Here is a 288,358-nt window from a genome sequence, read left to right on the forward strand (position 1 = left end):
AAAAACGACCATGTATTGTAAGGCGTTTTTTATTTTGTTAAAAAAATGACCATGTATATTAAGGCGTTTTTTTTCCCCCTAAAAAAACGACCATGTATAGTAAGGCGTTTTTTTCCCCCCTAAAAAAACGACCATGTATAGTAAGGCGTTTTTTTCCCCCTAAAAAAACGACCATGTATAGTAAGGCGTTCCCCCCTAAAAAAAACGACCATGTATAGTAAGGCATTTTTTATTTTGTAAAAAATGCAACCATGTATAGTAAGGCGTTTTTTTTCCCCCTAAAAAAACGACCATGTACAGGAAGGCGTTTTTTTCCCCCTAAAAAAAATGACCATGTATAGTAAGGCGTTTTTTATTTGGTAAAAAAAACGACCATGTATAGTAAGGCGTTTTTTATTTTGTTAAAAAAACGACCATGTATAGTAAGGCGTCTTTTTCCCCCTAAAAAAACGACCATGTATAGTAAGGCGTTTTTTCCCCCCCTAAAAAAACGACCATGTATAGTAAGGCGTTTTTTTCCCCCCTAAAAAAACGACCATGTATAGTAAGGCGCTTTTTATTTTGTTAAAAAAACGACCATGTATAGTAAGGCGTTTTTTTTCCCCCTAAAAAAACGACCATGTATAGTAAGGCGTTTTTCCCCCCTAAAAAAACGACCATGTATAGTAAGGCGTTTTTTATTTTGTTAAAAAAATGACCATGTATAGTAAGGCGTTTTTTATTTGGTAAAAAAAACGACCATGTATAGTAAGGCGTTTTTTATTTTGTTAAAAAAACGACCATGTATAGTAAGGCGTTTTTTTTTTTCCCCTAAAAAAACGACCATGTATAGTAAGGCGTTTTTTTCCCCCTAAAAAAACGACCATGTATAGTAAGGCGTTTTTTATTTGGTAAAAAAAACGACCATGTATAGTAAGGCGGTTTTTTTCCCCCCTAAAAACGACCATGTATAGTAAGGCGTTTTTTTCCCCCTAAAAAAACGACCATGTATAGTAAGGCGTTTTTTATTTTGTAAAAAAAAACGACCATGTATAGTAAGGCGTTTTTTATTTTGTTAAAAAAACGACCATGTATAGTAAGGCGTTTTTTCCCCCCCTAAAAAAACGACCATGTAGAGTAAGGCGTTTTTTTTCCCCCCTAAAAAAACGACCATGTATAGTAAGGCGTTTTTTTTTTCCCCTAAAAAAACGACCATGTATAGTAAGGCGTTTTTTATTTTGTTAAAAAAATGACCATGTATAGTAAGGCATTTTTTTTCCCCCCTAAAAAAACGACCATGTATAGTAAGGCGTTTTTTTTTCCCCCTAAAAAAACGACCATGTATAGTAAGGCGTTTTTCCCCCCTAATAAAACGACCATGTATAGTAAGGCGTTTTTTATTTTGTTAAAAAAAACGACCATGTATAGTAAGGCGTTTTTTTTCCCCCTAAAAAAACGACCATGTATAGTAAGGCGTTTTTTTCCCCCCTAAAAAAACGACCATGTATAGTAAGGCGTTTTTTTTCCCCCTATAAAAAAACGACCATGTATAGTAAGGCGTTTTTTTCCCCCCTAAAAAACCGACCATGTATAGTAAGGCGTTTTTTTTCCCCTAAAAAAACTACCATGTATAGTAAGGCGTTTTTTTCCTCCTAAAAAAACGACCATGTATAGTAAGGCATTTTTTTTCCCCCTATAAAAAAACGACCATGTATAGTAAGGCGTTTTTTTTCCCCCTAAAAAACCGACCATGTATAGTAAGGCGTTTTTTTTCCCCTAAAAAAACTACCATGTATAGTAAGGCGTTTTTTTCCTCCTAAAAAACGCACCATGTATAGTAAGGCGTTTTTTTCCCCCCTAAAAAAATGACCATGTATAGTAAGGCGTTTCCCCCCCCCCCTAAAAAAAACGACCATGTATAGTAAGGCATTTTTTATTTTGTAAAAAATGCAACCATGTATAGTAAGGCGTTTTTTTTTCCCCCTAAAAAAACGACCATGTATAGTAAGGCGTTTTTTTCCCCCTAAAAAAAACGACCATGTATAGTAAGGCGTTTTTTATTTTGTTAAAAAAACGACCATGTATAGTAAGGCGTTTTTTTTCCCCCTAAAAAAACGACCATGTATAGTAAGGCGTTTTTTTCCCCCCTAAAAAAACAACCATGTATAGTAAGGCGTTTTTTTCCCCCCCCTAAAAAAACGCCCATGTATAGTAAGGCATTTTTTATTTTGTAAAAAAAAACGACCATGTATAGTAAGGCGTTTTTTCCCCCTAAAAAAACGACCATGTATAGTAAGGCGTTTTTTTCCCCCTAAAAAAACGACCATGTAGAGTAAGGCGTTTTTTTCCCCCCTAAAAAAACGACCATGTATAGTAAGGCGTTTTTTTTTTCCCCTAAAAAAACGACCATGTATAGTAAGGCGTTTTTTATTTTGTTAAAAAAATGACCATGTATAGTAAGGCGTTTTTTTCCCCCTAAAAAAACGACCATGTATAGTAAGGCGTTTTTTTCCCCCCTAAAAAAAACGACCATGTATAGTAAGGCGTTTTTTCCCCCCTAAAAAAACGACCATGTATAGTAAGGCGTTTTTTATTTTGTTAAAAAAATGACCATGTATAGTAAGGCATTTTTTTTCCCCCCTAAAAAAACGACCATGTATAGTAAGGCGTTTTTTTTTCCCCCTAAAAAAACGACCATGTATAGTAAGGCGTTTTTCCCCCCTAATAAAACGACCATGTATAGTAAGGCGTTTTTTATTTTGTTAAAAAAAACGACCATGTATAGTAAGGCGTTTTTTTTCCCCCTAAAAAAACGACCATGTATAGTAAGGCGTTTTTTTCCCCCCTAAAAAAACGACCATGTATAGTAAGGCGTTTTTTTTCCCCCTATAAAAAAACGACCATGTATAGTAAGGCGTTTTTTTTCCCCCTAAAAAACCGACCATGTATAGTAAGGCGTTTTTTTCCCCCTAAAAAAACTACCATGTATAGTAAGGCGTTTTTTTCCTCCTAAAAAAACGACCATGTATAGTAAGGCATTTTTTTTCCCCCTATAAAAAAACGACCATGTATAGTAAGGCGTTTTTTTTCCCCCTAAAAAACCGACCATGTATAGTAAGGCGTTTTTTTTCCCCTAAAAAAACTACCATGTATAGTAAGGCGTTTTTTTCCTCCTAAAAAAACGACCATGTATAGTAAGGCGTTTTTTTCCCCCCTAAAAAAATGACCATGTATAGTAAGGCGTTTCCCCCCCCCCCTAAAAAAAACGACCATGTATAGTAAGGCATTTTTTATTTTGTAAAAAATGCAACCATGTATAGTAAGGCGTTTTTTTCCCCCCTAAAAAAACGACCATGTATAGTAAGGCGTTTTTTCCCCCTAAAAAAAACGACCATGTATAGTAAGGCGTTTTTTATTTTGTTAAAAAAACGACCATGTATAGTAAGGCGTTTTTTTCCCCCCTAAAAAAACGACCATGTATAGTAAGGCGTTTTTTTCCCCCCTAAAAAAACAACCATGTATAGTAAGGCGTTTTTTTTCCCCCCCTAAAAAAACGCCCATGTATAGTAAGGCATTTTTTATTTTGTAAAAAAAAACGACCATGTATAGTAAGGCGTTTTTTCCCCCTAAAAAAACGACCATGTATAGTAAGGCGTTTTTTTCCCCCTAAAAAAACGACCATGTATAGTAAGGCGTTTTTTATTTTGTTAAAAAAACGACCATGTATAGTAAGGCGTTTTTTATTTTGTTAAAAAAATGACCATGTATAGTAAGGCATTTTTTTTCCCCCCTAAAAAAACGACCATGTATAGTAAGGCGTTTTCCCCCCCCTAATAAAACGACCATGTATAGTAAGGCGTTTTTTATTTTGTTAAAAAAAACGACCATGTATCGTAAGGCGTTTTTTTCCCCCCTAAAAAAACGACCATGTATAGTAAGGCGTTTTTTTCCCCCCTAAAAAAACAACCATGTATAGTAAGGTGTTTTTTTCCCCCTAAAAAAACGACCATGTATAGTAAGGCGTTTTTTTTCCCCCTAAAAAAACGACCATGTATAGTAAGGCGTTTTTTCCCCCTAATAAAACGACCATGTATAGTAAGGCGTTTTTTATTTTGTTAAAAAAAACGACCATGTATAGTAAGGCGTTTTTTATTTTGTTAAAAAAACTACCATGTATAGTAAGGCGTTTTTTCCCCCTAAAAAAACGACCATGTATAGTAAGGCGTTTTTTTCCCCCTAAAAAAACGACCATGTATAGTAAGGCGTTTTTTATTTTGTTAAAAAAACGACCATGTATAGTAAGGCGTTTTTTCCCCCCTAAAAAAACGACCATGTATAGTAAGGCGTTTTTTTCCCCCCTAAAAAAACGACCATGTATAGTAAGGCATTTTTTTTTTCCCCTAAAAAAACGACCATGTATAGTAAGGCGTTTTTTATTTTGTTAAAAAAAATGACCATGTATAGTAAGGCATTTTTTTTCCCCCTAAAAAAACGACCATGTATAGTAAGGCGTTTTCCCACCCCTAATAAAACGACCATGTATAGTAAGGCGTTTTTTATTTTGTTAAAAAAAACGACCATGTATCGTAAGGCGTTTTTTTTCCCCCTAAAAAAACGACCATGTATAGTAAGGCGTTTTTTTCCCCCCTAAAAAAACAACCATGTATAGTAAGGTGTTTTTTTCCCCCTAAAAAAACGACCATGTATAGTAAGGCGTTTTTTTTCCCCCTAAAAAAACGACCATGTATAGTAAGGCGTTTTTTTTCCCCCCTAAAAAAACGACCATGTATAGTAAGGCGTTTTTTTCCCCCTAAAAAAACGACCATGTATAGTAAGGCGTTTTTTATATTGTAAAAAAAAACGACCATGTATAGTAAGGCGTTTTTTCCCCCTAATAAAACGACCATGTATAGTAAGGCGTTTTTTATTTTGTTAAAAAAAACGACCATGTATAGTAAGGCTTTTTTTATTTTGTTAAAAAAACTACCATGTATAGTAAGGCGGTTTTTTTTCCCCCTAAAAAAACGACCATGTATAGTAAGGCGTTTTTTATTTTGTTAAAAATAACGACCATGTATAGTAAGGCGTTTCCCCCCCCCCTAAAAAAACGACCATGTATAGTAAGGCGTTTTTTTCCACCCTAAAAACGACCATGTATAGTAAGGCGTTTTTCATTTTGTTAAAAAAAAGGACCATGTATAGTAAGGCGTTTTTTACCCCCCTAAAAACGACCATGTATAGTAAGGCGTTTTTTTCCACCCTAAAAACGACCATGTATAGTAAGGCGTTTTTCATTTTGTTAAAAAAACGACCATGTATAGTAAGGCGTTTTTTACCCCCCTAAAAACGACCATGTACAGTAAGGCGTTTTTCATTTTGTTAAAAAAAACGACCATGTATAGTAAGGCGTTTTTTATTTTGTTAAAAAAACGACCATGTATAGTAAGGCGTTTTTTACCCCCCTAAAAACGACCATGTATAGTAAGGCGTTTTTCATTTTGTAAAAAAAAAACGACCATGTATAGTAAGGCGTTTTTTTCCCCCCTAAAAAAACGACCATGTATAGTAAGGCGTTTTTTTCCCCCCCTAAAAAAACGACCATGTATAGTAAGGCATTTTTCATTTTGTAAAAAAAAAACGACCATGTATAGTAAGGCGTTTTTTTTCCCCCTAAAAAACGACCATGTATAGTAAGGCGTTTTTTTTCCCCCTAAAAAAACGACCATGTATAGTAAGGCGTTTTTTTCCCCCCTAAAAAAACGACCATGTATAGTAAGGCGTTTTTTTTCCCCCCCTAAAAAAACGACCATGTATAGTAAGGCGTTTTCTTCCCCCTAAAAAACGACCATGTATAGTAAGGCGTTTTCTTCCCCCTAAAAAAACGACCATGTATAGTAAGGCGTTTTTTTTCCCCCTAAAAAAAACGACCATGTATCATAAGGCGTTTTTTTCCCCCTAAAAAAACGACCATGTATAGTAAGGCGTTTTTTTTCACCCTAAAAAAACGACCATGTATCGTAAGGCGTTTTTTTTCCCCCTAAAAAAAAGACCATGTATAGTAAGGCGTTTTTTTTCGACCGAAAAAATCGACTATGTATAGTAAGGCATTTTTTCCCCCCCTATAAAAAAACGACCATGTATAGTAAGGCGTTTTCTTTCCCCCTAAAAAAAAGACCATGTATAGTAAGGCGTTTTTTTCCCCCGAAAAAAACGACCATGTATAGTAAGGCGTTTTTTCCCCCCCTAAAAAAACGACCATGTATAGTAAGGCGTTTTTTATTTTGTTAAAAAAAACGACCATGTATAGTAAGGCGTTTTTTTTCCCCCTAAAAAAACGACCATGTATAGTAAGGCGTTTTTTTTTCCCCTAAAAAAACGACCATGTATAGTAAGGCGTTTTTTTCCTCCTAAAAAAACGACCATGTATAGTAAGGCGTTCCCCCCCCCCCCCCCTAAAAAAAACGACCATGTATAGTAAGGCATTTTTTATTTTGTAAAAAATGCAACCATGTATAGTAAGGCGTTTTTTTTCCCCCTAAAAAAACGACCATGTATAGGAAGGCGTTTTTTTCCCCCTAAAAAAACGACCATGTATAGTAAGGCGTTTTTTATTTGGTAAAAAAAACGACCATGTATAGTAAGGCGTTTTTTATTTTGTTAAAAAAACGACCATGTATAGTAAGGCGTTTTTTTCCCCCTAAAAAAACGACCATGTATAGTAAGGCGTTTTTTATTTTGTTAAAAAAATGACCATGTATAGTAAGGCGTTTTTTTCCCCCCTAAAAAAATGACCATGTATAGTAAGGCATTTTTTTTCCCCCTAAAAAAACGACCATGTATAGTAAAGCGTTTTTTATTTTGTTAAAAAAACGACCATGTATAGTAAGGCGTTTTTTTTTCCCCTAAAAAAACGACCATGTATAGTAAGGCGTTTTTTTTTTCCCCCTAAAAAAACGACCATGTATAGTAAGGCGTTTTTTATTTTGTTAAAAAAATGACCATGTATAGTAAGGCGTTTTTTTCCCCCCCTAAAAAAATGACCATGTATAGTAAGGCGTTTTTCCCCCCCCTAAAAAAACGACCATGTATAGTAAGGCGCTTTTTATTTTGTTAAAAAAACGACCATGTATAGTAAGGCGTTTTTTTTCCCCCTAAAAAAACGACCATGTATAGTAAGGCGTTTTTTCCCCCCTAAAAAAACGACCATGTATAGTAAGGCGTTTTTTATTTTGTTAAAAAAATGACCATGTATAGTAAGGCGTTTTTTATTTGGTAAAAAAAAACGACCATGAATAGTAAGGCGTTTTTTTTCCCCCTAAAAAAACGACCATGTATAGTAAGGCGTTTTTTTCCCCCTAAAAAAACGACCATGTATAGCAAGGCGTTTTTTATTTGGTAAAAAAAACGACCATGTATAGTAAGGCGGTTTTTTTCCCCCCTAAAAAAACGACCATGTATAGTAAGGCGTTTTTTTCCCCCTAAAAAAACGACCATGTATAGTAAGGCGTTTTTTATTTGGTAAAAAAAACGACCATGTATAGTAAGGCGTTTTTTATTTTGTTAAAAAAACGACCATGTATAGTAAGGCGTTTTTTCCCCCCCTAAAAAAACGACCATGTATAGTAAGGCGTTTTTTTCCCCCCTAAAAAAACGACCATGTATAGTAAGGCGTTTTTTTTTTCCCCTAAAAAAACGACCATGTATAGTAAGGCGTTTTTTATTTTGTTAAAAAAACGACCATGTATAGTAAGGCGTTTTTTTCCCCCTAAAAAAACGACCATGTATAGTAAGGCGTTTTTTATTTTGTTAAAAAAATGACCATGTAAGGCGTTTTTTTCCCCCCTAAAAAAATGACCATGTATAGTAAGGCATTTTTTTTCCCCCTAAAAAAACGACCATGTATAGTAAAGCGTTTTTTATTTTGTTAAAAAAACGACCATGTATAGTAAGGCGTTTTTTTTTCCCCTAAAAAAACGACCATGTATAGTAAGGCGTTTTTTTTTTTCCCCTAAAAAAACGACCATGTATAGTAAGGCGTTTTTTATTTTGTTAAAAAAATGACCATGTATAGTAAGGCGTTTTTTTCCCCCCCTAAAAAAATGACCATGTATAGTAAGGCGTTTTCCCCCCCCCCTAAAAAAACGACCATGTATAGTAAGGCGCTTTTTATTTTGTTAAAAAAACGACCATGTATAGTAAGGCGTTTTTTTTCCCCCTAAAAAAACGACCATGTATAGTAAGGCGTTTTTTCCCCCCTAAAAAAACGACCATGTATAGTAAGGCGTTTTTTATTTTGTTAAAAAAATGACCATGTATAGTAAGGCGTTTTTTATTTGGTAAAAAAAAACGACCATGAATAGTAAGGCGTTTTTTTTCCCCCTAAAAAAACGACCATGTATAGTAAGGCGTTTTTTTCCCCCTAAAAAAACGACCATGTATAGCAAGGCGTTTTTTATTTGGTAAAAAAAACGACCATGTATAGTAAGGCGGTTTTTTTCCCCCCTAAAAAAACGACCATGTATAGTAAGGCGTTTTTTTCCCCCTAAAAAAACGACCATGTATAGTAAGGCGTTTTTTATTTGGTAAAAAAAACGACCATGTATAGTAAGGCGTTTTTTATTTTGTTAAAAAAACGACCATGTATAGTAAGGCGTTTTTTTCCCCCCTAAAAAAACGACCATGTATAGTAAGGCGTTTTTTTCCCCCCTAAAAAAACGACCATGTATAGTAAGGCGTTTTTTTTTTCCCCTAAAAAAACGACCATGTATAGTAAGGCGTTTTTTATTTTGTTAAAAAAATGACCATGTATAGTAAGGCGTTTTTTTCCCCCCTAAAAAAATGACCATGTATAGTAAGGCGTTTTTTTCCCCCCTAAAAAAACGACCATGTATAGTAAGGCGCTTTTTATTTTGTTAAAAAAACGACCATGTATAGTAAGGCGTTTTTTTCCCCCCTAAAAAAACGACCATGTATAGTAAGGCGTTTTTTTCCCCCCTAAAAAAACGACCATGTATAGTAAGGCGTTTTTTTTTCCCCCTAAAAAAACGACCATGTATAGTAAGGCGTTTTTTATTTTGTTAAAAAAATGACCATGTATAGTAAGGCGTTTTTTTCCCCCCTAAAAAAATGACCATGTATAGTAAGGCGTTTTTTTCCCCCCTAAAAAAACGACCATGTATAGTAAGGCGCTTTTTATTTTGTTAAAAAAACGACCATGTATAGTAAGGCGTTTTTTTCCCCCCTAAAAAAACGACCATGTATAGTAAGGCGTTTTTTTTCCCCCCTAAAAAAAACGACCATGTATAGTAAGGCGTTTTTTCCCCCCTAAAAAACGACCATGTATAGTAAGGCGTTTTTTATTTTGTTAAAAAAATGACCATGTATAGTAAGGCATTTTTTTTCCCCCCTAAAAAAACGACCATGTATAGTAAGGCGTTTTTTTTTCCCCCTAAAAAAACGACCATGTATAGTAAGGCGTTTTTCCCCCCTAATAAAACGACCATGTATAGTAAGGCGTTTTTTATTTTGTTAAAAAAAACGACCATGTATAGTAAGGCGTTTTTTTCCCCCCTAAAAAAACGACCATGTATAGTAAGGCGTTTTTTTTCCCCCTAAAAAAACGACCATGTTTAGTAAGGCGTTTTTTTTTTCCCCTAAAAAAACGACCATGTATAGTAAGCCGTTTTTTTCCCCCTAAAAAAACGACCATGTATAGTAAGGCGTTTTTGATTTTGTAAAAAAAACGACCATGTATAGTAAGGCGTTTTTTCCCCCTAATAAAACGACCATGTATAGTAAGGCGTTTTTTTTCCCCCCTAAAAAAACGACCATGTATAGTAAGGCGTTTTTTTCCCCCTAAAAAAACGACCATGTATAGTAAGGCGTTTTTTATTTGGTAAAAAAAACGACCATGTATAGTAAGGCGTTTTTTATTTTGTTAAAAAAACGACCATGTATAGTAGGCGTTTTTTTCCCCCCTAAAAAAACGACCATGTATAGTAAGGCGTTTTTTTCCCCCCTAAAAAAACGACCATGTATAGTAAGGCGTTACCCCCCCCCCCTAAAAAAAACGACCATGTATAGTAAGGCATTTTTTATTCTGTAAAAAATGCAACCATGTATAGTAAGGCGTTTTTTTTCCCCCTAAAAAAACGACCATGTATAGGAAGGCGTTTTTTTCCCCCTAAAAAAAACGACCATGTATAGTAAGGCGTTTTTTATTTGGTAAAAAAAACGACCATGTATAGTAAGGCGTTTTTTATTTGGTAAAAAAAACGACCATGTATAGTAAGGCGTTTTTTATTTTGTTAAAAAAACGACCATGTATAGTAAGGCGTTTTTTTCCCCCCTAAAAAAATGACCATGTATAGTAAGGCATTTTTTTTCCCCCTAAAAAAACGACCATGTATAGTAAAGCGTTTTTTATTTTGTTAAAAAAACGACCATGTATAGTAAGGCGTTTTTTTTTCCCCTAAAAAAACGACCATGTATAGTAAGGCGTTTTTTTTTTTCCCCTAAAAAAACGACCATGTATAGTAAGGCGTTTTTTATTTTGTTAAAAAAAATGACCATGTATAGTAAGGCGTTTTTTTTCCCCCCTAAAAAAATGACCATGTATAGTAAGGCGTTTTTCCCCCCCCTAAAAAAACGACCATGTATAGTAAGGCGCTTTTTATTTTGTTAAAAAAACGACCATGTATAGTAAGGCGTTTTTTTTCCCCCTAAAAAAACGACCATGTATAGTAAGGCGTTTTTTCCCCCCTAAAAAAACGACCATGTATAGTAAGGCGTTTTTTATTTTGTTAAAAAAATGACCATGTATAGTAAGGCGTTTTTTATTTGGTAAAAAAAAACGACCATGAATAGTAAGGCGTTTTTTTTCCCCCTAAAAAAACGACCATGTATAGTAAGGCGTTTTTTTCCCCCTAAAAAAACGACCATGTATAGCAAGGCGTTTTTTATTTGGTAAAAAAAACGACCATGTATAGTAAGGCGGTTTTTTTCCCCCCTAAAAAAACGACCATGTATAGTAAGGCGTTTTTTTCCCCCTAAAAAAACGACCATGTATAGTAAGGCGTTTTTTATTTGGTAAAAAAAACGACCATGTATAGTAAGGCGTTTTTTATTTTGTTAAAAAAACGACCATGTATAGTAAGGCGTTTTTTTCCCCCCTAAAAAAACGACCATGTATAGTAAGGCGTTTTTTCCCCCCTAAAAAAACGACCATGTATAGTAAGGCGTTTTTTTTTTCCCCTAAAAAAACGACCATGTATAGTAAGGCGTTTTTTATTTTGTTAAAAAAATGACCATGTATAGTAAGGCGTTTTTTTCCCCCCTAAAAAAATGACCATGTATAGTAAGGCGTTTTTTTCCCCCCTAAAAAAACGACCATGTATAGTAAGGCGCTTTTTATTTTGTTAAAAAAACGACCATGTATAGTAAGGCGTTTTTTCCCCCCCTAAAAAAACGACCATGTATAGTAAGGCGTTTTTTTCCCCCCTAAAAAAACGACCATGTATAGTAAGGCGTTTTTTTTTTCCCCTAAAAAAACGACCATGTATAGTAAGGCGTTTTTTATTTTGTTAAAAAAACGACCATGTATAGTAAGGCGTTTTTTTCCCCCCTAAAAAAACGACCATGTATAGTAAGGCGTTTTTTTCCCCCCTAAAAAAACGACCATGTATAGTAAGGCGTTTTTTTTTTCCCCTAAAAAAACGACCATGTATAGTAAGGCGTTTTTTATTTTGTTAAAAAAATGACCATGTATAGTAAGGCGTTTTTTTCCCCCCTAAAAAAATGACCATGTATAGTAAGGCGTTTTTTTCCCCCCTAAAAAAACGACCATGTATAGTAAGGCGCTTTTTATTTTGTTAAAAAAACGACCATGTATAGTAAGGCGTTTTTTTCCCCCCTAAAAAAACGACCATGTATAGTAAGGCGTTTTTTTCCCCCCTAAAAAAACGACCATGTATAGTAAGGCGTTTTTTTTTTCCCCTAAAAAAACGACCATGTATAGTAAGGCGTTTTTTATTTTGTTAAAAAAATGACCATGTATAGTAAGGCGTTTTTTTCCCCCCTAAAAAAATGACCATGTATAGTAAGGCGTTTTTTTCCCCCCTAAAAAAACGACCATGTATAGTAAGGCGCTTTTTATTTTGTTAAAAAAACGACCATGTATAGTAAGGCGTTTTTTTCCCCCCTAAAAAAACGACCATGTATAGTAAGGCGTTTTTTTCCCCCCTAAAAAAAACGACCATGTATAGTAAGGCGTTTTTTCCCCCCTAAAAAACGACCATGTATAGTAAGGCGTTTTTTATTTTGTTAAAAAAATGACCATGTATAGTAAGGCATTTTTTTTCCCCCCTAAAAAAACGACCATGTATAGTAAGGCGTTTTTTTTTCCCCCTAAAAAAACGACCATGTATAGTAAGGCGTTTTTCCCCCCTAATAAAACGACCATGTATAGTAAGGCGTTTTTTATTTTGTTAAAAAAAACGACCATGTATAGTAAGGCGTTTTTTTCCCCCCTAAAAAAACGACCATGTATAGTAAGGCGTTTTTTTTCCCCCTAAAAAAACGACCATGTTTAGTAAGGCGTTTTTTTTTTCCCCTAAAAAAACGACCATGTATAGTAAGCCGTTTTTTTCCCCCTAAAAAAACGACCATGTATAGTAAGGCGTTTTTGATTTTGTAAAAAAAACGACCATGTATAGTAAGGCGTTTTTTCCCCCTAATAAAACGACCATGTATAGTAAGGCGTTTTTTTTCCCCCCTAAAAAAACGACCATGTATAGTAAGGCGTTTTTTTCCCCCTAAAAAAACGACCATGTATAGTAAGGCGTTTTTTATTTGGTAAAAAAAACGACCATGTATAGTAAGGCGTTTTTTATTTTGTTAAAAAAAACGACCATGTATAGTAGGCGTTTTTTTCCCCCCTAAAAAAACGACCATGTATAGTAAGGCGTTTTTTTCCCCCCTAAAAAAACGACCATGTATAGTAAGGCGTTACCCCCCCCCCCCTAAAAAAAACGACCATGTATAGTAAGGCATTTTTTATTCTGTAAAAAATGCAACCATGTATAGTAAGGCGTTTTTTTTCCCCCTAAAAAAACGACCATGTATAGGAAGGCGTTTTTTTCCCCCTAAAAAAAACGACCATGTATAGTAAGGCGTTTTTTATTTGGTAAAAAAAAACGACCATGTATAGTAAGGCGTTTTTTATTTGGTAAAAAAAACGACCATGTATAGTAAGGCGTTTTTTATTTTGTTAAAAAAACGACCATGTATAGTAAGGCGTTTTTTTCCCCCCTAAAAAAATGACCATGTATAGTAAGGCATTTTTTTTCCCCCTAAAAAAACGACCATGTATAGTAAAGCGTTTTTTATTTTGTTAAAAAAACGACCATGTATAGTAAGGCGTTTTTTTTTCCCCTAAAAAAACGACCATGTATAGTAAGGCGTTTTTTTTTTTCCCCTAAAAAAACGACCATGTATAGTAAGGCGTTTTTTATTTTGTTAAAAAAATGACCATGTATAGTAAGGCGTTTTTTTTCCCCCCTAAAAAAATGACCATGTATAGTAAGGCGTTTTTCCCCCCCCTAAAAAAACGACCATGTATAGTAAGGCGCTTTTTATTTTGTTAAAAAAACGACCATGTATAGTAAGGCGTTTTTTTTCCCCCTAAAAAAACGACCATGTATAGTAAGGCGTTTTTTCCCCCCTAAAAAAACGACCATGTATAGTAAGGCGTTTTTTATTTTGTTAAAAAAATGACCATGTATAGTAAGGCGTTTTTTATTTGGTAAAAAAAAACGACCATGAATAGTAAGGCGTTTTTTTTCCCCCTAAAAAAACGACCATGTATAGTAAGGCGTTTTTTTCCCCCTAAAAAAACGACCATGTATAGCAAGGCGTTTTTTATTTGGTAAAAAAAACGACCATGTATAGTAAGGCGGTTTTTTTCCCCCCTAAAAAAACGACCATGTATAGTAAGGCGTTTTTTTCCCCCTAAAAAAACGACCATGTATAGTAAGGCGTTTTTTATTTGGTAAAAAAAACGACCATGTATAGTAAGGCGTTTTTTATTTTGTTAAAAAAACGACCATGTATAGTAAGGCGTTTTTTTCCCCCCTAAAAAAACGACCATGTATAGTAAGGCGTTTTTTCCCCCCTAAAAAAACGACCATGTATAGTAAGGCGTTTTTTTTTTTCCCCTAAAAAAACGACCATGTATAGTAAGGCGTTTTTTATTTTGTTAAAAAAATGACCATGTATAGTAAGGCGTTTTTTTCCCCCCTAAAAAAATGACCATGTATAGTAAGGCGTTTTTTTCCCCCCTAAAAAAACGACCATGTATAGTAAGGCGCTTTTTATTTTGTTAAAAAAACGACCATGTATAGTAAGGCGTTTTTTCCCCCCCTAAAAAAACGACCATGTATAGTAAGGCGTTTTTTTCCCCCCTAAAAAAACGACCATGTATAGTAAGGCGTTTTTTTTTTCCCCTAAAAAAACGACCATGTATAGTAAGGCGTTTTTTATTTTGTTAAAAAAATGACCATGTATAGTAAGGCGTTTTTTTCCCCCCTAAAAAAATGACCATGTATAGTAAGGCGTTTTTTTCCCCCCTAAAAAAACGACCATGTATAGTAAGGCGCTTTTTATTTTGTTAAAAAAACGACCATGTATAGTAAGGCGTTTTTTTCCCCCCTAAAAAAACGACCATGTATAGTAAGGCGTTTTTTTCCCCCCTAAAAAAAACGACCATGTATAGTAAGGCGTTTTTTCCCCCCTAAAAAACGACCATGTATAGTAAGGCGTTTTTTATTTTGTTAAAAAAATGACCATGTATAGTAAGGCATTTTTTTTCCCCCCTAAAAAAACGACCATGTATAGTAAGGCGTTTTTTTTTCCCCCTAAAAAAACGACCATGTATAGTAAGGCGTTTTTCCCCCCTAATAAAACGACCATGTATAGTAAGGCGTTTTTTATTTTGTTAAAAAAAACGACCATGTATAGTAAGGCGTTTTTTTCCCCCCTAAAAAAACGACCATGTATAGTAAGGCGTTTTTTTTCCCCCTAAAAAAACGACCATGTTTAGTAAGGCGTTTTTTTTTTCCCCTAAAAAAACGACCATGTATAGTAAGCCGTTTTTTTCCCCCTAAAAAAACGACCATGTATAGTAAGGCGTTTTTGATTTTGTAAAAAAAACGACCATGTATAGTAAGGCGTTTTTTCCCCCTAATAAAACGACCATGTATAGTAAGGCGTTTTTTTTCCCCCCTAAAAAAACGACCATGTATAGTAAGGCGTTTTTTTCCCCCTAAAAAAACGACCATGTATAGTAAGGCGTTTTTTATTTGGTAAAAAAAACGACCATGTATAGTAAGGCGTTTTTTATTTTGTTAAAAAAACGACCATGTATAGTAGGCGTTTTTTTCCCCCCTAAAAAAACGACCATGTATAGTAAGGCGTTTTTTTCCCCCCTAAAAAAACGACCATGTATAGTAAGGCGTTACCCCCCCCCCCCCTAAAAAAAACGACCATGTATAGTAAGGCATTTTTTATTCTGTAAAAAATGCAACCATGTATAGTAAGGCGTTTTTTTTCCCCCTAAAAAAACGACCATGTATAGGAAGGCGTTTTTTTCCCCCTAAAAAAAACGACCATGTATAGTAAGGCGTTTTTTATTTGGTAAAAAAAACGACCATGTATAGTAAGGCGTTTTTTATTTGGTAAAAAAAACGACCATGTATAGTAAGGCGTTTTTTATTTTGTTAAAAAAAACGACCATGTATAGTAAGGCGTTTTTTTCCCCCTAAAAAAACGACCATGTATAGTAAGGCGTTTTTTATTTGGTAAAAAAAACGACCATGTATAGTAAGGCGTTTTTTTTCGACCGAAAAAAACGACCATGTATAGTAAGGCATTTTTTTTCCCCCTATAAAAAAACGACCATGTATAGTAAGGCGTTTTTTTTCCCCCTAAAAAACCGACCATGTATAGTAAGGCGTTTTTTTTCCCCTAAAAAAACGACCATGTATAGTAAGGCGTTTTTTTCCTCCTAAAAAAACGACCATGTATAGTAAGGCGTTTTTTTCCCCCCTAAAAAAATGACCATGTATAGTAAGGCGTTTCCCCCCCCCCCCCCTAAAAAAACCGACCATGTATAGTAAGGCATTTTTTATTTTGTAAAAAATGCAACCATGTATAGTAAGGCGTTTTTTTTCCCCCTAAAAAAACGACCATGTATAGTAAGGCGTTTTTTTCCCCCTAAAAAAAACGACCATGTATAGTAAGGCGCTTTTTATTTTGTTAAAAAAACGACCATGTATAGTAAGGCGTTTTTTTCCCCCCTAAAAAAACGACCATGTATAGTAAGGCGTTTTTTTCCCCCCTAAAAAAAACGACCATGTATAGTAAGGCGTTTTTTCCCCCCTAAAAAACGACCATGTATAGTAAGGCGTTTTTTATTTTGTTAAAAAAATGACCATGTATAGTAAGGCATTTTTTTTCCCCCCTAAAAAAACGACCATGTATAGTAAGGCGTTTTTTTTTCCCCCTAAAAAAACGACCATGTATAGTAAGGCGTTTTTCCCCCCTAATAAAACGACCATGTATAGTAAGGCGTTTTTTATTTTGTTAAAAAAAACGACCATGTATAGTAAGGCGTTTTTTTCCCCCCTAAAAAAACGACCATGTATAGTAAGGCGTTTTTTTTCCCCCTAAAAAAACGACCATGTTTAGTAAGGCGTTTTTTTTTTCCCCTAAAAAAACGACCATGTATAGTAAGCCGTTTTTTTCCCCCTAAAAAAACGACCATGTATAGTAAGGCGTTTTTGATTTTGTAAAAAAAACGACCATGTATAGTAAGGCGTTTTTTCCCCCTAATAAAACGACCATGTATAGTAAGGCGTTTTTTTTCCCCCCTAAAAAAACGACCATGTATAGTAAGGCGTTTTTTTCCCCCTAAAAAAACGACCATGTATAGTAAGGCGTTTTTTATTTGGTAAAAAAAACGACCATGTATAGTAAGGCGTTTTTTATTTTGTTAAAAAAACGACCATGTATAGTAGGCGTTTTTTTCCCCCCTAAAAAAACGACCATGTATAGTAAGGCGTTTTTTTCCCCCCTAAAAAAACGACCATGTATAGTAAGGCGTTACCCCCCCCCCCCTAAAAAAAACGACCATGTATAGTAAGGCATTTTTTATTCTGTAAAAAATGCAACCATGTATAGTAAGGCGTTTTTTTTCCCCCTAAAAAAACGACCATGTATAGGAAGGCGTTTTTTTCCCCCTAAAAAAAACTACCATGTATAGTAAGGCGTTTTTTATTTGGTAAAAAAAACGACCATGTATAGTAAGGCGTTTTTTATTTGGTAAAAAAAACGACCATGTATAGTAAGGCGTTTTTTATTTTGTTAAAAAAAACGACCATGTATAGTAAGGCGTTTTTTTCCCCCTAAAAAAACGACCATGTATAGTAAGGCGTTTTTTATTTGGTAAAAAAAACGACCATGTATAGTAAGGCGTTTTTTTTCGACCGAAAAAAACGACCATGTATAGTAAGGCATTTTTTTTCCCCCTATAAAAAAACGACCATGTATAGTAAGGCGTTTTTTTTCCCCCTAAAAAACCGACCATGTATAGTAAGGCGTTTTTTTTCCCCTAAAAAAACGACCATGTATAGTAAGGCGTTTTTTTCCTCCTAAAAAAACGACCATGTATAGTAAGGCGTTTTTTTCCCCCCTAAAAAAATGACCATGTATAGTAAGGCGTTTCCCCCCCCCCCCCCTAAAAAAACCGACCATGTATAGTAAGGCATTTTTTATTTTGTAAAAAATGCAACCATGTATAGTAAGGCGTTTTTTTTCCCCCTAAAAAAACGACCATGTATAGTAAGGCGTTTTTTTCCCCCTAAAAAAAACGACCATGTATAGTAAGGCGTTTTTTATTTTGTTAAAAAAACGACCATGTATAGTAAGGCGTTTTTTTTCCCCCTAAAAAAACGACCATGTATAGTAAGGTGTTTTTTTCCCCCCTAAAAAAACAACCATGTATAGTAAGGCATTTTTTATTTTGTAAAAAAAAACGACCATGTATAGTAAGGCGTTTTTTTCCCCCTAAAAAAACGACCATGTATAGTAAGGCGTTTTTTCCCCCCTAAAAAAACGACCATGTATAGTAAGGCGTTTTTTATTTTGTTAAAACAACGACCATGTATAGTAAGGCGTTTTTTTCCCCCCTAAAAAAACGACCATGTATAGTAAGGCGTTTTTTTCCCCCCTAAAAAAACGACCATGTATAGTAAGGTGTTTTTTTCCCCCCTAAAAAAACAACCATGTATAGTAAGGCGTTTTTTCCCCCCTAAAAAAACGACCATGTATAGTAAGGCGTTTTTTTTCCCCCTAAAAAAACGACCATGTATAGTAAGGCGTTTTTTTTCCCCCCTAAAAAAACGACCATGTATAGTAAGGCGTTTTTTTCCCCCTAAAAAAACGACCATGTATAGTAAGGCGTTTTTTATTTTGTAAAAAAAACGACCATGTATAGTAAGGCGTTTTTTCCCCCTAATAAAACGACCATGTATAGTCAGGCGTTTTTTATTTTGTTAAAAAAAACGACCATGTATAGTAAGGCTTTTTTTATTTTGTTAAAAAAACTACCATGTATAGTAAGGCGTTTTTTTTTCCCCCTAAAAAAACGACCATGTATAGTAAGGCGTTTTTTATTTTGTTAAAAATAACGACTATGTATAGTAAGGCGTTCCCCCCCCCCCCCCTAAAAAAACAACCATGTAGAGTAAGGCGTTTTTTTCCACCCTAAAAAAACGACCATGTATAGTAAGGCGTTTTTTATTTTGTTAAAAAAAACGACCATGTATAGTAAGGCGTTTTCTTTCCCCCTAAAAAAAAGACCATGTATAGTAAGGCGTTTTTTACCCCCCTAAAAACGACCATGTATAGTAAGGCGTTTTTTCCCCCCCTAAAAAAACGACCATGTATAGTAAGGCATTTTTCATTTTGTAAAAAAAAAACGACCATGTATAGTAAGGCGTTTTTTTTCCCCCTAAAAAAACGACCATGTATAGTAAGGTGTTTTTTTCCCCCCTAAAAAAACAACCATGTATAGTAAGGCATTTTTTATTTTGTAAAAAAAAAACGACCATGTATAGTAAGGCGTTTTTTTCCCCCTAAAAAAACGACCATGTATAGTAAGGCGTTTTTTCCCCCCTAAAAAAACGACCATGTATAGTAAGGCGTTTTTTATTTTGTTAAAACAACGACCATGTATAGTAAGGCGTTTTTTTCCCCCCTAAAAAAACGACCATGTATAGTAAGGCGTTTTTTTCCCCCCTAAAAAAACGACCATGTATAGTAAGGCGTTTTTTTTTTTCCCCTAAAAAAACGACCATTTATAGTAAGGCGTTTTTTATTTTGTTAAAAAAATGACCATGTATAGTAAGGCATTTTTTTTTCCCCCTAAAAAAACGACCATGTATAGTAAGGCGTTTTTCCCCCCCTAATAAAACGACCATGTATAGTAAGGCGTTTTTTATTTTGTTAAAAAAAACGACCATGTATCGTAAGGCGTTTTTTTCCCCCCTAAAAAAACGACCATGTATAGTAAGGCGTTTTTTCCCCCCTAAAAAAACGACCATGTATAGTAAGGCGTTTTTTTTCCCCCTAAAAAAACGACCATGTATAGTAAGGCGTTTTTTTTCCCCCCTAAAAAAACGACCATGTATAGTAAGGCGTTTTTTTCCCCCTAAAAAAACGACCATGTATAGTAAGGCGTTTTTTATTTTGTAAAAAAAACGACCATGTATAGTAAGGCGTTTTTTCCCCCTAATAAAACGACCATGTATAGTCAGGCGTTTTTTATTTTGTTGAAAAAAACGACCATGTATAGTAAGGCTTTTTTTATTTTGTTAAAAAAACTACCATGTATAGTAAGGCGTTTTTTTTTCCCCCTAAAAAAACGACCATGTATAGTAAGGCGTTTTTTATTTTGTTAAAAATAACGACTATGTATAGTAAGGCGTTCCCCCCCCCCCCCCCCTAAAAAAACAACCATGTAGAGTAAGGCGTTTTTTTCCACCCTAAAAAAACGACCATGTATAGTAAGGCGTTTTTTATTTTGTTAAAAAAAACGACCATGTATAGTAAGGCGTTTTCTTTCCCCCTAAAAAAAAGACCATGTATAGTAAGGCGTTTTTTACCCCCCTAAAAACGACCATGTATAGTAAGGCGTTTTTTCCCCCCCTAAAAAAACGACCATGTATAGTAAGGCATTTTTCATTTTGTAAAAAAAAAACGACCATGTATAGTAAGGCGTTTTTTTCCCCCCTAAAAAAACGACCATGTATAGTAAGGCGTTTTTTCCCCCCCTAAAAAAACGACCATGTATAGTAAGGCATTTTTCATTTTGTAAAAAAAAAACGACCATGTATAGTAAGGCGTTTTTTTTTCCCCTTAAAAACGACCATGTATAGTAAGGCGGTTTTTTTTCCCCCTAAAAAAACGACCATGTATAGTAAGGCGTTTTTTATTTTGTTAAAAAAATGACCATGTATAGTAAGGCGTTTTTTTCCCCCCTAAAAAAATGACCATGTATAGTAAGGCGTTTTTTTCCCCCCCTAAAAAAACGACCATGTATAGTAAGGCGTTTTTTATTTTGTTAAAAAAACGACCATGTATAGTAAGGCGTTTTTTTCCCTCCTAAAAAAACGACCATGTATAGTAAGGCGTTTTTTTCCCCCCCTAAAAAAACGACCATGTATAGTAAGGCGTTTTCTTCCCCCTAAAAAACGACCATGTATAGTAAGCCGTTTTCTTCCCCCTAAAAAAACGACCATGTATAGTAAGGCATTTTTTTTCCCCCTAAAAAAAACGACCATGTATCATAAGGCGTTTTTTTCCCCCTAAAAAAACGACCATGTATAGTAAGGCGTTTTTTTTCACCCTAAAAAAACGACCATGTATCGTAAGGCGTTTTTTTTCCCCCTAAAAAAAAGACCATGAATAGGAAGGCGTTTTTTCCCCCCCTAAAAAAACGACCATGTATAGTAAGGCGTTTTCTTTCCCCCTAAAAAAAAGACCATGTATAGTAAGGCGTTTTTTTCCCCCTAAAAAAAACGACCATGTATAGTAAGGCGTTTTTTCCCCCCCTAAAAAAACGACCATGTATAGTAAGGCGGTTTTTTTTCCCCCTAAAAAAACTACCATGTATAGTAAGGCGTTTTTTATTTTGTTAAAAAAAACGACCATGTATAGTAAGGCGTTTTTTTTCCCCCTAAAAAAACGACCATGTATAGTAAGGCGTTTTTCCCCCCCCTAAAAAAATGACCATGTATAGTAAGGCGTTTTTTCCCCCCCTAAAAAAACGACCATGTATTGTAAGGCGTTTTTTTCCCCCTAAAAAAACGACCATGTATAGTAAGGCGTTTTTTTCCTCCTAAAAAAACGACCATGTATAGTAAGGCGTTTTTTTCCCCCCTAAAAAACGACCATGTATAGTAAGGCGTTTTTTTCCCCCTAAAAAAACGACCATGTTTAGTAAGGCGTTTTTTTTCCCCCTAAAAAAACAACCATGTATAGTAAGGCGTTTTTTATTTCGTTAATAAAAACTACCATGTATAGTAAGGCGTTTTTTTTCCCCCTAAAAAAACGACCATGTATAGTAAGGCGTTTTTTTTCCCCCCTAAAAAAAGACCATGTATAGTAAGGCGTTTTTTTCCCCCTAAAAATAAACGACCATGTATAGTAAGGCGTTTTTTATTTTGTAAAAAAAACAACCATGTATAGTAAGGCGTTTTTTTCTCCCCCTAAAAAAACGACCATGTATAGTAAGGCATTTTTTTCCCCCTAAAAAAACGACCATGTATAGTAAGGCGTTTTTTATTTTGTTAAAAAAACGACCATGTATAGTAAGGCGTTTTTTTCCCCCCTAAAAAAACGACCATGTATAGTAAGGCGTTTTTTTCCCCCCTAAAAAAACGACCATGTATAGTAAGGCGTTTTTTTTTCCCCCTAAAAAAACGACCATGTATAGTAAGGCGTTTTTTATTTTGTTAAAAAAATGACCATGTATAGTAAGGCGTTTTTTTCCCCCCTAAAAAAATGACCATGTATAGTAAGGCGTTTTTTTCCCCCCTAAAAAAACGACCATGTATAGTAAGGCGCTTTTTATTTTGTTAAAAAAACGACCATGTATAGTAAGGCGTTTTTTTCCCCCCTAAAAAAACGACCATGTATAGTAAGGCGTTTTTTTCCCCCCTAAAAAAAACGACCATGTATAGTAAGGCGTTTTTTCCCCCCTAAAAAAACGACCATGTATAGTAAGGCGTTTTTTATTTTGTTAAAAAAATGACCATGTATAGTAAGGCGTTTTTTTCCCCCCTAAAAAAAACGACCATGTATAGTAAGGCGTTTTTTTTCCCCCTAAAAAAACGACCATGTATAGTAAGGCGTTTTTTTTTCCCCTAAAAAAACGACCATGTATAGTAAGGCGTTTTTTTTTTCCCCTAAAAAAACGACCATGTATAGTAAGCCGTTTTTTTCCCCCTAAAAAAACGACCATGTATAGTAAGGCGTTTTTGATTTTGTAAAAAAAAACGACCATGTATAGTAAGGCGTTTTTTCCCCCTAATAAAACGACCATGTATATATAGTAAGGCGTTTTTTTTCCCCCCTAAAAAAACGACCATGTATAGTAAGGCGTTTTTTTCCCCCTAAAAAAACGACCATGTATAGTAAGGCGTTTTATATTTGGTAAAAAAACCGACCATGTATAGTAAGGCGTTTTTTATTTTGTTAAAAAAACGACCATGTATAGTAGGCGTTTTTTTCCCCCCTAAAAAAACGACCATGTATTGTAAGGCGTTTTTTTTCCCCCTAAAAAAACGACCATGTATAGTAAGGCGTTTTTTCCCCCCCTAAAAAAACGACCATGTATTGTAAGGCGTTTTTTTTCCCCCTAAAAAAACGACCATGTATAGTAAGGCGTTTTTTTCCTCCTAAAAAAACGACCATGTATAGTAAGGCGTTTTTTTTCCCCCTAAAAAACGACCATGTATAGTAAGGCGTTTTTTTCCCCCTAAAAAAACGACCATGTTTAGTAAGGCGTTTTTTTTCCCCCTAAAAAAACGACCATGTATAGTAAGGCGTTTTTTATTTCGTTAATAAAAACTACCATGTATAGTAAGGCGTTTTTTTTCCCCCTAAAAAAACGACCATGTATAGTAAGGCGTTTTTTTTCCCCCCTAAAAAAAGACCATGTATAGTAAGGCGTTTTTTTCCCCCTAAAAATAAACGACCATGTATAGTAAGGCGTTTTTTATTTTGTAAAAAAAACAACCATGTATAGTAAGGCGTTTTTTTCTCCCCCTAAAAAAACGACCATGTATAGTAAGGCATTTTTTTCCCCCTAAAAAAACGACCATGTATAGTAAGGCGTTTTTTATTTGGTAAAAAAAACGACCATGTATAGTAAGGCGTTTTTTATTTTGTTAAAAAAACGACCATGTATAGTAAGGCGTTTTTTTCCCCCCTAAAAAAACGACCATGTAGAGTAAGGCGTTTTTTTCCCCCCTAAAAAAACGACCATGTATAGTAAGGCGTTTTTTTTTTCCCCTAAAAAAACGACCATGTATAGTAAGGCGTTTTTTATTTTGTTAAAAAAATGACCATGTATAGTAAGGCGTTTTTTTCCCCCCTAAAAAAATGACCATGTATAGTAAGGCGTTTTTTTCCCCCCTAAAAAAACGACCATGTATAGTAAGGCGCTTTTTATTTTGTTAAAAAAACGACCATGTATAGTAAGGCGTTTTTTTCCCCCCTAAAAAAACGACCATGTATAGTAAGGCGTTTTTTCCCCCCTAAAAAAAACGATCATGTATAGTAAGGCGTTTTTTCCCCCCTAAAAAAACGACCATGTATAGTAAGGCGTTTTTTATTTTGTTAAAAAAATGACCATGTATAGTAAGGCGTTTTTTTCCCCCCTAAAAAAATGACCATGTATAGTAAGGCGTTTTTTTCCCCCCTAAAAAAACGACCATGTATAGTAAGGCGCTTTTTATTTTGTTAAAAAAACGACCATGTATAGTAAGGCGTTTTTTTCCCCCCTAAAAAAACGACCATGTATAGTAAGGCGTTTTTTTCCCCCCTAAAAAAAACGACCATGTATAGTAAGGCGTTTTTTTTTTCCCCTAAAAAAACGACCATGTATAGTAAGGCGTTTTTTATTGTTAAAAAAATGACCATGTATAGTAAGGCGTTTTTTTCCCCCTAAAAAAACGACCATGTATAGTAAGGCGTTTTTTTCCTCCTAAAAAAACGACCATGTATAGTAAGGCGTTTTTTTTCCCCCTAAAAAACGACCATGTATAGTAAGGCGTTTTTTCCCCCCTAAAAAAACGACCATGTTTAGTAAGGCGTTTTTTTTCCCCCTAAAAAAACGACCATGTATAGTAAGGCGTTTTTTATTTCGTTAATAAAAACTACCATGTATAGTAAGGCGTTTTTTTCCCCCCTAAAAAAACGACCATGTATAGTAAGGCGTTTTTTTTCCCCCCTAAAAAAAGACCATGTATAGTAAGGCGTTTTTTTCCCCCTAAAAATAAACGACCATGTATAGTAAGGCGTTTTTTATTTTGTAAAAAAAACAACCATGTATAGTAAGGCGTTTTTTTCTCCCCCTAAAAAAACGACCATGTATAGTAAGGCATTTTTTTCCCCCTAAAAAAACGACCATGTATAGTAAGGCGTTTTTTATTTGGTAAAAAAAACGACCATGTATAGTAAGGCGTTTTTTATTTTGTTAAAAAAACGACCATGTATAGTAAGGCGTTTTTTTCCCCCCTAAAAAAACGACCATGTATAGTAAGGCGTTTTTTTCCCCCCTAAAAAAACGACCATGTATAGTAAGGCGTTTTTTTTTTCCCCTAAAAAAACGACCATGTATAGTAAGGCGTTTTTTATTTTGTTAAAAAAATGACCATGTATAGTAAGGCGTTTTTTTCCCCCCTAAAAAAATGACCATGTATAGTAAGGCGTTTTTTTCCCCCCTAAAAAAACGACCATGTATAGTAAGGCGCTTTTTATTTTGTTAAAAAAACGACCATGTATAGTAAGGCGTTTTTTTCCCCCCTAAAAAAACGACCATGTATAGTAAGGCGTTTTTTCCCCCCTAAAAAAAACGACCATGTATAGTAAGGCGTTTTTTCCCCCCTAAAAAAACGACCATGTATAGTAAGGCGTTTTTTATTTTGTTAAAAAAATGACCATGTATAGTAAGGCGTTTTTTTCCCCCCTAAAAAAATGACCATGTATAGTAAGGCGTTTTTTTCCCCCCTAAAAAAACGACCATGTATAGTAAGGCGCTTTTTATTTTGTTAAAAAAACGACCATGTATAGTAAGGCGTTTTTTTCCCCCCTAAAAAAACGACCATGTATAGTAAGGCGTTTTTTTCCCCCCTAAAAAAAACGACCATGTATAGTAAGGCGTTTTTTTTTTCCCCTAAAAAAACGACCATGTATAGTAAGGCGTTTTTTATTGTTAAAAAAATGACCATGTATAGTAAGGCGTTTTTTTCCCCCCTAAAAAAACGACCATGTATAGTAAGGCGCTTTTTATTTTGTTAAAAAAACGACCATGTATAGTAAGGCGTTTTTTTCCCCCCTAAAAAAACGACCATGTATAGTAAGGCGTTTTTTATTTTGTTAAAAAAATGACCATGTATAGTAAGGCGTTTTTTTCCCCCCTAAAAAAAACGACCATGTATAGTAAGGCGTTTTTTTCCCCCCTAAAAAAACGACCATGTATAGTAAGGCGTTTTTTTTCCCCCTAATAAAACGACCATGTATAGTAAGGCGTTTTTTTTTCCCCTAAAAAAACGACCATGTATAGTAAGCCGTTTTTTTCCCCCTAAAAAAACGACCATGTATAGTAAGGCGTTTTTGATTTTGTAAAAAAAAACGACCATGTATAGTAAGGCGTTTTTTCCCCCTAATAAAACGACCATGTATATATAGTAAGGCGTTTTTTTTCCCCCCTAAAAAAACGACCATGTATAGTAAGGCGTTTTTTTCCCCCTAAAAAAACGACCATGTATAGTAAGGCGTTTTATATTTGGTAAAAAAAACGACCATGTATAGTAAGGCGTTTTTTATTTTGTTAAAAAAACGACCATGTATAGTAGGCGTTTTTTTCCCCCCTAAAAAAACGACCATGTATAGTAAGGCGTTTTTCCCCCCCCTAAAAAAATGACCATGTATAGTAAGGCGTTTTTTCCCCCCCTAAAAAAACGACCATGTATTGTAAGGCGTTTTTTTCCCCCTAAAAAAACGACCATGTATAGTAAGGCGTTTTTTTCCTCCTAAAAAAACGACCATGTATAGTAAGGCGTTTTTTTTCCCCCTAAAAAACGACCATGTATAGTAAGGCGTTTTTTATTTTGTTAAAAAAACGACCATGTATAGTAGGCGTTTTTTTCCCCCCTAAAAAAACGACCATGTATAGTAAGGCGTTTTTCCCCCCCCTAAAAAAATGACCATGTATAGTAAGGCGTTTTTTCCCCCCCTAAAAAAACGACCATGTATTGTAAGGCGTTTTTTTCCCCCTAAAAAAACGACCATGTATAGTAAGGCGTTTTTTTCCTCCTAAAAAAACGACCATGTATAGTAAGGCGTTTTTTTTCCCCCTAAAAAACGACCATGTATAGTAAGGCGTTTTTTTTCCCCCTAAAAATAAACGACCATGTATAGTAAGGCGTTTTTTATTTTGTAAAAAAAACAACCATGTATAGTAAGGCGTTTTTTTTCCCCCTAAAAAAAGACCATGTATAGTAAGGCGTTTTTTTCCCCCTAAAAATAAACGACCATGTATAGTAAGGCGTTTTTTATTTCGTTAATAAAAACTACCATGTATAGTAAGGCGTTTTTTTTCCCCCTAAAAAAACGACCATGTATAGTAAGGCGTTTTTTTTCCCCCCTAAAAAAAGACCATGTATAGTAAGGCGTTTTTTTCCCCCTAAAAATAAACGACCATGTATAGTAAGGCGTTTTTTATTTTGTAAAAAAAACAACCATGTATAGTAAGGCGTTTTTTTCTCCCCCTAAAAAAACGACCATGTATAGTAAGGCATTTTTTTCCCCCTAAAAAAACGACCATGTATAGTAAGGCGTTTTTTATTTGGTAAAAAAAACGACCATGTATAGTAAGGCGTTTTTTATTTTGTTAAAAAAACGACCATGTATAGTAAGGCGTTTTTTTCCCCCCTAAAAAAACGACCATGTATAGTAAGGCGTTTTTTTCCCCCCTAAAAAAACGACCATGTATAGTAAGGCGTTTTTTTTTTCCCCTAAAAAAACGACCATGTATATATAGTAAGGCGTTTTTTATTTTGTTAAAAAAATGACCATGTATAGTAAGGCGTTTTTTCCCCCCTAAAAAAATGACCATGTATAGTAAGGCGTTTTTTTCCCCCCTAAAAAAACGACCATGTATAGTAAGGCGCTTTTTATTTTGTTAAAAAAACGACCATGTATAGTAAGGCGTTTTTTTCCCCCCTAAAAAAACGACCATGTATAGTAAGGCGTTTTTTTCCCCCCTAAAAAAAACGACCATGTATAGTAAGGCGTTTTTTCCCCCCTAAAAAAACGACCATGTATAGTAAGGCGTTTTTTATTTTGTTAAAAAAATGACCATGTATAGTAAGGCGTTTTTTTCCCCCCTAAAAAAATGACCATGTATAGTAAGGCGTTTTTTTCCCCCCTAAAAAAACGACCATGTATAGTAAGGCGCTTTTTATTTTGTTAAAAAAACAACCATGTATAGTAAGGCGTTTTTTTCCCCCCTAAAAAAACGACCATGTATAGTAAGGCGTTTTTTTCCCCCCTAAAAAAACGACCATGTATAGTAAGGCGTTTTTTTTTTCCCCTAAAAAAACGACCATGTATAGTAAGGCGTTTTTTATTTTGTTAAAAAAATGACCATGTATAGTAAGGCGTTTTTTTCCCCCCTAAAAAAATGACCATGTATAGTAAGTCGTTTTTTTCCCCCCTAAAAAAACGACCATGTATAGTAAGGCGCTTTTTATTTTGTTAAAAAAACGACCATGTATAGTAAGGCGTTTTTTTTCCCCCCTAAAAAAACGACCATGTATAGTAAGGCGTTTTTTTCCCCCCTAAAAAAACGACCATGTATAGTAAGGCGTTTTTTATTTGGTAAAAAAAACGACCATGTATAGTAAGGCGTTTTTTATTTTGTTAAAAAAACGACCATGTATAGTAAGGCGTTTTTTTCCCCCCTAAAAAAACGACCATGTATAGTAAGGCGTTTTTTTCCCCCCTAAAAAAACGACCATGTATAGTAAGGCGTTTTTTTTTTCCCCTAAAAAAACGACCATGTATAGTAAGGCGTTTTTTATTTTGTTAAAAAAATGACCATGTATAGTAAGGCGTTTTTTTCCCCCCTAAAAAAATGACCATGTATAGTAAGGCGTTATTTTCCCCCCTAAAAAAACGACCATGTATAGTAAGGCGCTTTTTATTTTGTTAAAAAAACGACCATGTATAGTAAGGCGTTTTTTTCCCCCCTAAAAAAACGACCATGTATAGTAAGGCGTTTTTTTCCCCCCTAAAAAAAACGACCATGTATAGTAAGGCGTTTTTTCCCCCCTAAAAAAACGACCATGTATAGTAAGGCGTTTTTTATTTTGTTAAAAAAATGACCATGTATAGTAAGGCGTTTTTTTCCCCCCTAAAAAAACGACCATGTATAGTAAGGCGTTTTTTTCCCCCCTAAAAAAACGACCATGTATAGTAAGGCGTTACCCCCCCCCCTAAAAAAAACGACCATGTATAGTAAGGCATTTTTTATTCTGTAAAAAATGCAACCATGTATAGTAAGGCGTTTTTTTTCCCCCTAAAAAAACGACCATGTATAGGAAGGCGTTTTTTTCCCCCTAAAAAAAACAACCATGTATAGTAAGGCGTTTTTTATTTGGTAAAAAAAACGACCATGTATAGTAAGGCGTTTTTTATTTTGTTAAAAAAACGACCATGTATAGTAAGGCGTTTTTTATTTGGTAAAAAAAACGACCATGTATAGTAAGGCGTTTTTTTTCGACCGAAAAAAACGACCATGTATAGTAAGGCATTTTTTTTCCCCCTATAAAAAAACGACCATGTATAGTAAGGCGTTTTTTTTCCCCCTAAAAAACCGACCATGTATAGTAAGGCGTTTTTTTTCGCCTAAAAAAACGACCATGTATAGTAAGGCGTTTTTTTCCTCCTAAAAAAACGACCATGTATAGTAAGGCGTTTTTTTCCCCCCTAAAAAAATGACCATGTATAGTAAGGCGTTTCCCCCCCCCCCCCCTAAAAAAAACGACCATGTATAGTAAGGCATTTTTTATTTTGTAAAAAATGCAACCATGTATAGTAAGGCGTTTTTTTTCCCCCTAAAAAAACGACCATGTATAGTAAGGCGTTTTTTTCCCCCTAAAAAAAACGACCATGTATAGTAAGGCGTTTTTTATTTTGTTAAAAAAACGACCATGTATAGTAAGGCGTTTTTTTTCCCCCTAAAAAAACGACCATGTATAGTAAGGCGTTTTTTTTTTTCCCCTAAAAAAACGACCATGTATAGTAAGGCGTTTTTTATTTTGTTAAAAAAATGACCATGTATAGTAAGGCATTTTTTTTTCCCCCTAAAAAAACGACCATGTATAGTAAGGCGTTTTTCCCCCCCTAATAAAACGACCATGTATAGTAAGGCGTTTTTTATTTTGTTAAAAAAAACGACCATGTATCGTAAGGCGTTTTTTTTCCCCCTAACAAAACGACCATGTATAGTAAGGCGTTTTTTTCCCCCCTAAAAAAACAACCATGTATAGTAAGGCGTTTTTTTCCCCCTAAAAAAACGACCATGTATAGTAAGGCGTTTTTTTCCCCCCTAAAAAAACGACCATGTATAGTAAGGCGTTTTTTTTCCCCCCTAAAAAAACGACCATGTATAGTAAGGCGTTTTTTATTTTGTAAAAAAAACGACCATGTATAGTAAGGCGTTTTTTCCCCCTAATAAAACGACCATGTATAGTAAGGCGTTTTTTATTTTGTTAAAAAAAACGACCATGTATAGTAAGGCTTTTTTTATTTTGTTAAAAAAACTACCATGTATAGTAAGGCGTTTTTTTTCCCCCCTAAAAAAACGACCATGTATAGTAAGGCGTTTTTTATTTTGTTAAAAATAACGACTATGTATAGTAAGGCGTTTCCCCCCCCCCCTAAAAAAACGACCATGTATAGTAAGGCGTTTTTTTCCACCCTAAAAAAACGACCATGTATAGTAAGGCGTTTTTTATTTTGTTAAAAAAAACGACCATGTATAGTAAGGCGTTTTCTTTCCCCCTAAAAAAAAGACCATGTATAGTAAGGCGTTTTTTTTCCCCCTAAAAAAAACGACCATGTATCATAAGGCGTTTTTTTCCCCCTAAAAAAACGACCATGTATAGTAAGGCGTTTTTTTTCACCCTAAAAAAACGACCATGTATTGTAAGGCGTTTTTTTTCCCCCTAAAAAAAAGACCATGAATAGTAAGCCGTTTTTTTTCGACCGAAAAAATCGACTATGTATAGTAAGGCATTTTTTCCCCCCCCCTATAAAAAAAACGACCATGTATAGTAAGGCGTTTTCTTTCCCCCTAAAAAAAAAAGACCATGTATAGTAAGGCGTTTTTTTCCCCCTAAAAAAATGACCATGTATAGTAAGGCGTTTTTTTCCCCCCCTAAAAAAACGACCATGTATAGTAAGGCGGTTTTTTTCCCCCCTAAAAAAACTACCATGTATAGTAAGGCGTTTTTTATTTTGTTAAAAAAAACGACCATGTATAGTAAGGCGTTTTTTTCCCCCCTAAAAAAACGACCATGTATAGTAAGGCGTTTTTCCCCCCCCTAAAAAAATGACCATGTATAGTAAGGCGTTTTTTCCCCCCCTAAAAAAACGACCATGTATTGTAAGGCGTTTTTTTCCCCCTAAAAAAACGACCATGTATAGTAAGGCGTTTTTTTCCTCCTAAAAAAACGACCATGTATAGTAAGGCGTTTTTTTTCCCCCTAAAAAACGACCATGTATAGTAAGGCGTTTTTTTCCCCCTAAAAAAACGACCATGTTTAGTAAGGCGTTTTTTTTCCCCCTAAAAAAACGACCATGTATAGTAAGGCGTTTTTTATTTCGTTAATAAAAACTACCATGTATAGTAAGGCGTTTTTTTTCCGCCTAAAAAAACGACCATGTATAGTAAGGCGTTTTTTTCCCCCCTAAAAAAAGACCATGTATAGTAAGGCGTTTTTTTCCCCCTAAAAATAAACGACCATGTATAGTAAGGCGTTTTTTATTTTGTAAAAAAAACAACCATGTATAGTAAGACGTTTTTTTCTCCCCCTAAAAAAACGACCATGTATAGTAAGGCATTTTTTTCCCCCTAAAAAAACGACCATGTATAGTAAGGCGTTTTTTTTCCCCCCTAAAAAAACGACCATGTATAGTAAGGCGTTTTTTACCCCCCTAAAAAAACGACCATGTATCGTAAGGCGTTTTTTATTTTGTTAAAAAAAATGACCATTTATAGTAAGGTGTTTTTTATTTGATTAAAAAAAACAACCATGTATAGTAAGGCGTTTTTTATTTTGTTAAAAAAAATGACCATTTATAGTAAGGCGTTTTTTATTTGATTAAAAAAAACAACCATGTATAGTAAGGCGTTTTTTATTTTGTTAAAAAAAATGCCCATGTATAGTAAGGCGTTGTTACGGCTGTCGGCTCGGGCCCGCCGCCGGCAACGCTCTCCTATTATGTATGTGTGTGTTTGTGTGGGCTGGTGCCAGTATAATGGGACTGCAGCTTGAATGAGCCAGCACGACACCCGAATTGGACGACTGTGCCAGCGCTGATTGGACGGATGTGCTGGCGCGACGTCCTGGGCGGTGGCCGTCCGCCTCTACGCCCTCGGTTGAGCAGCTCCAGTCCTCTCCGCCAATCGCCGACCACCACCTGGCCGGACTGCTCCACGATAAAAAGCGCTGCGTTGCCGCTCCTCGGGGCGGCTGGAACTTCAGTGCAGCTCGCCTCATCGGTGTCTCTTTTGTTGTTGGCTCTTGTTTTGAGGCACTCGTTAAACCCGTGAGCTTGGTACCCTATTTTGTGCTTGTTGTGTATTCTTGTATTATTCCCCTTTGTGCTGTTGTTTCTCCTCCGCTCCGTCAAATGCGGTTATTGTGTGTTCACCTTCCACTTTAACTCCCTTGTCAAACCCCTGCCTGAAACTTCAATTAAAACTACTAAGCTGTTAAAGTCGACCCAGTGTTTATTCACTCTATATTTTCTGTTATTGTGTTACTTCCCTTCCCCTTGCTGAGCCGGGAATAACAGGCGTTTGTTTTTTATTTAAAAAAAAAAAACGACCATGTATAGTCAGGCGTTTTTTATTGAAAAAAAAAACGACCATGTATAGTCAGGTGTTTTTTATTGAAAAAAAAAAAGACCACATATAGTCAGGCGTTTTTTATTGAAAAAAAAACAACCATGTATAGTAAGGCGTTTTTTATTTTGTTAAAAAAAACAACCATGTATAGTAAGGCATTTTTTATTTAAAAAAACAAACAAAAAAACGACCATGTATAGTAAGGCGTTTTTTATTTTGTTAAAAAAACAACCATGTATAGTAAGGCGTTTTTTTCACACCTAAAAAAACGACCATGTAGAGTAAGGCATTTTTTATTTTGTTAAAAAAAAAACGACCATGAATAGTAAGGCGTTTTTTTCCCCCCCAAAAAACGACCATGTATGGTAAGGCCTTTTTTTTCCCCCTAAAAAAACGACCATGTATAGTAAGGCGTTTTTTTTCCCCCTAAAAATCGACCATGTATAGTAAGGCGTTTTTTATTTTGTTAAAAAAAAAAGACCATGTATAGTAAGGCGTTTTTTATTTTGTAAAAAAAAAAACCGTCCATGTATAGTAAGGCGTTTTTTTTTCCCCCTAAAAAAACGACCATGTATAGTAAGGCGTTTTTTCCCCCCCTAAAAAAACGACCATGTATAGTAAGGCGTTTTTTTTCCCCCTAAAAAAACGACCATGTATAGTAAGGCGTTTTTTATTTGATTAAAAAAACGACCATGTATAGTAAGGCGTTTTTTTCCCCCTAAAAAAACGACCATGTATAGTAAGGCGGTTTTTCCCCCCCTAATATAACGATCATGTATAATAAGGCGTTTTTTATTTTGTAAAAAAAAAAAACAACCATGTATAGTAAGGCGTTTTTTATTTTGTAAAAAAAAAAACGACCATGTATAGTAAGGCGTTTTTTATTTTGTTAAAAAAAAACGACCATGTATAGTAAGGCGTTTTTTTCCCCCTAAAAAAAACGACCACGTATCGTAAGGCGTTTTTTATTTTGTTAAAAAAAACGACCATGTATAGTAAGGCGTTTTTTCCCCCCCTAAAAAAACGACCATGTATAGTAAGGCGTTTATTTTGTAAAAAAAAAAAAAAAAAACGACCATGGATAGTAAGGCGTTTCTTTTCCCCCTAAAAAAACGACCATGTATCGTTAGGCGTTTTTTATTTTGTAAAAAAAAAAACGACCATGTATAGTAAGGCGTTTTTTTTCCCCCCTAAAAAAACGACCATGTATAGTAAGGTGTTTTTTATTTTGTTAAAAAAAAACACAACCATGTATAGTAAGGCGTTTTTTTTCCCCCTAATAAAACGACCATGTATAGTAAGGCGTTTTTTATTTTGTTAAAAAAACGACCATGTATAGTAAGGCGTTTTTTTTCCCCCCTAAAAAAACGACCACGTATAGTAAGGCGTTTATTTTGTTAAAAAAACGACCATGTATAGTAAGACGTTTTTTATTTTGTAAAAAAAAAACCGACCATGTATACTAAGGCGTTTTTTTCCCCCCCTAAAAAACGACCATGTATAGTAAGGCGTTTTTTATTTTGTAAAAAAAAAAAAAAAACGACCATGTATAGTAAGGCGTTTTTTATTTTGTAAAAAAAACAAAAAACGTCCATGTATAGTAAGGCGTTTTTTTTCCCCCTAAAAAAACGACCATGTATAGTAAGGCATTTTTTATTTTGTTAAAAAAAATGACCATGTATAGTAAGGCGTTTTTTTCCCCCCTAAAAAAACGACCATGTATAGTAAGGCGTTTTTTATTTTGTTAAAAAAAACGACCATGTATAGTAAGGCGTTTTTTATTTTGTTAAAAAAACGACCATGTATCGTAAGGCGTTTTTTTTCCCCCTAAAAAAAATGACCATGTATAGTAAGGCGTTTTTTATTTTGTTAAAAAAACGACCATGTATAGTAAGGCGTTTTTTCCCCCCCAAAAAACTACCATGTATAGTAAGCCGTTTTTTTCCCCCCTAAAAAAACGACCATGTATAGTAAGGCGTTTTTTATTTTGTTAAAAAAAAACGACCATGTATAGTAAGGCGTTTTTTTTCCCCCCTAAAAAAACGTCCATGTATAGTAAGGTGTTTTTTTCCCCCCTAAAAAAACGACCATGTATAGTAAGGCGTTTTTTATTTTGTTAAAAAAACGACCATGTATAGTAAGACGTTTTTTATTTTGTAAAAAAAAAACAACCATGTATAGTAAGGCGTTTTTTTCCCCCTTAAAATAACGACCATGTATACTAAGGCGTTTTTTATTTTGTAAAAAAAAACGACCATGTATAGTAAGGCGATTTTTATTTTGTAAAAAAAAAACGACCATGTATAGTAAGGCGTTTTTTTCCCCCCTAAAAAAACGACTATGTATAGTAAGGCGTTTTTTATTTTGTTAAAAAAAACGACCATGTATAGTAAGGCGTTTTTTTCCCCCCTAAAAATCGACCATGTATAGTAAGGCGTTTTTTATTTTGTAAAAAAAAAACGACCATGTATAGTAAGGCGTTTTTTTCCCCCCTAAAAAAACGACAATGTATAGTAAGGCGTTTTTTATTTTGTTAAAAAAAAAAACGACCATGTATAGTAAGGCGTTTTTTTTCCCCCTAAAAAAACGACTATGTATAGTAAGGCGTTTTTTATTTTGTTAAAAAAAACGACCATGTATAGTAAGGCGTTTTTTTTCCCCCTAAAAATCGACCATGTATAGTAAGGCGTTTTTTATTTTGTTAAAAAAAAAAGACCATGTATAGTAAGGCGTTTTTTATTTTGTAAAAAAAAAAAACGTCCATGTATAGTAAGGCGTTTTTTTTCCCCCCTAAAAAAACGACCATGTATAGTAAGGCGTTTTTTTCCCCCCTAAAAAAACGACCATGTATAGTAAGGCGTTTTTTATTTGATTAAAAAAACGACCATGTATAGTAAGGCGTTATTTTCCCCCTAAAAAAAACGACCATGTATAGTAAGGCGTTTTTTATTTGATTAAAAAAACAACCATGTATAGTAAGGTGTTTTTTTTCCCCCTAAAAAAACGACCATGTATAGTAAGGCGTTTTTCCCCCCCTAAAAAAACGACCATGTATAGAAAGGCGTTTATTTTGTAAAAAACAAAAACAAAAACGACCATGGATAGTAAGGCGTTTTTTTCCCCCTAAAAAAACGACCATGTATAGTAAGGCGGTTTTTCCCCCCCTAATATAACGATCATGTATAATAAGGCGTTTTTTATTTTGTAAAAAAAAAAAACAACCATGTATAGTAAGGCGTTTTTTATTTTGTAAAAAAAAAAAACGACCATGTATAGTAAGGCGTTTTTTATTTTGTTAAAAAAAAACGACCATGTATAGTAAGGCGTTTTTTTCCCCCTAAAAAAAACGACCACGTATCGTAAGGCGTTTTTTATTTTGTTAAAAAAAACGACCATGTATAGTAAGGCGTTTTTTCCCCCCCTAAAAAAACGACCATGTATAGTAAGGCGTTTATTTTGTAAAAAAAAAAAAAAAAACGACCATGGATAGTAAGGCGTTTCTTTTCCCCCTAAAAAAACGACCATGTATCGTTAGGCGTTTTTTATTTTGTAAAAAAAAAAACGACCATGTATAGTAAGGCGTTTTTTTTCCCCCCTAAAAAAACGACCATGTATAGTAAGGTGTTTTTTATTTTGTTAAAAAAAAAACCAACCATGTATAGTAAGGCGTTTTTTTTCCCCCTAATAAAACGACCATGTATAGTAAGGCGTTTTTTATTTTGTTAAAAAAACGACCATGTATAGTAAGGCGTTTTTTTTCCCCCCTAAAAAAACGACCACGTATAGTAAGGCGTTTATTTTGTTAAAAAAACGACCATGTATAGTAAGACGTTTTTTATTTTGTAAAAAAAAAACCGACCATGTATACTAAGGCGTTTTTTTTCCCCCCTAAAAAACGACCATGTATAGTAAGGCGTTTTTTATTTTGTAAAAAAAAAAAAAAAACGACCATGTATAGTAAGGCGTTTTTTATTTTGTAAAAAAAAACAAAAAACGTCCATGTATAGTAAGGCGTTTTTTTTCCCCCTAAAAAAACGACCATGTATAGTAAGGCATTTTTTATTTTGTTAAAAAAAATGACCATGTATAGTAAGGCGTTTCTTTTCCCCCTAAAAAAACGACCATGTATCATTAGGCGTTTTTTATTTTGTAAAAAAAAAACGACCATGTATAGTAAGGCGTTTTTTTCCCCCCTAAAAAAACGACCATGTATGGTAAGGCGTTTTTTTTCCCCCCTAAAAAAACGACCATGTATAGTAAGGTGTTTTTTATTTTGTTAAAAAAAAACGACCATGTATAGTAAGGCGTTTTTTTTCCCCCTAATAAAACGACCATGTATAGTAAGGCGTTTTTTATTTTGTTAAAAAAACGACCATGTATAGTAAGGCGTTTTTTTTCCCCCCTAAAAAAACGACCACGTATAGTAAGGCGTTTTTTATTTTGTTAAAAAAACGACCATGTATAGTAAGGCGTTTTTTAATTTGTTAAAAAAAACGACCATGTATAGTAAGGCGTTTTTTTTCCCCCTAAAAAAACGACCATGTATAGTAAGGCGTTTTTTTCCCCCCTAAAAATCTACCATGTATAGTAAGGCGTTTTTTATTTTGTAAAAAAAAAAAACGTCCATGTATAGTAAGGCGTTTTTTATTTTGTAAAAAAAAAAAAAAAAAGACCATGTATAGTAAGGCGTTTTTTATTTTGTAAAAAAAAAAAACGTCCATGTATAGTAAGGCGTTTTTTTTTCCCCCTAAAAAAACGACCATATATAGTAAGCCGTTTTTTCCCCCCTAAAAAAACGACCATGTATAGTAAGGCGTTTTTTTTCCCCCTAAAAAAACGACAATGTATAGTAAGGCGTTTTTTATTTGATTAAAAAAACGACCATGTATAGTAAGGCGTTTTTTTCCCCCTTAAAAAAAACGACCATGTATAGTAAGGCGTTTTTTATTTGATTAAAAAAACAACCATGTATAGTAAGGTGTTTTTTTTCCCCCTAAAAAAACGACCACGTATCGGAAGGCGTTTTTTATTTTGTTAAAAAAAAACGACCATGTATAGTAAGGCGTTTTTTCCCCCCCTAAAAAAACGATCATGTATAATAAGGCGTTTTTTATTTTGTAAAAAAAAAAACAACCATGTATAGTAAGGCGTTTTTTATTTTGTAAAAAAAAAAAACGACCATGTATAGTAAGGCGTTTTTTTTCCCCCTAATAAAACGACCATGTATAGTAAGGCGTTTTTTATTTTGTTAAAAAAAACGACCATGTATAGTAAGGCGTTTTTTCCCCCCCTAAAAAAACGACCATGTATCGTTAGGCGTTTTTTATTTTGTAAAAAAAAAACGACCATGTATAGTAAGGCGTTTTTTTTCCCCCTAATAAAACGACCATGTATAGTAAGGCGTTTTTTATTTTGTTAAAAAAACGACCATGTATAGTAAGGCATTTTTTCCCCCCCTAAAAAAACCACCACGTATAGTAAGGCATTTTTTATTTTGTTAAAAAAACGACCATGTATAGTAAGACGTTTTTTATTTTGTAAAAAAAAACCCGACCATGTATACTAAGGCGTTTTTTTTTCCCCCTAAAAAACGACCATGTATAGTAAGGCGTTTTTTATTTTGTAAAAAAAAAACAAAAAACGACCATGTATAGTAAGGCGTTTTTTATTTTGTAAAAAACAAAACAAAAACGTCCATGTATAGTAAGGCGTTTTTTTTCCCCCTAAAAAAACGACCATGTATAGTAAGGCGTTTTTTTCCCCCCTAAAAAAACGACCATGTATAGTAAGGCGTTTTTTATTATGTTAAAAAAAAACGACCATGTATAGTAAGGCGTTTTTTAATTTGTTCAAAAAAACAACCATGTATAGTAAGGCGTTTTTTCCCCCCAAAAAAACTACCATGTATAGTAAGGCATTTTTTTCCCCCCTAAAAAAACGACCATGTATAGTAAGGCGTTTTTTTTTTTGTTAAAAAAAAACGACCATGTATAGTAAGGTGTTTTTTTCCCCCCTAAAAAAATGACCATGTATAGTAAGACGTTTTTTATTTTGTTAAAAAAAAACAACCATGTATAGTAAGGCGTTTTTTTCCCCCCTAAAATAACGACCATGTATACTAAGGCGTTTTTTATTTTGTAAAAAAAAACGACCATGTATAGTAAGGCGATTTTTATTTTGTAAAAAAAAAATGACCATATATAGTAAGGCGTTTTTTTCCCCCCCTAAAAAAACGACCATGTATAGTAAGGTGTTTTTTATTTTGTTAAAAAAAAAACGACCATGTATAGTAAGGCGTTTTTTTTCCCCCTAATAAAACGACCATGTATAGTAAGGCGTTTTTTATTTTGTTAAAAAAACGACCATGTATAGTAAGACATTTTTTTTCCCCCCTAAAAAAACGACCATGTATAGTAAGGCGGTTTTTTTTCCCCCTAAAAAAACGACCATGTATAGTAAGGCGTTTTTTTCCCCCCCTAAAAAAACGACCATGTATAGTAAGGCGTTTTTTATTTTGTTAAAAAAACGACCATGTATAGTAAAGCGATTTTTATTTTGTAAAAAAAAAAACGACCATGTATAGTAAGGCGTTTTTTATTTTGTTAAAAAAGAACGACCATGTATAGTAAGGCGTTTTTTTCCCCCCTAAAAATCGACCATGTATAGTAAGGCGTTTTTTATTTTGTTAAAAAAAAAAGACCATGTATAGTAAGGCGTTTTTTATTTTGTAAAAACAAAACAAAAACGACCATGTATAGTAAGGCGTTTTTTATTTTGTAAAAAAAAAAAAAACGTCCATGTATAGTAAGGCGTTTTTTTTTCCCCCTAAAAAAACGACCATGTATAGTAAGGCGTTTTTTTTTCCCCCTAAAAAAACGACCATGTATAGTAAGGCGTTTTTTTTTTTTCCCTAAAAAAACGACCATGTATAGTAAGGCGTTTTTTATTTTGTTAAAAAAAATGACCATGTATAGTAAGGCATTTTTTATTTTGTTAAAAAAACGACCATGTATAGTAAGGCGTTTTTTTTCCCCCTAAAAAAACGACAATGTATAGTAAGGCGTTTTTTAATTTGTTAAAAAAACGACCATGTATAGTAAGGCGTTTTTTATTTTGTTAAAAAAACGACCATGTATAGTAAGGCGTTTTTTTTCCCCCTAAAAAAACAACCATGTATAGTAAGGCGTTTTTCCCCCCCTAAAAAAACGACCATGTATAGTAAGGCGTTTTTTATTTTGTAAAAAAAAAAAACGACCATGTATAGTAAGGCATTTTTTATTTAAAAAACAAAACAAAAAAACGACCATGTATAGTAAGGCGTTCTTTATTTTGTTAAAAAAACGACCATGTATAGTAAGGCGTTTTTTTCCCCCCAAAAAAAACTACCATGTATAGTAAGGCATTTTTTTTCCCCCTAAAAAAACGACCATGTATGGTAAGCCGTTTTTTTCCCCCCTAAAAAAACGACCATGTATAGTAAGGCGTTTTTTATTTTGTTAAAAAAAAAAAAACGACCATGTATAGTAAGGCGTTTTTTTTTCCCCCTAAAAAAACGTCCATGTATAGTAAGGCGTTTTTTTTCCCCCCTAAAAAAACAACCATGTATCGTAAGGCGTTTTTTTTCCCCCCTAAAATAACGACCATGTATACTAAGGCGTTTTTTATTTTGTAAAAAAAAAACGACCATGTAAAGTAAGGCGTTTTTTATTTTCTCAAAAAAAACGACCATGTATAGTAAGGCGTTTTTTTTCCCCCTAAAAATCGACCATGTATAGTAAGGCGTTTTTTATTTTGTAAAAAAAAAAAAACGACCATGTATAGTAAGGCGTTTTTTCCCGCCATAAAAAAACGACCATGTATCGTAAGGCGTTTTTTTCCTCCCCTAAAAAAACGACCATGTATAGTAAGGCGTTTTTTTTCCCCCTAAAAAAAAGACCATGTATAGTAAGGCGTTTTTTATTTGATTAAAAAAACGACCATGTATAGTAAGGCGTTTTTTTTCCCCTAAAAAAACGACCATGTATAGTAAGGCGTTTTTTATTTGATTAAAAAAACAACCATGTATAGTAAGGTGTTTTTTTTTCCCCTAAAAAAACGACCATGTATAGTAAGGCGTTTTTCCCCCCCCTAAAATAACGACCATGTATAGTAAGGCGTTTTTTATATTGTAAAAAAAAAACGACCATGTATAGTAAGGCGTTTTTTATTTTGTAAAAAAAAACGACCATGTATAGTAAGGCGTTTTTTTTCCCCCTAAAAAAACGACCATGTATAGCAAGGCGTTTTTTATTTTGTAAAAAAAAACGACCATGTATAGTAAGGCGTTTTTTTTCCCCCTAAAAAAACGACCATGTATAGCAAGGCGTTTTTTATATTGTAAAAAAAAACGACCATGTATAGTAAGGCGTTTTTTATTTTGTAAAAAAAAAAAAAAAACGACCATGTATAGTAAGGCGTTCTTTATTTTCTCAAAAAAAACGACCATGTATAGTAAGGCGTTTTTTTTCCCCCTAAAAATCGACCATGTATAGTAAGGCGTTTTTTATTTTGTAAAAAAAAAAAAACGACCATGTATAGTAAGGCGTTTTTTCCCGCCATAAAAAAACGACCATGTATCGTAAGGCGTTTTTTTCCTCCCCTAAAAAAACGACCATGTATAGTAAGGCGTTTTTTTCCCCCCTAAAAAAACGACCATGTATAGCAAGGCGTTTTTTATTTTGTAAAAAAAACCGACCATGTAGGCGTTTTTTATTTTGTAAAAAAACCCCGACCATGTATAGTCAGGCGTTTTTTTCCCCCCTAAAAAAACGACCATGTATAGTAAGGCGTTTTTTATTTTGTTTTAAAAAACGACCATGTATAGTAAGGCATTTTTTTTCTTCCCAAAAAAATTACTATGTATAGTAAGGCATTTTTTTTCTCCCAAAAAAACGACCATGAATAGTAAGGCATTTTTTTTCCACCCCAAAAAAAACGACCATGTATAGTAAGGCATTTTTTTTCCACCCCAAAAAAACGACCATGTATAGTAAGGCTTTTTTTTTCTCCCCAAAAAAACGACTATGTATAGTAAGGCTTTTTTTTTTCCACCCAAAAAAAACGACCATGTATAGTAAGGCATTTTTTTCCACTCCAAAAAAAACGACCATGTATAGTAAGGCATTTTTTTTCCACCCAAAAAAAAAAACGACCATGTATAGGCATTTTTTTCCACCCAAAAAAAACGACCATGTATAGTAAGGCATTTTTTTTCCACCCAAAAAATAAACGACCATGTATAGTAAGGCATTTTTTTTCTCCCCAAAAAAACGACTATGTATAGTAAGGGATTTTTTTCCTCCCAAAAAAACGACCATGTATAGTAAGGCATTTTTTTTCCACCCAAAAGAAACGACCATGTATTGTAAGGCATTTTTTTTTTCCCCCTAAAAAAACGACCATGTATAGTAAGGCGTTTTTTATTTTGTTAAAAAAATGACCATGTATAGTAAGGCGTTTTTTTCCCCCCCTAAAAAAATGACCATGTATAGTAAGGCGTTTTTTTTCCCCCTAAAAAAACAACCATGTATCGTAAGGCGTTTTTTTTCCCCCCTAAAATAACGACCATGTATACTAAGGCGTTTTTTATTTTGTAAAAAAAAAACGACCATGTAAAGTAAGGCGTTTTTTATTTTCTCAAAAAAAGCGACCATGTATAGTAAGGCGTTTTTTTTCCCCCTAAAAATCGACCATGTATAGTAAGGCGTTTTTATTTTGTAAAAAAAAAAAAACGACCATGTATAGTAAGGCGTTTTTTCCCGCCATAAAAAAACGACCATGTATCGTAAGGCGTTTTTTTCCTCCCCTAAAAAAACGACCATGTATAGTAAGGCGTTTTTTTTCCCCCTAAAAAAAAGACCATGTATAGTAAGGCGTTTTTTATTTGATTAAAAAAACGACCATGTATAGTAAGGCGTTTTTTTTCCCCTAAAAAAACGACCATGTATAGTAAGGCGTTTTTTATTTGATTAAAAAAACAACCATGTATAGTAAGGTGTTTTTTTTTCCCCTAAAAAAACGACCATGTATAGTAAGGCGTTTTTCCCCCCCCTAAAATAACGACCATGTATAGTAAGGCGTTTTTTATATTGTAAAAAAAAAACGACCATGTATAGTAAGGCGTTTTTTATTTTGTAAAAAAAAACGACCATGTAGGCGTTTTTTATTTTGTAAAAAAACCCCGACCATGTATAGTCAGGCGTTTTTTTCCCCCCTAAAAAAACGACCATGTATAGTAAGGCGTTTTTTATTTTGTTTTAAAAAACGACCATGTATAGTAAGGCATTTTTTTTCTTCCCAAAAAAATTACTATGTATAGTAAGGCATTTTTTTTCTCCCAAAAAAACGACCATGAATAGTAAGGCATTTTTTTTCCACCCCAAAAAAAACGACCATGTATAGTAAGGCATTTTTTTTCCACCCCAAAAAAACGACCATGTATAGTAAGGCTTTTTTTTTCTCCCCAAAAAAACGACTATGTATAGTAAGGCTTTTTTTTTTCCACCCAAAAAAAACGACCATGTATAGTAAGGCATTTTTTTCCACTCCAAAAAAAACGACCATGTATAGTAAGGCATTTTTTTTCCACCCAAAAAAAAAAACGACCATGTATAGGCATTTTTTTTCCACCCAAAAAAAACGACCATGTATAGTAAGGCATTTTTTTTCCACCCAAAAAATAAACGACCATGTATAGTAAGGCATTTTTTTTCTCCCCAAAAAAACGACTATGTATAGTAAGGGATTTTTTTCCTCCCAAAAAAACGACCATGTATAGTAAGGCATTTTTTTTCCACCCAAAAGAAACGACCATGTATTGTAAGGCATTTTTTTTTTCCCCCTAAAAAAACGACCATGTATAGTAAGGCGTTTTTTATTTTGTTAAAAAAATGACCATGTATAGTAAGGCGTTTTTTTCCCCCCCTAAAAAAATGACCATGTATAGTAAGGCGTTTTTTTTCCCCCTAAAAAAACAACCATGTATCGTAAGGCGTTTTTTTTCCCCCCTAAAATAACGACCATGTATACTAAGGCGTTTTTTATTTTGTAAAAAAAAAACGACCATGTAAAGTAAGGCGTTTTTTATTTTCTCAAAAAAAGCGACCATGTATAGTAAGGCGTTTTTTTTCCCCCTAAAAATCGACCATGTATAGTAAGGCGTTTTTATTTTGTAAAAAAAAAAAAACGACCATGTATAGTAAGGCGTTTTTTCCCGCCATAAAAAAACGACCATGTATCGTAAGGCGTTTTTTTCCTCCCCTAAAAAAACGACCATGTATAGTAAGGCGTTTTTTTTCCCCCTAAAAAAAAGACCATGTATAGTAAGGCGTTTTTTATTTGATTAAAAAAACGACCATGTATAGTAAGGCGTTTTTTTTCCCCTAAAAAAACGACCATGTATAGTAAGGCGTTTTTTATTTGATTAAAAAAACAACCATGTATAGTAAGGTGTTTTTTTTTCCCCTAAAAAAACGACCATGTATAGTAAGGCGTTTTTCCCCCCCCTAAAATAACGACCATGTATAGTAAGGCGTTTTTTATATTGTAAAAAAAAAACGACCATGTATAGTAAGGCGTTTTTTATTTTGTAAAAAAAAACGACCATGTATAGTAAGGCGTTTTTTTTCCCCCTAAAAAAACGACCATGTATAGCAAGGCGTTTTTTATTTTGTAAAAAAAAACGACCATGTATAGTAAGGCGTTTTTTTTCCCCCTAAAAAAACGACCATGTATAGCAAGGCGTTTTTTATATTGTAAAAAAAAAACGACCATGTATAGTAAGGCGTTTTTTATTTTGTAAAAAAAAAAAAAAACGACCATGTATAGTAAGGCGTTTTTTATTTTCTCAAAAAAAACGACCATGTATAGTAAGGCGTTTTTTTTCCCCCTAAAAATCGACCATGTATAGTAAGGCGTTTTTTATTTTGTAAAAAAAAAAAAACGACCATGTATAGTAAGGCGTTTTTTCCCGCCATAAAAAAACGACCATGTACCGTAAGGCGTTTTTTTCCTCCCCTAAAAAAACGACCATGTATAGTAAGGCGTTTTTTTCCCCCCTAAAAAAACGACCATGTATAGCAAGGCGTTTTTTATTTTGTAAAAAAAACCGACCATGTAGGCGTTTTTTATTTTGTAAAAAAACCCCGACCATGTATAGTCAGGCGTTTTTTTCCCCCCTAAAAAAACGACCATGTATAGTAAGGCGTTTTTTATTTTGTTTTAAAAAACGACCATGTATAGTAAGGCATTTTTTTTCTTCCCAAAAAAATTACTATGTATAGTAAGGCATTTTTTTTCTCCCAAAAAAACGACCATGAATAGTAAGGCATTTTTTTTCCACCCCAAAAAAAACGACCATGTATAGTAAGGCATTTTTTTTCCACCCCAAAAAAACGACCATGTATAGTAAGGCTTTTTTTTTCTCCCCAAAAAAACGACTATGTATAGTAAGGCTTTTTTTTTCCACCCAAAAAAAACGACCATGTATAGTAAGGCATTTTTTTCCACTCCAAAAAAAACGACCATGTATAGTAAGGCATTTTTTTTCCACCCAAAAAAAAAAACGACCATGTATAGTAAGGCATTTTTTTTCCACCCAAAAAAAACGACCATGTATAGTAAGGCATTTTTTTTCCACCCAAAAAATAAACGACCATGTATAGTAAGGCATTTTTTTTCTCCCCAAAAAAACGACTATGTATAGTAAGGGATTTTTTTCCTCCCAAAAAAACGACCATGTATAGTAAGGCATTTTTTTTCCACCCAAAAGAAACGACCATGTATTGTAAGGCATTTTTTTTTTCCCCCTAAAAAAACGACCATGTATAGTAAGGCGTTTTTTATTTTGTTAAAAAAATGACCATGTATAGTAAGGCGTTTTTTCCCCCCCTAAAAAAACGACCATGTATAGAAAGGCGTTTTTTTTCCCCCTAAAAAAACGACCATGTATAGAAAGGCGTTTTTTATTTTGTTAAAAAAACGACCATGTATAGTAAGGCGTTTTTTTCCCCCCTAAAAAAAAACGACCATGGATAGTAAGGCATTTTTTTTCCACCCAAAAAAACGACCATGTATAGTAAGGCATTTTTTTTCCACCCAAAAAAAACGTCCATGTATAAAAAGGCATTTTTTTTTCTCCCCATAAAAACGACTATGTATAGTAAGGCATTTTTTTCCACCCAAAAAAAAAAACGACCATGTATAGTAAGGCATTTTTTTTCTCCCCAAAAAAATGACTATGTATAGTAAGGCATTTTTTTTCTCCCAAAAAAACGACCATGTATAGTAAGGCATTTTTTTTCCACCCAAAAAAAACGACCATGTATAGTAAGGCATTTTTTTCCACCCAAAAAAAACGTCCATGTATAGTAAGGCATTTTTTTTCTCCCCAAAAAAATGACTATGTATAGTAAGGCATTTTTTTCCACCCAAAAAAAAAACGACCATGTATAGTAAGGCATTTTTTTTCCACCCCAAAAAAAAAACGACCATGTATAGTAAGGCATTTTTTTTCCACCCAAAAAAACGACCATGTATAGTAAGGCATTTTTTTTCTCCGCAAAAACATGACTATGTATAGTAAGGCATTTTTTTTCTCCCAAAAAAACGACCATGTATAGTAAGGCATTTTTTTTCCACCCAAAAAAAACGACCATGTATAGTAAGGCATTTTTTTCCACCCCAAAAAAAACGACCATGTATAGTAAGGCATTTTTTTCTCCCCAAAAAAACGACTATGTATAGTAAGGCAATTTTTTTCTCCCAAAAAAACGACCATGTATAGTAAGGCATTTTTTTTCCACCCAAAAAAAAACGACCATGTATAATAAGGCATTTTTTTTCCACCCAAAAAAAAACGACCATGTATAGTAAGGCATTTTTTTTCCACCCCAAAAAAAACAACCATGTATAGTAAGGCATTTTTTTTCTCCCCAAAAAAACGACTATGTATAGTAAGACATTTTTTTTCTCCCAAAAAAACGACCATGTATAGTAAGGCATTTTTTTCCACCCAAAAAAAAAACGACCATGTATAGTAAGGCATTTTTTTTCCACCCAAAAAAAACGACCATGTATAGTAAGGCATTTTTTTCCACCCAAAAAAAACGACCATGTATAGTAAGGCATTTTTTTCCACCCAAAAAAAAACGACCATGTATAGTAAGGCATTTTTTTTCCACCCAAAAAAAACGACCATGTATAGTAAGGCATTTTTGTTCTCCCCCAAAAAACGACTATGTATAGTAAGGCATTTTTTTTCTCCCAAAAAAACGACCATGTATAGTAAGGCATTTTTTTCCACTCAAAAAAAAAAAACGACCATGTATAGTAAGGCATTTTTTTTCCACCCAAAAAAACGACCATGTATAGTAAGGCATTTTTTTCCACCCAAAAAAAAACGACCATGTATAGTAAGGCATTTTTTTCCACCCAAAAAAAAACGACCATGTATAGTAAGGCATTTTTTTTCCACCCCAAAAAAATGACCATGTATAGTAAGGCATTTTTTTTCCACCCCCCAAAAAAAATTACCATGTATAGTAAGGCATTTTTTTTCTCCCCCAAAAAACGACTATGTATAGTAAGGCATTTTTTTTCTCCCAAAAAAAACGACCATGTATAGTAAGGCATTTTTTTCCACCCAATAAAAAAACGACCATGTATAGTAAGGCATGTTTTTTTCCACCCAAAAAAAAACGACCATGTATAGTAAGGCATTTTTTTTCCACCCAAAAAAAACGATCATGTATAGTAAGGCATTTTTTTCCACCCAAAAAAAAACGACCATGTATAGTAAGGCATTTTTTTCCACCCAAAAAAAAAACGACCATGTATAGTAAGGCATTTTTTTTCCACCCCAAAAAAAACGACCATGTATAGTAAGGCATTTTTTTTCCACCCAAAAAATAAACGACCATGTATAGTAAGGCATTTTTTTTCTCCCCAAAAAAACGACTATGTATAGTAAGGGATTTTTTTCCTCCCAAAAAAACGACCATGTATAGTAAGGCATTTTTTTTCCACCCAAAAGAAACGACCATGTATAGTAAGGCATTTTTTTCCCCCCTAAAAAAACGACCATGTATAGTAAGGCGTTTTTTATTTTGTTAAAAAAATGACCATGTATAGTAAGGCGTTTTTTTTCCCCCCTAAAAAAATGACCATGTATAGTAAGGCGTTTTTTTTCCCCCTAAAAAAACGACCATGTATAGAAAGGCGTTTTTTATTTTGTTAAAAAAACGACCATGTATAGTAAGGCGTTTTTTTCCCCCCTAAAAAAAAAAACGACCATGTATAGTAAGGCATTTTTTTTCCACCCAAAAAAACGACCATGTATAGTAAGGCATTTTTTTTCCACCCAAAAAAAACGTCCATGTATAGAAAGGCATTTTTTTTCTCCCCATAAAAACGACTATGTATAGTAAGGCATTTTTTTCCACCCAAAAAAAAAACGACCATGTATAGTAAGGCATTTTTTTTCCACCCAAAAAAAAAAACGACCATGTATAGCAAGGCATTTTTTTTCCACCCAAAAAAACGACCATGTATAGTAAGGCATTTTTTTTCTCCCCAAAAAAATGACTATGTATAGTAAGGCATTTTTTTTCTCCCAAAAAAACGACCATGTATAGTAAGGCATTTTTTTTCCACCCAAAAAAAACGACCATGTATAGTAAGGCATTTTTTTCCACCCAAAAAAAACGTCCATGTATAGTAAGGCATTTTTTTTCTCCCCAAAAAAATGACTATGTATAGTAAGGCATTTTTTTCCACCCAAAAAAAAAACGACCATGTATAGTAAGGCATTTTTTTTCCACCCAAAAAAAAAAACGACCATGTATAGTAAGGCATTTTTTTTCCACCCAAAAAAAAAAACGACCATGTATAGTAAGGCATTTTTTTTCCACCCAAAAAAACGACCATGTATAGCAAGGCATTTTTTTTCCACCCAAAAAAACGACCATGTATAGTAAGGCATTTTTTTTCTCCGCAAAAAAATGACTATGTATAGTAAGGCATTTTTTTTCTCCCAAAAAAACGACCATGTATAGTAAGGCATTTTTTTTCCACCCAAAAAAAACGACCATGTATAGTAAGGCATTTTTTTCCACCCCAAAAAAAACGACCATGTATAGTAAGGCATTTTTTTCTCCCCAAAAAAACGACTATGTATAGTAAGGCAATTTTTTTCTCCCAAAAAAATGACTATGTATAGTAAGGCATTTTTTTTCTCCCAAAAAAACGACCATGTATAGTAAGGCATTTTTTTTCCACCCAAAAGAAACGACCATGTATAGTAAGGCATTTTTTTTCCCCCCCTAAAAAAACGACCATGTATAGTAAGGCGTTTTTTATTTTGTTAAAAAAATGACCATGTATAGTAAGGCGTTTTTTTTCCCCCCTAAAAAAATGACCATGTATAGTAAGGCGTTTTTTTTCCCCCTAAAAAAACGACCATGTATAGAAAGGCGTTTTTTATTTTGTTAAAAAAACGACCATGTATAGTAAGGCGTTTTTTTCCCCCCTAAAAAAAAAACGACCATGTATAGTAAGGCATTTTTTTTCCACCCAAAAAAACGACCATGTATAGTAAGGCATTTTTTTTCCACCCAAAAAAAACGTCCATGTATAGAAAGGCATTTTTTTTCTCCCCATAAAAACGACTATGTATAGTAAGGCATTTTTTTCCACCCAAAAAAAAAAACGACCATGTATAGTAAGGCATTTTTTTTCCACCCAAAAAAAAAAACGACCATGTATAGCAAGGCATTTTTTTTCCACCCAAAAAAACGACCATGTATAGTAAGGCATTTTTTTTCTCCCAAAAAAACGACCATGTATAGTAAGGCATTTTTTTTCCACCCAAAAAAACCGACCATGTATAGTAAGGCATTTTTTTCCACCCCAAAAAAAACGACCATGTATAGTAAGGCATTTTTTTCTCCCCAAAAAAACGACTATGTATAGTAAGGCAATTTTTTTCTCCCAAAAAAATGACTATGTATAGTAAGGCATTTTTTTTCTCCCAAAAAAACGACCATGTATAGTAAGGCATTTTTTTTCCACCCAAAAGAAACGACCATGTATAGTAAGGCATTTTTTTTTCCCCCCTAAAAAAACGACCATGTATAGTAAGGCGTTTTTTATTTTGTTAAAAAAATGACCATGTATAGTAAGGCGTTTTTTTTCCCCCCTAAAAAAATGACCATGTATAGTAAGGCGTTTTTTTTCCCCCTAAAAAAACGACCATGTATAGAAAGGCGTTTTTTATTTTGTTAAAAAAACGACCATGTATAGTAAGGCGTTTTTTTCCCCCCTAAAAAAAAAAACGACCATGTATAGTAAGGCATTTTTTTTCCACCCAAAAAAACGACCATGTATAGTAAGGCATTTTTTTTCCACCCAAAAAAAACGTCCATGTATAGAAAGGCATTTTTTTTCTCCCCATAAAAACGACTATGTATAGTAAGGCATTTTTTTCCACCCAAAAAAAAAAACGACCATGTATAGTAAGGCATTTTTTTTCCACCCAAAAAAAAAAACGACCATGTATAGCAAGGCATTTTTTTTCCACCCAAAAAAACGACCATGTATAGTAAGGCATTTTTTTTCTCCCCAAAAAAATGACTATGTATAGTAAGGCATTTTTTTTCTCCCAAAAAAACGACCATGTATAGTAAGGCATTTTTTTTCCACCCAAAAAAAACGACCATGTATAGTAAGGCATTTTTTTCCACCCAAAAAAAACGTCCATGTATAGTAAGGCATTTTTTTTCTCCCCAAAAAAATGACTATGTATAGTAAGGCATTTTTTTCCACCCAAAAAAAAAACGACCATGTATAATAAGGCATTTTTTTTCCACCCAAAAAAAAAAACGACCATGTATAGTAAGGCATTTTTTTTCCACCCAAAAAAAACGACCATGTATAGTAAGGCATTTTTTTCCACCCCAAAAAAAACGACCATGTATAGTAAGGCATTTTTTTCTCCCCAAAAAAACGACTATGTATAGTAAGGCAATTTTTTTCTCCCAAAAAAATGACTATGTATAGTAAGGCATTTTTTTTCTCCCAAAAAAACGACCATGTATAGTAAGGAATTTTTTTCCACCCAAAAAAAAACGACCATGTATAGTAAGGCATTTTTTTTCCACCCAAAAAATGAACGACCATGTATAGTAAGGCATTTTTTTTCTCCCCAAAAAACCGACTATGTATAGTAAGGGATTTTTTTCCTCCCAAAAAAACGACCATGTATAGTAAGGCATTTTTTTTCCACCCAAAAGAAACGACCATGTATAGTAAGGCATTTTTTTTCCCCCCTAAAAAAACGACCATGTATAGTAAGGCGTTTTTTATTTTGTTAAAAAAATGACCATGTATAGTAAGGCGTTTTTTTTCCCCCTAAAAAAACGACCATGTATAGAAAGGCGTTTTTTATTTTGTTAAAAAAACGACCATGTATAGTAAGGCGTTTTTTTCCCCCCTAAAAAAAAACGACCATGTATAGTAAGGCATTTTTTTTCCACCCAAAAAAACGACCATGTATAGTAAGGCATTTTTTTTCCACCCAAAAAAAACGTCCATGTATAGAAAGGCATTTTTTTTTCTCCCCATAAAAACGACTATGTATAGTAAGGCATTTTTTTCCACCCAAAAAAAAAAACGACCATGTATAGTAAGGCATTTTTTTTCCACCCAAAAAAAAAAACGACCATGTATAGCAAGGCATTTTTTTTCCACCCAAAAAAACGACCATGTATAGTAAGGCATTTTTTTTCTCCCCAAAAAAATGACTATGTATAGTAAGGCATTTTTTTTCTCCCAAAAAAACGACCATGTATAGTAAGGCATTTTTTTTCCACCCAAAAAAAACGACCATGTATAGTAAGGCATTTTTTTCCACCCAAAAAAAACGTCCATGTATAGTAAGGCATTTTTTTTCTCCCCAAAAAAATGACTATGTATAGTAAGGCATTTTTTTCCACCCAAAAAAAAAACGACCATGTATAGTAAGGCATTTTTTTTCCACCCCAAAAAAAAAAACGACCATGTATAGTAAGGCATTTTTTTTCCACCCAAAAAAACGACCATGTATAGTAAGGCATTTTTTTTCTCCGCAAAAAAATGACTATGTATAGTAAGGCATTTTTTTTCTCCCAAAAAAACGACCATGTATAGTAAGGCATTTTTTTTCCACCCAAAAAAAACGACCATGTATAGTAAGGCATTTTTTTCCACCCCAAAAAAAACGACCATGTATAGTAAGGCATTTTTTTCTCCCCAAAAAAACGACTATGTATAGTAAGGCAATTTTTTTCTCCCAAAAAAATGACTATGTATAGTAAGGCATTTTTTTTCCACCCAAAAAAAACGACCATGTATAGTAAGGCATTTTTTTCCACCCCAAAAAAAACGACCATGTATAGTAAGGCATTTTTTTCTCCCCAAAAAAACGACTATGTATAGTAAGGCAATTTTTTTCTCCCAAAAAAATGACTATGTATAGTAAGGCATTTTTTTTCTCCCAAAAAAACGACCATGTATAGTAAGGCATTTTTTTTCCACCCAAAAAAAACGACCATGTATAGTAAGGCATTTTTTTCCACCCAAAAAAAAACGACCATGTATAGTAAGGCATTTTTTTCCACCCAAAAAAAACGTCCATGTATAGTAAGGCATTTTTTTTCTCCCCAAAAAAATGACTATGTATAGTAAGGCATTTTTTTCCACCCAAAAAAAAAACGACCATGTATAGTAAGGCATTTTTTTTCCACCCAAAAAAAAAACGACCATGTATAGCAAGGCATTTTTTTTCCACCCAAAAAAACGACCATGTATAGTAAGGCATTTTTTTTCTCCCCAAAAAAAACGACCATGTATAGTAAGGCATTTCTTTCTCCCCAAAAAAACGACTATGTATAGTAAGGCAATTTTTTTCTCCCAAAAAAATGACTATGTATAGTAAGGCATTTTTTTTCCACCCAAAAAAAACGACCATGTATAGTAAGGCATTTTTTTCCACCCCAAAAAAAACGACCATGTATAGTAAGGCATTTTTTTCTCCCCAAAAAAACGACTATGTATAGTAAGGCAATTTTTTTCTCCCAAAAAAATGACTATGTATAGTAAGGCATTTTTTTTCTCCCAAAAAAACGACCATGTATAGTAAGGCATTTTTTTTCCACCCAAAAAAAACGACCATGTATAGCAAGGCATTTTTTTTCCACCCAAAAAAACGACCATGTATAGTAAGGCATTTTTTTTCTCCCCCAAAAAAACGACCATGTATAGTAAGGCATTTTTTTCTCCCCAAAAAAACGACTATGTATAGTAAGGCAATTTTTTTCCACCCAAAAAAAATGACCATGTATAGTAAGGCATTTTTTTCCACCCCAAAAAAAACGACCATGTATAGTAAGGCATTTTTTTCCACCCCAAAAAAAACGACCATGTATAGTAAGGCATTTTTTTCCTCCCCAAAAAAACGACTATGTATAGTAAGGCAATTTTTTTCTCCCAAAAAAATGACTATGTATAGTAAGGCATTTTTTTTCTCCCAAAAAAACGACCATGTATAGTAAGGCATTTTTTTTCCACCCAAAAAAAACGACCATGTATAGTAAGGCATTTTTTTCCACCCAAAAAAAACCGACCATGTATATAGTAAGGCATTTTTTTCCACCCAAAAAAAACGTCCATGTATAGTAAGGCATTTTTTTTCTCCCCAAAAAAATGACTATGTATAGTAAGGCATTTTTTTCCACCCAAAAAAAAAACGACCATGTATAGTAAGGCATTTTTTTTCCACCCAAAAAAAAAAACGACCATGTATAGCAAGGCATTTTTTTTCCACCCAAAAAAACGACCATGTATAGTAAGGCATTTTTTTTTCTCCCCAAAAAAAACGACCATGTATAGTAAGGCATTTCTTTCTCCCCAAAAAAACGACTATGTATAGTAAGGCAATTTTTTTCTCCCAAAAAAATGACTATGTATAGTAAGGCATTTTTTTTCCACCCAAAAAAAACGACCATGTATAGTAAGGCATTTTTTTCCACCCCCAAAAAAACGACCATGTATAGTAAGGCATTTTTTTCTCCCCAAAAAAACGACTATGTATAGTAAGGCAATTTTTTTCTCCCAAAAAAATGACTATGTATAGTAAGGCATTTTTTTTCTCCCAAAAAAACGACCATGTATAGTAAGGCATTTTTTTTCCACCCAAAAAAAACGACCATGTATAGCAAGGCATTTTTTTTCCACCCAAAAAAACGACCATGTATAGTAAGGCATTTTTTTTCTCCCCCAAAAAAACGACCATGTATAGTAAGGCATTTTTTTCTCCCCAAAAAAACGACTATGTATAGTAAGGCAATTTTTTTCTCCCAAAAAAATGACTATGTATAGTAAGGCATTTTTTTTCTCCCAAAAAAACGACCATGTATAGTAAGGCATTTTTTTTCCACCCAAAAAAAACGACCATGTATAGTAAGGCATTTTTTTCCACCCAAAAAAAAACGACCATGTATAGTAAGGCATTTTTTTCCACCCAAAAAAAACGTCCATGTATAGTAAGGCATTTTTTTTCTCCCCAAAAAAATGACTATGTATAGTAAGGCATTTTTTTCCACCCAAAAAAAAACCGACCATGTATAGTAAGGCATTTTTTTTCCACCCAAAAAAAAAAACGACCATGTATAGCAAGGCATTTTTTTTCCACCCAAAAAAACGACCATGTATAGTAAGGCATTTTTTTTCCACCCAAAAAAAACGACCATGTATAGTAAGGCATTTTTTTCCACTCAAAAAAAACGTCCATGTATAGTAAGGCATTTTTTTTCTCCCCAAAAAAATGACTATGTATAGTAAGGCATTTTTTTCCACCCAAAAAAAAAACGACCATGTATAGTAAGGCATTTTTTTTTCCACCCAAAAAAAAAAACGACCATGTATAGTAAGGCATTTGTTTTCCACCCAAAAAAACGACCATGTATAGTAAGGCATTTTTTTTCTCCGCAAAAAAATGACTGTATAGTAAGGCATTTTTTTTCTCCCAAAAAAACGACCATGTATAGTAAGGCATTTTTTTTCCACCCAAAAAAAACGACCATGTATAGTAAGGCATTTTTTTCCACCCCAAAAAAAACGACCATGTATAGTAAGGCATTTTTTTCTCCCCAAAAAAACGACTATGTATAGTAAGGCAATTTTTTTCTCCCAAAAAAATGACTATGTATAGTAAGGCATTTTTTTCTCCCAAAAAAACGACCATGTATAGTAAGGCATTTTTTTTCCACCCAAAAAAAACGACCATGTATAGTAAGGCATTTTTTTCCACCCAAAAAAAAACGACCATGTATAGTAAGGCATTTTTTTCCACCCAAAAAAAACGTCCATGTATAGTAAGGCATTTTTTTTCTCCCCCAAAAAATGACTATGTATAGTAAGGCATTTTTTTCCACCCAAAAAAAAAACGACCATGTATAGTAAGGCATTTTTTTTCCACCCAAAAAAAAAAACGACCATGTATAGCAAGGCATTTTTTTTCCACCCAAAAAAACGACCATGTATAGTAAGGCATTTTTTTTCTCCCCCAAAAAATGACTATGTATAGTAAGGCATTCTTTTTCTCCCAAAAAAACGACCATGTATAGTAAGGCATTTTTTTTCCACCCAAAAAAAACGACCATGTATAGTAAGGCATTTTTTTCCACTCAAAAAAAACGTCCATGTATAGTAAGGCATTTTTTTTCTCCCCAAAAAAATTACTATGTATAGTAAGGCATTTTTTTCCACCCAAAAAAAAAACGACCATGTATAGTAAGGCATTTTTTTTCCACCCAAAAAAAAAAACGACCATGTATAGTAAGGCATTTTTTTTCCACCCAAAAAAACGACCATGTATAGTAAGGCATTTTTTTTCTCCGCAAAAAAATGACTGTATAGTAAGGCATTTTTTTTCTCCCAAAAAAACGACCATGTATAGTAAGGCATTTTTTTTCCACCCAAAAAAAACGACCATGTATAGTAAGGCATTTTTTTCCACCCCAAAAAAAACGACCATGTATAGTAAGGCATTTTTTTCTCCCCAAAAAAACGACTATGTATAGTAAGGCAATTTTTTTCTCCCAAAAAAATGACTATGTATAGTAAGGCATTTTTTTTCTCCCAAAAAAACGACCATGTATAGTAAGGCATTTTTTTTCCACCCAAAAAAAACGACCATGTATAGTAAGGCATTTTTTTCCACCCAAAAAAAAACGACCATGTATAGTAAGGCATTTTTTTCCACCCAAAAAAAACGTCCATGTATAGTAAGGCATTTTTTTTCTCCCCAAAAAAATGACTATGTATAGTAAGGCATTTTTTTTCCACCCAAAAAAAAAACGACCATGTATAGTAAGGCATTTTTTTTCCACCCAAAAAAAAAAACGACCATGTATAGTAAGGCATTTTTTTTCCACCCAAAAAAACGACCATGTATAGTAAGGCATTTTTTTTCTCCGCAAAAAAATGACTATGTATAGTAAGGCATTTTTTTTCTCCCAAAAAAACGACCATGTATAGTAAGGCATTTTTTTTCCACCCAAAAAAAACGACCATGTATAGTAAGGCATTTTTTTCCACCCCAAAAAAAACGACCATGTATAGTAAGGCATTTTTTTCTCCCCAAAAAAACGACTATGTATAGTAAGGCAATTTTTTTCTCCCAAAAAAATGACTATGTATAGTAAGGCATTTTTTTTCTCCCAAAAAAACGACCATGTATAGTAAGGCATTTTTTTTCCACCCAAAAAAAACGACCATGTATAGTAAGGCATTTTTTTCCACCCAAAAAAAAACGACCATGTATAGTAAGGCATTTTTTTCCACCCAAAAAAAAACGACCATGTATAGTAAGGCATTTTTTTCCACCCAAAAAAAAACGACCATGTATAGTAAGGCATTTTTTTTCCACCCAAAAAATGAACGACCATGTATAGTAAGGCATTTTTTTTCTCCCCAAAAAACGACTATGTATAGTAAGGGATTTTTTTCCTCCCAAAAAAACGACCATGTATAGTAAGGCATTTTTTTTCCACCCAAAAGAAACGACCATGTATAGTAAGGCATTTTTTTTTCCCCCCTAAAAAAACGACCATGTATAGTAAGGCGTTTTTTATTTTGTTAAAAAAATGACCATGTATAGTAAGGCGTTTTTTTTCCCCCCTAAAAAAATGACCATGTATAGTAAGGCGTTTTTTTTCCCCCTAAAAAAACGACCATGTATAGAAAGGCGTTTTTTATTTTGTTAAAAAAACGACCATGTATAGTAAGGCGTTTTTTTCCCCCCTAAAAAAAAAAACGACCATGTATAGTAAGGCATTTTTTTTCCACCCAAAAAAAACGACCATGTATAGTAAGGCATTTTTTTTCCACCCAAAAAAAACGTCCATGTATAGAAAGGCATTTTTTTTCTCCCCATAAAAACGACTATGTATAGTAAGGCATTTTTTTCCACCCAAAAAAAAAAACGACCATGTCTAGTAAGGCATTTTTTTTCCACCCAAAAAAAAAAACCGACCATGTATAGCAAGGCATTTTTTTTCCACCCAAAAAAACGACCATGTATAGTAAGGCATTTTTTTTCTCCCCAAAAAAATGACTATGTATAGTAAGGCATTTTTTTTCTCCCAAAAAAACGACCATGTATAGTAAGGCATTTTTTTTCCACCCAAAAAAAACGACCATGTATAGTAAGGCATTTTTTTCCACCCAAAAAAAACGTCCATGTATAGTAAGGCATTTTTTTTCTCCCCAAAAAAATGACTATGTATAGTAAGGCATTTTTTTCCACCCAAAAAAAAAACGACCATGTATAGTAAGGCATTTTTTTTCCACCCCAAAAAAAAAACGACCATGTATAGTAAGGCATTTTTTTTCCACCCAAAAAAACGACCATGTATAGTAAGGCATTTTTTTTCTCCGCAAAAAAATGACTATGTATAGTAAGGCATTTTTTTTCTCCCAAAAAAACGACCATGTATAGTAAGGCATTTTTTTTCCACCCAAAAAAAACGACCATGTATAGTAAGGCATTTTTTTCCACCCCAAAAAAAACGACCATGTATAGTAAGGCATTTTTTTCTCCCCAAAAAAACGACTATGTATAGTAAGGCAATTTTTTTCTCCCAAAAAAATGACTATGTATAGTAAGGCATTTTTTTTCCACCCAAAAAAAACGACCATGTATAGTAAGGCATTTTTTTCCACCCCAAAAAAAACGACCATGTATAGTAAGGCATTTTTTTCTCCCCAAAAAAACGACTATGTATAGTAAGGCAATTTTTTTCTCCCAAAAAAATGACTATGTATAGTAAGGCATTTTTTTTCTCCCAAAAAAACGACCATGTATAGTAAGGCATTTTTTTTCCACCCAAAAAAACGACCATGTATAGTAAGGCATTTTTTTCCACCCAAAAAAAAAACGACCATGTATAGTAAGGCATTTTTTTCCACCCAAAAAAAAACGACCATGTATAGTAAGGCATTTTTTTCCACCCAAAAAAAAACGACCATGTATAGTAAGGCATTTTTTTTCCACCCAAAAAATGAACGACCATGTATAGTAAGGCATTTTTTTTCTCCCCAAAAAAACGACTATGTATAGTAAGGGATTTTTTAATTTGTTAAAAAAAACAACCATGTATAGTAAGGCGTTTTTTCCCCCCTAAAAAAACGACCATGTATAGTAAGGCATTTTTTATTTAAAAAAACAAACAAAAAAACGACCATGTATAGTAAGGCGTTTTTTAATTTGTTAAAAAAAACAACCATGTATAGTAAGGCGTTTTTTCCCCCCTAAAAAAATGACCATGTATAGTAAGGCGTTTTTTATTTTGTTAATAAAACGACCATGTATAGTAAGGCGTTTTTTCCCCCCAAAAAAACTACCATGTATAGTAAGGCATTTTTTTCCCCCCTAAAAAAACGACCATGTATGGTAAGCCGTTTTTTTCCCCCCTAAAAAAACGACCATGTATAGTAAGGCGTTTTTTTTTTGTTAAAAAAAACGACCATGTATAGTAAGGTGTTTTTTCCCCCCCTAAAAAAACGACCATGTATAGTAAGACGTTTTTTATTTTGTTAAAAAAAAACAACCATGTATAGTAAGGCGTTTTTTTCCCCCCTAAAATAACGACCATGTATACTAAGGCGTTTTTTATTTTGTAAAAAAAAACGACCATGTATAGTAAAGTGTTTTTTATTTTGTAAAAAAAAAATGACCATATATAGTAAGGCGTTTTTTCCCCCCCCTAAAAAAACGACCATGTATAGTAAGGCGTTTTTTATTTTGTTAAAAAAACGACCATGTATAGTAAGGCGTTTTTTTTCCCCCCTAAAAAAACGACCATGTATAGTAAGGCGTTTTTTATTTTGTTAAAAAAACGACCATGTATAGTAAAGCGATTTTTATTTTGTAAAAAAAAAAAACGACCATGTATAGTAAGGCGTTTTTTTCCCCCCTAAAAAAACGACTATGTATAGTAAGGCGTTTTTTATTTTGTTAAAAAAGAACGACCATGTATAGTAAGGCGTTTTTTTTCCCCCTAAAAATCGACCATGTATAGTAAGGCGTTTTTTATTTTGTTAAAAAAAAAAAAAAACGACCATGTATAGTAAGGCGTTTTTTATTTTGTAAAAAAAAAAAAAACGACCATGTATAGTAAGGCGTTTTTTTTTCCCCCTAAAAAAACGACCATGTATAGTAAGGCGTTTTTTTTTTTCCCTAAAAAAACGACCATGTATAGTAAGGCGTTTTTTATTTTGTTAAAAAAAATGACCATGTATAGTAAGGCATTTTTTATTTTGTTAAAAAAACGACCATGTATAGTAAGGCGTTTTTTTTCCCCCTAAAAAAACGACAATGTATAGTAAGGCGTTTTTTAATTTGTTAAAAAAACGACCATGTATAGTAAGGCGTTTTTTATTTTGTTAAAAAAACGACCATGTATAGTAAGGCGTTTTTTTTCCCCCTAAAAAAACAACCATGTATAGTAAGGCGTTTTTTCCCCCCTAAAAAAACGACCATGTATGGTAAGCCGTTTTTTCCCCCCCTAAAAAAACGACCATGTATAGTAAGGCGTTTTTTATTTTGTTAAAAAAAAAAACGACCATGTATAGTAAGGCGTTTTTTTTTCCCCCTAAAAAAACGTCCATGTATAGTAAGGCGTTTTTTTTCCCCCCTAAAAAAACGACCATGCATCGTAAGGCGTTTTTTATTTTGTTAAAAAAACGACCATGTATAGTAAGGCGTTTTTTATTTTGTTAAAAAAAACGACCATGTATAGTAAGGCGTTTTTTTTCACCCTAAAAATCGACCATGTATAGTAAGGCGTTTTTTATTTTGTAAAAAAAAAAAAACGACCATGTATAGTAAGGCGTTTTTTCCCGCCATAAAAAAACGACCATGTATCGTAAGGCGTTTCTTTTCCTCCCCTAAAAAAACGACCATGTATAGTAAGGCGTTTTTTTCCCCCCTAAAAAAAAGACCATGTATAGTAAGGCGTTTTTTATTTGATTAAAAAAACGACCATGTATAGTAAGGCGTTTTTTTTCCCCTAAAAAAACGACCATGTATAGTAAGGCGTTTTTTATTTGATTAAAAAAACAACCATGTATAGTAAGGTGTTTTTTTTCCCCCTAAAAAAACGACCATGTATAGTAAGGCGTTTTTTTTCCCCCTAAAAAAACGACCATGTATAGTAAGGCGTTTTTTATTTTGTAAAAAAAACCGACCATGTAGGCGTTTTTTATTTTGTAAAAAAAACCCGACCATGTATAGTCAGGCGTTTTTTTTCCCCCCTAAAAAAACGACCATGTATAGTAAGGCGTTTTTTATTTTGTTTTAAAAAACGACCATGTATAGTAAGGCATTTTTTTTCTCCCCAAAAAAATGACTATGTATAGTAAGGCATTTTTTTTCTCCCAAAAAAACGACCATGAATAGTAAGGCATTTTTTTTCCACCCCAAAAAAAACGACCATGTATAGTAAGGCATTTTTTTTCCACCCCAAAAAAACGACCATGTATAGTAAGGCTTTTTTTTTTCTCCCCAAAAAAACGACTATGTATAGTAAGGCTTTTTTTTTTCCACCCAAAAAAACCGACCATGTATAGTAAGGCATTTTTCTTCCACCCAAAAAAAACGACCATGTATAGTAAGGCATTTTTTTTCTCCCCCAAAAAACGACTATGTATAGTAAGGCTTTTTTTTTTTCTCCCAAAAAAACGACCATGTATAGTAAGGCATTTTTTTCCACTCCAAAAAAAACGACCATGTATAGTAAGGCATTTTTTTTCCACCCAAAAAAAAAAACGACCATGTATAGTAAGGCATTTTTTTTCCACCCAAAAAAACGACCATGTATAGTAAGGCATTTTTTTTCCACCCAAAAAAAACGACCATGTATAGTAAGGCATTTTTTTCCACCCAAAAAAACCGTCCATGTATAGTAAGGCATTTTTTTTCTCCCCAAAAAAATGACTATGTATAGTAAGGCATTTTTTTCCACCCCCAAAAAAAATGACCATGTATAGTAAGGCATTTTTTTTCCACCCAAAAAAAAAAACGACCATGTATAGTAAGGCATTTTTTTTCCACCCAAAAAAACGACCATGTATAGTAAGGCATTTTTTTCTCCGCAAAAAAATGACTATGTATAGTAAGGCATTTTTTTTCTCCCAAAAAAACGACCATGTATAGTAAGGCATTTTTTTTCCACCCAAAAAAACGACCATGTATAGTAAGGCATTTTTTTCCACCCCAAAAAAAACGACCATGTATAATAAGGCATTTTTTTTCCACCCAAAAAAAAACGACCATGTATAGTAAGGCATTTTTTTTCCACCCCAAAAAAAACAACCATGTATAGTAAGGCATTTTTTTTCTCCCCAAAAAAACGACTATGTATAGTAAGACATTTTTTTTCTCCCAAAAAAACGACCATGTATAGTAAGGCATTTTTTTCCACCCAAAAAAAAAACGACCATGTATAGTAAGGCATTTTTTTTCCACCCAAAAAAAACGACCATGTATAGTAAGGCATTTTTTTCCACCCAAAAAAAAACGACCATGTATAGTAAGGCATTTTTTTCCACCCAAAAAAAAACGACCATGTATAGTAAGGCATTTTTTTCCACCCAAAAAAAAAACGACTATGTATAGTAAGGCATTTTTTTTCCACCCAAAAAATAAACGACCATGTATAGTAAGGCATTTTTTTTCTCCCCAAAAAAACGACTATGTATAGTAAGGGATTTTTTTCCTCCCAAAAAAACGACCATGTATAGTAAGGCATTTTTTTTCCACCCAAAAAAAACGTCCATGTATAGAAAGGCATTTTTTTTCTCCCCATAAAAACGACTATGTATAGTAAGGCATTTTTTTCCACCCAAAAAAAAAAACGACCATGTATAGTAAGGCATTTTTTTTCCACCCCCCAAAAAAAACGACCATGTATAGCAAGGCATTTTTTTTCCACCCAAAAAAACGACCATGTATAGTAAGGCATTTTTTTTCTCCCCAAAAAAACGACCATGTATAGTAAGGCATTTTTTTTCCACCCAAAAAAAACGACCATGTATAGTAAGGCATTTTTTTCCACCCAAAAAAACCGTCCATGTATAGTAAGGCATTTTTTTCCACCCCAAAAAAAAACGACCATGTATTGTAAGGCATTTTTTTTCCACCCAAAAAAAAAACGACCATGTATAGTAAGGCATTTTTTTTCCACCCAAAAAAACGACCATGTATAGTAAGGCATTTTTTTTCTCCGCAAAAAAATGACTATGTATAGAAAGGCATTTTTTTTCTCCCCAAAAAAACAACTATGTATAGTAAGGGATTTTTTTCCTCCCAAAAAAACGACCATGTATAGTAAGGCATTTTTTTCTCCGCAAAAAAATGACTATGTATAGTAAGGCTTTTTTTTTTCCACCCAAAAAAAACGACCATGTATAGTAAGGCATTTTTCTTCCACCCAAAAAAAACGACCATGTATAGTAAGGCATTTTTTTTCTCCCCCAAAAAACGACTATGTATAGTAAGGCTTTTTTTTTTTCTCCCAAAAAAACGACCATGTATAGTAAGGCATTTTTTTCCACTCCAAAAAAAACGACCATGTATAGTAAGGCATTTTTTTTCCACCCAAAAAAAAAAACGACCATGTATAGTAAGGCATTTTTTTTCCACCCAAAAAAACGACCATGTATAGTAAGGCATTTTTTTTCCACCCAAAAAAAACGACCATGTATAGTAAGGCATTTTTTTCCACCCAAAAAAACCGTCCATGTATAGTAAGGCATTTTTTTTCTCCCCAAAAAAATGACTATGTATAGTAAGGCATTTTTTTCCACCCCAAAAAAAAATGACCATGTATAGTAAGGCATTTTTTTTCCACCCAAAAAAAAAAACGACCATGTATAGTAAGGCATTTTTTTTCCACCCAAAAAAACGACCATGTATAGTAAGGCATTTTTTTCTCCGCAAAAAAATGACTATGTATAGTAAGGCATTTTTTTTCTCCCAAAAAAACGACCATGTATAGTAAGGCATTTTTTTTCCACCCAAAAAAACGACCATGTATAGTAAGGCATTTTTTTCCACCCCAAAAAAAACGACCATGTATAATAAGGCATTTTTTTTCCACCCAAAAAAAAAACGACCATGTATAGTAAGGCATTTTTTTTCCACCCCAAAAAAAACAACCATGTATAGTAAGGCATTTTTTTTCTCCCCAAAAAAACGACTATGTATAGTAAGACATTTTTTTTCTCCCAAAAAAACGACCATGTATAGTAAGGCATTTTTTTCCACCCAAAAAAAAAAACGACCATGTATAGTAAGGCATTTTTTTTCCACCCAAAAAAAACCGACCATGTATAGTAAGGCATTTTTTTCCACCCAAAAAAAAACGACCATGTATAGTAAGGCATTTTTTTCCACCCAAAAAAAAACGACCATGTATAGTAAGGCATTTTTTTCCACCCAAAAAAAAACGACTATGTATAGTAAGGCATTTTTTTTCCACCCAAAAAATAAACGACCATGTATAGTAAGGCATTTTTTTTCTCCCCAAAAAAACGACTATGTATAGTAAGGGATTTTTTTCCTCCCAAAAAAACGACCATGTATAGTAAGGCATTTTTTTTCCACCCAAAAAAAACGTCCATGTATAGAAAGGCATTTTTTTTCTCCCCATAAAAACGACTATGTATAGTAAGGCATTTTTTTCCACCCAAAAAAAAAAAACGACCATGTATAGTAAGGCATTTTTTTTCCACCCCCCAAAAAAAACGACCATGTATAGCAAGGCATTTTTTTTCCACCCAAAAAAACGACCATGTATAGTAAGGCATTTTTTTTCTCCCCAAAAAAACGACCATGTATAGTAAGGCATTTTTTTTCCACCCAAAAAAAACGACCATGTATAGTAAGGCATTTTTTTCCACCCAAAAAAACCGTCCATGTATAGTAAGGCATTTTTTTCCACCCCAAAAAAAAACGACCATGTATTGTAAGGCATTTTTTTTCCACCCAAAAAAAAAACGACCATGTATAGTAAGGCATTTTTTTTCCACCCAAAAAAACGACCATGTATAGTAAGGCATTTTTTTTCTCCGCAAAAAAATGACTATGTATAGAAAGGCATTTTTTTTCTCCCCAAAAAAACAACTATGTATAGTAAGGGATTTTTTTCCTCCCAAAAAAACGACCATGTATAGTAAGGCATTTTTTTTCCACCCAAAAGAAACGACCATGTATAGTAAGGCATTTTTTTTCCCCCCCTAAAAAAACGACCATGTATAGTAAGGCATTTTTTTTCCACCCAAAAAATAAACGACCATGTATAGTAAGGCATTTTTTTTCTCCCCAAAAAAACGACTATGTATAGTAAGGGATTTTTTTCCTCCCAAAAAAACGACCATGTATAGTAAGGCATTTTTTTTCCACCCAAAAGAAACGACCATGTATAGTAAGGCATTTTTTTTTCCCCCCTAAAAAAACGACCAAGGCGTTTTTTATTTTGTTAAAAAAAATGACCATGTATAGTAAGGCGTTTTTTTTTCCCCCCTAAAAAAATGACCATGTATAGTAAGGCGTTTTTTTTCCCCCTAAAAAAACGACCATGTATAGTAAGGCGTTTTTTATTTTGTTAAAAAAACGACCATGTATAGTAAGGCATTTTTTTTCTCCCAAAAAAAACGACCATGTATTGTAAGGCATTTTTTTCCACCCAATAAAAAAACGACCATGTATAGTAAGGCATTTTTTTCCACCCAAAAAAAAACCACCATGTATAGTAAGGCATTTTTTTCCACCCAAAAAAAAAACGACCATGTATAGTAAGGCATTTTTTTTCCACCCAAAAAAAAAACGACCATGTATAGTAAGGCATTTTTTTTCCACCCAAAAAATAAACGACCATGTATAGTAAGGCATTTTTTTTCTCCCCAAAAAAACGACTATGTATAGTAAGGGATTTTTTTCCTCCCAAAAAAACGACCATGTATAGTAAGGCATTTTTTTTCCACCCAAAAGAAACGACCATGTATAGTAAGGCATTTTTTTTTCCCCCCTAAAAAAACGACCATGTATAGTAAGGCGTTTTTTATTTTGTTAAAAAATGACCATGTATAGTAAGGCGTTTTTTTTCCCCCCTAAAAAAATGACCATGTATAGTAAGGCGTTTTTTTTCCCCCTAAAAAAACGACCATGTATAGTAAGGCGTTTTTTATTTTATTAAAAAAACGACCATGTATAGTAAGGCGTTTTTTCCCCCCTAAAAAAACGACCATGTATAGTAAGGCGTTTTTTTCCCCCCTAAAAAAACGACCATGTATAGTAAGGCATTTTTTTTTCCTCCCCAAAAAAACGACCATGTATAGTAAGGCATTTTTTTTCTCCCAATAAAAACGACTATGTATAGTAAGGCATTTTTTTCCACCGAAAAAAAAAAACGACCATGTATAGTAAGGCATTTTTTTTCCACCCAAAAAAACGACCATGTATAGTAAGGCATTTTTTTTCTCCCCAAAAAAACGACCATGTATAGTAAGGCGTTTTTTATTTTGTTAAAAAAACGACCATGTATAGTAAGGCGTTTTTTTTCCCCCTAAAAAAACGACCATGTATAGTAAGGCGTTTTTTTCCCCCCTAAAAAAACGACCATGTATAGTAAGGCGTTTTTTTTTTCCCCCTAAAAAAACGACCATGTATAGTAAGGCGTTTTTTATTTTGTTAATAAAATGACCATGAATAGTAAGGCGTTTTTTTCCCCCTAAAAAAATGACCATGTATAGTAAGGCATTTTTTTTCTCCCCAAAAAAACGACCATGTATAGTAAGGCGTTTTTTATTTTGTTAAAAAAACGACCATGTATAGTAAGGCGTTTTTTTTCCCCCTAAAAAAACGACCATGTATAGTAAGGCATTTTTTTTTCCTCCCCAAAAAAACGACCATGTATAGTAAGGCATTTTTTTTCTCCCAATAAAAACGACTATGTATAGTAAGGCATTTTTTTCCACCGAAAAAAAAAAACGACCATGTATAGTAAGGCATTTTTTTTCCACCCAAAAAAACGACCATGTATAGTAAGGCATTTTTTTTCTCCCCAAAAAAACGACCATGTATAGTAAGGCGTTTTTTATTTTGTTAAAAAAACGACCATGTATAGTAAGGCGTTTTTTTCCCCCCTAAAAAAACGACCATGTATAGTAAGGCGTTTTTTTCCCCCCTAAAAAAACGACCATGTATAGTAAGGCGTTTTTTTTTTCCCCCTAAAAAAACGACCATGTATAGTAAGGCGTTTTTTATTTTGTTAATAAAATGACCATGAATAGTAAGGCGTTTTTTTCCCCCTAAAAAAATGACCATGTATAGTAAGGCGTTTTTTATTTGGTAAAAAAAACGACCATGTATAGTAAGGTGTTTTTTATTTGGTAAAAAAAAACGACCATGTATAGTAAGGCGTTTTTTATTTTGTTAAAAAAACGACCATGTATAGTAAGGCGTTTTTTTCCCCCCTAAAAAAACAACCATGTATAGTAAGGCGTTTTTTTTCCCCCTAAAAAAACGACCATGTATAGTAAGGCGTTTTTTATTTTGTTAAAAAAATGACCATGTATAGTAAGGCGTTTTTTTTCCCCCCTAAAAAAACGACCATGTATAGTAAGGCGTTTTTTTTCGACCGAAAAAAACGACCATGTATAGTAAGGCATTTTTTTCCCCCCCCTATAAAAAAAGACCATGTATAGTAAGGCATTTTTTATTTTGTAAAAAAAAACGACCATGTATAGTAAGGCGTTTTTTTCCCCCCTAAAAAAACGACCATGTATAGTAAGGCGTTTTTTTCCCCCTAAAAAAAACGACCATGTATAGTAAGGCGTTTTTTTTTTCCCCTGAAAAAAAACGACCATGTATAGTAAGGCATTTTTTATTTTGTAAAAAAAAACGACCATGTATTGTAAGGCGTTTTTTTTCCCCCTAAAAAAACGACCATGTATAGTAAGGCGTTTTTTATTTGATTAAAAAAACGACCATGTAGGCGTTTTTTTTTCCCCCTAAAAAAACGACCATGTATAGTAAGGCGTTTTTTTCCCCCTAAAAAAAACGACCATGTATAGTAAGGCGTTTTTTATTTTGTTAAAAAAACGACCATGTATAGTAAGCCGTTTTTTTCCCCCCTGAAAAAAAACGACCATGTATAGTAAGGCATTTTTTATTTTGTAAAAAAAAACGACCATGTATTGTAAGGTGTTTTTTTTCCCCCTAAAAAAACGACCATGTATAGTAAGGCGTTTTTTATTTGGTAAAAAAAACGACCATGTATAGTAAGGCGTTTTTTATTTTGTTAAAAAAACGACCATGTATAGTAAGGTGTTTTTTTTCCCCCTAAAAAAACGACCATGTATAGTAAGGCGTTTTTTTCCCCCCTAAAAAAACGACCATGTATAGTAAGGCGTTTTTTTTCCCCCCCTAAAAAAACGACCATGTATAGTAAGGCGTTTTTTATTTTGTTAAAAAAATGACCATGTATAGTAAGGCGTTTTTTTTCCCCCCTAAAAAAATGACCATGTATAGTAAGGCGTTTTTTTTCCCCCTAAAAAAACGACCATGTATAGTAAGGCGTTTTTTATTTTGTTAAAAAAACGACCATGAAAAGTAAGGCGTTTTTTTTCCCCCTAAAAAAACGACCATGTATAGTAAGGCGTTTTTTTCCCCCCTAAAAAAACGACCATGTATAGTAAGGCGTTTTTTTTCCCCCCCTAAAAAAACGACCATGTATAGTAAGGCGTTTTTTATTTTGTTAAAAAAATGACCATGTATAGTAAGGCGTTTTTTTTCCCCCCTAAAAAAATGACCATGTATAGTAAGGCGTTTTTTATTTTGTTAAAAAAAACGACCATGAAAAGTAAGGCGTTTTTTTTCCCCCTAAAAAAACGACCATGTATAGTAAGGCATTTTTTTTCCTCCCAAAAAAACCGACCATGTATAGTAAGGCATTTTTTTTCTCCCAATAAAAACGACTATGTATAGTAAGGCATTTTTTTCCACCGAAAAAAAAAAACGACCATGTATAGTAAGGCATTTTTTTTCCACCCAAAAAAACGACCATGTATAGTAAGGCATTTTTTTTCCACCCAAAAGAAACGACCATGTATAGTAAGGCATTTTTTTTCCCCCCCTAAAAAAACGACCATGTATAGTAAGGCATTTTTTTTCCACCCAAAAAATAAACGACCATGTATAGTAAGGCATTTTTTTTCTCCCCAAAAAAACGACCATGTATAGTAAGGCGTTTTTTATTTTGTTAAAAAAACGACCATGTATAGTAAGGCGTTTTTTTCCCCCTAAAAAAACGACCATGTATAGTAAGGCGTTTTTTCCCCCCCTAAAAAAACGACCATGTATAGTAAGGCGTTTTTTTTTTCCCCCTAAAAAAACGACCATGTATAGTAAGGCGTTTTTTATTTTGTTAAAAACATGACCATGTATAGTAAGGCGTTTTTTCCCCCCTAAAAAAATGACCATGTATAGTAAGGCGTTTTTTATTTGGTAAAAAAAACGACCATGTATAGTAAGGCGTTTTTTATTTTGTTAAAAAAACGACCATGTATAGTAAGGCGTTTTTTTCCCCCCTAAAAAAACGACCATGTATAGTAAGGCATTTTTTTTCTCCCCAAAAAAACGACCATGTATAGTAAGGCGTTTTTTATTTTGTTAAAAAAACGACCATGTATAGTAAGGCGTTTTTTTTCCCCCTAAAAAAACGACCATGTATAGTAAGGCGTTTTTTTCCCCCCTAAAAAAACGACCATGTATAGTAAGGCGTTTTTTTTTTCCCCCTAAAAAAACGACCATGTATAGTAAGGCGTTTTTTATTTTGTTAAAAAAATGACCATGTATAGTAAGGCGTTTTTTTCCCCCTAAAAAAATGACCATGTATAGTAAGGCGTTTTTTATTTGGTAAAAAAAACGACCATGTATAGTAAGGTGTTTTTTATTTGGTAAAAAAAAACGACCATGTATAGTAAGGCGTTTTTTATTTTGTTAAAAAAACGACCATGTATAGTAAGGCGTTTTTTTCCCCCCTAAAAAAACGACCATGTATAGTAAGGCGTTTTTTTTTCCCCCTAAAAAAACGACCATGTATAGTAAGGCGTTTTTTATTTTGTTAAAAAAACGACCATGTATAGTAAGGCGTTTTTTTTTCCCCCTAAAAAAACGACCATGTATAGTAAGGCGTTTTTTTTCGACCGAAAAAAACGACCATGTATAGTAAGGCATTTTTTTTCCCCCCCTATAAAAAAAGACCATGTATAGTAAGGCATTTTTTATTTTGTAAAAAAAAACGACCAAGTATAGTAAGGCGTTTTTTTCCCCCTAAAAAAACGACCATGTATAGTAAGGCGTTTTTTTCCCCCTAAAAAAAAGACCATGTATCGTAAGGCGTTTTTTATTTTGTTAAAAAAACGACCATGTATAGTAAGGCGTTTTTTTTCCCCCTAAAAAAACGACCATGTATAGTAAGGCGTTTTTTTCCCCCCTAAAAAAACGACCATGTATAGTAAGGCATTTTTTTTTTCCCCTGAAAAAAAACGACCATGTATAGTAAGGCATTTTTTATTTTGTAAAAAAAAACTACCATGTATTGTAAGGCGTTTTTTTTCCCCCTAAAAAAACGACCATGTATAGTAAGGCGTTTTTTATTTGGTAAAAAAAACGACCATGTATAGTAAGGCGTTTTTTTCCCCCCTAAAAAAACGACCATGTATAGTAAGGCATTTTTTTTCCTCCCAAAAAAACCGACCATGTATAGTAAGGCATTTTTTTTCTCCCAATAAAAACGACTATGTATAGTAAGGCATTTTTTTCCACCCAAAAAAAAATCGACCATGTATAGTAAGGCATTTTTTTTCCACCCAAAAAAAAAAACGACCATGTATAGTAAGGCATTTTTTTTCCACCCAAAAAAACGACCATGTATAGTAAGGCATTTTTTTTCTCCCCAAAAAAACGACCATGTATAGTAAGGCGTTTTTTTCCCCCTAAAAAAACGACCATGTATAGTAAGGCGTTTTTTATTTGGTAAAAAAAACGACCATGTATAGTAAGGCGTTTTTTATTTGGTAAAAAAAACGACCATGTATAGTAAGGCGTTTTTTTCCCCCCTAAAAAAACGACCATGTATAGTAAGGCGTTTTTTTCCCCCCTAAAAAAACAACCATGTATAGTAAGGCGGTTTTTTTTCCCCCTAAAAAAACGCCCATGTATAGTAAGGCGTTTTTTATTTGGTAAAAAAAACGACCATGTATAGTAAGGCGTTTTTTATTTTGTTAAAAAAACGACCATGTATAGTAAGGCGTTTTTTTCCCCCCTAAAAAAACGACCATGTATAGTAAGGCGTTTTTTCCCCCCCCTAAAAAAACGACCATGTATAGTAAGGCGTTTTTTATTTTGTTAAAAAAATGACCATGTATAGTAAGGCGTTTTTTTCCCCCCTAAAAAAATGACCATGTATAGTAAGGCGTTTTTTTCCCCCCTAAAAAAACGACCATGTATAGTAAGGCGCTTTTTATTTTGTTAAAAAAACGACCATGTATAGTAAGGCGTTTTTTTCCCCCCTAAAAAAATGACCATGTATAGTAAGGCGTTTTTTTCCCCCCTAAAAAAAACGACCATGTATAGTAAGGCGTTTTTTTCCCCCTAAAAAAACGACCATGTATAGTAAGGCGTTTTTTATTTTGTTAAAAAAATGACCATGTATAGTAAGGCATTTTTTTTTTCCCCTAAAAAAACGACCATGTATAGTAAGGCGTTTTTTTTTCCCCCTAAAAAAAACGACCATGTATAGTAAGGCGTTTTTTCCCCCCCTAATAAAACGACCATGTATAGTAAGGCGTTTTTTATTTTGTTAAAAAAAACGACCATGTATCGTAAGGCGTTTTTTTTCCCCCTAAAAAAACGACCATGTATAGTAAGGCGTTTTTTTTCCCCCTAAAAAAACAACCATGTATAGTAAGGCGTTTTTTTCCCCCCTAAAAAAACGACCATGTATAGTAAGGCATTTTTTTCCACCGAAAAAAAAAACGACCATGTATAGTAAGGCATTTTTTTTCCACCCAAAAAAACGACCATGTATAGTAAGGCATTTTTTTTCTCCCCAAAAAAACGACCATGTATAGTAAGGCGTTTTTTATTTTGTTAAAAAAACGACCATGTATAGTAAGGCGTTTTTTATTTTGTTAAAAAAACGACCATGTATAGTAAGGCGTTTTTTTTCCCCCTAAAAAAACGACCATGTATAGTAAGGCGTTTTTTTCCCCCCTAAAAAAACGACCATGTATAGTAAGGCGTTTTTTTTCCCCCCCTAAAAAAACGACCATGTATAGTAAGGCGTTTTTTATTTTGTTAAAAAAATGACCATGTATAGTAAGGCGTTTTTTTCCCCCTAAAAAAATGACCATGTATAGTAAGGCGTTTTTTATTTGGTAAAAAAAACGACCATGTATAGTAAGGTGTTTTTTATTTGGTAAAAAAAAACGCCCATGTATAGTAATGCGTTTTTTATTTTGTTAAAAAAACGACCATGTATAGTAAGGCGTTTTTTCCCCCCCTAAAAAAACGACCATGTATAGTAAGGCGTTTTTTTTTCCCCCTAAAAAAACGACCATGTATAGTAAGGCGTTTTTTATTTTGTTAAAAAAACGACCATGTATAGTAAGGCGTTTTTTTTCCCCCTAAAAAAACGACCATGTATAGTAAGGCGTTTTTTTCCCCCCTAAAAAAACGACCATGTATAGTAAGGCGTTTTTTTTTCCCCCCTAAAAAAACGACCATGTATAGTAAGGCGTTTTTTATTTTGTTAAAAAAATGACCATGTATAGTAAGGCGTTTTTTTCCCCCTAAAAAAATGACCATGTATAGTAAGGCGTTTTTTATTTGGTAAAAAAAACGACCATGTATAGTAAGGTGTTTTTTATTTGGTAAAAAAAAACGACCATGTATAGTAAGGCGTTTTTTATTTTGTTAAAAAAACGACCATGTATAGTAAGGCGTTTTTTTCCCCCCTAAAAAAACGACCATGTATAGTAAGGCGTTTTTTTTTCCCCCTAAAAAAACGACCATGTATAGTAAGGCGTTTTTTATTTTGTTAAAAAAATGACCATGTATAGTAAGGCGTTTTTTTTTCCCCCTAAAAAAACGACCATGTATAGTAAGGCGTTTTTTTTTCGACCGAAAAAAACGACCATGTATAGTAAGGCATTTTTTTTCCCCCCCTATAAAAAAAGACCATGTATAGTAAGGCATTTTTTATTTTGTAAAAAAAAACGACCATGTATTGTAAGGCGTTTTTTCCCCCCTAAAAAAACGACCATGTATAGTAAGGCGTTTTTTATTTGGTAAAAAAAACGACCATGTATAGTAAGGCGTTTTTTTCCCCCTAAAAAAACGACCATGTATAGTAAGGCGTTTTTTCCCCCCCTAAAAAAACGACCATGTATAGTAAGGCATTTTTTTTCCTCCCAAAAAAACCGACCATGTATAGTAAGGCATTTTTTTTCTCCCAATAAAAACGACTATGTATAGTAAGGCATTTTTTTCCACCCAAAAAAAAAACGACCATGTATAGTAAGGCATTTTTTTTCCACCCAAAAAAAAAACGACCATGTATAGTAAGGCATTTTTTTTCCACCCAAAAAAACGACCATGTATAGTAAGGCATTTTTTTTCTCCCCAAAAAAACGACCATGTATAGTAAGGCGTTTTTTTCTCCCTAAAAAAACGACCATGTATAGTAAGGCGTTTTTTATTTGGTAAAAAAAACGACCATGTATAGTAAGGCGTTTTTTATTTGGTAAAAAAACGACCATGTATAGTAAGGCGTTTTTTATTTTGTTAAAAAAATGACCATGTATATTAAGGCGTTTTTTTTCCCCCTAAAAAAACGACCATGTATAGTAAGGCGTTTTTTTCCCCCTAAAAAAACGACCATGTATAGTAAGGCGTTTTTTTCCTCCGAAAAAAACGACCATGTATAGTAAGGCGTTTTTTTCCCCCCTAAAAAAATGACCATGTATAGTAAGGCGTCCCCCCCCCCCCCCCCCCCTAAAAAAAACGACCATGTATAGTAAGGCATATTTTATTTTGTAAAAAATGCAACCATGTATAGTAAGGCGTTTTTTTTCCCCCTAAAAAAACGACCATGTATAGTAAGGCGTTTTTTTCCCCCTAAAAAAAACGACCATGTATAGTAAGGCGTTTTTTATTTGGTAAAAAAAACGACCATGTATAGTAAGACGTTTTTTATTTTGTTAAAAAAACGACAATGTATAGTAAGGCGTTTTTTTTCCCCCTAAAAAAACGACCATGTATAGTAAGGCGTTTTTTTCCCCCCTAAAAAAACAACCATGTATAGTAAGGCGTTTTTTATTTTGTTAAAAAAATGACCATGTATAGTAAGGCGTTTTTTTCCCCCCTAAAAAAACAACCATGTATAGTAAGGCGTTTTTTTTTCCCCCTAAAAAAACGACCATGTATAGTAAGGCGTTTTTTTTCGACCAAAAAAAACGACCATGTATAGTAAGGCATTTTTTTCCCCCCCCTATAAAAAAAGACCATGTATAGTAAGGCATTTTTTATTTTGTAAAAAAAAACGACCAAGTATAGTAAGGCGTTTTTTTCCCCCTAAAAAAACGACCATGTATAGTAAGGCGTTTTTTTCCCCCTAAAAAAAACGACCATGTATAGTAAGGCGTTTTTTTTTTCCCCTGAAAAAAAACGACCATGTATAGTAAGGCATTTTTTATTTTGTAAAAAAAAACTACCATGTATTGTAAGGCGTTTTTTTCCCCCCTAAAAAAACGACCATGTATAGTAAGGCGTTTTTTATTTGGTAAAAAAAACGACCATGTATAGTAAGGCGTTTTTTTCCCCCCTAAAAAAACGACCATGTATAGTAAGGCATTTTTTTTCCTCCCAAAAAAACCGACCATGTATAGTAAGGCATTTTTTTTCTCCCAATAAAAACGACTATGTATAGTAAGGCATTTTTTTCCACCCAAAAAAAAAACGACCATGTATAGTAAGGCATTTTTTTTCCACCCAAAAAAAAAACGACCATGTATAGTAAGGCATTTTTTTTCCACCCAAAAAAACGACCATGTATAGTAAGGCATTTTTTTTCTCCCCAAAAAAACGACCATGTGTAGTAAGGCGTTTTTTTCCCCCTAAAAAAACGACCATGTATAGTAAGGCGTTTTTTATTTGGTAAAAAAAACGACCATGTATAGTAAGGCGTTTTTTTTCCCCCTAAAAAAACGACCATGTATAGTAAGGCGTTTTTTTCCCCCCTAAAAAAACAACCATGTATAGTAAGGCGTTTTTTTTTCCCCCTAAAAAAACGCCCATGTATAGTAAGGCGTTTTTTATTTGGTAAAAAAAACGACCATGTATAGTAAGGCGTTTTTTATTTTGTTAAAAAAACGACCATGTATAGTAAGGCGTTTTTTTCCCCCCTAAAAAAACGACCATGTATAGTAAGGCGTTTTTTTCCCCCCCTAAAAAAACGACCATGTATAGTAAGGCGTTTTTTTTTTTCCCTAAAAAAACGACCATGTATAGTAAGGCGTTTTTTATTTTGTTAAAAAAATGACCATGTATAGTAAGGCGTTTTTTCCCCCCTAAAAAAATGACCATGTATAGTAAGGCGTTTTTTTCCCCCCTAAAAAAACGACCATGTATAGTAAGGCGCTTTTTATTTTGTTAAAAAAACGACCATGTATAGTAAGGCGTTTTTTTTTCCCCCTAAAAAAACGACCATGTATAGTAAGGCGTTTTTTATTTTGTTAAAAAAATGACCATGTATAGTAAGGCGTTTTTTTCCCCCCTAAAAAAATGACCATGTATAGTAAGGCGTTTTTTTCCCCCCTAAAAAAAACGACCATGTATAGTAGGGGTGTGAATTGCCTAGTACCTGACGATTCGATTCGTATCACGATTCACAGGTCACGATTCGATTCGATACCGATTAATCCCGATACGAATGGTCACGATTCGATACCGATTAATCCCGATACGAATTTATAAGTCGATTGTTGCGATTTTTTTCCATTCAAATTTAGAAAATACTATCAGTAAATTTGTACATGTACACTGTAAGATTTGTATGAATATATTTATCTAAAACTTGAGGCTTATAACCGTGAGCCACTGTACACAAACAGTTTGCAATCTGTCAATCTGTTTCACATTTGAACAGCATTAAAATAAAAATATTAAGGCTTAATGTGCCGTTCATATAACATTCTTCCATGCTCAAAGTGTGAATCCTAAAAAAAAAAAAAAAAAAAAAAAAAAAAAAATCGATTCTGCCGATTATTGAATCGATTCGAGAATCGCGCGATGTAGTATCGCGATATATCGCCGAATCGATTTTTTTTAACACCCCTAATGTATAGTAAGGCGTTTTTTTCCCCCTAAAAAAACAACCATGTATAGTAAGGCGTTTTTTATTTTGTTAAAAAAATGACCATGTATAGTAAGGCATTTTTTTTTCCCCCTAAAAAAACGACCATGTATAGTAAGGCGTTTTTTTTTTCCCCCTAAAAAAACGACCATGTATAGTAAGGCGTTTTTTCCCCCCCTAATAAAACGACCATGTATAGTAAGGCGTTTTTTATTTTGTTAAAAAAAACGACCATGTATAGTAAGGCGTTTTTTTCCCCCCTAAAAAAACAACCATGTATAGTAAGGCGTTTTTTTCCCCCCTAAAAAAACGACCATGTATAGTAAGGCATTTTTTTCCACCGAAAAAAAAAACGACCATGTATAGTAAGGCATTTTTTTTCCACCCAAAAAAACGACCATGTATAGTAAGGCATTTTTTTTCTCCCCAAAAAAACGACCATGTATAGTAAGGCGTTTTTTATTTTGTTAAAAAAACGACCATGTATAGTAAGGCGTTTTTTTTCCCCCTAAAAAAACGACCATGTATAGTAAGGCGTTTTTTTCCCCCCTAAAAAAACGACCATGTATAGTAAGGCGTTTTTTTTTCCCCCTAAAAAAACGACCATGTATAGTAAGGCGTTTTTTATTTTGTTAAAAAAATGACCATGTATAGTAAGGCGTTTTTTTTCCCCCCTAAAAAAACGACCATGTATAGTAAGGCGTTTTTTTTCGACCGAAAAAAACGACCATGTATAGTAAGGCATTTTTTTTTCCACCCTATAAAAAAAGACCATGTATAGTAAGGCATTTTTTATTTTGTAAAAAAAAAACGACCAAGTATAGTAAGGTGTTTTTTTCCCCCTAAAAAAACGACCATGTATAGTAAGGCGTTTTTTTTCCCCCTAAAAAAAACGACCATGTATAGTAAGGCGTTTTTTATTTTGTTAAAAAAACGACCATGTATAGTAAGGCGTTTTTTTTCCCCCTAAAAAAACGACCATGTATAGTAAGGCGTTTTTTCCCCCCCTAAAAAAACGACCATGTATAGTAAGGCGTTTTTTTTTTCCCCTGAAAAAAAACGACCATGTATAGTAAGGCATTTTTTATTTTGTAAAAAAAAACGACCATGTATTGTAAGGCGTTTTTTTCCCCCCTAAAAAAACGACCATGTATAGTAAGGCGTTTTTTATTTGGTAAAAAAAACGACCATGTATAGTAAGGCGTTTTTTCCCCCCTAAAAAAACGACCATGTATAGTAAGGCGTTTTTTTCCCCCCTAAAAAAACGACCATGTATAGTAAGGCATTTTTTTTCCTCCCAAAAAAACCGACCATGTATAGTAAGGCATTTTTTTTCTCCCAATAAAAACGACTATGTATAGTAAGGCATTTTTTTCCACCCAAAAAAAAAAAACGACCATGTATAGTAAGGCATTTTTTTTCCACCCAAAAAAAAAACGACCATGTATAGTAAGGCATTTTTTTTCCACCCAAAAAAACGACCATGTATAGTAAGGCATTTTTTTTCTCCCCAAAAAAACGACCATGTATAGTAAGGCGTTTTTTCCCCCCTAAAAAAACGACCATGTATAGTAAGGCGTTTTTTATTTGGTAAAAAAAACGACCATGTATAGTAAGGCGTTTTTTATTTGGTAAAAAAAACGACCATGTATAGTAAGGCGTTTTTTATTTTGTTAAAAAAATGACCATGTATATTAAGGCGTTTTTTTTCTCCCTAAAAAAACGACCATGTATAGTAAGGCGTTTTTTTCCCCCCTAAAAAAACGACCATGTATAGTAAGGCGTTTTTTTTCGACCAAAAAAAACGACCATGTATAGTAAGGCATTTTTTTTCCCCCCTATAAAAAAACGACCATGTATAGTAAGGCGTTTTTTTTCCCCCTAAAAAACCGACCATGTATAGTAAGGCGTTTTTTTTCCCCTAAAAAAACGACCATGTATAGTAAGGCGTTTTTCCCCCCTAAAAAAAACGACCATGTATAGTAAGGCGTTTTTCCCCCCTAAAAAAACGACCATGTATAGTAAGGCATTTTTTATTTTGTTAAAAAAATGACCATGTATAGTAAGGCATTTTCTTTTCCCCCTAAAAAAACGACCATGTATAGTATGGCGTTTTTTATTTTGTTAAAAAAATGACCATGTATAGTAAGGCGTTTTTTTCCCCCCTAAAAAAATGACCATGTATAGTAAGGCGTTTTTTTTCCCCCTAAAAAAACGACCATGTATAGTAAGGCGCTTTTTATTTTGTTAAAAAAACGACCATGTATAGTAAGGCGTTTTTTTTCCCCCTAAAAAAACGACCATGTATAGTAAGGCGTTTTTTTTTTCCCCTAAAAAAACGACAATGTATAGTAAGGCGTTTTTTCCCCCCTAAAAAAACGACCATGTATAGTAAGGCATTTTTTTTTTCCCCTAAAAAAACGACCATGTATAGTAAGGCGTTTTTTTTTTCCCCCTAAAAAAACGACCATGTATAGTAAGGCGTTTTTTCCCCCCCTAATAAAACGACCATGTATAGTAAGGCGTTTTTTATTTTGTTAAAAAAAACGACCATGTATCGTAAGGCGTTTTTTTCCCCCCTAAAAAAACGACCATGTATAGTAAGGCATTTTTTTTCCTCCCAAAAAAACCGACCATGTATAGTAAGGCATTTTTTTTCTCCCAATAAAAACGACTATGTATAGTCAGGCATTTTTTTTCCACCCAAAAAAAAAAACGACCATGTATAGTAAGGCATTTTTTTTCCACCCAAAAAAACGACCATGTATAGTAAGGCGTTTTTTTCCCCCTAAAAAAACGACCATGTATAGTAAGGCGTTTTTTATTTGGTAAAAAAAACGACCATGTATAGTAAGGCGTTTTTTATTTGGTAAAAAAAACGACCATGTATAGTAAGGCGTTTTTTATTTTGTTAAAAAAATGACCATGTATATTAAGGCGTTTTTTTCCCCCCTAAAAAAACGACCATGTATAGTAAGGCGTTTTTTTTCGACCGAAAAAAACGACCATGTATAGTAAGGCATTTTTTTTCCCCCCTATAAAAAAACGACCATGTATAGTAAGGCGTTTTTTTCCCCCCTAAAAAACCGACCATGTATAGTAAGGCGTTTTTTTTCCCCTAAAAAAACGACCATGTATAGTAAGGCGTTTTTTTTCCCCCTAAAAAACCGACCATGTATAGTAAGGCGTTTTTTTTCCCCCTAAAAAAACGACCATGTATAGTAAGGCGTTTTTTTCCCCCTAAAAAAAATGACCATGTATAGTAAGGCGTTTTTTATTTGGTAAAAAAAACGACCATGTATAGTAAGACGTTTTTTATTTTGTTAAAAAAACGACCATGTATAGTAAGGCGTTTTTTTTCCCCCTAAAAAAACGACCATGTATAGTAAGGCGTTTTTTTCCCCCCTAAAAAAACAACCATGTATAGTAAGGCGTTTTTTTTTCCCCCTAAAAAAACGCCCATGTATAGTAAGGCGTTTTTTATTTGGTAAAAAAAACGACCATGTATAGTAAGGCGTTTTTTATTTTGTTAAAAAAACGACCATGTATAGTAAGGCGTTTTTTTCCCCCCTAAAAAAACGACCATGTATAGTAAGGCGTTTTTTTAACCCCCTAAAAAAACGACCATGTATAGTAAGGCGTTTTTTTTTTTCCCTAAAAAAACGACCATGTACAGTAAGGCGTTTTTTATTTTGTTAAAAAAATGACCATGTATAGTAAGGCGTTTTTTTCCCCCCTAAAAAAATGACCATGTATAGTAAGGCGTTTTTTTCCCCCCTAAAAAAACGACCATGTATAGTAAGGCGCTTTTTATTTTGTTAAAAAAATGACCATGTATAGTAAGGCGTTTTTTTCCCCCCTAAAAAAACGACCATGTATAGTAAGGCGTTTTTTTTTTCCCCTAAAAAAACGACCATGTATAGTAAGGCGTTTTTTATTTTGTTAAAAAAATGACCATGTATAGTAAGGCGTTTTTTTCCCCCCTAAAAAAATGACCATGTATAGTAAGGCGTTTTTTTCCCCCCTAAAAAAAACGACCATGTATAGTAAGGCGTTTTTTCCCCCCTAAAAAAACGACCATGTATAGTAAGGCGTTTTTTATTTTGTTAAAAAAATGACCATGTATAGTAAGGCATTTTTTTTTCCCCCTAAAAAAACGACCATGTATAGTAAGGCGTTTTTTTTTCCCCCTAAAAAAACGACCATGTATAGTAAGGCGTTTTTTCCCCCCCTAATAAAACGACCATGTATAGTAAGGCGTTTTTTATTTTGTTAAAAAAAACGACCATGTATCGTAAGGCGTTGTTTTCCCCCCTAACAAAACGACCATGTATAGTAAGGCGTTTTTTTCCCCCCTAAAAAAACAACCATGTATAGTAAGGCGTTTTTTTTCCCCCTAAAAAAACGACCATGTATAGTAAGGCGTTTTTTTTCCCCCTAAAAAAACGACCATGTATAGTAAGGCGTTTTTTTTCCCCCCTAAAAAAACGACCATGTATAGTAAGGCGTTTTTTCCCCCCTAAAAAAACGACCATGTATAGTAAGGCGTTTTTTATTTTGTAAAAAAAACGACCATGTATAGTAAGGCGTTTTTTCCCCCTAATAAAACGACCATGTATAGTAAGGCGGTTTTTTTCCCCCCTAAAAAAACGACCATGTATAGTAAGGCGTTTTTTTCCCCCTAAAAAAACGACCATGTATAGTAAGGCGTTTTTTATTTTGTTAAAAAAAACAACCATGTATAGTAAGGCGTTTTTTTCCCCCTAAAAAAAGGACCATGTATAGTAAGGCGTTTTTTCCCCCCCTAAAAAAACGACCATGTATAGTAAGGCGTTTTTTTTTTCCCCTGAAAAAAAACGACCATGTATAGTAAGGCATTTTTTATTTTGTAAAAAAAAACGACCATGTATTGTAAGGCGTTTTTTTCCCCCCTAAAAAAACGACCATGTATAGTAAGGCGTTTTTTATTTGGTAAAAAAAACGACCATGTATAGTAAGGCGTTTTTTTCCCCCTAAAAAAACGACCATGTATAGTAAGGCGTTTTTTTCCCCCCTAAAAAAACGACCATGTATAGTAAGGCATTTTTTTTCCTCCCAAAAAAACCGACCATGTATAGTAAGGCATTTTTTTTCTCCCAATAAAAACGACTATGTATAGTAAGGCATTTTTTTCCACCCAAAAAAAAAACGACCATGTATAGTAAGGCATTTTTTTTCCACCCAAAAAAAAAACGACCATGTATAGTAAGGCATTTTTTTTCCACCCAAAAAAACGACCATGTATAGTAAGGCATTTTTTTTCTCCCCAAAAAAACGACCATGTATAGTAAGGCGTTTTTTCCCCCCTAAAAAAACGACCATGTATAGTAAGGCGTTTTTTATTTGGTAAAAAAAACGACCATGTATAGTAAGGCGTTTTTTATTTGGTAAAAAAAACGACCATGTATAGTAAGGCGTTTTTTATTTTGTTAAAAAAATGACCATGTATATTAAGGCGTTTTTTTTCTCCCTAAAAAAACGACCATGTATAGTAAGGCGTTTTTCCCCCCTTAAAAAACGACCATGTATAGTAAGGCGTTTTTTTCCCCCCTAAAAAAAACGACCATGTATAGTAAGGCGTTTTTCCCCCCTTAAAAAACGACCATGTATAGTAAGGCATTTTTTATTTTGTTAAAAAAAATGACCATGTATAGTAAGGCATTTTCTTTTCCCCCTAAAAAAACGACCATGTATAGTAAGGCGTTTTTTATTTTGTTAAAAAAATGACCATGTATAGTAAGGCGTTTTTTTCCCCCCTAAAAAAATGACCATGTATAGTAAGGCGTTTTTTTTCCCCCTAAAAAAACGACCATGTATAGTAAGGCGCTTTTTATTTTGTTAAAAAAACGACCATGTATAGTAAGGCGTTTTTTATTTTGTTAAAAAAATGACCATGTATAGTAAGGCATTTTTTTTCCCCCCTAAAAAAACGACCATGTATAGTAAGGCGTTTTTTCCCCCCCTAATAAAACGACCATGTATAGTAAGGCGTTTTTTATTTTGTTAAAAAAAACGACCATGTATCGTAAGGCGTTTTTTTCCCCCCTAAAAAAAACGACCATGTATAGTAAGGCATTTTTTTTCCTCCCAAAAAAACCGACCATGTATAGTAAGGCATTTTTTTTCTCCCAATAAAAACGACTATGTATAGTCAGGCATTTTTTTTCCACCCAAAAAAAAAACGACCATGTATAGTAAGGCATTTTTTTTCCACCCAAAAAAACGACCATGTATAGTAAGGCGTTTTTTTCCCCCTAAAAAAACGACCATGTATAGTAAGGCGTTTTTTATTTGGTAAAAAAAACGACCATGTATAGTAAGGCGTTTTTTATTTGGTAAAAAAAACGACCATGTATAGTAAGGCGTTTTTTATTTTGTTAAAAAAATGACCATGTATATTAAGGCGTTTTTTTCCCCCCTAAAAAAACGACCATGTATAGTAAGGCGTTTTTTTTCGACCGAAAAAAACGACCATGTATAGTAAGGCATTTTTTTTCCCCCCTATAAAAAAACGACCATGTATAGTAAGGCGTTTTTTTCCCCCCTAAAAAACCGACCATGTATAGTAAGGCGTTTTTTTTCCCCTAAAAAAACGACCATGTATAGTAAGGCGGTTTTTTTCCCCCTAAAAAACCGACCATGTATAGTAAGGCGTTTTTTTTCCCCCTAAAAAAACGACCATGTATAGTAAGGCGTTTTTTTCCCCCTAAAAAAAATGACCATGTATAGTAAGGCGTTTTTTATTTGGTAAAAAAAACGACCATGTATAGTAAGACGTTTTTTATTTTGTTAAAAAAACGACCATGTATAGTAAGGCGTTTTTTTTCCCCCTAAAAAAACGACCATGTATAGTTAGGCGTTTTTTTCCCCCCTAAAAAAACAACCATGTATAGTAAGGCGTTTTTTTTTCCCCCTAAAAAAACGCCCATGTATAGTAAGGCGTTTTTTATTTGGTAAAAAAAACGACCATGTATAGTAAGGCGTTTTTTATTTTGTTAAAAAAACGACCATGTATAGTAAGGCGTTTTTTTCCCCCCTAAAAAAACGACCATGTATAGTAAGGCGTTTTTTTTCCCCCCTAAAAAAACGACCATGTATAGTAAGGCGTTTTTTTTTTTCCCTAAAAAAACTACCATGTATAGTAAGGCGTTTTTTATTTGGTAAAAAAAACGACCATGTATAGTAAGGCGTTTTTTTCCCCCTAAAAAAACGACCATGTATAGTAAGGCGTTTTTTATTTTGTTAAAAAAAACAACCATGTATAGTAAGGCGTTTTTTTCCCCCCTGAAAAAACAACCATGTATAGTAAGGCGTTTCCCCCCCCCCTAAAAAAACGACCATGTATAGTAAGGCGTTTTTTTCCCCCCCTAAAAAAACCGACCATGTATAGTAAGGCGTTTTTTTCCCCCTAAAAAAACGACCATGTATAGTAAGGCGTTTTTTATTTGGTAAAAAAAACGACCATATATAGTAAGGCGTTTTTTATTTGGTAAAAAAAACGACCATGTATAGTAAGGCGTTTTTTATTTTGTTAAAAAAACGACCATGTATAGTAAGGCGTTTTTTTTCCCCCTAAAAAAACGACCATGTATAGTAAGGCGTTTTTTTCCCCCCTAAAAAAACGACCATGTATAGTAAGGCGTTTTTTTTTCCCCCTAAAAAAACGACCATGTATAGTAAGGCGTTTTTTATTTTGTTAAAAAAACGACCATATATAGTAAGGCGTTTTTTATTTGGTAAAAAAAACGACCATGTATAGTAAGGCGTTTTTTATTTTGTTAAAAAAACGACCATGTATAGTAAGGCGTTTTTTTTCCCCCTAAAAAAACGACCATGTATAGTAAGGCGTTTTTTTCCCCCCTAAAAAAACGACCATGTATAGTAAGGCGTTTTTTTTTCCCCCTAAAAAAACGACCATGTATAGTAAGGCGTTTTTTATTTTGTTAAAAAAACGACCATGTATAGTAAGGCGTTTTTTTTCCCCCTAAAAAAACGACCATGTATAGTAAGGCGTTTTTTTCCTCCTAAAAAAACGACCATCTATAGTAAGGCGGTTTTTCCCCCCTAAAAAAATGACCATGTATAGTAAGGCGTTTCCCCCCCCCCCCTAAAAAAAACGACCATGTATAGTAGGGCATTTTTTATTTTGTAAAAAAAACGACCATGTATAGTAAGGCGTTTTTTATTTTGTTAAAAAAACGACCATGTATAGTAAGGCGTTTTTTTCTCCCCTAAAAAAACGACCATGTATAGTAAGGCGTTTTTTATTTGGTAAAAAAAACGACCATGTATAGTAAGGCGTTTTTTTCCCCCTAAAAAAACGACCATGTATAGTAAGGCGTTTTTTCCCCCCTAAAAAAACGACCATGTATAGTAAGGCGTTTTTTATTTGGTAAAAAAAAACGACCATGTATAGTAAGGCGTTTTTTATTTTGTTAAAAAAACGACCATGTATAGTAAGGCGTTTTTTTCCCCCCTAAAAAAACGACCATGTATAGTAAGGCGTTTTTTTCCCCCCTAAAAAAACAACCATGTATAGTAAGGCGTTTTTTTCCCCCCTAAAAAAACGACCATGTATAGTAAGGCGTTTTTTTCCCCCCTAAAAAAACAACCATGTATAGTAAGGCGTTTTTTTTCCCCCTAAAAAAACGACCATGTATAGTAAGGCGTTTTTTATTTTGTTAAAAAAATGACCATGTATAGTAAGGCGTTTTTTTCCCCCCTAAAAAAATGACCATGTATAGTAAGGCGTTTTTTTCCCCCCTAAAAAAAACGACCATGTATAGTAAGGCGTTTTTTCCCCCCTAAAAAAACGACCATGTATAGTAAGGCGTTTTTTATTTTGTTAAAAAAATGACCATGTATAGTAAGGCATTTTTTTTTCCCCCTAAAAAAACGACCATGTATAGTAAGGCGTTTTTTTTTCCCCCTAAAAAAACGACCATGTATAGTAAGGCGTTTTTTCCCCCCCTAATAAAACGACCATGTATAGTAAGGCGTTTTTTATTTTGTTTAAAAAAACGACCATGTATCGTAAGGCGTTTTTTTCCCCCCTAACAAAACGACCATGTATAGTAAGGCGTTTTTTTCCCCCCTAAAAAAACAACCATGTATAGTAAGGCGTTTTCTTTCCCCCTAAAAAAACGACCATGTATAGTAAGGCGTTTTTTTTCCCCCTAAAAAAACGACCATGTATAGTAAGGCGTTTTTTTTCCCCCCTAAAAAAACGACCATGTATAGTAAGGCGTTTTTTCCCCCCTAAAAAAACGACCATGTATAGTAAGGCGTTTTTTGTTTTGTAAAAAAAAACGACCATGTATAGTAAGGCGTTTTTTCCCCCTAATAAAACGACCATGTATAGTAAGGCGGTTTTTTTCCCCCCTAAAAAAACGACCATGTATAGTAAGGCGTTTTTTTCCCCCTAAAAAAACGACCATGTATAGTAAGGCGTTTTTTATTTTGTTAAAAAAAAACAACCATGTATAGTAAGGCGTTTTTTTCCCCCCTGAAAAAACAACCATGTATAGTAAGGCGTTTTTTTTTCCCCCTAAAAAAACGACCATGTATAGTAAGGCGTTTTTTATTTTGTTAAAAAAATGACCATGTATATTAAGGCGTTTTTTTTCCCCCTAAAAAAACGACCATGTATAGTAAGGCGTTTTTTTCCTCCTAAAAAAACGACCATGTATAGTAAGGCGTTTTTTTCCCCCCTAAAAAAATGACCATGTATAGTAAGGCATTCCCCCCCTTAAAAAAAACGCGTTTTTTAAGGCGTTTTTTATTTGGTAAAAAAAACGACCATGTATAGTAAGGCGTTTTTTTCCCCCTAAAAAAACGACCATGTATAGTAAGGCGTTTTTTATTTTGTTAAAAAAAACAACCATGTATAGTAAGGCGTTTTTTTCCCCCCTGAAAAAACAACCATGTATAGTAAGGCGTTCCCCCCCCCCCTAAAAAAACGACCATGTATAGTAAGGCGTTTTTTTCCCCCCCTAAAAAAACCGACCATGTATAGTAAGGCGTTTTTTTCCCCCTAAAAAAACGACCATGTATAGTAAGGCGTTTTTTATTTGGTAAAAAAAACGACCATATATAGTAAGGCGTTTTTTATTTGGTAAAAAAAACGACCATGTATAGTAAGGCGTTTTTTATTTTGTTAAAAAAACGACCATGTATAGTAAGGCGTTTTTTTTCCCCCTAAAAAAACGACCATGTATAGTAAGGCGTTTTTTTCCCCCCTAAAAAAACGACCATGTATAGTAAGGCGTTTTTTTTTCCCCCTAAAAAAACGACCATGTATAGTAAGGCGTTTTTTATTTTGTTAAAAAAACGACCATATATAGTAAGGCGTTTTTTATTTGGTAAAAAAACGACCATGTATAGTAAGGCGTTTTTTATTTGTTAAAAAAACGACCATGTATAGTAAGGCGTTTTTTTCCCCCTAAAAAAACGACCATGTATAGTAAAGGCGTTTTTTTCCCCCCTAAAAAAACGACCATGTATAGTAAGGCGTTTTTTTTTTCCCCCTAAAAAAACGACCATGTATAGTAAGGGCGTTTTTTATTTTGTTAAAAAAACGACCATGTATAGTAAGGCGTTTTTTTTCCCCCTAAAAAAACGACCATGTATAGTAAGGCGTTTTTTTCCTCCTAAAAAAACGACCATCTATAGTAAGGCGGTTTTTCCCCCCCTAAAAAAATGACCCATGTATAGTAAGGCGTTTCCCCCCCCCCCTAAAAAAAACGACCATGTATAGTAGGGCATTTTTTATTTTGTAAAAAAACGACCATGTATAGTAAGGCGTTTTTTATTTGGTAAAAAAACGACCATGTATAGTAAGGCGTTTTTTTCCCCCTAAAAAAACGACCATGTATAGTAAGGCGTTTTTTCCCCCTAAAAAAAACGACCATGTATAGTAAGGCGTTTTTTATTTGGTAAAAAAAAACGACCATGTATAGTAGTAAGGCGTTTTTTATTTTGTTAAAAAAACGACCATGTATAGTAAGGCGTTTTTTTCCCCCTAAAAAAACGACCATGTATAGTAAGGCGTTTTTTCCCCCCCTAAAAAAACAACCATGTATAGTAAGGCGTTTTTTTTCCCCCCCTAAAAAAACGCCCATGTATAGTAAGGCATTTTTTATTTTGTAAAAAAAACCGACCATGTATAGTAAGGCGTTTTTTTCCCCCTAAAAAAACGACCATGTATAGTAAGGCGTTTTTTTCCCCCTAAAAAAACGACCATGTATAGTAAGGCGTTTTTTTTTTTCCCTAAAAAAACGACCATGTATAGTAAGGCGTTTTTTATTTTGTTAAAAAAACGACCATGTATAGTAAGGCATTTTTTTTCCCCCTAAAAAAACGACCATGTATAGTAAGGCGTTTTTTTTTCCCCCTAAAAAAACGACCATGTATAGTAAGGCGTTTTTCCCCCCCTAATAAAACGACCATGTATAGTAAGGCGTTTTTTATTTTGTTAAAAAAAACGACCATGTATCGTAAGGCGTTTTTTTCCCCCCTAAAAAAACGACCATGTATAGTAAGGCGTTTTTTTCCCCCCTAAAAAAACAACCATGTATAGTAAGGCGTTTTTTTTCCCCCTAAAAAAACGATCATGTATAGTAAGGCGTTTTTTTTTCCCCCTAAAAAAACGACCATGTATAGTAAGGCGTTTTTCCCCCCCTAATAAAACGACCATGTATAGTAAGGCGTTTTTTATTTTGTTAAAAAAACGACCATGTATCGTAAGGCGTTTTTTTTCCCCCTAAAAAAACGACCATGTATAGTAAGGCGTTTTTTTCCCCCCTAAAAAAACAACCATGTATAGTAAGGCGTTTTTTCCCCCCCTAAAAAAACGACCATGTATAGTAAGGCGTTTTTTTTTTTCCCTAAAAAAACGACCATGTATAGTAAGGCGTTTTTTATTTTGTTAAAAAAATGACCATGTATAGTAAGGCATTTTTTTTCCCCCCTAAAAAAACGACCATGTATACTAAGGCGTTTTTTTCCCCCCCTAAAAAAACGACCATGTATAGTAAGGCGTTTTTCCCCCCCTAATAAAACGACCATGTATAGTAAGGCGTTTTTTATTTTGTTAAAAAAAACGACCATGTATCGTAAGGCGTTTTTTTCCCCCCTAAAAAAACGACCATGTATAGTAAGCCGTTTTTTTCCCCCCTAAAAAAACAACCATGTATAGTAAGGCGTTTTTTTCCCCCTAAAAAAACGACCATGTATAGTAAGGCGTTTTTTTTTCCCCCTAAAAAAACGACCATGTATAGTAAGGCGTTTTTTTTTTCCCTAAAAAAACGACCATGTATAGTAAGGCGTTTTTTATTTTGTTAAAAAAATGACCATGTATAGTAAGGCATTTTTTTCCCCCCCTAAAAAAACGACCATGTATAGTAAGGCGTTTTTTTTCCCCCCTAAAAAAACGACCATGTATAGTAAGCCGTTTTTCCCCCCCTAATAAAACGACCATGTATAGTAAGGCGTTTTTTATTTTGTTAAAAAAAACGACCATGTATCGTAAGGCGTTTTTTTTTTCCCCCTAAAAAAACGACCATGTATAGTAAGGCGTTTTTTTCCCCCCTAAAAAAACAACCATGTATAGTAAGGCGTTTTTTTCCCCCCTAAAAAACGACCATGTATAGTAAGGCGTTTTTTTTCCCCCTAAAAAAACGACCATGTATAGTAAGGCGTTTTTTATTTTGTAAAAAAAACGACCATGTATAGTAAGGCGTTTTTTCCCCCTAATAAAACGACCATGTATAGTAAGGCGTTTTTTATTTTGTTAAAAAAAACGACCATGTATAGTAAGGCTTTTTTTATTTTGTTAAAAAAAACTACCATGTATAGTAAGGCGTTTTTTTTCCCCCTAAAAAAACGACCATGTATAGTAAGGCGTTTTTTTCCTCCTAAAAAAACGACCATCTATAGTAAGGCGGTTTTTCCCCCCTAAAAAAATGACCATGTATAGTAAGGCGTTTCCCCCCCCCCCCCCTAAAAAAAACGACCATGTATAGTAGGGCATTTTTTATTTTGTAAAAAAAACGACCATGTATAGTAAGGCGTTTTTTATTTTGTTAAAAAAACGACCATGTATAGTAAGGCGTTTTTTTCCCCCCTAAAAAAACGACCATGTATAGTAAGGCGTTTTTTATTTGGTAAAAAAAACGACCATGTATAGTAAGGCGTTTTTTTCCCCCTAAAAAAACGACCATGTATAGTAAGGCGTTTTTTTCCCCCTAAAAAAACGACCATGTATAGTAAGGCGTTTTTTTCCCCCTAAAAAAACGACCATGTATAGTAAGGCGTTTTTTATTTGGTAAAAAAAAACGACCATGCATAGTAAGGCGTTTTTTATTTTGTTAAAAAAACGACCATGTATAGTAAGGCGTTTTTTTCCCCCCTAAAAAAACGACCATGTATAGTAAGGCGTTTTTTTCCCCCCTAAAAAAACAACCATGTATAGTAAGGCGTTTTTTTTTCCCCCCTAAAAAAACGCCCATGTATAGTAAGGCATTTTTTATTTTGTAAAAAAACCCGACCATGTATAGTAAGGCGTTTTTTTCCCCCTAAAAAAACGACCATGTATAGTAAGGCGTTTTTTTCCCCCTAAAAAAACGACCATGTATAGTAAGGCGTTTTTTTTTTCCCTAAAAAAACGACCATGTATAGTAAGGCGTTTTTTATTTTGTTAAAAAAACGACCATGTAAGGCATTTTTTTTCCCCCTAAAAAAACGACCATGTATAGTAAGGCGTTTTTTTTCCCCCTAAAAAAACGACCATGTATAGTAAGGCGTTTTCCCCCCCCTAATAAAACGACCATGTATAGTAAGGCGTTTTTTATTTTGTTAAAAAAAACGACCATGTATCGTAAGGCGTTTTTTTTCCCCCTAAAAAAACGACCATGTATAGTAAGGCGTTTTTTCCCCCCTAAAAAAACAACCATGTATAGTAAGGCGTTTTTTTTCCCCCTAAAAAAACGATCATGTATAGTAAGGCGTTTTTTTTTCCCCCTAAAAAAACGACCATGTATAGTAAGGCGTTTTCCCCCCCCTAATAAAACGACCATGTATAGTAAGGCGTTTTTTATTGTGTTAAAAAAACGACCATGTATCGTAAGGCGTTTTTTTTCCCCCTAAAAAAACGACCATGTATAGTAAGGCGTTTTTTTTTTCCCCTAAAAAAACGACCATGTATAGTAAGGCGTTTTTTATTTTGTTAAAAAAATGACCATGTATAGTAAGGCATTTTTTTTCCCCCCTAAAAAAACGACCATGTATAGTAAGGCGTTTTTTTCCCCCCTAAAAAAACGACCATGTATAGTAAGGCGTTTTTCCCCCCCTAATAAAACGACCATGTATAGTAAGGCGTTTTTTATTTTGTTAAAAAAAACGACCATGTATCGTAAGGCGTTTTTTTCCCCCTAAAAAAACGACCATGTATAGTAAGCCGTTTTTTTCCCCCCTAAAAAAACAACCATGTATAGTAAGGCGTTTTTTTCCCCCTAAAAAAACGACCATGTATAGTAAGGCGTTTTTTTTTCCCCCTAAAAAAACGACCATGTATAGTAAGGCGTTTTTTTTTTCCCTAAAAAAACGACCATGTATAGTAAGGCGTTTTTTATTTTGTTAAAAAAATGACCATGTATAGTAAGGCATTTTTTTCCCCCCCTAAAAAAACGACCATGTATAGTAAGGCGTTTTTTTTCCCCCCTAAAAAAACGACCATGTATAGTAAGCCGTTTTTCCCCCCCTAATAAAACGACCATGTATAGTAAGGCGTTTTTTATTTTGTTAAAAAAAACGACCATGTATCGTAAGGCGTTTTTTTTTCCCCCTAAAAAAACGACCATGTATAGTAAGGCGTTTTTTTCCCCCCTAAAAAAACAACCATGTATAGTAAGGCGTTTTTTTCCCCCCTAAAAAACGACCATGTATAGTAAGGCGTTTTTTTTCCCCCTAAAAAAACGACCATGTATAGTAAGGCGTTTTTTATTTTGTAAAAAAAACGACCATGTATAGTAAGGCGTTTTTTCCCCCTAATAAAACGACCATGTATAGTAAGGCGTTTTTTATTTTGTTAAAAAAAACGACCATGTATAGTAAGGCTTTTTTTATTTTGTTAAAAAAACTACCATGTATAGTAAGGCGTTTTTTTTCCCCCTAAAAAAACGACCATGTATAGTAAGGCGTTTTTTTCCTCCTAAAAAAACGACCATCTATAGTAAGGCGGTTTTTCCCCCCTAAAAAAATGACCATGTATAGTAAGGCGTTTCCCCCCCCCCCCCCCTAAAAAAAACGACCATGTATAGTAGGGCATTTTTTATTTTGTAAAAAAAACGACCATGTATAGTAAGGCGTTTTTTATTTTGTTAAAAAAACGACCATGTATAGTAAGGCGTTTTTTTCCCCCCTAAAAAAACGACCATGTATAGTAAGGCGTTTTTTATTTGGTAAAAAAAACGACCATGTATAGTAAGGCGTTTTTTTCCCCCTAAAAAAACGACCATGTATAGTAAGGCGTTTTTTTCCCCCTAAAAAAACGACCATGTATAGTAAGGCGTTTTTTATTTGGTAAAAAAAAACGACCATGCATAGTAAGGCGTTTTTTATTTTGTTAAAAAAACGACCATGTATAGTAAGGCGTTTTTTTCCCCCCTAAAAAAACGACCATGTATAGTAAGGCGTTTTTTTCCCCCCTAAAAAAACAACCATGTATAGTAAGGCGTTTTTTTTTCCCCCCTAAAAAAACGCCCATGTATAGTAAGGCATTTTTTATTTTGTAAAAAAACCCGACCATGTATAGTAAGGCGTTTTTTTCCCCCTAAAAAAACGACCATGTATAGTAAGGCGTTTTTTTCCCCCTAAAAAAACGACCATGTATAGTAAGGCGTTTTTTTTTTTCCCTAAAAAAACGACCATGTATAGTAAGGCGTTTTTTATTTTGTTAAAAAAACGACCATGTAAGGCATTTTTTTTCCCCCTAAAAAAACGACCATGTATAGTAAGGCGTTTTTTTTCCCCCTAAAAAAACGACCATGTATAGTAAGGCGTTTTCCCCCCCCTAATAAAACGACCATGTATAGTAAGGCGTTTTTTATTTTGTTAAAAAAAACGACCATGTATCGTAAGGCGTTTTTTTTCCCCCTAAAAAAACGACCATGTATAGTAAGGCGTTTTTTTCCCCCCTAAAAAAACAACCATGTATAGTAAGGCGTTTTTTTTCCCCCTAAAAAAACGATCATGTATAGTAAGGCGTTTTTTTTTCCCCCTAAAAAAACGACCATGTATAGTAAGGCGTTTTCCCCCCCCTAATAAAACGACCATGTATAGTAAGGCGTTTTTTATTGTGTTAAAAAAAACGACCATGTATCGTAAGGCGTTTTTTTTCCCCCTAAAAAAACGACCATGTATAGTAAGGCGTTTTTTTCCCCCCTAAAAAAACAACCATGTATAGTAAGGCGTTTTTTTCCCCCCTAAAAAAACGACCATGTATAGTAAGGCGTTTTTTTTCCCCCTAAAAAAACGACCATGTATAGTAAGGCGTTTTTTCCCCCCCTAAAAAAACGACCATGTATAGTAAGGCGTTTTTTTTTCCCCTAAAAAAACGACCATGTATAGTAAGGCGTTTTTTATTTTGTTAAAAAAATGACCATGTATAGTAAGGCATTTTTTTCCCCCCTAAAAAAACGACCATGTATAGTAAGGTGTTTTTTTTCCCCCCTAAAAAAACGACCATGTATAGTAAGGCGTTTTTTATTTTGTTAAAAAAAACGACCATGTATCGTAAGGCGTTTTTTTTCCCCCTAAAAAAACGACCATGTATAGTAAGCCGTTTTTTTCCCCCCGAAAAAAACAACCATGTATAGTAAGGCGTTTTTTTTCCCCCTAAAAAAACGACCATGTATAGTAAGGCGTTTTTTTTCCCCCTAAAAAAACGACCATGTATAGTAAGGCGTTTTTTTTTTTCCCTAAAAAAACGACCATGTATAGTAAGGCGTTTTTTATTTTGTTAAAAAAATGACCATGTATAGTAAGGCATTTTTTCCCCCCTAAAAAAACGACCATGTATAGTAAGGCGTTTTTTTTCCCCCCTAAAAAAACGACCATGTATAGTAAGGCGTTTTTCCCCCCCTAATAAAACGACCATGTATAGTAAGGCGTTTTTTATTTTGTTAAAAAAAACGACCATGTATCGTAAGGCGTTTTTTTTTCCCCCTAAAAAAACGACCATGTATAGTAAGGCGTTTTTTTCCCCCCTAAAAAAACAACCATGTATAGTAAGGCGTTTTTTTCCCCCCTAAAAAACGACCATGTATAGTAAGGCGTTTTTTTTCCCCCTAAAAAAACGACCATGTATAGTAAGGCGTTTTTTATTTTGTAAAAAAAACGACCATGTATAGTAAGGCGTTTTTTTCCCCCTAATAAAACGACCATGTATAGTAAGGCGTTTTTTATTTTGTTAAAAAAAACGACCATGTATAGTAAGGCTTTTTTTATTTTGTTAAAAAAACTACCATGTATAGTAAGGCGTTTTTTTTTCCCCCTAAAAAAACGACCATGTATAGTAAGGCGTTTTTTATTTTGTTAAAAATAACGACCATGTATAGTAAGGCGTTTTCTTTCCCCCTAAAAAAAAAGACCATGTATAGTAAGGCGTTTTTTCCCCCCCTAAAAAAACGACCATGTATAGTAAGGCGTTTTTTATTTCGTTAATAAAAACTACCATGTATAGTAAGGCGTTTTTTATTTCGTTAATAAAAACTACCATGTATAGTAAGGCGTTTTTTTCCCCCCTAAAAAAACGACCATGTATAGTAAGGCGTTTTTTATTTCGTTAATAAAAACTACCATGTATAGTAAGGCGTTTTTTTCCCCCCTAAAAAAACGACCATGTATAGTAAGGCGTTTTTTTCCCCCCTAAAAAAACGACCATGTATAGTAAGGCATTTTTTATTTTGTTAAAAAAAACGACCATGTATATATAGTAAGGCGTTTTTTTTCCCCCCCTAAAAAAAGACCATGTATAGTAAGGCGTTTTTTTCCCCCTAAAAATAAACGACCATGTATAGTAAGGCGTTTTTTTCTCCCCCTAAAAAAACGACCATGTATAGTAAGGCATTTTTTTCCCCCTAAAAAAACGACCATGTATAGTAAGGCGTTTTTTCTCCCCCCTAAAAAAACGACCATGTATAGTAAGGCGTTTTTTTCCCCCCTAAAAAAACGACCATGTATCGTAAGGCGTTTATTTTGTTAAAAAAAATGACCATTTATAGTAAGGCGTTTTTTATTTGATTAAAAAAAACGACCATGTATAGTAAGGCGTTTTTTATTTTGTTAAAAAAAACGACCATGTATAGTAAGGCGTTTTTTTTCCCCCTAAAAATCGACCATGTATAGTAAGGCGTTTTTTATTTTGTTAAAAAAAAAAGACCATGTATAGTAAGGCGTTTTTTATTTTGTAAAAAAAAAAAAAAACGTCCATGTATAGTAAGGCGTTTTTTTTTCCCCCTAAAAAAACGACCATGTATAGTAAGGCGTTTTTTCCCCCCCTAAAAAAACGACCATGTATAGTAAGGCGTTTTTTTTTCCCCCTAAAAAAACGACCATGTATAGTAAGGCGTTTTTTATTTGATTAAAAAAACGACCATGTATAGTAAGGCGTTTTTCCCCCCCTAAAAAAAACGACCATGTATAGTAAGGCGTTTTTTATTTGATTAAAAAAACAACCATGTATAGTAAGGTGTTTTTTTTTCCCCTAAAAAAACGACCATGTATAGTAAGGCGGTTTTTCCCCCCCTAATATAACGATCATGTATAATAAGGCGTTTTTTATTTTGTAAAAAAAAAAACGACCATGTATAGTAAGGCATTTTTTATTTTGTTAAAAAAAAACGACCATGTATAGTAAGGCGTTTTTTATTTTGTTAAAAAAAACGACCATGTATAGTAAGGCGTTTTTTTCCCCCTAAAAAAACGACCACGTATCGTAAGGCGTTTTTTATTTTGTTAAAAAAAATGACCATGTATAGTAAGGCGTTTTTTCCCCCCCTAAAAAAACGACCATGTATAGTAAGGCGTTTATTTTGTAAAAAAAACCCAAAAACGACCATGGATAGTAAGGCGTTTCTTTTCCCCCTAAAAAAACGACCATGTATCGTTAGGCGTTTTTTATTTTGTAAAAAAAAAACGACCATGTATGGTAAGGCGTTTTTTTCCCCCCTAAAAAAACGATCATGTATAGTAAGGCGTTTTTTATTTTGTTAAAAAAACGACCATGTATAGTAAGGCGTTTTTTTCCCCCCCTAAAAAAACGACCACGTATAGTAAGGCGTTTTTTATTTTGTTAAAAAAACGACCATGTATAGTAAGGCGTTTTTCCCCCCCTAATAAAACGACCATGTATAGTAAGGCGTTTTTTATTTTGTTAAAAAAAACGACCATGTATCATAAGGCGCTTTTTTTCCCCCTAAAAAAACGACCATGTATAGTAAGGCGTTTTTTTCCCCCCTAAAAAAACAACCATGTATAGTAAGGCGTTTTTTTTCCCCCTAAAAAAAAGACCATGTATAGTAAGGCGTTTTTTTTCCCCCTAAAAAAACGACCATGTATAGTAAGGCGTTTTTCCCCCCCCTAAAAAAACGACCATGTATAGTAAGGCGTTTTTTTTTTCCCTAAAAAAACGACCATGTATAGTAAGGCGTTTTTTATTTTGTTAAAAAAATGACCATGTATAGTAAGGCATTTTTTTTCCCCCCTAAAAAAACGACCATGTATAGTAAGGCGTTTTTTTTCCCCCCTAAAAAAACGACCATGTATAGTAAGGCGTTTTTCCCCCCCTAATAAAACGACCATGTATAGTAAGGCGTTTTTTATTTTGTTAAAAAAAACGACCATGTATCGTAAGGCGGTTTTTTTTCCCCCTAAAAAAACGACCATGTATATAGTAAGGCGTTTTTTTCCCCCCTAAAAAAACAACCATGTATAGTAAGGCGTTTTTTTCCCCCCTAAAAAACGACCATGTATAGTAAGGCGTTTTTTTTCCCCCTAAAAAAACGACCATGTATAGTAAGGCGTTTTTTATTTTGTAAAAAAAACGACCATGTATCGTAAGGCGTTTTTTCCCCCTAATAAAACGACCATGTATAGTAAGGCGTTTTTTATTTTGTTAAAAAAAACGACCATGTATAGTAAGGCTTTTTTTATTTTGTTAAAAAACTACCATGTATAGTAAGGCGGTTTTTTTTCCCCCTAAAAAAACGACCATGTATAGTAAGGCGTTTTTTATTTTGTTAAAAATAACGACCATGTATAGTAAGGCGTTTTCTTTCCCCCTAAAAAAAAAAGACCATGTATAGTAAGGCGTTTTTTACCCCCCTAAAAACGACCATGTATAGTAAGGCGTTTTTTCCCCCCCTAAAAAAACGACCATGTATAGTAAGGCATTTTTCATTTTGTAAAAAAAAAACAACCATGTATAGTAAGGCGTTTTTTATTTCGTTAATAAAAACTACCATGTATAGTAAGGCGTTTTTTTTCCCCCTAAAAAAACGACCATGTATAGTAAGGCGTTTTTTTTCCCCCCTAAAAAAACGACCATGTATAGTAAGGCATTTTTTATTTTGTTAAAAAAAACGACCATGTATATATAGTAAGGCGTTTTTTTTCCCCCCCTAAAAAAAGACCATGTATAGTAAGGCGTTTTTTTCCCCCTAAAAATAAACGACCATGTATAGTAAGGCGTTTTTTATTTTGTAAAAAAAACAACCATGTATAGTAAGGCGTTTTTTTCTCCCCCTAAAAAAACGACCATGTATAGTAAGGCATTTTTTTCCCCCTAAAAAAACGACCATGTATAGTAAGGCGTTTTTTCTCCCCCCTAAAAAAACGACCATGTATAGTAAGGCGTTTTTTTTTCCCCCCTAAAAAAACGGCCATGTATAGTAAGGCGTTTTTTATTTTGTTAAAAAAACGACCATGTATAGTAAGGCGTTTTTTCCCCCCCTAAAAAAACGACCATGTATAGTAAGGCGTTTTTTATTTTGTTAAAAAAACGACCATGTAGAGTAAAGCGATTTTTATTTTGTAAAAAAAAAAACGACCATGTATAGTAAGGCGTTTTTTTTCCCCCTAAAAAAACGACTATGTATAGTAAGGCGTTTTTTATTTTGTTAAAAAAACGACCATGTATAGTAAGGCGTTTTTTATTTTGTTAAAAAAACGACCATGTATAGTAAGGCGTTTTTTTTCCCCCTAAAAAAACGACCATGTATCGTTAGGCGTTTTTTATTTTGTAAAAAAAAAAACGACCATGTATTGTAAGGCGTTTTTTTCCCCCCTAAAAAAACGACCATGTATGGTAAGGCGTTTTTTTTTCCCCCCTAAAAAAACGACCATGTATAGTAAGGTGTTTTTTATTTTGTTAAAAAAAAAAACGACCATGTATAGTAAGGCGTTTTTTTTCCCCCTAATAAAACGACCATGTATAGTAAGGCGTTTTTTATTTTGTTAAAAAAACGACCATGTATAGTAAGGCATTTTTTTCCCCCCCTAAAAAAACGACCACGTATAGTAAGGCGTTTTTTATTTTGTTAAAAAAACGACCATGTATAGTAAGACGTTTTTTATTTTGTAAAAAAAACCCCGACCATGTATACTAAGGCGTTTTTTTTCCCCCCTAAAAAACGACCATGTATAGTAAGGCGTTTTTTTTCCCCCCTAACAAAACGACCATGTATAGTAAGGCGTTTTTTATTTTGTTAAAAAAAATGACCATGTATAGTAAGGCGTTTTTTTTCCCCCTAAAAAAAATGACCATGTATAGTAAGGCGTTTTTTATTTTGTTAAAAAAACGACCATGTATAGTAAGGCGTTTTTTTTTTCCCCCTAAAAAAACGACCATGTATAGTAAGGCGTTTTTTATTATGTTAAAAAAAAACGACCATGTATAGTAAGGCGTTTTTTTTCCCCCCTAAAAAAACGGCCATGTATAGTAAGGCATTTTTTATTTTGTTAAAAAAACGACCATGTATAGTAAGGCGTTTTTTCCCCCCCTAAAAAAACGGCCATGTATAGTAAGGCGTTTTTTATTTTGTTAAAAAAACGACCATGTATAGTAAAGCGATTTTTATTTTGTAAAAAAAAAAACGACCATGTATAGTAAGGCGTTTTTTTTCCCCCTAAAAAAACGACTATGTATAGTAAGGCGTTTTTTATTTTGTTAAAAAAAACGACAGTGTATAGTAAGGCGTTTTTTTCCCCCCTAAAAATCGACCATGTATAGTAAGGGTGTTTTTTATTTTGTTAAAAAAAAAAAAAAGACCATGTATAGTAAGGCGTTTTTTATTTTTGTAAAAAAAAAAAAAAAAACGACCATGTATAGTAAAGCGATTTTTATTTTGTAAAAAAAAAACCCGACCATGTATACTAAGGCGTTTTTTTTTCCCCCTAAAAAACGACCATGTATAGTAAGGCGTTTTTTTTCCCCCTAAAAAAACGACCATGTATAGTAAGGCGTTTTTTATTTTGTTAAAAAAAATGACCATGTATAGTAAGGCGTTTTTTTTCCCCCTAAAATAAATGACCATGTATAGTAAGGCGTTTTTTATTTTGTTAAAAAAACGACCATGTATAGTAAGGCGTTTTTGATTTTGTTAAAAAAACGACCATGTATAGGAAGGCTTTTTTTTCCCCCTAAAAAAACGACCATGTATAGTAAGGCGTTTTTTATTATGTTAAAAAAAAACGACCATGTATAGTAAGGCGTTTTTTAATTTGTTAAAAAAAACAACCATGTATAGTAAGGCGTTTTTTCCCCCCTAAAAAAACGACCATGTATAGTAAGGCATTTTTTATTTTAAAAAACAAACAAAAAAACGACCATGTATAGTAAGGCGTTTTTTAATTTGTTAAAAAAAACAACCATGTATAGTAAGGCGTTTTTCCCCCCTAAAAAAATGACCATGTATAGTAAGGCGTTTTTTATTTTGTTAAAAAAACGACCATGTATAGTAAGGCGTTTTTTCCCCCCCAAAAAACTACCATGTATAGTAAGGCATTTTTTTCCCCCCTAAAAAAACGACCATGTATGGTAAGCCGTTTTTTTCCCCCCTAAAAAAACGACCATGTATAGTAAGGCGTTTTTTTCCCCCCTAAAAAAACGACCATGTATAGTAAGGTGTTTTTTTTGTTAAAAAAAAAAAACGACCATGTATAGTAAGGCGTTTTTTTTCCCCCTTATAAAACGACCATGTATAGTAAGGCGTTTTTTATTTTGTTAAAAAAACGACCATGTATAGTAAGGCGTTTTTTTTCCCCCTAAAAATCGACCATGTATAGTAAGGCGTTTTTTATTTTGTTAAAAAAACGACCATGTATAGTAAGGCGTTTTTTTCCCCCCCTAAAAAAACGGCCATGTATAGTAAGGCGTTTTTTATTTTGTTAAAAAAACGACCATGTATAGTAAGGCGTTTTTTTCCCCCCCTAAAAAAACGACCATGTATAGTAAGGCGTTTTTTATTTTGTTAAAAAAACGACCATGTATAGTAAAGCGATTTTTATTTTGTAAAAAAAAAAACGACCATGTATAGTAAGGCGTTTTTTTTCCCCCTAAAAAAACGACTATGTATAGTAAGGCGTTTTTTATTTTGTTAAAAAAAACGACAGTGTATAGTAAGGCGTTTTTTTTCCCCCTAAAAATCGACCATGTATAGTAAGGGTGTTTTTTATTTTGTTAAAAAAAAAAAGACCATGTATAGTAAGGCGTTTTTTATTTTTGTAAAAAAAAAAAAAAACGACCATGTATAGTAAAGCGATTTTTATTTTGTAAAAAAAAAAACGACCATGTATAGTAAGGCGTTTTTTTTCCCACTAAAAAAACGACTATGTATAGTAAGGCGTTTTTTATTTTGTTAAAAAAAACGACCATGTATAGTAAGGCGTTTTTTTTCCCCCTAAAAATCGACCATGTATAGTAAGGCGTTTTTTATTTTGTAAAAAAAAACAAAAAACGACAATGTATAGTAAGGTTTTTTTTATTTGATTAAAAAAACGACCATGTATAGTAAGGCGTTTTTTTTTCCCCCCTAAAAAACGACAATGTATAGTAAGGCGTTTTTTTTCCCCCTAAAAAAACGACAATGTATAGTAAGGCGTTTTTTCCCCCCTAAAAAAACGACCATGTATAGTAAGGCGTTTTTTTCCCCCCTAAAAAAACGACCATGTATAGTAAGGCGTTTTTTTTTCCCCCTAAAAAAACGACCATGTATAGTAAGGCGTTTTTTTTCCCCCCTAAAAAAACGACCATGTATAGTAAGGCGTTTTTTTTCCCCCTAAAAAAACGACCATGTATAGTAAGGCGTTTTTTATTTTGTTAAAAAAACGACCATGTATAGTAAGGCGATTTTTATTTTGTTAAAAAAAACGACCATGTATAGTAAGGCGTTTTTTCCCCCCCTAAAAATCGACCATGTATAGTAAGGCGTTTTTTATTTTGAAAAAAAAAAAAAGACCATTTATAGTAAGGCGTTTTTTTCCCCCCCTAAAAAAACGACCATGTATAGTAAGGTCTTTTTTATTTTGTTAAAAAAAAAAAACGACCATGTATAGTAAGGCGTTTTTTTTCCCCCTTATAAAACGACCATGTATAGTAAGGCGTTTTTTATTTTGTTAAAAAAACGACCATGTATAGTAAGGCGTTTTTTTTCCCCCCTAAAAAAACGACCATGTATAGTAAGGCGTTTTTTATTTTGTTAAAAAAACGACCATGTATAGTAAAGCGATTTTTATTTTGTAAAAAAAAAAACGACCATGTATAGTAAGGCGTTTTTTTTCCCCCTAAAAAAACGACTATGTATAGTAAGGCGTTTTTTATTTTGTTAAAAAAAACGACCATGTATAGTAAGGCTTTTTTTATTTTGTTAAAAAAACTACCATGTATAGTAAGGCGTTTTTTTTTCCCCCTAAAAAAACGACCATGTATAGTAAGGCGTTTTTTATTTTGTTAAAAATAACGACCATGTATAGTAAGGCGTTTTCTTTCCCCCTAAAAAAAAAGACCATGTATAGTAAGGCGTTTTTTCCCCCCCTAAAAAAACGACCATGTATAGTAAGGCGTTTTTTATTTCGTTAATAAAAACTACCATGTATAGTAAGGCGTTTTTTATTTCGTTAATAAAAACTACCATGTATAGTAAGGCGTTTTTTTCCCCCCTAAAAAAACGACCATGTATAGTAAGGCGTTTTTTATTTCGTTAATAAAAACTACCATGTATAGTAAGGCGTTTTTTTCCCCCCTAAAAAAACGACCATGTATAGTAAGGCGTTTTTTTCCCCCCTAAAAAAACGACCATGTATAGTAAGGCATTTTTTATTTTGTTAAAAAAAACGACCATGTATATATAGTAAGGCGTTTTTTTTCCCCCCCTAAAAAAAGACCATGTATAGTAAGGCGTTTTTTTCCCCCTAAAAATAAACGACCATGTATAGTAAGGCGTTTTTTTCTCCCCCTAAAAAAACGACCATGTATAGTAAGGCATTTTTTTCCCCCTAAAAAAACGACCATGTATAGTAAGGCGTTTTTTCTCCCCCCTAAAAAAACGACCATGTATAGTAAGGCGTTTTTTTCCCCCCTAAAAAAACGACCATGTATCGTAAGGCGTTTATTTTGTTAAAAAAAATGACCATTTATAGTAAGGCGTTTTTTATTTGATTAAAAAAAACGACCATGTATAGTAAGGCGTTTTTTATTTTGTTAAAAAAAACGACCATGTATAGTAAGGCGTTTTTTTTCCCCCTAAAAATCGACCATGTATAGTAAGGCGTTTTTTATTTTGTTAAAAAAAAAAAGACCATGTATAGTAAGGCGTTTTTTATTTTGTAAAAAAAAAAAAAAACGTCCATGTATAGTAAGGCGTTTTTTTTTCCCCCTAAAAAAACGACCATGTATAGTAAGGCGTTTTTTCCCCCCCTAAAAAAACGACCATGTATAGTAAGGCGTTTTTTTTCCCCCTAAAAAAACGACCATGTATAGTAAGGCGTTTTTTATTTGATTAAAAAAACGACCATGTATAGTAAGGCGTTTTTCCCCCCCTAAAAAAAACGACCATGTATAGTAAGGCGTTTTTTATTTGATTAAAAAAACAACCATGTATAGTAAGGTGTTTTTTTTTCCCCTAAAAAAACGACCATGTATAGTAAGGCGGTTTTTCCCCCCCTAATATAACGATCATGTATAATAAGGCGTTTTTTATTTTGTAAAAAAAAAAACGACCATGTATAGTAAGGCATTTTTTATTTTGTTAAAAAAAAACGACCATGTATAGTAAGGCGTTTTTTATTTTGTTAAAAAAAACGACCATGTATAGTAAGGCGTTTTTTTCCCCCTAAAAAAACGACCACGTATCGTAAGGCGTTTTTTATTTTGTTAAAAAAAATGACCATGTATAGTAAGGCGTTTTTTCCCCCCCTAAAAAAACGACCATGTATAGTAAGGCGTTTATTTTGTAAAAAAAACCCAAAAACGACCATGGATAGTAAGGCGTTTCTTTTCCCCCTAAAAAAACGACCATGTATCGTTAGGCGTTTTTTATTTTGTAAAAAAAAAACGACCATGTATGGTAAGGCGTTTTTTTCCCCCCTAAAAAAACGATCATGTATAGTAAGGCGTTTTTTATTTTGTTAAAAAAACGACCATGTATAGTAAGGCGTTTTTTTCCCCCCCTAAAAAAACGACCACGTATAGTAAGGCGTTTTTTATTTTGTTAAAAAAACGACCATGTATAGTAAGGCGTTTTTCCCCCCCTAATAAAACGACCATGTATAGTAAGGCGTTTTTTATTTTGTTAAAAAAAACGACCATGTATCATAAGGCGCTTTTTTTCCCCCTAAAAAAACGACCATGTATAGTAAGGCGTTTTTTTCCCCCCTAAAAAAACAACCATGTATAGTAAGGCGTTTTTTTTCCCCCTAAAAAAAAGACCATGTATAGTAAGGCGTTTTTTTTCCCCCTAAAAAAACGACCATGTATAGTAAGGCGTTTTTCCCCCCCCTAAAAAAACGACCATGTATAGTAAGGCGTTTTTTTTTTCCCTAAAAAAACGACCATGTATAGTAAGGCGTTTTTTATTTTGTTAAAAAAATGACCATGTATAGTAAGGCATTTTTTTTCCCCCCTAAAAAAACGACCATGTATAGTAAGGCGTTTTTTTTCCCCCCTAAAAAAACGACGTTTTTCCCCCCCTAATAAAACGACCATGTATAGTAAGGCGTTTTTTATTTTGTTAAAAAAAACGACCATGTATCGTAAGGCGGTTTTTTTTCCCCCTAAAAAAACGACCATGTATATAGTAAGGCGTTTTTTTCCCCCCTAAAAAAACAACCATGTATAGTAAGGCGTTTTTTTCCCCCCTAAAAAACGACCATGTATAGTAAGGCGTTTTTTTTCCCCCTAAAAAAACGACCATGTATAGTAAGGCGTTTTTTATTTTGTAAAAAAAACGACCATGTATCGTAAGGCGTTTTTTCCCCCTAATAAAACGACCATGTATAGTAAGGCGTTTTTTATTTTGTTAAAAAAAACGACCATGTATAGTAAGGCTTTTTTTATTTTGTTAAAAAACTACCATGTATAGTAAGGCGGTTTTTTTTCCCCCTAAAAAAACGACCATGTATAGTAAGGCGTTTTTTATTTTGTTAAAAATAACGACCATGTATAGTAAGGCGTTTTCTTTCCCCCTAAAAAAAAAAGACCATGTATAGTAAGGCGTTTTTTACCCCCCTAAAAACGACCATGTATAGTAAGGCGTTTTTTCCCCCCCTAAAAAAACGACCATGTATAGTAAGGCATTTTTCATTTTGTAAAAAAAAAACAACCATGTATAGTAAGGCGTTTTTTATTTCGTTAATAAAAACTACCATGTATAGTAAGGCGTTTTTTTTCCCCCTAAAAAAACGACCATGTATAGTAAGGCGTTTTTTTCCCCCCCTAAAAAAACGACCATGTATAGTAAGGCATTTTTTATTTTGTTAAAAAAAACGACCATGTATATATAGTAAGGCGTTTTTTTTCCCCCCCTAAAAAAAGACCATGTATAGTAAGGCGTTTTTTTCCCCCTAAAAATAAACGACCATGTATAGTAAGGCGTTTTTTATTTTGTAAAAAAAACAACCATGTATAGTAAGGCGTTTTTTTCTCCCCCTAAAAAAACGACCATGTATAGTAAGGCATTTTTTTCCCCCTAAAAAAACGACCATGTATAGTAAGGCGTTTTTTCTCCCCCCTAAAAAAACGACCATGTATAGTAAGGCGTTTTTTTTTCCCCCCTAAAAAAACGGCCATGTATAGTAAGGCGTTTTTTATTTTGTTAAAAAAACGACCATGTATAGTAAGGCGTTTTTTCCCCCCCTAAAAAAACGACCATGTATAGTAAGGCGTTTTTTATTTTGTTAAAAAAACGACCATGTAGAGTAAAGCGATTTTTATTTTGTAAAAAAAAAAACGACCATGTATAGTAAGGCGTTTTTTTTCCCCCTAAAAAAACGACTATGTATAGTAAGGCGTTTTTTATTTTGTTAAAAAAACGACCATGTATAGTAAGGCGTTTTTTATTTTGTTAAAAAAACGACCATGTATAGTAAGGCGTTTTTTTTCCCCCTAAAAAAACGACCATGTATCGTTAGGCGTTTTTTATTTTGTAAAAAAAAAAACGACCATGTATTGTAAGGCGTTTTTTTCCCCCCTAAAAAAACGACCATGTATGGTAAGGCGTTTTTTTTTTCCCCCTAAAAAAACGACCATGTATAGTAAGGTGTTTTTTATTTTGTTAAAAAAAAAAACGACCATGTATAGTAAGGCGTTTTTTTTCCCCCTAATAAAACGACCATGTATAGTAAGGCGTTTTTTATTTTGTTAAAAAAACGACCATGTATAGTAAGGCATTTTTTTCCCCCCCTAAAAAAACGACCACGTATAGTAAGGCGTTTTTTATTTTGTTAAAAAAACGACCATGTATAGTAAGACGTTTTTTATTTTGTAAAAAAAACCCCGACCATGTATACTAAGGCGTTTTTTTTCCCCCCTAAAAAACGACCATGTATAGTAAGGCGTTTTTTTTCCCCCCTAACAAAACGACCATGTATAGTAAGGCGTTTTTTATTTTGTTAAAAAAAATGACCATGTATAGTAAGGCGTTTTTTTTCCCCCTAAAAAAAATGACCATGTATAGTAAGGCGTTTTTTATTTTGTTAAAAAAACGACCATGTATAGTAAGGCGTTTTTTTTTTCCCCCTAAAAAAACGACCATGTATAGTAAGGCGTTTTTTATTATGTTAAAAAAAAACGACCATGTATAGTAAGGCGTTTTTTTTCCCCCCTAAAAAAACGGCCATGTATAGTAAGGCATTTTTTATTTTGTTAAAAAAACGACCATGTATAGTAAGGCGTTTTTTCCCCCCCTAAAAAAACGACCATGTATAGTAAGGCGTTTTTTATTTTGTTAAAAAAACGACCATGTATAGTAAAGCGATTTTTATTTTGTAAAAAAAAAAACGACCATGTATAGTAAGGCGTTTTTTTTCCCCCTAAAAAAACGACTATGTATAGTAAGGCGTTTTTTATTTTGTTAAAAAAAACGACAGTGTATAGTAAGGCGTTTTTTTCCCCCCTAAAAATCGACCATGTATAGTAAGGGTGTTTTTTATTTTGTTAAAAAAAAAAAAAAGACCATGTATAGTAAGGCGTTTTTTATTTTTGTAAAAAAAAAAAAAAAAACGACCATGTATAGTAAAGCGATTTTTATTTTGTAAAAAAAAAACCCGACCATGTATACTAAGGCGTTTTTTTTTCCCCCTAAAAAACGACCATGTATAGTAAGGCGTTTTTTTTCCCCCTAAAAAAACGACCATGTATAGTAAGGCGTTTTTTATTTTGTTAAAAAAAATGACCATGTATAGTAAGGCGTTTTTTTTCCCCCTAAAATAAATGACCATGTATAGTAAGGCGTTTTTTATTTTGTTAAAAAAACGACCATGTATAGTAAGGCGTTTTTGATTTTGTTAAAAAAACGACCATGTATAGGAAGGCTTTTTTTTCCCCCTAAAAAAACGACCATGTATAGTAAGGCGTTTTTTATTATGTTAAAAAAAAACGACCATGTATAGTAAGGCGTTTTTTAATTTGTTAAAAAAAACAACCATGTATAGTAAGGCGTTTTTTCCCCCCTAAAAAAACGACCATGTATAGTAAGGCATTTTTTATTTTAAAAAACAAACAAAAAAACGACCATGTATAGTAAGGCGTTTTTTAATTTGTTAAAAAAAACAACCATGTATAGTAAGGCGTTTTTCCCCCCTAAAAAAATGACCATGTATAGTAAGGCGTTTTTTATTTTGTTAAAAAAACGACCATGTATAGTAAGGCGTTTTTTCCCCCCCAAAAAACTACCATGTATAGTAAGGCATTTTTTTCCCCCCTAAAAAAACGACCATGTATGGTAAGCCGTTTTTTTCCCCCCTAAAAAAACGACCATGTATAGTAAGGCGTTTTTTTCCCCCCTAAAAAAACGACCATGTATAGTAAGGTGTTTTTTTTGTTAAAAAAAAAAAACGACCATGTATAGTAAGGCGTTTTTTTTCCCCCTTATAAAACGACCATGTATAGTAAGGCGTTTTTTATTTTGTTAAAAAAACGACCATGTATAGTAAGGCGTTTTTTTTCCCCCTAAAAATCGACCATGTATAGTAAGGCGTTTTTTATTTTGTTAAAAAAACGACCATGTATAGTAAGGCGTTTTTTTTCCCCCCTAAAAAAACGGCCATGTATAGTAAGGCGTTTTTTATTTTGTTAAAAAAACGACCATGTATAGTAAAGCGATTTTTATTTTGTAAAAAAAAAAACGACCATGTATAGTAAGGCGTTTTTTTTCCCCCTAAAAAAACGACTATGTATAGTAAGGCGTTTTTTATTTTGTTAAAAAAAAACGACAGTGTATAGTAAGGCGTTTTTTTTCCCCCTAAAAATCGACCATGTATAGTAAGGGTGTTTTTTATTTTGTTAAAAAAAAAAAGACCATGTATAGTAAGGCGTTTTTTATTTTTGTAAAAAAAAAAAAAAACGACCATGTATAGTAAAGCGATTTTTATTTTGTAAAAAAAAAAACGACCATGTATAGTAAGGCGTTTTTTTTCCCACTAAAAAAACGACTATGTATAGTAAGGCGTTTTTTATTTTGTTAAAAAAAACGACCATGTATAGTAAGGCGTTTTTTTTCCCCCTAAAAATCGACCATGTATAGTAAGGCGTTTTTTATTTTGTAAAAAAAAACAAAAAACGACAATGTATAGTAAGGTTTTTTTTATTTGATTAAAAAAACGACCATGTATAGTAAGGCGTTTTTTTTTCCCCCCTAAAAAACGACAATGTATAGTAAGGCGTTTTTTTTCCCCCTAAAAAAACGACAATGTATAGTAAGGCGTTTTTTCCCCCCTAAAAAAACGACCATGTATAGTAAGGCGTTTTTTTCCCCCCTAAAAAAACGACCATGTATAGTAAGGCGTTTTTTTTTCCCCCTAAAAAAACGACCATGTATAGTAAGGCGTTTTTTTTCCCCCCTAAAAAAACGACCATGTATAGTAAGGCGTTTTTTTTCCCCCTAAAAAAACGACCATGTATAGTAAGGCGTTTTTTATTTTGTTAAAAAAACGACCATGTATAGTAAGGCGATTTTTATTTTGTTAAAAAAAACGACCATGTATAGTAAGGCGTTTTTTCCCCCCCTAAAAATCGACCATGTATAGTAAGGCGTTTTTTATTTTGAAAAAAAAAAAAAGACCATTTATAGTAAGGCGTTTTTTTCCCCCCCTAAAAAAACGACCATGTATAGTAAGGTCTTTTTTATTTTGTTAAAAAAAAAAAACGACCATGTATAGTAAGGCGTTTTTTTTCCCCCTTATAAAACGACCATGTATAGTAAGGCGTTTTTTATTTTGTTAAAAAAACGACCATGTATAGTAAGGCGTTTTTTTTCCCCCCTAAAAAAACGACCATGTATAGTAAGGCGTTTTTTATTTTGTTAAAAAAACGACCATGTATAGTAAAGCGATTTTTATTTTGTAAAAAAAAAAACGACCATGTATAGTAAGGCGTTTTTTTTCCCCCTAAAAAAACGACTATGTATAGTAAGGCGTTTTTTATTTTGTTAAAAAAAACGACAGTGTATAGTAAGGCGTTTTTTTCCCCCCTAAAAATCGACCATGTATAGTAAGGGTGTTTTTTATTTTGTTAAAAAAAAAAGACCATGTATAGTAAGGCGTTTTTTATTTTGTAAAAAAAAAAAAAAAACGACCATGTATAGTAAAGCGATTTTTATTTTGTAAAAAAAAAAACGACCATGTATAGTAAGGCGTTTTTTTTCCCCCTAAAAAAACGACTATGTATAGTAAGGCGTTTTTTATTTTGTTAAAAAAAACGACCATGTATAGTAAGGCGTTTTTTTTCCCCCTAAAAATCGACCATGTATAGTAAGGCGTTTTTTATTTTGTAAAAAAAAAAAAAAAAACGACAATGTATAGTAAGGTTTTTTTTATTTGATTAAAAAAACGACCATGTATAGTAAGGCGTTTTTTTCCCCCCTAAAAAACGACAATGTATAGTAAGGCGTTTTTTTTCCCCCTAAAAAAACGACAATGTATAGTAAGGCGTTTTTTCCCCCCTAAAAAAACGACCATGTATAGTAAGGCGTTTTTTTCCCCCCTAAAAAAACGACCATGTATAGTAAGGCATTTTTTTTCCCCCCTAAAAAAACGACCATGTATAGTAAGGCGTTTTTTTTCCCCCTAAAAAAACGACCATGTATAGTAAGGCGTTTTTTTTTCCCCCTAAAAAAACGACCATGTATAGTAAGGCGTTTTTTATTTTGTTAAAAAAAATGACCATGTATAGTAAGGCATTTTTTATTTTGTTAAAAAAACGACCATGTATAGTAAGGCGTTTTTTATTTTGTTAAAAAAACGACCATGTATAGTAAGGCGTTTTTTTCCCCCCTAAAAAAACGACAATGTATAGTAAGGCGTTTATGAATTTGTTAAAAAAACGACCATGTATAGTAAGGCGTTTTTTTTCCCCCTAAAAAAACAACCATGTATAGTAAGGCGTTTTTTCCCCCCTAAAAAAACGACCATGTATAGTAAGGCGTTTTTTATTTTGTAAAAAAAAAAAAACGACCATGTATAGTAAGGCATTTTTTATTTAAAAAACAAAACAAAAAAACGACCATGTATAGTAAGGCGTTTTTTTATTTTGTTAAAAAAAACAACCATGTATATAAGGCGTTTTTTTTCCCCCTAAAAAAAAACGACCATGTATAGTAAGGCGTTTTTTATTTTGTTAAAAAAACGACCATGTATAGTAAGGCGTTTTTTTCCCCCCCAAAAAACTACCATGTATAGTAAGGCATTTTTTTCCCCCTAAAAAAACGACCATGTATGGTAAGCCGTTTTTTTCCCCCCGAAAAAAACGACCATGTATAGTAAGGCGTTTTTTATTTTGTTAAAAAAAAAAACGACCATGTATAGTAAGGCGTTTTTTTTTCCCCCTAAAAAAACGTCCATGTATAGTAAGGCGTTTTTTTCCCCCCCTAAAAAAACGACCATGTATCGTAAGGCGTTTTTTATTTTGTTAAAAAAACGACCATGTATAGTAAGGTGTTTTTTATTTTGTTAAAAAAAAACAACCATGTATCGTAAGGCGTTTTTTTCCCCCTTAAAATAACGACCATGTATACTAAGGCGTTTTTTATTTTGTAAAAAAAAAACGACCATGTAAAGTAAGGCGTTTTTTATTTTGTAAAAAAAAACAACGACCATGTATAGTAAGTCGTTTTTTTTCCCCCTAAAAATCGACCATGTATAGTAAGGCGTTTTTTATTTTGTACAAAAAAAAAACGACCATGTATAGTAAGGCGTTTTTTCCCGCCATAAAAAAACGACCATGTATCGTAAGGCGTTTCTTTTCCTCCCCTAAAAAAACGACCATGTATAGTAAGGCATTTTTTTTTCCCCCTAAAAAAAAACGACAGTGTATAGTAAGGCGTTTTTTTCCCCCCTAAAAATCGACCATGTATAGTAAGGGTGTTTTTTATTTTGTTAAAAAAAAAAAAAAAGACCATGTATAGTAAGGCGTTTTTTATTTTTGTAAAAAAAAAAAAAAAAAACGACCATGTATAGTAAAGCGATTTTTATTTTGTAAAAAAAAAAAACGACCATGTATAGTAAGACGTTTTTTATTTTGTAAAAAAAAACCCCGACCATGTATACTAAGGCGTTTTTTTTTCCCCCTAAAAAACGACCATGTATAGTAAGGCGTTTTTTTTCCCCCTAAAAAAACGACCATGTATAGTAAGGCGTTTTTTATTTTGTTAAAAAAAATGACCATGTATAGTAAGGCGTTTTTTTTCCCCCTAAAATAAATGACCATGTATAGTAAGGCGTTTTTTATTTTGTTAAAAAAACGACCATGTATAGTAAGGCGTTTTTGATTTTGTTAAAAAAACGACCATGTATAGGAAGGCGTTTTTTTTCCCCCTAAAAAAACGACCATGTATAGTAAGGCGTTTTTTATTATGTTAAAAAAAAACGACCATGTATAGTAAGGCGTTTTTTAATTTGTTAAAAAAAACAACCATGTATAGTAAGGCGTTTTTTCCCCCCTAAAAAAACGACCATGTATAGTAAGGCATTTTTTATTTTAAAAAACAAACAAAAAAACGACCATGTATAGTAAGGCGTTTTTTAATTTGTTAAAAAAAACAACCATGTATAGTAAGGCGTTTTTCCCCCCTAAAAAAATGACCATGTATAGTAAGGCGTTTTTTATTTTGTTAAAAAAACGACCATGTATAGTAAGGCGTTTTTTCCCCCCCAAAAAACTACCATGTATAGTAAGGCATTTTTTTCCCCCCTAAAAAAACGACCATGTATGGTAAGCCGTTTTTTTCCCCCCTAAAAAAACGACCATGTATAGTAAGGCGTTTTTTTCCCCCCTAAAAAAACGACCATGTATAGTAAGGTGTTTTTTTTGTTAAAAAAAAAAAACGACCATGTATAGTAAGGCGTTTTTTTTCCCCCTTATAAAACGACCATGTATAGTAAGGCGTTTTTTATTTTGTTAAAAAAACGACCATGTATAGTAAGGCGTTTTTTTTCCCCCTAAAAATCGACCATGTATAGTAAGGCGTTTTTTATTTTGTTAAAAAAACGACCATGTATAGTAAGGCGTTTTTTTTCCCCCCTAAAAAAACGGCCATGTATAGTAAGGCGTTTTTTATTTTGTTAAAAAAACGACCATGTATAGTAAGGCGTTTTTTTCCCCCCCTAAAAAAACGACCATGTATAGTAAGGCGTTTTTTATTTTGTTAAAAAAACGACCATGTATAGTAAAGCGATTTTTATTTTGTAAAAAAAAAAACGACCATGTATAGTAAGGCGTTTTTTTTCCCCCTAAAAAAACGACTATGTATAGTAAGGCGTTTTTTATTTTGTTAAAAAAAACGACAGTGTATAGTAAGGCGTTTTTTTTCCCCCTAAAAATCGACCATGTATAGTAAGGGTGTTTTTTATTTTGTTAAAAAAAAAAAAAGACCATGTATAGTAAGGCGTTTTTTATTTTTGTAAAAAAAAAAAAAAAACGACCATGTATAGTAAACCGATTTTTATTTTGTAAAAAAAAAAAACGACCATGTATAGTAAGGCGTTTTTTTTCCCACTAAAAAAACGACTATGTATAGTAAGGCGTTTTTTATTTTGTTAAAAAAAACGACCATGTATAGTAAGGCGTTTTTTTTCCCCCTAAAAATCGACCATGTATAGTAAGGCGTTTTTTATTTTGTAAAAAAAAAAAAAAAACGACAATGTATAGTAAGGTTTTTTTTATTTGATTAAAAAAACGACCATGTATAGTAAGGCGTTTTTTTTTCCCCCCTAAAAAACGACAATGTATAGTAAGGCGTTTTTTTTCCCCCTAAAAAAACGACAATGTATAGTAAGGCGTTTTTTCCCCCCTAAAAAAACGACCATGTATAGTAAGGCGTTTTTTTCCCCCCTAAAAAAACGACCATGTATAGTAAGGCGTTTTTTTTCCCCCCTAAAAAAACGACCATGTATAGTAAGGCGTTTTTTTTCCCCCCTAAAAAAACGACCATGTATAGTAAGGCGTTTTTTTTCCCCCTAAAAAAACGACCATGTATAGTAAGGCGTTTTTTATTTTGTTAAAAAAACGACCATGTATAGTAAGGCGATTTTTATTTTGTTAAAAAAAACGACCATGTATAGTAAGGCGTTTTTTCCCCCCCTAAAAATCGACCATGTATAGTAAGGCGTTTTTTATTTTGAAAAAAAAAAAATGACCATTTATAGTAAGGCGTTTTTTTCCCCCCCTAAAAAAACGACCATGTATAGTAAGGTCTTTTTTATTTTGTTAAAAAAAAAAAACGACCATGTATAGTAAGGCGTTTTTTTTCCCCCTTATAAAACGACCATGTATAGTAAGGCGTTTTTTATTTTGTTAAAAAAACGACCATGTATAGTAAGGCGTTTTTTTTCCCCCCTAAAAAAACGACCATGTATAGTAAGGCGTTTTTTATTTTGTTAAAAAAACGACCATGTATAGTAAAGCGATTTTTATTTTGTAAAAAAAAAAACGACCATGTATAGTAAGGCGTTTTTTTTCCCCCTAAAAAAACGACTATGTATAGTAAGGCGTTTTTTATTTTGTTAAAAAAAACGACCATGTATAGTAAGGCGTTTTTTTTCCCCCTAAAAATCGACCATGTATAGTAAGGCGTTTTTTATTTTGTAAAAAAAAAAAAAAAAACGACAATGTATAGTAAGGTTTTTTTTATTTGATTAAAAAAACGACCATGTATAGTAAGGCGTTTTTTTCCCCCCTAAAAAACGACAATGTATAGTAAGGCGTTTTTTTTCCCCCTAAAAAAACGACAATGTATAGTAAGGCGTTTTTTCCCCCCTAAAAAAACGACCATGTATAGTAAGGCGTTTTTTTCCCCCCTAAAAAAACGACCATGTATAGTAAGGCGTTTTTTTTCCCCCCTAAAAAAACGACCATGTATAGTAAGGCGTTTTTTTTCCCCCTAAAAAAACGACCATGTATAGTAAGGCGTTTTTTTTTCCCCCTAAAAAAACGACCATGTATAGTAAGGCGTTTTTTATTTTGTTAAAAAAAATGACCATGTATAGTAAGGCATTTTTTATTTTGTTAAAAAAACGACCATGTATAGTAAGGCGTTTTTTATTTTGTTAAAAAAACGACCATGTATAGTAAGGCGTTTTTTTCCCCCCTAAAAAAACGACAATGTATAGTAAGGCGTTTATGAATTTGTTAAAAAAACGACCATGTATAGTAAGGCGTTTTTTTTCCCCCTAAAAAAACAACCATGTATAGTAAGGCGTTTTTTCCCCCCTAAAAAAACGACCATGTATAGTAAGGCGTTTTTTATTTTGTAAAAAAAAAAAAACGACCATGTATAGTAAGGCATTTTTTATTTAAAAAACAAAACAAAAAAACGACCATGTATAGTAAGGCGTTTTTTTATTTTGTTAAAAAAAACAACCATGTATATAAGGCGTTTTTTTTCCCCCTAAAAAAAAACGACCATGTATAGTAAGGCGTTTTTTATTTTGTTAAAAAAACGACCATGTATAGTAAGGCGTTTTTTTCCCCCCCAAAAAACTACCATGTATAGTAAGGCATTTTTTTCCCCCTAAAAAAACGACCATGTATGGTAAGCCGTTTTTTTCCCCCCGAAAAAAACGACCATGTATAGTAAGGCGTTTTTTATTTTGTTAAAAAAAAAAACGACCATGTATAGTAAGGCGTTTTTTTTTCCCCCTAAAAAAACGTCCATGTATAGTAAGGCGTTTTTTTTCCCCCCTAAAAAAACGACCATGTATCGTAAGGCGTTTTTTATTTTGTTAAAAAAACGACCATGTATAGTAAGGTGTTTTTTATTTTGTTAAAAAAAAACAACCATGTATCGTAAGGCGTTTTTTTCCCCCTTAAAATAACGACCATGTATACTAAGGCGTTTTTTATTTTGTAAAAAAAAAACGACCATGTAAAGTAAGGCGTTTTTTATTTTGTAAAAAAAAAAAACGACCATGTATAGTAAGTCGTTTTTTTTCCCCCTAAAAATCGACCATGTATAGTAAGGCGTTTTTTATTTTGTAAAAAAAAAAAACGACCATGTATAGTAAGGCGTTTTTTCCCGCCATAAAAAAACGACCATGTATCGTAAGGCGTTTCTTTTCCTCCCCTAAAAAAACGACCATGTATAGTAAGGCATTTTTTTTCCCCCTAAAAAAAAAAGACCATGTATAGTAAGGCGTTTTTTCCCCCCTAAAAAACGACAATGTATAGTAAGGCGTTTTTTTTCCCCCTAAAAAAACGACAATGTATAGTAAGGCGTTTTTTCCCCCCTAAAAAAACGACCATGTATAGTAAGGCGTTTTTTTTCCCCCCTAAAAAAACGACCATGTATAGTAAGGCGTTTTTTCCCCCCCCCCTAAAAAACGAACATGTATAGTAAGGCGTTTTTTCCCCCCTAAAAAAACGACCATGTATGGTAAGGCGTTTTTTTTCCCCCCTAAAAAAACGACCATGTATAGTAAGGCGTTTTTTCCCCCCTAAAAAAACGACCATGTATAGTAAGGCCTTTTCCCCCCCCCTAAAAAAACGACGTTTATTTTGTAAAAAAAAACGACCATGTATAGTCAGGTGTTTTTTTCCCCCCTAAAAAAACGACCATGTATAGTAAGGCGTTTTTTTATTAAAAAAACGACCATGTATAGTAAGGCGTTTTTTATTTTGTTAAAAAAACGACCATGTATAGTAAGGCGTTTTATTATTTTGTTAAAAAAAAACGACCATGTATAGTAAGACGTTTTTTATTTTGTTAAAAAAAAAAACAAGACCGACCATGTATAGAAAGGCGTTTTTTTATGTTGTTAAAAAAAAACCCGACCATGTATAGTAAGGCGTTTTTTTGGGGATTTTTTAATGACCATGTATAGTAAGGCAATTATTTTGTTATTAAAACAACGAGCAAGTAAAGTAAGGCGTTTTTTATTTGATTAAAAAAACGACCATGTATAGTAAGGCGTTTTTTGATTAAAAAAAAAAACGACCATGTATAGTAAGGCGGGGTTTTTTTTCCCCTAAAAAAAAACGACCATGTATAGTAAGGCAATTATTTTGTTATTAAAAAAACGAGCATGTAAAGTAAGGCGTTTTTTATTTGATTAAAAAAACGACCATGTATAGTAAGGCGTTTTGATTAAAAAAAAAACGACCATGTATAGTAAGGCGTTTTTTGATAAAAAAAAAAAGACGCCCATGTATAGTAAGGCGGGGGGGTTTTTCCCCTAAAAAAAAAACGACCATGTATAGTAAGGCGTTTTTTTTGTTTTTTTTTAATGACCATGTATAGTAAGGCAATTATTTTGTTATTAAAAAAACGAGCATGTAAAGTAAGGCGTTTTTTATTTGATTAAAAAAACGACCATGTATAGTAAGGCGTTTTGATTAAAAAAAAAACGACCATGTATAGTAAGGCGGGGTTTTTTTCCCCCTAAAAAAAAAACGACCATGTATAGTAGGGCGTTTTTTTTGTTAAAAAAAAAAAACGACCATGTATAGTAAGGCGGTTTTTTTCCCCCCCTAAAAAAAACCCGACCATGTATAGTAAGGCGTTTTTTTTTTTTTTTTTTTAATGACCATGTATAGTAATGTATAGGCAATTATTTTGTTATTAAAAAATGAGCATGTAAAACAAGGTGTTTTTTTTAAGTTTTTTTTTTTTATGACCATGTATAGTAAGGCAAATAAAAATAAAAAATACTACCAGGTATAGTTACTACCATGTATTACTATATATTGTCTCTTCTTCAGTTTTTTACTCTACATGGTTTTTTAAGGAAAAAACATCTTTAAAAAAATGCCTTATTATACATGCTCATTTAAAAAAAAAAAAAACAGCTCACTATACATGGTAATTTTTTTTGAACACCTTACTGTACAGTCATTTAAAAAATTGTGTTACTATACACGGTTGTTTTTAAGAAAAAAATAAATTGCATTAATTACTGTCTGTCCACTCCATTGAGTGAAAGAGAGAGAAAGCCTCAGTTGGTCTATATATATATAATAATATAGTAAGGCGTTTTTTCCCCCCTAAAAAAACGACCATGTATAGTAAGGCGTTTTTTTTTCCCCCTAAAAAAACGACCATGTATAGTAAGGCGTTTTTTATTTTGTTAAAAAAAATGACCATGTATAGTAAGGCATTTTTAATTTTGTTAAAAAAACGACCATGTATAGTAAGGCGTTTTTTATTTTGTTAAAAAAACGACCATGTATAGTAAGGCGTTTTTTTTCCCCCTAAAAAAACGACAATGTATAGTAAGGCGTTTATTAATTTGTTAAAAAAACGACCATGTATAGTAAGGCGTTTTTTTTCCCCCTAAAAAAACAACCATGTATAGTAAGGCGTTTTTTCCCCCCTAAAAAAACGACCATGTATAATAAGGCGTTTTTTATTTTGTAAAAAAAAAAACGACCATGTATAGTAAGGCATTTTTTATTTAAAAAACAAAACAAAAAAACGACCATGTATAGTAAGGCATTTTTTTCCCCCTAAAAAAACGACCATGTATGGTAAGCCGTTTTTTTCCCCCCTAAAAAAACGACCATGTATAGTAAGGCGTTTTTTATTTTGTTAAAAAAAAAACGTCCATGTATAGTAAGGCGTTTTTTTTCCCCCCTAAAAAAACGACCATGTATCGTAAGGCGTTTTTTATTTTGTTAAAAAAACGACCATGTATAGTAAGGTGTTTTTTATTTTGTTAAAAAAAAACAACCATGTATCGTAAGGCGTTTTTTTCCCCCTTAAAATAACGACCATGTATACTAAGGCGTTTTTTATTTTGTAAAAAAAAAAACGACCATGTAAAGTAAGGCGTTTTTTATTTTGTAAAAAAAAAAAACGACCATGTATAGTAAGGCGTTTTTTTTCCCCCTAAAAATCGACCATGTATAGTAAGGCGTTTTTTATTTTGTAAAAAAAAAAAAAACGACCATGTATAGTAAGGCGTTTTTTCCCGCCATAAAAAAACGACCATGTATCGTAAGGCGTTTCTTTTCCTCCCCTAAAAAAAACGACCATGTATAGTAAGGCGTTTTTTCCCCCCCCAAAAAACTACCATGTATAGTAAGGCATTTTTTTCCCCCTAAAAAAACGACCATGTATGGTAAGCCGTTTTTTTCCCCCCGAAAAAAACGACCATGTATAGTAAGGCGTTTTTTATTTTGTTAAAAAAAAAAACGACCATGTATAGTAAGGCGTTTTTTTTTCCCCCTAAAAAAACGTCCATGTATAGTAAGGCGTTTTTTTTCCCCCCTAAAAAAACGACCATGTATCGTAAGGCGTTTTTTATTTTGTTAAAAAAACGACCATGTATAGTAAGGTGTTTTTTATTTTGTTAAAAAAAAACAACCATGTATCGTAAGGCGTTTTTTTCCCCCTTAAAATAACGACCATGTATACTAAGGCGTTTTTTATTTTGTAAAAAAAAAACGACCATGTAAAGTAAGGCGTTTTTTATTTTGTAAAAAAAAAAAACGACCATGTATAGTAAGTCGTTTTTTTTCCCCCTAAAAATCGACCATGTATAGTAAGGCGTTTTTTATTTTGTAAAAAAAAAAAACGACCATGTATAGTAAGGCATTTTTTTTTCCCCCTAAAAAAAAAAGACCATGTATAGTAAGGCGTTTTTTCCCCCCTAAAAAACGACAATGTATAGTAAGGCGTTTTTTTTCCCCCTAAAAAAACGACAATGTATAGTAAGGCGTTTTTTCCCCCCTAAAAAAACGACCATGTATAGTAAGGCGTTTTTTTTCCCCCCTAAAAAAACGACCATGTATAGTAAGGCGTTTTTTCCCCCCCCCCCTAAAAAACGAACATGTATAGTAAGGCGTTTTTTCCCCCCTAAAAAAACGACCATGTATGGTAAGGCGTTTTTTTTCCCCCCTAAAAAAACGACCATGTATAGTAAGGCGTTTTTTCCCCCCTAAAAAAACGACCATGTATAGTAAGGCCTTTTTCCCCCCCCTAAAAAAACGACGTTTATTTTGTAAAAAAAAACGACCATGTATAGTCAGGTGTTTTTTCCCCCCCTAAAAAAACGACCATGTATAGTAAGGCGTTTTTTTATTAAAAAAACGACCATGTATAGTAAGGCGTTTTTTATTTTGTTAAAAAAACGACCATGTATAGTAAGGCGTTTTATTATTTTGTTAAAAAAAAACGACCATGTATAGTAAGACGTTTTTTATTTTGTTAAAAAAAAAAACAAGACCGACCATGTATAGAAAGGCGTTTTTTTATGTTGTTAAAAAAAAACCCGACCATGTATAGTAAGGCGTTTTTTTGGGGATTTTTTAATGACCATGTATAGTAAGGCAATTATTTTGTTATTAAAACAACGAGCAAGTAAAGTAAGGCGTTTTTTATTTGATTAAAAAAACGACCATGTATAGTAAGGCGTTTTTTGATTAAAAAAAAAAACGACCATGTATAGTAAGGCGGGGTTTTTTTTCCCCTAAAAAAAAAACGACCATGTATAGTAAGGCAATTATTTTGTTATTAAAAAAACGAGCATGTAAAGTAAGGCGTTTTTTATTTGATTAAAAAAACGACCATGTATAGTAAGGCGTTTTGATTAAAAAAAAAACGACCATGTATAGTAAGGCGTTTTTTGATAAAAAAAAAAAAGACGCCCATGTATAGTAAGGCGGGGGGGGTTTTCCCCTAAAAAAAAAACGACCATGTATAGTAAGGCGTTTTTTTTGTTTTTTTTTAATGACCATGTATAGTAAGGCAATTATTTTGTTATTAAAAAAACGAGCATGTAAAGTAAGGCGTTTTTTATTTGATTAAAAAAACGACCATGTATAGTAAGGCGTTTTGATTAAAAAAAAAACGACCATGTATAGTAAGGCGGGTTTTTTTTCCCCCTAAAAAAAAAACGACCATGTATAGTAGGGCGTTTTTTTTGTTAAAAAAAAAAAACGACCATGTATAGTAAGGCGGTTTTTTTCCCCCCCTAAAAAAAACCCGACCATGTATAGTAAGGCGTTTTTTTTTTTTTTTTTTTAATGACCATGTATAGTAATGTATAGGCAATTATTTTGTTATTAAAAAATGAGCATGTAAAACAAGGTGTTTTTTTTAAGTTTTTTTTTTTTATGACCATGTATAGTAAGGCAAATAAAAATAAAAAATACTACCAGGTATAGTTACTACCATGTATTACTATATATTGTCTCTTCTTCAGTTTTTTACTCTACATGGTTTTTTAAGGAAAAAACATCTTTAAAAAAATGCCTTATTATACATGCTCATTTAAAAAAAAAAAAAACAGCTCACTATACATGGTAATTTTTTTTGAACACCTTACTGTACAGTCATTTAAAAAATTGTGTTACTATACACGGTTGTTTTTAAGAAAAAAATAAATTGCATTAATTACTGTCTGTCCACTCCATTGAGTGAAAGAGAGAGAAAGCCTCAGTTGGTCTATATATATATAATAATATAGTAAGGCGTTTTTTCCCCCCTAAAAAAACGACCATGTATAGTAAGGCGTTTTTTTTTCCCCCTAAAAAAACGACCATGTATAGTAAGGCGTTTTTTATTTTGTTAAAAAAAATGACCATGTATAGTAAGGCATTTTTAATTTTGTTAAAAAAACGACCATGTATAGTAAGGCGTTTTTTATTTTGTTAAAAAAACGACCATGTATAGTAAGGCGTTTTTTTCCCCCCTAAAAAAACGACAATGTATAGTAAGGCGTTTATTAATTTGTTAAAAAAACGACCATGTATAGTAAGGCGTTTTTTTTCCCCCTAAAAAAACAACCATGTATAGTAAGGCGTTTTTTCCCCCCTAAAAAAACGACCATGTATAATAAGGCGTTTTTTATTTTGTAAAAAAAAAAAACGACCATGTATAGTAAGGCATTTTTTATTTAAAAAACAAAACAAAAAAACGACCATGTATAGTAAGGCATTTTTTTCCCCCTAAAAAAACGACCATGTATGGTAAGCCGTTTTTTTCCCCCCTAAAAAAACGACCATGTATAGTAAGGCGTTTTTTATTTTGTTAAAAAAAAAACGTCCATGTATAGTAAGGCGTTTTTTTTCCCCCCTAAAAAAACGACCATGTATCGTAAGGCGTTTTTTATTTTGTTAAAAAAACGACCATGTATAGTAAGGTGTTTTTTATTTTGTTAAAAAAAAACAACCATGTATCGTAAGGCGTTTTTTTCCCCCTTAAAATAACGACCATGTATACTAAGGCGTTTTTTATTTTGTAAAAAAATAAACGACCATGTAAAGTAAGGCGTTTTTTATTTTGTAAAAAAAAAAAACGACCATGTATAGTAAGGCGTTTTTTTTCCCCCTAAAAATCGACCATGTATAGTAAGGCGTTTTTTATTTTGTAAAAAAAAAAAAAACGACCATGTATAGTAAGGCGTTTTTTCCCGCCATAAAAAAACGACCATGTATCGTAAGGCGTTTCTTTTCCTCCCCTAAAAAAACGACCATGTATAGTAAGGCATTTTTTTTTCCCCCTAAAAAAAAAAAAGACCATGTATAGTAAGGCGTTTTTTCCCCCCTAAAAAACGACAATGTATAGTAAGGCGTTTTTTTTCCCCCTAAAAAAACGACAATGTATAGTAAGGCGTTTTTTCCCCCCTAAAAAAACGACCATGTATAGTAAGGCGTTTTTTTTCCCCCCTAAAAAAACGACCATGTATAGTAAGGCGTTTTTTCCCCCCCCCTAAAAAACGAACATGTATAGTAAGGCATTTTTTCCCCCCTAAAAAAACGACCATGTATGGTAAGGCGTTTTTTTTCCCCCCTAAAAAAACGACCATGTATAGTAAGGCGTTTTTTCCCCCCTAAAAAAACGACCATGTATAGTAAGGCCTTTTTCCCCCCCCTAAAAAAACGACGTTTATTTTGTAAAAAAAAACGACCATGTATAGTCAGGTGTTTTTTTCCCCCCTAAAAAAACGACCATGTATAGTAAGGCGTTTTTTTTATTAAAAAAACGATCATGTATAGTAAGGCGTTTTTTATTTTGTTAAAAAAACGACCATGTATAGTAAGGCGTTTTATTATTTTGTTAAAAAAAAAACGACCATGTATAGTAAGACGTTTTTTATTTTGTTAAAAAAAAAAACAAGACCGACCATGTATAGTAAGGCGTTTTTTTATGTTAAAAAAAAACCCGACCATGTATAGTAAGGCGTTTTTTTGGGGATTTTTTAATGACCATGTATAGTAAGGCAATTATTTTGTTATTAAAACAACGAGCAAGTAAAGTAAGGCGTTTTTTATTTGATTAAAAAAACGACCATGTATAGTAAGGCGTTTTTTGATAAAAAAAAAAAAACGACCATGTATAGTAAGGCGGGGTTTTTTTTCCCCTAAAAAAAAAACGACCATGTACAGTAAGGCGTTTTTTTTCCCCCCTAAAAAAACGACCATGTATAGTAAGGCGTTTTTTCCCCCCTAAAAAAACGACCATGTATAGTAAGGCCTTTTTCCCCCCCCTAAAAAAACGACGTTTATTTTGTAAAAAAAAACGACCATGTATAGTCAGGTGTTTTTTTCCCCCCTAAAAAAACGACCATGTATAGTAAGGCGTTTTTTTATTAAAAAAACGATCATGTATAGTAAGGCGTTTTTTATTTTGTTAAAAAAACGACCATGTATAGTAAGGCGTTTTATTATTTTGTTAAAAAAAAAACGACCATGTATAGTAAGACGTTTTTTATTTTGTTAAAAAAAAAAACAAGACCGACCATGTATAGTAAGGCGTTTTTTTATGTTGTTAAAAAAAAACCCGACCATGTATAGTAAGGCGTTTTTTTGGGGATTTTTTAATGACCATGTATAGTAAGGCAATTATTTTGTTATTAAAACAACGAGCAAGTAAAGTAAGGCGTTTTTTATTTGATTAAAAAAACGACCATGTATAGTAAGGCGTTTTTTGATAAAAAAAAAAAAACGACCATGTATAGTAAGGCGGGGTTTTTTTTCCCCTAAAAAAAAAACGACCATGTATAGTAAGGCGTTTTTTTTTGTTTTTTTTTTAATGACCATGTATAGTAAGGCAATTATTTTATTAAAAAAACGAGCATGTAAAGTAAGGCGTTTTTTATTTGATTAAAAAAACGACCATGTATAGTAAGGCGTTTTTTGATAAAAAAAAAAAAACAACCATGTATAGTAAGGCGGGGGGTTTTTTCCCCTAAAAAAAAAAACGACCATGTATAGTAAGGCGGTTTTTTTGTTTTTTTTTAATGACCATGTATAGTAAGGCAATTATTTTGTTATTAAAAAAACGAGCATGTAAAGTAAGGCGTTTTTTATTTGATTAAAAAAACGACCATGTATAGTAAGGCGTTTTGATTAAAAAAAAAAACGACCATGTATAGTAAGGCGGGTTTTTTTTCCCCCTAAAAAAAAAACGACCATGTATAGTAGGGCGTTTTTTTTGTTTAAAAAAAAAACGACCATGTATAGTAAGGCGGTTTTTTTCCCCCCCTAAAAAAAACCCGACCATGTATAGTAAGGCGTTTTTTGTTTTTTGTTTTTTAATGACCATGTATAGTAATGTATAGGCAATTATTTTGTTATTAAAAAATGAGCATGTAAAACAAGGTGTTTTTTTAAGTTGTTTTTTTTTATGACCATGTATAGTAAGGCAAATAAAAAAAAAAAATACTACCAGGTATAGTTACTACCATGTATTACTATATATTGTCTCTTCTTCAGTTTTTTACTCTACATGGTTTTTTAAGGAAAAAACATCTTTAAAAAAATGCCTTATTATACATGCTCATTTAAAAAAAAAAAAACAGCTCACTATACATGGTAATTTTTTTTGAACACCTTACTGTACAGTCATTTAAAAAATTGTGTTACTATACACGGTTGTTTTTAAGAAAAAAATAAATTGCATTAATTACTGTCTGTCCACTCCATTGAGTGAAAGAGAGAGAAAGCCTCAGTTGGTCTGTGGTTCAATGAGTGTCGTGACGGAAACAAGCCCAACATGTTGAACACATGCAGCCACAATGTAAACAGACAAATAACCACAGATGCGTAAAGGCGCAGGTATTTGGGGCATTACGGGAACTTTGAGATCCTTGATAATGCAAACCACGAGGACTAGTATCATAAATCAAGACACATGAAAATTTCACATTTCAGGCCATTATGACCAAACTTAAACTTAACCAGTGAAAATAAATTAAAAAAATAAAAATAAATAAATAAAATAAAAAACTGAAATGAGACAGAACTGTAACAAATCAAACCATTAAGAGAATTTATGCGGTCACCTGTTGCTGAGCAGAATTTGTGCTTCACAGGTTTTGCCCTGTTGAAAATTAGTCATTGTGGAAAATAATAGTTAAGATTAGAACAGGTGACCGCTAAACCCCTGGCAACAAAAGTGAGCACACCCCAATGAGAAAATTCCCAAAGTGTCAAGATTTTGTGAGGCTTCCAATATTTTCCATCCTTATTTGCCACTGGAATCCTCTTCCACTCGTCCATGTTGACATCACAGAGTTGGCGGATATTTGAGACCTTGCAGTCCACCTTCTGTTTCGTTAGAGATGTAGGGTTTAGGTCTGGGGACATACTTGGCCTTCAGCCTGTGTTGGGGCCATTATCATGTTGAAACACTGTCCTGGCCCCAATGGAGTGGAGCAAAGGTGGCCGCATGGTGCGTACAGATGTGTTTACTCTGAGTGGCTGGCAGCAACACGAGATTTCCTGTGGGTGTACCGCAGGCCGCTCCAGCTCCAAACAGCGCGGCCCTGTTTCAATACTACACGCACACACAACCCCCCCCCCCAGACTCCCTCCCTCCTTGCAAACAAACCAGACACAGTGCATCAATGCTCGTGTGTCCACGCACGTATTTGAGCCGCTCTACCTGCTGGATTTGCCCCCCCACACACAAAAAATAGCAGCGGACGTTAAATCTTGTGGATTATGCGGCCTTGGGTTTATCCCATTCCTTAGGCGGCTTGAAACACTGAGACGCTTTGTCTGGATCTGCAAGTTGAAACCTTCACTCAAGAGAATCAATGTGAATGTGAAAAAAAAATAAATACCATTCACAACTCAAACAACAACTCTGTGCATACATTTTACCTTATTTAAACCCTGTACCATATATGAATTGCTTTATTGTTCTATAGACTACAATTATTAACATAGTATATAAAAACACATTGGAACCTTTGCCTTTGTGATTTCCTTATAACAAAAAATAAATCAGACAGAAATAAAAATTCTCGGTAAACAAAACAGAATCTTAAGCCATAGCATTGTGCGTTAGCGCAATCTAGTAGGTGAAAGCGATAGTGATTTACACAAACAACAAAAAATGTAACGATTGTTAAACAAACATGACTGTTATGCACCTCGTTTCCTTCTCAATCAGGTGCTAATAAATAGGTCGGGGAATCTTAACTTTAGCTTTAGCTTATTTGCTGTAAGACATACAAACATGGTAACAATCAAAGATTTTCAGTATAAGTCAACAATAATTGCCAAGGGAACAGTCGTTTACAGAAAAATATACACAATGATCAAACATAGAATGTACACATACAATTGTAAATAAACAAACAATAATAATAATTAAAATATATATATATATATATATATATTACAAAAATGAAATCAGGACATTCACATCAACACAAGAGGTATTTTTTTCAAGATATTATATATAATTTGTACTTTGGACCTTTTAATCAATTGCAAAGATTTAATATACATTCTAAATTCGTTTACAAAATTTTGAAAGATGGGGGGAGATTTTTGAAATTTTTTTCTTGTGAATGAAAAATTTTGCCATACATAAAATGGTATTAACAGAAATTTCTTAATTTTTGTTTCGAAGGATAAGCCGGGTATGTCGATTAGTAACGTCATTTCCTCTCGATTTCAGACACCATTTCCTATTTACTTCAAAATAAAAGCAGCACATATATTACAATAGCAGAATGGAACAAAACAATTCTGCAGTACAAGAAATGCAATACCAAAAATAATAGCAGGGTCATTTACACCCAGGCACGTCATGACAGCCAGAGTAAAATCAGTACATCTAGATAAAATAATAATAATAATAATAAAAAAAAAAGTAGACCAAAAAAAAAAAAAGAAAAAAAAAGGGTTCACCAATTAAGGGAGCGGCCATTTTGAACAAATTTCCACCCAAAAGTACTAAACACTTGAGTAGATCTGAAGATGTGATATTCCCTGGATTCTGCGGACCTTAATTTGGACTCCAACCCCATCCCCTCCACTCTCACCACCCAGTGAAATTCCTAATTAAAAGAGTAGCCAAAGCAGGCATACCAGGAAGTGCTGAGGCAGCAGAGTGCCAGTCACAACATCATCAAACGGCTCCAGCATTTACACAAGGCTGCATTTCTTGCTCAATTTCACAAAAGAATGAAGAATTATTGAGTTATTACGAACATCTTGAAAGCATGAAAACAAGTAGATGTAAAGTATTCCTCTTAACGTGATTCGCAATGGATAAACAGACGATGAAATACATGTTTTTACATGAGAAAACATCAGAGCCAACAAGTAATTGAATTCTGTTTTAAATCAAACTCTTACATAGGACATTACTTTATTATTATTTAAATTATTTTATTACTTTTGTACTTAATATGATTTTTTTCTACTTAAGTAAACAGTTGAATCAGTTATGTAGTGTGTGCTGGTACCTTACCTGGAAGGTGATATAGCGCCCTCTTGTGACAAAGATGTGTTTTACAGCTTGACGACAACTGGCCTCATCTTCTTGCAATGAATGCAGACACATCGCCTTCAAAAAAACAAACAAACAAAACAACAACAACAACGACGACAACACGGAGTTTAATAATGATCATGTGCCCACATTGACGTAAGACGTGACAATCTTCATTTCCATCAACTGGCAGATCCCCAAAGTACGCAGTAGGTGTTGACGCCAACAATTTCAATCGTCACAGCACGGCTGGAGACGAGTGCAATTGTATTATCAGCAGCTGAAAAGACGAAAGCATTTGGATGAGGCGATGTACTTATTGACATGCTCTAATTGGCAATATTTCGCTCCTATTTTCTCTCGTGGAAGGCGTGGGTAGGTAAGACATTGACGCGGAGGTCACGACATTTTTATTCAAGTTAGATATTGTATGTATTAGATTTAGATTTTTTTATGCTTGCCATATTATGTTTAAGAAAAAAAAGAGCGAATCGCCAAACAGATTTGTAGGCAAAATGGTATAGTACGAGGGCAGACATTTTGTGCTCAAGGTCCACATTTAAGATATTTTTATTTTAAGTCCGTTCACCTCATGTCATGTGACCAGCAGTTGACCAATCACAGGGCCAAACTCTCTCTATCTACGGCTCCGCTTCAGGCGTCACGCTGTCGCCATCTCCTGGTCAGTATGAGGCATGGTATCGTTGACAACTTCCGGGAATCCAATACAAAGTTTTCCCCTGGGCATGGGCGAACTCGGGCGTCATCTAGTGGAGGGAGCGCCAAATTGCAGGGCAAAAAACAAAACAAAAAAACAACAACAAAAACAGATTAACAAAACATTTTCAAGTCAAGTTTATTTACAGTTTTCTTTCAAATGCTAAAACACATTTAACAAACGTTTTCCCCAATGTCTAAACACAACACACTTTTCGAAAAGCACACTACAACTCCTTTTTTCAAAACCCAAACTTTCACACCAAAATAGAAGCTCAAAGCTTTCAAAAAATGTAAACACCATACATGTCATTACACACGCCAGTAAAACAATTGAAAATACAATGTTCAATTTGTGAGAAGAAAGAGAAGAACTCCTCTATAGTGTTCAGAAAATGCGAGTCGGGTGGCAGACAGACGTTTTGTTTGGTTTATTTAAAAAAAATAAAAATAAAAAAAAAGTCGTCTTTTTTTTTCCCCTTGGAGAAAGGGAATTATGCTGATTATTATTATTATTATTATTATTATTATTGTAAATGATCATGGATAAGCCATGGATAAGGTGAAGCTTTTATTTAAATAAAAAAATAAAAATAAACGACCTTGAGTAAAGCGTCTTTTTTTTTTTTAAATATAATATCATGTAGCCTATATTAAGGCATTTTTTTTAAGTGACATGTATATAGCAAGGCCTGTTTTTTTTTTTTTATTAAACAACCATGTAATTTTTTTGTTTATATATAAAAAGAAAAAAAACACCTTACATGGTTGTTAAAAAAAACGGTTTACGATACAAGATCATTAAAAAAAAAAAAAAAACGATTTTCGTGTATTAATTTTTTATTTATTTATTTTTTTTTAAGGGGAAAAACCCATCTGACTCAGGGAATTTGAGACTGTCAATTGTCATTGCTGCACAGCACACATTTGAAAGACATGCGGTTTGTGTCATGGCAAACTCCGCCACTGTGTTTTGGGACTCTATCTGATTCTCAGGTTCGGTTCAGGCGTGCCTAAGCCACGTCACGGTCATTTTATGGACCCTGAACTGCACACAGCGTGAAGGCCAATTGGTCCCTTTAAGAGACGTGGGCTGGTCCGTGTGTGTCGCCCACCCGTGTCCAAGTAGCCTCTGGCTGCGGGGAGGAGAGTGTCAGATGGGCCATACTGATAGAAAAGAAATAAAGAAAATAGCGTAAGGGACGGAGAATAGGGATTTCCGGCGTGGCTTCTTTGCTCCTCCTCCTCTTCCATTTTTTTTCTCCCTTTGCGCACACGTTTTGCGCATTCGGTGCCGCAGAAAAGCGCCGCACATTTTGGACGATTGGAAAGGAATAATCCGAACCGGATAGCAGGCGCGCCGATGGGGCGTTGATTTCAAGCCACAAAAGGGAGATTTGCGCGTGTTATTTGGAACGATTCGATTGCGGGGCGAGTAAAGAGCGGCTTGTTACGTAACCGAGTGGCTTCCGAGCTGTCCAGGGTGCTGAAAAGCGCACATCCGCGTAAGTCCAACCCCCCACAAAAGCTCATTCCATCCATCAAAAGCTCACTTTGATGCGACATTAATCATCTGGGGGGTGTTTTTCTACCTATATAGGGAGAAGGTCACAGGCCTAGCTGTTAGATCGTCCCCCCCCCCCCCCCCCCCCCCCGCCCCTTGAAGCATTCCAGAGAAGGGGGTCCAAATGTCGGGTCAGACACTCACGGACCGCATCGCTGCGGCCCAGTACCAGCTGACGGGTTCGGACATGGCCAGGGCCGTGTGCAAAGCCACCACGCACGAAGTGATGGCGCCCAAGAAGAAGCACCTCGAGTGTGAGTATTGGAAAGCCCCGTTTAGTCTGGCAGGCCCTTTTTTTTTTTGGTGCATACTCGTCACCTCATGCAAGTGGAACCAGTAAGGATGATTTAGAAAGCATAATGGTTAAGAGTATAGAGCAAAAAAAAAACAAAAAAACACACACATGCCATATCATTGTCATGGGGATGGGCTGGGGGGAAGCTTCATTTCTGTATGCAGGCAGGCAGGTTAGCAATTAGCATGTAGCATCTGCACAGTATCTAGAAGCCATCAACAGTAGTTGACTGATTTATGGGTTTATTCACATTGCAATGAATTTAAATGCCAGTATTCTGTTCCAGCCCCAATACAATGCTTTTTGATTCAATAATAATAATTATAATACTCATCATGGAAAAATTGTTGATTTGGGCTAAAAGTGGGAGTTTACCTTCAAAACTTGGCCTGGCAGCACGTGTGTGTTTTTTTGCTGTGATCTTTGCGGCCACTTGTGCTCTTGCGTCTTACATTGTGATCCGCTCCCCTTGTGAATAATTCACTCATCAGCCAATGACGGTCCTGCATTATTTACACCGCAAAAGGCAACAATGTTAGACGGCATTTCTTGCCTCATCTTCAAACTGAACCGAAAATCAGCAGGCTCAGACGCCATCTTCATCATCATCATTGGTGGTTTATGCTCGTATTCGCCTCAAAAGCCCGTTTTACACACTGAACGACTCTTATGGGATCAATTAAGACGTAGCTCAATACAAATTCTTGTTTAAGGCTGTGCTGGGTGGATTTGTAGGCCAGACTGCCTGCTGGGTTATATAGGCCAGCGTGCTTCTTTTGTATGCCGGCAGCAGGGCGGCTCTAACACAGATATTGCTGAAATGCGCATTCTCCTCATCCATATCGCGGGAAATACAGTTTTCAGTGATAGGTTCTGCATTTGGCTTCAGTGGGGACTTAGCCAATTAAGTCCACCCCTGACTACCATCACGTCGCAATTACAAAAAAACATTAGTAGGAAATTTGTTGAAAAATTCAGCTGCAGAATATGTGATCTTTGGTTTCAAAGGAGGGTTTGACTTCCATGCAAGGGCAAGATTTTTAGCAACTGTTACAATATTGAGTTGAAAAATTCAGCTGTCAGAATGTGCGATCTTTGGTTTTAAAAGGAGACATGGTTTCAAAGGAGGGTTTGACTTCCATGCAGGGTCAAGATTTTTTTTTTACTAGCTGTTACAAAATTGAGATGAAAAATTCAGCTGTCAGAATGTGTGACCTCGGGTTTGTTTTAAAGGAGTCAGGGTTTCAAAGTAACGTTTCAAAAGGTGAGAATTCCATGTAGTCACAATTTTTAACAGATATAAAATTTAGTTGGAAAATACAGCTGTCAGAATGTGTGACTTCGGGTTTTAAAGAAGTCAGGGTTCCAAAGTATGGTTTCAAAGTAGGTGTTGGCTTCCATACAGTGTCATGATTTTAAGCAGATGTTACAAAATTCTGTTGAAAAGTTCAGCTGTCAGAATGTGTGACTTTATGTTTTAAAGGAGTCAGGGTTTCAAAGTATGGTTTAAAAAGAGGGTTTGGCCTCCACGCAGTGTCAAGATTTGTAAAAGCTGTTTACTAGCTGTTACAAAATTGAGTTGAAAAATTCAGCTGTCAGAATGTGTGACTTCGGGTTTTAAAGGAATCACAGTTTCAAAGTAACATTTCAAAGGAGGTGTGGCTTTCGTACAGGTTACGATTTTAAGCAGTTGGTACAAAGTTGAGTTGAAAAATTCAGCTGTCAGGATGTGTGACCTTGGATTTTAACGGAGTCAGGGTTTCAAAGTAATGTTTCAAAGTTCCACGTAGGGTCACAATTTTTAACAGCTGTTACACAATTGGGTTTAAAAATTCAGCTGTCAAAATGTGTGACCTCGGGTTTTAAAGGAGTTAGTGTTTCAAAGTTGGGTTTGGCTTCCACGCTGGGTCGCAATTTTTAACGGTTATTACAAAATTGAGTCGAAAACTTCTAAGATATAATACAATGACATGCAACTGTGCCTTGTACCATTCAGAATCAATATTTCTTTTAACATTATAAGGAAAAAGTGAAGGAAGTAAAAGATGCCAGTGAAAACCTTAGAAATGTAACAAAAGTAAAACATTATACCTCCATTTGGCCCACCATGTTGTAGATTTTTCTCTGTGCCGCCTAATTAGGTGGCACGGCTGTAGTCAAACGGGCACCAGAGGGCATTCATAGAGAACATGAGGCTGCGCAAGGTCGGTCAGCTGAATCAACACCTGAGGCTGTCTGGACATGTTAAAAATGCACTATGTCAAATACATTTTTTGTGTATTAAAAGCAGCACTGCAATGCTAAAGAATGCTCGTTGTCACACTGTACATTTGTAAGTACGGTGAGATAACATTACTTCAGCATTTAGATATTTTTGTGGATATTTTTGTTTTGTGGTGTGCCGTAAGATTTTTCTCACGCTGATAACTGCACTAGTGTTGAGCACGCAATTTCCGTACTGTACCTTTAATGTCAGAGTGAAGCCTCTTGCACTGACTGGCGCGATGCTATCTTGCTAATAAGAACTCTCCAGGATCACTTGTTGCCATGACGACACACAGTGATATTTCAATGTAATTTTTAGAGACTATCTTTTGTATTGGCTTCTCAATGTCCATAGAAGTGTTTTCCGCCCAACAGGAGAGCTCACAGTTCATTCTTAGAACTGGTGGATTACCGTAAGAGTCTTTACATAGCTCAGCCAATCCTCATTAGCATGTTTATTATCCATGTTTGTTTACTACAGGTGCGGATATCCTGACAACTTCATACAATACAAATAATGATCATTTCAGGTTACCGGCCCATTTCTGAGCGACGGAGCCGTGCAGCTGCTTGTGTGTAACGTTGAATGAGCACTTGTTATGATATTACATAAGCCGCCATCGCTTGCGCTTGAACAGACTCCAGGCGGCAACTGTCAAGCCATGTTGCACGTACGGTATGTCAACAGCAACTACATGACAACGTACAAGCAGTGGCAAGCATGGATGTTGTTGAATGTAGATAGAAGACAAAGGCAGACTAGTGATTAGAAATAATCTCTTTACAAAAGCCCCCCCCCCCCCCAGTGTGTGTGGGTCGAGAAGTATGGCCCAATTATCTAATCTGGTCCACCAATAATTTATCAAATGAAGAGCCCTGTTAGCTGTTAAAATGTTTAGATTTTAGCTGTTAAAATGTTTATATTAATTTTTTAATGAATTTATGATCAAATACAAATAATTGTTATATTCGTGGGGAACGAGGGTTCAAATCTGACAGCAGAATAGCCAAATCTGCAAAAAATTTTTTTACTCTCACTGGAAAACAAAAGTGGGGATACATATTATTTCAGGCTGTAAGTGGATGACGGGCTCGTTGGCCACTCGGGTTCTAGATCGTGCTGATGGTTTGCAGTTGAGTGGGCGAGTCTATTTTAGGCGAGGCCAAGGCCTTCATCTGCTTCCATTAACGAAGCCGTCTGCCAATACTCGACGCTCGACTCTTTCCTGACGTCAATGTCGCAGCCTTCGAGACATTCATTACGAACGCACACCGGACACAACATTAGGTACACCTGCACAACTTCATCAGATGGCGTCCAATTTGTCTTTAAAGACCGTGTCAAAAGTCAAGTTGCTATTGAACGATTTTTGAGAGTGTCTCATATGTGAGCCCTCAAATCCAATCACAGTAAATTCTCATTGCGTTTGCAGACCTGGTGTCGGCCACCAACACCACCAACGTGAACATCCCCCAAATGGCCGACACGCTTTTCGAGCGGGCCACAAACGCCAGCTGGGTGGTGGTCTTCAAGGCCCTCGTCACCACCCACCACATGTGCGTGCACGGGAATGAGGTACGTACACTTTGGTGGCGTAGCTTTCACAACACCGTCCTCCCTTTCTAAATGACTTTATTGCCCTTGCAGAGGTTCATCCAGTACTTGGCCTCCAGGACTTCGCTGTTCAACCTCAGCAACTTCATCGACAAAACTGGCTCTCATGGTATAAAGAAAATATGGAAACGCCATTGATTGTGGAGGATATATAGAGAAGGGGTCAGCAACCTTTACTGTCAAAAGAGACATTTTAGGCCCAATAAATAACCACCAATCTGTCTGGAGCCGCAAAACATATGAATATTGTGATCAATGAAACAGAGTGTCTGAGGGCCCAAGAACTGCAACATAACAGAAAAATGTGCAGCATTCAATACTATGATAATACTATACTATTTATTTCTTCTACCTTATGTCTTCCGGGTTTTTTTTGTGTGTAATTTTTCATACTTCATTTTTCACACATTTTTAGAGTTTTCGGCCTTTCTGTCAAATTTCTGACATTTTTAGCAATGTTATGGACATATGAGAATTTTCGGCATCTTTTCTTTTTTTTGGACATTTTATGTCATTTTTTATTTAAATTTTTTTGCTATCAATTTTCTGATATTTTTAGGCAATTTGTGGACATTTTATGGTAATTCTCAGGATTTCTTTTGTTTTTGGACATTTTATGGTTACTTTTGGAAGGTTTTCTTTTCTGCTTTTTTATGCAATTCTCTGACATTTTCATGAACATTTGATGCTAATTTTCTGCTTTTTTTCTATTACTTTTTGGACATTTCATGCTATTTTTTTGGACATTTTTAGGTATAAAAAAATCATCTGCCTTTCATCTCTCTTTTTCTGACAGCTTAAAAATCTGGACTCTGACATGTTTTGAATATTTAATTTTTGTTGCTATCAATTTTCTGACATGTCATTTTTGGCAATTTTGTGGAGATTTTATGGTAATTTCTTTTGTTTTGGGGAATTTTATGGTTACTTCTTGAAGATTTTCTTTTCTGCCTTTTTTATGCAATTCTATGTAAGACATTTTTGACAATTTCATGAACATATGATGTTTTTTTTTCTCTTCCTTTTTGGACATTTTTGCTCATTTTTTGGACATTTGTAGGTATTTAAAAAAAATAATCTACCATTCATCTCGCTCTTTCTGACAGCTTAGAAATTCAGACTGACATTTTTTGAATATTTAATTATTCATTTTTATAAAAGTTATATTTTTTATAAATTAAATTTATAGAATAAATATGTAAAATAATCTTACTTTTTTTTTTTTTTTTAAATGGTCCTGTATAGTCAGGCAATTTTTTTGTTAATAAAAAACGACCATGTATAGTAAGCCGTTTTTTTTTTTTTGTTCATAAAAAAACGACTACGGCGTTTTTTTTTTTTTTAATGACCATGTATAGTAAGGCAAGAGATTCACAGGGAGCCACAGGAGAGGCACTAAAGAGTCAAATGTGGCTCCCGATCCACAGGTTGCAGACCCCCTGAGATAGACAATCTCATGTGAAACTGGTGCATAAAACAACAGCTGTATAAATAGATTTTTTTTTTTTAACAAACCTAGACACTATAGCGACCTCTAACGGAGCCTACTCGTTTTAGCCACGCCCCCAAATAGTCAGTAACACTGAAATGGTGAAAAACAATTTTAAGGCTACATCTCCACAACTGAGTACAACAGTACTATCTTCAAACAACTATCTTCAAACATAGATAACTAGAAAAACCTCTAGAAAAATCTCTAAATTCTCCACTTTCGCTCTTTTTTCGAAGGCTACGACATGTCTACGTTCATCAGACGGTACGGCCGCTACCTGAACGAGAAAGCCTTCGCCTACCGCCAGATGGCTTTCGACTTCACCCGAGTCAAGAAAGGGTACGTGGCTGACCGTCATCATGTGGTCATGACGCGCTCACTTGATGAAAAGTGTTTGTGAACTAGGGCCGAGGGCGTGATGAGGACCATGACCACTGAGAAGCTCTTGAAGGGCATGCCAGTCCTGCAGACGCAGATCGACACACTTCTGGAGTTTGACGTGAGTCGCCGCGACTTGCCACGTTTGGCGGCCATTGTGAATGTTTTTTTTTACAGCAAAGTCAAACGTCTTACCTGATTGCTGGCAGGTTCATCCCAAGGAGCTGAACAACGGCATCATCAACGCCGCTTTCTTGCTGCTCTTCAAGGACTTGGTCAAGCTCTTCGCATCCTATAATGATGGCATCATCAACATGTTAGGTCAGTTTGGTAGCGCGCACATTGAATCCTCAAAAGCAGGCAAAACTGTTTTGTTTTTTTTAACATCAGGTTCAAGGCCAGGTTATCCAGAAATGAGATACATTAAAACTACTACAATGCAGAAAATTCAAATTTGAATCGCTTCTGCCACCTGTTGACAAAAAATGAAACTGCACTGACCCTTCTTCACAAATACAATGGCTATTGTGAAGATATTTTTGGCCAAATTACAGAGATCAGCTTAAAAAAAAACCCAAAATAAATAAATAAATAAAAACAAAAGAGAAGAAGACATAAAATTAAGTTTTGCAATGTTTAGCTTACTAACATATTTTTATGTTGTTTACAAAAAAGCAATTGTAAAAGTTAGTTTCAATAATAAAATAATTTATTTGATTCTTATTTTAAATTAATTTACCGGAAACTATAAATAATTCAAACAGTTTAATAAAATGAATACATGTTAACATACACATTTAACATATATAAATATTTTTTAATAATTGACAATAAATCAATCATAGAAATTCACTTAAATACAACAATTAAATAATTCATTCTCATTTTTGAGTTTTCTTATTTATAATGAATTAAATAATTTAATAAAGGTGAATATATAGGTGGACTATATAAAAAGCAGTCCATTTACCATAAATGCGGATGTATAAAATTATTTCATGAATAAAATAAAATGTATTTTATTCTTTATGGATGGACAATAAATCAATTAAATTCTAATTTAAATGCAACAATTAAATAATTCATTCACATTGTTGTCTTATTTATAATAAATTAATAAATAAATAAAATACCTTTAATGTATGTTTATACATAAATAAAATAAATGAAACGTATTTTATTATTTACAATATATCTTTTTTTTTACTATCATATTTATTTTTATGTTATTATTTATTGCTAAATTGATTAGAAAAAAAAACTGGAAAAATGACAAAATGCAACAAACACCACAACGTCAGACATTGTACAGTGTAAAAAAAAAAAAAAAAAGTTAACTTGTGTATTGATATCCACTATGTTGTACAATAGCAACCCTCCTGCGTCACAACATGCTTTTTGGATGTCTAACCTTCTTATACTTATTATACAGAATTAAAGAATGCCAAAAAATGTATTCTGTGAAAATTGACTTTTTTTTTTTTTTTAATACAGAGAAATATTTCAAGATGAAGAAGAGCGACTGTAAGGAAGCGTTGGAGATCTACAAGAGGTTTCTGACCCGGGTGACAAAGATTGGGGAGTTCATGAAGCTGGCGGAGGTATTTGCTAACACGCCATAGATGGGCAAAATGTGAAATGCATCATCTACATAGCAGTGTTATAACTCTTAGCGATGGCTATTTGAACACAAAAAGTGCAGCAATGCATATACGCAGACAATATAACAATACTCGTACGCATGTATTCTTTATCCTCTTGTGTTTCCCAACACAACTTTATTTCTCTCTTCAGACCGTCGGAGTTGACAAAAACGACATCCCCGACATCAACTACGTAAGTCACCCCGAATCACACGCAAGTACGCACACGCACACCCGCCATGTTTCAACCGCCACCATCCCCCTCCACACACCCAGTGTCTCCACCCCGGCGTGGTGGTGGACCTGGCAGACCCGGACGACAACGACTGTCCGTTTAAACCTCTGGAGGAGGAGCCGGTAACCGTAGCAACAGCCGGGTGCCTGCTTGCAGGATGGTGTGCGCGCATGCTGAGCCTAATCCCGTTTGACATACGAGCCAGACACATCCTTTTGATTGTGTGTAGTCTTCAAAAAGCTTGGGCCAATCAGATTCAGCCTTTAAGTGTTGCTATGCCAGTCTAATCTTCCCAGGGCCTTCAGAATCAATAGTACTAACTAACCCATGCAACTACTGAAAATGGGACCTTTTCATGACCCAATCAGATTTAAAATTTGCCCTCACAGGGCCAGACTGAACCGACCCTCGATGATGTCAGCATTTTTCCTGTTTTCTGATTGGTTGATCAGAGAAAAAATTTGTTTGAATCAATTGTGACAAGTAAAACACATTGATACATGAAATAATCAGCAGCACAAGTCCCCTCTGAAGGCCCAGGTACCAAATGGACAAAATGTTTTATTCCTGTACATGTTGGTGATTGCTGTTATTGTGTGTCAGGCCCCCAGCAGTATTCTGGAGTCTCTGGAAACACACATGAATGGACTGGAGGACGTAAAAGGCGGCAAGAAGGGGTAAGTGTATACAACAAAATGTGATCATATAAATCAATTGACTTGAAGAAGAAATGGCGGGAAGAAGGGAGTAAAGAAGGGAGGTAGGGTGGAAAGTAGGAAGGAAGGATAAGATGAAGAAGATGAAAGAAAGAAAGAAAGAAAGAAAGAAAGAAAGAAAGAAAGAAAGACGACTGGTGGTGTATTTCTATCATTTCCTTTAACCCTTCCTCTCTTTTATCCCCCTTTTCGTTCATTTGGGACCACCAGTGAAGGGTGAGCATAAATTGCGTGCTGGCTTTGGGGCCCACCAACCTCTTTCTACATGTTACTCTGTTTCCCTTAATTAATCACATCCCGCTAGGTAAACTGGCATACTATTCACATGGGAACCAATCCCCTGGGAATAGTTTAGCGTCCCTGAGGTCATCTAACAAGTGTTGTGTGAATACATGTGTGAAGTCTACAAGACGCACATGCTATAAGAGAGTGCGTCGAATCATGCGGGCCTGCAAGATGCATCATAATGCAATGTGGTCTCAAAAGAATTTAATTCATTAAAAACTGTACCAAGATATTAGTGTATTTAATTAAATGTATTTAAAAAAAAAACAGCAATTTGTGGCTAAATATTAATTGGTTGAATAATTCAAAATGTTACAATTTATGTGAATTGTGAATTATTTTTTGTATTATCAATGATATGTATAAGGATCTATTAAATTCTTATGAGACCAGGCTGCATAATATGAAGAGATTTATTCCCAGATTGAATCATTTGCTGTTTTAGCATAATGAAAAAAACAAAAAAACGAATGATTGACATTTGTACGACTGCTTTTGGGATGAACCCTTCATATGATCACATGATGCACTCAAGTGTTTTTTAAATGTCGTTTTTAATTCAAGCATTTGTCCCATTTCTTCTTTTCAAGTCCATTTTTCACACTAACAATGACAATTCTCCCTTTTCATTCGATCTGTTTAGGTCTCCGACTAAGGTAAGCTGCACAATTCTAATGATTTCGACTTTTGCTTGGTACTTGTGTCGGACCGTAAACGTGATTGTGCGCTGCACAGGGTTCTCCCACAAACAACGTGTCTCCGACTTCCACTCCGGCCAAATCATCAAATGCCGTCCCGACGCTGCAGCCTCCGCCTGGGGAAAGCGCAGCGGCCGCCGCTGCCCCGGCGGCACCCGAGCCGGCGGAAGAGTACGTACCAGCTTTATCACGTTTTTTTAAGCGTTATTTTTTTGTTTTTTTTGGTCGGACCCAGCTACCATTTCTGAAAGAAAGTCCTTGAGCTTCATGCTAAAATACAAGACGTAATGCCATATACTGGCTAATGGTGATTAGCATGGATGTTACAGCAAATTCTCAAGCATATATTGTATTAATTTGTTATGAAAAAAAAGGTTGCTTAAAGATGCACAATTTATCAGTTCACAAATGGTGACCTACCTCTTTTATCTCTTTTATCTCTCTCTTAGTTCCTTGTTGGACTTGGATCCTCTGTCCTCCTCTGGCCCCCCAGCAGCATCCGCTGGCACTACATCCTGGGGAGGTAAGTCCACTATTTTAGTGCAATATATGATATAAAATTGATATAAAATTGAATTTAAGGAATGGCAGAGCTAATAAATGACTTGTGTTGTTTTTACAGACCTTCTCGGATCAGGTGAGTGCTCTTCTTTTTTTTGAGTTTTGAGTGTCGTGCTTACGTGTTTTTCAAGTCCGGCGGTGGCCTTCTATGAAACAACACTATTTATTCTCAGTATAATAATTTTATAGTATTTCTGTTGGCTGCACCACTCCCAGTAGTTTGAATTTTTTTTTGTCCAATCAGATTTCAGCCTCTCTGTGTTGCCATGCCCAGCATTAGGACTGTATTTATTTATTTATTTAAATTTTAATTAACCACTCAGATTTCAGATTTGTCCTCACAGGGGCAAAACTTTTCAGCCCTCTGATTGGTTGGTCATGACAAAAATTGTTACAGCCATCTTCTAACAGCTAGTAATGTATGTAGCAATAATTGGGAGCAATGGTTTAAATCTATTGTAATAGTGTTGGTATTGAGAGGTGGATGAAATGGGGTAAGTCTAAAGTGTAGGTCCAGGAACCAAAAGCACTTCCTGCCAATGTTGAAGTCTAAATGTTCAGACAGTGTTTTAGTGTGTTCTGGATTCTGTCTCACTGACCTCCTTGTTTGTCTCCTCTAGTCTAAGATCTCTTTTAGTCTCAGTGGTCTTGTTTTTGTCTCTTTCTCTTCCCTCCCCCTCCACATCCTCCATTGTCTGAATTTGGTTTACCAACAACGGGGGCAATTTGTTATTCTGTTGACTGGAATTTTGCTTTGTTTAATTGGACTTTATTTGAATTTTCTACCCGCTCAACTTGAATTGGGTTTACTTTATTTGGGGTCTACTCTGCAAACCCCCGCGCCCCCCCGCACAACCCCCTCAACCCTTTCCTCAGAAATGGGCGATTCCTTGCTAGCCGAGCCCACCCTGGCAGCGGAGGCCACCACCCCCTCCCCTGCCGCCGCCGCCGCCTCCACCACGCCCGCCCCTGCGGCACCAGAAGCTGGAGTCGCTCTAGCTCCTCCCACTAGCACAGCGGCCGCCACCTCCCCTGGCGCCACCAATATGGATCTGTTAGGAGGTTAGTGGGCTTCCAGGGAGTTGGGGTCTCTACCTCACATCCTCTCTGAGAAGCTCAACGCCCCTCAAGAACCCGTCTGATGGTGTGATGCCACACTTAGCTGCATGCACATGCAGTCTGTGGACTGACATTTAAATTACAGCCCGGTTTAGAGCGTCAAATTATCATCCTTCAAACTGTTGGGTTAAAAATAGCAAATATTGGGTTAATTAAAAAAAATCTATATTGGGCTATTTTTTAAAATAACCTATATTGAATAAAAATAACATATTGGGTTATTTTTTTAATTAACCTTTATTGGGTTAATTAAAATAATAACAATTGGGTTATTTAAAAACAAACAAACGATATTGGGTTATTTTATATACATATATATATACTTATATATACATATATATATACTTATATATACATATATATATATACTTATATATACATATATATATATACTTATATATACATATATATATATATATATATATACACATATATATATATATATACATACACATATATATATATATATATATATATATATATATACACATATATATATATATACATACACATATATATATATATATATATACATATATATATATACATATATATATATACATATACATATATATATATACATATATATATATACATATATATATATACATATATATATATACATATATATATATATATATATAGATACATATATATATATATATATATATATATATATATATATATATATATATATATATAGATAGATATTATAATTTCAATATATATTATATGTATATTTTATTTATAATAAAATTAATTTATAAATTTACATTTTTTATTTTATATTTTTAGATTTTGTTTTATTTTTATATTTTTAAACCATCCGCCCATCCCATCAACCCAATATGGATTATAGTGCATTGGGCTATTTTTAATCCATATCTTAACTGCTCCATTTTGATCTCCTGTATGTTAAATTGTAGCTCGAGTAAAAAAAAAAATAAATAAAAAAAAAGGGGGGGGGGGGGGGGACGGCCTGTGACTTGAGAAAAAATAATAGCGTGGGACATTTGTCAGTCAAATCTCTTAAATTAACCAAAGGGACTGTTTTATTCCTCAACTAGTTTTTTTTGTGATTAAATAACAAAAATTCACAGGCTGTAATCTAAAATGTAGCCACAGATTATTTGCTAATACAGTGGAACCACTCGGGTTGGACATCATCTATCCTGAGATGTTGGTTTTTCCACCGTTGCTAGGCAGAGATAACAATAAAAAATAAAATCAATGTGGGGGGAAAATTACTTACAATTGGAGTTGCACCATTTTCACTCGTCATTTAAAAAAAAAAAAATAATCCAGACATTCAATCTTCAGGTGATATAATGCTGCACAGCTCCCGCAAAGTGACACTGAAGCTATTTTCAACTCTATGAATTGCTTAATAATGTGGAAAAATAACAACCGTAACGAGACTAAGTGCAATTTCTGGACAAATTGCGTGGGAATGCTGAAAGCACGCAGAGTTACTGGGCAATGTGCTTTACCATCTGTGCCACCGATCTGTATCAGACACCTGGTAATGATGATTAGTTATATATATGGAAGTGGGCGTGGAAACTGCTACTTAGAAAACGTTCAATGATTGTCCCATTGAAAATGAATGGGGAAAAGTTGATATTAAATGTTAAATTGTGCAAATACTGTAAGTAATGTAGAATCACACGATATTGTATGGGCCAGGAGGCATGAATTTTTTAAGCAAGCTGAAATTTGAACAATGTGAATTGGAAGTATTGAGTGGGAGTTGTTATGTGGCAAAAAAAAGTGTGGAGAATAAAAGTCACAATAACATATGTGGGAATGGTTCAGCATTCCCGCAATAAAGGATGTGGGGACAGACCAAGAGTATCTATTTGTGAAAACTAGTAAAAAAAATATTTGTACATCGTTTTCCACCTGACAGCAACTTAAACTTTCAAATGATATGATTAATTATACCGAGCTGGAGCATTAATCGCGTTGTGTACTTCCAATGCACCGCCTTACTGAGATCTTATTAAAAGTCTCAAGTGACGTCGGTTGGATGGTGGCCTGAAGGCGATGCGAGCCACTTTAGAGGCTTGTTGTTCAACTTGGGGAGGTTCCACTCTATTTCCAAATGCATCAAGCAGAGCAACCAATCCATGGCAACGCATTGATGTGCAAACTGGCCGACACGATCAGCTTCTCGACACTTTACGGGAAGCCATTTGAGCGTTCATTCCTGCAGGCTTCATATCGAGTTTAAGGTCCATGTGCTCGTGTGCTCTTCGTCGTCACTAGTAAGACAATTGAGCGCACTAGTAGAATAACTTGTTACATTTTTTCCACGACTGGACCTTAAGCACAAGGATATGGAATAAACGCTCAAACTGTTTGATAGACGTGCTTTTCGCTACGTCCAAGTAAAGCCTGTCCGTCTATCAAACTCTTCTCCCGTGGCATCACCGCATACGGAGCGATGACTTTCCGTGTCGTAACGTTAGAATGCCTCCTCGTCTGTGCTCTCATTCGTCTGTCCACCTTTGTCCACAAGTTGCGCTGTCTTTTCTTCCTGTCTTCCGCATCTCATTTTCTCTTCCCTTTTCTCACTCCCTTCTCTGGGCAACTTCTTCTCGTCTTGTGCGGGGAAACCTCAGATGCCTTCGCCACGCCCGCCGCCGCCGGTGCCACCGAGGCCTCTGCCGCGGCAGCTGAGGGCGGAGCCGCCGCAGCGCCTGCCGCCCCGGCCGCCGGAGCTGCAGCCGGAGCCGGTGGGTGACTTAGTGTTAAATTCAGGGATGACCGATATGGATTGTTGGAGGGTGTTGAGATATTTGGCAGAATTGACGGTTCAAATCTTGCCTCCAGCCTTTTTTTCGGCACTGTGGATGATAGTAATCCTCTTCCAAACACATCCTCTTGTCCTTAATGTAAGACGAAGAAAGAAGGACCCGTCTGTGCGTCTATTGTTGTCACGGAGACGGAAGACAATGCACTTCCCACTTTTGTTTGTTGTTTGCACTGATCTTCACACGTCCGTGCAACAAAAGGATGTGGGCAGATTTTTCAAGTGTGAAGGGAATGGCGTCCCGTGGAGGTTGCAAAACAGACGCCACCTTTGACTGTTAGGCCACAAGTGACAACATGGAGCGTGGGGGGTTGGGGGGGTTCTCAGTTGCATTCAAGTAAAGTAGTAAAGTTGGGCGTAAGCCACAAAAAAAAAAAAAAAAAAAAAAATTATATATATATATATATATATATATATATATATATATATATATATATATATATATATATATATATATATATGTGTGTGTGTGTGTGTGTTGCCAATAACTATTTACAGGTCAATTAGAATTTATGTGTTCAACTGGTATTTATAGGGACTGAGAAAATATGCCTATAAATGCAACAAGATGGCGGCAAAGCAATGCTTTCATTTTAGACAGGGCTATGTCCTCTGTCCCTGTAGAGGACCAAAACTGCCAAAATTTAAAATAAATAAATGATTGACTAAATAAATAAATAATAAATAAAGGTGAAAATAAAAAATGGATATTCAAAAATGTAATTAAAAAATTAAATACAAAAAATAAACTAAATGGAAATAAAAACTTTATATATAGTTGTATTTATTTATTTTTTATTTGTTTATGTATTTATTTATAGTTGTATTTATTTATGTTTATATAAATACAAAAATAAAAAGATTGAAAAATATAAAAATAAATATAAAAATAAATGTCAAAATAAAAACAAAAATAAATATATAAATAGAATTAAATATCAATCAATAAATAAAAACACACTGCTCTCACATGTTTTTGTTTTTTGTTTTTTTATGCTGCAGACGCTCTGTCAGGTTGAAATGTTATTCAAATGAAGGGGCGGTCCTAAGTGTGTCTTGGGTTGGGCTCTGCCGTTTCGACATGTATTTTTATATTTATTTTTATTTTTTTAATCTTGTTTTTTAGTTTTGTATTTATTTTTACTTTTACTTATACTCCATGTGTATTTTTTGCAATTTTTGAATTATATTTTTATATCCGTTTTATTTTAACTTATATTCATTTATTTATTTAGTCATAATTTTGGCAGTTTTGGTCCTCAACAAGCCCCAGTCTAACACTTTGTCCAACTTTGCAGTTTTCTCGAATGCAGCATTTCTCATTCTTTCATCTCAGTTTTCATGACGACAACAACAAACTTCCATTTTGTGTTTGATTTTTTTAACATTTAACATCACTTCCTCCACATGCCCCCAACCCATCACTTCCCACAAGACCCCTTCGCTCCCTCGGATGTGAGCACCGCCACGTCATCTTGTCTAGACATTTTTGGTGTGGAAAATTCGTGTTTTAGCGCCGAGGTGGCCCCCCCATCCCCATCATCGATCTTCACCTCCGCATCCAGCACCATCGTCACCACGGCGACCGTTTCGCCGCCCGTAGCTCCCGACGCCCAACCTACGACCGACCTTTTCAGCGGTAAAACGCCAGACGTGTGTGCGCTACTCTGCTCTTGGAATGCTTCTTGCTGCTTGAATCCAGTGGCGGGCGGTCTGGGCAAACACTCGCCTACATTTAAAAGATACATTTTGATATTTGTTCCTTAAAATTGTATTAATATCTTCCGAATAGGGGATAGGGCTTAAGTAATTTGACATCCACCAAAAAAGGTTTGTAAATGCCTAGAGATGCCACAAAATGGCAGCAAAAACAAGTTTTTTTAAATTATACATTAGATATTAGACAAGGCTGTGTGGCCTGACTAAATTAAGGTCTTCCCATCAATTCAACATTGTGCCGCAAGATGGCACCAAAGCAAGATTTTTATATTAGACATGGCTTTGGCCCGAGAACAGAAAGCACAAAGGTGACTTGAAATGAAAATGAGTTCCCGTCAAAAAAAATAAATAAATCTGCAAATAGACACATTTTCCAATGCTAATGCTAAACCGTGAAGCTTCATTGTATTTTTGGAGCTTTTCTCCTGGCTGTAACTGCTAACCAATCAAATTTCAACCTCTCTGTGTTGGGCATTTTTTATTCAAGAGTGCTGGTGCTGGATATAACTTGACATCAGCATTTGGTTGGTAAGGCCAAAATTGGTTTCAGCAGAGTTTGACTAGCTAAAAATGTCGATTTGCAAACATAACGTGAATATATGAGAGAAAATTCTGATTCTCTATTGGTCCTTTTGAACAAACAAAAAAAATGTTTTTTTTTTGGAAAATCAGGTTCCACATAAGTCTTTTGATTTGTGTCATATTTGAAACATCCAGTCACAATGCTTTAACTTTGTACATTTATAACTGTCAAAAATATAATAATAAAATTGATATGTCTATATCAAACATATTAGTATTTCCAAAAATCAGAAAGAACATTTCCCACTATTAATAAATATAGGTGTTTCTCTTTTCTCAATTGGGGCGATCTTGCAAGGTCGCTGGAAAAGCCATCAGTTGGGTGATTACTGCCCTCTAATGGATTATCCGTGCAATGCATGTATCAGATCATATACGTCAGGGTTTTAATGAGGAAAAAATATACTCATGAAACAGAGGGCTAAAAATGTCTTGTATTTATGTTTGGCTCTGTAGGGTTAATAATCTATACAGTATTTAATGTTAGAAGGCCCAGTTATCAAACGCACCGCCCGCCACTACCTGAACCACTTCACATGAATGCAAGGATTCTCGTCCTCCACTTGCCTGCTGCCATGTTTCAGCATTTTGCCCGTGTTTGTAGCCTTCTTCGCATCACCGCCAGACAGCCAAGCAGACGCCACACCCACAGTTGACTTTACGGCAGGTACCCCTCCTTTGCGCACATGCTGTCCCCTCTGGTGTGCTCTCACTTCCTCCTGCACTGAAAAGATAGAACGAAAGTTTTATTTAGGGGAGTGGACATTAAATAGCGCATTCCTCTTTAGCATGCTGTGCATGCTATGCATTTATAAGTATTGTGTTTCCTCAAATAGTGGCCACTTGTGTGCATCAGGGAATATCGTATCATGTTAAATGTCATTCCATATGAATCCCTCCCTCCCCCCAGCGGATTTATTCGACTCCTCAGCCATCCCACCCATCCGTTCATCTGCACCCCCACCCAAAACTGACAGCAGCGACATCATGAGCCTGTTTTGTGGTGGGTAGCTTCACACGACGGAGGTGTCAAATTTAAGAGTGATGCTGAGCATGACAGTGTTCCCCCACTATAGCACAGGATTTTTGTGGAACATATTTACTTGTCTCCATTATACTGTGGAAATTTGCCAGCAATCGTTTTTAACTCATTTGGTCCCAAAAACGTATAAATCTGTTTTAGTGTCCCAAAGACGTAGTAATACGTTTTTTTGTTGTTGTTGTTTTTTGTTTTTGTTTTATGCTAGAGCATACAGAAGGCTTTGATGCAGCCTCTCAACTGTAAAGAACGGTTGCAGAAATGGAGTTATTACACAAACGGCAAGCAGGTGGCAGCAGAGCAAAGGAGATCAACAATGTTGAAAAAAAAAAAACTCAATTACTCACAATTCTAAATAATTTGTGAAAAATGATTAAACTTATCTATATTATAATGCTAATTACTGCAAAACAGAAACAGATAGATTTTTTTTTTCCTGTTGATAGAAGAGACTTTAATCTTTCATTTGATAGGTTTCATGTTTTTCTAGCAATAGAACACAATATTCTGTGGGCCTTGCAAAATCAGTCAAAATCCAGTAAAAAAGCCGTGAGCGAATGGGATTGCTTTCTGTGAAAATGGCTGGGAACGAATAAGTTAAAAGGATTTTTTATTATATATGTTAAGTTCCTGTAAAGTGACAATAAATGAATTTTCCACGGTGCAACAACGAGGCGCTCTAAGGCTGGCTCATGCCAGCACGAAGTCTTGGTCCGCACGCTGGCTGCCATGCCAAATATAGAAAATTAATTTTAAAACATTGCCACACTCTTTCACCTTCTGTCCATGACTTGCGCACACTCATGGCTGACGACGAGGCGCTCTAAAGTGGCCACATTAGCGGAAGTTGCGCCAAAGCAATACTTTTATATTAGACAGTGGATTTTTTTTTTTTTTTAAGCAAATAAAAGGGGATACGTTCCCAAAATAATTCTGCTAGGAGGTGAACTCATGAGAAGTAAATCACAAATATACAGGGGGAACACTGTAAGTGCGTGTGAGGACCAAAGCTACTGTATATTAAAAAAAATAAAAATAAATCTCTATAATGCACTAGTTCTTGTTCCAACAGATAGTATATAGTTTGTTGGTGTAATACAGACTATGTAGCCAAATGGAAAGGAATGGAAAGAGAATGGAAAGAGAATTTGACGCCTGTTCGCAGTTGTCCAATGTGTTGGATGCCAATCTATTTGACAGCATTTACTGCTCATTCAAAGTGTAATTTTGTGTCTAATTCTCATCATTTTTTTTTTGGCATTAGCAGTGTGAGGCTCCCAGGCTGACTCTCCCACCCCCCTCCCTTCTTCTTCCTTAATGCTGCGATGGACATGTTTTGTGTGGCTGTGTGCGGTTGACCCGACAGAGCCCTCTGGAGGAGGAGGAGACGCCCCAGTAGCCACCGCCGCCCCCGCCCCCGGAGCAGAACTCATCTCAGGTAAAAGAAATGGTGGACGAATTGCATCTCATCTCATTTCATTGTAGATTAAAAGCCGTTTGAACATGTCTGGTACACATACTTAAGGTTATAGTAGTAGGTCAAAAGTGGCACAGATAATGAAAAAAACAGGAGGTGCAGTCTTTTTAGTAGTACATGGACCTCAAGGTGGATAGAAAATGTAATTGAATTAATGTAAAAATTGTTTTCCATAAATATATTAGTAACTTATGCAACTAGGCTATATACACCACTACTAATGATAATGGCGGTAGTAGTAGATTTTAAAAATGCAGTACAGTATTATCTGTATTTCGCAGATAGATTTTTTATTTTTTAATTTTTTTTAGCAAATTTATTTATGGCATGACTTTTTTTTTTAAATGTGTGAGTTAGGGCTTCTATTTTCTATGGAATTCTTTAATTTAGCTAAAATTGATTGGACAAAAAAATATAAAAACGGCAAATTATTATGAGTATTAATCATTTTGTTCATCTGCTTTGTGGTGAACAGGAAAGTTATGCATTACTTATTATTCAGACTGATCTGTCTTAAGAAAATATATGAGCTGGAGGGGCGGAGAAAGTTTTTTTTCTTGTTTTTAATTTTTTGGGGGATGTCAGTTTTTTACTGTCTTAGCTAACATTTTTTTTTTTAAATTTAAGGCATGTTGTGACAAAAATACACATTTTTAATTTATATAGATAATAAAAAAATTGGAGATTTCTTGAATTCACCTAGTTTTTTTGTTTTTTTTTAAATATGCATACAAATATGAATATTACATTTAAAAAAAGAGCAATTCCAGTCGATGAAATACAAATATACATTGATAAGTCCAAATAGTATAACATACTTTTCCACTGAAGATGCTCATAAAGTACAGGTGCATCTCAATCAATTAGAATAGGGATGGGCGAGTACCGATACAAGTTTCAGCAGCCTTCTTGAGGCCAATTTAGGATCAGGAACTACAAATAAGAATAATTGAAAATTGCTATTCATTTCATGGAATTTTTTTATTTTTATTTTATGTACTACTCAGTAGTTGAGTACTCATAAAAGTGGTATCGAACATCCCTAAATGACAATATCATGAAAGCTATGTATTTATTATTTATTTATTACTCTTAATTTATTGCACCATGAATGACCGCCAGTGTGCTTAAGTCTGGAGGGAATTCCTTGCTTCTGTGCACCTGGTCACCATGGTGACCAGAACCCAAACAGCTCTGCAAAATGTGACAACTAAAAAGTGTGCAGCTTTTAGCCTCTTTTTTTTTTTTGTCTCCCTCCCTCTAAATCGTCTGCAGTGTTCTCTTATTCTGGACTTTGGCATCTATGTGTTTTTCTTACTTTTGGCTCTCCCTCGCTGGCTCTCATTTTGTTCTCTTCCCCGCTTCCTCTCCCGGGCCTCCTCATTGCTTGCTTCCTGCCGTTTGACTCGGTGAGTTTCCCTCCTCGCTTCTTTTGACGTGCAGCCGTGCGAGTGCTGCATTGCAGTGCGGGAGAGCTGCGATGGCCTCTCTGCTGCCACACAATTATATACACAATTACACACACACAGACACACTAGTACTAATTAGGGATGTAACGATAAGGGCAATATCGTGATATTGTGATATTAGAACTGCCACAATATTGTTGTCGTCATGTTCACAATATTTATAAGGAACACATCTGTTAAAATAAAAGTCAGGTTGATTTCCATTTGTGCAGATCTAGCACCCTCTAGTGGCAATTTTATTAGTGCAATTTAATTTTCATTAGGGATGTTTTGGCCTTCTATGTTTGAAATCTATGCGAATTGTCAGAAGGAGAACCTAATTTGCTTGTGAAGCCATCAATGTGTGCTTGCATTAGCAAGTAAGTGCCTCAATATTGTTATTATAGATTCTAGGTAGTTTATATGCATTGCTGTTATGTACAAAAGCACAATTTTTTTGTTTTTTTGTTTTTTGTTTTTTTTGTTTGTTTTACAATATTATGATCTTTTTTTTAAATATCGCCAACCCCCTCCCACAATATTGTGATAATTATTGTATTGTGATATCGTATGGTGATGCTTGGATATCGTTACATCCCTAGTACTAATGTATACACGCAAATAGACTTCCATGTTGAAAACATTTTAATCATCTAATTTAACTTTTTGAGATGGTAAAGGCCTTTTTTTTTTTTTTTATAGCTGTAAGCATGTCCTATTTAAGCAGGCATCACTTAAATTTCCCTCTAAAGCTCTCCTCCCTCTGTCGTCATGGCAACAGCAATGGGTTGCCATGGCGACACCAGAATTTTATTGTGCTGTAGTAAGACCAGCTAATGTCTCCTTCCTCCATCCCTCCCAAAACTCCCACCTGCGATCCTTCCTCCTCCCCCCTGTAGCATTTGATGGCCTAGGGGACGTAATGAAGCCCACCCTGACCCCCCAGGCGGGCGATGTTGACACCTCCATGGCTAACATGGCGAGTAGTAAGTAGTCCTTTTCTAGATTGTGCAACAAAGAAGACGAGCCGTTTTAGCAGTACCTTATTGCCTCTCTCTTCCTTTCTTGCCGCGTCAGATTTGACGATGGGATCCCCAGCGGCCCCTCAGGTAGCTCCCCCCAGCTGGGGTGCCCCCATGGTAAATGTTGTCTGTGTCTTACGTGCGAGCATGGAGTGGAGCCGCTTTGGCGGGGCCGAGCCGCATTCTCGCCATGTCCCGCTAAAGGAGAAGCAGCCAGAAAACACCACACGACTTCAATAATCATTACTAGGATGATTTATCGGCTTGAGAGTGATGAAATGGAAAATGGTGGACAGCTTGTTTGCAGTTCTTCTTTGCAGCTGAAGTGGGGCGGGCAAACTTTGGGGCCCATGGACACACATTAAAATGTTTCTTGAAAAATTGTGAATTTTAGTAAAATAATCCATTCAAAATGTTTAAATTTAGATTAATTTACTAGAATTACAATTAATCTACCAATTAACTAATAACATGTATGCATTTAAATGTGCTGTATTGTGCATGTAAAATGTATGAATAATAACATTTTAAAATGAGAATTATTCTACTATTGATGTAGACAAAATAAAATACTTCTAATTTATTTTATTTAAAAATATAAATTTATTTACCTTAATTATAATTGATGAACCAATGGATTAGTACAATCAAACAAAAATAAATACATTTGGTGAGATAAATGAAGCCTAAATACCAAAATGTAATTAACCAATTTTAGGACAAAACGGCTAAATGAATGCAACAAATATGACAGGACTTATGAAAATGAAAATCCTTAATGGCCTGGACTCTTTGACTGTCACACGTTATAAAATAACAAAACAAACAAACAAACAAAAAACAGTGCCAGCCGATTTCGAGCATTTTAACTCATCTTTCAAGGCAAAAAAAATATTGTTTGCCTTTACTACATATACAATGTGGCTACTAAATGAAAGATCGCATTTTACTAATCATTCTTAATCATCGTTGGCAGTCAAAGAGTTTTAAGTAACCATACTTTGCCCACCCCTGTGCAAAACTCTGCCCCCTCGCCCAACTTTATTTGCTTGTTATTTAAGTATTATTTCATTTATTTATAATAGATTTAGTGGTAGTTTAAACATTTTCGTCCACAAGCTTATGGAAAACCGTTTAACCGTTTATTCAATAGAATTGATGTCCATCAATGGACACCAATGGACGTGTATGCTCCTTTCCTCATAAGTGAGGAAAGATTGCAAAAGATAACAATTTTTTTACATTTAATTTTTAAGAAAAGGGTGAATTATGAAAATTTAATGTATAATAACATAAAAAACAGTTTGAGTTAGGTTTGTATTTGCCCTACTAGCATGCCAAAGTTGCCTTACTAGCGCGCAGAAATATCAAACACGTCAGTGAAAAAAAATTTCATTATTAAGATATGAAATAAATGCGTAAACGACTTTCCATAGACAGGCTCTGATTTCACTCGCATGCTAGCAAGCTAATGCTAGTAGGGATGCTAACGCATGTAAAGCAGTGGTGTTACGGTTTGGGTTTGTGTTGTGTCACTTTTCGTTGCTGTGCGTCTTTCATTGTTCTTGTCTTACATGTAGTGACCCCAACTCCGCCTCCTCTCCCTCCCCTCTACACCTTTAGCAAGCACCCATGGGTGTTCCTCTATATATGGGGACTCACCCAGGCTACGGCATGGTAAGAGCACCAGTCCAGTCCAGTAATGTCCCTAAAAATAAGAAAAAAAAACAACACATTTGGACATTACCAGAAAGTGTTGGACGCTGATTCCCCTCAACCCACTTTTAGGTGTCACACACGGTCAGGCTATGTTCAGAATCACTCACTGGTTGTCATTTTTTTGTTGCTGTTTGAATATGTTCTAAGTTATCCACCATATGTTTTTTTGACACATTATTAACCAAATTGCAACAACTTTTTAACTTCTCTTGGACGCTCACTTGGCAGTGAAGTGTTGTCAAAGTAATATTTGTCAAGTAATATTTTTTTGGAAGTTTTCATACTGTTGTTAACATAAAAGTGGGGGAAATGTCAAACTAATAGAAATATGACTGCATCTTTAAGTCATTTATACAGTAATTTTATCATTCAAAAATAGTTAAAATTAAAAAGGTGTACTGTACTGTTAAAAACGAGTGTGATATGGATTTGTCTTTAATTAATTTTTTTTCTGCCACTAGATGGCATGATTGCACTTGTAAGTCATTGGTGGCAGCTCAGTGCATTTTTCTTTTCATATTAAGACCTATCAAATCTTTAACATGAAGTCACTTGTGAAATCCTGCACATCTTTAAAATTGTAAAATACAACTCGACCCCAGTCTCCAAAATATATGCATTATTATTAAATTTATTCCTGCTAAATGTTGACATAGACGTGTCTGCTGCGTTGCGACTGGAATTACCCCCGTACCGGATTTCCAAGTAAGGAGCGGTCATTAATTGCGCATTAAAAAAAAAAAAAATTGTGGTGTTAAAGGAACTTTAACTCAAAATTAACACACTAATTTTGACACCCCTACTAAAGAATGAGTGACTGATTCTGAACACAAGCTTCATTTTAAATGTCACACTTGTGTCTTAGCGTCTCCTGTTCTGTGTGTCTCGTTGAAAAAGCCTGGGGCACCGGGTGTCGGCGCTCCCATGATGCCTTTGGTTAGGCCGGGCTTCCCTGCCACCGGCGCCCCGGTAACCCAGCTCCTAGATTTGTCCACGTAAAGTACAGTTGACAGCATTGCTGATTGTGATTGTGTGCGCGCGCGTGTGTGTGCAGATGTCTCCCGGAATGACCCAGAGCCCCAGAAAACCTCCCCCACCCAGGAACGCTCTGGATGACCTTAACATCAAGGATTTCATGTAGACCGACACACAGACCTTCTAAAGGTACTTTGCCGTTCAGTTTTGATATTATGAGAACTGTAAAAAAATAAATAAAAAATGTTTGCATGTTTGCCTGTCCCCGTGGCTGTCATGACAATTTATATTTCCCTGTGGATTACAGGTGATATTGTGTGTGGCGCTCTGGATGTCTGCACTTCCCCACTGCAGCCCTTCGGTCATGCCCTCCGACCGTCATCAGCTCAATGCCCCCCTCAAAACCCCCCCCCACCCCCTCGCTTCAACTCCGCCCTCATGATGTACTGTTGTAGCACAACTGTGAATGTGAACCCTAGATACAGAACACTGTTTTACGTGTGTGTGGGTGTGTGTGTAAATCAGTGTTAAACTTAATATTCTACGGCGGGGGGTATTTAAAACAAAAAACAAAAAAAACAAAAAAAAGAATGCATATTTAGATTCATTCTGGACAAAGCTGACTTTTATGGAATGGTATGGTGGTTTCTTTGCGCATCTCGCAGACAAGGACTGTGTTGTTCAATGTGGACTGTGTTTCGGTGTATGTAACTTCTCTGGCCAACCCCTCCCCCTCCTTGATCGTCCCAACTAATACTGAGCTACCTTCCTCGTCGTCCCGGCTAACACTGAGCTAAGTGTGTGTCATGGTTGTAACCTCCAGTATGTCGAGCTTGGCCACAAACGCTCCCCTATTGGTCACCAAAAACATGCAAATATGACGTTATCTACGGTTTTATTTGTACTTTTCTTAATTTTAGAGTTCTATGGAGTGAATTGTGCTCAAATTGACTTATGCATTTTGGACTATTTTGATGATAGATTACATTTATTTTCCTTATTTTTGAGGACAACATATTTTAGTTATATATCTTGGGGGGAAGCATGTAGATGTAAAAAAAAAAAAAAGAAGAAAAAAAGAAAAAGAAAAACATACCTGTCAGTTTCGTAGCAGCAGTATTGATTTAAAAAGCATTGCTGGCTGTTTGACGTGGCGCCCTCTGCTGGTGTAGAGAGCCTAGTGCATTTGTGCATGCGATTGGACGGCAACCGGTTACATTTGCTCACTGGGAAGACCCTGTAAAGCACTCACGTATACGCTGGATGTTCTGTGTGTTGTTTATTTCCAAAAGTGACTGTATCTTAATCCATTGTGGCAATTACATGTTGAAAGAAAAAAAAAAGAGAAAAGAAAATAAAGGTGACAATGACATTTACATACCAGACAATGCGGATAGATTATGTTTGCTCAGTTTGCTCGGCTGTGTATTTTTTGGGAGTGGTGTAGGGGGATTCAAAATGGATGGTGTTCTGCCTGATTCTGCCGGACACCCCCTTTTCCCCAACTCCCTCTCTTCCTTGCATGTGAGTCCTCCTATGAGATGCAATAAAATACAAATCAACCCAAACGACCCTCACGGCGTGTCAATTAACCCTGTTCAGTCTCGTGTGTTGGTTTTTTGAAATATTAGCACTCAAAATGTGTTAGATATGAAACAATTTGCTGCTTGACCAGGACCGGGCCAGTATATTGAGTCTAGAATGATCTTACTCGTGTTTTTGTCAAAAGGAGAAACACATACTTACATTAATATGCACTGGCACTAAAGTTAAAACATTGCTCACTTTCTGGGATGTTTTTGCAGAGGATGCAGCCTGGTTTGGTTTTATGAGCATGGCCATTTGGAAATCGAAGTTTGCCCAAGTGTTGTACTGATAAATCAAGAAAAACACTGATTGCAATAATGGACTGTCCCCATTATTAAAAATTGGAACTAAATCTTGATTTCGACCAGTATTCATCTGAAAAAGGCTATTTTCTCTATTCATTTCAGCACTTTTAACTTAAAAATGGCAACAACAAAAAGAGGGAGTTAGCCCACTCTAGCTTTCAATAGCTCATTTGTGTTGTACATAGTACAGTTTTCCACAGTTTAAGCTCACCACATCTGTTTATCTAAACAACTTAGGAGACCGACATTAATTGCAGCTACTCGATTAATCCTCTCATACTAAGCAACCTTTGTTGCTAGTATGCTAGTTGTGTCGTATGCTAGCAAGTTTAGCAACATCTGTTCCGCATTTTTCAACTAACTTGAGCTGGTCCCCACCTCCAAAACTTGACATCCATTGCACAATTTAAGTGTTATTTTTAAGTCATGGTGCAACTGAAGTATCTCGTTGGTGTCTGTAGCACACTGTCAAAACAAATCGAGAACTACACCGCTGTCTGCGGGATCAATGCTAACAAACAATGAAGCATCACGTTTCAATGAGTTAATCCTTGATTTGGTTTGTGTCCAAACAAATGCAATGAATTCGATGTAACCAATCTGGAGTAGACAATCGTCATCTGTTCTGACAAGGTTTTCACCTGACCAGGCTTGAAAACAAATCACAGGTAAATTAGTTGATCCAGAATCTGGCTTGTTGACACCGATTTAATTTGTAAGGTACATGGAAGAAACTAAACCAGAACCTTATGAAGCTGTCAAGTAATTAAAACTAGAGAATTCTAACTACTGTTGTGAAAGCTCGCTTAGACATTGGCAGAGTACCATAATTGGAACACATTTTGCCAAAAAAGCTCCTCTGTAGTTCTTTGGTTGGGGTCTCCGAGGATCCAGTGGCAGATCTGTACTCTGTACCAAGTGAGCCTCACCTCAGCGTTGAAGTCCCAATGATTCCCAATCCCTAACCCCAAACCAATATCAATTGGTCTGGAAACAAGTCGAAGACAAGACAACAATATCAAATGGTTAGACTTCTATTTTTAACCAGACTTTGGTTGAAACGGACGTTTACAAAAACCACCAAGTAATGTGGTCCAAACAAAAGCAAACTGTTATAGTATGAAGGCATTAGTACCCAAAGACTTTTTTTTCATTGTAAGGGTTCGACAAAAGTTAAACAGTTCAGATCTCATATGGTTCAAAGTGTCTTGCAGCGACTGGGTTCTCCGTGGATCCAGTGGCAGATTTGCGCGCATTTGGCAGGCGTGATCCTCACCGCCACGTTGAAGTCCCTCTGCTCGCCGTCCTCAACTTCTACCCGTTGATGACCCGAGAAAACCCCGATCACTCTGCACTGCCACTTCCCTTTCCCGCCCTCTTGTCTCAGTCGGACGTAAACCCCTGCCCCGGTAGCGCCCGGCCGGGCGTCGCAGTGCTGGTACATCAGATCGTCGGACTCCTTCGCCACAGAGCAAAACCGGTAAACCACCTTCTCGCCCCCGCGGGCGGCCAGCAGGCTTTTGTCTTCATCGTAGGCAGAGAAGTGAATCCGGGCTGGGTGGAAGGTGCGGGGCGCAACGCCGATCTCCATGAACTTCTTCTGTTTGACGGCTCTTCTGAGTTCCAGGAGGGCGTAGTCGTAGTCTAGCGCCACGGAGGTGGTTGAGTTCCTAGATTGGATCCATCCTTGAGGGACGCGTGTTTGTTTGACTCGTATCCAGCGAAAGACGGGCTGCCGCCTGGGGCGACTGATTCCCACCTTCTGCATTACTGGATCTCCATCAATTCTATTCGTCTTTCCATCCTCCATAAGCTCTTTTTGCACCCTTGCAGCCCTCCGCTGCCTCCTCCTCCGTTTGTTTTTGAGTTGTAGCACTCCTACTTTCAGGCTTTTCACGCTCTCCAGATAATAACTGCCGTCATGGATGCAGTTAGCCGCCGTCAGCACGTGTTTGGGGGACACCAGCACCCCGGAGCAGCCCGTGTTGAGGCGCACGGCGGTGGCGAAAGGGTAGTTGGTGATGAAATGCCAGTCGGAGATGACGAAGCGACCGTCTGCGCCGTAAACCTGCCGCTTCCTGCGAGTCGGTGACGAAACGTACGGCGCCGGTCCCGTCGCGTCCAAACCCCGCAATCTGACGTGTGTGCGTGTGCACGTGCCGTTGTCGTACATCGTCTCGTATCCCAGAATCCTCTCTTGCTCGCTCGGGTTTAAGTGCGGTAGGCTACTTTGACACTCTATACCGCAGAGTTTCTTAACTTTGCCTTCATTCGCATTCCCCATTGGTCCTCGGAACAAAGTTTTCTCTTGAAGTTCGGTTTTGCGGTCTGTCAGCAACGGGAGCTTCTGCCTGGTCCATTTGAGCACCTCGCTGCTGGCATTATTGGCAGCCGCGTAGAGCAGCAGACAAAGGAGCTCCAGGAGGCCCATGGTGCTAAAAAACAAAATCAATGATTAGGGGTGATGTGAAGAGTCATGTAAGCAGATAAGATTCTGAATTGCGTTACAAGCCAAAATTTGAGTTATGTTTGAGCTTCAGATACTTCAATTTAAATGAATAGCTCAGCCGAAATGCAACGCAAGGTAAGAAATGCATTACTTTTTTCATTTTACCATGGTGTTTATTAAATATTGCGCACAAGTAATACACATAAAAAAAAAAAAAAAAAACTAAAACTAACTAAAACAAAACCAAACTTTAAATAACTAAAACTGATAAAAACTAACAGAACCCACTTGAAAAGTAATTAAAAGTAACCAAATTTAAAAAACAAAACTCAATACGAAATAACAAAGAAAAAGAAGAAGAAGAAGAATAATAAGAATTCCTTCAGGAACAATAGGGACCTCGCAGCGGTCGCTGCTCGGGCCCTAATAAAAACTACATAAAGTGAAAATTCCAAAACTATAATAATGCTGGAACGGTCAAAAGCAACGTCAAGAGCCGGATTAGTTGTTTTGAAACCATTTAAGCAGCAGATGGCGCCAATTATACATTGGAACAACCACTTAGAAGGCAAGTGTTGTCACATTACAAATAATCAACCAGTATAAAATACTAGAAAAAAAACATTTCTACATGCATGTATTGTATTATTATCATCAATGTAGGAATTATCACACAGGATTAAAAAAATAAATTAAATAAAAATAAAAAATAAGTACAGGAGAAAACTCCAATTCAAAACTTACCTGAAATGTGACAAAAATGCTCCACAAAAAAAAATTCCAGTAAAATTCTTCTTACGACTACAAAGCCGCTCCATGCAGGAGTTCCATCTTTTCCAGACCTTTGTTCGAGGATCCTCACAGATATCAACTGTACTGTACATCCCACTGCTGTGATGCTGGAGGCCGAGTGGGAGGGCGCAGGCGAACATGTTGATCACATGAGGACATCACTTAGTGGAGCCACATGCAGACAAGTGTTGATGTGATTTTTGGGGTAGTGATGCCTGATTGGACGCATTTAATGCTTGTGCGGATGTAATTTCACAACCATCCATCCATTTATTTTCTGCACTCATGTACATGTATTCCAGATTTTTATTTTTTATTTTTTTTAAATCTTGATCAACATAACTCCAATTGTAATGAATGTATACTGTGGAAGTTGTAACATGATAACAGAAGAAGATTGAGATTAAAAAAAAAAAAATAGTGCTTCATATTATACTTTATAACAGCAGTGAAATATTTACAGGGAATGTAACCTTAGCCACCCGGGGGCAGTATAGTACAGACATATGGATTAATTATGCATGTGAATATTATGCATGTGAGTATTATTATTCATCCGTCTACATGTGTCGATATACGATTTTTGTGTAAATATCTGTAAAGTTTAACTGGTTGTGAAGACAAATACATAAAATAAATACATGAAAGCATCTGATGTAAGTTCATCCAGAAAGCAACATTTCCTGTTTATTATGCATTTGGATTTTAATAACATGTCTGCATGTGATTCATATCTCATTATAACTTGTGTTTTGTTCTCATATTAGGTGGGATTTATCTTCAGGTTATCGCGATGTTATCTCGGCTTTGATTGTTGTCTCTCTGGGAGAGTTTTCACTCACAGGAAACCAAATTAATGAAGATACTAAATAAATGTTTTGTTTGGAGAGCGTCCAGTGGAACAAATGAGGAATGTGTGTTTGCTTTTTTGTCAAAGAGAAAGGAAGAAACGAGAGGGATGTGTACTTTATCCATCTATTGAACCATCCAGTTATCCTTTAACATTCATTCCATTGTTTTTCAAAGAGTGGGGTGCACCTCCACTTGGGGGTGCCAGAGTACTTGAGGGGATGCACAGAAATTCTGCACAATTTGAAGATTTAATTCAGTGATTTTTGGTGTACACTAAAGTGAGCCTGTGTTCGAAACAATGCACTAGTATTCCTCAATTAACCAACCTTCTACATGCTGACCCTTCAATTTATTGGTCATGAAACCCTTATGTAGTACTTTTAAATTATCAGATCTCCCAAATTTGTACACTACTCCCAAAATGCTAAGCATATTGGATGAACCTAAAATGCACTCCAACCTCTGTGACCAAAGGAATTGATTCCCACCCTTGAGCCACTGCTGAAGCCGTCAGCTGCAGCGGAAAAATCACCATTCATTCATTCATTCATTCATTCATTCATTCATTTACATTTGATGTTACATTCCGCAGTCTAGACAGCAGCGTTGTTAATTAAAAAAAAAAAAAAAAAAAAAGATCAAATACAGCAAGATGGGGTCAAAACAGCTGCAGGAGAAAGACAAGAGCGTGTGGACTTTGTGTTGGTGACTCACCCTTTATTCCCAGCTGCTCCCCTCACGCTCTGGACGTCCGGGCCGGGCTCCTTTGAGGCTCGTCCTCTCCTTTTATGTTTTGTCAGGCCCATCAATGTAACACAAATACATGTACGGTACATGGCATGATGATCTTGACATTTAATAAACAAAGATAAGAACTTCACTAGTATAAACATGACACTCTGATTAATATTACATTTGTGGAATGAGTTATCTAGGAAAATCCAGCAGTTTTTATGCATCTACGGGGTGGCCCTTTTGTCACTTGCTGTCGACTGAAGATGACATCACAGTTGCTCAGGCAACCACCAATCACAGCTCACCTGTTTTCTGAAGCTGAGCTGTGATTGGTTGCTACTCGGGAACTGAGCAACTGTGATGTAATTTTCACTCGACAGCATGTGTCAAAATGGCTGACGTCTGATATTGAAAAACAAAACAAAACAACAACTGATGGATTTTGCTGCTTAACTCATATTCCACCAATGCAATATTAACCAGAATAGTGGGGCTGCATTGAACATATTATTGTCAATAATTTCTGAGGGGGGGTGACTTCTTCCCCTTTAAGGAAGAAAGAAAAATCCAAATCTTTTTTGTCCACGTGTGGCAATGTGATTTCCCCTTAAATCTAAAAAGTGGTTGGGACACCTTCAACAGCTGCACTGAACATATATCTACCACTGACAATGAGTCTGTGGAGATACTGTATTTTAGGTTAAGATTAAGATTCAATATCTTTGTTTTGTTTCTTCTTTCAGTAAATAACATTTTTAAAGATTAAAACATGAAAAACTGATTGAACACAAACAATTAACAGAAGTGAAAGGGAAAAGTATATTTACCCACCTGAAAATGAAGATGTCCTATCTGGAGGACACATTATTTACAAACGTCAAGTTATTCCTCCAACAGTAAGCGTAAGATTTGTTATGAATTTCTCTCACACCAAAAACTCTTGTTTGTATGTCTTTGCCTGCTGTAGGTCTGTTTAATGTATGCGTGTGTGTGGTCCATTAGTTATGTTTACAGCCTATGCAGACAGTCCTGCATTGACTGGTCTTTTATCACACGACAAGACAGGCGGACCGCCGCTTCACGTGACCAGGCCGCGCATCAGCATGTCTACGGGAGGAACATATTGAGGTCTGTCGAAGCGAACGCAGCTGTGTTGTCGCAGCCGTTTTTCGGAGCTCGGGGGCCTGATCTCTGACCGACAATTCAAAGCTGTGCACAGTACACTTTATGGCGATATTTTCCTTGGTCTATCGCAAGTTTTAATATTTCTTTTGACTGAAATCCAAACTGATATGAGTCGGAAGAAGTATGTTTGGGAATTGAGCAGAAAAGTCATCATGTCATGAGAGACAGCGGGATACATTTTGGCCCATATCGACAATGCGCTCTTCTTCGCTTTCTTTTACTTCTTCCATCTGTATGAACTCGTGACTACAATCTGGGTTTTCCCCGAATTTCTTTTTGGGGATTCATTCTTCATTCATACTCTGTGTTTTGACTTAAACAGAGAAAAAGAAAACACAAGATACAAGTGCCGTTATCATGGCAGTGAACTCAGTCAACTCACTCACAAAAAGCGAAAGCAAGCAAATACATAATTCACCAAAAAGAGGCTTGGAGTTGCAATATAAACAAACACAAACTAAACATAAAACATTGCGTGTTTAAAACAACCAAATAACTGCGTAAAGAAGGCCTTGCTAGCTTACAGCTAACATGTAAACTAGCAAAACGCCATTATAATGCTAATATTAGCATCAATGGCTGTTTGATTGCAAATGTGGAGCAACACGTACACATAACAGAACAGTACCTTAGATTGCTCCAGTGAAGGGTTTGAACCGACGCATCATTGGCAGGCCTGTCTTTGCAATGCGCCTGCTCAAGTACTTACCACGTGAGCTAACTTGACTTCGTGAACAGAACAGTACTCACAGGCATATATTCTATTGTATATCCGCTATGAAAAATGACCAATATTACTGCACCTTACTGAGGCACTCTGAAGCTACTGTTCTTCATTTGAGTTTCATTTGATTTCATCTGAATGACGTGGACAAAATGGCGGGCGCACTCGGATCAGCACAATGGATTGTACTGCAGGATTAAATAAATTCTAATTCTTTACAGTTTGATGTTAAAACATTGTTTTAACCCCTGAGCTGGAGACATGTTAGAAAAGAAGAATGCTTGAAAAAAAAAAAAAAAAAAAAAAAAAAACACACAGCTGCTGATCTCAATCTGGATTATTGCGTTCCCATGGTCGAATTTCCCCAACTCGGCCAGGAGAAAATGTGGAAGGAATGCTGGGATGAGCCGCTGCATGACAAGACAGTTGTCTCTTTGCATGTGAACCAAATTCGTTGATCTAATTACTAATTACTGCATAATATAAACCAGATTAATAGAGCATGTACGGTCCATAACGTCATCAAACGTATTCCATCTGGTGTCATGCATCCTTCACCGTGGTGAGTTCAAGTACCTCCTCCCTGCAGCTCTAAACAGGAAAAGACTATGATTATAAACACGCCGCAATTATTTATGACACAAGAGCGAAGAATGCGGCCTGATAAATAATTGCGATAATGCGCGAGGACACGGCGCAACAAAGCTCAGCTGCACTCGCTTTAGCCCAAGTTGTTGCAGTGGGAGACAATGTCAATAATCGGAAAAAAATAACTTCTGAAACCTAAAGCGCGGGTGCACACACACGACAAATGGTGGAGACCATTCGTTTGTTTTCGGCCTTTGCATTGTTTGTGGACATTAATCATCGCGGGGCGTCAAAACAAAGACGCGAGTGTCTATCTAACACAAGACTAAAATACACACGAAACAAAAAGATAATGGTTGTTGGGGAAAAATTAGTAAAGTTTTTGTTAGTCTGTTTACAATTTTTCTAAAAGAAGAGCTGAATGATTTTGAAAAATAATGTCATTGTGATTTTTTATCCTTAATATTGCGATTTAATTTTTTTCAAGGTCCTCTTCCCATGTATTTTTTTTTAATTAAATAAACACATCTCTTTATTACAAAAAATATCAGATTCTAGATAAAACTTTTCATAATTTAGGCTTACCCAGAAATAAAGGCAAATGAAGCATGAATTCATATGAAAATTTACTTCAATTACAGTTAACTAAAATCGAATTTTTAAGCATCTACGACAACTTGACAAAAGTCTACCAAACAAGTGTCACACGAGGCTCAAAATAAGCAGTTTTGCATCGTAGTTTGCTACTCAAAATTAGCATTTGCGCCTCCTGAAATCACAGTTACTAGCAAAACTAAGAATCATAACATTTTAAGCTAATCAGAAACACAGAGGGGGTCTCAAAAAGCTTCACTAGGCTGGACGCATGTACGTCAACGCTATTGCTAGGTGCTACTTACGCCACACCAGCTAGTTAGCATCGAGCTTCGGTTGGCTACTAGTGTGACTAAACACATTGCGGAGTCTCTCCTGAGTCAGTAATCAATGTTGTCGCCATTCACCTTCATGGTTCCGAAGAAGCGACACTTCTGACAAGTATCCTTCTCACGAAGGGATGACAAGTAGTAGAAGACAATGCTAACGGCTAAGCTAAAATAAATGTAATGTTGCTCGACAAGAAAATACAGTTTGCTACTATACACAATGAATTTAGTGAATTTAAGAGATAAAAATTGTGGATTATGCAAAAAAGGAACCCAATTGTTCACTCGTTATGTTGTCGTTTTCTTTATTATTATATATTGATCAATAAAAGCCTTTCATCTACCTGGGATTAACCTGAAAACCATTGCTCCTCAAAATAGCAAAGTTGGTCATCAAATTAAATAATGAACAAAACTACTCAAAGAAAAAAAAAAAATCTATGTATAATTAACTGTCAAAGTAAATTTTTACTTTTGTACATTTTCGAGTCGGAACTTTTTTTCTTTCACTTCTAAATTTGAAGTTTGATTTGAAGCAGCAGTTTAATTTTACCAGATTATTTGTGTACATCTAACTCAGTGCACGCTCGGTGCAAGTGCTTTTGCCCACCTCGCCTGTTTACCCCACACAGCTGTGCAAAAATCACACGCTCCCATTGTGGGGAAATGAAGAAAGGAGATGGGGGAACAGCGCCACCTAGAGAGATTCAACCAGAGGAGTGCGGATGTCCAGCAGATGGAGCTGCAGCTCCTTCATGTGGTTAGAATGAGGCCTTTTGCCCGGATAGGTCACATTATTCTTGGACCAAAGACTGAATGATATCAGGGTATATTTGAGACACTTTTAGGGGATTATTAAAAGCTTTATTTTGGCATGCAGGAAAAATGTGTGCGCGGGAGTAGTCCCCCCCCCCCCCCCCCCCACACACACACACACACACACACACACACACACACACGCTTTATTAAGTCAGTAAACGATCCTGGTGCAAAAAAGATTTGCTCAGATTTCCTGTTTTGTTCAGGGAACGAGTTCTCGTTTGACAAAGATACGCACTCAAAAGTTTGGAGTCAAAACGTATCAGGAGTTACAGCCACACTGCAGCTTGCTTCCTGTTTACTTTGCTGTGTCCCCACTGACGGCTGTTCATTTTTTCGGATGCAGAGGTGTGAAAAGGAACTGCACACCTAGTTTGTGAAAGCAAGTTATTTTTCTTACAAAACGCTTACATGCGCATGTGCTACACAATTGAGCGCACGCCCCGCCCTGTTGCCGAGGGTAACAACATGGTATCCGTACTTCCCTCTTGTGGCCAAGATTGGGACAACAGAAGGAGCAGTACAATGAATTGAACTGAACCATTCAATCATGATGCACAAACTTTTTAATTATTTCCTATCAGTACAATATTAAAGAGTGCTCTTATACTTATTTTAAAAAACGTTCATGATCCAGAACGCAGCCAAACATTTATACCTGAAGGTTTGCATGGTCATTATAAATCTTTGTCTTTTGGTGCGTTGTTGGACTCGCATTAAAAGGTCGACTAATGAAAATCCAGACAAAAAAAGTAAAAATAGTTGGGAACGCGGAAGCGGGTTGAAGGTACGTTCTGCTAACGGGCTCACTGTAATCTCTTAATGAACTTCCACATGGAACTGAACGCATTGATATGGCCGGGGAATGGGAAAAGGTGGGCTTGGATGCGGTAATCATTCGCAAAAGTGAATTCTGTATTAGTTTCTTGCGACTCTTGAAAGAAATATTTGGTTTTGCAAACCGCCCATGACGAAAGCGTTCTACTCATATGACGCAAGTCAGTCGGTTGTCCATGCGGGGCACAAAACGTGAACGGCGCGCCCCGATCCCGTCCTTTTGGCACGCCGACAACGGGCCCTGTCAGAAATCCCCACATCAATCCGCCGATGTCGTCAGACAGCGCAGAGCAAGCCGGTGTCATCCACTTGACGGGTCAGAGGGCAAGTAAGTCGCCGTTTTCGCGCTTGGCGTCACGAGCGCTAAGTCTGACATTGAGCTTGCTGATGAATGGAGGAAAGTGGGAGAGTGCGGCCCGCCGTCTCGCCTCCGTCTGTGCCGCCGCGATGCCAAAATTCACCCGGAATCAATTTTTCAAAAATAATATTTTTGGTTTGATCAGCCTGCCACCCTTTGATTTCAGACTTTTGCTTTTTTTTTTTTTTTCATTTCAAATGCTTGTCCAGGCCTTTACTGCTGCCTCTTTCAGTTCATTTGTTTCTGAGGGGTTTCCCTTCTGTCTCCTCTTCAGGGGTGTAAAATGCATACTCTATTGGGTTCAAGTCAGGTGATTGACCTTGCCAGTGCCCTGATGAAGTACTTTGTTGTGCTGGCAGTGTATTTGGGGTCATTTTCTTGTTACATGATGAAGATTTTCCTGATTTAGTTTGGCTGTATTTTTTCCAGACAAAATGGTTTTCCGAATTAATTCTGGTGTCAGCAGGAGTATTTTTGTTTTTTTTAATTAATTTTCAGCCCTACTGGGCAGCATTGAGGTCTACTGGAATAAATGTATCATAATTAAGAGCAATAAGAAAAGGCATGGAAGGTCCCCAACTAAACTCAAGTAATCGTCTTTGTGGAACCTCGGTTTACAAACAAATCAGTTTATGAACAATTTTCCATTAGACAAAATAAATTGGATACAAACTATTTCTGATTTCCAAAACACGTGGGGGAATATTTTGCGGTCTGATGAGCCAAGAACATTGATACAGTTACACAACACAAACATACTATAGCCTCGTCTGAACTCCACTCATCAAAAAAAATGCTGGTTCAATTAATTGCAATTATGGCAAGAGAACGTGCAAGTGCACATGCATACCTTTACGACACACACACCTGGTAATCTGCAGTAAGCTGGTTTATGGGCTTGTCTGCTGTGACGCAAGTATGCTGGCTGACAGATTCTCCCTGACAACTAACAAAGGTGCAGCGGCTCGCAAGCGTGTGCAGCCTACTTCCTGACAAACAGGGTCAAACTGGACTGCAGTTGACCGATGACTTTTTCCAATTATGGGGGCGCACAATGTAAAAAGAATAAAAGTGACGAGTCATTGGGGAGGAGCCCAAACTACTGTATAGTACATGGATAATGGGTGTGCATGCTGCATGTCAAACCCAACCTTAACTCATTTAATTATAATTAGCTCTATTGTTTATTTGCACAAAACTTTGTTAGCTGGCTTTTGTATTGGATGGTTAGCATGAGTTACTGCTTTCTTTTCAAAATGAGAGATTCTCACCCAACTATCAAAATATATCACGACGTGGTGGCAACTGTTAATATATGATATTTCCAATGTATTTTAAAACAACTTTACAACGGCCATAGTGTACACATGCCCTGGTGTGGCTTACCGAATATTAGATGTTCAACCAGTTAAGTCTTTTGGGGTCAATGTAGTTCTCAAAGAAGCGTAAAACATTTAGTTACATACATACACACCAAGTCGGGAAAGGGTTAAAGAGCAGTCTCAGTCTCGTTATCTGGTTATGAGGCGCCACTTCAAATTATTTATTTATTTATTTTTAAACCGAACCATAAAAACATGGTGCGATTGTCAAGGACAAAGCTAAATGTGAGAATTAAGGCAAGAGTGGATATTTTGAGAGGCTGTTTGTAATAATCAACTGCCTCACTGACTGCACCAACGCATTTCAACATCAAAGACTCAATGCCACAGATGTCAAACCCAAGGCCCAGGGTGCCACATCTGGCCCGCCGCATCATTTTATATGGCCCGTGAAAGCAAATTATGTACATCCAAAATCCAGCCGTTTTTATCCATCTCACGGGGCGCCCATTTTGCTACTTGCTGTCGACTTAAGATGACATCACAGTTGCTCAGCAACGGCCAATCACAGCTCACGTTTTCTGAAGCTGAGCTGTGATTGGTTGTTGTTACCTGAGCCCTGAGCAACTGTGATGTCATTTTCACGCAACAGCAAGTGGCAAAATGGCCGTCTCCTGACATTGATAAAAACTGCTGGATTGTGCTGCTTAACTCATATTCCAATAATGCAGTATTAAGCAGAATACCATATTTAGACTAGTGGGGCGATTAGAACATTTTACTGTCAAGAGTTATTATTTTATTGTTTTGTTTGTTTTTTTTGGGGGGGGGGGGGGGGGTTGACTTCCCTTTAAACTGATAAATGATGACTACAAATTCTACTGTCGCCTTTTTTTGCATCCTAATTAAGTACAGTATGAAGATTTAACTATATTAATTACATCTATAGAGTTTAATACCATTTAACTTGAATCTGAATATGATTGGTTAATTTTGAACACAGTCGAGTTATAAGAGGGTGTGTACACTTGTGCAACCACATGATCCCAGTTATTTATTTTTACGTCAACTACTTCTATTTCCAATTACATTAAGAGTGTACAAAAGTTTCAACCTTTTTTTTTTTCCGAGTCTCATTTAATTACATCACAAATTTGACATTTAAACAGGGGTGTGTAGACTTTTTATATACACCGTATGTGACATAAATGCACTTTAGAGTAGATGAGCTTGGTCTGGTGTTTTGTTTTTTTTCCGACAGACTTTTTTCCTTTGTAAAATATGATGCGGCTTGGCTCAGTAAAGGTTCGTTAACGCCGCCCGAGTCAGAGGCATTCTCCAGTCCCCCCGCTAGCCCAGCCTGGAGGTGCCGCCTGTCAATCAACGCGAGCCCGCCCCGCCTCCCCTTGACAGTCAGACGGGAAGCTGGCCACAGGCTCGCCCTTTGCAGCTGTGCAACTTCAAACTCGATGACATCACGCGCTTGTCGGCGACGGACAAACGGAGCAAAATGTGAGTGCTAAGCTGACATAGGCCGCTTGATCGAAGTAGGTGTGGACGTGCGAGGAGTCCGCAAAGTCGTTTTTACGCAATTTGAGACGCGTGCGTAAAAGTGCGCAGAAAGAGGGTTGTATCGGGGAATCTTTGGAAATCATGGAAGGTTCGGTGGATTAATCCTGGATACTAGAGTGCAACTCTACTGACGAAAATACTTGTTTTTGTTTGTTTGCTTTTGCACTTTACGACGCGTGGGTAAAAGTCCGACGAAGCTTTGAAGCTTTGATCGGACGTCATGGACAAGTCTGGGGACTGAACGCGGACAACAAAGTGCAGTTCTGCAGTGATCGGACCGTGCTGGACTAATAAGCAACAGGTTCAGTTCAGACGGCTGCCGAATTAAATTTGTCTGGCGAGTGTTGACCCAGAAGTAGGACAATCATATTAGACTTTGCTCCGCCATATGCGCGCAAGAAACGGATTCCAGTGCGTCAAAGTTGCCCCGGCAACTCTTGCAGGACTTTGAGGAGGGGAAAGTTTGGGGGAAACGAAGCACTTTCTGGAAGAAGGATGGATGACAATGCGGACGCCGGGGAGAGCGTCAACCCGAGCGTGCTCAACTGGGAGCAAGTGCAGCGTCTGGATGCCATCTTGGCCGGCTCCATCCCCATCCACGGCCGCTGGAGCTTCCCCACGCTGGAGGTGAAGCCGCGCGATATCGTCAAGGCGGTGCGCGGCCGCATGGAGCAAACGCACATCCGCGTCCGGGAGGTGCGGCTCAACGGCTCGGCGGCCAGCTACGTGCTGCACGAGGACAGCGGCCTCGGCTGGAATGACCTGGACCTCATCTTCTGCGCAGAGCTCAAGGAGGAGAAGGACTTCCAGATCGTCAAAGATTTGGTGCTGGACTGCCTGCTGGACTTGTTGCCGGAGGAAGTCAACAAGGAGAAGATCACTCCCTTGACACTAAAGGTAAATTTTGGAACGAGCACATGTCACAGCACATCCGTAGGGGGGCATTCGGTTGCCGCTAAATACATGTTTGAAACTACTTTTCTATTTTTAAAGGGCTTGTTGGAACTGTTCATAATTCCCGCCATCTTGACTAGGCCCCAGTTCCATCACTGTACCAAACACTTGGAAGGTCAACCTTCAGATCCAGATTAATTTATTATTAAATATATAAAAACACAGAAGGAGCCTGAATGGGAAGTCTGGTGGTTCACTGGATAGCGCCCCGAGTTTCTTTGAGGGGAAAAACAAAAACAAGACCAAATCTGTGGAGCGCAGTATTGATCTTGTTTTTGCAAAATGTAGCCCAGCTTGGATGATTTTATTGGTAAGATTTTTGCCACCCAACCCCACAATGCAGACGTATGAAGAAGATGGACGATTGTTGTCACATAACAGCCAGAAATTCCTGCAGCGCCCTCATTGTTGCCGTTGACCAGATGTACTTTCATCAATTTTCTTACAGTTCTTGATAATAATATTCATGTCATCCATATATTCAACACTTGATGACTGTCTTCACTTTTTATTCCACTTTGGAAATGATTTTGCACCCCTTTACCTGACTGATGCTATCGAACAATGAGACCTGTCTGCATACTATTAGCTTGCACTGTAAGGGAAGATGTGACCACAAAAATGTCTGAGAAAGCATACTAGAACGAGGAAACTTTATTTATGGTTACTCAGAAGCACTTTAAATGGTGACAGGTGTGTTTTAATGCTTATTCAACATGAGTATAAATGAGAGTTGTTGTTTTGTTTTGTTTTACTCAATTATTTGGAAGACTACTTTTACTAATATGTTTCAATAGTTTAATAATGAATATTTTTGTAATCACGGAAAACAATTCCTACATATTTCTCAATATTTTTAAATATTTGAATATTTAATATTTTTAACTAAAAAATGTAAATCATGGAAAACACTTCCTACATATTTTTCAACATTTTTTAATATTGTTATATTTAATTTTTAACTAAAAAAAAAATGCAATCATGGAAAGCATTTCCTGCATATTTTTCAATATGCTAATATTTAATATGTTTTAACTTAAAAAAAAATGTAATAGATAATACTTCCTATTTGTTTTTCAATATTTTCAAATGCTATATTTAAGAAAAAAATGTAATGAAAAACATTTTTTAAATATTCTTATTTATTTTCTAAATAAAAAATGTAATCATGTGAAACACTTTCTACATATTTTTCAATATTTTTAAATATAATTTTTTTTAAATAAAAAATGTAATCAGGGAAAACACTTCCTACATATTTTTCAATATTTTTAAATATTCTAATATTTAATATTTTTAAGTAAAAAAAATGTAAATCATGGAAAACACTTCCGAAATATTTTTCAACATTTTAAAATATGTTTAATTTCTAACTAAAAAAAAATTTAATCATGGAAAGAATTTCCTGCATTTTTCAATATTCTAATATTTTATATTTTTTAACTAAAAAATGTAATCATGGATAACACTTCCTACATCAATCCATCCATCCATTTTCGTGACCGCTTATCCCTCACAAGGGTCACTTCCTACATGTTTTTCAATATTTTCAAAAATTATTATTCCACCCATCCACTTAAGTGCTTACTCCTCACAAGGGTCATGGGGGGTGCTGGAGCCTCTCAGCTGGCTATGGGCAGTAGGCGGGGGGCACCCCGGACAGGTTGCCAGCCAATCGCAGGGCACACAGACGAACAACCATCCATGCTCACAAGCACACCTAGGGACAATTCGGAGCACCCAATTACCCTGCCATGCATGTCTTTGGAATGTGGGAGGATACCGGAGTACCCGGAGAAGACCCACGCGGGCTCGGGGAGAACATGCAAACTCTACCCAGGAAGGCCGGAGCCTGGACTTGAACCCGAGTCCTCAACCACCGTGCCGCCAACACCGTAATACTGATTTTTTTTTTTTTTTTAAGAAAAAAATCTCATGAAAAACTTTTTTTTTTTTTTTTATTGTAATATTCATTTTTTTCAACAAAAAAAATGTAATCAAACCTAATTTCAAAGAGGATTCTGACTCATCCAAACGGTTTCAGATCCACGTGAATCAGTGGCACCGTGCCACCAGATGACAAAAACATCACTAATAAAAGCAAAGCACCTATCTATTATCTGGTATTATCTATTGTGTGGACTTAGTGTGACACAGGAAGAGGCATTAGGTAACACAAGCAGCCTTTTGTGCAACAAGAAAGAAACTGGGCGGCTCGGTCGAAAAGTGTCACCTTTTGTGGTTTGTTGCTGGGACTGCTTCTGCTTTTGTTTTTGTTTTTTGTCTTTTTTAAACCAACTCCAAATGTTAAAATAAAATAAAGCGTTACAGTTTTTGGTATCTTGTAGAACAGGGGTGTCCAAACTTTTTCATTTGAGGGCCACATAGAGAAACTCAGAAGGACGCAAGGGCCACATAATGTTGTGAAGAGAAATTGTGTTTAGTTCTAAAAATTGTACAAATAATTTATTTGTGCTTTTGCATATTTAGAAAAATGCTACAGTATATAAAGCAATTTATTTGTAATATGGCAGTAGGGTTATTATAGTTTTGCAATTTTTCATCTTTCATTTTTCATAGTTTTCAGGGTGGTTCTGTTAGTTTTTATTTGTTTAGTTCTTTAAAAAAATGCTTAATTATAGTTTAGTTTGTTAGTTTCAGTATTAGTATTGTTTTTTTTTTTTTTTGTTTTTTTTAAAATGTGTACTAGTTGTGTGCAATATTTAAAAAACAGCATGGTAGCGATGTCATCTGAAGGCGCTTTTCTATTGGCTGCTGCTAGATGACGTCACTTCTGTGTGACATACTTTCAACGTCCTTATTCCGGTTTATATCAAAATAAATCTACAAAAATCATATTTAAAATCATCCACAAAGGCTCATGCATTAAATTAATTACCGAAGACTAAAACGAAGGACATTTGCTATAATTATAGTTAGTTTTATGAACATAAAATGTAGTTTCAGTTAGTTTTTATTTTCTTAAAAAAACATTTTCGTTTTTATTTTATTTCGGTAACAATATTGTTTTTTGAATTTTAGTTTTTTCATTAGATTTAGTTAACTAAAATAACCTTTAATGGTACCTGTTTTTCGATACCCTCCCTTCTTACTTTGACCATCTCCAAACATTTTTGTTTTATTTTATTTGAACTGAGTCAAATGCCATTTTTAGCAGACGTCGCGGGCCACTAACAAATGGACGGCGGGCCGCAAATGGCCCCCGGGCCGTAGTTTGGACACCCCATGTTGTAAAACTACTACATGGAAGACTAAAGGGCGAGAACCCAACAACAAATTCCTAGCATTGTGATGCTAACGCGTTAGCCACAGAGCGTCGTGACCTAAGGGTAAAAAGGGTGGAAATGTTTTGATTGATATATCTTGCCGAGGTGTGGCCTAATGACACCGCATAGGATGCTTTGCGGTATCGAGTTGGCTGAACTTTGCAAGTGCATTTGGGGACTGCTTCTATATGTTGTGATAAATATACACGTATAATTATACACGTATAATTACACAAACACATAAAGCTAAAAATAAAAAAATAAAATAAAAGAAACATCCAATAAATATCTATGTATATGTTCAAGGGAGTAGGAAGAAGTTGAAAACTTATCCAGTCCTACCCCTTATTCTTCATATCCTATCACTTATTTATAACAAATTACATTCCCAATAAAAGAAAATATAATGCTACTCGTATAAAAAAATAAAATAAATAGAAAAATAAAAATACACAATAGTAACACACATATATACAAATTTCATTACACTCATATTAATACATCAAAGAAAAATAAGTAAATGAATAAATCATTTCTACAATCTTCTTAACTCATATCTGATTTAAATAATAATATTGAACTTTACTTTTAAACATTCTTTTAAATTCAACAAGTGAATTACATCTTTTCAGTTCAGTTCCCAAGTTATTCCACAAATTAACTCCTTTAACGGAGACACACCTTTGCTTAATATTTGTTCTTGTTTTGGGTTTTTTGTATACACTTGTACCCCTTATCTCATAAGGACAGTTTCTAATTTCAAACAACTTTTGAGTACTGTGGCAGAGTAGATTATTGTATACTTTATACATTATTTGTGCTATTTTAAACTCAACCAAGTCATAAAATTTCATTGTATTTAATTTAATAAATAGTGGATGTGTTGATTCTGTATATTTTGATCTATTAATAAATTTAATAAATTAAATGACAGTTCTGCCCTCTGATTGGCTGCCGAGCCATCCAGGGTGTCATCTGCCTTTCGTCTAAAGTCAGCTGGGATTGACGCCAGCTCCTCGTGACCCTAAAAAGTGGAAGGAAAAGTGATATGGACAATGGATGGTTGGACGTGTGTTGGAGCGCTGTGTGCCTCGTTGTAGAGAAGGCTGCAAGTATTCAAGCGGCGTCTTTTGGAGAAGTCAAATTGTTTTTCAGTAATAGATCAGCATTGCATGCGTAACATGCACATGGGTTACTTTATGTAATTAATCATCTCTGCCTCGTGAGCCTATTGTTCTATGTGTACAAACCACGAAAGGTTATTTGAGATCGTTTATTGTGGCTGAATTGGATGTAGTTTGTCTAAGTAAATATTTGGAGGGCTGGGTTTAAAAAAAATTGAATAATCATTATCGAATCGATTTTCCTTTGAGTGTGATGTCAATACATAAAACCATAAATTATTATTTTAATACTTTTTTCTCCATGAATTAACAAAAAAACAAAAAAACAACTGACTTATTGCACTTTATGACAATTCATAATCTGTTTAATTGCGATTACTGAAGCAGAATTATGAAAACATTTTCATCTCATCCATGCTGATGTCAATGTTTTTGTAATACTTAAATTATATCACGTGTTATTTACATCAATAAATCATTTAACCAGTTCCTGCCTCTGCAAAATGTAATTTAGAATTTAATGTTTGTGGAGTTTTATTCTTATTATTTTTTATTTATTTAAGAAGAATTGATGTTCCATAATTAATCAATATTGGATTGAACTAAGTGAATCGAAACAAACAGAACTTGTGTTAATGGAAATCGAATCAATTGAGTAAATTTGAACCCATACTACTACTACTACTACGACTACTACTACTACTACTACTTTATACTTGTCATATTTTCATAAAATAGCAGCACTCAAGTACAGTTTTTGGCTACTCTGCTCATAAATCAAGGTACAAAATAATTGAAAAATAATATAATTACAAACTAGAAATGAGAAGAATAGAAAATTGACAATTTCATGCAATTTTATTGGCACTTGGTATCGGTAATGGTGACTACACAAGAGTTGAGTATCGGTCTGAAAAAAGTGGTATGGAACATCCTAATACGTTTTGCCTGAAAATTGCATGAAATGAATGTCCATTTTCGATTCTTCTAAGTTCTAATTTCTCGTCCTTGAAAATCGACCTACGCCTATAATAACTTCAGTCATCAGATGTTTGTGGATGCTCCCCGCAGGAGGCCTACGTGCAGAAGATGGTGAAGGTGTGCAACGACTCGGACCGCTGGAGCCTCATCTCGCTGTACAACAACCGCGGCAAAAACGTGGAGCTCAAGTTCGTGGACTCGCTGCGGCGGCAGTTCGAGTTCAGCGTGGACTCCTTCCAGATCCGCCTGGACTCGCTGCTGCTCTTCTACGAGTGCTCCCAGCACCCGATGGCCGCCGCCTTCCACCCCACCGTGGTGGGCGAGAGCGTCTACGGCGACTTCCCCGCCGCCCTGGACCACCTGCGCCGGCGCCTCATCTGCACGCGCAGCCCCGAGGAGATCCGGGGCGGCGGCCTGCTCAAGTACTGCCACCTGCTGGTGCGGGGTTTCCGCCCCGCCTCCGACTCGGAGATGAAACTCCTGCAGCGCTACATGTGCTCGCGCTTCTTCATCGACTTCCCCGACGTGGGCGACCAAAAGCGCAAGCTGGAGTCCTTCCTGCAGAACCACTTTGTGGACCTGGAGGACAGGAAGTGCGACTACCTGACGGTGCTGCACCGGGTGGTGAAGGAGAGCACCGTGTGCCTGATGGGCTACGAGCTGCGGCAGACGCTCGGCCTCATCGCCTCGCTGGCGTGGCGCGCGCTGGCCGAGCGCAACGCCATCCCCAACGCTGCCAACGTCACCTGCTTTTACCAGCCCGCCCCCTACGTCTCCAACTGCAACTTCAGCAACTACTACGTGGCCCAGGTGCAGCCGCTCTTCGCCTGCCAGCCATCGCCGCCCCGCCACTACGTTCCGCCCCCGCAGCATCCCGTGCACGCCACCTGGCTGCCCTGTAACTAGAACCTGCACGACGGTCGCGCGCGTGAGGGATTTCTCGCAAGCATGCGTTGCTTTGTTGTTCCTTTGTGAGTTGAGTTCAGGCCGTTTTCGAACTTACTACTAGGGCCCAACCGATTAATCGGACGAGCTAAGCTCTTGTAAATGAGCCGATTTTGGCTTCCTTTTTTTTTTTTTTTTTTTTTTTAACATTTTTTACACTGAAACATAAAACAATTTTTTTTTTACAAACAATAAATAAAATAAAATAAAAAATTCAGCCCATGTTTTTGCCGATTATTCTCTTTGTTGTCGTTTACTACTAAAGCACAAAACCGTTAAATGTGCCTGTAATTCATTTAAGCATAAGGGACCATTTAAAAAACAAACAAAAAAACCTTTAATAAAATACATAATCGGCCGATTAATCGGTTATCAGAATTATATTCTACAAAATATCCTAATCAGTCCGAAAGAAAATCCAAAAAGCCAGCTTAGCTTAATGCTAACAAACAATGCAAAATGCCTTTGAGATGCTAACAATTCGCGCCGACATTCACAGTTCTAGAATCTAAATATATTTGTGCATAAATGGTAACACGTACACCGATAAGAATACTCAATGGTAGGGCCCCACCGATTAATCGGCTGGCCGATAAAATCGGTGGGCCTTGCGGCCCTTCCTCCCCCCACCCCCCTTCCCTTCCAACATAGGCCAAAATAATTGGTCAAATGGACCCCCCCCCCAAAAAAATAAAATAAAAAATAAATAATAAAAAAATTACAAACTTGAAACATTCTTAAGAAAAAGCTGATAAATATAGAAAATAAAAATAATAAAAATAAATGAAAAAATACAGAGAAAAATATATTGGGGAAATAAATCTTCACATATACGAATTTGCGGGTGCAGAAGTTTTAATTTGTAATATCACCATAAAGTTATTATTGTTAACAAATATGTTTGAAATACATTAGGGGGAATTACCCATTATCTATTTTATTTTTTTTATTCATCAACCGATTTAATCAGTAATCTGTATTTTATTTAATTTTTTCTGCCAAAAATCAGTATCTGCATCTGCCCCAAAAAATTCCTATCGGTCGGGTCCTATTCACAGGAATGAACTCATTATCTTCTAAGGAAAATGACTGTTACAGTATCTTGCTGAGTCGCGTACTGAAGAAGTCTGCACTACTATGCATTCAATATTATTGTATGCCACTGTAACATTGGTCACTATAAACATTTAATTCAGTGAGATAGCTCGCACAGCACTAAAACCTTTGAGAAAGGCTGAACCTGGATCCAGGGCTGATCCTCGTTTACCTTGCTGCACTTCGGAGACTTTGTGTCTGTTACCATGTGACACATTTAATATTGCAAAAAAAAAAAAGAAGTGACTACTATTTGCAAGTCCAAAATGTCAAGAGAAACAACAAAGCAATGCATGTTTGAATTCTTCACAGCAACTAAGTGCCTTGGAAAAAAGGGAAAAATATATTTTTGCAGTGTGCTCAGTGGTGTATTTCCAAGCAAATAATGAATGTATTGCGATAAAAAAAAAAAAAAAGTTTACCTATGTGGAGTCAGGATTTTTACACTGAGGCACTAAAGCGTTTTGTTTTTTGCTAACTCTCGGCCGATTACAAAAGAGGAAGTAACGACACACAACTGTAAGGTGACGCAGAGAATTCAAGGGAAGCGGTAGACTGGTTTGATATAAAAACGCTTATGCTAATAAAACAGAAGGGGAAAAATAACCCATTCCAGACAGTTTCATTTCTTATTAAATCGGTCAAAATGTTGAAGTGGACGAAAGCAGTTCTTGGCTAAGAGGCTTTTCTGTACAAATTTGTAGTACTTGTTTTTGTATTATTGTATTCCACATACAGAAAGGGAGAATGTACAGGTGGTGCGAGGTTTACAACCGTTCCGTGCTATCGCTAAACTATGCTAACACAATAGTTAAGTCATTACGGAGTATATTTGCTAGAAAAACAATCCAAAGTCTTGCAGTATTGGATGTATTTATCGGTGCGCTCCATTTTTTTTGCTTCGGTTGATTCAAGACGCGATTCAATTGCGATTTAATTCTGCCCGTCTCTACTGTGAACTGTCGCAAAAAAAACAACATTTTGGAGTACAGTTGGTGTAAGTCACTTTTGACCGTTTTCTCTCTCAGACATGTTTTTCTATCTCCATTTTTGTACAGTTTGTCTGTTTTTGGTCACATTTTGTACATTTGTGATGCACTGCGATGACTCGCAGGTGTTGATTGTGACGATTCTAACGATTAAAGTAAAACAAACAAACAAACAAACAAACAAACGACCAATTTCCTGAGTGCGTCAGTTGATCGAAAGTAAAAGTTGCCACGGGGGTCAACGCCCGAAGGTGCCCGCGATTGGCCCCTGCCAGCCAGTGACAGCTGAGGCAGAGGGATTTCCCCCGACAGAGACGTCACCGACAAGCCGCCGGCCGTCATTTGCGCCCGCCGCTTGCCAAAACTCATTAAGCTTGCGTTGGCACGGGCCAGCTTGATCGCATAACCTGCTGAGATGCTACTACCGGCGGGACCTTGCCCTCCTGGGGGATGCGCGCGAGTTGGTAGTGAGGCAGATGGCACTTTCCCTGCGAGTAAAACACTTTCTGATATTTATTTTGCTTATGCAACACTTCACAAAGTTGCTGTTAACAAGGAACTGATCAAATACGCAACATATGTTTGATCCTATAATGTAATAAATTCCTGAAAATGCCTGAAAATGTAATATTTGCACTTAAAAAAATTACTAAAACCCAATAATGTAATATATTCATCAGTAATGTAATTAAAAAAAAAAAATCCTGACTGATATAACATTTTTACCGATAATGTAATATCTTATAACAACATATGAATCTGATATCACTTTCAGTCACGGTGACCTAAAAACACGTCTTTGATTAACAATAAAACATGAGCATTAACTGTAGCACTTTCCCAGAAGTCTTTGCAAGTGGGCGGAGCTTACTTGGATTAGCTCTGCAGAGTTGGTTTAACACAAAATACATCAACTCTGTCAAATAACTCCAACACTGACCCCCATTTGAATCTGTTGGGGGTTGAAATAAATTCTGAAATATTTAACACAAAAATGTTAAAGCTCCAATTTTTTGCTGTGAATGTACAGTTTATAACAGCACATGTAGAACACACATTATCTGCCAGGTTTTACATGATCAGTTTTGGGGGGGGAAAAAAAGAAAAAAAGATCCAACTAAAAATGTAATAAGCTCCCAATACTGCAATAAGCTATTACATTATCGTAACAATGTTATTACAAAGTCTTTTTTTATTTTTATTAAATCACATTATTGGTGAAATTATTACACTATTGGGTTTAATTACATTTCTGAGTGTGTTAAGTGCAAATTTAATTGTATTTTCATTAAAAAAATAAATACAAAAATACTACATTACAGCGTGCTACACTGGACCAATATTCTATACTTCCTGGTCCAGTTACATTGGTAATTGTTCACACTTTGACACCAAGATGACACCTTGCAGAGGAACCATAGTACAAAACAAGGATGTGGCCAAAAAACAAAAAATTAGACGTCAAATTAAGTTATGCGTAAAAGTGCATTTTAAGTTCATCCTAAAATGTCACCCAAAAGTCCAATATCACCAACTTTTTGCATGTTGTATCTCGTGAATCATTTTTTTACGATTCCTCGAATGATCTTATCGTGTCTAGATAAAAGTTGTCGTGATGGATTGAAGTAGATATGCGAAGAAGAACATCAATGTCATCCACCGCTAAAGAGGCCTGAGAATGGACACTAAATATAGAAGCCAGCCGTCCTCCCCTCAGCCACTGTAAAGACATTAACCCATCTACAGAAAGCTGATTATCATTCCTCGGCATGTACTGTGTCACTGCGCAAAGATTTACTGTCCACCCGCCGGAGCTCACTTTCACTGGAAAGAATAGCAACAAAAAAAAAACAAAATGCAGTCCACTTCCTTATCAAGGGTTCAACAGGAAGTGAGAACAGCAGATTGAGGTGTTTTTGTTCAACCAGGGAATGAGCTAACCCACCAGAGCACCAAGATGTAGCGGGAAGGATTTTTCTTTCAAGCATTTCAAACGAAAAAATATATTTACAACTATAGACAAGTGCACGTTTTTGGAATGTAGAAAGAAGCTGAAGTGCCCAGAGAAATCCCACGTAAGCTCAGGGATGAACATGACTCACTACAAAAGGACGGACTTAGCTGAGATTCAAACCTAGAACCTCTCCACTGTGAGGCAGACATGAAGGTGTAGCAGAAATTCGTCTTTCATGGTGAATTATGAAGGTACAATGTGATGGTAAGTCATGTTGGTGATATGTCCACTTATTAGTTAGGGATGGGCGGGGAAGTACCGATACCAGGTAATTTTTATTTAAATTATTTTTTTATGCTCTCTCTCTCACAATCTCTCCAATTTTTATTATTATTTTTTACTTAAATTATTATTATTTAATTTTATCCCTCTCGTACTGTCAAACATTTTTATTTATTTTTTAAACATTTTTAATTACTTTTGTAATTTTGTTATTTTGTATTGAAATTATTATTACTATTATTATTATTATTATTATTATTATTATATTTTTATTTTTTTTAATCTCCCGTGTTGTCATTTTAAAAACATAAAAAAATAAAATAAAAATGTGTTTGAAATGACAGTACGGGAGGTAAAATAAAAAAAATAATTTCAATTCAAAAATAGTAACATTTTTTAATTATTTTTAAAATATTTTATTATTTTTATTTTGTATTTACATTTTTTTAATTTTCTCTCATACTGTCATTTTTAAAACATTTGTATTTATTTTTACTTATTTATTTAAACATTTTTTACTTTGTTTTAATTTTTTAATTTTTTTTATTGAAATTATTATTATTTTTATTTTATTTTTTCACTCTACTGGTATTAGTCTGAAAAAAGTATCTGCCTCTCTCCCATTTTTTACCAAATTTGCAGTGTAAAAAGACAAGTCTGCATGCATTTGTCTGTGGCCATTCCCAAGAATGTTGTATAAGGGTTTTGGTACGTGTCCATTTTGCATATGCACAGCAACTGTTTTCTCATCAGATGTTGGCAAAGAAAGCAGAACAGCCAGTATCTTTCTCCACACTTGCCACCTGCAAGCCTGTGGTTCGCATGTGTCCAGTAGCGCAACATACACATACGGAATTACTTATACATTTGTGCGTGCGTGAGTGTGCGCGTGAGAGACAGGAAATGTACAACTTGATGTGGTCATCCTCGCGTACACACTCTCACACGTACAAACTCCAGTTATGTTGGAGGTGGACCAGTTGGAACGACAGCAGGGCCAAAGAGTCCATCTCCTCCCAGCCCAGATCATAGGTCAGCGAGTAAATCAAACAACAGCCAGACTGTGAGAAACAACAAGTGTGAGTCTCTCTCGCTCTTTCTGGAAGAGTGGACTGACGAGAAGAACGTAACATGTATACATTGAGCTATTTTTGGTGGATTAGAAACATTAAAATACAGTGCCACATTGAGACACAAGATTAATTCACTCTGGCAACACTTGAATGATCCTTCCGTATTGAAATGAATGGAAAGGTAATTGATCTGTTATAACATAGTAATAAGATATCTAAATTAGGGGTGTTAAAAAAAATTGGTACGGCAATATTACAGCGCACAATTATTGTATCAATTCAATATTTAATGGAACATTAAGCCTTAATATTTTACTTCAAATGCTGTTCAAACATGTAAGAGATTTCAACCTGTTTGTTAAATACAGTGACTCACAGTTATAAGCCTGAAGTGCATTTTCATGGAAATCTTACACATATACACCTTTACTGATATTTTGCAAATGTGAGTTAAAAAAAAAAAAAAAAAAAAAAAAAAAAAAAAAAAATCACAATAATCGACTTTAGATTCGTATCAGGATTAATTGGTATCGTGGAATCGTGACCTATGAATCGTGATACAGATCGAATCGCCAGGTACTGTGCAATTCACACCCCTAATCTAAATAGAATGTATTTAATTAAAGAGGTTTTGAATCGTGATTAATTAATTGAGGCCCCTTTTAGTGCGTGTGAATTGGCCACAGGGTAATTAATCTGTTATAACATAGTCATAACATATCTAAATAGAATGTAACAAATTAAAGCAGTTTTAAGTCCTGATTATTTACTTTTAGGACATGTGAATTGGCTAGAGGGTGATTAACTGCCACCATATAACTTGTTTCTCAAATTTTGCTCGCAAGACAAGGCAAAATAAATAAATAAATTCATAATCCGAACGACGGGTAGTATCTCGCAAAACTAAAGTCAGCTCTCAAGGCGCCGATTCGTCACATGATGGACAACTGTACTCTTGCAACTTTGTGGGAACAGTTTGGGGAGGCCCCTTTTCTTTTGCCAATGCACAAGGACAGATCAATAAAGTCATGCTTGGATGAGCCGGCGTGGAAGAACACCATCAAACGCCTCTGGGATGAACTGGAACACAGATTGGAGCAAAAAATCTCTAAGCCAAAACGGTGAATTATTCCCATCTTGGACATGTCATTGATGCTTTTTGTCTCCAACTGACCATGTTTCATTCACATGACATTTGAAACATGCATGCTCCTATAGACACTCTCCAAATGATCCTAACGTTAAAAAACAAAACAAAAAAACAAACAAAACAAAAGTGTCCTTAAACTTTCACACACACAGCATGTGACGCTCTCCTCTCGCCTTCTCAACATGATTCATTTGCAGCCGACGTTGCTATTAGAGATTATAAAAAGCAGACGTAAGCAAAACCCGATCGGTCTGATTATAAGGCACGACAATAATAATAATACTAATAAGTCATACTTGCTGGATACACCAATCGCCATGAGAGTTTTCCGTGACATCAGATGCCAAACAGCCGTCTGGGCTGCGGCAATAAATCAGACTCATCCACAATCTTAAGTGTTTATGCCGGCTTGTGTAAACGCTGGCCAGCTGGACGGAGGCCAGCGTTGGAACAGAACAGAGATTAGCTTGTTTCGGGGCAGAGAGCGAGCGAGCGGGCGGGCGGTCTCCGGCAACGGGGACGTTGATGTGTAACCCGAAGTGAGTGGCTTGTTAAAAAACATAAAATAAATAAAAAAATAATCCAGAAATAGATTGCCAGTGTGTAAAATAGTATCACGTGGACACAGCCATAAAAAATAGCAAAATTATTTGAACATATATGAAAAATATTGAGGATTTTTTAAAATCTGAGACTGCATATATTGAGAATTTTTGGATTATTATTTAACAATGGCAGCACAAAACTTTGTTTGGGTGAACGAAATTGTGTTATCGGACCACTGACGTCATCGATCCATGGGCAAAATATGATATTACAACCGACCATCGATTTTGTATAAAATTAAAAATGTCAGCCAGTCAAATAAGCGTAAAGTTTACTAAATTGTTACCAAAAATGTGTCAAAAATAGACAAATTATATTTATGAACATGCCAAAATGTAATCCTGATAGTTCATACGGAAGCATATTGCATTCAATTGGAAAACAAAACAAAACAAAACAAAAAAAACCTCCTGTTTTTCTGACCATTTTTTTTTCCAGGGGGCTTTGGGTTTTTTTTTTTAGTATTTTTTTCCTTTCTTTCTGTTTTTCTGAACATTTTTTTCCGTCATAAAAAAAATAAAATAAATAAAAATCAGCAAAACAGGAAGGAAAACTACTCAGAAAAACAGGCAAAAAATAATTAGAAAAACATGCGGAAAAAGTAGTTTCTCTCTCCTGCTTTTCTGTGTAGTTTTTCTTCCTGTTTTTCCTGAATATTTTCTTCTGTTTTTCTGAGTAATATTTCCTCCTGTTTTTCTGAATAATTTCCCCATTTTGTAATAAACATTTTTAATTTAATTTTTTTCATTTTTAATTTAATTTAAAAAATGCAGTTAAACAGAAAAAAAATTCCGAAAAACTGAAAAAAATAAATAAATAAATAAAATAAAATAAAATACATACAAAAAAAAACAACAAAGCTCCCCCAAAAACAGTCAGAAAAAAAAAAGGAGTCCCCCCCCCCCCATGTGAATGCAACATGCTTCCATAAGTTCATCACAGGCTTTATTTCAAATATAACTCCAACGGTTACTTTGACCCAGCATGTGCGAAAATCGGCAGAAAACTGAGCCAATGTGCTGACAAAGAAAACTCTGCAATAACACAGACAACAAAAAAGTTGATGATGAAAAACCCAGCAGCGCATGTGCCAAATATAGTCGTCGTCTGCCAGGATTGGCAAAAGCCGTGTCTCAAAATAACCGTTCTACTTTGAGGTTGCGAGTGACGGGCGTACTTTTGAAAATCACCAATGACTTGTACCCCAAGTGTGCCAACATGCTGCAGTCATTTGTGGCCACAAGTGTAATTTAGGAGGGTTTTATCCATGTAACGTCTTAAATCATAGCTATCTTTTAAGCTGTAAAGCGCGCACGTCATGGTGGAAGTGAAGCTAACAGTACGACTAGCTTAACTAGTGACCGTGTGAACACGGTGCGGTCTGTTCCCGTATTAGCCAACGTTACGACCGTTACACTACGGTGAACTTTTGCTCTACTTCACTCCCCCCCCCCCCCCCCCCCCATTTTTTTTCCTATGCAAAAGTTATACTTAATGATGTTGGTGAGTCAGTGGCTGTTTTAGCGCTGAAACTTTCAAGAGGTTCTTTGTGTGTCTGAAAAAGAGAAAGTTGGATGGTCACCACAACAGTCATGACTGAGAAGCTTCAGCGGTGGTAACCATTTTTAACATCCTAACTGACTGGCTGACTCACATTTTGAAGGAACACATTTGATTTGTTGTCCATTTAATTAGAATACTGAGACTAAGTGCTTGTTCCATTCATAAAAAGGTGGGTGGGCCTACTGTGCTCTAGATCGGCGCTCACCAATCTTTTTGCCGCTATGGACCAATTTTTTAGTATGAAATGTTAGCGGAGACTTCATCATGTGATACATTGAAAACAATAACAGTAGTCAGCAACGGTAGGTATGAAAAAATTAGGGTGTCAAAATTAGTGCGTTAATTTTGAGTTAATTTAAAGTTCCTTTACACCACTAATTATTTTAATGTGCAATTAAGGACCACCCCTTACTTGGAAAGCCTGTACTGTGGGAATTACAGTCACAACGCAGCAGACATGTCCCTGTCAAAATTTAGCAGTAATGAATTTAATAATAATGCATATATTTGTGGAGACTGGGGTCAAGTTGTATTTTGCAGAATTTCACAAGTAGCTAGCTCTAAAAATGAAAAGAAAAATGCACTGAGCTGTCACAATGTCTTACAAATGCAATTATGCTATCTAGTGGCAGAAAAATTACCTTAACACAATTCAATATATATTTTTTTTTACAGTGCAGTACATCTTTAAACGTAAATTCAATTTTGTTAATTATTATTACATTATTTTATTTGTATTATATTATTATTATTATTATTATTATTATTATTATTTATTGATTGATTGAATTTTTATGTTTTTATTTTATTTTATTATTATTATTAATTCAATCTCTGATGTAATAACCTTATTTATTGATTGATTGAATTATTTTTTGTTTTATTATCTGTTCTTATTGCTGCTGGACATGTAAATTTCCTAGAGGGAGCCATCCCAAAGGGATCAATAAAGTCAAGTCTAAGTCTAAGTCTAAGTCTATCAATGACTAAACAATGCATCCATATTTCTATTAGTTGAACATTTTTTCCCCTTTTATGCTAACGAGTATGAAAATTTTGAAAAAAATATATTTTATTGTACATTTATAACAGATATAACATTTGTGATTAATTGTGTTATCTAGTGAAGCCATGCGATTAATTATGATTAAAACATTTTAATCACCTGACACCCCTAGAAAAAAAAAAAAGACCAATTTACTTCCAACTTTTGGATTACATAGGACTGCTTGTATACGAGTGCTAATATCGGAGATTTGGGATGTAGACCGATATAATCCAATACTGTTTTTTGGCTGAAAATCGAACCGATATCCGATATCAATACCGGATCGTAGCACCCCTAAATACTATCGGGTCCGACCGATTATGGCCCTCCAAACATGAGCTAAAATCGTCCAAACAGCCGATGTTTTGCTGATTATTAGACATAAATCTATCCCTAAATACTGAATATATAATGACATTTGTTAATATGGACCTGACATTCAAAACAAAGCAAATCAAAATTATTATAAGTGTGATACGATCTTCCTCTGAATCGCTTAAGAGGGAAAGTGCAAAAGTTGAGTTGCTGCAATTTTTTTCCTTATCTGAATTCAACTTTATTTATGACAATCGAAAACAGATTCTCACTTGCGGCGCCGACCAGGCGGCAGACAGGGAAGCAAATAACGCAAATACAACAAAGTATAGAATGTGACAAAGAGTTTTTACGTGACAATTGGACGTCAACGCTGCCTCCAAACCTCCTATTGTTTGTGTAACACACTTTTTGCATCTGCCCCACAACGCCCAGAAAGACACAAATGCTAATTAAGAAGCAATTATGACGCATTTTCCCACAGAAAGCAAATGACAGAAACACAATGGAAGTTTGCTGTCGATGAAAAGAAAAGTTCACTCCCTCTTTACTGAGCTGCTCCAATGACTCACTAGTACAACCACAATCAATTACAGAAGAAATGCTGGCAATTATCATAATTTTCAAATTGTTCTTCGGAATACAAAAGATGTTCATTCCCTCTCAAACACATGATTTGTTCTTTTTTTTTGTTTTGTTGCAAAGACACCTCGGCATTCTTAGAAGTTAGGGTGTGTGTTTTTTTTTTGTTTTTTTTTTGCATATATACTTACATCTCTATGAGAAAATTATTTTATTGGAGGATGGTGACAATTAGGAAATAGGGGGAAATAGGTAATAAGGGTTATAAATAATATATATATATATATATATATATATATATATATATATATATATATATATATATATATATATATATATATATATATATATATATATATGTATATATAAAACTACAGGTATCAAAATTAAATGACAATTAAGCATCAAATTGCCAACTATTTTGATAATTGATTAATCATTTCGAGCCAAAAATTCTCTGATTTCAGCATTTGAACAGAAATACTTTTTTTTTTTTTTTTTTTTTATATATTTTTGTTTAATTAAAAAAAGCTTTTACTTTGGGGAAAAAAATATTTTCTAACATTATGGGCCAAATTGTATGGTTTTGGGGAATAAAAATGTATACATTCATTTACATTTCATTTACTAAAAAAAAAAAAAAAAAACCTGCTAATTTTTATTTTGTTTAATCATTAAATAATACCAAATTATCGGTTAAGAAATAGTAATTGTGAAAAACCTTTTTACTTGGCAATACATTTTTAAAATTTGATTATTTGATGGAATAATTGATAATTGATTTTTAATAAATAGTTTTTATTTTGCAGTTATTCTACTACTATATCTGTCTGGGCAAAAAAAAAAAAAAGAAAAGTGGGATTGAACATCCCGAGTTAAAATGTTTTAATTACTTTAAAAGTTATAGTATTTTTTTTTTTTTTTTTTAAATACTCTAAATATGCTCTATGGACTTTTTTTTCTCTCCTGCATGATTCACTGAATGCCTGTTTAAAAGATGCAAAAGTAAGCAAGTTTGATCTCGCCAACTGTCGTGATCCACACATTGTGCAAGAAAAAAACAATCGCGCAAAAGCATCCAGGAATCGCTGTCAATCAACCGTCTGCCTGTCCATACAGTAGGTGGTGTTGAGGCATGTGTGGACTGAACGTTGCGTCACCGCTGCCAGACATTCAAGTCAAATACTGGAAGGAGACGTGGAGCGTACGGAAGGCTGTCCATGGAAGGCAGCGAGACTGGAAGTTTTATTATTATACTTTCAGACAGCTGGGAATTAGGCAAGGATGCATTTGGCAACTTTCCGTTTCCAGGCGGAGACGGTTCTCATGACGAAAACGAGTCGGGTTCGTCCTGAGACGCTAATTAGATACATTTAATACAATTAAATGCATTCTGTTTAATTAGTCACGCCAGGTAATAGTTTTTTAATGACGCCATTTGTCAGTCAAGAAATACTGCTCCGATTCATTTGTTGTCAACACACCTCCGAAACAATTTGAGCTCCAGGAGGCTTGACAAACTCCATTTTGTTGTCGTATGTCAAATCACTTTTTGTATAGAAACATCATTTAAATAACGCTTAACATTTTGGTTTTTGACCGAGGCTCTCCTTTCCCACCTGTAGGGGCATTACTGTGAGTGTACTGTAAAATCCCATTAAAAATAATAAAAAAATACAAATAATAATAATAATAAAACTGGTTAATGTCCAGATAAAACTGTGCAATAAATTATTAAAACAAAAAATACATCGAATAATCTCAAATGACCTTACAGATACATTAAATACGCCACAACTGCCACTCCCCCCACCATTCCAGCACATGGTCCGAACCCCAAGAGATTTCTGACTTCCGCATTGCTCATGAAAGCAGCATTATGCCCTGCAAGCCCCGCCCTCCGCCTCCTCTCAGGTGCAGCTGGGTCTCGAGTGAGCCGCTCGAGCTGTTGGCCGGACGAGGAGGAAGAGGAGGGCCAGGAAGCGAGGAGGGTGGGCTGTCACGACTGCGTGTTGTCATATAGACAGCCGGTTATCTGTGAGCATGTGCAGCTTTATGAGCCGACTTGAAGTTTTATGTTGACGCGACAAAACATTAGAAGCAGGGTAGGGCTGGACTGGCCAACTGGCGTACACGGCAGATGCCCGTTGGGCCGGCTTCTATTGGGGCCGATGCAGTGCTTTTTAATTATTATTATTATTATTTTCTCACAAGAGACTGACCAACAATTTAGAAGGATCATTCCATTAATGCATATTGAATATAGATCGCAAAATGAAACACCATCAATAAACATCAGTGGCAGAACTACAAGTCAGAGTCATGTAAGAGTCAGGCTGGCCCGCGCCGGTGCGCCTAAGACAAAATATAAGGGTCGATTGTTTATGCCAGTCCCGCCCTGGAAACAGGCAGTCTTTAGCGGGGGGGTTTTTTGGAGTATAAAAAAAAACTGTAAAATTAGTACAATATTTTTACACTCTAAAAACAGCTGGGTCAAAAATAACCCAAAATGGGTCAAGAATGGACTGACCCAACTTTTTGAGTTATTAAATAAATAACCTGCAAAGCCACCACATTATATGATTCATTTTGTGACTTATTCAATTGACCCAACTTTTTGGGTTAATTGAATAACCCGATTAAATTGGGTAAAAAATTAACCAGTGCAAATATTGGAGTTATTTAATCCCAAACATTTGGGTCAAATTAAATTATTAACCCACAAAGTAACATTTTTGCGATGTTTTGGGGGTTATTCATTTGACCTAACTTTTTGGGTTAACCCAAATTGAATTTGGTCTAAAAATAATTTGCCCAACTTTGCTATTTACTCCAAAAATTTGAAATATTTAACCCAAAAAGTTGGGTCATATCAAATGAATAACCCAGAAACTAACCCCATTTTTGGGGTTATTCATTTGACACATTTTTATTTTGTCTAAACTGAATAACCCAAAAAAGTTTTTGACACAATTTGGATTATTTTTTACCCAACTGTTTTTAGAGTGTAGTCACCAATACTGATAGCTGGTATTAGTACTCACTCATTGCTAATATCTGGTGCAAAAAACTGTAATGAAATTAGTAGGGATGGGCAAGTACCGTCAGCGCTGATGTCAACCTTATGTTAACGTATCGATACTCGTGGCGGTGCCTGATACCAATAATAGAAAATTAACATTAATTTTATGCAATCTTCAGGAAAAATGCTTTTTAATATATATAGGTCTTTCTTTAAAATTATGTGCCCTTGTTTTTTTTTTTTTGTTTTTGTTTTTTTTTTGGGGGGGGGGGGGGCAATTTTATTCGCTAGTGGTATCAGTGGTTGGTATCGGTGACTAGTCAACAGTTGAGTCCTCGTACTGGTATTGGTCTGAAAGAAAAGTGGTATTGAACAGCCCTAATTTTTTTTTATTACTTTTATATTTTATGATATTTGTTATTCTTTTTATTATTTTAATTTTTTAATAAATTATGTTTTATTATTTTTTATTTTATTTTATTCTTACATATTATTAGCTATTTCACCCAATTTGGGTTACTTTTAACCCAGCAGTTTTAAGAGTGGAACATTTAATCGAAGTAATGGTTGCGAGAAAACTGCAGCCGTTTGTTTACATTCAAACTTCATCTTACAGCCAACACAAGCGACGTCACACGTGCGCTGATTGCGACGTCACAATTTCATTACACTACTCAACTTCCTTCCTTTCGTCTACAAACAACGTCAAACAAATAAACTGAGCAACATGAATTAGAAAAGAACATATGACCAGGTTATTATTTTTGCCTTTGCCTGTCTCTCACATTCCTGCTGTGTGTCATTTGATGTAAGGTGCAAGAATACCAGATGTGCGCTTTCATGGTGGTAAAAGGCACTATTATGGTTTCCACTGACTCTCCCTACCAGCACGCCTGCTCTTAGGCCATGACAGTCATTATCACATTGTAACAGCAAACACACCTGACCGATTTCCACTCATGCCAAAAACACACCTGTATGTGCTTAAGTGCAGCTCGTGGCCTCGAGAAAGGCGACAAGCGTGCGGCTATAGGTTCGGTGTTTACGACATCGTAAATATCAGCAATGTGCTTGACACTGACCACTTAACAGCAGGCTCTGCGAAAAGGGCCAAGTATAGACAAAGTGTGAGCGGGACATAAACGTTTTAGTATCTGTAATGCGGTGTGTAATAAACCCCATAAGTGCTCTTGGAGGAGGCATGATCTGCGAGCCCAGCTACATCCATAACATGAAGTGAAACGCGCTGATCTTTTTCATATTAAATGTGGCGTTTAGTCTGGAAAACGCCGCGGCAATTATCCCGTCACGCGCCGTTTACAAGTAGAAAGTAAACCGGTGACACGGTGTTAACGTAACTCGGCGTGGGCTTAATTCACAGGAGGAGGCCTCTCTGCGCCGTGCAAACGGACACGTGACCCTAATCAGGTAACTCCTCACGACACAAAGTGAGCCAGCCGTGTAAATGACTTATCTTAGAAGTTGACCTATATTTCTCGTCAAATGAGGCTTTTGAGTGGGAACAGACATTGCCAATATTCACAGGGCGAGGTCTACCAGGGATGTGAAAAGTAGTGGAAGGAATTACGGATGAGTGCAAATAGGTACACACCCCTTAATGAATAACCAAAACATGAGCTCGTTTGCAATTACACCTTTATAAATAGGTAGTGCCTTGACGTGCACACTCACTGCAGACAATGAGGCGCTCTAAAATGACCACACTAGCGCACTACCCCAAGAGAAGAGAAATAAAAATAGCAAATAAATGTTCTTGAATAATATGGTATCTCTCTAGTAGTCTCTTTTCTGATGTATGTGCACTCATGGCAGATAACAAGGCGCTCTAAAACGACAACAATAGCGCACTATCCAAAGAGAATATGGGTGTAAGAAATAAATTCTTAACAAACATACATTCTTTAATTTCTCTTCTGATGTGTGTGCACTCATGGTGGACAACGAGGCACTCTAAAAGGGCCACACAAGTGTGCTATCCAAAGGGAAGATGGGATGTAAGAATTACAAGAAAGTATGAACAAATAAACATTCTTTAATCTATTTTCTAATGTGGGTGCACTCATAGTGGACAACAAGGCGCTCTAAAATGGCCACACAGGTGCGCTATCAAAAGAGAAGATTGGATGTAAGCATTACAATAAATTATAAACAAATAAACATAACTGAATCTATATGATATCTCTCCAGTAGCCGGCTATCTATTTTCTGATGTGCGTGCACTCATGGCAGACAACAAGGTGCTCTCATGCACCCACAACAGTACACTATCCAAAAGGAAGGCGGGGTTTAAGAAACACATTTCTAACAAATAAACATCCTTGAATGAATATGTTATCTCTGTGGTAGCTCGCTCTTTCTTTTCAGATGTGTGTGCACTCATGGCAGACAGCGAGGTGCTCTAAATGGCCACACCAATCGAAAGGGAAGACAGGGTAGAAGAATTACAATTATAATATTAACACAAACATTTAATCTATATGGTATCTCTCCAGTAGCTGGCTATCTAATTTCTGATGTGCGTGCACTCATGGCAGATAACAAGGCACTCTAAAACTCCCACACTTTCCAAAGAAAAGACACAAATTCCTAACAAACATTGTTGAATCTGTATGTTATCTTTTCTCTCTAGTCTCTTTCCCGGTGAGTGTGCACTCCCAGTAGACAACGAGGCACTCTAAAATGGCAGCGATGGGGTTAAGTCAAACTACCACTGTTTTAAGCTTTACTATATCATTTATAATTTAATGGCACAGTAGTTTGCTCTCAAACTGCTTTTTACACTTTAAACAAGAGCTGTTAAATAAACATTCTTGAATCTATCTGGTATCTCTCGAGTAGCTGCTTATCTCTTTTCTGACTCAAACTGTGTTGGCAGCTGAAAAGGCTTTTGCTTCAGTTTACCTTCACACAGTACATATTGACCAACGCACGCAGCAGCATTCATGGAAAGCGTGGAACATGCGTGATCAATGAGTGAGCAACAGCTGTGTGTGCGCGCGCGCGCACATGCGCACGCTAATGCCGCATGTGTCTGTTCTCCGCCATGTTTGCACAGCAAACATAGTTATCCTTTTAAGACGGCAATGGCGTTCCCATTCATAAATCAAATGCAAAGATAAGTCTTATAATAACAAAATACTGCACATTTGCCAATGTGTTCTTTCGTCTTTGATTTTTTTTTTTTGGGGGGGGGGGGGTGATTGCTTCATCAAATACTGGTGAGCAGTCATTGCTATTACTGGAAACAGATGCTTTTTCTGGACTTCAAATCAGAAACTAATTACATAGTGATGTGTATTATATCAAAAGTGAGCATTATAATGCATGGCAGATTTTTTTATTTTTTTTTAGATCTCTTGTAATGGTTCACATAAAGTCAAACAGGTGTTCCGAATGTTGTGAATGGTGTATGGAATGTGCAAGAAAAATTTAGAGACCCTGTAAAGTGATTTTAGAGATTTGTTTCTAAATTCATTTTACAGGTTTGAAGATAATTGCACATTCAGTGGACACGCCCACAGTTTACGAGCTGAGAGGCTGGCTTGATGTTGAAGACTTATTTTATATACGTGACCTTTAAAAAAAGAAGAGAAAAGAAAAAGAAAATTGGCAGGAATTTTAACAACTCTTCTCTGCGATGAGTCACATTTCGAATACTATTTATTTTCGTTTAACTGGGATTTTAAAAATTAAGAGACCCCACACATTACATGGAAAAGCTGATCAGCAAAAAAAAAAAAAAAAAAATCGGCTTTGACCCATGTGACTTTTTAAACATCCTTCCCGCAACATAAACCCTCTATATCCTGGTGAACCTCTTTTCTTGTTCCTTCATAGCCACAAAACAACTGAAGGGGTGCAGTTCAGGAGCTGAACACACTGACATGCTTGTTTGAATCATGACATATTTATGCTCTTCCAACGTAGGTTCTAAAATGACCCCAGCAAAGGCCGGTCAGAGGTGAGGACACAACAAAGGCAGACATGTTGCATGGAGGAGGGCAGGGCGGAAAGCGGTAAAAGGGGGGGAAACAAGCTGTACTTTCATGTGTTTTTGTAGCCAATTATCATGTCAACATGAGGGGGATCCAGTGGTACATTTAGGATGAGCCTGACTGGAGCATAAACAACACAATTCAATGTAATGCTTGATGATGTCACCGTCGTAAGTCAAACAAACCATCGCTGCATAACGTCTGAGTTGAGCTTGCTTGAGACAGGCTGGCATCAAAACATCCTCCCGTCACCATGGAAACGACACATTGCACAGAGAGCGCCATTGTGAAAGTGAAGAAGAAAAAAAATCTCAAGACTCAAGTCTGACTTGTGTTTATGTTTGACGGCTCTACTTCAAAGTTAGAGGATCGAGAAATACTATTGTATGTTTCTTATTTCATGTATTTTGTTAAATGTATGGAATGTTTGCTGGCAGGCGAAACTAAACGCAAAACAAAAGCGCTACTTATTTCTTTACTCATAATTATTTTTTAAAGTTTTCTGTTAATGTGTTTCAACAATGACAACGTACTTTTAGAAGGAAGGTCAAACAGTCGTTTGACAATTGCGGTTTACTGTATTACACAATAATGTTTTTATCTTGCAATCAACAAATACTCCATATCAAAAAACTAAAATGAAGCGTTTTTTTTTAAATAAATATGAATAAACCTGCTGAAAATGAATTCAAATAGAAAAGTCAAACAAATAAAAACTACATGATTAAAAGTCATATACACTGAATGTACCTGTGAATAGTGTCCATTTACAGCACTTAGAGCAGAGGTTTTTAACCAGGGTTCGATCCAACCCCAATGTGCAGCAGGAAATTTGGTGCCCTCAATAGTAGACTCCTTTGTTATTGTTATCCCTTCAAACTATGTCAAGCAAAAAAAAAAAAAAAATGGTCGAAAGAATATGTGGAACATATGGTGTTCCACAAGGTTCAATTCTGGGGCCGCTGATGTTTTGATTGTATCTGCTGCCACTGGCTTCTATCTTTTTTTGGAAAGGGTTCTATAAATATAGAGTAGAGTTGAGTGATGTGAGTCAGCAGCCAGTTGAGCAACTGTAGTCTAGCATAACTAGCAAAACTAAATGAACACTTCATGAAGCTACATGGAGATGGCGGAACACAACACTTTCTGAGGGCCAGATTTCGTTTATTTTTGTTCACCAGTAAACCCATGTCCTGAATTAAAAAAAAAAAAAATCATAATTTTGTTTTACACTAAAGAAGGGTTGGATGAATACGCAGAGCAAAGATACTGTTGGGGTTCCGTAGCTCCAACAAGGTTAAGACCCACTGATTTAGATGGCAACCACTTCCCACTTTGCGACCCATTTACAATGTTTGCCTTTAGTCAAAAAATTATGCCATACAAACAGCACTTAAACCCAATCAAGATTTGCACCCCTTCCACAACGCTGAGTCACAAACTCTTAATGTTCCCATACACTCTGAAAAGTTTGAGATAAATCACAGAGTGATGAAACATAAACAAACCAACTGAGTCCCACCACACAATTCCACCCCGTGTGCCAAGCAAGCAACGCAGTCTAATCACTTTCATATTAGACTCAAAACTAATCCGATTAGCGGTGAAAAACACAAACTCAAAACTCTTAACCTTCGCTGACCACAAGTCTTGTTTGTCTGCGGTCACCTGAGAGCCGGAGGCATCTGTTTCATATTGACGTCACGGCAAAAGATAAGGAGTGGAAGACATGGAAGACAATAGACCTGGACTCTCTGCAACTGTGTTTGCGTGAGTCAGTGCGTGTTTGTGTGGACACATGCTCCAAAAAAGCCATCTGAGCGCAGCTGGTGAGCAGACATCTGGGGAGAAAGTGACAAAGCGAGAGATGGGGGTGACGGCGAGGACAAAGGTAACTCGGGGCTTTCAAAATATGATTGAATCGGGCAGAAAAATATGAATTATGATTTTTTTTGGGGGGGCTTGCTAGTTATAAAAGGGGAGAACATCCTGGGCGATTTCACGGGGGCCATGTACAAGAACTCATGTCAACTTAGGGGTCCTACAGGCAAAAAGTGTTGACCAAATGAGTAAGATCTCAGCTGTAAGCTAGCAGAGACATATTTTTATAATTCTCATATCTGCAGAATTTTTTTTTCTTATTTTTTTGAAATGCATCATTATGTGCGCCAAAGCCAACAGATCTGCTCAATAACAAGCATGGCTCCTCCTTGCCACGGGCTCATAATCCAAACGTGCTGAAATTGTTGTTGGACATTTTTCTCAGCGGATGAACTCAGAACCCGCAGATAATAGGGAACGCATGGTGGGAATTGTTTGCAACACTGATGGAGAAGGCCACAAACTCTTAAGGACACATTTTTCCACCAAACAGTTCAATGCAACTAATTTGTGGTCACAAGATGGGAAAGGAGACAAAATAACTGATCTCTAAGTAAAGCCCATATCCCACTGCAGAGCGAACGGATGTTGATTTCACGTCAGGGTTTGTTCAAGGTTGCAACGTTTCCTAACAGTCTTAATGGTTCTCTAACCAGTTTTAATGGTTTTTCTGTAAAATTTGTTCAAGGTTGCAACATTTCTTAAATGTTCTTAAACAGTCTTAATGGTTTTCTAAACAGTTTTAATGTTGGGCTGGGCATCGATTCTAATTTCCTCAATCTGTTTGATTTCGATTCACAAGGGTTAAGTTCGATTTGATTTCGATTTTTCCGGATTTGATTCAATCCGCTTCAATATTCCGTGGATATTGATTAATTATGGAATATGACCAATACCTGTGGAGGTGAGTTGTGAGTTTATGACACATTAAAAATTAAATTTGTTCAAAGATGAATATTGTAACTATTTATTTATTTATAAAACACAAATGAATTTAAATGCTACAAATCTGTGTCAGTCCAACAAACTTTTTGTTTTTTGTTTTTAAATCTTTGCCTCTCCTCCATGCTCCTTACAAGTGTTCTCATTTTATATTTGTGTACCCGACTTTAACTCGACCAAGCAATGGCTCATAATTTGAAAATTTTTCTAGATTTTAACTGGGCCAGCACAAAGAACTAGCAGTTAGCACGTCTACAGTCAAAAAGTTTTGGGTTTGAATGTCAACTCTTGCCCTCCAGTGGGAGTCATTTTCTTCCTGAGCTTGCGAGCTAGTTTTGAGATTTTGTAAGTTTTGAAATTTAAAAAAAAAAAAAAGAAAAAAAAATCAAGGAAAATAGTGTGTTCAACAAATGGTTTGACATAAAAAAAATGGATGCAATATTTCCTTTATAAAGTGAAGACGATCTTCACTTCTGATTTTAACGGGCCCCGTAAAATGATGCGGTGGACCGTATCTGGCCCTGGAACTGTGAGTTTGGCACCTTCAGCTAAGAGAGGCTTAAAGGCCATTGCTTGCTGATAATGTAAGCTTGCAGCTCGCTCCTCTTCTGTCATTCTTTGGCAGTGTTGCACATTTGTTATGTCACCATGTGTAGCTATGTCCGCTCTCGTCACCCGCATCATTGCAATGGAAAGCCCGATTGTGATTTATAGTTCAGTTCAACAATACAGCAGCGAACAGCAAGGTAGAATCGGGACTTTACATACTAACAATGCACATTGTATGTGCTCCAGATTGTAATTTATGACAAAGTATAACGCCTTGAGCGCTAATGTACAGCTTGACAGTTAGCTGGAAGACTAGGTCTCGGATTGTTTATGATCCAACAACTGTGTCTCATCTCAGTTCCCAGATACATCACTGCAATTAGTTTGTTTACAAGCGTGGTTCCTTCACTCCTATAATACATTTACTGACAATTTCCCCCCCCTCAATCGTTTATCCTAAATTGCGTTTTGAAGCCTGCAACTCCAGAATAAACCCATCGGCCTCACAGCCTGTGCCTCATTTAAGCCGCGTTCTTCAATTTCTTCCAGATCGCTACGTAGCCCGCGCCGTCGCCGCTCGGCGAGCGCTTCCAGGATTCATCTCTCTGCAGTACATCACCGAGGAAAAACAAGCCGGCTCCTCCCACGTAGCCTCAACTGTCACCATCGTAAATAACGCGCTGATAGCGGGTGTGAAGCGCCGTAAAAATATAGGCGCGCTTCCCTTCCCCTCGCAAATTACAGCCTTCGGGATCCGTCAACGCGCGGTCAAATGCAGCGGTCATTAATCACAGACTGACAGAAAGCGGCTTAATTCCTCGCTTTGATGACTTGGCTGGTAAAAATAACGCAGGTGGCGTTTGGGATGGCTATCAAAAACAGAACCGCTACCAATTTGCTACTTGGGTCTCCTTAAGGAAGGAACGTCAAATTCATTTTCATCGCGGGTCAAATCATAATTATGCTTGCATGCAGACGGCCAAAATCATCCACCATCAATTAAAAAAAAAAAAAGAAAGAAAGAAAGAAAAAGAAAGAAAAAAAAAAAGAAAAAAAAAGGAGAGTTTCACAACTATTCTAACTCAAAATGGTGCTGTAATAATGGTCTTTTTATAAGAGTAAAAAGGACATCTGTGAGTATTGTAATGTTTTGTTTGTGTATTACTGTTATTTTAATTTTATTTTAATTTACCCAGGTGGGGTCTTTGATTAGCCGGTTTCTAATCTCACTTCCACATGTAATGTACATTTATTTGTTGCTTTTACATTTGTATTTTTGTTCAAGAATGTTGAAATAAACTAAAATTAAACTTAATATTGTCTTCTAAAAGGGTTCTCAACCATGAGTATTGATGCTAATTGATAGCATGTCAATGGTGTTTTTCCTTATATGTTAGCATTAAGCTAGCAAAAACCATCAAGTAGACACACAAGTAGATTTGAAAATCGGCCCAACGTTAGTTAGCGGCCATTTTGTTTCTTGAGAATCCTTCATCTGGTTCTCATTTAAAGATGTGTCTTTAACATGAGTCAAGGTCACAAATAAAATCTGTCCATTTCATCCCTTTATATTTTACAAGATTCTTCACTAATTTACCAAAGAATTATGAGGTGTAGCTTTGAGGTCAAGTACTTGTCTGAGTAAGTAATCTATTTGTCAAGTCATGCAGGTCAGGGAATGAGACTACAAACACATTTACAACCACACTGGCCTCATGCGCCACCAGCTAATCATACAAACAACAGTCCTATTTTTAGTCAGAATCATAAGTGGATTTGAAAAAAAAAAAAGAGCATATTTAACTTGATAAAGCACGCAGACACAAAGGTCTGCAACTTTAGCTCTTTTTTCGTCCTTTCTTCCTGAGGTGTATGCGTAAAAGAAAGCGCTTTAGATACCACCGCAGTTCTGTTTCATTATCGGGGAAAATAAAGGAATGCGAGTGACAACAGACGTCGGCGATGCATTCTCTTATCTTAGCACAATCTTCGAAAGAGAGAATGTGTAGCTACATAATTGTCCACACATAACTGATATTTAAAAAAGATCACAATATAGTAAAGAAAAAAAAAAAAAGAGATCATACTTAAAAAAAAAAAAAAAAAAAAAAAAGCACAATATTGTGCTTTTGTACATAACAGCAATGCATATAAACCACCTACAATCGCTAATAATATTGAGACACTTACTTGCTAATGCAAGCACATATTCATCACTTCCCAAGCAAATTAGGTTCCCCTCCATCTGACAATTAGCATAGATTTTAAACATAGAAGGCCAAAACATCCCGAAGGAAAATTAAATTGCACTAATAAACACGCCACTAGAGGGTGCTAGAACTGCACAAATGGAAATCAACCTGACTTTTTTAACAGATGTGTTCCATTTAAATATTGTGAACATGACGACGACGATATTGTGGCAGTTTTAATATCACGATATTGCCATTATCGTTACATCCCTAGTGTGAAATAATGACATCCAGTTGAATTCCTTGCACAACTTGCATTGTTAATCTAAGCATTGCTTGCAAAATAAATAAATAAATAAATAAATAAATAAATGAAGGATTTGCTTTGTTTTGAATGATGGGTCAAAAAAAAATTACCTGATCAACAAGTATTATATAGTATTCAGTAGTTGGTGTTGTACAACTGCTGTAAATGGTTAGAATGAATAAAGGTAAAAACTAATTGGCACAAAAATGGCAGTCTAGCTGATGATTTTGGCCGATGTTGGAGGCCCATAATAGGCCGATTCATCGGTTGGGCGCAAGTTGGGAAAATCATTTTACGGGACAAATGAGTTTAGGTTGTGAATGTACAGTAGGTCAGTGCTTCGATGGTGTTTTCAGCCAGACAACCCTGCCACTAGTAACAACATTGCGCAGGATCAACAGCAACTGAGTCATACTTCCAAAAACTGGCAGCCACAACTGCTCAGGTGCACTGCTTCAACTCTAACCGAATTTTACACAGATTTCCGTTCTTTTTTTAATTTACTGAGTCAGCGACCACAGGAGAAATGATGGGAATGAGAGAACGCGAGCATGATGACTCATGGCCTACCGAAAAACAGGGCAAAGAGAACAAACAAACGGGAACGCTGATTGGAATTAACGATTCGTGCTCCCAGACTTGGCCAGATGGCTCGCATGTGCGGGCAATGCGGTCTTAACGGCATGTCCTCCTCATCTCCCGTCCTTGGCATATCAAGTCACAGCCTTGTGGTTGCTGTTCTATTTGTGGAATGTGAGGAAATATTTGACGGCAAAAGTCAATAAAACACCTCTCTTTCCCTTGGACACATTTATCTTTTATCAAAATACTTTAGATGTTTGAATACAATCCTCTGTTGCAAGCTTGCTTTTCCACCCTCGGTATTAATAATGACAACATTTATTTAGACGTGAAGCCAAAGCTGCCCATTGATGGCCAACAGCTGTGTCCTCCCGCGGACTTGCACCCAATCAATAACCATCGGGAAGGATATTGGCAAATGTTGTGACATCCTGACTGACTATTTGGAAGAGAGGGAATGACATCAATTGCTGCACATGCATTTTCCACACACTCGTTCCCAATCGACACAACGTCTTCTCGATGTTTGATGTTGCCGATTTGAGGCAGCGTTCGTGTTCAGAAATGTCTTTTCAATTGCGGGCTATGCAGCATATGGCCTTTTGCAAAACACTCAAATCTTATTTGAATGACTCAATCTCCGCTGCGGCTTTCCAGTTCCTTGGATGTACAACTGCGTGTCATGCGGACAACAACGTCTCAGCGGGAAAATGAAACTCAGGCTTCACTTTTTAGCCAGATTTTTTTTTTTTTGTAAAGCACTTTAAATGATTCCCATGACAGAACTGATTTAGTACATTTTCAGCACACAGACCTCCGCAAAGACTGAGAAAATAGTGCTGAATTCCTTACGCCAAATTTGTTGTATTGTTACACTGCAGTCCTGTAGGTGGCAATGTTACACATTCAAGCACGCTGACGGCTACACCGGGGGTTCTTAACCTGGGTTCGACTGAATCGCAAAAGGTTCGGTGAGCCAGTCTCAGGGGTTCAGTTGAGGTCAAGACACACCCGACTCAAATGGTTCGTGATGATACATACTGCAGGGAATTCGCTGGCTGTTGTGATCATACGTCACATGTGATTTCTTTATTATTGTAATCCTTTTATAACATCGTATATTTGCATTAAGGAAGGACTCCCGTCTACAAAAGTGTCGAAATTGACCAGCAAAAAAAAATAATATACTGGCCTCCCAAGTCTTGTGTGACAAATTCTATGGAGGACCAAAAATGCAAAAATTAAAAATAAATAAATAAAAATGAAAATAAAAATGGATATATATATATCTAAAAAAATAATAATTTTCGAGCGCACTTGAGCCTTGAACGTAACCACGGATGGTTACATTGAAGGCTGCGCAGGTCAGTGATGAGGTTAATGCACGGCATTTCCTACGCCTGTTGTTCCAAAATGAGCGGGATGACTCCAGTTGGTGTGCTCGGTGGTAACTTTCTCTTTAAAAAACACCCTGACGGGACTTTAGATAAAACAAAAGTAATTTGTGTTTAATTAATAATTGCTGAATTGCACCCAGTTGATAAGATGCTGTTACATTTTGAGCAATACACGCATGCATGCAATTATGTACATGCATATAATCAATGTTTGCAAATGACATTCAGATAATAAAATGCGTTAATGTCAACATTTTCGGTATTTTGTATTTATTTTATATTACGTGAATACGCAAGTAATTTAGCTGATTAATCGGGATTAATCAAAATTAAAAAGTGTGATTAATCAGATTAAAAATTGTAATCGTTTGACAGCACTAATATATATATATATATATATATATATATATATATATATATATATATATATATATATATATATATATATATATATATATATATATATATATATATATATATACACACACATTATGTATGTATTGCCACATTTATTTTTGTTTATTTTTAGATTTTCATTTTTGATGTATATACAGTAGTCGTTTTTATTTCATTTATTTATTTTTGTATTTAATTTTTAAATTATGTTTTTATTTTCACTTTTATTTACTACTTTGGCAGTTTTGGTCCTCCATAAAATTCAAGCATATCTAGATGTAGGTATGCAAACATGCTTTTCTAAATGTTCTCCAGTTCTGTATTCTATTGTGTGCATCCCCAACCCCTAATGGTTGTGTCTGTTTTCTCATCTCAACGGCTTTAACCCTAAAGCATACAATTATGGCAAACACGCACACTCCCAGTCATCTTTTTCGGTGCAAAGTCAGGCACTGAACTGATCCGCGGCAGGGTCGCAGGCAGCGGTTCAGTCCGTTGGGACGGAGGCATCCCCTTGAGATTAACATTAACAGAACATGACAATGCTGAGAGGCTTTCAGCTCTGCCCGGGCTAGCGGATTAAAGTCGCCGATTACAATACCTGCAACATGCCGCCCCAATTTACCGGGACATATTAATAGAGAGTGTCATATAAGTCACTAAACGTTTACTTCTTTTCTATTTTGTTTCCGATATCATTCGGAGAGCGTGAGGTAATGCTTTTTCTGTACCCAAGAATTTTTATAGCAGTCACATTGCTCCAACACGGGGTGCAATTTACGCTATCGATCGCAAGATTCTCGAAACATGATTTGTTCTGTTACACGCCGCATGTTGGCGAGCTAGCGAGCTAGCTAGAGTGACTCTACTTTTGTGATATCACAACACTGTGTTTTGCTAACGTGAAACTGCTAACAAATTAAACTTGTGGTTGCTAGGTTGAAACAAGAAAACAACAGTTGTTTATTGTTGAATGAATGATGAACCTATTTTGACAAAACTAAAGAGTAGAAAGTAGCAATGTTCAATATCATTTTTTTTCAGAATGATTCCAGTAGGAGTACTCAAGTACTCTTGAGTAGTCACTGATTCGGATACCAATTGCCAACACCACTAGTGTTTTTTGAGCAAATTGCAGCAAAAAAAACAATGTCAGCCTCCTGTAAGGTGCGGTGTGACATATGCAAAATAATTAGCGATTGCTAGACCTATGATTCTATATTTTTTTAAATGTACAATGTGTATCTTTTCGGCATATAATTGAAATTAATACAATAAACATTGAGAAACCAAAAAATTCTACACACTGTTCCTTTAAAGAAAGACCTATATGCATCAATATAGCATTTTTCCTTACAAGCGCATGAAATGAATTGCAATCTTCTATTTTTCAATTTCAAGGGTATCAACCTATTAGTACTTGCACATAGAAAGTAGGGATTGCGAGTACTGATACCAGGTATTTGTATCGATGCCGATAACAATATCGGCCACCCTCTTGCCATTTTATGATCAGGAATTAGAAATTAGAAGAATAGAAAACTGGTATTAATTTTTTGGGGAACTTTAAAGAAAATGTTTGGGATATGTAGGCCTTATAAAAAAATATATATATATATTGTTTTGGGAATTTTATGTTGTATTGGTATCTGTGAAGACGGAACAGTTGAGAACTCTTGCTGGTGGTATCGTACATACCGAGCAGAAAGTATCGATATGAGGGCTAAGTTGCCTTCAGTCAAATGTGGATCACAGATGGCAAAAATTGAGAGAGAAAAGTCACTTCTTTGAATCCACTTACTTCAAGGCAATATTAAGCTAAGATCTAAGAGTTTATTAGGTTATATTTGCATAACTGATGGTTTTAGACGTCTTGCTGGATCCCAAAAATGGAAGCTAAGGAGTTTTGGGAAGAACTGGGCTAGAAGAAGCTGTAATTAGTGACCACACTGTGCTGGAAGGACCTCACGTTGACATCTGCCAGCCAGGCCACACTTTTGCGGATCCTTTATGCTGACGTCGGGCAAAAGCTAAAAATGATCCGAAAAACAATGATTATTTTGTAGCGGCTCTTGTTTTGTTTTGTTTTTTTGTGAATTTGTGGAACATCCACTGCGTTGTGTCGTCTGACTAATTCTATGCCACTGCAGCCAAATTCGTGAGTGGCCCACACTGGGTGCTGCCAACGGAGGACAGATCCTGCATGGTGCTCAGATTTCCTGTGGCCCTGCCAAGTCAGTGAACTAAGCGCAATTGCCTCCAGCTAACTCGAGTCTGGGGAGGAAAATATTTACCCTTAAAAAATATTAGCAGACTCTTTAAACATGGAAAGTTCATGTTGTAACGGCACATCTATGCTGAAAGTGTCAATAAGTTATAACTCTGGTTTTAGTTCCAAGTCTTGCATGATTTCTTTTTTTTTTTTTTTTTTTTAAAGAGGGGAGCATAGGTTTCACAGGTATGTCTGAAGCAGAGACAAAGAATGTCATTCCTTATTAAGGAAGTCGGCAGCTTGGAGCCAAGACTCACATTTCATCAGAGGAGAAGAGAGCGCAGTCAGTCAAGACCACCACCACGACCACCCAAAGAACGTCAGCAACTATTACCTACATTTTGCCCTCATCTGTGACTGACAGGTACCTTGCCAAACTGAGGGGTAGATTCACTAAAGTTTTGCGTGGCCTTTGCGCGGCGCTAACCGGTAAAAATGGAGCAATCCGGGAGCGCCTAATTCACTAAACATGCGCATATGGTCAAATCCATCACTAAGTGCGCTGCCAACCATATTGCGCCCCGGTGCGCCGATGTTATTTGCACATATGTAAATTAGGTTATTTGCATACATTTGATGAAAAAAATGCCCACCCCAATGCAAAAGAGACTCATTGATACACAGCGTCTAATTCACTAACGCTAGCGCAAATAGCCGCACGAAGTTTGCGTGGCGCAAATAACATTTATGGAAAGCATGTATAAACCTGCCGCAACCTCGATCATGACAGCAGTGCATGGCATGGTGCACGTCCCTCTCTAAAATAATACAATTTCATGGAAGAAATATTAGAATTTCGTGTTGTTTAGCTATGAAACAGACTTGTTCCCCCTGTGCCCAAATCCATCTTAGGTAATTTTACTGTAAAATGGTTAGTTGGCTACAGGAAGCCATAAACGAGTAAGTCAAGTAAAAGTCAGACAAAGAGTGAAGAACCAGTAAAAAGCAAAGCTACATCATCTGGGCTGTGTTAAGGCACTAAGCGCTCCTGGCCCAAAAATGCAACTTCCTTTCCGCAAAAAAACAGGCGACTGGAACGTACGTATGGTACAGTTTCAGCTTTTATGAGGAGCAGTAAAAAAAAATAAATAAAAAAAAATAAAAAAAAATAAAAAATAAAAAAATAAAGTCCTGCTAGCTTTAATACCACATATATTGAAAGACTGTGGAAACGGAGCAAGATCGGCTACTGAATGGAACCAGTCAAATGTCAGCTTGATGTATTTGCCTTTCCAATTAAAACCATATGAAAAGACTGTAATGGAACACACTGGACTCAGATTACACACATGCACACGCACGCACGTTGAAGAAGAGTGACACTCTGCAATTAGATGCAATTTGAGGAGAAAAGAGCCACATGACTATGGCACATGAATATTATATTATCTATAATGGATCATGAGATGTGGCGGCCATGATACATTAATACACATTCCAGTGGGTGACATGCTGAAAGAATACCATTCAAAATCACTCAAAGTGACAATTATTTTTTTTGTATGTAATTCTGTAAGAATTGAACTTCTAAACTATCCAACAAATTAAGTACTGTAATGGCAAATCTTTACATAAGCTGCTGTCTTTGAACAGTTGCGGAATGTTTTGTCACAAATGGTATTTCCCAAAATATGTATTTCCCGAGGTATGTGGAAAATGGCACGTCCCAGGTGGCCAACGTTGAATGTGCCCTTCAGAGATGGAGAGAGAATTTTTCCCTTCACAAAATTTGGTGGTTTTTGCACCCGGTACGTATGTCATAGCAGACTAATAATTCGGCATGATTGATGTTTCAAGGGGTTGGATGGAGACGCCTTCGCTCAGTGGCAATTTCCACATGTGTTTGTTTGCCATTTTCGACATGGAAACAGCTGAGAAAGATGACATGGGAAGGGTGTTGTTAGTTTAACTGATGCTTGAAAACAACTAAAAGGATGAAAACACTTCCGTCTCAAAACATATTCGCTCACCAGACACAACAGCTGTGACAAAATGTCTATGTTGTTAATTCATCGAAATTATCATTTTTAAATGAACGTCTGAATATTTAACACCAATAAGGTCAAATTAACCAATTAAAAAAAAATGAATATTTTCACATAGAAATTAATTGAAAATGCCATTTAAACCGTTCTGCTCCTTCTCCCAAAAACATTTTAACTCGCATTGTATTATATAAAACAAACATAACAAAAGAAAATGCAAAGAAATTAACTGTTTTAAAAGTGTAATTACTGGACAGAAAGTAGTATTTCTGTGCCTTTAAGGAGTGTGGCCTATTCAGTTCTAACAGGTGCTAATGTCTGCTTGGCCGGTTAGTCTGTAGTTATGGCTTATGACAGTCTAGTAATCCTTCATAGTCCAGTTAGTCCAATTCTATAAACGCATTGAAAGTGCATCGGCAACTGCAGCTCTCCTTGCCCATATTTTTCTTGGTTCACTTTGCTCAAGTCACAGCATTTTTATTTAAAAAAAATATAAATATATAAATTAGGGTTGTTAAAATTAGTGTTACTTTTAAATTAATTTATAGTTCCGTTAACGCCACAATTTTTTTAACGCGCGATTAATGACTGCCCCCTTACTTGGAGAGCCTGAACTGGAGGAATTCCAGTCGCAACACAGCAGACACGCCCATGTCAATATTTTACAATAAATTTAATAATAATGGATTTATTTGTGGAGACTGGGGTCAAGATCTATTTTACAATTTTTTAAATGTGCAGACTTTCACAAGTTATTTCATGTTAAAGATTAGATAGCTCTTAGTATGAAAAGAAAAATGAACTGAGCTGTCACCAACGCCTTACAAATGCAATTATGCCATCTAGTGGCAGAAAAATTACCTCAACACAAATCAATGTTAAATTTATTTTTAGAGCACAGTACGTCTTTATTAATTTTACTAAAATGAATTTTTATGAATTATGAAATTACTGTATCAATGTCTAAAAGATTCGGTCATATCCCTATTAGTGTAACATTGTTACCACGTTTATGTAAGAAAAAATATTTTATGGCACATTTAGAACAGATATAAAATTTGTGATTAATCGGGAGTTAACTATTGAAGTCATGCAATTAATTACGATTAAAAAATTTAATTGCCTGACAACGTCAATATGAAGATATTTTTTAATCGACCAAGCGAATGGCCCAAAACGTGGAATGACTTATTCTGGGTTAAGAACCAAGGTACGTGAATATCCCAATTAAAGCCTTTGTTTACAAAATGCTGGTCAATACCAACTTCAGCTGAGAGCCTAATCAACCAAAACAAAATATAGGAAGTATTGTCGCTACAATATACACTAAACATGGACACACACGAGTGATATGCTGACAACACCTGTTGTTGTTTTCAAAAACTGTCTGACATTCAATGCATAATTTGGACTTAAATGTTGGCCAAACTCCAAATTTTAAGAGCTATAAGGCATATGAGGTCGCGGGTTCCACTGTGCAGCCGCAATAATAAACATATTGTTGAATGAATACCTCTCTGACAGCGTCAGTTGCTGTGATTGACAGTGTCAACACACACAAGCACACATGCGTGCACACCCAAAACACCAATGAGGACTCTCCGTTCTCCCAACTGGTTTGAATAACAGCACTTTATGGATCCGCTTGGCACCCGCGGATCCCCCAGTCATACCCATGGAAAAGCAAAGTAACAGCACAGATCCATTATTAGCGTTGGCACAATGGAGGCATTTTAACAAGTGCTTGCATAATATTATATAAAGCACCAAAGGAAAAAATAGGTGGAGCGTACTAAAGGAGTAAACTGTGTATTGCTTTGGTGCAAATAGAGTCTCGGAAGGCAGCGGAGTCATTTTAGACAAAGAATACATTGTAATATGAATTCAAATGACATTTATCACTCGGCATCATTTGCACAACTGTTACTGGTCAGTTTTATCACTACTACAGGACACTTTCTAATGCATGATAATGCTGTTCTTGAGTGTTTATGTCTCAAATATATATTTTGTTATACAGTAGTAATGGCTTGTTTATTGTAGTACTTAAGAGTGTTTTCACATTCTTGGCCAATGAAGATGATACTGATTCTGAAAAGCACAAGTGAAATACAAACATTGAAACCGAGATTCGTTTTTGTTTTTTTCAACATGTCATGAGCACCAGCTATTTATGACAACTGTTTTGTTTTTGTTTTTTTTCATGTGAAGCCGGTTTGTGGTGTAATCAGAGGTTGGACATCGCGGGATGGTGCTGGAAAATGATGCAGATTAAACAACTTAGATTAAATTTATATCTCATTACAAATACAAAAATCAATTAGTTGTTCAACGCCTAGAGCAGGAAAAGGCAACTGAAATGATGTAGGGGCCACAATTTGTCATCCATGCTACTGCTCAACAACAACGCAACATTAAATGCAATTACTCATTTTGAGCATTTTTTTTCCCCCTAAAAAATACGCCCATTAATTTTTTTCTTTATTGTTTAGGTACTATGTTATGCATGTCATTGCAAATCTGCACAAAATTATTCGGCCTACTAAGGTTGTATAATAGGGCAGTATAAGACCCAGTGCAAGAGCAACTAAGCCATGTCTGCCATCTAGAGGTGAATGGTAAGATTACAACTTAAAAATAAAAAAATAAATAAAAATAAAAATAAAAAGTGCAAAAATAGTTTGTAAGAACAGCTAAAATTGCTAAAATATATGAAAACAACATCAATGTAAAAAAACAAAAAAAAAACTGATTAAGTAAAATAATTATGTCAAGCAAATAGCATTCTTTGACAAATGTAACTAACAGAGTAATGTCAAACAAGAATTTTAACGAATGTTTTTTTTTTAAGTGAATAATAAAAAAAAAAAGAAAAACAAAAAAACTACTACTGTATATCCAAACCAAACAACAACTCGACGTCGCCATCTAGTGTGCAAACCGCGCAGTGGCAAGCCGTCACGACCACTTCCGCGTTGCACGTGATAAACAATAAATTAAATCGACAAACACAATTTCAAAATCGAAGTAATTAAACTAAAATTTCCATCATGTAAAATAATATTGTTTTAACTGTTTGAAGAATGTGATAAAAAGGAATCAGGCCAGGAGAAGGGGATCGTGTAAAAACTGTCAGACCGGCGTCACGCGAGATGAGCGGCGCATGCGCAGTGGCAGCCGGCTCCTTTTGAGTAGGGCTGCGAGAAGATGAGGAGGCTAAGCGGCCGGCTCGCACCTAAACCGTAAATTAGCCTGCCTTTCTTAGAAAGGTTTTTAATCTGCTTGCCTTGAGTAGTTTCTTGCCTGTATATAAAATAAATAAACAAATTGAATGTGGAGGGGTAACGGGAGCCCTGTCGAGACGGACGAGGTGTGACGTTGGGAGATCAATTGCACCGGATGTCATTAAACGCCTCTTAAATAGCAAGGAGGTAAGTACTGTAGCTTCATAATGTTTCCTAATTTGTTTATCTGATGTTGTTTGTCGTAATTTGTTGCCAAATGCGTTTAATCATGAGTTGCTTTCAGTGTTATTATTCGGGTTTATTATAAGAAAAATAACGGTTCCGATATAGCCCACAGTAAAAGTTACATTCGATCCGATTATAACTCACATATTAAATTGCTAAGTCACCGAGATGGTTTTGGTGCCACATTGCAACTAGTAGTTTGGAAGATAAAAATGGCCGAAATATGCTGTACTGTAAACGCAAATGGGCTTTTTTTGTGCATGGAGGGTGAAACATGCAGCGGGCATTTGTACTTAGGCCCTGCAAGCGCCTCTAAGCTCGTTGATCAATTGAATTTAAGCCTCTTGAGCGCCCCGACACAAGAACCTGCTGACGCATGCGCCGCCGTCTTTTTGTGACTGCCCAAACCCTCTTGAATGCAAGTTTTGTTTTTTGTTTTTTTTAGCGTGTAATAAACACACATGCAATAAATACATGAATGAATGAATGAATAAATAAATGAATAAATAATTGATGTATCGAGCGAGCTTGTCCACGTAAATAAGCATAGAGGATAATTCCAGTAACTTTAGGACAGCACTTAAGATAGTCATTGAATTATTGAAAGGGGATCTGGTCTGTTGCACGGTATTAATTATAAATTAATAAACAGACACCTGCTCTCATCACACAGGCGATTATGCAACACTGCTTAGTGAATGAGGTGCACATCAGACATACTTTATCATCCGAATCTCTATAAATTACCATAATTGGATAGAATTGATGGAAGTTTGCACCCCTAGACATGAATAAAAGTGACAAATAGTGTTTTGAGGTTAAAATGTGTTCATTCGCACAGACAACACAAATCAGATGCGACTGGTTTTAAAACGTCACAAATTATTTGCAAAATATTGGTAAAGTAGAAGTGGATGGCTGAGGTCAATTGCATGTATGGTGAACATCTGAATATTTACTGTTCCACATTTATGAATCGACTTATTCATGGGTTTTTCTGTGTGCGCATGTGTGTGGGAATTAAGCCCAAGTTATTTGCCATTGAAAAAACAAAAAAACAAACTCTGCTGTTCATGCTCAGGCCAGTGCTAAGCAACTAGCTTTGCTGCTATCTTGGTGACAAAAACCTGTTGGAGTAAATTGAGGATTTTTTATTTAGACAAAACTAGCCATTTGCCGCCATCTTGTGGCACCCCTAGGCACTTACAGTACAGTCTAAACCTTTCTGGGGCGGGGGGAAGTCAATTACTCCCGGAGAGTTGGCAGTACTTCGGATGGACACAAAAGCTAAAGAAAATGACTCGGAAAAAAATACTACTTTTCTATTCGACATGACTTTGGTCTGTCTCAAATGAAGCTCCTCCACTACAACTTAGTTCCTTGGCACCAAGATGCCAACATGGTCCATTTCATCGGACCATGACAAGTTTTCCCACGAGTTTGGGAGATTTTGTGACCAGATGATAACACCAAGGTCAAGCAAGGGTCACCAATGTGGCACCAAGTAAACATTGATGAAGATGTATAGAAATAGTAGCAACGTGATCAGTCCTAATAACAAGAGTTAAAAGGTAATTTGAGCAAATAATATATTACTGTTGTTTGAGAAATGTGTATTAAACTGGTATCGCATCGCATCTCAGCTTCAAAAAGGCTGGTGACCTTTGACCCAGAGTAAAGCATGATGGCAGCGTATGCGCTGCTGCTGTTTTTCTTTAGATGAGACTGAGGCCTTAGATAAAGTGGAAGGAATTATGAGTTGCACAGTTTATTAATGGTAGAAAAAGTTTTTAAATAACAGTTATGGTTTCATTTTTTGTTGTATCTCAAAAGCCTGGTGTTTAAAAAGTTGGTGTACATTACAAAAATGTCATCAAAGAAAAATACTGAACTAATGATAATCTTGTCTCAGTTTAGTCACAAATGTAGTTCCTCTGTGTGAAATCTTAAACCAGTCAAATACAAATTTGATATGTCACTGTATGGACAGTAATTCCATTTTGTATCTTCACCTGACTTTGTCTCTCTATCACAGTATAATCGAGTGCAAAAGCAACGCCATGGAGGCTGTAACGCATTTGGTGAACGACACAGTAGAGTTTTACAAATGGAGCCTTACTATAGCAGGTGAGTCGGCAATTTTTCAAGTCCGTGCAACAGCAGCAAGTTAACGCAAAGAGCTGTAGGTGATGTCATGCTGACTTAATTTTTTCCAGACAAGCGGGTGGAAACCTGGCCGCTGATGTCGTCGCCCTGCCCCACGCTGGCCATCAGCTGCCTGTACCTGCTCTTCCTGTGGGCGGGGCCTAGATACATGCAGGACCGCCAGCCGTACACGCTCAGGAAGACCCTGATCGTCTACAACTTTAGCATGGTGGTCCTCAACTTCTACATCGCCAAAGAGGTCAGGCGACACGTACAGTACTTTCAATTGCTCATTCCAGGCTATTTGCACTTAAATTTTTAATATATGTTCAATGAAAATATATTAACTTATTTCTAACAGCCTTTTATTGCACTTTAAGATTCTCTTTACTCCACTGATTTTTTTTTTTGTCGTCCAATCAGATTTCACCCTCCATGTGGCCATGTAAATAATCTCCCTGAGGCATTCACAATCAGCGGTGCTAGCTGATACATCTTAAATCATATTAGCAATGAACTTCTATTCAGATAGCAAATTCGTCTTTAAAAAGGCCATAAAGATAGGCCTCGATGATGTTAGCATTTGTCCGTCTTCTGATTGGTCGGTCAGAGTAAAACTTTTTCCAGCGAGCTTTGACTGGAAGAAACATGTCTGTATGCATTTGCACAAATAAATACATGTATGTAATAATCACCATCGCCGGTGAGTATGATGTACATAGCTATCTGTTTTTATATAATTATCGATTAAATGGCACAGCACTAATTTACACCAATATAACTACAAAATATTACATTATGAGCTAAATCACAATTGTCATGCTAGCTCACAGTACAGTTTTTTAGATCATATTGTACGACTAAAAATATAAATATATGTGTTATGCGTTAGCCTCTGATATTGAACAATTAAAATGAAGGCTGCTGATTTAATAACTGTGCTTGTTCCTACTATCCGCTCATTCTAAAATATTGGAAATTGTCGACAACAGATAAATGTGGAATGTCATCTTTTTTTTTTTTCCTTTTTGCTATATTCAGAACAAAGGACAGATCTTACCATGCTGAGCTGCACTGCTTTTTAAAAATAGAACAGTAAACGCAATAGTAGAGTACTATAAATAAAGTCACTGATGTGTGTGGACTAAATGTAGACTTGAAATGTCTTTCAATTAGCTCCTGCTTGCCTCGAGAGCGGCCGGGTACAGCTACCTCTGTCAACCTGTCAACTACTCCGACGACGTCAATGAAGTCAGGGTGAGCCTATTCTTCCTCCATAACACACACACATACATCCCTACAGATACTCCCATTAACAAGCCCAAAAGACATTTTGGTGCCTTTGTTTTACAGTAATTCACAATTATTAAACAAATAAAATGATTTAATAACAAAAAAAACAAAAAAAAAACTCCTGGCAACTGGCCCACTGGAGTTGCATAAATACTGTACATCCCCCAGCCACTAGATAAGCATGATAGCTTATTTGTGTATTATTTTCTATTAGTGACATTTAGAAATCTATGTGACGTTTCTTTTCGTTAAACAATGGGCTGGGCTGTCTCGCCAGCCTGATGTTCCGCCCATATCAGACCACCATCAGGCCATGCTTTTTCAGGGTGGCATTAGTCAGTGATAAAGAGATGCCACAGCAGTGCGGCTACAGAGAGCAACCTTGTATTAGTATGTCATTGTCCTCCATATTTATCATCACACAGCGGTAATAGCAGGAAATAGTGATACCAAATGTACATGCAATAATATATCTTGTACAGAGACTACGTTGAAAACTACACACAAAAATTCTAAACTGGTATAGTATATTTATTTATATTATATAAATATTATATTATCTAAATATATTTATATTGTATATTAAACATAAAAAATTGTATATTTTATAAAATATTAATATGTTAAAAATACCAGTACTTAATCTAATTATTATTTTTTATTTTATTTTATTTATTTTTTACATTTCCCACCCCTCAATATATGTGATTATTTTTTTCCCCCAAGGTCCTCTTCCCATGTATTAATGTATGGTGTTTAAATGGAGCAGTGGTACTCACAGTCATTATTCACTCACCTTCTTCCTTTCCCCGTCTTTAGATAGCATCTGCTCTTTGGTGGTATTACATCTCCAAAGGGGTGGAGTTCCTAGACACCGTCTTTTTCATCTTGAGGAAAAAGTTCAACCAGGTCAGCTTCCTCCACGTCTACCATCACTGCACCATGTTCATCCTGTGGTGGATCGGCATAAAGTGGGTACCTGGTGGACAAGGTGAGACGGGCAGGAAAACATTTGTCAAAGTTTTGGCCTCAATGTAGTTCTTTGATTGGATTTGAGCTTGCTAAAAATGCTGAACATCATCAGTATTTTTAGAATTTTGCTTTTGGGTCACTACTTTGAAGGTTTTTAATTTTTTATTTTTTCCTTTCTCCACAGCTTTCTTTGGTGCAACTATCAACTCGGGCATTCATGTCGTCATGTACGGTTATTATGGTCTGGCTGCATTGGGACCACAGATGCAGAAGTACCTCTGGTGGAAGAAATACCTCACCATTATGCAGATGGTGAGCATTACATAAAAATCCAGATAACTAGCTAGCTGGTACTTATGTTTGAAAACATTAGGCACCAGGGTGACAAAAAAAAAAAAAAAAAGCATTTGACGATCGTTGCCTTGAATTGAAAATGTGGATGTGGATGAAGAACTTTTTTTCTTTTTATCAGAACCTAGGGTCCCACTACATATTATGGCTGCTTATAAATATATAGCAATAATTTTTTTTTTGTGCAAATTTTCCACTTTATAAAGTTGCAAATTTATGATTTTTTTTCCCCTCACAAATTTGCCACTTTATAAAAAGGCAAATTTGCAGCTATACAACAAATTTGTGACTTTATAAGTTGAATTTTTTTTCTCGCAAATTTGCCACTTTATAAAGTCGCAATTTCGCGAGTTCTTTCCTCGCAAATTTATTAAGTTGTATAGTGGCAAATTTGCCACTTTATAAAGTTGCAAATTCATGAGTTTTCTGGCAAATTTGTCACTTCATAAAGTGGCAAATTTTCGAGTTTAAAAATTGGCAAATTTGAGAGTTTATAAAGTGGCAAATTTGAGAGTTTATAAATTGGAAAAGTTTCTGATTTTTTTTCCTCACAAAGTTGCCACTACAAATTTGCCACTTTATAAAGTGGCAAATTTGTAAGTTTTTTTCCCGCAAATTTATAAAGTTAATAAAGTCGTAAATTTGTGACTTCATAAAGTGGCAAATTTGAGAGTATTTTTCTCGGAATGACTCTGGGAGGAAAAAAAAAATATTTATACGTGGCCCTAATACACCGTTGTATAGTCCCACCTTTTAAGCTAAAAAATAAATAAAATAAAAATAAATAAAAATCTAAAATCTATCAATCTACATCTATCAAAATGTAAGTTACGGCCATATTTTTCCATCAGATACAGTTCCACGTGACCATCGGACACGCCGGCCACTCCCTCTACACCGGCTGCCCCTTCCCCAACTGGATGCAGTGGGCCCTGATCGGCTACGCGGTCACCTTCATCATCCTCTTCGCCAACTTCTACTACCACGCGTACCGACGCAAGCCCTCCCCGGCACACAAGGGCCCAGCCAAGCCAGTCACCAACGGCGTCTCAAAGGCCACCAACGGCCACAGCAAAGCGGACGAGGTGGTGCCGGACAACGGCAAAAGGCAAAAGAAGGGACGGGCCAAGCGGGAGTAAAGGACGGCTTGCCGGGCGATGAGCGGGAGGACATATTTAAAGGGCCAGCGACGGAGGATTGCGAGGGGACGATGGGGTGACTGTGCTGCGGCTGCTTCTCTGGCTGCCCGTCACACATTTCTTTTTTAACAGTGAGCAAGGCAAAAAATAATAATAATAATGCTGGCTTGTAAAAAATGTAGGCTTCCACGTTTTTTTTTTTGTCCAAACATTTTCGGACTGTGTCACACGGATTTTTTTTTGAAAACACGCGCCAACTTACAACCCAAAAAGTTCACATTCAAGCGTTTCTTATTCGTGAGCTTGAATAGTCTGCTTGAAGTTATGATTGTTTTATAGCAAGATTCACTAACCTTTTTAAAAGTGAGTTACTTGGGTACTGACAAATGCCAAGGGCTACCAGTTTGATACACACTGAAATAAATTGAAATAAATTTCCTCTGATTTTCTTTAATTATTATGTTATTATTAATAACGAATTATAAACATGTCTGCGAAGACAACATAAATATTAATATGCAACTTTATTTCTTCACTTAGTGTTGACATTTTCAAAAGATCACTTCTACAACATTCCTAGGAAATCCCAATGTCCCACCACTCGTGAGCTACTTTTAGAACAGGCCTGCACGGCTACTCGTGTGGTCCTTGGTGTGAACTTGTTGGAGACCACTGACAAAGATAAAATTATAATGATAAAAGGGATAGCACCGATTTTTTTAAATAATTTTTTTTAAGGTTGGGTAAGGCATTATTGTTTACAAATTGTTGCTGTATAATGAAAAGCATGCATCTCCAAATTGTTGGACTGGATTTATTTTCTTTGTGCTTAAATTCTGTTTGTTTATTTAAATGTATTTATTTTTTGATTGTATTTTTTTCCATTCTAGTTTTATAAAATGCAAAACATGCTTTTCATTGGACAGCAACGAAATTTAAATGTAAAAAATGATTCCTCTGCAACGTCCAGATCCAGCTTGTCGCACTGTTGCATTGAATCTGAAGTGTTTGATTTTACAACTCAAAACACTGATCGGGGAAAAGGGCGGGGGGCAGACAGTAGTTTCTTTTTATTTCTAGCTATTATGCATTTTTTGGCAACATTATTTTCATGGGTCCTCACTTTTTTTTTTTCCTGTGCGATGTAGCCGAGAATAAAAAGATTGAGGTTGAGCTCCGTGTTGTCTTCTCACTGCCACCTATAGGTTCGAAGGGAACCGCTTTTCTTCGAACGGAAGCAAAGTAACTCTGTCACTGCATACAACCACTGAAAAAAAAATAAAGGACAGTGGACACCCTTATAGATTGTGTCCGCTCCTTATTATGCCCAGGAAGAAGTGTGTGTAAGAGGCAGCAGCAGAGCTCCAGGCTGCCTTTGACCTGTCCAGACAGATCTGCCCTAATCTTTGCGGGCAAATTGGCTTTAGCTGCAAAAGAGCTTACTTGCACGTCACTTCACGGGCTGCCCGGGAAAGCAGGTCACTGGAGAAGAAGCCTGGGCTAATCTGCCATCAGGTCTCCTCTGAAACCAAGATGTTCTGTGTAGGAAATACTGATGTTTCTCATGGAGTAGAAAAAAAAATGCAATTGTTGATCTTTCTTGATCTTTGTTGCATTACATAAAACTTTGGGATATTCCTCTCAGATGAAATTTCAGGATCAACTGAAAATGCATGATAACTTTACAGATTGACTAAATTTAACCTGTAAACGTTTGAATAAGCATGTGCAACTTAAATGTTTCAGTACTTTTTGCGTGCTGTTCTCTGACAAGAAGCTGTTTTTTTTTTTAAGTATGTCCAAAAAATGTGATGGATGTACAAAATTTAAGGCTGTCCATGATTGAAATGGACTGTTAGGACTACGCCCTGAAAATGCCATTTCCCTTCGCATAGTCCACTGGCGTGGCTGCATTAGAGCGCCTCATTGCTTACTACGAGTGAGTGCACGCCACGTGGAGAAGAGCAGAAGAACTAGGGTTGTGGATAATTTATTTATTATTATCATGTTTTAAGTCCTGCGATTGGCTGGCAACCAGTCCAGGGTGTACCCTGCCTACTGCCCAAAGCCAGCTGAGATAGGCTCCAGCACCCCCCGCAATCCTTGTGAGGAATAAACGGTCAAGAAAATGGATGGATGGATGTTTTAAGTCCGACGTGACACCCACTGGAGATTCTTGGTAGTGTGGCCCGCTTTAGAGTGCCTCGTTGACAGCCTTGAGCGCACACATGTAAAAGGAGGAAGAGTAAGAGGGGAAACAAAGCAAAGGTGGAAGACCAAGAGCGGAAAAAAAATTCTTAAATGACAGCTTCTGGACAGGGACTGAAGTGGCTGCTTTAGAGTGCCTCATTGTCATGGAATTGAAAAACATTGATGACCAGCCACTGGAGGCTCGAGGCAAATACAGTACATTACAGTCCATAGCATTAGAGTGCAGAAAACGGTTTCATTTTTCATTTCATATATTTGGTGACGGTTTCAATATATTGTATATTTGGCAGGGCTGTTGGTTAAATTCAGTTCATTTGCGGTTTATTCATTCATCATAAATTCCCATTAATTACTGTATGAAGAGTTTTCAACTAAAAAAACTCTCCATAAATTAGCAACCCTATTTGTATAACTGTATGCAGCATGCATAGGTCTACTAAAAGTTGACTTGAATCATTAACTGTACAGTTAAAGGTTTTAAGATCAACCCCACTTTCATATGGGAAATTTACTTATTATAATCAGAACAAATAAAAGGTCCTGGAAATTGAGTTTTTATTAAAAGATCACACTCCTATGCTAGGTTTGGTAAGGGTGCAATAGGTGGTGTTTCCCCCCAAGGCTCATTTGCTAAAGGATGCCCAGGCTGGATGGTAGAGCGGACCAAACGAGTGGGTTACATTTGTCCTCCTCCGGGGACACAGTAAGGCCGGGGATTTAAAAGGGATTGCAGCAGGGCCGAGGCTTTTCAATCAGAGGAGTTGAGCTGCCTGGTCACAATAACCCGGCGTGTGACAACTTTTTGCAGGAAGGTGCTCACATTGGCTCACATAATTGTCATCACTGACTGGAAGTGAACTTTTGCAGCAAAAAGTAAACATTTATGATTAGCACAGAAGAAATTTATAGTGTTGCATTGGTAGAGGTTAAAGGGTCGCCTGGAGGGGGTTAAGCCCTGAAAACCTGACCCGCCACTAGCTCATCTCATTAGCAAAGGAGCTCATTCTCTCCTAGCACAGTGGAAACAGTCAGCGTTTTATTTACTCACCTTCCTCCTCCCCTCCTTTGCCATAAAGTGAAGCTGGAGTCTGGTTTGTATGTCCATTGCGCTCTCTGCTGGACGAAAAATAAGTAGCCGCCGTATTCCTGTGGGGAAAAAGAAGACGTTTGGAGACGAAACATGAGTGTAATGTGTCGAAAGTCGACTTCTAGTCACGTAAAGCTTTGGGTTTTATGACAGTTCCAACTTCCAAATTAGGCAAAATAAGAACACCTGTGTTAGGATAAATACGTCATTGGTGGGCAAACAAAAGTACAAAACTATAGATTTATTTTAAAGATAGCCTGCAATATTATTTATTATCACACACATGAAAGAAGCGGGATTTTCCTATAGCATTAGGTTTAAAAAAAACAAAAACAAAAAAAAGAACGGACATTTCATTAGGTAGCCTACAATTGTCCATCTTGTACCTCTTGCATTTCGCCATTGAACAGTAATACAGAAACATTCATAAATATCAAATCTTTGATTGAAAATTCCCAAACAGCTCTCAGTACGATTACGGAGCATTTGGAACTGAAACCATACTAAAAATAAAAACATGAAACAGCATCATCATCTTCGTAAAAAAAAAATATATATATATATATATATAAATAATAATAATAATAATAATAATAAAATTTAAAAAAAATTGCATTACAACTTTTTTTTTTTTTTTTTTTATTCGGTCTAAATTACTTCAATATTTATTTGAAACCTAAAAGTTGGCACGGATATTGCTAATGTCACAAAAAAAAAAATGTATTTAGGCTATTATGCACACTTTTTCATATTCTAACCTAATTGCACCGTGATTCTGATTTATGCGAGTTTAATGTGATCATATATGATGTACTTTGCCTTTACTGTTTTTGCATCTATTTACAAATTGGTAATGGCACAATGAAATACAGTACTAAAATTCAAGTGGTTGCAGAGCTTGGAGGTGCCACATGGTGACGCTGCTGCAAGACCCTCCATCAACATCAACATCTGAATGAAAGACCCTGTTGCTGCCAGCCAGGAAGTAGTGCCAAGTACCGGGCCGAACTACCGGACACCCACCCGGCACCAGACCTCCTCTTTTGCGGGGAGAAGTTGGAACCATCGTTGGGGTGAAGGTGGAAATGAGAGGAAAGCACGCCGGTTGAGGGACGCCGACGGCAGGGAGAGGGAGCCCGAGAGCCTCGGTGTGGTTCGTTCGCTCACCCGGATGGTGCTGAGGCTGCTCAGAACAGGGCGGATGCTCCTGCTATCCACTCGGTCTATTTGCCCATCAATCCGTCTTTTCCCAATGTGAATCCTCCAACTGGACCTTCTGCATGCTTCAGTGAATTAACTGGGAGAACCGCGCAGGGGGCTGTGAGTCAAGCTTGCGCGGCTGCCCGTTGAACGCCGACGCCGGGCCTCATTCGGTTCGGCTTGACGGTGGATCGAGTGGAGGATGCTGGCCGGATGACTTGAAGCACGCAGAAGAAAAATACGTTGCACCAAGAAAAAGCTGAACAAAATGGAGGAGGCTGCTCTCGGAGCTTCACGGCCGGCTGCGCAGGCCACCGAGGACGGATCCATGACACAGCAGGACGAGGCCTTGCTGGAGGAGGAGATGGAGAGACTTTTGGAGGAAAACGACTACCTGAAGGTTGAAAATACTAAAATGCTATTTCACCTACTGATCGTTTATAATGTGATCAAATAATAGTCAAACTACCAAATGAGATCCTATATGCAAAAGCTAAAAATAAACTAATGAACAGCTTGATATGATAATTCTGTAAATGATAAATGCTTTTTTTTTTTTAGCATTCTGGTCTTTACACTTGTTAACTGATTCGAACCATTCAAACTTCAAAATATTAACAAAATGAAGGACATGCAGGGAACTATTTTGACCCAACAATTGCCACATTCCACACTTAATTTTCCCAAATGACATTTGCAAATGAGATGTATTACATATTTACCTCCATCTTCAACAATTCATGACCGATTCAAACAATTCCAACTTCAAGTCTCGCATTCTAAATTTAAATATTTTGATTCAATTAATTCCACTGCATTTGTCTTCTCTTTTGCATCCACAACCAATTTTTACAGAACTATCCTTTTCAGTGCAAAAATTTGGTCAAGGTAACAGATTAACAATTGACCATCCATCACCATTTTGCCAACGCTTGTATCTAAGCAGACAGATGACTAATTGGGTATTGATCTGACTTGCATCGACCCCCTACAATCAATGGGATAGTATTTTGTACAACAAATGAGGCTTCTCATTAGCATATGCATCCTTATTAGTTTTTGAATTGAATTATGTAAAATGAAGTCCTTTTCATAGTCTCAATTTTTCATCCAGTGCGAGATCGAGGAGATGAGGGCCGAGATGGACGAAATGCGCGACACGTTCTACGAGGAAGACACGTGTCAGCTGCAGGACATTAAGCGCGACCTGGAGCGGGCCAACAAAAACTGCCGGATCCTGCAGTACCGCCTGCGCAAGGCCGAGAGGAAGCGACTGCGCTACGCCCACACGGGGGAGATTGATGAGGAGCTGCTTAGGAGTCTGGAACAGGACCTCAAGGTAAGGGGATTGTGCTTTGTTCACGGGTTTCAAAAATCAACATGTCGGGGCTGGTGCAGGTGGCCAAAGATGTGTCGGTGAGGCTGCACCACGAGCTGGAGAAGGTGGAGGAGACGCGAGCCAAGACTGAAGACGAGAACGAGAAGCTGAGACAGAGCCTTATTGAGGTGGAAGTGACCAAACAAGCCCTGCAAAACGAATTAGACAAAACCAAAGAGGTGGGTATATCAGTCCTGTTGGATTTGGCAGTACAGTCTTGACATATCATGGGCTCATCGATTGGTATGTTGCAGATTTTGTTTTGTTTATTGATCCAGGGTGGGAGGTTGTTTTCAAGCACCCAACATTCTTACTGATATTGTTTTCATCATTGCTTTTTCTCAGAAGAAACGAGGAGGTAAAGACATTCAGAAGACTGACAAGAAAGCAGCGCAAACTCCCACTGAGGTGAGTGCTTCAGTCAGGGCTGGCCTGGCCATCTGGCTTACAGGGCAGAAGCCCGGTGGGCCGGTGTGGTGCTATTCAATTATTATGTTCCTCCATTTTACACCAAGAGACCAGCTCAAAATTTTGAGGCAGCAGCCAATTAATTAATTTACTATATAGAGAGCAAACTGAATCAGTCAACATCGGAGCTACATGGTAGCCAAGGGTGTTCAGGAATCGGGCCGGGTCGGCGTGCCAAAGTCAAAATGCCAGGTCCAATTATTCGTGCCAATCCAGCCCTGGCTTCAGTCCTGTCCAAGGGCGGCCATGTTAAATCATCCACCCATTTTCTTGAGCACTTGTCCTCAGTTCGGGTTGCAAGTGAACCGAAGCGTATGCCAACAAGAGTTTTGGCCTGAGAAGCCAGCTTGTTCTTCATTTTTATTTTCAAAACCGTTTTTCAGATGATCCATCAATAAAATTGAACAGAATTCCCCACTCCTTATCTTGTTGGAAACACCAATTTCTCTGTAGATTTTCTTGACTGATGAACTGCTCCGAAAATTCTCTCATCCTTATAGGGATAAATGAGTTGCACAGTTGAACTTAGGCCAGTCTTTTTAAGAGGTTTTGGCTCAGAAAGACACAAAATCTTCTCTTTGCTCTAATCTTAAGTCCCTTCTCTTCAAATCTGATTACAGGCACTTCGTTTTGAACTCCTGAACACGTGTTCTGTCTGTGTGCAGGAGGACAATGAGGACCTTAAGTGCCAGTTGGCCTTGATCAAGGAAGAGGCCATACTTATGAGGAGGAAGACGGCCACCATCGACAAAGAGAAGGACCGTCTGGAACAAGAGCTGCAGAAGTACCGCTCCTTCTATGGCGAATTGGACAGCACCCATCCCAAAGGCGAGGCCGGGGGCCCGCCCTCCACCCGTGAGTCCGAGCTCAAGCTACGTCTCCGCCTAGTGGAGGAGGAGGCCAACATCCTTGGGAGGAAAATCGTCGAGTTGGAGGTGAGCATGAACAACAGTTGCTCTCGGATTTTCGCCATTTGTACTACAAAATGGCATACTTAATATGTATAGTGGATAAAGGGTGACTCCAAACATAGCCATGGACAAGTTAGCAAGCTACCGCTGTATCTCCTCGTCAAGCAGTCATCTTCTTCAATCTTCAGGTGGAGAACCGAGGCCTTAGAGCCGAGCTGGATGACCTCCGCGGTGAGGGCGAAGGGGAAGGCGGCTCCGGTGTCGGCTCACTGGGCGGCCCGGGCTCGGGGCGAGGCCTCGGGGATGACTTGACGGAGCTCAGACAGCAGCTGCAGCTGGTGGAGGACGAGGCCGAGCTTCTGAGGAGGAACCTCGCCGACGCAGAGGAACAGAACCAGAGGGTGACCAACGAGCTGAACAAGATGCGATTCAAAGCCGGCACCCACGAGGGCGGGGCTCGGCACGGAGGCGTCTCAGGGGTAGGCGGGATGGACGGAGTGAAGGCCGAGGCCTTGCAGGAGGAACTGAAGGCAGCCAGGCTTCAGATCAATGACTTAAGTGGCAAGGTGTTTGTTCATTTAACGTCCTTCCAACACATTCAGATACTAGACTTTAGAGACTTTGCATAATTAACTAACCAACTCTCATAGAAACTGTATTGAACTCATTTACTACCAGTCCAATAAAAATGGAGCTTTGACGTCTTGCGCCGTCAATGGCAGTGAATGAGTTAATCTTGGCTATGGTAATCTTCCTTTCTACTCTATTTAGGTGATGCAGCTGCAGTACGAGAACCGTGTTCTGCTGTCCAACATGCAGCGCTACGACCTGGCCTCCCACCTGTCCCTGCGGCCCAGCCCGAGGGACAGCGACGCAGAGAGCGATAGCGGCGGCGGAACGAGCGGTCGTCGCGAAAGCGACGAGGATTCCACGTCGTCCCGCCTTCTCCCCCCTCACCGCAAACGCGAGGGTCCCGTCGGCGGCGAGAGCGATCCAGACGAAGTCAGAAACACCAATGGCGCCAGTCGTTGTGTGACGCCCACCCGGGGGCTCCTCACCCCGTCCGGGCCCGAGGGGGCCGCCTCCTCCCCGTTGTCTCTCTTCCTGCCCGGCGGGCGGTGCAGCCTGCGCGACAGGCAGCAGATGATCGACATCCGCGTGGAAGCAGAGAGGCTCGTCCGGACCATCGACCGGTTGATTGCCGACACTGCAGCCATCATCTCGGAAGCGAGGGTCTACGTTTCCAACGGTGAGCTGGAGCAAGGCGGCGAGGATGACGGGAGCCGGATCAGGGAACACGAGCTGCTATATCGCATCAATGCCCAAATGAAAGCCTTCAGGAAGGAACTACAGGCCTTCATCGACAGACTGGAAGTGCCCAGGCTGGAGGACAGGGAGACCGAGGAGCCGATGTCGGTGAGAAACGAAAAAAATGTCCACTTTGCAGTCCCTCCAGGATTTTAGGGCAATGCAGTGATTGGTGAAACTCCGATGATTGGTCTAATTTCAAAAAATGAAATTGCAAAATTGTACATACTTTGCACGGATTGGCCTCAGTTGCAACAATCCTGACATCACAAACTCCTGGGGCGACTGAAGGATTCCTTCTAATAGTTTGTGCTGATTGTAATTCTTATTTTCTTCCTCACTTGCAACCTCATGCTCCACTTTGCAGATGTTCCAGCCTATCATTTTGCTCATCCTCATCCTTGTGTTGTTCTCCTCCCTCTCGTATGCCACCATCTTTAAACTGGTCTTTCTTTTCACCCTATTCTTTGTTCTGTGATTGTATGTCTTCCCCCACCATTCCTTTATTTATCTGCATTCATCCCCTGTCAGTTCTTCTCTGTTGATTTGATATTTTTTGTTCCCTTCCCCCTCACCGCATTATTTGTTGCCAAGGTTACCAAAAAGCACAGGGGAAAACTCAGCACTTCCCTGCCACGTTCCCGTTATCCTTAACAGCCAATGGAATAAGTCCCAGGGGAGGGTGAGTTGACTTATTCATTAGTAGACTCCATAAAAATTGTAGAGGCTAGTGCTCATTGAAAGAGTTAAGCTTATTTTAGCTGCCATAATGGACAGTAGCTCCTTCTGTACGCCTTACCTGTTTTCTGGGCTTGAGCCGTGATTGGTTGTCGTTTGAGCCTTAGGCACTGCGATGTCAGTCGACAGCAAACGGCCGCCCTGTGAGATAGATAAAAATTCATATTCAAATGCAGTATTCATCGTAGAGCATATTGTCAAGAACAAGTTTGACTCACGGAAAAATTAGATTATTTTTCAAATGTATTCATCCACCCATATTGCTTTATTGTTGTCGACCTTGGTGTCCTGATTGAACTTTGCTTGTAAATACATTTTGGCTTCAGAAGAGCTTAGGAGGACCAGCCATCATCTCTTCGCTGTTGAAAAACATGTTACATACCCAACCCCCACCCCGGCTGTCATCGCCTAAAGCAGGGACAGTTTGTTTTTATCCCTGCCTTAAACTCCTTCAGGGCCCATGTTCTCATTTATTAGGGAACCGCAACAGGTGGAGGCTTGCGAATGAGAGAATTCCGACGCCTCCAACGTTTTCCAACAGCGGGGGCCCGGTTATTAGAGGACAGGAATTAGCAAATGAGTGGAGAGGATGATAAGGTAGATGAACAGTAAGCAACTGTCAGGCATTCCACACGTTTGTCGCGTTTAAACATCTTGAAAGTTATGAGTCATTCTTGGAATATTTGTTCACTTGACTCAATAATTTTTATTATTATTATTTATTTTTTTTAAGGGAAATATAATTTTTAAGTTCATTTGAAAAGTTGTTAAAACAAAACATTATCTTTGGCCGCACGGGGTAGGATCGCTCCGAGCGAGTGGCAACACACCCCAAAATAACATTTGCCATTGACATTCTAATGGTAAGTATTGTAGTTATAAAACCCTTTATGCAGCGAATATTTAAACACAAACTGTGGAGCAACACATGCAAACTGAGATTATAATAATCACAAGCATATATTCTTTATCCTCCATGAAAAATTACAAATATAAAGCATCTTACTGAGTCACTTACAGCAGTAGTAGAAGACAAAGTGCTACTCTTGATATTTTATTATTTATCCTCTAATATTCTCTGACTGTATTATACTGCCTGCCAGTGACCAAGGCGGGCACAACAGAAGGAACAACTCAAAATCAACTGCAGCATTCTATACATTCTATAATGTATTACTCTGTTTTTATAAAGTACAATATTAGAGTCCTGTTTTGTTTTTTTCAGGGAGACTGGAATGGATTATTGTATTTCCGTGCTTTTCAATGGGAAAAGATCATTTGAGATACAAGTCTTGAGTTATGAGTTTCACGGAGCAAATAAAACTTTCATCTCAAAGCACAAGTCTTTTACATGTTCTCTACAGTATATTCCAGATTTTCACCTACTGCAGGTGGGTCTGGAATGTACCACCATAATAAACAGGGAGTTGACTGTACTGAATCAAATATAATTAGCCACCCACTTGGCGGCCATTGGAGAAAAATGGTTAGGGTCACAAGACAAAATCTGCCCGGACGCAAGCGAGCGGAGTAGCAACAGAGAAGCCGATTGGCCTGGAGACGTTGGCGGGCGGGCTTAAATAGCTATGTAAACACTTTCCCTCTCTTCCACCTCCCACACTCTCCCTTGAGTAATTTTAGCCAGGATGCTGGTGACGACAGTTGTCCTGTTGGAGTCTTCAAATGCTGGAATACATTTGACATTATGATATTGGAGCCCCCCCACCCCCAAACTCCGCCTTCACAGATGAAGGAGGTGGTTGTTTACTCTTTTGTTCAATGACTTGACCTCGATGTGGGGGGTGTGACTTCGGGGCGAGGAAGGAGCGGGAGGGGGCTCTTTAAAATGAGCCCACCCAGCTTTACGTAACACGAGAGAGGAAAAACAAGGGGACCGGCTGCAGAGAGACACTTGACAGTTTGGAGGAAAGCGGGGGTGACTCAGGACCAGGGACAAGACCCGATTGGGGGATTTACTGGCATGCAGGGACAATAAATATTTTGATTTTTCACCTGGAACAAGGTAGGGGCATTTAGTCATTTCGATTGTTATCAAATTTCAAATTGTTGTTCGGGGCGAGCAAAGCGGGGTACACCCTGTACTGTTTGCTGGTCAATAGCAGGGCACAATAGACTATCAAATCATTCATACTCACGTTCATGGCAAATTGGCAATTGACAATTTCCGTGTACACTGACCTCAACATGCATCATTTCGGAACGCGGGCAACAGCAGAGGGCAGGCAGACGTGCTATCCATGAGGCAACTATGTTGCCTTGTAAATATTTTCTACATTTTTGTAATATCGGGGGGCTATTTCAAGACCTCTGAGGGCCACAGTAAAGACATGTAAAAATATTTTACGTACTAAATAGATATTTATATATTATGAGCAGGTGTGGATTCAATAATTTTTTGGGGGGCTTTTCATAGTTTTGGACTAAATATGGAACCACATTTTTTTTCTTTTTTTTTTTATATTACACATATTTTGTCTAGAGACAACAAGACAGAAAATGTCTTTTGAAGATGAATGTATCATGAGCAGAGGTGACTAATCAAATAGTTCGACTTCAATGTTCTTGGCTTTTATACATGGCGTTAGTCATTAAGTTTATAAGTGGTTTACAAACCTGAATTTCACAGGAAAAATGAAAAATGTAGAAAAATGTACTTGATACATAGTTACATTGTTGGGCTTAAAGAGTAATATTCCAGTTTGACGAATATATGAGTAAACATCCTCTGCAGTGAATGAGTTAAAAGTGCTCTCAATCTGAAAAGTTCTCATCTCAAATTAGGTTATGACTCCTTCAAAAAAGCAGCAGTCGTCACATGCAACATAACAATGACATTAGCTTGGTGTCACGCTTCAGGCCATGTGTGCGCTCATGGGAAATGGCCGCTGGGACGCATGCCTAGCGAGTCTTTCTTGCTATGTGGCGAGGTGTGCGCTCATGCAAGGGAGGGAGTGGAGGTCAGCAAAGTGGCGCGAGAAGCAAGAACGGTGTCACATAAAGCGTGCGCTGTGCATGTGGTCGAACACGGCTGTCAATTTAGGACGGGGACGCAACAGGATTTGTCTGAGCCTCCTTGAGAAGGCCAGAAAAGTTAGCAATGAAACAAGGAAGTGATTTTTTATTTTTATTTTTAAATGATGTGTTTTGGTCAGAAATATTTACTGAAATAGTAAATTTGGAAGAAGGGCGATTTGGATTCTGGTGTAGATCCAGAATGTGTCGGCATCACTTTCCACTACTTTCAGACTACTTTTTAACTTTCAACTGTTAATATTTTTTTTTTATCTTTATCTTTTAGCGTAATAACTGTTCTACAACTGACAACACGGTCCATAGTTTTTACTTTTTGACTAATTTATCATTGCCGTACCACAATCGCTGAAAATTTGCACTGGAGAGACCATAGAAAAACATCCGTTTTACCACTTCTACACACTTTAAAGACATTTATTAAACAAAATTTTCTAAGTAGTCCTGAGCACATATATCCTCTTTGTTCTGTGGGGACAACTTCTATTACTGGATATTAGTTGGGGACCTTCTCTACCCCTTCTCATAACTGTGAATGACTCTACATCAGGGGTGGCGAGATCCGGTCCTCGAGGGCCGCATTCCTGCTGGTTTTGGATATTTCCCTTCTTCAACACAGCTGATTCATGATCAGCTCATCAGCAAGCTCTGCAGAATCCTGATAACGAGCCTGTTAATTGGAATCAGCTGCACTTCGAGTAGGGAAATCTATAAAACCTGCAGGACTCCGGCCCTCGAGGACCGCAGTTTGCCACCCCTGCTCTACATCTCTTTCAGTAGATTTTAAAGCTGCGTTACAACATAATTTGGTACTATAATGAAGGCACGAAACTAAATTCAGACTTGCCTTCGCAGTGTAAAAACCCATTAGAAAAAAACCCCAACAATATAAATCAATATCTTGAAAATGACACATAGCAGGGGCACCAGCGATGTACTATGATTTAGCATCGATTCTATATCATCCAAACAAGATTTGCTTGCTAGCTAGAAAAGGTGACATTTTTTTCCCTCACAAGCCCATGTGTTTGTCTTTCTAGAATTTCCCAAGACATTATTTATCACTGTGACGCACAGCGGCATCCCTGCTGTCACCGACACACAGGGAAGTGAAACATAAATCGCTCTTTGAAAAAAGGAAGAAGAAAAAAAGAAGGGGCCTTGAAGGTGTCAAGTGACCCACGTCATGGCGGCCATCGACCTGGAGCGCGGGCTCGAACATGGCGGGCGAGGCTGGGGGAAAGACATGATGGACAACTTTGACTCCGAGATGCAAGAGTGGGAGGACCAGCTGCAGGACATTCAAAGGAAAATTGAGGAGGTGAGAGCTCAAATTGGATTTTACACTTCAGGTTACCTTTTTTTGGACTGAATGTGTACTGCTTGACTAACACTTGTTTTTCAGACAGATTAATATGAACTTTTAGCAGCCCAAACTACACTAATGAATACAATGACGACGTGCACTTGTGTGAGGCGTGTTCCAGGACTAGAGTCAAATAGGATTCATGCACTCCTGGAGATTTTTCTGGGATTGTCTCGAACTTGGGAAAGATATGGAAAATGATGATAATAACGATTAAATAAATCAATCAATAAATAATACGGGTGAGCAAGTTGCTCCATCAAGGACATGTTCTTTTCAGTCAGGAACCTTCAGGTCAGTGGAAGTTTTGAAGTTTGTAGTTTAGAATTTCTTTTGTTTTTGGCACCATTACTGGTAAAGGTGGAAGTATATTTGCAGAAATCAATATTTTAAAAAGATATCTAAAATAGTTTGAAAATGTTACTTTCAAACTTATTTTGAAATAAAAAAAAAAGCAATTACAATATTCAATGACAAAATATTTTGATTGTAATTAAATATTTGTAAAATTATAAAATTAATTTATAACATTTTTAGAATGAAGAAACAATTGAATAATTTAAAATAAAAAAAATATTTCAATACTATTATTTAACATTAGTAAAAAATAAATAAATCACATTATACATTTAAAACATGAAAGTATAATAAAGTAAAAGTAATTATTTGACAAATTTGCAAAACTTTTAACAACAGTTATGACAAATAACATTTAATGTTTTAGAATTTAAAAATAGTTTAATTCTTTTAAAAATCCTTTGATTTTGATCATCATATGAAATTTAAAAAAAATAAATTCAAAACCATGCAGAAAATAGTTGATAAATTCATATTGCTACACACTTGGTCGTACGCATAGTACGTGGCATTTGACCATATAAACACACAAATCATTTATCTGTGTCTAGATTTTGTCTCAAGAGTGCGTTCATTAGTCTAGTCCGCGCTGCTTGCGTGTGTCCTATTAGCATGTTGGCACTAGTGCTGCAGCAATGATATAGACAAATGTTCACAGGATAATTAAGCCACTCACTGACAGACATGCTAAACGCTGTCAGACTCACACGCACATACTTTGAAAGCCGATACCAGCGGAAGTACGTGGGTTGCCATGTAGAATATCATGTGGGGGACTACTACAGGCCCAGTGACACCATCGGGGGTAATAAAAGGGAAGTAATCCATATTCCGTTTGCACATTTCAGCTGTATAATGAGGTCCAAGCACGTAGGGGAGGGAACGTCATCACCACGGACAACCACAGTAACATCGATGGCCAGGGGAACCACGGCAACGGCATTTTTACACCTGTCCGTCAAAGTGGCCGTCACCGTAGCAATGGGCACAGTTCCCACACAGGCCACCAGAACGGCGTGTCGGAGATTGGAGACTTACTGCAGGACTACCTGGGGCACGGGAAGCACATGAATCGCAAGAATGGCGCTCGCCACGTGGTAAGTACAAAAACAGACATTTGAAAACATTCAAATTAGAAGTATTAAAAAGAGGCTGAATAGTTATACGAAGATGACGTTGATGAATGGGAATGTGGTCACTGCTCCTAAAGTAGTACACTTATTTAAAGCCTTGACTGACAGATGCAGGTAGACTATTTTAAAAGGCATGCTTGCATCTCTTTCAGCACTTCAGCGATACCATTAAAGTGAGTCAGGATGTCCCCGTAAGAAGAACAGCAAATCAAAGGTACAAGAGATTTTCATGTCCAGTGATTTGTATATCAATTTTCACTTTGACAAGACATCCATTACTTTTGTACATATAACATTTTTATTCCTGTTTTTCTGATTTCCATTCTGGTATTGATCTCACTCCAGGTTTGGACATGAGCAATTTCTGGGAAGTGTCGAGGAGCTGGAAAACCGAAAGAACCGAGCGCCTAATGCAAAGAGTTGCACCAACAAAGAAAACTCGGTTGCTAAGCCCCCTCTCGGACAGAAGGAATCCGCATCACCACCACGCCCCACCGCCCAGCTCGTCACAGCAGAGTCGCCAACTCCAGACAGAAAGTCCTACGGCCCCAGTGTGCTTGGTGACCGGAAGTGCGGAAGCCCATCCATTCTCAGGAAGTTTGGGGCGATGCTCCAGGAGAACGAGGGCAAAACACTCACCGACGCGGGTGTAGTGACGTCGGAGGTAAAGTGCCTCACTCCCGGATGCCAGCGCAGGGGTTCTGCGGCAGGACTTGGCAAGAACCCCCTCCCAAAATGCAATTCTGAAGTTCAACACGGGGGATCAGACCCCACCAGGCACCATCACAAGGATCTACAAGGAGGCTCCCAGGCCAGACCGCAGATTCCTGGGAGCCCAAGGACCAGACCCAGGTCCAACAGTGCAGCCGACAGGGACAGATCAAGGAAGCACGCGTCCCATCAGGGGGAGCCCAACATGGACTACAGGATCCAGAGGGGCAGGTTGGGGGGTCAGTCAGAGATTCCTGGTTGTGGGAGATATGAAGGACTCATTGAGTTGTTGGACATGCTGGAGATCCAACACGAGTATACTTCTAAAGCTGGATACACGGGCTACAAGATCGATCCACAGCAGGTATCTTTTCAATACCAGTGTCTTAAGCCCCTTTCATACTGTCTACAGTCTTACATGGGGGGGTAGGTGACTTATTTTCCAAAGGGATCATAATCATGATGTAGAAAACCAATTGAAAGTTCAATATCAAGCCCCAAGGACACCAAGCCAGGATAAAGATGGACAGTATGAAAGGGCTTGCGTCATTTTGTCTCACATAAAAGCTGACCAATCGTCTTCCTATCCGTCTAGGTGAATGCACCCCAGTGGTCCTCTGAGCCCAAGACAAGTTTCTCCCGTCCCGCCCGACCGGCCAACCAGCGTCCTCCTTCCAGATGGGCAAGCAGAACACCGAGCGCCACGATCACCGCCCCGTCGAACCTAAACTACCGGCCCCCGAGCCCTCTCGTCCGCCCCCCTACCACCAAGACCAGAGCCCCCAGCCCTGCCCTCAAGCACCGAGCGGCCATTAGCTACTCACGTCCCGCCGAGACAGTCATCATGTGATAGCGTTACATTTTCTGAGACTTTCCATCCATGCCACATTCTATGTAAATATTATGGACTGTGCTGCGAGGGCGATGAAGTTCATCTAGACAGGAGTACGAAAAGCCGTTTGATAATTTATACAGTCAATATCGTTAATATCCATCTTACGTCTACTGTATGTACTAGTACATGCATCTTAAACTGAATATCAACGATAGCAAATAAATGCACAAACGGCTTTCCATATTTGAGTGACATCCAACATTCTCCATCGTTCTGTTTTTTCACTTAGTCAACTTGTTAGCATTTTGTTTAGCTGCTGCTCCGCTACTCTATCTACTTTCCTGACCTTTTCTTAAGTTTTTTTTTTTTTAAATGGCATTTCTTGTTTATGTACTCGGCGATATTGCATGCAGCCCAAGTTTTCAGGGCGGCAATGTGCTGTTAACATAACAGTGTGACTTCCAGTTTTGTTGTCCAAGTATACAGTATTTAAAATGTCCAAACTATCCATGTGATGAATGACTATGGTATGCCTTCATGTATTTTTGTTTTTCTTGGTAATAAATAAGATAGTGATTTGACAAGTCTTTCTATATTGCAACATTACATAAATCTGATAAACAGAAGCATATTAAGGTCTTCCTGAAAAGATTGACCAATGAGTAAATTAAAAAGTTGCAGTGTTATGAGGATAAAGTTGGCGAGTCATGAAAGAAGAAACCTCTATAAAATTTTTGTAATTTACATAAAGTAGTAGATTTACATCAAATACATTTTAATATTGCAGAGGAGTGTGCTTGTAAAATTGACTTAATGTCAAAACACCACCACAGAGATGCTAATTGTTAGCCTATGGCATGTCCCATTTTTTTGTTGTTATGCTAGCTGACTTGAAGGCAAAGTTACTTGTGCAGTCATTTTAAATCATGCATAATTGTGATCTTATATTATTATTAGTTTGACCTTAAACTAGCTTGCAGCCCGTTTTTCAACGATAGAAACGATATGCGAAAAAATAAGGTGATTAGTACGTAACCATTAACACATTCACCTTCACACACAAAATTGCGGTGAGTGAAATTGACATGGTGGTGTGTGTGCGTGTACGGAAGCCTTTGGCCCCCCTCATGTCACACAACCTGCTGGCGCTGTGTGGCAACCCGAGATAAAAAATAGCGAGCGTGACACGTGTTTTGGTGCCAGAAATCTTAGCCTACTTACTTCGAAGGGTGGTATAAATACAGTGTGAGGGTGTGAGAGCAACTTTGCTTCCTCATTGGTTACTCATCTCTAGTAAATAAATAAGAAAAGCGCATAATAGACGTAAAAGTGCGGGAAGTTTAATGTGAAGTTCACCTGTGCCCTGCAACTTTTCCCCCTCACCGATTTAAATCTTCTCGCCCAAGTGTCCATCTTACAGGGTGACACCTTCTCAGGGGATGGTTGGGGGGCGGGGGGTATTTTAATAAGGCGTCCCATTGGCCCTTCTCTCCCCTCATTTGATCCTCTGTTCGTTCTTGGAAAGCTGATAGCATATAGTTTATTTGCCACTGTCACGCCGACATCTGACCTACACTTTGATTTACGGAGAGAACAAGTGGGTGAGGAGGTGGGCGCTAGGGATTTTTCAGTTGTTTTTCCTCAACCTGCTAGCTGCCCACCCTGAAAGTCCACTACACATCAGATAACTATTTTTCCTGAAGCGTCCTTGGGACGTTTGAAAGCTGCTATAGCCTTTACACTGGGGGGCAATTCAGGGAAAGAAAATTGGAATGGATTAATGGCAGTTCAATTCATTTCAATGAGTAAAGATGATTTGAGTATATGAGCATAGTCAGGGAACGAATGAATGCATATTCTTAAGGTATCACTGTACTATATCTATATAAAAGACGAAAATGTATAAAAACACATTCACTTGTGCCGCATCATAAACAACGCAAACCACACACGTTTATATAGCTGTGAGCCCTCAAAGTGAGAGACTGAATGCCAGGCTGGTGCCAGGCAGACTCCACAGCATCTATGCAAGTGGCTATCATATCTTCAGCGCGAGCGTGATAACGGCCACGACATCTGTCGAGTGTGAGGTCTGGACGGCTGACATAACGTCTCCTCGCCGGTCCGCAGTCTCTCATGTGAATCCCACGCTTTCACTACCCAACAATCCACCTGTCCCGCTGCCCTCTCAACATGGCCCACTGGGCCTCTGATTGGCGCTGGTGTTAAGGAGGTTGGTGCTGGAAACCGTCAGCACCTTGAAATAGACGCTTGTGTGTGGACGGCGGAAATGCATGAGCATTTATTTGTTATCCTTGATATCTAGCTCAAGGTCCATGCACTGGTAGATTCTTTGTCCTCAGACAACTTTTGCATACTGGTAGGACATTAAGACGAGTGATGCAGGCAAACCTGTGCCCTCGTTGACAATTTGATATTATAAATGCTGAAACGGCTTGCCATTACGCCATTTCAGCATTATTCCCCCACTCCCACCTTAGACAATGCCTTATATTCTAAGACATTTTCTAAGGCTTTGAAAATGATTAGCAAAAAAATAATAATCTCTCTCCATCTTTTACATCTAATTTGATTTTTAAGAAAGAATAAAAACAACACTTCGAACCGCTAATATTGAGTGCTATCGCAACACTCCAATACAACTAAATCAGAATGTTGAAGGGGGCCAACTTGATATTGAAGGGGTGGATGTTATTAAGTTTGGAAAGGCTGTGATGGAGGTCTACAATTGAATGGTTCACCCACTTTCATCTAAATTCAGTTTGTCTCGCGCCACCTGTCCAAACTGTCACCATTGAAGTGAAGCACATCTCAAATGGCCACCGATGACTGCGAGTAGTGGCCTCATCAAGAAAAGCCAGGAGGTCTGTGAAGGGGTCTTGAGACTCACTGGCCTCACCATTAAAATAGAAAACATTTCCCCCCCTTTGAAAGACGACCTGCCTCGTCGACTCATCTTTCAAAACAACAGCATCCCGAGGGGATGATGTGAGGGTGGGGGTTGATTTCCTTGGATGAGCCGGTGTTGCCCGGCAGACGTGGCCCAGGCTACTTGTCATGTGACGAATGACCAATTTGAATTTGGATTGTGGGGAGTGGGTGTGACGACGTGTGGTTCCTCACACATTTAGCTCTGGGGAATTGAGCACACCAAAGAATAGAGACAGGCATGGCAGTCAGGGCTCATTGTTAATAAACTCGTGATATCATTGGGACGTTAACAGACCAAAGCGAACGTGACATTAACACACTGTCTATTATGGATCACGTATTATGACGGTTTAACTTTGAATGTTTTTGTCTTGAATCAAGATGTCACGGTGTAGCTCAAGGGAAGTTAATAATTAGTCCGTGACTTACTTTTCTTTCATTTATAGTCAAAATATGCAGTACTGAAGAATGCTGTAAATTACCAGCAGTGGTAAATAACCAAGTCATTTTAAAAAGATTGTTTTAGAAATTAGTACTGCAAAATGTATGACCTCATATTATACGTCCATCTATTTTCTATACTGGTTATGCTGTTCAGGGTCACGGGCAACTGAAGCCTATCACAGTTGACTTTTGGCGAAAGGTGGACTAGACCCCTGACTGTTTGCCAGCGAGGTGCAAGATCCAGAGACTGACCATTCGCTTTCAAACCGTCACTAAGTAGAAAGTGAACCCAGCTAGAGTCGACATATAAAAAGGTGAATTCAGTTTGCAATTCCTCAATTCTGTTCAAAATGGTGAACTCTAACTGAAGGGAAAGAAACCACATTAAAGCACTTCATGATGTCGGACGCTCTCGTTATGACAGGTGGCATCATAAATTTCTCAAGAATTTGAAATGCACAAGGACAATTTTGTATGAAATATCTCACGGTGGGCGGCACGGTAGTCGAGTGGTTAGCACGTCCGCTTCCCAGTTCTGAGGTCTCCGGTTCGAGTCCAGGCTCGGACCTTCCTGGGTGGAGTTTCCATGTTCTCCCCGTGCCTGCGTGGGTCTTCTCCGGGTACTCCGGTCTCCTCCCACATTCCAAAGACATGCATGGCAGGTTAATTGGGCGCTCCGAATTGTCCCTAGGTGTGCGTGTGAGTGTGGATGGTTGTTCGTCTCTGTGTGCCCTGCGATTGGTTGGCAACCAGTCCAGGGTGTCCCCCGCCTACTACCCAGAGCCAGCTGAGATAGGCGCCAGCAGCCCCCGCGACCCTTGTGAGGAATAAGCGGTCAAGAAAATGGATGGATGGATGGATATCTCACGGTCCTTTTTGAATATGTCCATTCTCCAAGTCGAGAATCACTGATGTGGACTATTGGATCATTTTACATGGCTGTTTTGCTGCGTACTACTTGTGGCTGGGATGACATCAACATCACGACTAAGGACTGTTAACCACTACAGACTCCTAAAACAGCTTCAGACCAAAAACAAGACACAGCGACACAGAGAAACCGGTTGCTGGTTTGTTGTTGAACAAGGTCAACCTTAAAATCCGTCACCAGAAAGATAAAGTCATCTTCCTCCTTCAGTTGTACTGAATCATTTCAGTGCTGGAGGCTCAGGTTCAAGTACTGAGGCCTGCGCCAGGGACAGTGTCACCTTAATACAGTCTCTAATTCACTTTGGAAGTCGATGTTGGAGGCTCGTATGAAAGCTGACGTGCGGACGGATCAAGTCACATGAACTGGCTTGAGCCCCACTGATGGAATGATTAACAAGAGCCCATTTCACACGGCTGGCTACTAGGGCAAAGTAGAGCTACTGATTTGCCAGCTTTGTATGGAGTATCAACCAAGCGGACACTCACATTATCTGCACTGTTGCATTGGGAGAAATGTTTAACCATTTTTTTCCCCATGCATTCCGTCACAGCAGTGTGAAAGTGCACACACTGATGGCAATAGGAGTTTCTCTGAGTTCTGCATGAAACGCTCCAAGATCCCTAAACTCAAAGTGCTGATAATTGTCTATTTGTGTGCCGAAGACAATGGCATCTTAATATGGTCTCTAAAATCACTCTACAAGTTGTTGGACGGATCAAGCGTCATCGACCGGGTTGAGCATGACCAACTAGAAGCCCTTTCATATGGCATGTCAAGACACAATAGCAGGCGTGTGAAACAAAACCCAGGAAATCAGAAGAGGAACTCTCACCTATACTGCTGTATTTTATTTCACACATTCCGGGGATTGTGAGGTTTCGCTCCATTCTGTGCGAAAGACACAGGCTGATAAATCCCTAATATCGACTCATAAAGCTGTGATTAGCCACTTTTTTCATGAAATCCTGTGTTAAAAGGACTAAACATACCATAATACTTGACAACCGAACCGGCATGGTAATAACCACACATTCAATCTTTTCAAGCAGTAGCCTAAATGGATGCATTCTGCAGGAAGTACTGCAGTAACCCATCGAGTGAATCAATACCAAGTACTAAAATTGGAGGACTTATGCAACATTCCTTCTTTCAGGTCCAAATGACATATGGGGCTCATTATATTAGCGTTACCTACACTGAAAATAATTAAGAATAACGTATCAGAGAATGCAAATATGAGGCGGCGGAACCGGCGTGGGTTGCAACTCGATATCAGCACCACGTTGTTCTAAATCCAGTGGCTGTAAATACTCAGTTTGACAGATTGATGGGACTCATCAAAATATGACGCCGCCAAAGACACCCAGTTAGTGTCGCTTAGCCCAGGGGAGTACTCCTGCCAAGGAACAGTTACACTATGTACTGATGCTACTAAACAAATAAGGCTTCTCATTAGTATATTTACATAACACATGAAAATGATCTGCTCTTTCTTGTGCTTGTCTATCAAACAGAAGAAGAAATTTTCACTTAAACTATGGAAATATATCCGAATTGTAATTCTTTATCATCATATAGCCTACTGAACTTAGTCAGCTCTTAGAATATTTTGGTGAATGTGGTTTTTACATTCAAAATTACAAGGACACTGACGAAAGTCACTGCATATTTCTTTATACCTCAACTCACTTCCACAAAGAGCCTAACATCCGAGCCGAGGACTTGCCGCTCGTGTTTTTTTGTTTACTGAAGTCATTCCCGAGCCGTGCTTCAGTGTCTTAGCCCGCAGAACGCACGTGGCCCAGAATACGTGTTGCCATCATCACCGTCCATTCTGTGAGTGCTATGCCCAGAATATCATCTTTAAGATTTTAGATGTCATCATAGCGGTGATGCATCGGTGATATAAATGGTTCGGTAGCGGTCGGCTTAGCCAGGCACGTCATCTGATAGGCTGATGCCGTTAGCCCGATGATAGTCACGGTGGCCACAGTGAGGTCATTCTTGGCTTCTGCAGGCGTGAGACAGAACCCCCCCCCACCGCCTTATCAACAGCCTTGACATACATTTAACATATGCACACATTGTTTTTAAATGCTGCAGCGATGACAGATGTAAAGCAGTTGAAGCATTATGGCTGTCTATATAAGTGCATAATGGGGCACGATTAAAGTCATAACTAATCCCGCACAATAAAGCTATATACAGTACACACGGGCCTCCAGGTGGCGAAAGACAAGTGACAGGACTATTTCTGGGACGTCTGGATACTCAATACTGAGGATTTTCTGCAGTGTGAAGCGAGGATGCCTGTGACCACAACATAATGGCTCCTTGGCTTGTAAAATTGTAGAAAAATATGCCTTTGAAGTCACTTAAAAATTCAGTGCTAGGATTAAATGTCTACAAGTGCATTGCAATAAATTATGGTGGAGAGTCAAGTTTATTTCAGTAGTTGAACTAAAATTTACTACACAGAATAATTGGATTTAAAAAATAATAAAAATAATTTTGATTATTACAGCTAACAAAAAAAAAAAAAAAAAAGAACATTTAGATGAGAATCAATCAAAACTCAGGGAGAAGCATGCGGCATTATGACACCTCAAATTTGAAGTCCGGATTTTATTTTGTTCAGACAGTAAGTAAAAGCAGCTCGGTTAGACATTTGAGTAAGCCAGGTTTATAAAAAAGGGATAATTGTGATACTTTGGTGCAAAAGGAAACGTTAGCCACGAAGGGAAATTTAAGTACAGATTCATTTCTGCCTTTGACATTGCTTATTTATTCAGTAAATATTTGCACTTGAAAAGAAAAATGCAGATACTATTTTTTTAAGAGCAATATTCATTTTTCAACATTTTCTGTAATTTAAAAAAAAAATCCGTCTTTCTTTTTTTTTATTTAGAAAAAAAAGGATAATGTTCCCAATGGATTGAAATGAAGACTATTATAAACCTTTAGAGATTTACTCACATTTTTCAAACACTGCATTTCCAACGCAACTTTATCAATTTCAACCCAAGATTTAAGATTAATGCAAATATAACTTATTATTCCACATGAAAAAAAAAAAAAAAAAAAAAGAGACATGCTCAAACTTAAACACTGCACTGCACTCCAGAGCGTAGACGTGTTTGTGATAGTATGCTTAAAATGTCCTCTGCCTGCCTGTCTGTCTGTGGATGTGGGCCGATCATATATTACTGTACTGTAAATATACCACATACATCACTCAGCTACCTCGCTAATCATTCCGTCATTTTGACTGGGCTATCCCATCATGTCTTTGTCCCTTCTTAAATACCCTGACATCAGGTGTCTGCTGTCCTAACATGATACCCACCTCCCCACACCACTGACCCCCCCTGTCCATCCTCCTACAAATACGTTCCTCATGCATGAAAGCATCTGTTTTTCCATAGCCTATATGTGTCAAGCCACACAGCAGGGAATTGCTGATGTTCTGGAGAAGAAAAATAAAACTGCACAGCCTTCATTCTTTGTCGTAGAGTATGTCTTGCACGTTTGATTTATCTTAAGAGTAGAAAACTGTTTAAACTGTTTATCGGAGATAAAGGAAAGGAAAATTATAAAATTATATTTTGAATGTTTGACCTCTTTACTACACTTTAAGACTATGTATATAATTTTGTGTAATATATTATTTTGTTCTATGAATTTAAATGTATCGCAATTGGGTAAATAACCATTTTAAAGTTGAGTACTAGCAAGGCCATCCCCAACTAAAATAACAATTGACTTGAGTTCAGGCCTCGCGACCAAATGCTTCATTTGTTTAACAGCACCATCTTGTGGAGACATACATTGCGCATTTAACGCATAGGTGGCGTTCTTAGTGAATTAAGACACATCACAAAGTCAATTAAATGTGAACAAACAGGACACTAGGCTAGTTTACTTGACAGCTATTAAAATTGATCCCATGCTATGAATAGCAGCAGTGGACAACTGGTCCGCCTCACAGCTCAAGCTCAGTGATCAAATCTCAACTTGAGGATTTATGCTCTCCCGGTGATTCTATGGGTATTGCCCAGGTAATCTAGCTTCTCTTCACATTCTCAATAAATGCAGCATGTGATCTTGGTCACAGTAAACCATGCTTTTTCATCGCACCCTGGCTGAATTATTGAAATACACTCAACAAGTCCTCCCTTGACTTACCCCAGCAGAGAAGGCCCAGCTCTTCAGGCTTCAGGCTCTTGCTGATGTGGTAGCAGTGGCATAGAGGTTCGCCAGACAATCCAACTCTCCGCTGTCAGAACCACACAAACTCAGTTAGGACAAACAGTAGTTCAATTCAACTCAAATACATCACATTTAATCTAACTAAGGTTGGGCAAAACTGATTTATCAATGTCGCTAGCATGCTACATAGGACGCAACAAAATGTCAACTCACCTCATCATAGGAAACATCTTGACAAAGCTCCCGACAGGCATCATTTGTGTTGGAGAATGAATTTGGGCAGATTCTCAAACATATCACCCGAAAACATTAAGTACAACCATAAAAGACATGACAGAAAACAGATGTGTCGAGCCATTGAGAAACATAAAAATTTAATTTATGGTTAAAGATATACACAAAATTAAGAAAACAAGATAAGCAACATGTGTTTTCTTGTGCAAAAATAAGGAACAATTTAAGAAAGGGCATGGGGGCCTCACGGTGCCTCAAAACTATGATCATAAATACATGAATGGTCATCATCCTCTGGCTTTTTTCAGCACTCTCTGAAAAAAAAAAAAAGAACAAAGCATAAGTATGACAATTAACATTTAGGCTGGGTTGCAAGTTGCAACTATGATCATTCTTTTTGTTCTACCACGTTTTTATCATGGTTACTGACACCAGTAGTAAAAACTTATTTTTCCGAAGTGGATATTTTGCCGTGACCTGCAACTCACCACTGAGCACATTTGCCGTGAATCACACAAAAACTACAAGTACAAATTATGTGCCTGTGACATGTACTGGCTTGTGGCACAATGGTTAAGATGCGAGGTTGCAGGTTCAAATTCCGCTCTGTATACTTTGTAATGTTTTTTTTACTACAATATCTTGACAACAGCTCCGAGGGTTAAACTTATAGTTAGATTGGTAATGCTTATAACAGCCTATGGTTTAGGCTGGTAATGACGAATAGCAGCCTATCTTTAGTGACAAAACAAAATGAAAACTTCGTGAAAATACACACGAGGGGGTGAACCGAGGCATGAATCACGCCCAGTGCATGACTCGGTCCGGCAATTTACTAACCAGAGCTGATCACGGCAAAATAGCGCTAGCAGGAGAGTTGCCGGTTATGGCAAAATATCCACTGCTTTTTCATTTTGTATACTAAGTACATTTCAGTCCGCACCTTTTTTTAACTTGTACTTCAGTATATGAGTTAAGTCAGTATTTTTACTTGTCATTCAACATTTATATGTACTTTTAGTCAAGTAGACAGCGAAAATCAGTATCTCAATAAAGTGCATTGCGGTGTGCAGAATTACCTTGGCGACTGCTTTGACGTGATGGGGCCTGATTTTTGTAGATTTCTCTTCAAACGCTTTGGTTGTTGCCTCTTGGGCCAAATTGTTGAGGAAAATCAAAGTGAGGAGCTCCATCTACGAACAGTTATCTTAGTAAGCGAACCACGATAGCCTACCTAAAGCGGTCACAAATAGTGCCTTACCATAGCTTCGGACGCGAGCCTCACGTGCATGTTAGTTTTCAACTTTGATTTGACTCTTCCCTTGAGTCCCGGCGGTTTGTTCAACATGACAGAAGAGGTTTTGAAAGGCTGAAAAAGCGAAAAGGGGCGAGCTTACGCTTTCAAACAGCCCGCTGTCGAAGACTTCCGGGGTGAGGTTCGCTGTCTTTCTTCTTCTACGGGTTTGTTAGACTTCCTGTTTTCTCTTTACCGCCTTCCACGCCGTTCAAGTCGAAAATAATAAATTAATTTACAACATATGATGTATTCTTAACAAAACGAAAAGAGATATAAACAAATGTTATATTTATATGTATACAAAGAGAAGGAGATGGAGAATATTTTTTTTTAATCCCGTGTTTATGCTTACATTTCATGGACGGCGCTGTGCCTTATGTCCTCCACATGTATAGCGTAGAAGAAGAAGAAGACATGGCGGCGCCCACAGAGAATATGAAAATGCTCCAATTTTTAAAACTAATTGGCCAGCTTAAAGTAAGTTGAAAGAATAATAGTTAATTATTTACGTGTTCCAATGAATTTCTTTTCATGTTTGTATTTAACCGCACAATCATCCTGTCAAACCTAGTTTGTGTACTTTTGAGTTTGCGCTACAACCTCATTATATCCTTCATATAAGTGTATTACCCACAATAAAATGATAGACTTAAATATAAATGTTTCTTTTAAATAAATTATTTAAGATCCTACTAATAATGTGTTAAGAAGACAAATATTTTTTTGTTTAAAGGACACAAATGTCAATCTAATCTGCCCAAACGCCAGTAGTGCAGTGCAGGCTGTACGTGGCATAGTTGTATGCCACTATAATATGCACAATCAACAACTGTAAGAATGTTATTGTCTTTCTTGTAGAGAGTCCCACGGACAGGCTGGGTGTACAGAAAGGTGAAGGACCCAGAGAGTGTGTCGGACCACATGTACCGCATGGCCTTGATGTCTCTGGTCATCACAGACCCCACAGTGGATAAAGACAAGTGGGTTCATTTGCAGTTTCTTTACTGTCAGCAAGCTATCATTAGTCTCCTCTTTTCCTCTTTGTCCTCAGGTGTATCAAGTTGGCGCTGGTTCATGACATGGCTGAGTGCATCGTGGGAGATATCGCGCCGTCGGACAACGTCAGCAAAGCAGATAAACACCGGCGAGAGGAGGTGAGCGAGCTCCAAAGCGTTACTGATGTTTGTTATTATTAAAATTAATTTTTCTTCAGGCAGCCATGAGGCAGCTATCGAGTCTCACACCAGATGGCCTCAAACAGGAGATCTATGCACTATGGGAGGTAAAATTTAATTTTTACTGGCTTTAGCTTCACACGAGGTTCCAACCAAATAAATTTTTTTTATGCCAATTGTTGGCAGAATAAATTGATAACTGATTAATCGACTGTTTAATTTTTAAAATACAGTGTCATGATTACTTTTTCTACATAATACCACGTCAGATTTTACTGAGCGTTCAGCTCGTTAATGTTTCAAGTGTGAATACAGATATACACTCAGTACTGTTGCCGATATTGATGCGTCTTCAGCGGGGTTAACATTCCCAACAATCTGTTATTTCAAAATGGACATTTTTTTTTTTTTTTGATGTTTAGGAATATGAGCTCCAGAGTAGCGCGGAGGCCAGGCTGGTAAAAGAGTTTGACCGTCTGGAGATGATTCTGCAAGCTCACGAGTATGAAGAGCTGGAGGGAACGCCAGGGAGACTGCAGGAGTTTTTTGACTCCACTCAGGGTGAGTTCAACATTTGCTAGAGTTTTTATATATATATATATATATATATATATATATATATATATATATATATATATATATATATATATATATATATATATATATACCTCACAAGGGTCGCGGGGGGTGCTGGCGCCTATCTCAGCTGGCTCTGGGCAGTAGGCGGGGGACACCCTGGACTGTTTGCCAGCCAATCGCAGGGCATATATATATACCGTATATATATTGATTTTGTGTCTTTGCAGGTTGTTTCCAGCATCCCGATGTGCTCCAGCTGGTCAGGGCTTTGAACGATGAAAGGAGAAGTCACATGAGTGAAAAAAACAACTCTGGGAACACGAAATCTACTTCACATGCATCATGACACACATCTCACAAGTTTTAATACTACAGGCTAGCAACAACAGTCAGCAACGACAAATGAACACTCGTCTGGGAAAACAACACTCCATGCAATTAAGTACTGTATCTGAATAATGTTTTATTATAAAACGAGACCTGAGACATATGAGACCTTCATTGTTTTAACGTTCCGACCACCACAAACAACATTAAATACAGAGATGATATCAAGCAGCCTGAAAATTGGATTGTAGGTTTGTTTTGTAACAGGTTTAAAAAAAAAAACAAAAAAAAAAAACAACGTTGTTACAACCTATACCAATGCATAAAGAGTTCTTATTGTTATATTCTGTTACAGAATCATAATAAATGTATATGTAGTGTATCAATTTGGAATTGAGATATCAAGTTGACCAAGAACATTGTGTACAACAACTTTTTTTCCTCTTCAACATTATCTAATTAGTTTGATGGCTTGATTAGATTGGGCGTTCTCATGGTGGCAGTCACGGGAAATCCTCAAAAAAAAAAAAAAAAAAACTTTAAATGACATTACAGCAGCACAAAATGCTCACAATTAACTTCACATGGGCCATTAGAGAAGACTCAAAACACCATCCAGCATTTGAAAATGGACTTCGTGTGTGCATTGAGATCTATTCGTTACCAAAGAGTACTGTATGTCGTATTAGAGGAAAATGTTTATAAAAAAATATCAAATTCTCCCCAAAATTATTTATTCTTGTAATTTGACTTTAATCTTGAAAATATGCTTTTATTTCCTTCCTCAGATACACATTTAATTCCAAAAAAAAGGAAAAAAAAAGTTTTACATTTTAATCACATGCATTTTTTTCCGCAAATACTTTATTCTTTAATATTACAACTTTACACTTTATTTTTAATAATTATAATAAATTGTAATTGTAATGTACTTTAAATTTCAAGAGAAATCTCAACATGCTTGTAGTATATTTATTCCCAAATACATGACTTTATTCTCATATGACACTCATCTTGAAAATGTGCAATTTTATTTTGAGAAAATAAGACTTTTCTCATGCTATTATGACTTTAATCTCAAATACACATACCTTCTCAGAAAACTACAATTTATTTATCTGTAATTACCGAAAATGTATGCATGTTCAAAATATGTTTTGCTGTCAATTATCATCAAACTCAGGTCATAACTGTGTTCGTCACATCATATCAGGTTATTTACACGTGCATTTTTCAGAGTTAGTCAACGCATACATTGATAAAACGTTTATAATAGCAGCCGATAAATATTGCATGATTATTGTTTCTGTTCAAAAGAAAGCAATTTGAAAAAGTGAGGGGATGACGACTGTAATGTGGCTTAGTGGGGAGGAGAATTGCTGCCAGTCCTGTATGATGATTATGCAAACCAATCATATTTACTATATGTAGTTATATGTACTGTAACAGGTTCCTATAAATGATGTAAATATGAATACTGCTAGTGCTACGGCTCCTGCTACGGCCTTTCAGGCGTGTCCGTCGAGTTGTTTGTAGGCGTGTCCTGTGAGCTGGCCTTTGCCGTGGAGGAGAGGACGTCCTCAAAGCTTCCTCCTGCTCCGGGAGTTCCAACTTTAGTCTAGGAAATACATAAGAAAAATGTGCAATTCTTATTTTTCCTCCATCTGAGGGTACAGTATCAGGGTTCACCCGCTTAGTGTTCGTTTGCACCCACGCTACGTCATCTTTTTTGGAAAGCTTTCCCTGAATACTTTAAACAGTGTATTAACAAGATAAATGTGTATAAAAGCATGTGAGAGGAGTAAAACTATAAAAATGTTTTTATAAAAGGTACATCTCACTTTCACCTATTGCATGTAGGTCTTTTTGAATGTATCTGCTTTGGTAAATGTGGGTTCACGCTACTATTTATTATTATTTCTTTTGTTGTTTTTCATATAATTGTAATACGTTTACCTTGATGCTTGTCACTGTATTCTCAACTTTCTCCTCAAAAGTCCTGAAGCTGGGAGAGTTTCTGGAAAGGAAAAAGAAAAACGCCTTAGTTCATTTTATTTTCTCTACTTTCCACCAATCAACAAAACATCTTAAAATCCTGATAATTGCTGCTTAATTTTAAAGCAGCCATATGTAATAATCTGATGCTAAACATTGTCACTCTCATGTACATGCTACACTGCATCAATGTTACATTTAGTGGTCTACAATATTAGGGGACCCGCCAGGAAACACTTTAGCATCACTGCTAAAGTTAGTGTTCAGAGTTGCAAGTGGTTCTTATAGAAAAAGATACACTTTTCTAGCTCAATCTCTCTATATTACAGCCACTAATGCTGTTTTCTTCAAGCTATTATATGAAAAATGCTAAATCATCTTAATTGAAGCGAATCTAGTGGCAATGCAGCAATACTAAAACTACTATTCAGACTGGACGCTAGACTATGAAGTGCTTGGGCAAACGCTAACAGGATCAGACAACTGCAATTTTCATTTGGCGTGTTCATTCATTAGCTTATTTATTTTCTTAAAAATGGTAACGCACATACACACACATATTGTACATTCACACAATTACCTCATGGCAGGCATGCTCATAGAGTGCGAGATGGAGTAGCTGTCCGCACAGAGAGGAGTTAATGATTAGCTGAGCTCACATCAGTTAGCAGTTAGCACATAGACACGCACATGAAGGCAGATGAGGGGCTTAATTTGTCTACACATTCAAAGAAGAAAGAGGAAGGAGTTCATCTTAACAGTATACAGTGATACCTTGATTCTACAATCATTGAAATGAATTGAAATTCCCCGCCCCTTCACCAAAAAAGGAAAAAATAACCACCACCCCCCCTCAATGTTTGTGGCCAAGAAAACTACCATTGTATTGTATAAAACATACTAAATGAGAATGTACATGAAATAATTTGAAGATAGCAGCTGCAGGTTCTTACCCTATGGAGCCAGACCTTGGAAGCAGGCAGGGGAGGCAAAACGGGAATATTTCATTTAACAGTTGTAAATTAGACTATTAAATATGGTTTCAATAACTACGTATATTAGAGGTTTGTCCATTGTTAAATCGGCAAGATAATTATGGCATGAGAAATTAGCCTTGAAAAACACCACGACAAAAATCACAGCAAAGCTCAATCTAAGATGAGCACTGCAAGATGAAGCTGTGCTGGAATTCACAATTGCACTCACATGCACACGGCATTGAGAGACTTTTAATCACTAATTACATCTTTGTGTCTATATGTAATGTCCTTAAATCTACAATGGGTCAGGCAAAAACACACACACACACACACCAACAGAGACATGCTTTGCAATCACACACGCACATACCTCCTAGGGAATAATAACTGTAGACCAGCCATGCTGTGTGAACATTAATACATTGAGTCTTTTATGAGATAGAGAGAGAGAGAGAGAGAAAGAGAGAGAGAGATAGATAGATAGATACTGTCAGATGTAGTGTTTCAGATTTCAAGTGTTAGTTGCATGCTATTAGCTTAACAAGCTAAATGTGCACAATGTTTTAACTGTTCAGTGTTATTGGCATGCTATTCTACGTGTTAGCTAAACAATTAGCCAGGGTAACCTGCTAACGCTAACATGCGAAACGTTCATGAAAATTCATTCACCGTCACTGCCGACTGTAAAAATCAAATATTAATTTGAACTGGGAGGGCTGTGACATGCAGCGTGTAAATTATGTGATGACTTAAACAAGCAAACTTTAGCTATCTTAGCTTAGCATGTGCTTCAACCAAGTGTTGTTTTTTTGGGGGGGATGTTGAATGCCTTTACTAGTCCTTAGTCATTTAATGCATTTAGGAACTTCATGTAGTGATTATCAGTTTATCTATGTATCAATGGTGTCTCCTTAACCATCATTTCAAACACACTAGAAGAGAAAGCGCCATCTTGAGTTTATCACCTAAAATCCCTGCCGTTGTTATAACTCGTGTGCACCTAATGACGTGTTCAGTGAGTGCCAACGATAGCTGTGTAAGAAAGGAAGCCGATCAAGTGTTATTGACTGTGCACCTCATATCTCCAAACTTTCTGTTGATGGCGCTGCCGAGCGTACTGAACGCCGCCGTGGTCTTCTGTCCCGCCGAGGTCAGTGTTTCCGATGTTCTCTTGTACCTGGAAAGCACATGCTTTGTATAAACAACACAGTGAACCACATAACGGAGTACTGGCATGATGAGTGACATGGAGAATATTGAATTACTACTCTCATGAGTTGTCGCTAGCGGCAGCTCACTTAACTATGAAATGATCCCTAACTTAAATCTGAGACTAGGGGTGTCAGGCGATTTAAAATATTTAATCATAATTAATCACATGACTTCAATAGTTAACTCACGATTAATCACAAATTTTATGTGTTCTAATGTACAATGAAATGCACAATAAAAAGGTTTTCATACTCTAGTTAACATAAAAGTGGAAAAATCTTAAACTAATAGAAATACGGCTGCATCTTTTAGTCATTGATACAGTAATTTCACGATATTTCAAAAAATTGAGTTAAAATTTTAAAGATGTACTGTATTGTAAAAAACAAGTGTAATATTGATTTGTCACTTTTCTGCCACTAGATGACATAATTGCATTTGTAAGACATTGGTGACAGCTCAGTGCAGTTTTCTTTCCATATTAAACGCTATCTAATCTTTAACGTGAAGCAATTTGTGAAATTATGCACATTTTTAAAATTGTAAAATGCGAGTTGACTCCAGTCTCCACAACTATATCCATTATTATTATTATTATTATATGTATTACTGCTAAATTTTGACGTGGACGCGTTTGCTGCGTTGCAACTGGAATTCCCCCAGTGCAGGCTTTCCAAATAAGGGGCGGTAATTAATCACACATTCATCCATCCATTTTCTGAACCGCTTGTTCCTCACAAGGGTCACGGGGGGGTGCTGGAGCCTCTCAGCTGGGACAATTCGGAGCGCCCAATCAACCTGCCATGCATGTCTTTGGAATATGGGAGGAGACCGGAGTACCCGGAGAAGACCTACGCAGGCACAGGGAGAACATGCAAACTCCACCCAGGAAGGCCGGCGCCTGGACTCAAACCCGAGTCCTCAGTACCGGGAGGCGGACATGCTAACCAGTCAACCACCGTGCCGCCCTAATCACACATTTAAAAAAAATAAATAAATAATGGCGTTAAAGGAACTTTAAATGAACTCAAACATAACACACTAATTTTGAAACCCCTATCTAAGACACATAGCTCTGTCTGCGTTTTTAACCACTAGCACTAGTGCTACCCTACACCCGTGTGGTCACTGTGCTTCATTATTGATGAGGATTGTGTGTGTGATCTGCAGGTCGGAGTGCAACCAGAGAATGGGAACATAGCTCTAATGCATTTACTGCTCTACAGGCTTCGTTTGGCTGCAAATCCAATTGGATTTACTGGAGTTGTGCAGCACAGTAGTTGTATTGTACTTTCCAGGTAGGCGTAGCCTTTAGCTGTCTTATCTTAAACTGCTTTGATACATTGATGGCTAAATCACAATGGCTGTGCGTGTCATAAAAAAAATGTGCAAACAGATGGGCAGGTCAGTGTCTGACGACAGTGTAAACAAACACGCCATACTTGATAGCAGATACAGTAGCAAGGAGTGCATACTGATGACTTGGATCTGTTTGCTCTTACGCTGTGGAGCTCTGCATGTCGAGCCAGCCTCGGCTTAAGTTGTTGCGCAGCTCGCTCAGAGGAGTGATGCCCAGTTTGTGCTTCAGGTCGGTGTGCTGCTTCTCTTTGGACGCTAGCACCTGCCTCAGTGTGCTGATCTCATCCTCCAACTGCGCAGGGGCAAAATTAACCGAGTGTTATAATCCAAACAAATATGGAGACATGCAACAAGGTATTTGAGTGTTCGTACTTTGGCTAACTCCAGTTGGATCTCCTCTCGCTCCTCCTCTGTCATGATGGAGTTGCTGAGGTTGACGTCCGACGTCATGTTTTCATCTGCTTCCCTCAGCGGCTCCGAGTCATTAAAACCTGACACGCACACACAGTCAGCATGTGTTCATGTACCACCAAAGGTGAATACCCCAAAAGTTCTCTATTTATGGGGTAAGTTTAGACAGTACTCTACTTCCAACAGTTGTTTACATTGTTTGGATGTTTTCTGAATTCCCCTCGCAGCAAACTGTTACATAATGTCCGGCTGCAGCCTGCTGTGATGTAATCCAGATTAACAGACGTGGATTACGTAGTTGACAGACACATACAAAATGCCTCCAAGCGGCTGTGTGCAAATTGAATTTTGGGCCTTTGTGGCACGAGAACCGTTGAGGCTTCAGTTTAGCTCCGTGTGGAGTCATCCTTAAAATAATGCTTAACATTTACACTTTTAACACTGATATTCTTCAGGCATGAAATTGATGGTAAGAAAAAGCGGATTTGTGATCACATGACATCTGAAATAAATATAATGGCACGCACTTTACCTCTACAACACAAATGCAACTATCAAACTGGATATTTTGGTTTTAAAATGTACCTGAGAGATGTCCTTCATCTTAATGCAGCACAGGGTAGAGGATCAACATTAGTGGCACTTTTGAATACTCGCATGCACATACAAACATCGCTAGTCTGACAGTTAAAGTCGCCATTGAAATGGCCACAAAAGAAGGCCACACACATTAGACAAAGGACAGCACAACAATGGAGGCCAGCCAAGTGAGCATTTGCATTGTGTCTCGTCTTGCCTCGTTCCCCACTTTTGGTGCCATACCCCAAAAAGTGGCCTCATCTTTTAGTTGTTTACAACATGCATTTTATTTTCTTCATTTGTCCATAGTGCTTGTCCACATGGGTCCCTGGACTGATTGCCAGTCAATCATAGGGCACATAAAGACAAACAAGCATTCACATTCACACCTAAGAACAATTTTGAGTTACCAATAAACCTATCATGCATGTTTTGGAATTAGGGATGCACGATAATATCGGTGGCTGATAATTATCGGCAATTATCGACCAATTTGACCTCAAACAGATAAAACAGACAATAAAGAAATCCACCGAGAATAATAGACATGCCACGTTGGTCCATCCGTTCCCTCTCCTATGGTAGTGTTGAATATTTGTGATGTCATGATGCGCGTGACCTCAAATTGATGGTAACATGGCAGTCGCCAGTGTGGGCTTTCGTTACCGCGTCCCCACAAAATATTACCCTCACAGTTTTTTGTTGCATTTTTAAACATGACCGTTTTGCTTTGGCAAAATCAAAATGAGTTACTGGTTGTCTTTGAAGCAGAGATATCAATAAAATCCTTTCCTCACCCTCTTTTTTTATTTGGTTTTCACGCCCCCTAGTTACATGGGCGTTCCAACCTTAGAAATGCAAATGCAAAACATAGTTTGAACACAGTGTTGAGTGGAAGATTTCTGAGTACGTGTGGTCAAGTTTGCAATCATTCGACTTATAGGAGGACTCGAAAGTATATTTGTATTTAAGTTAATTATCCAAATTATTATCAGTTTACTTATCGGTTATCGACATTGGCACTTTATAAATTATTCGTTTATCGGTATCGGTTGAAAATAGTATTATTATGCATTATGCTATTTGGAATGTGGAAGGAAACTGGACGGAGTCTCCGCAGAAAACACACACAAGCGGAGAAAGAACATGCAAACAAGGCCTGAGCCCGGATTTGAACCCCAAACGTCAGACCTGTCGAGGGTTTCTTACCCTGCTCCCCCTGGCACGTGGTTGAGTTAACCCATTCCTCCCCAGGGCTCATGCTGCCCCAGTCCACCACTACATTGTGGGCCGAGGCATAGGGGACCAAAACAAAAACAAACAAAAAAAACATACAATACAGTACAAATTTTCTTTTATCAAAACACCCAACAAATAAAAGGTGGCACATTCTTGGGGAGCAAACAAACATTGTGCAGCTAATGACTGTCCGCATGATCACACTCTTATTCAAGGGAAGGAAATCCTACAATTTTCCCCCAGGAACTACCAAAGGAAACATGCGGCACAAAATCATCACACTTCTGAGCCGTTTAATCTGCTAGAATTGCCGCGTTAGCGGTTTTAACCAAGTCCCCGTGTCGAAATGTCGAGAAGAGGAAGAGTTTTAGGTTTGCAGAAGCTCAAATGTCAACTGTGAGACAATGTATTGCAAGCACTTCCAGGAAATGAAAGCTTTTAATCGCTTTCAAAGCAGGAAAGGTGCAAGTCCAGCGAGTCATGAGGATTTTTTAGAATGAAGTGAGGATATTAAAAGGCGCCACGCCGCCACCGTATGGAAAGTTGGCTTTTTAGGCTTTTAAACAAAAACAGTGGTATCTTGATTTACAAGTGTCCCAAACTTAAAGAAGGACTGAAGTTAAAACAAACAAAAAAAAGTCCAATAATATTCAAAGCACCCCCGCGTGTTATTCTGAATTCCACTGATGGAATAATAATGAAGCAGATGAATCCATTTCTTTTCATCCATATAAGGGGCAGACATTTTGACACTACCACCCTCTTAAATTGACGTTCAATTGCCCTCGGGCTCATAATGCAAAGGTCATGTGACCAAACACAGAAAACAATTGCGCCATAATGAAAGTTAAAAAAAAGCCCAACTAATTATGACGTGGGCATCAATGTTTTTGTTAGGCTTTTACTTTGAGCGCCAGAAGCATGGCTGTCCTATTAAGGTAGATCAGGCTTTTAGCATAAGCCTAAGCGAACCAACACATTTATGTAAAATAATAATTTATTGAAATAAAGATTACTTTATTGTTTGTAAAATAAAAAATAAAAACATGGGAAGAGGACTTTGAAAAAAAAAAAATTGCATATTAAATTGCAATTAAAATATCCAGTCTCCACAGAAAAATCAAACTAAAAAAATGAAAAATCAACTAAACGGCTCCTAAGCTTTAAAAAAAAAAAAAAAAAAAATCCAAAGTTGGGGTACTCATAAGTCAAGCAACCACTGTATGTCTCCTTTAATTTGAAAAGGCCAGATGGGGGAGACTTAAATGTAGCACTTTGAAACGTGTACAGTGCACTCAATTGTTTCGGCCTCCCTCCACACTCCCCTTTTTTTTTTTTTTTTTTTTTTTTTTTGTGGCCTCGGATACCTCTCTGGTCACAAGATTTCTATCTGGGTCATGTGGTGAAGCTAAATCAGAGGCTTGGGGATGGTCATACGGCAACCGGAGTGCAAGACCAATATGTGCATATTTTAGCCCAATAAAAATCGCCCATTCATCTCAGCGTGTGGAAAGTTTGAAAGCTGCAGCTCACCACCTTGTTGACAGGCTGTTTGCCACCAAACAGGGGGAGTCACATAACTGGAATGCAATTAACTAACTGGATCAACAAATGGTGCCTTGCGTCCGGCTGATTTGAACCAACCAAGGGCAGCAATCAGAAGTAAAGCAACACATACAGAAGATAAAAAAAATTATCCAATTGGTCCGGTTCTGTTATCTATGCCAACAATTTGTAGTGACAGGTAGGACAAGGAAATGCTCATCCACTCAATGACAGAGGGTACACAATAAACCTGTCTATCCAGTTTTTGTGACCTCACGGCATACCACCAAGCAAAAATGTCACAATTGAACTTGTTTCCATTTACTCACAAATGAATTTTGTGTAAATCCTGCCTGTGGCTGTAAGGTGCTGGCATAGATAAACAAACATAGATTTATCATCGTTATTATTGTTTGCAGTAATAAATCTTAGTTTTTGGACCAATATAAAATCCCCAAAAATGTATTTTCCCTTTGGATAGTCCACATGAGTGCTTGCAGGTCATGCAGAGATGGGTCTTAAGAGCGAGAAGGGGAAAGGGGGAAAGAAAAAATAAAAATAAAAAAGTTACCGTGTAAAAAACAAAAAACAAACAAATAAATAAATAAATAAATCAGAGAATGGTTTGTTTTTTTCACAAATTTGAAGCCTCTCTTCATATACACTTGGCATTTTTTAAATTTGGCAGACTTGTTAACAAATTTAGAAGACATTAATTTCCATTTTACAGGGACATTAACTGATATATTATTGGATAATTTTCCCAAGATCAGTTTTTGGAGGTTTCCCTCTTCCAACACAAGCTGATTTCATTCTCCAGGATCATTATCAGGCTGATGCAGAACTTGCTGATGAGCTGCTCATATATCAGCTTTGTTGGAGAAGGGAAACATCCCAAACCTGCAGGGCTCAGTCCCCGGAGGACCAAGTTTGCCCCTAATTTCCGGGCAATTGCATAAAATGTGATTATTTCCTGCTGCACACCTCCAGAACGCCACATACTTACTCATGTTTACTCTGTAGAAAGAGGATAAAGAAAAAAACTCGATACAATCACAAACGTTGCTTGTTACTGGCGTAGCCGACGCCGCAAACATGCAGTGAAGTGGTCTCCAGCGCCGACGTCACTTCCATTTCACCTGCACTAGGTTTAATTGTACGCCTTTTCCAAACTGAATGAGTCTTAATCTATGAAACTGAAAATTTAGTCGGCTTTAATAAGAAATACAGTCGTTGATATAAGACTTTTGTCTTTTGTGTCGTACTCGTGGACAGTGTGATGCGTTCACACAAACTATAAGTACTGCTAACCCGAGCTAGATTTACTCAAAACAAACAAATAAAAGGGGGCGGTGGGGGTTCTCTCCACTCAAATACCATTAAAGTAATATATGCAGCAACATTGACTGACCTTGTTGTCTGGTCTCCATGGCTAACTTCCACTCGCAGCCCTGGACACGTCACTGTGTCGGCAGGAGATTGGCACCGGTATCCGGGTCAGTTTGCAACCGCCGACTTCTCCACTGCTTTGCTTGCCTGCTTGTCACGAGATTGGGCAACCAAGAGGTGGGACGTAGCATATGCGCCAGCCAATGAGCGCGCGCACCGCTGGATCATACATCCGGTTATTTCCGGGTACTGCTTTGAGCGCGAGGACGTTCTTTGTTTGTTTGTTTGTTTGTTGTTGTTTTGCCAATAACACTATTCATGTCCTCTTAAAAACAATAATACATATTTATACTATATTTAATGTTGATCATGAGGTGTTTGGAGCGCTATGTAGTTTTTTAGGTATTGAAAAATTTGACAAGGGCAACTCCCGGATATAATTCCCTTTAGCTGCGGTGCTCTGCTGCCCTCTGCTGACTAAAACTGTCATCACATAAACAAACTACTGATGGGTCAGCTCTTCTAGTTCAAGTCAAGTTCAACTTCGCAATTTAAACTTTCTTCTATTTAGCAACCACCACACTCTTTCACTATGTCACAGTAAATAGGGTGGGACAAAAAAATCTGATACGCAGACATCCATGCACAATAATATAATGAAAAATCATGACATTTCAACATATTTTGTTACAAGTTCAAGTTCCCTATTAAGAGTCAACGTTCAATTTTGTTTTATCAATTTAATCCCATATGTTTCCTTTAATTAGAATGGCAAATTTCCAATTTTGAAATTTACAGAATTTTGCAATCATAGCAGTAAGTTCCACCCCTCCCAAGCCAAAGAAAAAGCACACAAACTGTTTTATTTTGAGGAAGTTTATTTTTGGAAGAGTGTAAAATGTTGCAATATTTTTTTGACACTAACTCATCCAAAGCTTCCCGTGGAACGCCAGGATTTTTTTTTTTTTCATAGCCGCCATTTTGGAAAGGATATAATTATATTATTACAACAGTTTTGTCTTTCCTTCCTGAGAAATTGATGCGGAATGCATAGAAATGAATAGAAAATAAGAATAATAAATTAACAGAAATGTGAACACAAAGCAGGACAACTTTGGAAAAGGACCGAGTAAGGTTATCATATACATGAAGGAATAATTTGTTTAGCTGCTGAAGGAAGTCAATTTAGCTAAGATTTAACACTGCAATAAACACATACAGTGTTCACCCCGCTGTATCTCCATGGTTTTAAAGTGATGTATTATTATTTATTTTTATTTTATTTTATTTTGTTTTACAGTATACAGGCACTGCCCTACTTATGAACATTTCGGATATACAAACAATTGTGTTAGTTATAACTTTGTATATACTCTCCGACAGATAAATTTAGAGACAAGCGCCTACAGTGTAGTACCATGTTGTGCTGCAACATGCCAGGCAACACTGAACTCTACTGGCAGAGATGCAGCGTAATTAACAGCAAGAAGAAGAGGCAGAGAAGGTCCCCTACTCAGCTCCAGTAACAGTCGTTCCCACGGTGCAGAGAGGTTATAAGACTGCAAGTATTGTTGTATTCACTGTTTGTATGGGTGTGTTAAAGTAACAGTTGTTTGAAGGTTTATATTCACTATCTATGTTAATGTACGTTAGCCTGTCTATGGCATTTTGCATTATGTTAGCATCAAGCTAACAGGCGTGTTAGACAACATTATTTTACAGTTAACTTCTACTGGGAGTGACGAGCCAAAAAGCAAACGGCTTGAAGTAAGCACACTTCTTATTTGGAGTACTGCGAGCGAGTCTTCTTTTCATTTCTTCAAAGTGATGTTTTACAATAGTCTCTCATTTCTTGACAGCAAGAGGCGCTAAGGAATACTTTTAAAAGTTTTTTTTGTTTTTGTTTTTTAAATAATTTAAGTTGAATTGTGTTTTAATATATTTAAATGTGTTTAAAGGCTGTGGGAGGGCTAAAACTATATATAAAAGCTTTTTTTTTTAAATTTACATGGTCTATTGCAGACTTTATTTTCTTAAAAAATATAAATATCAGATTTTTTTTTTCATGCATCTGCCTGTTATGAATGGGATCTGAAAATATTACTTGTTTTCTTGTAAAATTACTACTTCCTCCTGTAATATTTCAATGTTATCCTTGTCTTAATCCTGCAATTAGGAGATTAAAACAAAAGTGTTATTTTGTAGCAGAAACTCTCAATTTTGGAGTTTTTTTGTTCCTTGTTGCAGTGAAATTACTTGTATCAACTGGACAATCTTTTATTTGTGACAAATTGCTCTGGCCAACTTGAAGTCCCAACAAAGTGAAAGCAAACTCTAAATCTCTGCAAAACTAATTCGGTCAAACTCAGTCATACTTGCGCACTTTGCTGGAATTCTTTGAATTCATAATGGAGTGCATACGGTTTAACCCTCATTTATACCTTTTGTAACAAGAATAATATCTTTTAACAAAACACATGAATCACTCATAGCCGCGTTTCCGCCAAGTGGTACAGTTTGATTTGGCGGTATCTGGTTTGGAATGGTGTAGTTTGATTAGCGTGTGTCGTGATTATGGCAATTTGAGTATTTTTTTCACCCCTCTTTCCCAATACAAGTCAGCAAAGTCTCGATTGTCGGATGCCTAAGATTATCTTTTGCGATTATCATGTGGCGTAGGGTGTGTTGAGAAAATGACATCGTAAATGTTAAGCCTGTTCAATATTTACGATCACAGGCTCTACATATCCCGATAATCAGGCCCAATTTGAGCATTTTTATATCTTCTCAATTCAAAGTCAGCAAAAGCCCGATTTTTAAACTCTGAGCTTCAGGTACCGTACCACAACTGTTAGAAAAGTGTACCGCATGGAACTGAACCAAACTGTGCTGCTCAGCGGAAACATGCTGACATACAGCTTTCGGTCTCTGCGACGTTTGGTACTGATATACATATTATATACTACTCATAAAAAGTTCAGAATATTGGGGTGAAATTTCAGGATGAAACTAAGATGCACAATAACTTTTCCAGGCGAACCCAAATTGTGTAAACTTTGAAACACGCGTCCGACTGTTGAATGTTTCAGTACTTTCTACAAAAATGTATCTGATAAGAAGATGAATGGCAAAATTTATAAGACAGTTAAGAGAAAGTCATGCATTTTAGGTTCATCCTTAACTCCTGTTATGTTGTGGGTCAAACTGACCAATTTGAATGTTAAAATAAATGTTGACAGTAGCTTTTCGGTATAGACTTCTTCTTGGAGTATTATCTATAATCACCATATCCAATAAAAATTGAATTTCTAAACTTTTTTGTTCAAGCATTTTTGTTGCTTAAAAATATATTTTTTTAAAATCTCTGAAGCATGAAATATTAAGTGATGGAGTTAAAGAGAGTTTAAAAAAAATGTTTAAGATTTATGTAACTTATTATTTTTTTAATTAAGCAAAACCCGTGTTAAAATGACCCAAGATTATTATTATTGTTCCTGAGAAAATACAAGAATCAGAAACGTGTAAATGAAGTATTGGTTTGGTTAGTTAAGCAGGATTGCCAAAAACAAAAAAAAACAAAAAATTACACTTTATACTTTTGGATAATTAGTTAGACATGAACCTGGGTGAAAATTGAATTTGAAATTAAGTTTTGTCTTTGTTATCAGGAAGTGTGTGTCCATGGAAAGGTTTCTGACACTTTTGCATAATAAAATATGTCTCCGGGTCATTTTGACCCAGAAACATTTTTGCTGTTCCAGAAAAATGAACATAACAGACTGGTTAAATGAAGGCTTGAATTTGGATTGAACACATTTCTGATACGTTTGGATGACTAAACAGTAAACACACCGCAGGTCAAAGTGAACATTTTTTTTTTCCTCTTTTGATATTGTTCCTCTCAAACAAATATAACAGAAGGTTTCAATTGCACCCGAAAGCCTGATAACCTGAACTTTTTGTGAGTAGCGTGAAACAATTTTGGCACTCTTCTATGCATTGATGTTTGGCTTCTCAGCTTTTTTGTTTTCTAATCTATACACTGACATCAACTCTTCCTTTCCTTTGAGGCTACTCTGTGCAGCCCCAGTCCACAAGTCGGTGCTTTATCTCTCCTGGAGAATACAGCAACAACCGCACCTGTGTTGAAGAACAAGCCGGGAAAACAAGCACAAAAAAAAGGAAAGCCTTGCTTCATGTAGGACCGAATTAAGCGTTATTCCGCGTCACCTTCAGTCAGCTTTTAAATAATCTCGTCCGAGTCGTCTCCAGGGTTGAGCCGGCCCACGAGTCCGGTATCCAAATCCACCACACCTTCAAAAGGGCGCAACTGTCATCGCCCTCAGGCCGCCATCTCCACAGCGGGAGAGGGCTGGTGTCCAACTACTTTAAAAAACAAACAAGTTTGTTATTGATGGATTAGCCAGTTGTTTGCGTCCTCCAGATCGGCGTCCAGCTCTTCGTCCTCGTCCAGGGGCTCGGGAGTCCGGAGGTCCAGCTCCCGGAGGAAGTCGGGCGTGTAGGCGGGCGGGTGGGCGTCCGACTTGAGGCCGATTTTCTTCTTCATCAGGTGGAACTGGTCCCGGATGAAGTTGTAGAATTCGTACTCGTAGCGCATGCGGTGGTAGAGCACCTGCAGCGCCTCCAGGGTGGGCGTGTGTTTGCGTACCGTGCCCGTCATGTTGCCCATCCTCCTGTGGTCTACGTGTAAACACACTTGATCACTTTTTGATAAGAACTCGCAACGAAAAGCAATAATAAATATTTAAAATAAAACAAATTACAATACTGAGGAGGACATTGGCCTACCAGGGCTTTTGTAAATGTTGATCACGCCGGTAAAATAGTGTGGTAGGAGCCTCTCCAACATGAGCAGCACGTCTTCCAGCTCTTCCAAGATGCCCACCAGCAGGTAGTTCTCCAGTACATTCTGTTTGGCCCGGTCCAGCGCCCACGGGCCTGGCTCCCTGAAACACATAAGAAAATAATATTTAAGGCTATGTTCCTGGTAAGAAACGATTGAGGGTCTTGAGGCTGCAGATACCTGCATTTTGGGTGCTGCCCACAAAAGTATGGGATGATGTAGAAGACTCGAGGATTGGAGCACTCCGGGTAATTCTCCAGAATGCACACATTTATGTCCTGAAATTAATAAAACAAAAATAATCATGCGTTGAAGTTTGTGTATTGTCGTTGTCTGATGAAAACCGAAGAAGTTAGCTGCGTTCATATATCACCTGTTGGGCAACAAAATTGAACTGTAATGACTCATTTCTTCCACTAGAGAGAGCTCTGCACCAATAGCTACATTAACTGCCATCCATTCAATTTCACCTTAGCTGCTTTCTGGCTCTGATACGAAGCAAAGTAGCACCACACGCTGATGAAAAAGATTTTTTTTTTTTTAAATAAAAAAATTATATATGTATTTATTATCAACATTTTTTGACTGCCAAATTTAAAGAGCACCTGTTATGTGTTAATTTTTTCAACATTTAATGTTATGAGGATGTCTTAAAAAAAATTATCTTCCTCTTTATCTCATCAGTTAATTACTTGCGTAATTTAAACTGGGAAAAAAAATGAGCCCAATTGTTTGACACGAACAAATATTCTGAACGTCATACGCAAACATTTATGGTGGTCCCTCACAATTTCGCAGTTCACTTATTGTGTACACAATATATCACAGTTTTTATTTAGGTCAATTTATGCTTTTTTTTTTTTTTTATCATTTGCTTAAATAAAAACAGCTTTCTTTCATTCGACACAATCTATTTACATTTTTTAAGCAAAATATAGAATTTTGGTAAATTAAGAAACGTGTACCATAAGTTTAAAAAAAATGTTGACATTTATCTTTTTTTTTATTATTCTTAGCAAGTTAGTGTCCCATAACTGGTGAGCTATTTTATTTTATTTTATTTTATTTTATTTTATTTTTTAAACAGACTACAGTTAGTAAGGCCAATGTTGTGTCTCATTCCTCCATGCTGACGTGATCGGAAAAGTGAAAATAAATTGAAAGTGTGATGAATAAAAAGATTTATGCCCCGATAAGCAGGCAATGGTTGAATTAAACGGAGCCATTCGTCAACGCCAACACCAAGGCCCACATAGTCCATCATCCAGATTACCAGCAGGCAGACGGGCCTCAACCTTGGCGAGGGAGACAAACACCAGGCACAATGTTCACCATGATGCTGTTTCTTTTTATGTGGTATTCCGTTCTATGATACGGTACAGTTTTTTGTTTTTACTTCAGGTTCAATGTCTTGTACTATAAAGGCATTTTTCTTTTTTTCCCTTATATTAGGCATTTATCTTGTAAATATCAACTTCATTTAGACATTTGAAATGATGACCATTGTTTTCATTTTCCGCCCCTATAATCCCATCTTGATTGTTGTACTTAAACTCCTTCCCATTTTGGTGACATGTGACCCTATTCATAAAGAGAAGTAGTTTGTAGTCTTGATTGCTGCACATAGTTCTCGTGCTGCACCATACTTTTAAGGAATCCAGTCGGGGCTCATTTATATACAGCCATGCACGTCAGTCGCACACATACTCACATGCAAACATAACACAACACCCTTCAGACAAGTCATTAGTATTTGGGGGAGAGTGCCAGTGTGCACACTCGGGCTCATTGTCACTGTTCTGTGTGGATTAGCTAGGCCCACTGAAAAGTCTTTCAAAGTGGAGAAAAACAGGCGCTAATCTGTCAAACAGCCTCTCATTGCACTTCATGGAAATGCCAGTGCGTGAATGAACTCAACAAGCAGGGAGCAATGGTGTAAATATCCCTTATTGATTTGTATTTTTTTTTGTGTAGGATCATTCCTTTTAGTTTTGGCAGCACATTCAGACAGCATAGAACATGTTGGGTGTGTTTACATTTTACCTGAGGCAAAAAAGATTAGATTTATGTCACTGGGAGGGAGCGAGCGAATGAGACATTGGAATTGTATACTGCACATGCAATTTTGTTTGCATGATCCAGCTTAAAAAAAAAACAACAAAAAAGAAGATGAAGATAGAAACATATAAACAAAAAATGGTAATATCGCATTCCTTTACAAAACTCGTCAGGTCAAATTAAGGCTTTTATCCAGTATTATCAGGATTTTAACTGTACGTTGTATAGACTGCGTCTTTCCAGTTTCAGCATTATTCTTTTATTATGGCATCATCATGTATTGACTTTATTCTCAAAATTACAACTGTTTTCTCATGATACATTTTCACCAAATAGTTATATGTAATACATCATATGCATAATCTCATATAATGTACTTTTTAGTAATATTACAGCTTCCCTTACATCTTAAATGTTTTTTTTCTAAAACACAAAAAAGTTAAGTTTTCTCATCTTTTTTACATCATCTGCTTAAATTTAGAAATTGTACTACTATTACAGTCATACAATAAAAAATTAGAATATAGAAGTTCTACTTTTTTTTTTTTTTAGTATGACTGTAATATGTTGTCTAAGAATATATTATTCACGTATGACTACTATTTTCTCACAATAAAACTTTATTCCCTTAAATTAGGATTTTTCCATATTACTACAATTTTTTATTTTCCAAAACATATTTTCCTTTAACATTAAGCCTTTGATTGAGTCAACCATCATAAACCGTTCCAAAAATTAGGTCAGACGGCTGCCCAACAGTATAATTTGTCTCCTGGCATACTGGTACAGCAATCACAGAGCATGTAGGTCATATGGGGAAATGCAGTTCTCAGAACCATTTGGTGTTGGTCATGGAGTTCGCCAAAGGGGGGGGGTTACTTTTCACCAGCCCTGTTTAATGTGTACATAGATTATTTATCTCAGCAACTCATAGGCTGTAAAACAGGATGTATGAGTGGGAACACCCTGGTAAATCATCTGATGTATGCTGATGAATGATCCAGCTGGTTTCTATCCTAGCAGTGTTGCGTTTAAATATATGCTTGGCGTATATAGTGTTTGATGTAAGTTTTAATGCCAAAAAGAGTGTTGGTTCTCAATCAAATGTCTGATTAAAATGATATGCACAGACAGCAACACAGGTTATATGCACACTCAATTGTCTACCTTGTAGGGGCAGTAGGGCCTTGGGAGCATCTGTGTTGCAATTCTTGTATGCAAAGCGCTTTATAAATAAAGTTTTGATGTGATTTTGACATACAGTGGCTGGATCTAGATGATATCCCTGCTATAAATGGGACTTCACTGTATATTGATGAGAAACACACAACTCCACACTCAGTAGAGTGCAATCTGTGCCAAAGCAAAACAAACTAATTTGGATGAGTAACAGACTTTCGGATTGTGATCAAGACCCATAGCTAATTAATTCACCTTCAGTTCTTTCTGCAGAGAGACTCCAAACGTCACCGAAATCCGTTTTTGTGTTTGACTGGTAACAAACAAGACTTGTCTGACATGGTCTGTTTACATGTTCATGTGGCAGGTCCTAACGGGGCGCGTGCACAATTTGCATCCAAATGTTGTGCACATGCTGTTGCAGTGAGCGGGCAGGGGAAAAAATGCTCGGCGACCGCAGGAATGTCTCGGCAACACGCGCGTTGGGTTCCCTTCGGTGCCGTTGAGACAGCTGACAGCTTCTTTCATTGACACATCTCGGGTGCTGCCTAATGCGGTCGGGACTCTTTGACATACGCCTTCAAGGACACTTCATATGTTGGATTATTTTGGAGAGCAACGCTGATTAAGATGTGGATGTTGAAAAAATAATTTTGTTTAAAGGCCTCTTTATGTCAGGAGTCATCAGGGATATAGTTCAGGATTACCTCTCACACACTACTGAAACACCCTCACTAACACACACACACACACACACACGCCCCCCCCCCCCCCCACACACACACAACTGAAACACTCCCGCAAACCACTGAAACACTTTCACACAACCTACTGAACCACTCTCACACACAACCAAAATGTTCTCACAAAAACCACTGAAACACTCTCACATTTACAACTGAAGCACTTTCTCACTGAAATGTCCCAACAAAACCACTGAAACACTTTCACACACTTCTGAAAAAACTCTCACACGCAACCAAAATGTTCTCACATGCACTACTGAAACACTGGCATGTATTAACGAAGCACTCTTACATACTACTGAAACACTCTTACCGCCATATAACTGAAATGTCTCACTAGAACCACTGAAACAATCTCACACACTTCTGAAAAAACTCTCACACACAACCAAAATGTTCTCACATACACCACTGAAACACTCTGACATGTATTACCGAAGCACTCTCACATACTACCGAAGCACTCTTACCGCCACCATAACCAATAGAACCAGTGAAACAATTTCATACACACACTACTGAAACAGTTTCACACACAATCAAAGTGTTCTCACAGGAAAAACTAAAGCACTCCTACATATACTACTAAAGAATGTTCAAGAACTATTGAAACACTGTCACACATTCACAATTTGAACATCTCACCAAAACCACTAAAACACTTCTCAGTCACACGCAAGCAAAATATTCTCACAACTACTACCGTAGCACTTCTCACATTTCCCACTGAAATACTCTCACACACTACTGAAATACTCTCACACACTACTGAAACACTATCACATACACGCCTACATACGTACATACATACATACATACATACATACATACATACATACATACATACATACATACATACATACATACATACATACATACATACACAACTGAAATGTCTCACTAGAACCACTGAAACAATCTCACACAATCAAAATGTTCTCACATGAAACACTGAAAACACTCACACTATTGAAACACCCACAAGACTGAAACATTTTGCATTATATGAAAGCATTTCAGGATGATGTGTCAGACCATTTCAGTATGGTCTGAGATGATTTCAGCTGTGCATGAGAGTGTTTTACTCGTGTGTTGCTCATTTGGTGTGAGAACATTTGACATGACTGAAAGAGTTTCACTCATGTGTACAAAACTATTGAGTAGAGTCTGATGGTGTTTCAGTAATGTGCGACAGACCATTTAGAGCATGTGTGTGTGTGCGTGTGATAGCGTTACAGTAGTTTGTGACTGAAAAACGTCAGTAATATGTGTGAGCAGCAAAAAAATAATAATCAGGTGTGCGTGTTATAGTAAAGTGTGTGATAGGTGATGCCGAAATGTGTCTCTGACAACCCCTCATACATTTCGCCTTGAATTACTATTAACAATGGTCAAAGTTGGCCTGAACTGTGTGCACTTCCTTACTTAAAAGAGAATTATATAGCATTATAATCTATGTGACACTTTTCATCCATAGGTAAGCCGGTCTGGAACAACAGGACCTTGACCTTTACCCCCTCAAATGCGTCACCCCGCTGGTCTACATACTTTAATGGCTCGACTCACATGGTCCGAAACTCTGGGGGGGAAAGCAGCGCAATGTTCAATTACTGCCAGTCAGACTCAAGCCAGGATGACAGCCTCTCATTATTACAGCTTCGACTTCTACGGTATATTTGTCATCCCATAATATTAGGGTTGTTAAATTGCTAAGTATGAGTGATACAAAGTCATTTCTGACACAAATGTATCCCAATACAGGAGTCGTGATATTTGATTTGAGCATATAGGTAATGTACTGCAACAGATACAGTACAATGTTTGCCTTGTTGACAGTAGCTCAATTATTATGCGCCATTTTCTACCTCTTTGTCTGGTTCAGCAGCACAAAATGAGACAAAACGCCTTCTAAACAGGTCTGCAAGGCACATGTCGCCTTTTCATGTGGTCAAACTCAAATCGGCTCTGTAATCGAAATCAAAGTCAATCTAATTATTGGGTTGACGTCGGGCTGCTTTGATGTTAAAACGCCACTTCTTACAATCTTCAAAATAAACCAGGTCCTATACTTGAGTTTGAATGCATGTGGCCACTAATGTGCCAATCATCTGATCTATGTGGGAAATGTTGAAATGTTTGTTGTTATGTTACTGAAGCATCAAAAAAAAAAAGAAAAAAAAAAAAGAATATCAATCTGTTGAACATAAGGAGGAACATGAAAGCACGGACACATGCAACATTGTGGAGCGATCGAGCTAAACATCATTGCGGTGCAGTAACTTGTCAGCTAGGCTTTGTTACGGATGGGATGACATCTCCTGAGAGGCTATTTATGTGCTTTGGTGCTGCTGTTTTGGTTAGCAATGGCACAAGCCCTTGTCGCGAGAATGGCCCAAGGTACCCTTTTGTCCAATGGTATTTATTTATTTATTTAACTATTTATTTAACTATTTATTTTTGTGCATGCGGAATGTTTTTTTTTTTTTTGCCTTTCAAAAATAAATGTCAACATTTATAAAAATAAATGAATCATTTTTAAAAAGATCATTATTACGCTACGCTGCCCTACCTACAGTTGGTTGAGAACTTGCGAGATCCGCACGATGGCGTCATACACTACGAGTCATCGACAGCCAACAAGTGACGTCACTCTACAACGGTGACCCCTTTGGAAACACAGACCGTGAATGGGAAAACACAATATTCTCGAGTATAAAACTAGATAGCTTTCTTCATTCATAAATATTCGACATAACTTCACGTAACGCAACGTACGTGACAGTACTGTATGCCGCTATCGCCATGCATGAAATTATACGTTGAACTACTGAACTGTATGGAATGCTTATGAAATAAGATAAAAACAATAAATGAAGCAAAATTGCGAGAAGGTAAGTTTGCTGGAGGTCAAAATGAGTTTTAAGAGACAAAGTAAAAAAAACAAAAAAAAACACTATCCGGAATTTTGGTTGTTTACTTTCGCCTCGAACGCTTTCAGGTCGGAACTGGGAAAAAACAACTCTGATATATCCGACTTCCGACAAGCCGCGAATGCAGCATTGCCGCTGACGGCGCTTGAGTTTGGCCGCTCTTTCAAAGCCAGGCCGCGGTTGCACCTGCTGCTGTCGGTAAGTTAGTCACTCCGTTTTCGTTTTTATTGTTTAATGCCAAAGACAAGAAGACATAGTAGTGTTTAATGCCGAAAACTCACGCAAAACGTGCCTCGAGCGAATTTGTAGGTATTATCAGAGTCCGACTATCTTACATTGCATGGCGTGCTAAGTTGCTAGCAGCTAACTTAAGTTGAAACGTACTGACACGAGTTGTAATTAATTAGCCTTTTGTGCTTTTATTCAGCTTGGAGAAAATTAGGTTTACCAGCTTCTAACGTTGCCATTTTATTGATAGTATACTGATTTATTGTGTCCTTTTATGTGTTTTTTTGTGTTACAAATTTGTTAGTTGTAAGCAGCCGTTGTACTTTTTTATTTTTTTTATTTTTATTTTTTTTAAGTCAAGGCGTGCGTGTGTTTTATTTTCTAAATATATACATTTATACTACTTGGTTCTGTGCATAATAAGTAAGAACACATTATGAATCTGTTCCATGGGATGAGCAAATCTGTAATTTGTATTTCTAGAAATTGTATTAATGTCACTATGTGTATTACATGCATTAAATTGTAGTTTATCAACATCTCCTTCTGTAGTAGTGTGATGGAAGGCGAGGCGATTGAAAGGACAAAAGGAGCTGCTGGATGCTGTGAAAAGCAGTCAATCACTTTTCAGTTGGATGAAAAATATCACAAATGGTAAGAATATCATAAAATACATTGAACAGCAAGCGCAAATTCATTGTTGTAGTTCTGTTAAATATTTTACCACAATGTATAGCTGGGTTGTTGCAAGAGTTGTAAAAAAAACAAAAAAAAAAACAAAAAACAAAAAAAAGATAAATACAAAAGCAAACTGTGCCTTGTTTCCAGATGGAGAGCAAGTGGATAATGATAGATCAGTCTCCAAACTGTCAGCAGCAGTAGGTTATTCACAGTGAACCACTTTCAATGCACACTTGTTGCATTGCATACTATACTTTTCTGACCAATTATTCTCCCATTTTCTTTTGTAGCTTCTACACACTCTGCCCAAATCAGTCCAGCTCTCGCAAGATCATCCTCATCATCATCATCATCATCATCATCATCAGCAACAGCAGCAGCAATCTCATCACAGATCTCAAGAGAAGCCGTACAGCATCTCCCAACAGGTAAGCCATAGACTACTTTTACTTTGCACTGCTCCCTACTAAGTACTGTATATAAGGTGTGTAGTTCTGTACTTTTTACAATGACATGGTATGTTGTGGTCCTATGTAAGAGTTATTAATATTGGCTGCTGCAATTCAGACTGCTCAAGATTAAAGAGAGTTGTCATTACAGCCTTACGGAAGTATAGTTGTGCAACGAGTTATATTCTAATTGTAACTTGTGACTTTGAGCACCTGCCCCTCCAAAGGTCACTGCACGCCCCTGGCATAGTGTCTATTCGAGCAGTGTTTCCCAACCTTTATATATAAATATAATATAGACTTGCCACTGTTACACTATATGTCACATATCCATGTGTTGCTGGACTGTGTAAAGCAGTTGCTGAAAAGGATCCAGTACCGCAACATAGATACTATTTAGCGGTAGCATTAAGCTAGCCGACTGAATGTCCTTATTTTAAATATGCAGGGTGCAATTCTCAGTTTGGATTGACAGTAAATGGCAAATGGGAGTGGCTAAATAAAAAACAAAAAAAAAACAAAACTTGACGCCACTTTTTGGAATAATTGTTAAATATCTGCCAAAGTCCTTCTTATTGTGAAGTGACTTGAATTGAGTTTACTACCACTATATAGCATTCGAATGCATTTGCAAGTCAAAGTAAAAACACTGGTTTGTACCTTCTGACATTCAGTGGAAAGGCATTTAATTGGTCTCACAGACACAAGAGGTGAACAAAGACATTATTTACCGTGGCCCATCAACCTGATGATGTGGTTGGGAATCCCTTGAGAGAACTTACCAGGTATCTCTCGTCATCTGTCATCTGAGGGGTGCGGATGAGGTGGTTCTGCTCGCCCCTCCAGTCGCCGAAGCGACGGAAGAAGTAGTTGGACAGGAAGCGGTTGATGGGGTCGCGGATGATGTTGATGTAGACGGGCTCCTCGATCTTAAACCTAACGAAAAGATGAGTTCAAATGTAAATGAATAGCAGTAAGAACAACAAGCAAAGCACGTTTATTTACCTGGTAAAGTTGAGGAAGTGAACATGGCGTGTGTAGAGGAACGGCTGAGGGATATTACTGATGTTCTTCATAAGATCCACCTGAGAATAAAAAATAATAATAAATAAATAACTGAAAAACTCTCCAAGAACTAACTGTGGGAAAAAAGATGACCTCACAGATAAGGGCTGATTAGCTTAAGCTCTTAGCTAATGCAAGCTAACTAAAACCATATGCATCCAACTAATAAGGGGCTTTATGAAAGAAACACACACAAGCGCTTTTATAAATTTAAAAAGTGACATCACAAGTGATTAATTAAATTAAGCCTACTATAGCAATTTGCTCTCAGGACTGACTTCAGCGCAATCTAAACCCTAGAGTGCTTCATTATGTCACCGTTAGCGTCCACTTAAAATATTCATCACCGGTGAGCTTTATGATTCATTTCTACGTAAAATATATATATATTTTTAATTATTAAGGTTGGGTTACCATGAGTATATATTTTCTCTTTTAGTTATATGTTTATTTTTTAGTAAAATAAACTTTCTTATATCGTTTCAGTTGTGATGGAACCAATATCCCTATTTTAAAATATATAAATAGTACAGTCCAGTTGCCCTGTGCTAAACAGGAACCACAGTAGTAAGATGCTAGATGGGCAGAAAAATACAAAGGTGGCACAAAATGATTTTAAAAAAATTGTTTTTACTTTTATTAGAAAAAAAAATGTGTGTCAGTTCCGTCAAGATGGAAATATTCCCACATGTAAAAATGTACTTAGAATAACTTAGTTTCTCTTTTGGCTATTTTCTGTCATGGTTGAGTCATTGAGTAATGAGAGAAAAATGGTACAGTTCCGTCGTCCTTCATGAAACAGGAAGTAGCCTGCTTATGTGAGAAAATCAATGTAGCAATTTTCAGATTTCTCTGTCAATGATGATTTATTTCCACTTTGGAAAAAGGAATTTGCTTTCTGGTTTTCTCCTCATCATTATCCACATCCCTGAATAAAAGAATGCTACAAGTTGCCCACTAACAAAACGGTACAAACAGCGCAATAACGGCACTCTTTCTTTCACCCTTATTTTTGTAAACGGGTCAACCTTGGCTGAGGTCCGCACCGCTGAGTGCCATTCTAACTTTCTTCCTCTTCCCTTCTCTGTGAATGAAAGAACCTCCTGAAGGCTTTCAAGGTCTGCATGGAGCGCGCGCTCACGGCAGCCAAAGCAAATGTGAAATATGACAGTGATGTCATAGGCTGCGCAAACGCCAACTGGAGGTTGTGCAAGTCAAATACTTGACTCATTTTTTAACGTTATCTCCTTCACACGTGTATGGCGAGAAATAGTTCACTTGCTCAGAAGTTCTTGTTCAACCAGCCCACCACTGTAACTCGCCGGTACTTTTAACTACAATCACAATAAGAAACATTCAAGATGCGAATGCGACAAGTTTAAAAAAAATAAAATAAAAAATAAAAAAAAGCCCGACACACATACTGAGCGATGTGACTGGATGCCAAATGTAAACACCGCCCCTCTACCAGTGTGCGGCACTGGGAAAACCCATGACCCTGTATTGGGTTTTGAGGCTCCACTTAACCGCAAAAACATACCGCGATTGCCAACAAAGAAGCAGATTACCACAAAAACAGGAAATGGATGAGAATAAAGGAGAATGTGTGGATATTTTGAGAGGCAGTTGATAATGATCGATTTCCATTTTAGTGACAGAAACTCTCCATGCCTTGCTTTCACGCAACAGGTACAAAATAAATTATGAATAATAATATAGTTAGGTATTATTGTAAAACACAATATATGATGCTTTATATATTTTTTTTTCTCCAAAAAGATGAGCAAATATTTTTATAACTAAGATGCATTTACATGCAGTTTATTAGGACTGCGAACAGAAACGTAACTTTCCGAATGTTGGCTTCTATGCAGGAAAATGTAAAAAATTTGACATTTAATGATGTTTATCTATCGGGGAAAAAATAAATAAATCTCTCTGATATTCGTTAAAATGTTTCATTATATTAATTTAGTATGAAATAGTTTATAATGTAATTAAAAAAATAATAAATAAAAAAAGATTAAAGAATAGTACCGAAACAAGTCAAATGCAAATATCTGTCATACAAAAATATAGTCCTATACAAGAAATGTTGATTCATTGCTTGTATTGGATCTCATGAGATTAAGTGCGCTTAATGTTGCCAGCGAGTGAGTGGATGTACAGCATGTTGACGTTTCCAACATATTAATAGCACTTTTAAAGCACCAACAACCCAGTAAAAGTGTACCCGGCTATGGCACCACTCGCGCCATAAGCCGTTTTTTCCCCAAAACTGCAGCCAATTTTGGCTTTTATGGCTGTCTAGTTTGGCACAAAAAGCTAATATTCCGTCTTTTAAACCTGAATGAGTCTTCTTATGGGGAGCGTTCAGTGAAGGGCGGCGTTTATCTGCCTGACTGTTTGAATGTGCTGCTCTTATAAACTCTCAGTTATGTCATAGCAGCGGCAATATGTATACTTGTTTATGTACACAAGGCTCTTAATCTTGGGCCTCAGTCAGCTTTGGGCTTCTCACCCTCCCACAGTACATTTCCACTTGCTCTACACTTCAACTTTTGGGAATCATTTCGAACATTCATTAAAAGTAATATTTAATTACTTAACCTGAGTTCTACTCAAGCTCCGTCTGCATCAACTCCATAGCGAGTCCAGACCAATTAGCCCAAAGTTAACCCCTGACGTCCCCTCTGCCCCTGCAAAGTGCCAAAATCCCTTCCCTGGTTTATGTGTAGGCCCTAAGTACATCTGGCAGTGAGTATGTATGTTTGTGTGTGTGTGTGTGTTTTCTGACCTAACCCAAAGGCTGCCTGGCCAGACTGCCTCTCATTCACCAAGCTGGAGGGAAAATGCGGAGAGATTCCAAGCATACCTGCAACCCCCCGCCCCTCCGCTCTTCCTGCGCCCCGTGGCGTCCTCGCAGGACTCGTAAAGGGGAAAAAGGGGAGCGGGGGTCTTATGGTTTTTGCTTTCAACTTCCTGAGTGAAAATACAGTGGTACTGCGACTTAGGAGGTTTCATTCATTCAGTAACTCAATTTAGTTGTGTAGGAATTTTTTTTATTGTGTAAAAAGAAAAATAAACAATTAAAAAAAGAATGTAAAGAAATCGTTGTTTGCATAAGGTTGTGACGTTGTTAAGGGTTTTAGGGTTCAACTTTTTTTTTTTCCCCCCCTCTAGTTTGTTTTGGGGCAAGTTGTTCACCGGCTCTCTGTTTGTGGAGTTTGGGCAGGAAGTGGGTTTCACGCACCCCGCCAATGAGTCCAGTTGCCTGTATTCTGATCAGGACAGACGGGTCACTATGCCGCAAGTCTACTGGCGTAAACCCACTTCTGTACCGCTGGGACTGGTTGGGAAAGGGGTCACCAGTGTCTCTAAACTTAGCTGGAATGGATGTGCGTAGCTTGATGACCACTCAAGTATGCACGCAACCGCCGGCCCTCGCACCCCACCCTGCCGCTGGAATGCCCTAGATCTCTGACGCCCAATCCCATCTAACCGATTGGTGTTTTGCCACCGTGTGTGCTGCCAGGCTTTCGGGGTTTGATGAATGAGTAAACAAGGAGAAGTTTCAATATTGACATTTGCATAGAATGGCTCGTAGCGAGCGCCTTGGGTTCTATTCTACGGCATGGTAATTTGATTTGGGGGAAGGCACCAGATCTTTTCAAGCTCAGATCTTTTTTAAAGTTTAACTCAGCCATTCATTTCCCTTAATCGATGCACATTCATTAAAAACCTTTTCAGAAATTGTGAACAGGCAAGAAATAACCCTTTCGATCTTCTCTGCAACCTTCTGGCAACATTGGTATAACATCCTGTTAAAAGGCATACCTTCAAAATAAAAGCGTTCTGTTTAATTCTAAAGTTACTCCATACTTATTTAGGCCATAAGGATGATTAAGAAAGAAACACTAAAGAATTTTATGTAGCCCGTAGGCAGTATTGTGACCCGTTTTGGGCTTTTTGATAGTTCTGACGAAGCCATTTTAAAATAAGATACTGCCTAAAAAGAACCAGTTTTAGTTTATAGCTTCTCTATGTTGCAGATATTCATCAGTGGTTGATTTAAATGTAATTACAATTATTTTTGTATTTATTTTTACATTTATTTTTTAATCTTGTTTTTTTTGGTTTATTTTCACTTTAGTATTACTTCATTTTTAATTTATTTCTTTATGCATATATTTTTGTTGTTGTTTTTATTTCCATTTATATTTATTTTCTTATTTCATTTTTTAATTATATGTATATCCATTTTTATTTTCACTTTTATTTATTTTTTATTTTGGCATTTTTGTGGTGGGTGCGGAACCCACCGCCAGCAATAAACGTGCATTCACTGTATGCGGAAGAACATCATTATCATCACCTGCTCATGTTTGGTGAGTCGCGTTTTATTGTGGATCTCCGACGAGATCAAGTTGAACTGATGCTTCTCGGCCAGCAACCGCAGCAGGATGACTACTGTACGGCTGCCACATTTGCCCACGCGGTTATACACCACCTGACTTGGGAACGGGAGCACCTGAAAACACACACAGATACATACAGAGCTTTTAGTTTGAATTGCGTCATACTTGAGAGCGTGTTCCTCGGAAATGAGACAGCGACGCCGTTTATGGCGCACCAGTTAAACAGCCATGACTCAACAACAGAAAAGCACGACAACATAATCTAACGTAATTGAGCCCAAGTGTCAGTTAAGCAGAATACAGGGAAGATTACGCGCACTTCAGCCAATGATCCTGTGTAGGAAAAAACACCATTGAAGCAAATGTAACAGTGAGAGTAACATAGATTGACAGGAAGTGAGTCAAAGATCAGGAAGAGATAAACGGTTCCATTAGAAAATGCTTTGGAGGAGAGATCTGAAAACAAACTTTTGGTACAAGACTTAAAAGTGTGTTCCCTTGATCTCATTTTCCTGATGGGAAGAAAATGTAAGGAGTGATGGATTCTTGTTAACATTCCCAGTCTGGAATTGTAATAATGTTGTCCTAATAGGAGGGGCAGCCAGGAGGGGTGGTCTGTGTGTGTAACTGTGTATCTCACAGACTTGGAACCAAGTCGGACTTTTTCCACCAAACACAGAAAACTCAGCTTCGATATTCTTCACATAGTTGATTAAAACAAGCATATGGCAGCTAGCCATAAGGCAGAAAATAGGAGTTAACAATTTGACATAATCTACATTTTGTTAGATAATTGCTTGATGATATTTAAGAAGAATATTATTTTTATAAATGGCCCGGCAGCCGGACTGTGGACATGCCTGATTTACCAGGCTTGTCTCGTGGGAGAAGTACAGTACTCTGGTGCTGCAGACGCACAAACGTTCTGAAGTGAAATGAATGTTTGCCAGATGAGAAGCCCGTGAAAGCAACAACAGGAACGAAGGAGCGAGGTGAACCATGACAAGGAAAAGCACAGCCAAGTAGTCCCACACTTCTTGTTTGTTGTTTTGACCGGCGTGTGCGGGCAAAAATCAAATTGCCTCCATGTGGGAGGGAGCAAGGTGTGAACATGCGTCCGTGTAAACCGGGAAGAAGGGCGGTGAGTCAAGTGCTCACAGATCATGTTGGCACTTAAACAAGTTCTCACACGTTTGTGCTTCACTTAGAACGTAGCTTCACTTGTTGCGACGTAGCAAAGTGCAACATGCATTTTGAAACCTCTGTAATGACATATTTATTTGTAGATCAGCTCAGCTCAGTAGATATGGAGGACAAAAATGCCAAAATTAAAATAAATAAATAAAGTGAAAATACAAATGAATTTAAAAATCTAATTCAAAAATTAAATACAAAAAATAAATATAAATGGAAATTTTATATATATATATATATATAATAACTATAAAACTAAAAACGAGACTCCAAAAATTAAAATACATTTTAAAATAAGTTTTGAACATAAAAACGTATTTGTGTTGTATTTTTGGACAAAAAAATTTAAAAAAATCTGACGATCTCTTCCACTTATCGTTACTTTTACTAAAGACATGCTTCAAGTAGTTAAGTTTACGGCCTGCTTCCATATTTATCATCATCTTGCGGACAGTCATGTTAGCGGCGAACATAACATCCACCTCTCCGGCGCATTTTGTCAACGCCCTGCTCAAATTAAGACTGATGGTTTGTTCACATGGCAGTGTGTATGTGTGCATATGTCTATGTTTGTGTGCATGCAGATGTGTAGGGGTTTAGGGTAAATGTGGCCAAAGATTGTAACTTTTATATGAGTTTGAAGCGCAATGTAAAAATGAGAGCGTATGGAAAAACCACGGAACTCGAAGAATATCATTTTTACGCGTAAGCAGGCATGACAAGAATGCAACCCCACCTTTGGATTTTACGCATGCTTTGAAAATATTACTTTATAGAGTACATTGTAAATGTTTATGAAGTCATAATAAAAAACAAAATGAAAGTTTTGAATTTTCAAGCTCTGCCAATACACGGTGCCGAAAACAAAAAAGTTATCCTACTTGGTGTTGTCCGTTTGTGTAGTACTGTATATGTAATTCAAATTCCGTAGCAAACTTACAAAATCTGTACAACTAGAAAGTCTTTGAAGGACACCAGGAAATGGTCAAAATGACCCTAAAATGGCCGCTTCAGACCAAAATGGTTACCGTGTCATTTTGGGCGTGGATTTTGTGATTCAAAGAGAGAAAAAAAAAAAAAAAAAAAAAAAAACATTAATTCTGCTATCGACCTAGTCAGTTTTGCAATCTCAAACAACCATAAAAGTTCACCAGGATCAAAATTGCTGCAAAATTTGTTATGCCGACAAACAATAACAAAGAGCATAAAGCTGTTTTTATGACACACTTATTAAGCTACTGCAGTTGTGTGTCAAATGTTGGATGTACTAATCAAAGCTTTCCAACATGTCCAAGCAATTAAATGTGAATCTATCAATGACACTTGAATGGAGTGTGGCCTGTCACGGCTGCTTGAAGAGATGTAAATCAAATCTTCCGAGCCAACTAACTTCATCTCTGAAAATGTGTCAAAACATTGAGTGTGACTGTGTGCTTTGTGTAAATGTGTGCGGGCAAGGTGCTAAGGAGAGTTCACGTTGAGGAAATGGTGAGCATGTCTGTCAGAGCTGTAACGCAGCGCTCCGAGATAGAATTTGAGGGAGGGTGGAAAGCAGACGTGTTACGTAATACCGTACCCCACCCCCACAATCAACTTCCTGGAAGTGCGCGACGGAGACTTTCACTTTCTTGATTAGTCTAAAATATTGCTGAACAATAACAATCAAAAATATTCAGTGAGTCGAGAAAGTTACTGTTTTTTTGTTGTCTTTGCTTGCTTTAAAAATGTTTTTGGGAATTTCAATCAGATTTTACGACAATTTTATTTGGATCATGTTCAAATCTCATCTTTGTAACGGTACATGAGATCACAGCATGATAAGTTGACAAAAGTGTTTTTGGGATGAGAAACAAAATAGTAAACAACAGTGGTTTATATTCATAGATATTAGCAAGCACGCTAACTCCATTGGCAACAATGCTGACACAGGACATGGTTGCTTGACTCAGATTGCTTGTCCTCAATATAGTCAAGACGGAATACTGTGGTTGTTTAGTTTCAGTGGATTTCTTCTGTCAACATTAACAAATAACACTTGCATACAACGAGCTATGTGGCTAATAACGTGGTCAAAGTAGCTTGTATGGCTAGTGTTGCTACTATGGCTAATGTGGCTGGTGATAAACAAAGTGATGACTTGACGAGGAGATAATGAACAAGGAGGAGGAAGAATCTGGCACAGAAACAACGGAAACACACACAGCTGGACGTGTACAAACTATTAGTGCTAACATTCTGTGTATGAATACATGTGTTTATGAGTGTGTACAGATGCATAATAGAATAACCCAGAGAAGAATAAACACTAGGGGAAAAAAGGGACTCACTCTTGGAACAGGAGGTCCGTGGTCATCCTCGTATGTTGATGACCCTGCAAAAGAACACAGACGTACACATGTTAGCAGACAATTAGCATAAAAGAAGTAATCCCATTAGCTGTGAAATTCACTTTTCTGTGTGTTACTTCACTGGGCTAATATCAGTAAGGAGAATTATTTTGTCACCGTCCAATTGAAAGCTTTTATTTCGGCCCCGCGGCTTCAAAACCGGCTATTCAGATCAGTGGTTCGTCTTCGCTGATTCTTTTTCTACGCTTTCCGTTAACACTCTGTGGCATCGCTAACAGCGCCACTGCAGACTTGGCATATATATTTAGAACGTTAAACGTTCTAGGCGTCTTCTTTTGGACACTCGCATGTCTTGAGACGGTTCTGTCTGTACAAGATTTGTTTGAGGAACGAAGTTGGCTTTGCTTCCGTGTAAACAGGGCCTTAGTTCCCTGCTTTGTTTCAGTCCTTATCAAATCATTGTCGTTGTCATACCTTTGCCATGTTGTGTTATCTGCCTCGTCGTGTTGCTGATTTAGTTGCTGCTTTGACTTGTGTTTCTGGACATTGTTGATTTTGTTTTTGGACGCCAAGTATGCCTTTTGCTTCATTAAATACCCTTTATTGACTTCATCCCTGCTTTGCTTCCTGCACTTGGCTCCACAACCACGCCACCCGTGACATTACCAGTGCAAAGATGCTCAATATAGGAACAATTGAGCTCTTTCAGGGCTTTTTCATCACTGTCTCTGAATGGAGGCGCTGACTTTAGACAGCAGCCTTTTCTTGTGGCCACAAACAAGACTCGCCATTTTTATTTTTTCTGTGACATCCAGGTGGTGTGGCCCGAGAGGGACGGAGTGAGGGAATGAGGGAGACGAATTAGTTGTGAGCAAGGGAATAAAGCTGCGAGGCGAGGAAATATTACATAACAGAACAATCTCTCTCTGTGTTTCTGGAATGAGATACACATAAACACGGTGCGTTACACACAGCCAAGTTTTCCCCATTTGGCTTCTAATTGGAGTGTGCTGGAGGTGCACTTGTGATAGCAACATGACTGACAGTAGGGGTGCACAGTGTTTGGTATATTTTGCCCCATGGTATCTATTTGGACTCCATGATCTGAATTTTAGGCCATCTCACCCAACCCTGACAGCAACCTTTTGATTTATTAGCAGTTCTGCTAGGTTGGCCTTGTGACAGGAACATACTGTTGTGTTAACTTCATGTCAACAACACCAGTCAGCCTTGTTGTACTTGAATTTCGGTTTGTAGGTTTCCACAGGGGGCTGTGTGGGAGTCCTCCAAGGAGGGACCATCATCAGTCAGATGAACGAAATGCAACCCCGACCTCTCTACATGCACGTCCCCAGCATGTGGGCTTGTCATTAGGAACAGGAATTGAAAACATACTTTCTCGGGAAATAAAAATCCTTTAACGTTGACAGCTGTCCAACAACCCACCCACTGGGAAACTTTAAAGTGACAATTGGTAATAATTGGACCTGAAAATAACAGACTGAGCTGTGTGGAGGAAAAACATCCCTGTGGTTGTTCTAACTGTGGATGACTTCCTTTAGTAGTTTATAGTGGACCAGCCAGGTCATTACAGACATTACTAGGGGAACATTTCTCCACTATTTTTAATTTATACAGTTGCATAAAGGCACTAAAACATGCACCATGAATATTAATTCAAAAATAGAGTTGTGCGATATGTATACAGTATGTAGGCCTAATATGCATTCCACCTCGTTTTGACCACCCTGGGAAAGAAATCCTGAGTTCATCAAAGGTCTCAGAACTTCCGAGTAATCGTCCAATAAGAACTGATGCTGTTAACATGATTTCTTCCCGTTGGGTTATCATCCGTGATAATGCTAGGGTCAAAGGTAAAGAGGGGAAATGGCCGCAGGTTCGGCAGCCTGCTGTTTAAAATTCCTGTCTGTTTCCTGCTTATCACCCGGCAACTAATGAAGACAGAGTGAGCCTTTTAGTATCTTTTCAAGGGGGGGGGGACAAGTTGAACATAAACATATTTGTGCGTGTGAGAGTCAGGATGTGACTGATGGCTGAGCTAAGTGGAATGTGGCAGCGCATAGGCATGTAGCTAAATGCTTAATTGGATTATTGGGTCCCAAGATCTGTGGCTTTGCTTCTGGCCTGCAGCTGCACAGCCCAATTAGTATCTATCAATATGGCCACATAAACCACTACAGATCATCAAAAAAAAAAAAAAAAAAACCCAAAAAAACAGTACATCATTTTTTAAACTAGCCGTGAAATTAGATTATAGTTGACGACTTCTGATCTAATTTAACACATTTATTACAAACATTGCACATTTCAGCATTTTGCCATTACTTGGCAAGCAAATACAGGGATGAATAAATGAAAGACAGTGCTTCAACATGTGATTAAATTAGGCAATGGTGGATTCAGGCAAGTGCCGCTCATTTGCAGTCTGGATGCAGCATGGGGTGAACACCTCTTTCTGTAGAGGGGAGCACCCCGATTCTCCAATAATAATAATGATAATAATAATAATAATAATGACAATGATTAAATAACATAAAAAGTCGCTACATTAGCTCCTAGTCACTTTTTATCTTAAACGTCAGGTGGGTTTAAAAAAAAAAAAAAAAAAAAAGTAGCTACATTAAGCTACACTTAGTAGCCCATCTCTTTGTCTCAACCCCCTGCTCCGTCACGGTCGTCTTGGCAACTAAAGCGGTTTTCTGCGTTTACATGAGACAAAAATGCGGCCCACAAAAGCAAGTGATTTCTATGGAGGACAAAAACTGCTAAAATAATAAATAAATAAATAAATAAATAAAGGTGAAACTAAAAACGGATCTAAAAAACATTATTCAAAAATGTAATATAAAAAAATACATAAAATGGATAGTAAAAGTACAATATATTAAAATGTAAATATAAAAATAAAAATAAATGGAAAAATAAAAAGCAAGATTAAAATATATATAAATAAATAATAATTACATAGAACTCAATAAATAAAACGCCATGCTCTTATATTTATATTTCATGCTGCTGTCAATGTGACCATGAAATGCATATAAGGAAATGTTATTCAAATGAGAGGGAGGTCCTAAGTGAGTCTTGGGTTGAACGGTGCGCCGCCAGTTGCAAACTTGATTCCGAATTGTACAACCCCGGGAATACTACGGAAACGGCCAATAATGCGTGGAGCCAAGCCGTCTTCTTCCTTCTGCCCGTGGAATGCTACGCTACGTTCGGGAGCCGTAAACGTCTATGAGAGTAGGGGAGGCCACTAAGGACGATGCAGGAATGGTTGATGATGAGCGTGATGAGGAGAGATGAAGCCAAGGGGACTCAGAGGGTCACCAGACTGCCCTGGAATGTTCCGTTTATGTAAAAGCAGATTACAGGTTCTTCAGTGAGTGTCAAGATCATACGTTCTCATCTTTCACCGCATGCTACAGTCCAGAGGGTGTGCACACTCCCTGTTTAGATAGACAGACATGTGCAGGAGATATTTTTCTGAATTTTTAGAACTATTTTTTTATAGAGAAAATGAATGCTTCCATGAATATTATGTTCCAATGATATGAGCTGTCTCTTAGTGCACGCCAGCCGCCATATACTACTTTTTACTGAACAACAGTCATCAAACTATTTGGTGAAAACACGTTTCATCAGAATCAGTGTTTTTCGGCACTATTCAAGTCTCAATCTCACCTAACTTCTAACATAACTCATATTTTCTCTTATAAAATAAACAGATACTAGCACAGCATGCTAGCTTTACACATTTTAACTCCAATGACAGCAAAAAAAAAAGAAAAAAAAAAGCTACAAATAACATTGGCAACAGTTTTAAAAGTCAGCATCACATTAAGTAGTACGGGATATTATGCAATATACTTTAGTCATTGTATTGTGTTATCGCCGGATATTTAGCTTCATATTAGAAAATTATAATTAAAGATATGCCATATATTTATTTCACTTGAACACTTTAAAACAATCTCCCTAACTTTTAGTATATGTATATAGACTGTAAAGACATATGTAGCTTTACACACTTGTACTGTTAAACTTAGAAACATGAACATATGCTTTTACTAAACATTTGGGCCACAAGTGAGACCATATGAAAACACACTAGTTATATACGGGCTTGTTGCCACCCCACCCACTGATTAGGTGCGTTGGAGAAGCGACCCAAAACTCCACCCATCTCCCTAATTACAGAAGGGTCACAGTCTTGGCCTACTCCTCTCCGCTTTGCATCACCCCACTTGCCATGTCAAGGGAAGTAAAAGTTAGATATAAATAAAATACACCGCACCGCTCATTTGTTTTTGCAGGTGCTTGCAACCACAGTGTGGAACTGAGACTCTGAAAATTTAGGTTGGGGACATGGATGCAACCACCAAAATGGACCACCAAGCAAAGCTGTGAAATCAAACATATGGGAATCCAAAAATAAAACTTCCATCTGTGTTCAATCACAGGCAGACAAGCATTTACGCCTATGGACGGCTAAAAACCTACCCTCATAAAACAAACAAACAAAAAAAAATCTGGATCCACCTCAAAAATTATTGAGCCCTGACTTTTTGCAAGATTTCATCAAAATCTGGTCAGTAGTGTTGCTGATTGACATTTCCAATAATTAGCATCAAGTTAGCGAACATCTTTTTTGAAAAATTGTTCTCATCTAGGCCTTGTTATGAATTGTGTTGAAATAGTTCACTTCTACCACATAGCGTTTGTCTTACGTTTGCAGCGACAAGTCAAAATAAACAATTAGCCAAACAACGGTTCGCATCTCAAAAACTCATCTCCAGTCACCGTGCATGCATCAGGACGCAATGCACTGAGCCATTTGCAAGACGAACATGAAACAATCACAACTGAGCCAGACAAATTCGGACAACAATAAAATCAATATTGTTGATTTGACATACGAGAGTATAGCATCAAAGCTTGTTGCCATAAATACGTGCTATAAATACCACAGGGTTCTTGTTCTGACAAATAAAGTGGAGAAGTAATATGGGGAGGGATAATGGGGTTAAAATTCAGTTCCTTGTAAGAAATGTCTTCATCTGTTTACTAGATCCAGCAGTTCTGCTGCTGAGTCACAAGAAATTTCAGATATGCCAAACAATACGGGACACGTTGGGGCAATTTTTAGACTGTTGGTCAACTAAAATGTGCTTCATATGCTGGGAAGACTGTGCTTCATTAGCAACAGGGGGGAAAAAAAGAAGTAGCAGAATTCCCCCTCGGTTAACCTGATCACATGACACAAGTCAGGAAGTGCCGTGAAAACATTGCGAGACTGACGGGAAAACAAGGTGGGGGAAAATCGTTGTTATCGAATGGATTTGTGAGCTGACGTCAACATAAGATTAATTACTGGCAGCTTCCTCAGTGGCTTGACATTCCTCGCAGCAGAAAAAAAAAAAAAAAAAAAAAAAATCACACACACTCACTGATTCCACCAGAACGTGGAAGACACACAGATAGCGACACTGAGTTAAAACACTAAATAAGACATGCTCTCAATTTATTTGGATGTGAAGTGTCACTTTAAGTAGCATGAACATTTGTAGCAGTCTTAAATTACATTAAACAGGGTGGGGAATTCAGTGGCTACGATCCCTAGCAACTCAATTGTTTAGCATGTAAGTTACGCTAACACATACAAAAGCCAATCTAAAAACACATATAGCTTATAGAAAGAAAAAAATTCTAGATCACTGCCAAATTGTCTAATTTTGCTATTTATTGGTCCATTTTTTGAGTCAAAATAACACTCGTTTTAGATTTATTTTATAAACTACTGACAACTCCCAAAATCTAAATCTAAACATGAAATTCATTCATCATTGCCATTGACATGAATAAACATCAGTTGGAATCCAATTCGAACATTTGATCATTTGAACATGTAAGTTGTGCTAAATGATGACCATGTATGTTATTCATTTACAAATATGGTGATGAACATTTTGGCCCCACACACTCAAAGTTAGGATGTACTTTACAAGTTTATAGAGTGAATGGCAAATGCCATGTAAAAAAAAAAAGAAAAAAAAAAAGCCATACTCAATGGACCGGCATAGACACATGATTAAAAATACATAACACGACAAACAAAACATTAAAAAAAATGCTATGAATGTCCGTGGAATTTATTTTCTTAAATGCAGATAAGACATATTTTTATTACATTTTTTAGAACATAGCTAAATCGGCTATACACGATCAGGACTTTGTAGGCTGATTGCCACTTAGCGAGTAATAAAACAAAACAAAAAACAAAAAAAACGACCAACCAACCACCGATCTGATCACAAGATGGTGGAATATGATTATTGAAATAACTTTTCCTGTATATTTAAATAAATAAATTAATACATAAAGAACATGTACTGTAACTGTAGTATATAGGTACTCTTTTATTTGATGTAAATAAAATGTTTACCTGTTTAAAAAAACAAAAAAAACAAAACAAAACACTAATTACTTTGTGATTGGATGGTCAAGGGCGCGAAGGCGGAAGTTTTGCCTCCCAGCACAAGGCCTTCTGCTCCTACGACAATGCGACAAGGCTTAAATAGATTAGCTTTCGGGCTCATATATACTCTATGGCAGCACAGTAAAACTCCAGCGTAAACAGTAGGGGTGTGAATTGCCTCGTACCTTTCGATTCGTATCACGATTCACAGGTCACGATTCGATTCGATACCGATTAATCCCGATCCGAATTTATAAGTCGATTGTTGCGATTTTTTTTCATTCAAATTTAGAAAATACTAATCAGTAAGCTTGTAGAGTGTAAGATTTATATGAAAATGTATTATTTATTTATCTGAAATTTCAGTCTTATAGAGGTTGTAATCTGTTTCATGTTTGAACAGCATTAAAATAAAATATTAAGGCTTAATGTTCCGTTCATATAACATTCTTCCATGCTCAAGGTGTGAATCCTAAAAAAAAACAAAAAAAACAAAAAAAAACAAAAACGATTCTGCCGATTATTGAATCGATTCGAGAATCGCGCGATGTAGTATCGCGATATATCGCCGAATCGATTTTTTTTTAACACCCCTAGTAGCTTCGAGGAACAGACACACAAAACCACACGTTTTACATGGCCTGGTGCTGCTGTTTTGGTTAGCAAAGGAGTTCAAATGGGCTCAGCAGAAGACAGCCTATATGAACTGTAATGATTACAGTAACTGGAACTAACTTAGTCAAAACTATGTTCTTGTGCAGCAGCCACTCTCCATCAGCAGTGATGGAAGACAAAAGAGAAGAAATGGGAAGACAAAGGGGGGAAAATATGAGCGGCCAGATGATGAAAATGGCAGAGGATAAAGGAGCAATGGGACACATTGCAATGATGGAATGTGATGACGGCATTGGAAGAGGGGAAAAAAAAGGTTGTAGTAGCTCTCCGGAATGGCTTTTCAAAGAGCAGCATGCGCACATGAGTTCTTTTTGATATGTAGTCGAATCCATTGGCCTGTATAAGGTAGGATAAATCAAAGTTACAGTAAATCAGATTAATAAAGCAGACAATGAAGTGAAATGGCTGGGTGCTAATATGCAATTGAGGTAGTAGACATGTTGCTACAGAAGTTCATTCATTTGCACGATGGTCATTTTAGCTTAGGTGATCAGCCTCAATTTAATTAATTGGGATCCATCAGCATGAATTGCAGTTTACACCAAAATGTCATCTTACGTGTTAAATGTTGGAAAATAAAATAGTTCTTTAATATTTGGGGAAAACGTGCCCTGCTGCCGTGGCGCATTCAGCTAGCACACGCCAGCCAATTTATCTGCGTGTCTTTACTATAAATGCACTACTTTAAAAAAAGAAAAAACATATCTTGGTGCACGTGTGTGTCAGCCTGAGAGCCCGCAGCACTCGCTAATTACACGGTGCGTGGTGGCGCAGGCCTGGCTTCATCTGCTGCCTAAAATTCACATTGGATGGAAAGTGCTGTCAGGCTCCATGTTGGCCGATGCCAGGTTAAACCGCCTTTGGAGCGGAAAGAAGACACGCCCTTGATTTTTTTTTTTTTGGTTGTGCTTCTTTAAGACTACGCTCAGGATAAAATATTAGCGTGTGCATATTGCCCACATGACTGTTAGAACATAAAGGACTGAAAATGATCCCAACGGTTTGCATGTGTGCAGCACACCACATTTCAACATCTAGTGGCTTGGTGGGGCTACTCAACTAGTAACAGGTGACTATTAGTGGTAAGGATTTAGCTTTATGACTTTTTCGAGAAATAAATGACACTTTATCAAAATTATACACATTATTTACAATAGAATAGAATTATTGTTCTATAATTACTTTTACGGTCAATGTTAAGGTAAAGCCTATACTTTCTATAAAATATTTTTACAGTTAATGACAATTAAAATAATATGTATACATGTAATTTTTCTCCAATCGCTTATAATTAGATTATATATATTATTTAATATATTATTTTTATATGTTGTTGTTGTTGTTGTTGTTGTTGATTGGGACCGTTTCAGCCTCGACTTGTTGGCACTCGGATGTTTTCCCCCAAAATAAGTGTCGTCCCCCCCACACTGACATGTGCTCCGCATATGGAACATGCACTCTTATTTGGCACTAGATGAGGAAAATGACTGGGCGGGAAAATATGAACGTGGGCCTTTTTCAGGAGGCTTTCCGATGAAATCATGGAGGTTACGAGGTGCTTCTGGTGAAAAAGCACACACGTGCACATCCTGTGGACGATGCGCAAATAGTGACATTACACATGCACACTGTATTGCTTCAAATAATGGCCTCCGCGCTAATAGATGCCATGCCCCACTTGATTGCAAGGTGTATCCTCCACTTCAATAAATACTGATCAGCTTTCTGGCTGACTGACTAATTATGTCTGATAGCATGTCTTTAGCACAACACCACAATGTCTGCAGATCATATGAGGAATAGAAAAGCTACTGTATGCCGACATTGCTAAATATGTCAAAAGTGACAGCTGATTTTTTAAAAATATTTTTTTTTCTTTTAGATTTGGTTTAAGAATGATTAAGAATTATTGGAAATATTTTTCAAAATTTTACAAGTTATGAAGATTTAAAAAAAGGAAGTGCCAAGAACCCCTAATATAATTTTAACACTAAGAATAAGGGATTGATTTTAAAAAATGGAGTGGAGGATTTAATGTAGGAATACCATATAATTACTGTTATATTTTGTACAATATATTCCAAATGATTAAAAAATGACGGTCGTACGACAAACAAAATTTTAATACTAAGAACAAGAGATCGATTTAAAAAAACAAAACAAAACAAAAAAAACCCTTACCCTAAATAAAATGTGAACATCAATATGAAAAGAATAATGGCTCTGACCAAAAAAATAAAAAAATAAAAAATGTATTCAATTTTGGACAAACAAAAGTATTGTTGATAAAATTGAGACAAACCATCTTAAATGATCTTCATTAAATTGGTTTACTATTTATTAAAATATATGTTTATGATAATTATTATGTAGTACACTATATGGTTATTATTGTGATTATTATGATGATTATTATCATCAATGTTTTTTTTATTGAGTGTCATTATTTATTGCTGTATATGTTAATGTTTTGTTTGGTAATATTGTTATAAAAATTATTTGAAAAGTGAAGGCCTAACCTCTAGTAGTGCCAAATAAAGTGCATGTTCCATATGCAGAGCACATGTCAGCGTGGTGGTGGAGGGGGGCACTTATTTCGGGGGAAAAAACATCCGAGTGCTCAGACTGCAGACGTGAGAGCATTAAAGCAACATCCCCAAAATAAAACAACAGATGGCAGCTTTTACTTCCAAGAACAGCAAGGACATATTTATAGACGAAGCCTTTGAAGGAGGGCTGCGGATGGTCAAAGTGTACGCTGCACTTTAGAACATCCATCTGAATTAGAGGCGCAGGAGGCCGTCAACTTTGCAAACTATGTGCATAAACAAGGACGCTATCTCTATTTTTAACGGACAATTTAATACAAATTGACAGTTGGCTCCAAAAACACATCAATCAAGCATAAAGCGTTTTCAGCAGCGCTCGACAAGAAATCCACTAGTGTGACATTAACACACTATAATGCATACGCTTAATTTCAGACAGTGACATGACGCAAGTGGGAAAGTATAAATGCCTGAAAGAAACTTGGCTATACAGTGGCGTCTTGAGATAAAAGTTTAATTTTCCTTGTGACCACGTTCAACCCAAAACACTCAAATCTGTATCCTGTATGTCAAATCATTTTACCCCATTGGAATAAATGGTAAGGCTATTAATCCATTCCACTGTTCAATTCTTTTTAATTCTATTTAATTATTAATATTAATATTTAATGATTATCTAGTTTATGATGATGATTATTCTTTAATATAGTGTTTTCAAATTGCAAAATTGAATAAAATTTACATTTTTGGGGGATAAATGCAATAGAGAATGGATGGATTCTTGTATGCAACCTAACATGTCTCCCCCTTCACCCTGCACCTGACTGCATAACATTATTCAAAGAATGAAGCCAATAAGGGATAAAAGGGGAAAGAAATGGAAAAAAAAACAACAATAAACCAACAACACTGCAGAGAGCCAGACATCTGTGGAGATTCACACAATGTACATACAGCAGACACTAATTACGGAGCGCGAAATGACAAAGCGGTTGTCAAAAAATCCTTCTCACTTCATTTTCCGCACTAAAAAAAGAACAACCTTTCTTTTCAAACCCGACGTTTTCACATCAGCCCCTGGTCTTACTCGATAATCTTTCAGTAATTCAGACAAAACCGTGGCATTTCGCTAAGCCTAATTTGAGGATGCCATGCCAGACCGCATGTACGAGGGAAGAAATATGAGTCTATGGAGGGTCATGAGAAAGCCAAGTGTTGCGTTTAAAGTGCAGCAGAACTCAACTGGGCTCTGTTTCGGGTCAGGGCCCAAGGTGCTAAATGTGTAGCCTCGACTGTGTTAGGGCAGGGTTTAACACCATACGTCACACGTGCACACTGTACTGTAGGCAACACTGCTCTGACACAGACGGCTTGCTCAGCCCGTATACGCACGTGCGAAGCAATGGCAAACAAACACGGCTGTGGATTCATGCTAATGTAGCGCTAACAGATAGTAGCACTGTTTTTACATACAGTGTGCTCCATTTTAGTTGGCAGTAGGCTTTATTTTTTATATATTTATGTGTGTTTTTGCATACACACAAGAACTGTAAGCAAAAAATGTACAGAAAAGCTACCTGTGCTTTATGTTTAGTATATACTGTATAATTATTCAACAACAACAATGGAGGCACGCCACAAGAGCGTACATGGCCTTGTGCCTCCCTCAAGTTTTGATCCAGCGTCGACGCTCACAGGGCTTGCGGCTTTCCTGCTTCTGGAAAAGTCAGGAAAGCCGCGGAATATTTGCGGTGATAATAACCCACGAGGGCCCCGTTCAGACTGATCCGACAAACCCTTTATTTACCTACCCCGCTGGGAGCGCTCAGGCCTAAAAAAACAGCTCAGGGATAAAGTCAATGGAGGGTGATGACTACAAAGTAAGGCGACTCACTACAAGGCATTAAAGCGAAGTGGAATTTGAAGGCAATTTCTTACATCTGTAACTTAGATCGGCTTCCAGCTATTCAAAAGATTGCATAAAAAAAGAAAGAAAGAAAAACGTGTGATAAAGACTTGAAGTGTTGTCTTCCAAAGACTTCTTGTTCTTTTGCTTTAAGGGGCAGTAGCAGAACAAGAGAAATCACAACCAAAACAAAGAGCGTGTTCAAAGTTAATCTTCTTGGCATTCTGACCCACCAAAATTAATGTTTAATTTCTTCCAGGCAAGTAAACAAGAGAATTTACAAGAAGAAATTGCTTAATTTCCTCAAGTACAGTAGAAGACATCTCAAATACAAAACATCTCAAATACAGTGTTCCTCCATTATAGCTGTACATAATCCAAGTTAATAATTACCGTGACATCTATGCTCATTTTCACTAGAATGTCTATGGTGTTTTACATTACATGGTATCATTAAGCTAGTGCACCATCGTTAGATGAAGTTATAGGGTCTGGTTGATTAGTGGGGAAAAAAAAACAGAACTTAACCTCAAATATGTGAGCAACAGAGTCTTCTTTGCATTTTGCCAAAGTGAAGTTATACGATAGTCTCCCATTTCTTTTTAGCAAGAGTTAAGAGAGAACAGGCGATAAGGGATACTTTGCACAGTGTATTTAAATAAGTTTGTTGAAAGTGTGTGGTTACGATACAAAAAAAAAAAAATACAGAACATTTTTATCTGCTGGTGACTATTCAGTGAGACAACATTTGGGAGTGGGGGCATGTTTGACAACGTAGACCTGATACATGACGTGTTGGTAGAGCCAAATACCAAAAACTGATTGCAATTAATAATTGATAATTCAATGTCAATCTACAGTGTTGTCTAGCCTTTTCCTATGCCTACAAATAACTACATGACTGAACCATGAAAACATAGCTACCTAAAGCCTCAGGTGGCTGGATCCCACCGGGTCATCACCGGGTTTTCCACACCACCGCGATGAGGCGCTTACTCCACATGCTGGCTGTCAAGTGAGACTTAAAAAGAAAAAAACATCCCCATCCTTGCTATTCTCTGCGAAACATGCACACACTCAAGGCACAACAAGGCACTCCAACGCGGCCACACCAGTGATGTGATGTGAATATGCATTTGGCGTGAGCGAAGACGTTCAACTTCTTACGGATTAATGCCAGAAT

General features: G+C 36.5%; 10 protein-coding genes and 2 long non-coding RNA genes across 37 annotated transcripts in view; 6 read left to right on the plus strand and 6 right to left on the minus strand.

The window, feature by feature from the left end:
- Positions 1-124,293: 124,293 nt before the first annotated feature.
- On the minus strand, positions 124,294-130,707 carry LOC144010971 (uncharacterized). The gene is made up of 4 exons (XR_013281399.1): positions 130,530-130,707; positions 130,157-130,300; positions 126,079-126,256; positions 124,294-125,769 (listed from the first exon to the last, which is right to left on the minus strand). It is a non-coding gene; the product is annotated as an uncharacterized LOC144010971 (long non-coding RNA).
- Positions 127,852-153,436, plus strand: LOC144010966 (clathrin coat assembly protein AP180). 11 transcript variants are annotated; one of them, XM_077511517.1, is made up of 23 exons: positions 127,852-128,024; positions 131,764-131,906; positions 131,979-132,054; positions 133,674-133,776; positions 133,843-133,936; positions 134,025-134,136; positions 135,310-135,416; positions 135,610-135,651; positions 136,297-136,370; positions 137,338-137,350; positions 137,430-137,563; positions 137,842-137,915; positions 138,015-138,029; positions 138,830-139,015; positions 141,697-141,810; positions 145,099-145,191; positions 146,594-146,665; positions 149,052-149,138; positions 149,230-149,291; positions 150,798-150,851; positions 151,791-151,862; positions 151,948-152,057; positions 152,176-153,436. In XM_077511517.1, exons 1-22 carry the CDS (start codon positions 127,895-127,897, stop codon positions 152,032-152,034), a joined length of 1,944 nt encoding a protein of 647 aa, XP_077367643.1. In that variant the 5' UTR covers positions 127,852-127,894; the 3' UTR covers positions 152,035-152,057; positions 152,176-153,436. The 11 variants fall into 11 exon arrangements, with proteins under 11 accessions (XP_077367643.1, XP_077367633.1, XP_077367634.1 ...); XM_077511507.1 differs by lacking the exon at positions 145,099-145,191; XM_077511508.1 differs by lacking the exon at positions 145,099-145,191 and having other exon boundaries at positions 149,067-149,138.
- Positions 144,709-150,883, minus strand: LOC144010972 (uncharacterized). Its single transcript, XR_013281400.1, has 4 exons — positions 150,837-150,883; positions 149,195-149,372; positions 148,023-148,193; positions 144,709-144,912 (listed from the first exon to the last, which is right to left on the minus strand). It is a non-coding gene; the product is annotated as an uncharacterized LOC144010972 (long non-coding RNA).
- Positions 152,779-212,288, minus strand: LOC144010968 (inactive serine protease 35-like). Of its 2 annotated transcripts, none has more exons than XM_077511518.1 (4): positions 212,110-212,288; positions 158,568-158,636; positions 156,954-157,108; positions 152,779-156,195 (listed from the first exon to the last, which is right to left on the minus strand). In XM_077511518.1, exons 3-4 carry the CDS (start codon positions 157,091-157,093, stop codon positions 154,959-154,961), a joined length of 1,377 nt encoding a protein of 458 aa, XP_077367644.1. In that variant the 5' UTR covers positions 157,094-157,108; positions 158,568-158,636; positions 212,110-212,288; the 3' UTR covers positions 152,779-154,958. The 2 variants fall into 2 exon arrangements, with proteins under 2 accessions (XP_077367644.1, XP_077367645.1); XM_077511519.1 differs by lacking the exon at positions 212,110-212,288 and adding an exon at positions 181,047-181,141.
- LOC144010760 (terminal nucleotidyltransferase 5A-like) lies at positions 166,775-174,424 on the plus strand. Its single transcript, XM_077511215.1, has 2 exons — positions 166,775-167,813; positions 173,353-174,424. Exons 1-2 carry the CDS (start codon positions 167,412-167,414, stop codon positions 174,166-174,168), a joined length of 1,218 nt encoding a protein of 405 aa, XP_077367341.1. The 5' UTR covers positions 166,775-167,411; the 3' UTR covers positions 174,169-174,424.
- Positions 207,574-215,076, plus strand: LOC144010970 (very long chain fatty acid elongase 4-like). The gene is made up of 7 exons (XM_077511520.1): positions 207,574-207,836; positions 209,911-210,002; positions 210,092-210,279; positions 211,197-211,277; positions 212,133-212,304; positions 212,470-212,597; positions 213,488-215,076. Exons 2-7 carry the CDS (start codon positions 209,936-209,938, stop codon positions 213,773-213,775), a joined length of 924 nt encoding a protein of 307 aa, XP_077367646.1. The 5' UTR covers positions 207,574-207,836; positions 209,911-209,935; the 3' UTR covers positions 213,776-215,076.
- A 2,943-nt stretch (positions 215,077-218,019) lies between these two features.
- LOC144010563 (microtubule cross-linking factor 3-like) lies at positions 218,020-227,316 on the plus strand. Of its 2 annotated transcripts, none has more exons than XM_077510936.1 (9): positions 218,020-218,673; positions 219,388-219,612; positions 219,672-219,830; positions 219,997-220,059; positions 220,785-221,054; positions 221,219-221,596; positions 221,802-222,446; positions 222,933-223,020; positions 227,168-227,316. In XM_077510936.1, the coding sequence occupies exons 1-8, from the start codon at positions 218,542-218,544 to the stop codon at positions 222,990-222,992; spliced, it is 1,932 nt and encodes a 643-aa protein (XP_077367062.1). In that variant the 5' UTR covers positions 218,020-218,541; the 3' UTR covers positions 222,993-223,020; positions 227,168-227,316. The 2 variants fall into 2 exon arrangements, with proteins under 2 accessions (XP_077367062.1, XP_077367061.1); XM_077510935.1 differs by having other exon boundaries at positions 218,021-218,673; positions 222,706-223,020.
- Positions 227,317-239,422: 12,106 nt separating this feature from the next.
- On the minus strand, positions 239,423-240,778 carry cenpw (centromere protein W). The gene is made up of 3 exons (XM_077510447.1): positions 240,561-240,778; positions 240,379-240,492; positions 239,423-239,613 (listed from the first exon to the last, which is right to left on the minus strand). The coding sequence occupies exons 1-3, from the start codon at positions 240,645-240,647 to the stop codon at positions 239,587-239,589; spliced, it is 228 nt and encodes a 75-aa protein (XP_077366573.1). The 5' UTR covers positions 240,648-240,778; the 3' UTR covers positions 239,423-239,586.
- A 43-nt stretch (positions 240,779-240,821) lies between these two features.
- On the plus strand, positions 240,822-244,510 carry hddc2 (HD domain containing 2). Its single transcript, XM_077510446.1, has 6 exons — positions 240,822-241,073; positions 241,455-241,576; positions 241,648-241,750; positions 241,810-241,878; positions 242,194-242,332; positions 242,578-244,510. Exons 1-6 carry the CDS (start codon positions 240,954-240,956, stop codon positions 242,694-242,696), a joined length of 672 nt encoding a protein of 223 aa, XP_077366572.1. The 5' UTR covers positions 240,822-240,953; the 3' UTR covers positions 242,697-244,510.
- On the minus strand, positions 242,794-253,573 carry tpd52l1 (tpd52 like 1). Of its 8 annotated transcripts, none has more exons than XM_077510443.1 (9): positions 253,409-253,560; positions 249,220-249,237; positions 248,596-248,714; positions 248,367-248,515; positions 246,728-246,829; positions 245,626-245,640; positions 245,253-245,291; positions 244,634-244,694; positions 242,794-244,295 (listed from the first exon to the last, which is right to left on the minus strand). In XM_077510443.1, exons 1-9 carry the CDS (start codon positions 253,425-253,427, stop codon positions 244,176-244,178), a joined length of 642 nt encoding a protein of 213 aa, XP_077366569.1. In that variant the 5' UTR covers positions 253,428-253,560; the 3' UTR covers positions 242,794-244,175. The 8 variants fall into 8 exon arrangements, with proteins under 8 accessions (XP_077366569.1, XP_077366564.1, XP_077366570.1 ...); XM_077510438.1 differs by lacking the exon at positions 253,409-253,560 and adding an exon at positions 250,423-250,774; XM_077510444.1 differs by lacking the exon at positions 249,220-249,237 and having other exon boundaries at positions 253,409-253,573.
- Positions 253,574-254,267: 694 nt separating this feature from the next.
- usta (uronyl 2-sulfotransferase a) overlaps positions 254,268-288,358 on the minus strand; it is a 45,304-nt gene continuing 11,213 nt past the window's right edge. The window contains exons 2-8 of the mRNA XM_077509886.1: positions 275,526-275,569; positions 271,962-272,117; positions 267,527-267,606; positions 267,304-267,457; positions 258,431-258,528; positions 258,196-258,353; positions 254,268-258,087 (exon numbers count right to left, since the gene is read on the minus strand). Coding sequence (XP_077366012.1) covers positions 257,795-258,087; positions 258,196-258,353; positions 258,431-258,528; positions 267,304-267,457; positions 267,527-267,606; positions 271,962-272,117; positions 275,526-275,569 — 983 coding nt within the window. The 3' untranslated portion in view covers positions 254,268-257,794. The remainder of the gene's footprint in view (positions 258,088-258,195; positions 258,354-258,430; positions 258,529-267,303; positions 267,458-267,526; positions 267,607-271,961; positions 272,118-275,525; positions 275,570-288,358) is intronic.
- The window catches only part of LOC144009934 (uncharacterized), a 52,477-nt gene continuing 29,348 nt past the window's right edge, over positions 265,230-288,358 (plus strand). For 6 of the 7 annotated variants that reach the window (XR_013281100.1, XR_013281099.1, XR_013281098.1 and 3 more), the window contains exons 1-4: positions 265,230-265,361; positions 265,944-266,045; positions 266,220-266,269; positions 266,363-266,500. Coding sequence is in view for 4 of the 7 variants with exons in the window: in XM_077509889.1 (XP_077366015.1) it covers positions 266,027-266,045; positions 266,220-266,269; positions 266,363-266,500 (207 nt within the window). In the remaining 3 variants the exon portion in view is untranslated. Of the gene's footprint in view, positions 265,362-265,943; positions 266,046-266,219; positions 266,270-266,362; positions 266,501-270,394; positions 270,954-288,358 lie in introns of those variants that run through there. The other variant, XM_077509887.1, reaches the window with a different exon arrangement.

Source organism: Festucalex cinctus, chromosome 21 (assembly GCF_051991245.1).
Source record: "Festucalex cinctus isolate MCC-2025b chromosome 21, RoL_Fcin_1.0, whole genome shotgun sequence".
Taxonomy (NCBI): domain Eukaryota; kingdom Metazoa; phylum Chordata; class Actinopteri; order Syngnathiformes; family Syngnathidae; genus Festucalex; species Festucalex cinctus.

What these genes read in the sequence shown, in the direction of transcription:
- LOC144010966 (XM_077511517.1), top strand. Translation starts at nt 127,895, where the DNA reads ATGTCGGGTCAGACACTCACGGACCGCATCGCTGCGGCCCAGTACCAG. An exon ending in CGGAGCTGCAGCCGGAGCCG is followed by an intron (nt 141,811 to 145,098) that starts GTGGGTGACTTA and finishes CCCTCCCCCCAG; the next exon opens with CGGATTTATTCGACTCCTCA. An exon ending in CTCACCCAGGCTACGGCATG is followed by an intron (nt 150,852 to 151,790) that starts GTAAGAGCACCA and finishes TCGTTGAAAAAG; the next exon opens with CCTGGGGCACCGGGTGTCGG.
- LOC144010968 (XM_077511518.1), bottom strand. Translation starts at nt 157,093, where the DNA reads ATGTACAGTACAGTTGATATCTGTGAGGATCCTCGAACAAAGGTCTGG. An exon ending in GCATTTTTGTCACATTTCAG is followed by an intron (nt 156,196 to 156,953) that starts GTAAGTTTTGAA and finishes TTTGTTTTTTAG; the next exon opens with CACCATGGGCCTCCTGGAGC.
- LOC144010760 (XM_077511215.1), top strand. Translation starts at nt 167,412, where the DNA reads ATGGATGACAATGCGGACGCCGGGGAGAGCGTCAACCCGAGCGTGCTC. An exon ending in TCACTCCCTTGACACTAAAG is followed by an intron (nt 167,814 to 173,352) that starts GTAAATTTTGGA and finishes TGCTCCCCGCAG; the next exon opens with GAGGCCTACGTGCAGAAGAT.
- LOC144010970 (XM_077511520.1), top strand. Translation starts at nt 209,936, where the DNA reads ATGGAGGCTGTAACGCATTTGGTGAACGACACAGTAGAGTTTTACAAA. An exon ending in ACTTCTACATCGCCAAAGAG is followed by an intron (nt 210,280 to 211,196) that starts GTCAGGCGACAC and finishes TCTTTCAATTAG; the next exon opens with CTCCTGCTTGCCTCGAGAGC. An exon ending in GTGGGTACCTGGTGGACAAG is followed by an intron (nt 212,305 to 212,469) that starts GTGAGACGGGCA and finishes CTTTCTCCACAG; the next exon opens with CTTTCTTTGGTGCAACTATC.
- LOC144010563 (XM_077510935.1), top strand. Translation starts at nt 218,542, where the DNA reads ATGGAGGAGGCTGCTCTCGGAGCTTCACGGCCGGCTGCGCAGGCCACC. An exon ending in GTCTGGAACAGGACCTCAAG is followed by an intron (nt 219,613 to 219,671) that starts GTAAGGGGATTG and finishes GGGCTGGTGCAG; the next exon opens with GTGGCCAAAGATGTGTCGGT. An exon ending in AGACCGAGGAGCCGATGTCG is followed by an intron (nt 222,447 to 222,705) that starts GTGAGAAACGAA and finishes TCCACTTTGCAG; the next exon opens with ATGTTCCAGCCTATCATTTT.
- cenpw (XM_077510447.1), bottom strand. Translation starts at nt 240,647, where the DNA reads ATGTTGAACAAACCGCCGGGACTCAAGGGAAGAGTCAAATCAAAGTTG. An exon ending in GGCTCGCGTCCGAAGCTATG is followed by an intron (nt 240,493 to 240,560) that starts GTAAGGCACTAT and finishes AACTGTTCGTAG; the next exon opens with ATGGAGCTCCTCACTTTGAT. An exon ending in ACGTCAAAGCAGTCGCCAAG is followed by an intron (nt 239,614 to 240,378) that starts GTAATTCTGCAC and finishes TTTTTTTTTCAG; the next exon opens with AGAGTGCTGAAAAAAGCCAG.
- hddc2 (XM_077510446.1), top strand. Translation starts at nt 240,954, where the DNA reads ATGGACGGCGCTGTGCCTTATGTCCTCCACATGTATAGCGTAGAAGAA. An exon ending in CCCACAGTGGATAAAGACAA is followed by an intron (nt 241,577 to 241,647) that starts GTGGGTTCATTT and finishes CTTTGTCCTCAG; the next exon opens with GTGTATCAAGTTGGCGCTGG. An exon ending in AGATCTATGCACTATGGGAG is followed by an intron (nt 241,879 to 242,193) that starts GTAAAATTTAAT and finishes TTTGATGTTTAG; the next exon opens with GAATATGAGCTCCAGAGTAG.
- tpd52l1 (XM_077510438.1), bottom strand. Translation starts at nt 250,648, where the DNA reads ATGCGGACAGTCATTAGCTGCACAATGTTTGTTTGCTCCCCAAGAATG. An exon ending in ATGAGCATGCCTGCCATGAG is followed by an intron (nt 244,695 to 245,252) that starts GTAATTGTGTGA and finishes TTTCCTTTCCAG; the next exon opens with AAACTCTCCCAGCTTCAGGA. An exon ending in ATACAGTGACAAGCATCAAG is followed by an intron (nt 244,296 to 244,633) that starts GTAAACGTATTA and finishes TGTATTTCCTAG; the next exon opens with ACTAAAGTTGGAACTCCCGG.